At 37.8% G+C, this 275,348-nt stretch overlaps 10 protein-coding genes across 26 annotated transcripts; 5 read left to right on the forward strand and 5 right to left on the reverse strand.

The window, feature by feature from the left end:
• Nucleotides 1-66,397: 66,397 nt before the first annotated feature.
• grb14 (growth factor receptor-bound protein 14) lies at nt 66,398-118,056 on the reverse strand. Of its 5 annotated transcripts, XM_026912817.3 has the most exons (16): nt 117,561-117,866; nt 110,602-110,839; nt 109,009-109,117; nt 90,689-90,769; nt 83,599-83,755; nt 78,662-78,783; nt 78,058-78,132; nt 76,528-76,665; nt 74,587-74,697; nt 74,132-74,227; nt 73,817-73,879; nt 70,069-70,185; nt 69,282-69,348; nt 69,122-69,209; nt 68,911-69,004; nt 66,398-68,414 (listed from the first exon to the last, which is right to left on the reverse strand). In XM_026912817.3, the coding sequence occupies exons 1-16, from the start codon at nt 117,613-117,615 to the stop codon at nt 68,268-68,270; spliced, it is 1,758 nt and encodes a 585-aa protein (XP_026768618.1). In that variant the 5' UTR covers nt 117,616-117,866; the 3' UTR covers nt 66,398-68,267. The 5 variants fall into 5 exon arrangements, with proteins under 5 accessions (XP_026768618.1, XP_053090433.1, XP_026768619.1 ...); XM_053234458.1 differs by lacking the exons at nt 110,602-110,839; nt 117,561-117,866 and adding an exon at nt 117,947-118,056; XM_026912818.3 differs by lacking the exon at nt 90,689-90,769.
• A 1,933-nt stretch (nt 118,057-119,989) lies between these two features.
• Nucleotides 119,990-159,555, reverse strand: cobll1b (cordon-bleu WH2 repeat protein-like 1b). 11 transcript variants are annotated; one of them, XM_026912404.3, is made up of 14 exons: nt 159,242-159,555; nt 158,906-158,998; nt 139,276-139,458; nt 133,939-134,146; nt 133,503-133,728; nt 133,310-133,351; nt 132,813-132,910; nt 132,186-132,404; nt 131,771-131,909; nt 126,105-126,378; nt 125,921-125,997; nt 124,150-125,588; nt 122,526-122,663; nt 119,990-121,518 (listed from the first exon to the last, which is right to left on the reverse strand). In XM_026912404.3, exons 1-13 carry the CDS (start codon nt 159,277-159,279, stop codon nt 122,526-122,528), a joined length of 3,174 nt encoding a protein of 1,057 aa, XP_026768205.3. In that variant the 5' UTR covers nt 159,280-159,555; the 3' UTR covers nt 119,990-121,518. The 11 variants fall into 11 exon arrangements, with proteins under 11 accessions (XP_026768205.3, XP_026768212.3, XP_053090430.1 ...); XM_026912411.3 differs by having other exon boundaries at nt 159,424-159,547; XM_053234455.1 differs by lacking the exons at nt 158,906-158,998; nt 159,242-159,555 and adding exons at nt 144,040-144,151; nt 144,378-144,990.
• Nucleotides 159,556-174,495: 14,940 nt separating this feature from the next.
• LOC113526206 (secretin receptor) lies at nt 174,496-187,977 on the forward strand. Its single transcript, XM_026913040.3, has 13 exons — nt 174,496-174,917; nt 176,976-177,084; nt 178,349-178,444; nt 178,528-178,634; nt 180,452-180,561; nt 180,656-180,788; nt 180,954-181,107; nt 182,166-182,226; nt 183,800-183,869; nt 184,110-184,201; nt 184,355-184,493; nt 186,444-186,485; nt 186,843-187,977. The coding sequence occupies exons 1-13, from the start codon at nt 174,858-174,860 to the stop codon at nt 186,990-186,992; spliced, it is 1,323 nt and encodes a 440-aa protein (XP_026768841.2). The 5' UTR covers nt 174,496-174,857; the 3' UTR covers nt 186,993-187,977.
• tmem37 (transmembrane protein 37) lies at nt 187,973-191,711 on the reverse strand. Its single transcript, XM_026913041.3, has 2 exons — nt 190,453-191,711; nt 187,973-188,790 (listed from the first exon to the last, which is right to left on the reverse strand). Exons 1-2 carry the CDS (start codon nt 190,471-190,473, stop codon nt 188,203-188,205), a joined length of 609 nt encoding a protein of 202 aa, XP_026768842.1. The 5' UTR covers nt 190,474-191,711; the 3' UTR covers nt 187,973-188,202.
• Nucleotides 191,712-191,857: 146 nt separating this feature from the next.
• dbi (diazepam binding inhibitor (GABA receptor modulator, acyl-CoA binding protein)) lies at nt 191,858-196,229 on the reverse strand. The gene is made up of 4 exons (XM_053234431.1): nt 196,097-196,229; nt 193,433-193,550; nt 193,138-193,200; nt 191,858-192,191 (listed from the first exon to the last, which is right to left on the reverse strand). Exons 1-4 carry the CDS (start codon nt 196,103-196,105, stop codon nt 192,118-192,120), a joined length of 264 nt encoding a protein of 87 aa, XP_053090406.1. The 5' UTR covers nt 196,106-196,229; the 3' UTR covers nt 191,858-192,117.
• A 1,707-nt stretch (nt 196,230-197,936) lies between these two features.
• On the forward strand, nt 197,937-201,478 carry c5h2orf76 (chromosome 5 C2orf76 homolog). 2 transcript variants are annotated; one of them, XM_026912728.3, is made up of 5 exons: nt 197,937-198,311; nt 198,702-198,752; nt 198,843-198,880; nt 200,405-200,482; nt 201,070-201,478. In XM_026912728.3, the coding sequence occupies exons 1-5, from the start codon at nt 198,182-198,184 to the stop codon at nt 201,100-201,102; spliced, it is 330 nt and encodes a 109-aa protein (XP_026768529.1). In that variant the 5' UTR covers nt 197,937-198,181; the 3' UTR covers nt 201,103-201,478. The 2 variants fall into 2 exon arrangements, with proteins under 2 accessions (XP_026768529.1, XP_026768528.1); XM_026912727.3 differs by having other exon boundaries at nt 197,942-198,311; nt 200,405-200,486.
• A 3-nt stretch (nt 201,479-201,481) lies between these two features.
• On the reverse strand, nt 201,482-208,862 carry steap3 (STEAP family member 3, metalloreductase). Of its 2 annotated transcripts, none has more exons than XM_053234618.1 (5): nt 208,574-208,794; nt 207,251-207,747; nt 206,052-206,579; nt 203,624-203,788; nt 201,482-203,392 (listed from the first exon to the last, which is right to left on the reverse strand). In XM_053234618.1, exons 2-5 carry the CDS (start codon nt 207,734-207,736, stop codon nt 203,111-203,113), a joined length of 1,461 nt encoding a protein of 486 aa, XP_053090593.1. In that variant the 5' UTR covers nt 207,737-207,747; nt 208,574-208,794; the 3' UTR covers nt 201,482-203,110. The 2 variants fall into 2 exon arrangements, with proteins under 2 accessions (XP_053090593.1, XP_026768527.3); XM_026912726.3 differs by lacking the exon at nt 208,574-208,794 and adding an exon at nt 208,810-208,862 and having other exon boundaries at nt 201,483-203,392.
• Nucleotides 208,863-223,273: 14,411 nt separating this feature from the next.
• On the forward strand, nt 223,274-227,678 carry c1ql2 (complement component 1, q subcomponent-like 2). The gene is made up of 2 exons (XM_026909779.3): nt 223,274-224,672; nt 225,360-227,678. The coding sequence occupies exons 1-2, from the start codon at nt 224,082-224,084 to the stop codon at nt 225,537-225,539; spliced, it is 771 nt and encodes a 256-aa protein (XP_026765580.1). The 5' UTR covers nt 223,274-224,081; the 3' UTR covers nt 225,540-227,678.
• Nucleotides 227,679-250,909: 23,231 nt separating this feature from the next.
• On the forward strand, nt 250,910-261,564 carry marco (macrophage receptor with collagenous structure). The gene is made up of 18 exons (XM_026912855.3): nt 250,910-250,980; nt 251,089-251,243; nt 252,628-252,729; nt 253,790-253,893; nt 253,998-254,121; nt 254,841-254,903; nt 255,977-256,048; nt 256,181-256,279; nt 256,979-257,023; nt 257,191-257,262; nt 257,364-257,417; nt 259,724-259,819; nt 259,907-259,951; nt 260,069-260,113; nt 260,203-260,238; nt 260,385-260,468; nt 260,610-260,771; nt 260,937-261,564. The coding sequence occupies exons 1-18, from the start codon at nt 250,922-250,924 to the stop codon at nt 261,065-261,067; spliced, it is 1,548 nt and encodes a 515-aa protein (XP_026768656.3). The 5' UTR covers nt 250,910-250,921; the 3' UTR covers nt 261,068-261,564.
• Nucleotides 261,565-268,065: 6,501 nt separating this feature from the next.
• en1a (engrailed homeobox 1a) lies at nt 268,066-273,776 on the forward strand. The gene is given in 3 exon segments (XM_026912922.3): nt 268,066-268,433; nt 268,435-268,939; nt 272,416-273,776. Coding segments are annotated over 3 exon segments (897 nt in total). The 5' UTR covers nt 268,066-268,352; the 3' UTR covers nt 272,727-273,776.
• Nucleotides 273,777-275,348: the final 1,572 nt, after the last annotated feature.

The raw sequence follows: 275,348 nt of genomic DNA on the forward strand, positions 1-275,348 counted from the left end.
TTTGTATGCATTTGTCATCACTTACACATAGCATCAGCTGTTAATCTGTTAGTTATAAAACTCATGATAGCTGTCCACTGACTAACAAGGTATGTTTGTTAAGTTAAATACTCCCATTTTATGTGCCATATGTTCAAGTCCATTTAACAGAATATTTTTCTGTATAATCATCATTAAGTAGCACAAAGGTCACACATCACAAATCTCCCTTTCAATCATTCTTTAATGCTAGCTCTGTTCTGCTGGAAAGCTGCATAGACTAGCAAAACATTTCCTTTGTTTAATGTTGGTATATGCTATATTTAGCTAGCTATTTATTATAGTAGTCAGGTGTGATCCTTTTTTTTTGTAGATTTGACCTAGCTTCCTTGATAGCTATATTATCACAACATTGAAAGCCAATTATAGAATACTGCTTCAATATACGGCACATGATCACTGTTGACAAATGTAGCTAGCAAGCTAGTTAGCAATACTAGCTCAAACATAGTTCCAACACAGCTTTCTAGCAGCTTTTATATCTCATCCATATTTAGCTAGATAGCTTGAACAGTAGCATTATTCACCCTCTAACATCTTTCACAGCTATGTAATACCTACTTAGCTATGTAGCTTGTTTATTTACCTATAATATAGTTGCAGCAACGCAGAACTAGCAACCAAATTACAGCTAAAATAGTTGCAGCTTTTTGTCTTTGACCTGATTTTGCTGGTCTATATTTTGGGAAAATTCAGATGACTACTAATGTTTTTTTCTAAATTTATTTAAATTTAGCCAGTGCTGCCTGCCGGTAAATAATGTCACCATAGAAACTGAATCATATCTGCATACTTTGACAATATTTGGTGAGTTATTTTATTTATCAATTTATTTTAATAGAAAGTCAGAGGATCAAATTAGACTAGTTCAGTTCCAACATGGTAGTGACTATAGGTTATTAAGTTCTTAAAAGAACAGCATGATATAATTTAAATTTTATTTTCAGTTTTATCAATTGTGTTTTAATTGTAAAAAGAGTTGTTTAATCTTCAACATGCTGTTGTTAAATGCTGTAGTCTGCCTGCATTTTAGCTGTTTGTTATATATTTATGCTTCTTCTATCCAGAGGAAGAATTTCACATTACTCATTCCGCAAATAAAATATTAATCTATTGGTCTCCAGTGTAACATCCAGTTTTATATCACTCCGATTTTGTAGTCAATAATTGGATACGCTGTAGCTGCTGTTTGTGCAAGAGGTAAAAACAGTCATAACATTTTGTTCTCTAAATAAGCATGAGATTCTGCACCATTAATGTTCTGACACATCTGTATAAATAACACAAGAGCAATCCACCAAGATCCATTAATAGAAATAGAGGAAATACTGATAGTGACAATCCACAAGGGGGACGCTGCAGCCACTCAGAGTCTGGATATAAGACATAGCCTTTGCTAAAGAATAGGATTAAAATGGGAATAAAAAGCAAGCAAGAAAAGAGGAGATGTGGAAAGAAGGTAGGCTGGGGAGGGAGAGAGAGAGAAATAGAGAAAAATGAAAGGTTTGGTTTCACATTGTATGATGATATGTAGCTGAATCCCTTTATGGTCTCAGGCTAACATCCTAATGGGGACAAGCTCGAAGTGAATAGAGCCCACCGAGGATAAGCTACTAAATCTTGCAATAAAAGCAATGTGATTTACAGTAAATTCCAGCCGGCTGACAGCGGCAGAGCTGAAGGCATAAACAGGCCTTTCAGCAAAGCTCCTTCTCTCTCCTCTCTCTGCTGAGAACAACAATCGCACAGCCGGGCTGCCTGGCTCACCAGCAATGACTTTGATAAATAACCAGGAAGTCCCACTGTTGGCTTAAAACTAGAAGTTGTTCAGTTGCAATTCTACATTTGTCCTCCTTTAATGGGTATGGAAGTGGCTTTAGCTGTAATCTGGCATTGATTGATTAGGTCTCACTATAGCTCCCACTCTCTCTTCCTCGCTCCGCTCACTGGACTCGGCGCTTGGCCACAGCTGGGCTCCTGGCTGTATTAGGGCCCTGCATGGCTTATTTACCTGCAATACAAACACAGTTAATTCCACCTGGGTGGATGGACACAGTGGTGGACTTCAGTCAAATGAAAAACTAGAAGTGACATGGTCTTGTTGGTGCTGAAGACATCAAGTGAGGGCATTAAAAATGCGTGGATTCATAAAGCTGGAAGCGGTTTGGAGAGGGAGAGTGTTCTATGCTTTATACCCAGCCCACACACAAAACCAGAAGAGATATTAAACCTGTCCACAGGCATTCCGCTTTGGTTCAGTGCTACATCATTTTCTTCTCTTGAGCTGAGTTCAGATGAACACAGCTTGGATTAGCATTAACTCACTGGAACAGTCTAAACATTTTCTACAGTGCTACAACACTTACAGGAAGAAGTGGTGACTTGGGCATTTAAGCTTGAATCTGTAATGCATTCCTATTTTTGCCATCAGTTTGTGTAAATACCCATCAGAGAATCGTTCTTTCTAGCACTAATGGGTTCTGTCCAGGTGTGTAACCCAAATGTGGAGGCATTAAAGAATGTAATGTAGAGAACAATGGATATCCGTACCTATGGGGTTTTGAGGTTTAATTTTATTTTATTAATAGTAATGAACCAATCTGCATCTTTTTATATCTTCCTGTATGTCACTGGTATCTTTTCAAGCTCTGTGTGATTTCAGAAACTGCAAAACGTCATTTCTAAATTAAAGAACAATGATGTAACGAGCTAATTCAAGTATACTTATATTTATATTTAGAAACTCTTATTAAATGTAGCATACCAACCTCAATGGAGCTTTACTTTAGGAGAAAATTTGCAGTATTAACTCCTCAGAGTTTTAGCTTAATAATATTCTTACACCTTGTCTGTACTAACTTGAGGATATGCTACATTCCTGTAAGTCATTTTTGATAAGAGTGTATCAAATGTTATAAACGTAAAAGCAATGTAAATGCACATAACGATATGTATATATATATATATATATATATATATATATATATATATATATATATATATATATATATATATATAATTTACCCATGGAACCTGTACACACTGGACACTTTATTAAACACCACATGCCGCCCTTCATAAGTCAGGCATCTTACATTCTCATAAAATATTGAATTTAAACAGCACAAAGCAGTGACCATGAAGAAATGATATTAGTCATAATAAAATAGCAATGTTTATTCTGAACGAGGAACAGAAGGTTGGAAATGCAATTTAGACAGAAAGCAGGATATTGATTCTGTTTTACCAGCAGATCCATTTTAATTTAATATTAAATAAGAATGTGGGGACATGGGCTCTACAAGTTGTTTTCAGCTGATCATCAAACATCATCTCAGAAATCATAATCGGTGTGGACAAGCTATCCTTTAATCAAGTATTTAAATCAGGCTTGGGTCGAAACACAATTCATTTCATATGCAAAGAATACTCTAGTTATTTTTAACAGGAGGTCTGGCCATGAAATTCGTGTATGAATTTTAATGGAGACACTTAAATGGTAATTATTCTACTTCGGCTCAAATGCAGGTAACAAATGGAATTCAATCAGTGGCCGTGCATAATGACCATCATTAGGAGAAAGAAAATAATAATGACATCCTATCTGCATTAGAGTCGTATGCTCTCCACTCCCTGATCCCATAGCCATTATTGATCACCATGGAGATAAGCAATTGTCACTTTCCCACAGCATTGAGCATGAATGTTAAATACAGCAGGATATTTGTGTGCTTGTGTGTGTGTGTGTGTGTGTGTGTGTGTGTGGTCTAACAGTGCTATTATTTTACAGAAGACACTTGTGAAACATCCACTGTGCGATACTTAGCCATTACTGCTGGTTTGTTAGCATCTGCTTTTCCTATAGGAAATGAACACACAAGCTGGCTGGGACTATAGAAATTCCTTTAGAGACAAAAAGCAAAACATGCAAAATGACCCCAGTTCCCACACACATAAATGATGATGGCTTTCATTTTTGTGTGTGGGACTGTTAGCGTTTTGCATCCATTTGGCCTCCAATCAAATGCATCTGGGAGAAGCTGATTTTTCCAGATGAGCCGAGTTTGTATTTATTATAAACTAATGATATACACTGCTCATGGCTCTTTAGCACAAGCCTAAGTGGTTCATTTGAAAAGCAAAATAATGATGATAAGAATAATATGAGGGGGAGTTGAGTGGGTAATATATTTGATTTCTGATAAAGGTACAGAACTTACACTTAATTCAGAACAATGAATTAACATACATAACATACACATACATAGGTTATTACAGGTTATTGGAGAAATGAACAATTTCATTGACTGAGTATTGATTTCTCACTCAATGTACATTAACTATTATGATTGCCAGTATCGATAACTGAAATGTCATTTCTAGTGAAAATCTGCATGACACATTTTTGAGGCATAATCTATACAATCAATGTTTCTGAGCTTTCAGTGGCAAACAAAAGTGCTTGTTATTGAGTCATTTTCTCAGGGGTCAGTGTAAAGTTATTGTAATTGCACGTCAACCTGCTGGAGAAGGACAGCAGTGTTGAATGTAGTCTGGCCTCATGCCAGTGGACAGCATGCTGCACCTCCCTCTGTTTCTCTCTCTCTCCCTCTCTCTCTCTCTCTCTCTCTCTTTCTGCTGCAGACCCTTGGTGGAGTGTGTGCAAGCCCACCCCAGGTGAGACAGGCTTTGCTGCTTTGATGGATCTGCCATTTCAGCCCCGTTCTGCTGGACAGCAGGAGCCAGGGCTTCACCCTTTCCTACTCCTTCTCCTGCCCCTTTCCTCCTTCCCCCGCTCATCTCTTAATCTCAGAAAAATATATATCCTATATCTCGCAGATATACACCCCCAGAGGTGTACAGAAAAGCACACACCAGGAATGCAGACAGGCACAGCATTATTTATTTAATGGGCTGACAGAGAGGGAGAGAGGGCGAAAACAAACAAACCAGCACTGGAGAGAATGCAGACGTCGAGCTCCGCTGAAGAGTTTGGAGTAATTAGGGAAAGTGCAGAGATTCCTTTAGTTTTTTTGTCTTGTCTGGTGAAATAATTATATTAGTAATGATTTATTTCATTATTTGCAAAAACACATATTATTAGAAAAACAAGCCATGTTAAATGATCCATAGGAATATATTTGTTCTATTATGGAGAATGACTTCTGGTCAGGAGAAATGCATCTACACACAAACATTTAGTGGCCATTCTTGTGTGTTTCCATTATCCTCAGTATGACCATTATATTTACACTTCTCCAGAAGCACCTCTAAATAAAAGTCAAAACTGTTGACCAGAATATGTCATTTTCAGCACTGCTGGTCAGTATTCAGGAAGACATGGTCCAAGCGTGAAATTTTAAAATGCCCACTAAATCACAATTTCTCTTTCCTGTCTCTGCTTTGAATACTGAAGTGGATCTGCCCCATGCCAGGGTTGCTCAATTACCACTTTTCTTTCCCATCTTCTGTTGAGAGCAAAAAAATGTTACTCTGCCCATCATGCATAGAGTAATATCTTCAACAAAAAATAATAATAATAATAATAATAAGAAGAAAAACACCTTATCTGGATAGTCCACTTTTGACATAAACCATGAACCAGTCTATCACCTGATTCTCAGCACATCAAATGATCTTCATCTGTTTTTCAAAAAAATACGTCATGAACTGAATTTGATGGAAGGGAGTTGATCTACTAAACATCAAGAGCTATAATCTGGAGCATCCAAATAAAGTCACTTATCTTCTGTAACCACTTAATCCTGGTGAGAGTAAATAATAAATTCAGCTATTAAATAATTAATATCTGTTTGTGTAAATAACCCAGGTGTTTGAATTTAAGAATCAGTGACAACAGAAATACACTATATATATATATATATATATATATATATATATATATATATATATATATATATATATATATATATATATATATATATTTATTTATTTATTTATATACATATGTATTTGGACAGGTATCCCATCCAGGGTGTATTCCCGCATCACACCTAGTGTTTGGTTCTTTGGCTCCAGTGCAGCCCACATGATAATAAGTTTAGATGAATGAATGAATGATTATAAATTATTTTCCTTTCACCACAATTAAACGACTCCTCAAAAACAAAGATGGTCAATCGCTACCTTAAAAATGGGTTTACTTAGGTCTTATACACTATAGAGTAATAAACATGAACATTTCAGATTTCCAAAAGAAGAAAAATATTTAACCAAATGTCTGGTTAAATAGCAAAAAAAAAAAAAAAAAAGCAACAGTAGACAGCAAATTCTTAATTTGTTTCTACTCAAATTCTAAATATCAAAATATCCTGCTATAACTTTAGTGACAGTGTGCCACACACATTCAGATATTCATGGAGACTTGATTTACTGACTCAAGTGTATTTAATAAGGAGGTTGTAAATCATTAAAAACTTGTTTGTGTTAAGGACTATTATTGACAAATCAGTGCAAGTCATGGATGCAAAAGGAGGAAAGGTGCATGATGGGAAAAAAACTTGGTTATATTTTGATAAATAATGCAATAACACAAATGATTTTAAAACCTTTGAGCTGTTAATGTTATATTTCCTCACATTAGTCAAGGCGCGGGAAAGTTCTGAGCTGCTTGAACAATCTACCAATCTATCAGAAGTCACTTTAGACCATGTTCTTTTGGTTCTCCATGTTCATATATCATGCTCTCTGTAAATAAAAGACAGGAAAAAAATAACTTTAGAGTTGTTTACAGGTATCTGCTTTCATGCAGTTGATCAGTATATGGATCATATGAATAAATGAACTATAGATAGAGACCAAGTTTCACCTGCAGGACCTTCCTCTAATAGCTCTATTGCACGTACATTCATCCGGTCAATATATTGAGTTCTATGCACACACTCAGCCCTATGGATATCATGCATTTTCAATATCAAAACAGCAAAGTAGTACAACCTCCTTCTCCCAGTATTTTACATTTATAGATCTGAGGAATAGCTTTCACTGGGTAAGGTGTACATTTGTGCTTTCTTTGAAGGTGTGTGTTTGTAGCAGTATGAAAAATAGCATAGCAAAGATCAAAATAGTTAAATTTGCCAAACAGACAGCAAAATAAAATAGAGGAGCATACAGACAGAGAAAACTCGCTCCATGTGAACTGAAAATGGTCTTGTGTTTTGACCATTGGATTTCCTTACACAACTCCTACGCTTCCTGCCCAGTTTCCACAATTCCTCTGCCTGCCTACCACACACACACACACACACACACCACATCATTGCAGGCGAAGGAGTCCTCTGTGTTTACTCACTCCAAACCAAATGATCTCTCTGCAGCTCTGCCACTTCAGATGTGAAATGGAATTTGCCGCTCTGTTCTATTCTGAGTCCATTTCTCTCTCTGTGCGCTTTACCAATTCCCAAATAGAGTTCGCTCGCTCACAGATAATGTGTGTGAGGATGGAGACGGACTCCTCGGCTCCCGGGCACACCCAGGGGAGGCACCTCCAGGGAGCGCTGTGGAAGGATTGCACAGCCCAAGACGCTCAATTTCATTTTGTACTATTTGCCAAATTGTGTTTGTTCATTTGAGGATGGCTGGATATCTACATTTAGTAGAGAGTGAGTGAGCAGTGAGAGCGAGATCCACCTGAACCACAGGTCACACACACGCTCCCATCCGAAACGCACACACAAGTGGAACTTGCATGGTAGAAATATGGGCTATTATGTCAGAATGAAAACAGAAATAAGGACAAGAAGACTGAATGTGCCCTTACTCTACATCACTGTCTAACTTCGATTATGATGAAAAACAAAATGAAGAGCTGAAATGCGTGCATCTATGTTGCACACATTTAAAAAAAATACAGATTTGAATGAAGTAAACCCTGTGTATATATATATATATATATATATATATATATATATATATATATATATATATAGTACTGTGCAAAAGTACCCTAGTTTTTAGTACAAACTTTGTTATAGATTTTTATTTTATGACTTCTACATTATTGATTCAGTACAAACATTAGTTAGGAATCCTGTTAGTTCCAGCACAAAATTAAATGTTACAGAAAAATATTTGTATGTCAGTAAAGAAAGCAGCATATTACATAAGAGACCAGTTTTCAGACAAAAAACATAATGAAGGCTGCTGGATTTTGCTGCAAAAATAAGAAGCAAGTGTGACAGTCAAAGTCTCCAGAAGAACTGTGTCTGCTTCTGTAAGATGCTCAGTAAAACTTACACTCATTTCCTTATAAAACTGCACACACTGTACTGAGACTATTCTTTTTTTTTTAAAGTGAAGGATCATCACACCAAATATTGACTTTGTTTCATTTATTACTGTTTACTGCTCTTTATAGTGTTTCTTTTTAATGTAGAAACATTTAGTTTCATTATTATTGAAGGCATCTTTGCTCTAGAGCATTTCATTGCATGTGCCTAAGACTTTTGTACAGTACTGTATATATATATATATATATATATATATATATATGTGTGTGTGTGTGTGTGTGTGTGTGCATGTGTGTGTGTGTGTGTGTGTGTGTGTGTGTGTGTGTGTGTGTATGTTTTTGACTCCTATACATCGCATTATATCTTTGGGGAATTCTGTGATTACTCACCTTAAAAAAAACGAAGAATTCCCAGAATGCGTGAGTCATACACAGACAGAGACAGAAACAAAATACTCCTACCACTTGTCTAAACACAAAATCCTCAGTGCTGTATTCAAGCTCAGTGAAAAGACAGACAGGATAAACATGGGTTTTGCTTCCGGGAGCCATGATTAGCTGTTAGCTGATCCATTGTATTCCTGCTCTGCTATCTTGCCCTGAAATAAGGGACTGAGCCCCTGCGTGTGTGTGTATGTGTGTGTGTTAATTGGAGAGCCAGGGGAACAGAGCTGCACTGATATGTTCTTCACCCAATCTCTGGATCGGGCCTGAACTGAGTAAAGGTCAGAGGCTGAACCAACTCATCTCCCTGTGGGGTTCCAGCATCGGCCCAACCAGCACCACAAACAATTACACAGTGGGTTCTAGAGAGCCACATATACACAGCACTGGAGGCTCGAAGAGCTTTTGGCCTCTGTGGGCTGTTGCTGGTCACTCTTTAGAACAATAAACTAGTGGCCTGAGCAATCAATACGGCCACCGCTTCCATTATCATCCCCGCTGTCTCCCAGAGCACTCTCGTGCATGCGTATGGAGAGACATGCATTCCTCGCCACCTGTGTCTCACACTGTCACTGACTCCTTCTCTTTCTTACACACACACACACACACACACACACACTTTTTTCTTTCTCACTCTTCCTCCCACTGAGACTAAGCAGACTGTGCAGCAAAGTATTTGATCCTGATCCCAAACACAAACTAGTTACAACACATTAGAGTGGCGAGAGCTACAGATCATCCATCACATTGACAAATACAATGTATTCCCTAACCAATGATTGTTTTATTTGATGTTGCCTGTACCAGTTGTGATACAATGTAGATGAACATCTCACACAATGCATTTGTTTGTGCAGTATGTATGTAATTGCGTGATGATACAGTTTGTCTTGTTTGGATTCCCTGTAAAGTGAAGTAAAGTAAGGAATGTCAGCATAATATAATTATAATGTAATATAATTATATTTACGTCTATATTTGGCTATTTCAAAGGGACCAGAGGTAATTGGACAATGTCTGTTGTTTCCTGGCCAGCAATTGCATCATTAGTTCATCTACAATATAATTAATAAATAGATTAGTTTTTTTTTAGACACAAGGACCAAAGAAGTGTCAATACCAGAAAGTCAGGCCTTCATGAGGCTGAATATAGCCAAAACATCAGATGTGCTTACTACTACTAAATGTCCTAGTATAAAGAAAAACTGCTAAATGGCTCAAGAATGTAGGCACTGGCCTAAGTGGCATCAGCCACCATAAAGAGAAGAATACATAAGTATTACCTCAAAGGATTTACTACAAGACACAAACTTGAGTAAGCCACGAGAAATGGACATTTAGGACTGCCAGTGGAACTGGATCACATGTTTTACTAACGATGTGACTTCAGACGAAAGAATTTTTACAGTAACTTCTCAGATCTAACCAAATTCCTCAAGCAGACACTACTTAACCTTGCAGCAGGATGACAACCTGAAGTGGTCTGGACTGGCTTAGACAATTAGCTGACATAATTCTTCCCTTATTTAACCCCTCAAACTCTCAGAACCCGGGCTTACATACATTCTTAGTAAAAAAAAAAGTTTTTAAGGGTTCTTTAGCAGTTCATTGGATATTCGTTCTTAGCTTCCAAAAAGTTTCTACTTTGAACTCTTTCTGATAAATAGAACTTAAATTTCCCCCAAAGGGACAAATGAAAAGCCCTTAAGGGTTAGTTTCACTGTTGGTAATGAATTAGTTATAGTAAGCCCTAGTTTTATAATTTGCTCTAAGGTGATTCACTGAGAGCTAATGAAAAAAGATTCAAGGTGATAATATCCAAAGTCTTGTTATATCTAATGTCAAGTATTAAACATGACCATTTAACTTCTATTTTACTTACTGTCCACTGAATAGTTAGGGATAAAATAGGCGATGAAGCTTTATAGTTTAGCCAAAATAGATGTGTATATACCCTTGGATTAAAGCTTTAAAAACAGTCCTGAAAGTATTGTTTTAAACTATTAAATATAATATATCAGAGTAATAAGTTATAGAATGTGTTTTTTTTAAGTTCCCCAGAAAGGACTAAAAACTTAGGAACCAAAAAAAAAAAGAGAAAGAAAAAAAGCGAGGATTTATTTTATGAATGCAGTATATTAATTGTAAATTCCCCATGCTGAAATGTTAGCTGGCTAAATAATTTCTAGTGGCTTGCATTTGTTAGAGGTAGAAATCAAGGGTCTTTCATATCAGAGGATTCATATCCATTGTCATTTCATTTGGCAATTTATTTAACGAAAGCCAAGTTTGCTAAATATACAATCTCCATTATGTTCACTGACATTAGCTAGGATAACTAGCTAGATAGCTGTAGCTAAATGTTTCTAATTATGGCAGCTTTAACCTCTATTAATCTGCATATCAGACGTGATGGATTTAAGGCTGTTTAACCCACTAGCTAAGTGTCAGCTAAGCCCCAGCTTGTTATTCAGGTACTCACCTTAAAGAATATTGTTCAGCAAATGGGATGTTATGAGTGTAAGGAATACGAGTAAGGGTTTTTATGAGAAGTACTTTTTTAAATATGATTTTAGGTCTGGGTGAACAGCTTTGACCCAAGTATCAATATAAATAAATTCTTTAAAATCATGTTTTTGATTGTGACTTTAGTCTCACAGTCATTGTTGCATTTCAATCCAGTGTTCTGAGGAACAGATACAAAAAAAGCAAAAATAGTCACTTCATAATCTGTTTGCTGTGTTATAAATATTCTGGGAATTTCCACTTTCCACTTGTGTTAACACATACAAACACAAATAGACACATAAATTTATGTCCACAAGCTATTTAGTATCTGAGTGCAATGACAACCTTTCTAAATATGCAACATCTAGCATGGCAAAGCTGCTCTGTCAGATCACTTGGATCCTCTGTGTTGGTATTGTGTTGAGAGCCAGGGGGCATTTTGCAGTGACTGAGGATGACAATTTGTGTGTGTGTGTGTGTGTGTGTGTGTGTCTACTCCAGGAATCTAGTGTGTACCTGCTTTGACACACCAGCACTTCGCCTGGGGGGAAGCTAAAGGAACTGCCATCAAAGCCAGCTGATACAATACAGAGGCTATGCCAGACAGCACACTCATCTACAATAAAGAACAGAGGAAAAAATGGAAAACAGAGAGATGCGGGGGAATAAACCCTGCAGCAGAACACAGAACCTAGCCGAAAGCCTGTGATCACTGACTGGAGTTTGATTGTTTAGTGAAATTGTTTTGTCATGAGGACATCATGACATAATAATAGAGCTTCCTTAAATAGATAAAAAGTCATATTTTGGTCATATGTGTATGACCACGTGTATGCATTACCACTTGTGATTTACATAATCTAATGAATCATATTTACTGGACAAATAAGCAGCTGATAAAATTGAATTGTTAGAAAAAAACAATTACCACATTGCATTAAGCTTTATGGGTCCAATAGCTGGGGTTCTGTCAATATGTTTTAGCTCATATATAAATTAATGAATTCCTCCCACTGAGGGAGTATGTCTTACCTAAAGCTTCTCAGTCATGGTGGCCTACAGGCATTTACTCTCAGCTCCCAGGCTCTCTCTGTCTCTCTCTCAAACACACACACACACACACACACACACACAAGGCAGCTTTCCCTCTAATGCTATTGGCACATTTCCAACAAGTAGCTCTCCAGGGAGACGCAATGCTACAGTGCTTCCATAATTAAGCCATTGGCAAACAAAGAAATAGCCGGCTAAATGCTTCCCGGAGAAGAATCATAACATATCTGCTGGGATTTACCGTAGGTGATTTTTTTTTTTTTACATCTCAACAAACTAATTGGTTCCCCTGTCTATTGTTTGTCATGGAGCACTATAACTAAGGAACACTCATCCAAAAAAGAGAAACAGTGAATTTCAACATGCTCAGGTCATGTGAATTCTTCTTCTCTGCAACACACACGAGCAATTTTGAACATACACACACATTACTATCTTAATGAAGTATTCCCATTTACTTGTGTATTACTGTACATAAACAATACTATACCTCTAACTCTAACCCCAGTACCAAGCCAGAAAACATTTTGCACCCTTAATTTTATTGTATAAAAGCTGTGTTTTGTGTATAAAAGACTGTTCTACACAAGGACCAGTCAACTATCATAATATCAACATCATGTATTCTTATCATCATGGGGACATTTGGCTCAAACAAAGAGCTAAATACTTTGTGAATCCCCCTAACCCCTCCACCCCCCCACCAAACAGATACACAAGCACACTGTCACATGGCAATTAAGCAAGACTGATATATCTCATCCGAGCCAAACACCTGTCTATTGTCAGTGAATGAACACAGAGATGACGATGGAATTTCAATTGGCTAGTTCATATTAAAGCACCTAATAAACAGATAGGAGAAGAATGCATTACTTCCCTCTTCACTTTATTCCTGTATTCATAAATGCTATTTTGCAGGTTGAGCATTACATTTGGGTTCAATGCAGAATGTTTTCATGTAAAGTCCAGCAGAAAAAAAAATGCATTTTATAGGAGCGTCACCTCAATGACTGGAATTTTTCCTCTCAATGTAGCCCTGTAAGAAGTCAAATCCCCTTCTGACATTCATTTGCCTCTGTGATGAATGTTAAGGCTGTGGAGGTCAAGCATTGGCACACATGAAAAATAATTTAATTTAACTTTCGCCAATGTCTTCTTGTATACAGCCTGAACACTTTCTTTTAAAATGTGAACCAGAGCAACCTGTTAGTGTCCTCTTTTGTAGCATCCTGTTTTATTTCCATAGAATATCTTAGAACTGTACCAGAAAAGGGTCGGGAAGAGCAGATGAGAGAGAGAGCAAAAGAAAGGAAGGATGTGAGTAGAGCAACAGAGAGACCAGATTATTTGTTATAAAAATAGGAAAAAAAAGGTTGTATGCATCTCCATTTCCAGTAAGTGGCACGTCTCATAGCAGGGCTATCAGGAATGAAACTCATAAAGGACTATCAGGAGTGAGACATGCGAAATGAGACTCATAAAGGACTATTAGGGGTGAAGCATGAGGATTGAGTTGCATATAAAACTATTAGGAGTGAGACATTGGGGGGTGAGATTCATAAAGAACTATCAGGAGTGAGACTCATAAAGAACTATTAGGAGTGAGGCATGAGCACTGAGACCCATAAAGGACTAATAAGAGTAAGAATAATAAAGGACTATTAGGAGTGAGACATGAGGATTGGGATTTATAAAAGACTATGAAGAGTGAGAGGAGTAAGAATCATAAAAGACTAACAGAAGTGAGAAACGAGGAGTGAAAATCATAAAGAACTATTGGATGTGAGGCATGAGTTAATAAAGTTCTATGGGGAGTGAGTCATAAAGAATAAGATTCATAAAGGGGTATCAGGAGTAATACATGATGAGTGAGACTAACAACTATCGGTAGTGAGACATGCTACATGCAACTGTAATTTACACCTGGTTCAGCTGTAAATTACAACTCAGTTCACTTAAATGCACAACATTTTATTCTGGTTCCCTATGTTGGTTTAATGAATATCATTGCCATACATACATTTTTCTCTGCAACTACAAGCTGTACAATCATAACATTGCTTACGAAGTATATACCGAATGAGTGTGTGATTTGAACAGATCTCCACCGAGTTTCCACTTGACTCACACACAATTGAAGAAAATTGACTCAGCTTTAAAGAAAATACAGCAAGATGGATGGAGTTACATTTTGACAGATGTAAGCTGTGTGCCTCACTGAGTTGGCGTGGTTCAAAATGTTGGTGGAAATGGAAGCATATCTGTTGTGTAGGACAGATGACTAAAAGTACTTCAGAATTTGTTTTGGTATGAACAATTGAGACTTCTACTGGACTACAAGGAGTAAGGCACAGAGAGTGAAACACCTAAAGGACATGTGACTCATACTGGACTGTGATGAGTGAGACATGAGTACTGAGAATCCTAGAGTACTTTATGGAGTCGTCACACCACTACGAGACTATAAGGATATAAGAGGATTCCTACAGGACTGTAAGAAGAGAAACCCTGAGAGTGAGACTCGTACAGTGATATAAGGAGTGCGAATACAGGGCTGTAAGAAATGAAACACTTACAGGATTATGAGGAGCGAGATTTCTATAGGACTGTGATGAGTGAGACATGAGGACTAAGATTGCTACAGGACTATGTTGAGTTAGATGCAAGGAGTAAGACTGATCCGTGACTATGAGGAGTGAGAGAAAGAAAGAATGTAGTGGAGAGAAAAGGAAATGAGGTAGAAATGCAGTATGCAGAACTTTTGTCTTTTTACTCAAGTACTCTCTCTCTCTCTCAGTTAATGGCACTCTTACAAGTACAATTAATTCAAAAAGTTACTTAAGCAAATATACCGAAGTAAATGTAGTGTGCAAGAGCAGCTCTTCAACAATTACAGCAATAGCAACTGTAGTACAATTCTTCTTCAAAAGGCTCTCAGTCCATAGAGCTCAGATGGAGTATTAAGTGTGGTTTAAAGAGAAGTGTGCAACACTCCACAGCTTGAAGTTCATCTTAAAATTTGCTGCTGAATTTGTTTGATATGTCTTTCCCTCCCCCCACCGCCCTCTCCCAGACTGTAGAGTCTCGAGATGATTATGATTTTAAATGTCAGACTTTTAGTTGTGACATTACCATGAATCTCTGTGCCATTAACTTTTTTACCTAACAATAATGGAGTCAAAACAAAAACAGACTGATTTTTGAAAATTATATGCCTAGAATCTCAAAGTCAAATCAGAAACCATGTAGTGCAAACTTGAGCATTTCAGAGTTGTTATAAAATGTCTTCATTTATCATTTATAAGTGATACGTTTATTGATATTCCATTTGTTCTTGAAGATTACTTAACTTTTTTAGGATATCCTTTCTGCATTGGAGCTCTTTCTTATATATACAAGAAATTATAAATACAAGAAATGATTCTGGTTGTTTATGTTTATCTAGTCTGTCATCATATCATGTTTATCTGAGAGACAGAGAGAGATGGAGAGAGAGAGAGGTGACAAAACTTGATACTTAATAGGATTCTGGCTTGGTTTTCATCTTAGTTGTGTTGTGTGCCCTGAAAATAGCTACAATGGGAGTAAATAGGGGATGATATATAAAAAGGCATGTGATTACTATGGTTCACATAGTTTACAAATAAATACACAGTAATTACAGCTGATATTCTGCACTTTAACCTCGTCATCATTTCATTTTAAGCCCATTGTGCTAAAGTAAACATATTACAATAGTGTCACTTTCAATTACTTACTTACTGCGCTGTAGATAACTTTGTGAGAACATGGTAAACCTTGAAAATATTCTTTGTAAGGGTCCCATAAGCCAAATAACTGTGTAGTGTATTATGGTATCATTTTAATCTTTGTCTGTGCAGGGGAGTCCCATTGGGATAAAAAAATCGCTTTTGTAAGGGAGTACTAAACAAAGCCCAAGTGAAAAATATAGCATGTAACATTTCTAGTGTCTTGAACTGACGACAAATGCATGTCACTGACCATATAACCTTCACAAGTAGGTAGTAGTAGATGCATTTATTCTGTTATCTCTCACAACCACTACTTCATCATTAAAACCTTTCCGTTATTTACAACCCTGAACAAGCATTAAATAGCCTTGCCACCCTATTTGCTAGCCCAACTTTGACCTCAAATAACATCTCTGATAAGTTTATTAGTCATATGAAATCACATGTAAGCATGTTGAATTAAACTTTGTATCATTGAAGAATTGGTATTTTGACAAAATCCCTTGATTTAAGAATTATAGATCCACTATGAAGCCAATACAATTATGTCATTCTGGTTTATTTTGCACAAAGGAACTAATCCGATATTACACAAATGCAATTTTGCCTTACATATAATTATGTGGTAATATAGTGTATGTTTTACCACAGGATCCCAAGTTTTCAGATATCACCCAATGACTGCTGGAATTTAGAGTTATTTCTGAACTGTTTGCATGGAAAGTGCTATACATACTGACCTTGTTATTGAGTTATTGCTTAATAATTTTCGTGGTAACTTCAGCTTATTTAACTGGTAGACAGGGTCAGTTCAGTGTGGGTTAATATATAACCACACTGAACACTGTGTATAAAATGGTTCTGTTTAAAATAAGATCCTCTTATGGGGTTTCAGGTCATTTGGGGAGCTCATTTTATTATGGTAAATAAGGGCAAGTGCATATAGCTCCATTTCTCATAACAGGTAGGATTTTGTGTAGGTTAGATGGGTGAGATGATTCTTCAGCAAAGACATAAAGGCACATATGGCACAGCATAGTCATTGATTTATGTCAAATTAATTGTGCAAAATTGCAGATGCAAAACAACAGCAAAAAATGTATCTCTGTTTAATTGCATACAGACTGCACTGTGTTCGTGATTTACAGTAGTGGAAAAATGCCAAACATCAGTCAAAACATTAAATGTCTAATGTATAGACAGTAGGTTACAGATGTTTGAACAAGATCCAGACTTAGAAGATCGATCTCACCTGCACATGGAGCAAGACATGTAGTGCTATTTGAGTTAAGAGTGCCATTATCTAGAGATTAACAAGTTCAAGTCACCAGAAACAGCAGAGTCCTTGTCCCTCGGCTCTTGGCCTCATGCCATATTTGAAGGTGACAGCAATCCTGCCGATGCTGCACAGCAGGACAGCGAGGGAGGAAACACACTCAGAAACACATACAGACACACACACACATTCACACTGAATCTGAAAGTCAATTCGGTTATGGGGTTCCACCCTGTCCTTACAACTTCAGTCAAACACAATGCCTTGACTCAGCAAGTTCCTGTCCCAGTGGACAGGAAGAAAAAAATGGAAAGAACAGTGAGAGAGTGGACTGTGGTAGAAGGAAAAACACTCTAACATGGCCTTGTCAGAGCCCCTTCATCCCTGCGCTAATTATTGATTGGTTGATTGAGACAAGAAACGATCTTTCAAAATCAAGGGCTATGATTGTGCATCCTCAATGCGGCCAAAGAGAAAAGGAGAAAACAAAAGATAGATAGAGAGACAGTCAGAGAAACTGAGCGAGATCAATACTCTCAATCAGCCTTGATCGTCTCTGTCAGTCGCAGCAGACTGAGGTGATTAGGATTGAGTCTTACGACATTTAATAACTTCACAAGGCTCTCTCCCAAGCCTCCGGAACACCTAGCGGGGTGCCTAATGAGCTGTACTGCACTGAAACCAATACGTGCCATTATCACACAGCAACCTGGGCCATACCTGCACTTAGCCAGTTCCCTGCCAGCTTGTAGCTTCTACCCAGTCCACTTTAAGCTGTCTTTCAGCCTACATCCAGTCCACAGCTGGCTTTTTCAACCACAACACCATTCCAGCAAAGACGTCTCAATTATTCACCATACAGAGATCTAATTAATTAACACTAGCAGAGTGCTGCTCTAGCACTAGCAGGTCTGCTCACACAGACAAGAACGCAGAGAAGGAACTCAAATGCTTCATTCAGCATCTAGATTTTAGCATCAGAGAGGAAATGAAAGAAAGCAGCTTATACATTAATAAAAAACTGTAAACAAAATGACACGTAAAAAAGAAATAGTCAGTATATACATTCAAATTATATAGCTGTACACATATTGGTATGGTTTCACCAGCCCTTTTAATAGTCAATGCTGCCATGCTATTTACAGTCTTCAAGCCTGCTACACCACTGGGCACCAGGGCCATAAGTGCCATGGTGTGTAGCCATGGAGCATCATGCCAAGTGAGCACAAGTACATCATGGTGCTGCTGGGGCAGGCAGCCATGCACAAACAAAGGCTGAACAGAGAGCTGAGGGACCAGAGCAGAGTGAATCTCCTCTGCCTCAACAAGAGCAGTGGACACAGTCACTGAGCTGAAACAACTTTACAACTTAGTTACAAATTCCACAGGAAGTTAAGGGTAGTTGACTATAATGTAGGTAGCTATCTAGCTCAAATCAACTTACCAGTTCATTAAGAAAACAGCCTCATGCACTCTGCCCATGGCTTACATTGGCATCTTATATATTTTTTTTTACACCTAGCTGGCCACAGGCTTAGCACTAGCTATTCATATTCCAGCAAAGGTACACTTCTCTTTGAACACTGTGCCACAAAGAACTTCTCAGAGAGTGAGATATAGTCACTAGATTGAAAAAAAGTTAATGGAAACATGTTTTTTTTTTTAAGTTTAAAAGAGAGTTCTGTTTCTTCCCTGTTATCCAAGGGAGGTGAGAAAGAACAATGGCACCTGCTAGCATCACAAAAGTTTCCCTTGTTAACATGGCTTATATTATTAGCTTTACCCTCCATGCTCTAGTCAGCAATACTACTGCTATGTCTTGCTGCTCAATAGCAACATTCACCTCTGATTCTTCCACCAGAGCTGGTGCTCTCTTGGCCACATGCATTTTATATACATTACCATCTAGCTGACTAGCAGGCCTATTCTTAGGTGCTGGAGTATGCATTTTTATTTTGTAGGCTAATAGTCCAAAATCCATATTCCTAGTCAAAAACAGTCAAGTAGTGTTCACTTGTGTATGCTGTCTAGGACATTTATATCAATTAGTTCCTCATCTCTATGATGGAAATGAATTTGGCAAGTCTGGAATTTAATTAGTTTTGTTAGACATTTTATTCATTCTTTTAATTATGATGTTCCAGCTTATCGACGTCTAAGCTGTGCAATTCACATTCATTGAGCTGTTTATTCTTATTTGTTATAAATAAAAAATTTTCAATTATTTTTATTTAGTTAGTGCCCAAGGAGAGCAACAAAACATTAAAAAGATTTGAAAAGTCTTTTTTTTTATTTTGGCCAGAGTGAAAATATTTAATTGTCTTTTTAAAGGCATATAGCAGAAACTATTGTGGTCACATATAGTTACAAGAACTTAACATAATCCAATAAAAGCATGTACAGTATATTTAAAGGACAAATCAGGGCAGACCAAGATGGACCAAAAGTAGACCAATAACAACCACATTTTATTGGCTTTTTTTCTAATTTCGACTGGCTTAGAAAATCCTTGAAGAAAATTTAAACCAACATTGAGTCCATTTTAGCAGGCTAGTCTATGAAAGAGAAGTCAGTTCAATTGAAAACAATAATAAAATTATCCAAGAATCAAAAGGCACATCTCAGTGCTCTCAATGCTCATATTACACCAGATGCAGTAAACACACTGCAATGGTGCTGCTCTCTTATTAATCAGTGTGATCTATTACACCAAACTAATCTGTGCAGCTGTCATTCTATTTTGCTGATATTTCTAGACAGAAAGATTATAACCTGCATGCAAATTGCCAGGTGATGGGGGATTTCCCTATCTCTGCTTTTGACATCCCCCCACTGGTCATTCATTTTTATCACTGGTGGGAATACATTTTATCCCTGCTTCATCAGACTGAATTAAATAAATAAATTTCCTATGCCCAACAATAGATGGTGCAGTTTAGTAAGGAAGTTACCGGTATTTCAGAAGGATGTTACAGTTCCTCCCAAGTGGAACGAATCAGTGAACCTATGCATGGACGTTACAGACAGTTTGATGGGAACGACTCATGTTTTGAGTGACAAGATTAATCCAGTTCCATATTTTGTAGCTGTCATTGTCAGCCAGGGAGACAAGGAGGCTTTAACCATGGAGAACCTTAACGCTGGCTAGCTAAGGATGTAGCTAAGGATGAAATGGATTCAGCAAAGCATTTCATCAAATTTTGTAGCACAAAATGAACAGAAAAAGTGAAGAAAAGAAAGAGAGACAAGTATACATAACATAAGTAAGGATGATGAAAATATACAGCCTCCATCCTTGGTCACATATCTGACACAGGCCCTGAGGTTCCAATTTGTTCCAAATCTGTGGTGTAACGTTTGAAGGTGTAATGTTCCTGGGCCTGTTAAATGTTGAATCATAACATTAAAAGCTATTAATTTCTGTAGGTTTAGCCTAAAGTTTGGGAATTGTACACTGTGCATTTGATATGAATAACATAACATTAAAATTCCAAAGTAGAAATTCAAATTAAAATGCACCCCCCATCTGTTTTTTTTAAAGAAATTGCACAATATTTCTGCTATATTATGCAGTCTACATCCACAGCCTAAACAGTACATGGTTATATTTCAGTAGTCTTACTGCAGCAACATGTAACCCCATGTCAGTTAGAATTCAAACCTCATAATAATGTCATAGTAAGTCAGTATAACCATTTGCATGTTACATTTACTAAACCAGTGCAAGAGAAAAAAGAAATGCTCCACACTCTGCCTTCATTCTCATCAGGAATCTTTGGTACTTCAGTGACACATCTTCTTGTGGTTGTTTAGTGTCATCAGTGTGGTTGTACATTTGGTAAGGACAATAGACAATACAGGAAAATAACAGCAAAATACACACCTTTTTGATATTCATAAATAGTTCTACCACCATAACCACTCAGGGCCAAAACCAAGGGCATAACTGCTGGCATCTGCACTTACAATACAGAGATTAGACATAGAATGCAATAAATACAGATAATGTCATAGAATACAAATACTGGTGCTTGATAAACAGAGGTTTTACATTATTCTTGTACAGTAGTCTACATCCAGGAAGTTGAATTAAGCAGTTGATATATTTGATAGGATAAAATGGTAGCATCCAAGGTAGAGAACCTTATCTATGATTGTATGCATCTATGATTTCTTTTGTACACTTCTGCTTTACCTCATGCTTCTTTGTACATTGGACAAATCATGCTTTTTATTGTGTGATGCTTATGTAAATGAAGTATTTGTTCTGTTCACTTATAAAGGCATGAATTAACCTGCTAATATGCATTCTTTGATCCTCTTTTTTAGCTTGGTAATTGTATGGTGCAGTATGTCAAACTATTGAGACCAGTCTGGGTATGATTGACTGAAGTTGAAGCTCTCCAGGGGATTAAACTTTGCCATCCGTGTTTACTTCTGTAGCCGTGATAATAATTCTTTTCCATTACTTTCTTTTTATTACCATTATACACACAGGACAGACCATGCAGTGAACACAATACTGAAAGAGTCAACACCTTTTCTCAGGTTGTTACTTAAAATGAAAAAAAAAAAAAAAAAGATGCAATAAAGACCTTTCTGTTATTCTAAATGTCACAGTCTGTCAAATCTCCAGATGTGAGCCAATCAGACGGTATTTACTGTTCAGCTACAATATGTCAGTATGTTAATGCCAGTGAGAGCACTGTATGAATAAGTACATATATTATCCATCAGGGTGAGAAACAAGAAGTCAAAAAGAGAGAAGAGAGAAAAAGAAGGGAAGAGATTGACAATGAGATTAGAGGAGAATCTACTGCTGTCTCTTTGTGTGGTGCCTGTCTGTCAGCCAAGAAAGGAAAGAAAACACCTCTCTCTCTCTCTCTCTCTCTCTCTCTCTTGCTCTCTCAGCGCTGATCTGTGTGTCCTTGTCAGCCTTAAAGAAAGGAATCTTTGCCAAAACTCCCCATTGTGAGCCGATGATTCCAAAGGCAGACACCACAAAACACGAGAGATTATTGGGGGGGGGGACTCCTCAAACCCAAAGCTCTTCAGTACAGGAGCCTTTAGTCAATTTTTTCTCTGCTTTCTGATGTCTCTGCTCTTCATAACTCTTCTCTGTATTTTACATGGTTACTACATCTCATTGTCCAGATGCTGCTATAAATTCAACCGGCTACCATTTAACTTTTTAGCATTTTAACTACCGTTTAACTACCTGGTTAACTTTTTTGTGCATGATTATTCTTCTCATAATACTATTATTATTACACCCTATAGCCTTCTTAACCTTCAAAATATTACAGTTTTATTCTCAGTATACTACATACATTCCACTGTAATTACCAATAATATCCACAGAATTGTATAACAAAATGACAAATAATGATTTAACCATGTTATGCCCAGATTTTTATGGTCTTTTACCAGATGTGAATCTGATAGTAGTAAATTTTCATTTATTCATTCATCTTCAGTAACCTCTTTATCCTGGTTAGGGCCGCTGTGGATCTGCTGTATCTAAAGACTTGCTGCTGTATAAAAAGACATCTAAAGACATCTGTTTATTTTATTTATTTTGTCTATTTATATTTCCTTTTCACATACTAATAATGTAAGTAAAGGTATTATTTTGTAATATAGGAATAGCCTCAATAACAAAAACTTTATTAGCCATTAGGCAAAAACAATTAGCACTTTGAAACTTTTTTTTTTTTTTTTTTTTTTTTTTTTTTGCTATTTAGCAGAAATATTTGACACTTTAAAAGCTGTTTCAATACAAGGATTTCTCATCCATGGTGTATTCCCGGCTCACACCCAGCATTCCCAGGATAGACCCTGACCAGATTAAAGTGCTTACCTACGATGAATAAATGAAATAATTTTTCCATAGTGATCCATATCTGAGTGTTAAACAATGTTATTGAATAATAAATGTCAACCCATATTTTGTATTCTTTTTTTAATAAATGAAAAAAAAAGTTCCTTATAGTGAACTCCAACTTTATTTACACTGAATTGCTGAAAGGGGGAGCATTTTCTTTTAACCTGTAAAAAAATTGGAATTGTTAGATAGATTTGATATTAACACTGGGCACTTTTGACTCCACTTAACACTGTTGCTGCTGGAATGCTAATGACCACTCTGTTCAAAGTGGGTTGTGGCACCATTAGCTGAAAATATCCTACATTCATTTTTATCTTCTGCTGCAAAGTCCTCCTTTCAAGCCTGGCTAGAGGTGTGGCATTCATTTGCACACTGAGTCTAATATTACTTATAGCTGAGTGATTGCTTATTAAAGAGTGTGAGCACCGTACTAAACAGTCACAGCTCCTTAGCGTCCTCCTCCCCTCCATCTCTGTCTTTGTCTCTGTGGCTGACACCGGCTGGCTTTGGGGGAGTGAGCGACTTGTTAGTACTCTAAGCAACAGCAGGAACAGATGTGTCCCGGACAGTGGATTGATGGTCATGGTCCATCTGGCCAGTGCAGCTCTGGACAGGAATGATGAATACAGCTTCATCGGCGAATAGCTGTCATCAATCCAGCATGGCCACTGTCCACCCTGACAGCAGCCTGCCCCAGGTGGGACTGCCCGGATAGGGACCGCTCCAGAATGCAGGTCAATCAGCACAAGCCAAAGCCAATATTAGCTCCCAATATATAGAACACTAGACGCATTACAGCCTGAGATCAACTCCGTGCTTAGAGATGGAGAGAGAGCAAGCCCGAGAGAGATTGAGAGAGAGAAAGAGATGAAGGGGAAAAAGGGGTAAATCAGTCAGCTTTGATGTGGACATGGTTGTGGCTGGAGTAGATTTATTTGTGCTCAGGCAGTTAAGGCAGCGTTTTCTTGGTTGAAGGGTCTGAATAAGTGGAGAGAGAGATATAGACACACCGTCTGGGGCAGGAGGATTGAGGATTCAAACGAAATGAACATGGCACTTTGAGAAAAGGAGAGTGATTGGAGAACTGACCTTGCCATGGCCCATTTTGAATATGTTAACTGTCCTCTGTTCCCTTGAGCTGTCACAACCTACACTTACACTTTTAATTTCCCAGAGCTGCTTATAATAAATGCATACAGAGCGGCTTATAATAAATATAAGGTGAAAGATCCACTGGTGTGGCTAGTGGATTTTTTCCCTTGTTTCAAAAGTTCAGAAGAGTCCATAGTACTATGAAGGAATTATAAGTTTTGTCATGATTCTTTCATGATTGTTTCCTGTAAGATTGTCCACACAGTAACGTAGGGAAAGAGGCAAGGATAAGAAAAGGAAAAGGAAAACAAGTGCAGTTATGATTGCCAGATATAATGAGGAAAGACTCCAGTGTGTACATGAGGGAAGGACACTGTATCACTGGGCCTTGATGATCATCAACATTTTTGACATTTTTGTTTCCAATGCACATTTCAATAGTGAGAATACATTCATAAATCGCAATGCTTAGGAAATAGCATATTTGAAATTTTCAACTGTAGGCTACACATAATCAGCTATAGAAAGTTTACATAATCAGGTTAATCACTATGGAACATTTGAAAGAGCTATGCATTATAAACATTAGAGATAGACACATCACATAAATGACTTTCGATAGATTGCGTGTTTTACTTCATGAAATGGTTCTACATATCTGTGAGCATATAAATGTATAGTGGTATCACATCACTGGGAATTTGTAAATTGTTATGTAATATTTCAATCGACTTGCTCAATAATAAAACTATCAAATGTTTTTTGCTTCACAGCTAGTATTTCAGCTGTAACCCAGTAGCTCTAGTTCCAACACAGATGGTTTTGTGGTGGTTGCTTCTGTTGCTAAGGAAATTATAGCATTTCATTTCTTAGTAAAAAAAACTTCTAAAAAAGTGAAATTTTACTTTATGCCACAGTGCTGTTGTATTCTCAAATCTAATTGGTCAGAAGTTATTGCTTAATTGTCTATAACAGCATGCCTCAGACAGTAGTTCCAGCTGCAAGGCAAATTATAGGTTTATATTAATTTGATGGTTCTAAAACGTTATTGTTTCTGTAGCAACAGCTAATTCTCAGGGACTTCATATAATCTAAGACTAATAGTAAACAAAATATGTGGTGTTATTTGACAAAGAAAAACTTATCATCTAGACATTCATTTATGGATTCATTTATTTATGTACATTTATGGACATTTAGGAAGTGTTACCTCTTTGTACCAGCTGCTCCTTTAAGTTTTCCACCATGGGAAAGTCTTCAGCACTGAAGGCTTCACTCTTTCCGCTTTCTCAGTAACAGGACAAGTTGCAATTTCTTGTCTTATTAACTTCAAGACAGAAAAAAGATCATCTGTTGAGGCTGGAATATGACTGTTTATATGTGCTATAATGTAAGTTACAACAGCATGCCCCATCATGTTTTACGTATTAATTACTGTAATAATCAAATCTGTAAGTGGAATTTTCTTTATAAAGTCATGAGATACAGTATGTCCTGCAGGGTCTGCTGTGAATATATTTTTCCAGATGTAGTAAGCTGTCAAGATGACTACAGATAAACATGTGCCTGGATGACCTTATGGAGAACTGGTTTCCCAACTCTTATACATATTTATTGGCATGTTTCACCTTTAGTCTTGTTGACAGCAACACTGAGCTTTAAAAAGCTAGCCCCCATATATGGAAATTCAAAGCCATATGTGGTATACTTTACTGACTGATATCTGATGTTAAAACCTTGATGCATCTTTAACTTTACAAATAAAATACTCAACATGCAAATGCTATTTTGTAACTGTAACTTTATGTTTGATATAAATGAGAAAGATATTAACTTCTGCTTGTCAGGATTCATTATCATGTTCATGCAGACTGTAAACAAAAAATCATAAACAATCATAAACAAAAAAGCTTAAACAGCTCGTACTGTAAATGCAGAGCCGAGAAATCTCAGTAATACTTTACAATAATGGTTCCATAGTACACTAGTAACTAGTAAGATTTTGAATATCAGAAACTAATAACATATATATCAGAGTAACAATTTGAAATGAATAAGAAGTTATGTTTTATTATGAATAAATAGTATATGAAGAGGAATTATTTGTTTGCCATAATAGATAAATCTAATAAAACTAATAAATCAGATTCAGTCTATTATTAATAGGAATTGGTCTGGTTCTAGAAATTTTCCATTGTGCTATTACATGTAGCAAAAATGCATATGTGTCACACTAATTAATATTTCTAATCATCTGAGTAGCAGTGTTTGTGTTGTATTTAATGCAAATGATCTGAACATAACATAAAATTTTATCTAATTCTTCCTAACCTGCTAAAAACTTGGTCACGATCTTGATTGTGTAATAATGTTTTGACTAAATTAATTAATAATTAGTGACTGTTGCTTAAATATAGTAACAAACTATATCTTTGTTTAAAAGTCCATACAACGTAGAAATCCTGATCTTTTCCTATTAATATAAGGGGTGGGAAAGAGAGAGAGAGAGAGAGAGAGAGAGAGGCACTGAGCCTTGAGCCAGCCAGAGAGCTGGTTTTGTACATTTTTGCTGCCCTGTCGTTTTCTCAGCAGGGTGTCTCTTGGGAAAATCAGAACTGAGGGGTTGCAGGGAGGGAGCAGAGAGAGAGAGAGAGAGAGAGAGAGAGAGAAGGAGAGAGAGCTTGGCACTCGCCTAGCACCAACAGCATGTCTCTAAACAGAGAAACAGTCAGCCCTGCATCCCTGCATGCCAGCCGCACGTGATTAGCACACACTCACTTAACACCCTGTCTGATGGCATTTAATGACTCTGAGAATGTGTGTGTGTGTGTCTTACTCACACTGGCTACACGATCATGTGTATTTGTGTGTATATATACTCCTGGGCACCAAAATAAAAAAAATAAAAAAAATGGGCCAAGCCCAAAATGGCAAATATTAAGCTTTTAATGGTCTTAACAAATCATTGGTCAGGAAATTAGCAAGAATTAAACAAACGCACTCCCGAGACCTTCCAGCAGTGAAATGTGTGGGGAAAAGCTAGAAACAGGGAAATTCACTAATATAGTCTTCTTGTACGCAAAGGTAAAATAATGAAGATGATTAAAATGTTTGATGTAAAATTCAAATTAACACGTCTGGATGTACAAAATGTTCCAAAAATATCTGGGATGTTTTTTTTAAAGATTAGTCATTATTTGGTTATCTGCCATGCCTGATGCAGCCCATCAAGGGCCAGTGTGAGTAAAACACACACACACACACATTCTCAGAGTCATTAAATGTTTATGTATATGTTTATGTGTGTGAGTGTGTACGCATGAGGATAGACAGGCCTCTCTTCTCCATCACAGGCTGGAGTGGCAGTTGAAGAATGGCCGTGTCTCTGCAGTGATCTCTGCACACTGCTCAAAGCCTCTCTGAAACTGACAATAATCCGCTCGGAAAGACTGACACTCACAGAGACACACGCAACCGCAGTGTCACGCCATACACTGCACAGACACACCGTCCTGTCTAACACAGCAATAGCTACATCAATACAGATTTACACTAACATGCATACACACAAAATTACTATAAATTAAAGTTAAATTGAAATAAAAGTAGTTGAATAGTTTTACATAAAAAAACTGAGTTAATTTTCTGTTTGATGAAACTATAAATAGAGATTTAATTCCCTGTTTTTTTCCAATGACTGATGCGACTTGGTGCCAATTTAGTGCCCATTTTAACCAGCCAGTCCTGAGCCCAACACTGAGATCAAGTAAAAGAGACCCCCTGTGGCTCTGTTAATATGTCGAGATGCTTATTTTTTTTTTTGTTTCCTCCTTTTTAAATTATTGCCAATTCCCACCCACTAGTTTGTTCTCCCCTAACGCATGACACCCACTGATGGATGAGGGTTAACATGCGTCTTCTGAGATGCATCTTTCCAAACTGCTGCTCATGCAGTGCCATAGAGTCTGGAGGAGACTGTTAACAGGCAGATGCTTTTTATGATCCTGGTATTGCTGGGATTCAAACTCATGGTCTTTACTGTTGCACAACGTAGAAGCACTGAGGTTATAATTTTTGCATGTTTATGATATACAGTGGCAGTAAAATCTACTGAAAACTAAGGATTCAATTATATAATTTATTGTCTATAGAAATTAGTTACTTGATACAAAAAATAATAAATAATGTTAAATAAATAGAAATGTTTTTGTATAGAGCATCATACTCCTAAGTCAAGTTACTAAGCATGTTGAAAGGTTGTCCATTACGCATATTGGGAATATGAGTCCTGGGATGAGCACAGGACAGTCTTTATGATTATAAGGAACCTTATAAGGTACGCATGTAAAGTATCCAGAAAATATTTGGCACAATTTTACCAGCCAGTCAGCTATTTGGATATTGTAACTTAGTTTAACACAATATTTGCATATTGCCATCCACTACCCTATATTTATAAATAAATAAATAAACAAATAAAGAGAGAGAGAAATTAATTTAGGAGTCATTTTGTATTAAAATATGGACAGTAAGTTTTTATATTTTTCCCCTGATATTAGTTGAAATGTAAAATATATTCTACATAAGTACTTTTAGGCTCAACTTAGGGATGAAGTCAAGCAAGTGTATTTTATGCATTTCTATGAATTCACGAAGAATTTAGTAAATTCTGACTCACACGAGTTAACTATTTTCCTTCTCCTTACCTACTGTAACTGCCCCTTGTTTGAACATGCACAACTGAACAAAAGTAAATATATTCATAGCTCTACAGAACCAAGCACTTGAACCTGCAACATTTTCAAAATGTCATAGATTAACAGCATTTCTGAGTTCTGGTGTCGGTTAACACACTACTATATTATTTACAAAGCATTTCTGAGCTAGTGTGCTCTTAAATGAGGAGCTCAAGAAAGTAATGTACTGGTGTAGGTCAATGATCATAAGCTATAGAGCTACAAATGACTGGCAAAAACAAGCTGTAATAAGAAGAGACTGCGTTGTGTGCATTTTGGGTAAGTGTTTTTATCGAGCTCTTTATAAATAGCAGCTTTTACAGTGTGCCAAAGTTTACAAAACCTTTCGGAGAAAAGTGAGTAAGACAGAATGCTCTGACTTTAGCTAGCTCTTATCTAGAAGCCTAGTAGCAGCAAACAAAGAGCTTAATATTGAAACCTTCACTTAACACTGGGGGTCACATTGTTAAGTGTAGAGTTTATTCAAAAATACTGTGCCACTAGCTGCATTTCCTTTGAAGGCTCACACACTCTATCAAAAACTCTCTCTTACACACACACTCACACACACACACACACTCTCTCTCTCTCACACACACACACACACACACACAGCACAGCAAATTGGAAATCCAGAGGAGATCATCTGTGAAGAACAAGACCAAGTATAGAAGGCTGAAAAATCACCCCCTCCCTCTCTATCTTTCTGTCTCCCTCTGAAAAGGCATTAGTTGGATGTACAGATAGTTTAGTAGAGGTGACAATTTGCAGCGCTTTTTGCCTAAAGGAATACAGAGTATGGTGCTTTCCTCAGTCAATTAAACGATGTCACTGTTAATAGTGCACATAAGATGGATAAGACAGTCAGTCAGTGCTTCTTCTGATGAAGACTGGATACTAATCATTGTGAGTGTTTTTTCTTTCAGTCGCTGTTACTGTAGTCAGATGCATGAACAACATTTCAGACAATACTGGAATATCAAAAGGAACATATATATCAAGATTCACTATTGCGTAGGACACATAGAGACAGACCGGTATAACGTGTCACAGAGAGACAGACAGAAAAGAGTTCACCTTTTGTCTGGAGATCATGAGTATGAATCTTGATGCTATGGCCACTTGTCCAAGAGAGCAAAATTGGAGGTGCTCTCTGGGTGGGAGGGATGGCATGCTCTCTCTCCTCTGTCAAACACAGTGACATTAGCCAATCATGGCTGACTGTAAGTTCATGTATGTGGAAGAGGGTGGATAACACATTTCTCCAAGTGTCTCACACTGGTGTGTGTTGCAGCATGAGCAGCAGTTTGAAAAGATGTGGTTGTCTGGCTTTACGTGTCTTGGAAGAAGCATATGTTAGCCTTCACTGTCCCCGGTTGATAGGAGAGAGCTGGCTGGTGGGTGGGAATTGGCCAAGACTAAATTAGGGACAAAATGTGGAAAAAATATACGAATCTAAGATGCCTAAATTTTTATAAATATACTGTTATAAACTGTTATAAATTCCAGATTGAGGCAAGACATTACGGGTAGAAATTATAATTTTGGTCATTTGGAAATTTCATCAGAAATTTTTCACATTTGGATGAATCTCTAATATGTCTGTTGCACTGTAATGAGAAAAAAATGTCAAAACTCAACAGAAATTTGTTTGTTTCAGTGTTTTTGTCCACTTATGACAACCTCATTAACTGAAACTTATCAGTGTTGGAGAGTGTGTAGCTCTGCCCCACTAGGCACAGCCATGTTATATATCCCTGAAAAGCTTGTTTCCTGCTGTATAATTCAGGTCAGTATATGTCAGATATTAACCATATAAACAAAATTACTTTTTCTTTTCTACATTCAGTACTAAAAATCTTAGTTTCCAGACATTTCTAGACATTTGAGTTTTGACATTTGTCCTTATTACAGTTTAAAAGAAAATATGCTATAGATGAAATTTAGCAAAAAAAAAAAAATCTGTAAAATGATTGATGCAACCAAAGTCATAATTTCTACCTAAAGTGTCTTGCTTTAATCTGTGCTTTCCTCTGTTCATTACCTGTTATGTTTTCAACAAGATATTACAGAGAAATTTCTCCAAATATTGATAAATGGATAAATGATTTTATACTGAACAATTAAATAAAATTATTAAAATATAAAGAAATGATAATTCAACATCTTTCTCTTGAGTGTAACACTCTTAAAATAAACATTTTAATACAAATATCATCCAAAGACAAGATGTTTTATTAAGTATGCAGATTTATGCATATTTAATTAGATGAAGAAACTGTGATAACAAATATTAATTTTTGAAAAAAATCAAATGCAAAAATATACTTGAAAGAACTGGCAAAGATTGATAGTGATATGTAAAAAAAATACCCTATTTCCCTGAGACCGTACAATAGAATAAACCATAGAAATGTAACCTTAAACTCCAGAACTAACCTTAACATTATCTTAGTCAATTTCTGTCTAATCTGATATTTTTTGTGACTGCACTGTGTAACCCATTGTCTAATCGGTAACCATGCTGAAGTGCTTTTATCACTGACTGCTGATACACTGACTTGGGCAGCATTACCACATCCTGCTGTTGTACAGGTCATTCTTTCCTTCTTCATCACACTCTCTTAGCAATCTAGCACTGACTAAGCCAATCACAGTCTTTTAGATGGTGGTATCTGGGGCCTGAAGTAGTGCGTCCCAATACAGTGCACAATGAAGAAGCAGTGAGAGGCACAAACTAACAATGGCAGCACAAGTGCAATTTTTTCCTTATATTTATAGCACTCAGCAGGTGCGAGACTCAGTGTTCTGTATGGCCCTGCAACACCCTGTGGCTGTGCAGAGAGAGAGAGAAAAGGAGAAGGGGAAGAGGTGGAGGAGGGAAGAGGGGGAAGCGGGAGGGGGGAGCTGCCGGCTGGGATTAGATACCTGAATCCAATCTTAAGGAGCATTGGGCTCCAGTGGTGCTAAAGTGTTTTCTGGAGAATTTCTCATGTTCACTGCTAGCTGATTACTTCCAGATTTTAGTTCTGCTCCGTCGGAGATGAGCTGCACAGCGCACGTTCTGTCAGTCATGGTTAAGATGCAGTTTGACACACAAGCAGTCCCATAACTATGCTTAAAGAAAGGAAAAAAACATCTAATCTACAATACAAAAATAGATGTGACACTGAATAAGAAAATGCAGTGAAGATTGTTGAGAAATGGTGCTAAATAGTGTATGTATTTTATACATCTATTATTATTATTATTATTATTATTATTATTATTTCAATGTGATTTTAATTTATTTTTAGCTTTTAAATGGTCAGTGAAAGTTGAATTTAAATGTGTTATATAAATACATTTGACTTGAGTCTAACCTCTTCTCTCCTTTTTAAAAATGCAACAATATTTAAGAAAAACGGTAAATAGACTTGATCTACAAAACCTATCAAAAAGTGAAGCACTAAGTCCAATTCAATTCAATTCACTAAGCTTTATTGGCATGACAGTTACAGCAGTTACAGTATTGCCAGTACACTATTGTCTGATGCTCAAATTTGGGAGATGGAGACTGAAGATGTCATGTGGGTGTGGAATAAAAGGGAATGGGCAATATCTATTTCAGATGTGACAGGGCTAAAGAAAACGCTTCTCTCAAGCTCGCTTTGTGCTCTTTTTTTAACAAATGTCATTTCTGCTCTTTTTACTTTCACTCATTAACCTTGCTTGTTCTTCCACTTCATGGGCCGCCTAATACACCCCCGCACACGTGCATAAGTCTCCCAATCCCTCCTGGGACTCTGCACACAATGGAGAAGTTGGTTAATTATATACCCTTAAGCCCTGTGAATTTTCAGTCAAGAGTATCCTCTCTCTTTCTTTCTCTTTCTCTCTCTCTCTCTCTCTCTCTGTCTCACTCACTAACTCAGTAATTCAGTAATTTTGATAATTAGATTATAACGTCTGCACACACATGTCCATCTATCCAGTTTATTTAGATAAAATAAACTTTATTGAGGGTAATTTAGTCACAGTAGTAAACACTAATGATGGAATAATCTAAAAATCCATTCTTAAGGAGAAAGCGTCTAAATGATTTTATTATTATTATTTTTATTTTTATTATTATTATTACTATTATTAGATTAATGAGAATAAACGCACTAACACGAACAGCCATAACACCACAGGAAAACATCATTATAAGGGTCTCACTGCCCAGTAATCCCATCAATACTTGAACTATCACTGTTTGTGTCATGAACCTGCTTAAACTTCTACAAACAGGAATTTAGAGCCACGCTACACAGATCTGTAAAAATCAAATCACACTGCAGAGCCAGTACATGTTTTCTGTCTTGTAGTGCAGAAATGGGGTAGAGCATTGCTCCATCTCTCTGGCTGTGTTTTTCAATAATTCAGCAGCTGAATTGCTACAATGTGTACACACTGCAGCGGACAAGTTGACACACACACACACACACACACACACAGCGAACACGCTCACTGCTTCTACACATTCATTACATGAACACTGAACTATTTCTTTTTGTGTTTTTCATTTAAAAAATTTTCAATCTCTTTTGCTATTCCATTCTTCCTGAACGTTTTGTTATTATGTGTCGCTGCACAACCCTTGTCTTCTGTATTAAAAATATCCAAGGGTCTGTTAGTCAAGGGAATGTTTCACTCCCCTGCTAAACGTCTACAACTCCATCTGCATTTGTGATTAACTCATCAGTTGGTTACTATAGTAACAATACGGCCACGCTGAAGTGCAGTCATTATAATTAACCTCCATCAGATTGTGTTTTCTCATTTCATAGAACTTTAACTGTATAACCCACATAAGATTAGCAAGGTAGAATAAAAAGCTCTTCCCTCTGGAGAATTTGTCTTTTTTTCCACAATTATGCCTAACGATTCCACTTGCTTAATGATCTTAAAGACACAATATGGAGAAACTCCAAATGTATAAAAAGATCAACTGCTTTTCCCATAATCATCATTACAGTCAGGAAACAGACAAGACACCAGCAACAAAGACAAATCTGTATGAACAAACCAGGTAAACAGGTCAAAATGAGGAAAACACAAGCTGATCTGACCGAGGCACTAGAAAAGTGACTAGGGAAAACACAGATTGATATACAGACTCACAAAACTTTTAAAGGACTTAAAATAGCATAAAAAGGTTAAGGCAACAACAAGAAACAAGAAACAAGTGAAATCTATTGTATGGATTTACAAGAATAGAAATTAATCTAGCACTTCAGTATAGGGGGGTCACATATTAGACATGAATTCATTGCTAATATTTGTGCACACAATAACCTTATCTAGCAAAATTAGCATTAGCAGCTTATTTTTCTTACAGAACTTTCACAAGAGATGCTAATATTTTTCATGATTAAACACAGCCAAGAACCACCTACAGTACATTCAAAGGAAGAGGACATTTGACTGACATTGTAGCTGACCAACCACAGACTATTCCCAAAGCTTGTCAGCCAAAAGTGCTAAGTATGTGTGATGCTCTATTAAAAGCACTTGAATAACTCCTGAATAACTTTTTAAGATGTGATACTGTAATGTGATACTTTTTCAAACCTGTGACTAGATCTTACTCAAAAGTACTCATTGTGTCACAGTGTTCAAATGCTTGTTTTCTCATCAGAAACTAGTGTATGGATCCCCAAAAAGATGACAACCTTCAAAATTCTGATGTTTGTGACCAGAAAAGTGTACAATGGGTTGCAAACAATCCATGGGCTATAGGCAAAGTGTCTAAGGCTGAGACTACAGGCTTGTTAGAGCTTTATTTAGTGTTCTGATTATCACATTATATCATAAGTCTTACCTGTTTCTCCTTAATAACTATTGTTTCTGGAAATGCTCATAACTTGTAATGTAAAATGTAAAAATATTTTCATTGTTTGTGAGATATGAAATTGAAATGTGTCTAAATATCCTGTTTATGAGAGGCATGGTGGTGCAGCAGGTAGGTCCCTGAAAGTCTCCAATTTGATCCTAAGCTCAGGTTACTCTCTGTGTGGAGTTTTACATGTTCTCCTCTGAGTTCTCTGGTTTCCTTCCTCCTCCCAAAAACAGTTTGCTAAATTGGCCCTAGGTGTGAATGAGTGTGTGAATGTGTGTGTGCATGATGTCCTGGGATAGACTGTTATCCTGTTACCCTGTCTTGTGCCCAGTGTTCCCAAGATACGCTCTGGATCCACCATGACCAGGATGAAGTGATTACTGAAGATGAATGAATGAATGAATGAATGAAGTTGAACAAATAAATGAATATCTGGTTTACACAATATTTGCTTGGATTTTTGGTAATACCTTCTGTAATACCCTCAAAATGTTAGATTCTCCATAATGTGTTGAGACAGTGGATTGAAAGCACAACAAGAGTATAACAATTAGAGTACTAGGACTACAGTTAGAGTTATTAAGGAAAAGCAGGAAACACCTATAATGTAAGGATATGAGAACACGAAATAAAGCTCTAATAAGCTGTTAATGTTGGCAAATAACTGCTGTATTCATTATTTCTTGAGCTAATGTCTAATATCTTAGTTCCTATACTGAAATATTACTGTCAAGGAAAAATGAGAAAGCAAAACATATATTCAGAACATCAGTGCCAGAGGGGTTGACATGTACTACAAATGCCACAGAAGACATTTTCTGATGTAAATGTGTGCAGTGACAGGCTTGCACTCTGTTCCCCCCATCTCATCGGGCTATATTCAGCACTTCCAATATAAATTTGCACACACACTGTGGCTCAGCTCCAGCTCCTTGGTTTAATCTACCATCAGTAACGGTGATCGCTGAATGTTGACAGTGGTCAGTGGATAACATTTACAGCTATAATGATGTGTTTTTGTTACAAAAAGGTGTAATATTTGAGGAATTTTTTCATGATTCAGTTCATTTTACTGTTTAACCAAAGTGAGACAGAATTCCTGCACACTCAATCAGTGTAGTCGAGACAGCATCCTAAATCATGAATCAATTTGGTGACTCCATAAAATAGAGGTAAATACACCATCCATATAAAAACATACCCATATTAAACATCAAAGATCTCTTCAGTGTTGCTGCAGGAACTGCTCTGATGTATTGAAGGTAAAGTCTTGCCCAGGTCAGACAGGTCACTCTCGCTCACTCTGGGAGCAGAGCAGGTTTTCTCACCGTGTTTCTGCTCTGCAGTTATGCCACATTAAACAGACCCCTGCTGTCTGCTGCCACCCAGCCACCCAGACAAACTCAAGCCGACAGCTATACCAAAGCAGATATGCTTCACCCATACAACACACACCTTCCCTCTCCCAACATGGCCCACTGCCCATTGTTTCAAGACTTTCCAGAGACATACTCCTCTCTTGGGCTGCATGGTTAAGGCGGACAGTGTGGTGACAACAAGTCTGCTTTTTTCAAGTTACCTGAGCAGACAAACCTTAAAAAGATTAGCCATGGTAAACCTATAAAAAGCAACAAGTCAGATAGAGATCTTAGTGTAACTCGTTTTTTTTTAGATCTAGGTTGAGACAAATGACTGAAATTAAATTGCTGTAGCATCACTGCTCATTAATTTAACTCTCTATGGGATTTTATTGTTATATGAAAACACAAGAAAAATACACCCTGGATGGGACACTAGTCCACCATAGACCACAAAGCACAGACACATTCACACACTAATTCATACCTAGGGACAGTTTAGCTTGGCCAGCCCACCTACATGTGGACTGTTTTTTGGAAGGTGGGAGGAAACCAGAGGACTGGGAGGAAACCCTCAAGGACACTCGGAGAACATGACAATTAAAAACAGGTACAAATTCCTTTAAAAAAAATCCCCTTTCATTAATGAAAAGAAAAGTCAAATGACCAACATATTTGAATAAGAATGAGTAAAGAGACAATAATACAATTTGTATCATATGAACTAAAGATGCCACGTTTGTACAAGCAAATGTAGAAAATATACATTTGTCATGAAGTGAAAACATTTTTTTTATCAAATATAGAAAAATATACAGCTTCTTAATTGTTTATGTACATATTTCAGACACACACAGGCAAAAGTGGTTTATTAATGGCAGTGAGGCGTGTATGACTCTGAGAGTCATAATTACACAGTGTGCTAATAAGTATGTATTTACATAAGTGCATAAATATGTAATTATTTAAATAGACACATCATAAGTATGTGGTTAGTATGCAAATACTGATGGGAGCTTGAAGAAGTTTTTGTTTGTATAATTTAACATAAAAGTTACACTAAAGGGGAAACAATGAGGAGTAAATCAATAAAAAAAATTTACAATATATATTTTTATAATGTTACAATAATTTTATGACAAGTGATTCAGCCTGTTACAACCAAGAAATATGTGACCTACCAACAAAGCATGAAAAAAAATGACTAACTCAAAACATGGTTAAACATGACTGGGAATAAAATATTCAGAGAATATAGGAAGTGATTTAAGAGGAAGTCATGGATCTGTTTTTAGATGAAGAGGTAAAGGTGGCAGACAACATTTTTAATGATAGCACTTTAAGCTCTCTGTTGGAACTAATGATGGCATAGCAGGCCATGCAGTCACGAGGTCCAGGGGAATTTGACAAAAATGTTCGTTAAAAGGTCTAATAATTAAAATATTGATTAATTAGTCCAACATTGATTTACAGTCACACTTTATCAAGTAGAGAGGTCCTAATTATCGTGCTATTACAGCTTGGCCTGCCCTGTTCATTTTCTGTCACTTGTAATGAAAAAGGACGTTTTCTTAACTGCCTTTTAGGTTTTTGACCTGTAAAATTTTAATAGGGAGTACAGTGGTAGTGGGATATAGATTGGCAGCTGAGTCATGGCAGGGCTAATATCACTGAGTCTGGTTAAGTGGATATACCAACAGCGGGTCCAAACCCTTCTTCAAAGGGATCGGCTGTTTTAACTACAATCTTCAGCTATTAAAACCAGAGCGGCTCAGTGGTGAAACCCCATAGCCACTACACAATTTCTCCTCTAGCCTCTTCATGGCTAATTTTCAATTTCAAAAACAGCAGAAGAGGAGAGTGGAAAAAAATACAACAAAATTCTCAAAAGTATAATTGGGATTAATAATAATACACAATTATTGTTCTACTTGGGTACAAGCACACACTTTCTGTGGATGACATTCAGCAGTCGGTTAATGAAAAGGCGTTGAGCAGGAATTGAATCATATTTTCCACTCCATAGAGTCAGAAAATGGTGCTTCAGACACTTGTGAAAGCAGTCAGGAATCCCAATTTGCCTCCTGGAAATTGGAAATGGTGGAACGACAAGGCACGGTGCCAGCAGAGGGCCTGTGGCACGCAGACAACGTGGGAGTGGACGAGGTGTCGGTGTGATTGTGTTCACCACTGATCATCCCGACGCTCCACTGGGCCTCCATGTGTGGCATGTATAAGCATGAAAGTGCTTCCTGTCAAACACAGGTGCTCAGCTATGATGAGCTTTGAGGTTTCACCCATACTGCCCTACCACACAGATGTATGACGTATATACTGTAATATCTACATAATTTAGATGCAGGAGAGCACATTGCAATTCCTGAAGTCCTGTATTAATGCACTGTTCTCTGACACAGTTGTTCTCAAAGTGGGGTATATGAAGCATAGACAGTGGGTCCTTGATTTTTTTCTTTTTTGTTACAGTAGTGGAAATCATAACCCAGCATTATCAGCATTAGTTATTAGCCTGTTTTACTTGTCAAATGAATTGAATGATCTTAAGCCAAACCACAAAATCTCAAAAACAAATTGGACCCAATGCATTCTGTTGGTGGAAAGTTTAGGAAGAGCCAGGAAAATGTTTGAGAACCCTTATTCTAATAAACCCAATACATGTGAAGGGTTTGATGTTTAGTGCTTTAGAACCAGCAAAATGTGAGCAAAGCAATGCAGCTCCATAATGTCTTCTTCATAGAGTCTTTCTTTACAGGATCTGTAGGGGTGAACAGTTCATTTGAGTTTTCCATTAATCTCAGTCAATGATTATATTTTGAATTCTTTTGTCTTAAAATTTCAAAGTTTTTGAAAGTAATCCAAACCCCTAAAATCGATTCTCATTTTGAAATAGCGAACCAGGGAAGTGTCACTAGCATGATGTATTAATCAATTAATTAATATTAGTCAATTTATATATATATAGCAAGCTGCGATACACTGTGTGTTCTGACACTTTTCTATTATATTCAGCATTAACTTTTCAGCAATTTGTGCTACACCCCACAAGACCTGCCATTTTGGAGATGCTCTGACCCAGTCGTCAATTTGGCCCTTTGTCAAAGTCATTCAGATCCTTACGCTTGCCCATTTTTCCTGCTTCCAATACATCGACTTCAAGGATTGACTGTTCGCTTGCTGCCTAATATATCCCACCCCTTGACAGGTGCAACTGTAATGAGATAATCAGTGTTATTCACTTCACCTCTCAGTGGTTTTAATGTTATGGCTGATCAGTGTATATTTTACAGGCAGAGATTCCTCTTTCATAACACACATATATATGATTCTTTCATAATCATATATACTGTACTCCTCACTGTTCCATATTTATAAGGAACAAGATACTTTTCATCTAAATTAGAAACAAAGTGTAATAAACAGTTTCATTTTTTCCACATCTCCTAATAAGCTTTGAGCACCGTGAGCACCTCTGATTTCTCCAGAACAGGAACTCCGTCCAGCAGCACCTTTGTTTGCATGTGGTATTTGCATTTCAAAGAGAGCCTGGGGGAACCTGTGCTGCATATTTACATCTGATTAGCAACTTTAAATGAATATGTCAAAATCAGTAAAGTGCTCATCACTGACTTTGAGGGGACTGAAAGACCACACACACATAAACGCACACTCATGCATGCTTGAACACACATACGTAGCACACATGCACACATTACAGGAAGCTTTTGTTTGATGAAACAATAAAGAAAAACTATAAATAATATGCATATAAACATACAAGTTTTCATTTTTAAAACAGCATTAATTTTAAGGAATTACATAAATTATCATTTAATTTCAAATCTGACTTGATAACACATCTGCTTTTTGTGACATGATGAGTAAATTTAACTAGATTCATAATAATATAAGCATTTACTGTGTGCTATTCAGAGTAATTAAATGAATATGTCAAAATGCTTGCTGCTGCATTTTGAAAAGCTTTACGCTTAGACGAGGCTGAGGTAACGAGGTCAAGGCCAGCTAAAACGTGGGCAGAATGGTGTGTGTGTGTGTGTGTGTGTGTGTGTGTGTGTGTGTGTGTGTGTGCGTGTGCATGTGCGTGTGTGTGTGTGAAATAATGATGCATAGAAGAAGCACTTAATATTTCGTTCTTATTTTAATCAAGACCTCAGCAAATGCCTCTTCTATAGGTGAAACAAAAATGCATTTTTCAAACTTGAATATGCGTGCATTGTATTCTAATTAAGGAAAATCATCGAAATTTCATGCCCATTCCTTGGTGGATTTTCTCTTTTCTGTATTTCCACACAATTGGCTGACCATTTCCAAAAGCAGAGGCAGAGAGAGAATGTCCAAGCACATCATTACAGCTGCTGCATCTTGCCTGTGAGGAGAGCACAGAAAAACACCAGTTCAAAATGTTAAGGTGAGTGAGAAAAAAGGATGTGAGAAGAGAAGAGAGAGAGAGAGAGAGAAAGATAGACAGAAAAGAGAGAAAGAGGGAGAAAGACAGAGTGAGGGAAGCGAAAGAAAGACAGAAGAGAGAAAACAGAAAGAAAGACAGAAGAGAGAGAGAGAGAAAACAGAAAGAAAGACAGAAGAGAGAGAAAGAGAGAGAGAGAGTGCTCAGATGAACTTGTTTCAGCACAGGGTCTGTGTGGTGTATAAAATATGAACTAACTATGTGATTATTAATTGGGCCCATTTTGATTTCTGTATTCTGGGCTGCATATTGTTGGCGGCTCTCCATGGGCTCCGGCTGCGTGTGTGTGTCGAGGGGCTCGGCGAGCCGCATGCCTCAGCCATTTAGAGAGCAGCTCTCCACTCACACCGCAGAATACCAATGAGTGGGGTTAAAAAGGCACGGCTCCTCTTGGAGACGACTCTCCTTTTCCCGCACACCTTCGCCAGGTCTCCACGGACTAATTTTCAAAGCCACCTCTTAATGTGGGTTTGTGTCAATCACCCAAATAGACAGCTTTATCCCCTGATATAGAATAGTCTTACATTAGAGTTATGCACACCAGTGCCCGCACAATGGGGATCAGTCACTCATACAGAGGAAAAAAGGGAAGAATAAAAGCATACTTTAATGCCAATTGAGTCTGAAATAATGCCTCATTCATGTTTTTATGCACACATTCACATTGTGATGACAAGGGGTGCTATCAAAATGTGCGCAAGAGTAATACCAAAGAAAGAACAGCAATAAAGCAGGCTTTTAGATCTGTTCTTGGATGAAACATGAAGAACACCCTCACATCATACTCAGAGTGAGAATTTCTTAGAATGAGGGACCACCCACCCCATCTTTTTTTGCCCTCTCTCTTTCGGATGAATGACCAGTCTGTAAACTTTCATCTTTTCATGCTGCACATTTACGTTATGTCTTCATCTTATGGCAATGGCACTCTGAATCAAACTTAAATAAAGAAAGAAAAAAGGAAAACAGCAAGCGAGGGTGTGAAAATAATACAATGGGAATCCATTGGGCCCTAAGAGAGCTGTCTGTTGTAGTCATTTCACTACAGACTTTATCTCACATCCATCTTTCAAAGCATGAGGGTCTGAGGAGCAACCAAGAGGAAGAAAATCTCCCATTCAAAAACAGGCTTTAAAAGGAACAATATTTATTGCATAGCTTTATAGTTTCAAGGGCCAATTTTAAAAGAGTGTCATTTGCCTGAGATATTAAAACTAGAGTAGTGTCTGATGTTATTTGTGCCTGATGTTCTGTCTGGACCATTTAAGAGGTCTGGGAGAAGAAGAAAACAAAGAAATATAATCTTCAGCAAACAGAGATAGATGGGAGAGAGAGAGAGAGAGAGAGAGAGAGAGACTCATGAAACAAATATGCACTCCCCTGCTTGCCATGTTTGAGAACAATACATATTCAACTGAACTGCAACTGTCAACCAAATTTCTGTCTTTGTTTTGGACATCTCTCTTTTTTCCCCTCTGCTGTGATCAAGTCTCTCAAACCCGTCAAAACTGTTTATGGTTGTGTCGTGTGAGAGCTTTAAAGGATCTGGGAAACAAACCCACAGAGAGGCAGCCAGCTATGACAGGGCTCATCTCATCAGCATGCAAGTGTACAAAAACATACAGAAGGACAGAAAGTGGCAGACACACACACACACACACACAGACACAGTGAGCATATTTAAGAATTGCCCGGATCAATCTCTAGTTGACCTCTGAATTACTAAGTCTTACAATATATATTTTAAATTTATTTTTACAAATCTGCCATAAATAGCCATGTATATACAAATGTTCATGCACGCTTATACATGCACTTGTTTAGAGTCTGCATATGTGACACAACTGATTGATCCGTGAGAGTCACATTTTGCATACATGGATGATTTAATTAAACTGCAACTCGATAGCAATTTCACATTTCTGGTCTTCGCATTTACAACTTTTACTGTTTGGGGAAAATTGGGAGTGAGTTGGGAATACATCCTGGTTGGGATGCCAGTCCATATCAGGGCACCATGCACACACACACACACACACACACATTCACACCCTTAGATGCAAAATTCAGCATGTTTTTGGAGGGAAACCAGAAGAACCTAAGCTCAGGTTTGAACCAGGGAACCTGGAGCTGTGGCACTGCGCCACCATGCCAAATGCTTAGTAAAGTTATTAAAGTTATTATACTTAATTGCAAATATAAAGGCCTAAAGAGCTTTGGTCAGTATTAAATATCTTAAAACATTCATGATTTAGCCAATAAATTGGCATGAGCTTGTCCTCAGAGAACATATTGAGTGTCCTCATATTAAACTAGATAGCTGATGGCATGGCATGTGACTGGTTCACTACAGAAGTCTTTAGGGTGTCAGCACTACACGTAATTATTGATCACAATACGATACTGCTGAGTGGGTCTGGTCCACATACTGCCAATCAGCACAACTTCCATCCTCTCACAAAAAAAAGAAAAACCCTCATCTAATCCAGCTGGCTGTGTTACTAAGCAGCTATACACACATTCATGTGACAGCAGATCCCAGCAGAGCATCTCTCTCCATATCTCTGGCTCTTAAAGTGTTATGAGTACTCAAACGCACATAATAGTCACCCCTCCCGTGTGAATGTACACAGCATAAAACACTACTTATCCTCACAATCCCTGAATCAAAATCTTCTATATCCCCTCTATATCCCGTCTTTCCTTAACCCTGAATAACAGAAGGAGAGGAGACAGGAGGAAAAAAAAAAACACTATCCCCCCATACTGAGCTTTGCTTTTTTCCAAGTTACAGTCAGAGATGACACACGACACCAGAAATGATGAGAAAACAGTGGGGTGGCTTCCACTAGATTGATTCCCCTATCCTCTCATTCTTTTCTAGTTAGTCTTTTATTGACTACAAAGGTAGAGGCGAGACTTGGTGAGAGCGGCGGCCTGGCCTGGTTAATCCCGGGGGCGTCAGAGGAAGGTGATCACATCTAAAGGACGCTCGGCCTACAAGGAAATCAGCAACGCAGAGGAGAGACTAAGCTACTTAAACACAAGATGGGCAGGGATGAGCTCTAGCCCTTATAGAGGAGCAACAGAGAAAGAAGGAGTGAGACCCTCAGAAGAAAGACAGAATAATTGCAGAAGGCTTTGGAGGCAGGCAGTCGTGCGACTCTTGATCAGAAAAAGAAGTGTCTGTTGGGATAATGGCCTGGTGTGCTAGGAAAGGAAGAGGACAGAGACAGACAGAGACTGAGATTAAAGAGCTCTTGATATCAATAATAACAGTTAATACTGCAATTTTATCAACTGAAAGCAGGATAGATTTTGGATTTAAGTGATTTAGATATTATGTTTAGTCTGTAATGTTGCTGCCATTCTTTATATGTAATAAAAATCTTGTTTATTTACCTACATACCTATCTAATTATTATTTTTTTTGCCAAATCCTGTCAAACAGCTGAACTCTTATAATATGGTGTTGCTTAGACAATATGGAGAATTATATGCTTTATTTAGTGTCATGTTTCCTGGAATTAATCAGACATCAGTACACTCCCATTTAATCCCAGCTATCTGAGTACATGATTTTTGGTTATTTGACAGTCCTGTGTTTTTTCAACATTTGTTTTGGAAAAGTGTTATTTTTTTATTGAGTGGCCTGTGGGAAACCACTGAGTCAAAATCTGTCAAATATTTTATCAGTTGATTAATTAGAACTATTAAAAAATGATATTAAATCATACACTAACCTCATACAGTAACTTTTCAATTTGTTGTAAATTAAAAAAAATAATAATAATTTAAGGTAATAAAAGAAAAAAATTCACTGCTTGTAATTTTACTAATGTGCAAAGTAACAGTATTTTTTATTAATATTTTTTAAATTATGGCAATATGGCTAGTTAGTATTATCAACAGCCAAGTATGTGTTTACAATGTACCCCACTGGTCACACGTTTATATCTTCTGTGAGGATGATATAAATGAGGTAGTAATATTAAAGAAATCTTTTCACAGATGCTTTCATGGGTAAATCAAATTAAGACAACCTGTAACTTAATGTATAGCTCTTCACATCTTCACATCTTTAAAAAACTTATAATGACAATAAAGATGAATTGAATTGAATTGAATTGAAGGGAGTCATGGTGGTGCAGCAGGTAGCTGTGTGGGTTTCCTCAGACCTCCAAAAAAAAAACATGCCAGTAGGTGGATTGCCTACTCTAAATTGGCCCTAGGTATGAATGTGTGTGTGTGTGTGTCTGTGTGAGCATGGTGCCCTGCAATGGACTAACATCCTACTCAGGGTGTACTTCCGCTTCATGCAGTGTTCCTGGAATAAGCTCTGGATCCATTGCAACTCTAACCAGGATAAAATTATTTCTGTAGATGAATGAATTGAGTTGAATTGAACAGTTGTTTTATGTTGTTTCATTATAGCCATTACAAGCCATATCTCACTTTGTTAAATTTAGTTTGGTTCTCTCTATCAAATCTTAGTTTGTCAGTTTACCTTTTTAATGCATTAGGTTCCGTACTGTAAATAAATCAATACTATAATAAGGTTCTTAAGACCAGCCAAACAAATGTGACCCATTTATAACCATTATGGAATGCTCACGTTGAGTGAAACACTTGTGCTTCCATGAACGCAGTAAGTTCAAAAAAGTCAGTTCAACACTGTTAAACATTATGCTCAGTCATTTCCTTGAACATTATGAAAGTCTACACCAAAGGCCATAAATACATCTGTCTATGGCCCGTCAACGCCTTCAGCAGCAGAATCACAAAGCATTTGCTGCATTAACCTCCTCACCTCGGTATGTTTCCATCATGGAGGGTTTTGGAGGAGCCTCCCACACAGCACAGGGTCTGAGATCACATCATTCAAACACACCTCTTTTCTTTCCACAGAAACTCCAATTAAACAATGTCAGTTACAGCCTAAGTGAGAACTAGTAAAACCTAAGTTTTATAGGTAGCTGCTTGCAAGGGGCACATCAGCACACATAAAATGCAGAATTAAAAGGGTGCTATAGAAAATTGTGGTGACGTAGGGGACCAAAAAGTAAAATGTGTCTCAAGCTGAAAGGTTAGCCGTAGCTGTCATGTTTGAAAATGATGAGTGGCACGAAGAGAATGTCTGTGGGGTAGCAGGTTTCTCCACGAGGCCATGCCGAGATGGAGAAAAGAGCCACCTGTCCGAACACATTTCCAAGTCTGAGAGAGTGACTTTAAAATTAATGAAGGACGAACTCTGACTTTTAGTCAATGTAAAAATTTCATTAATGTTATTATTCAGTTGTCTGCATGGTGCTGAATTTCTATCACTTTGGCTTCTGCTCTTTGAATTTTTATGTCTCCTATCTTGAAATCCCTCTGTGTCAAGGATGTGCTTAGACGTATATAATGAGAACAGCCAGATTGAGGGGAAAAAAGAAAGGAAAAGACAAAAACCTCTTACCAGCTAAAAACTTTGATTTTTTGAGCATTATATTTTGGCATAAGTGATGTGTAGTTTGCCGGGACTTCTGAATAGATAGCAAGATTTCAGTCATTTAGTATCTTAAGTAGCGTCATTTAGATCCAATACAGAACTAATTAAAACAAGAGTCTACTTCAATAAATTCAGTGCTCTGCATCTTATAAGTAATACACTCAAGAACATTTTACCATCCATTTTGATACAGTATAACCTCACTTGAGCTGAATACATGCAAACAGTGTAGCTGAATATTTACAAGTGCAAGTGAGAGGTTTTAAATAGGAAGTAGAGCATTAACACTATCCACCATGTTCCTTTCAGAAGTTGTTCTCTCTGAGGTACTCAATACAGCTGGACCAAGACTAAAGCCCTAAAGTCAAATATACACACACACACACACACAGTGAGAGAGAGAGAGAGAGAGAGAGAGAGTGTCAGTAGCTCTTATAACTCACTATGGTTCCTCTGCTACACTTACTGTGTTTGGAGTGATGTAAATTAATGAAAAATCTTGCAACAGATCAGCCAAAAACAAAAACACACTCTTGTTGTTCTGAATTGATTCTCTGTGGCATTTAGGATAACAGTGAAGCCCCTGAAGAGGCTGTAAGCTCTTGGGAGGTAAATGGTTTTCTGTCGATAGCTTTGAAACGCTATCCTTGTCTCAAGTAGTGCTTCACTTTGCTGCTTCATTGTGTGAAGCTTCCAATAACAACTCACTTCAGTGTTCGGCAAAACAGGATATTTACCCCAAAGTGTGTCAAAGTTAGGAGAGCAAACGCATCAAGAGGCCCGCTACTACCAGTTTCAAATACACTACAGAACGTAATTTCACTGGCATGAGTATGGTTGAGGGGGTTTACAATAACAAATTACAAAAAAATAAAAATAAAAAATACAGGTTTTAAAAGGCATACTGCTAATACTGATTATTATTATTATTATTATTATTATTATTATTATTATTATTATTATTGGATTTACTGGATTTTAACATTTCAATAATTATGGAGAAATAATTATAATATTATTAAATGAATATAATAAATCCAATCACTGCATAAGAATACATGCTGTCATGCATTACCCACAAAACATACACACTTCCCATTTTCCATTTCCATTATTCCCACAGCTGTGTGAAAACCTGGTGACACAAATCCACATTGTGCTGATGCGGCCTTATGTCCAGTTCAAGAGTGATATCCTCTCTCTCTCTCTCTCTCTCTCTCCCCTCTCTGATCCTCTCTACTCATCTCTTCTCATAACTTCTATTTTCTCATCTCCTTGCTACTGTTCTCCTCATTTCTTCCCTCTCCTCCTCTCATCCTTAATTCTTTTCTATCTACCCTATCCTCTCCACTCCACACCTCCATATTTGTCAGTCCACTCTACTCATCTACACTCTCAATTCTTAGAAATCCTCAAAGATTTCTTTGTGGTTCTTTGGATAATTAAGGGTTCTTAGCTTTCTGAAAGGTCTATACTTTAAAACCCTTTCTGGTAGGGAAACACTTAGTTGTAGGGTTCTACGCAGAACCTGTATGAGTGCACAGGGACAGCCTAAGAGGGGTTCTGTGTTTAACTTTTTTCCTAAAAGTTTTTTCTAAGTGCTGTTAAATCTCTCCTCTTCACTCCTCTCGACTTTTTTTCGTTGAGTCTTTTCCTCATCTTATGTATGTGATCTATTTTTCTCCTCTCTACTCCTGTCTCAACTCTTTTCTCCTCTTCTCTTGTCTTAACTTCTCTCCCCTCTACCAGTCTCTACTCTACTGAAATCTTCTCTTCTCCTGTTTCTTTCTTTCCTCTGGCTCTTTTTATTTCTACACCTCCCCTCTTTTTTCTTTCCTCTTCACTCCTCTCTTTCTTACTCGTCTTCCCTCTACTCCACTGTACTCTTTCCTTCTCCACTTCTATCTCTATTTCTGCCCTCTGTCTCTGTCTCTCTCTACTCTTCTCCCCTCAAACCCTATCTTCTCTACTTGCCTCTTCATTCTACTCCTTTTTCCTCTCCTCTCCTCATTGCTCCTCTCAACCATCTTCTTCTCTCAGCTATACCCTCTCCACTTCACTTCTTCGCACTTAACTCCTCTACTTTCTACTCCATTCCTTTACTCCTTCCTCTTTCTCCTCCACTCATCTCTATCCCGCTCCACTCCTCTCTACTTGTTTTGATAATGCTTTTCTATAACGTCCACAAATAAGCCTACATTAATACTTCAATAATGCTTTCATAATGATGAATTAATACATGCACTAATCATTAGTTCATTAGGATGTAATGAAGTGTATACATTAACAGACTCTGAGACTAGCCTGTAATAATGGTGATTGTTAAGTATTGACATCTTGTTAACTCATTCTGTCAATGAATATTGTGACTTGCAATTGTAATAAAGATCACATGCACAAATTGTCTGTTTGAAAACAATATAGTTTAACCCAAATTATAGGCTATAATGTAAGTGTAGGTAATTTGAAACCACTTGGTTTTTTTCGTTTTCTAATTCTAAACTAAACCCTAACACAGAACATATTAAAAATAAAAATTAAATATACATATTATTAAGATGTCTACATTTGATATGAAATATTTTTATACACATTCTATTCAGAACTCTATGTTGGAGCTGAATTGTTACTCTTAATAGCATATGTCACAGTTTTACTGAATGCTTAAATGGATGCATGTTTGACCACACCCATTTATATAACATCACACCAATAAAGTGGTTTGATATGAAACAAGTCTCAAAGCAACGTCTTAGTGCTGCTGGTTTTGAATTACAAATTACAAATTCATAATTAATGAGGTAACGCTTTACATTAAGATTTCCTTAACTAACATTCTTTACGGCATTAGACTTCAGCATTTATACAATATAACTAATGTTATTTAACAAAGTAACAAAATAATTTAGCACATATAAATTGACATTTGTGTAAAGGTTAATGAAATTTTATTTCAGCTATTCAGTCTGTGACAGAAATAAATCCACATAAATTAAATTACAGCGTGTTACTAAATGTTGATAACTTACTAATCTCTGGTCTCCAGATGAAACAATTGGCTTGCTATATATCCCCAGTTTTTCAGTTAAACAACTGCAAACATGGCAATTAATAAACCATGGTATTGGTTCATATGGCTCATTGTGGTATTAATCACAGTATGACTCAAAACGATATCAGTACTTAATTATCACACTTATTAATGGTTATTCGTATATTAATTCATCACTATAAAAGCATTTGTTAAGTATTAATATATGTTTATTTGTGATCCTATTTGTGAGTATTGTAAACTGAGTATTACCCTCAGTTCTTCTGTCTACTCTTTCAGCATTAAAGCTGAAATGGATATCATGGTTACTTGGTCACTTGCTTTTTAGGCCCCCTTCTGAAGAATCTACAAATACTGAAAGTCCATAACCAAAGTATGAAACGTTGCAAAACACCCAGGCATTTAAGGGTTAAACTTTCTGACCCTGATATTGCTCCATGATCCTGCTTACACCAACTCTCCTTCAATTGGAGGGATCAAAGATAAGTCAAAATGAGTCAGTTTTTTTAAAGCTTGTGCCGAAGGGTAAAGCATATTTGCTTTAGCACTAATTGGGGGACATTAGATTTATGCGTAAGAATGAGCTTATTTAAATCCAAATAAGCTTTTCAGTGTTTGATTGCTGTCGCTCTGCTATATCGGGAATGGATTGAGGGCTATTGTTAGGATATGCAGGAGTATGAGAACAGAGTAAATGTCCTTTTCACAAATTGAAATGTCTATATTTTATTTATATATTAGTGTAAGTTTTTTACTTGTATACATACATTGTTACAATCAGTGCATTTAATCTTACCTAAAATGAGGTATTACAAATAAAACTAATCTGCAGCAAGATTATATTCCCTAAGCCTAATCCTGCTAACAGAGGATCTGGGAACAATGTATAAATCTCAGAGAAGAAAACATAAGAGACAAATCATTTAAGAATAAATGCTGTGTCTGGACTGTCTTAAGAATCAGGAGCCAGACAGAAGTGAAAGCAGAAAAGAGGCTTAGTCACAGTACGTATGATCTTAAGAAAGAAAGAAAAAAAGAAAGAAAGATTTGTTGATTTGAGTACAATTACATCAAGTTTTCATCATGTGAGCACGCATGTGTGTATAGAGCATGCAGACACACACGCACACACACACACACACACAGTCTTTGCCCTGCTCTCTTTCTGTCGCATGCTTGGTTGACGAATCGTCTCAGGACTGAGTGAGTGGTTGCAGGGTCAGAGTTTATCGCTGTGCAGAAAGAGAAGTCGGACGCTGATATTGATGAAGGCCATTTTGATCTTGTCTGGCTCGATATTTGACAATTTAACAAAACTTCTTACTTTTGCCACATGTTAAATGAGTATGTTGTATGACCCTCAGCCTGCAATGTCATGGATCACTCACTGCACTGATTGTATGTGTGCGCATTTGTCTCAACAGAATTCATCTAATAGCACCATAAAACCTGATGATGAAGTTTACCTTGATGATTTATGCACTAATACATATCATATAAATCCGCAGACTGTCATTGTTGAGATTGGGGTTAAAATTCAATTGGTCTGTTCACTTAAAACACCCATAATCTGTATAAATGGAAGCTGTGGCTGAAATAAAGTGTAACAAATTAGTATTTTAGGTCTTTTCACACCAGCAGCATTCGCCTTTCTCTAGCTGGACCTGGGAGGGTGGAAGGTGTAAATTGCCTACTTCTAAAGCTTAACAGGCAGTTCAACAGTCAAGCATGCATCCTATTCTGACATCTGAATAAGTAGAGCAGCCATGTCATGAGCATCATATGTAATTTAAGCAAAATTCAAAAGTATTAGCTGTTGCATTGTTAAGGACAAGAAAAACGGTGTTACAGTGCACTCTATGCTCACAAAAAAAACTTAGAAATTACACTTCCTTAAGAAATCCAATAAAAGATTTTAACACGATACTTGTTTATGGGCAGTCTTGAATCACTTCACACTTGTATCCTTTTCAAATTCACTTTAGATTTCAATTTGACAAATCACATTGCGGGTGCTGAATGAAATGTTCAATCTCATGTATAAACCTAAGAGACTTCTTTTCAGTAATGAATTACACAGAAATTGCTCAGGTAATGAAAGTGACAACAGGTCTTTCACACGTTGCTGAAAGCCACATCAATCCTTATTGACAGAAAAACACGGTGCGGCTCCATAAAGCGGCTCTGTTGCGTCCGCTGTAGTGTCTAAGGGCAGTAATTACAAAGCTCATTTCAGAGGCAGCACACAGCCTGGCCATTAGCCCTGTGCGAAAAGCCATGAATGCAGCATATCTGTAGCTGAACACAGCACAGTAGTCAGGCCAAACATGCTTTGTGTTGCCGTATACAGCAAGGGGGGGACATACTCACCCTGCTGTCTAAAAGCTGCAGGCCGCAGGGGTCATGGCCATTCTGCCTGTGTCCACATCAGAGAAGAAACCCACAGATCTCTCGCTTCCACCCTCCCTCCCTCTCTCTCTCTTTCTCTCTCTCTCTCTCTTTCTCTTTCTCTCTCTTTTTCTCTTCCCTTCCTTTTCTCTCTCGCTGGCCAGAGGAACATGCACACACAGTAGGCTGGACCTCTCTCAGATGTATCAATAGGCCGATATGTACCAAGGTCAGAAACAAATCTTTTGAATTCTGCAGAAATCAGAATAATATCCAGAGGTGGAAAAAAAAGCAGAATGTTTACAAAGCCAAAACATCCACTTCTGAACAGATCTTTAATGGAAAAGAAGCATTAATGCAGCTACACCTGCTCCGGTACTTTTGTGCTCCTGCTCAGAGGAGCATCTGGACAGACGAATTGAACTCAGATTCAATTAACTCGTCCTGTAAGAAGGAGCAAAGTGAGAGATTTAGCTATACAAGCCTGAGGAGCCAAGATATGCTTGGGGTTAGCCTTGATTCAACCCACACACGAAAGCCAAGTGCAGTGTAAACAAACACAGTAGCAAGAGTTTGCTAAATGCTCTCAGTAAAAGCAAGACATGTTTTTAAGCACAAATTCTATTTGTGCTTTAAAAATATATCTAGATAACAGCAGACAGGAAGAATTAAGCATCAGCCGAACCGACTCTTGGTGCTGACATTGGGGACAGGTCCATATTGTGTTATTGCAGATAGATCTAACAAGTCAGAGACCTGAGCCATAAATCAACTGAATGAAGGACATTCTGCTGCCAGCCCAGGAGAGGAAAGAAAAAGAGAGTGTGAGAGCGAGGGAGGAGAAGGGAAAGAGAGAAATCATAAAGAGATAAAAACAGGAAGACTTAATGAGGGTTGTGTAGAGTAATAAGTGTCTGCTCAGTAGTTGCAGTCTCTGCATGTGCAGATAAGCTGTCAGCCTTGTTTTCAGCTCTGTATAAACACTCAGAAAGCAAATGGTTTAATAGTGAGTGGTTTAGATGCTGCTGAGGATTGATGTCTGCATAGGGGAGAAAAGACTTGCAGGGGGTTTGGTGAGGATAGGGCTTTTTATCTGTGCAAAGCTGAACGACACCATGTCACATCCTGTCTGGAACCTTTCATGTTTCACTTGGCTGCACATTTCACAATCCTTCCCTATCCCTCGGCTTCCACCGAATATATTAGCATTGTTGTCCTGGTAGTTGTCATGTTTTGGAGACCTAGAAGTAAAATGCAAAATAATAGCAATAACTAAGATAAAGCGTAATACTTCATAGGGACAAGTTAGAGTAAGAAGGAAACTGTTGGGGCCTTTGGCAAGTATACAGAAAATACAATATACTTAAGCTCTCTCTGCTAACAAAGAATAATTTCTAAAAAAAAAAAAATCGTGGATCATCTCTAGATGTGCTTCATATTCAGACATTCCTCTTTTCCAGGACTGACAAACCTACTACATGACAAAAGGCATTTTTGCTCTTTAAACTTAATGAAATACAAGCCAAGCAAATAATTGAGGCATTGGCATGCCAACATCTTCACTGTATAATATACAAATATACAGCAGTAATTCTTTATAATGTAATATTTTCTTTATATATTCAGCTCTTTCAAATATCAATTAAAATGGCATTTTTGATGTGGTATTTTGCTATCATTGTGATATTATGAAAGAATTAAAATGTAATAGATTTATACTTTATACTTTAATAGATGTATACATTTATATGGTTTACATTATTATAATTATAATAATAATAATGATTATTATTATTATTTACCTATTTATTTGTACATTTTTTCATTTATATTTAAAACAATTGTTGGAGTGTTAATTTGTTCTGTGATTTCAAGCTGTGTGTGTGTGTGTGTGTGTGTGTGTGTGTGTGTGTGCACGCGCTTGTGTGTGTGTATGTGCGTGTGAGACCATTCACGTCTTTGTGAGCATGTAAAAGTGTGTGAAATCTGTCCTGACACATGTTCGTCTATGGCAGTTTGTGAGGATAAAAATGCCCCTCAAACATGCTGAGCTGTGCACACACACACACACACACATACGCACACACACACACACACACACACACAGAGAGAGCTTTTTGACAAAGCTCAGTCACATATATTCATAGATCTTTTAAAATCATTAACAATTATTCATTACTACCTGCTAATACATATTCTTCATTAATGAAGTGTAGAATGTGTCACTGACTGTATGGTGTATATTTGCATGAACTTTAACTTAGGTATGTGGCCTAAGTTCAGGACTGAGAAGGCTTCGACTGAATTGGATTTTCTGGCTGATTCTGGCCTGCCCTCTAGCGTTCCACTGATATGTTGAAGCGAAACAAGGCAAGCTCAAGACAAACAGTAAATCAGAAACAAATGAAATAACCATACATGAAAACAAATATCTATATAATTTATAAATCATGTTTAGTCCTAATCTGCTTGCATTGATGGTCATAATGAAATAGAATAATGGAGAAAACACAGCTTCATTTTACTTACAACAGATAAATAAATATAAAGATGAATTTGCACAAATGTGCTTAATATTTAATGCAAGTCTTGTTAAGCATGCAATGAATACTGAACAACCCTGACATACTGCACTCTTTTGCTGAGCAAGAATAAAAGAATGCATATAAAGAGTTATAGAGCTATGAAAGTAATGAAACTGTCTGCAATACATGACAGAAAATAACTGAAAAGTAACCTAAATAACTGAAAATAAAAAAATGGACAATGTCACTTAAGCAGTGCTGTCTGAAAATGAAATAGGGATAAGAAATGTAATAGGTTTTTCCATTAAAATGGACTTTCATTTAACCACAGATTTAGCCTTGTCTACAGAAATGCATAGAATTGCTTCTTTTTTTCTGATGGAGATGGGAAGATTGAACTAGAGAGAGATAGAGATAGAGAGTGAGTGAGAGAGAGAGAGAGATGGTGAAAGAAAGAGATGGAGAAAGTGAGAAGCAGTGAATGCCCAGTGAGAGGTCAGCCCAGTATTGAATTTTTTGAATATTTCTCTAAATACCTCCTGGCGCTGTAAATATTTTTGACTACAGCCTAGCACTTTAGGGATGGCCAACTCTCCCAGCACAGCGCTGCTGTTCCGCTAGCCTGTCCAGAAAGACGAGAAAGAAGGAGCAGAAAAAAAGAAACAGTGCTTTGGGTTATTCATCGATTGACTATTCAAATCCCAACATATGCTGCTCCACTTCCACTCCTGAGTGCTCAGAGAAATGAACCATTTCCTCTCTCTCTTCCATCTGCCTTCCTCTGCTACACACACACACACACACACACACACACACACACACACACACACACACACATGTAAATGGACCTTAAGCACACATGGGGTATGAGTGGGCTGCTTGTTTAAACCCTTAATGTGTCTAAACCAATGGGCGTAATTAATTACAGATTAATATATTCCATTGTTTTGTTTGAATATATGTGAAATTCATCTACATTTACAAACGATAACATTTCTTGTATATAGTATTTGCATCACCAGGCTTTAGAAAATTCTAATACAAATATCCTCAACTCACCTTCATCTGTAATTTTAATTGTATAAATTAATTATTTCTTCATCAACTGAGCAAGTCATCATTAATTTTCCCTTTCACATATCCCTAACTTGTCTGCATAATTAATAATCACATGATGGAATTGCTTATGAATGTTCACACTAAATGCTGTGCGTTCCTATTATAACTACTATATGGGATTTTACAAGATAATAATTAACCATGAAAGGATAAAGTCGCAAATATTTTCTTAATTTCTATATTCACAGCTGATTTTGCATGAAGGCCAGGCAAAGGGAAAGAAAAAAAAGAAAAAAAAAGTCTTTTCATGGTTTTTGCACAGTATGCCGCTGTCACAAACCTTCTGCTTGTTTTACTTTCACGTCTTGTTTTTTTTTTCTCTCTCTTTCTCTATTCTCTATCTGAATATTTCTCAGCCTCTTCACCCTTGCTTCCACTGACACTCTTCTCTTTCTCATCCTATTGTTTGATCACCTGGAACAGCAATCTATCTCTTCTCCAAGCTGTCTCCTCTTCATGTCCTCAATGTCCAAACCACCTCTTATAATCTCACTATGAGTGCTCTTCTACTCAGGTCTCTTGCCCACTCACCTACCCGCTCACCCGTCAGCATGTCAGACCACCCATCAGCCAGGCGGTTTTCTGAGGATAGATAGTGAATTTGGGGGAAAGAAAACTGAGCAGCAGTGTCAGGGTTTCTGCCACGTGTGGAGCGAGAGGATGGTATAGACTTACCTTATATTTCATGGCCAGTCTTAAAAATTAGACTAGTTCTCCACTCAGATGTTGAGTTGATTTACCAAATTTTATCTGAATCAGACAGGCATGAAAGTGTATCATGGGTTGCATCATACCAGCTCCTCAGAAACTCACATGTAAAGAGTACTGCAGTTTGTGCCTGTTCATTGTAGTGTGACTAAAAGACAGTGACAGCTTTCCCATGGCCTGTGATTCAGAACTGGTTGTTCATGGATTTATTACATTACTGGAAGACATAGAGGACATTTAGCTAATTATACTTGCAACATAAATATTATTTTTAGAAAGTTATTTCCAAATATTTCTTAGTCAGTCTAGACTGAGTTTCCTGAAAGCAATAGCAGCACAATTTTTTATTATTTTTTTTTTTTTTGCAATCAAATATTTCCTTCTAGAAAATTCATCCACTTGCACAAACATAAGAATGCAAAAGATTTCAAATTATCCTGCATGTAGAAGTGGTTGAAGATCCTGTACAAATGTCTCCAACCTTGTAATATTTTTCAGAATGAGACTCATTTTAAGGATGCCAATAATTTTGAAACCAGTTTTTTGTAGAAGAATTTCCACTGTTTAAAAACAACTTTTTTAAGTAAAATGTTTCAATAAAACTTCACAATGCCCCTGTATGTTTGAGTTTAAAATATCAACCTATTGCATGTATTATTCTTTTTATTTATTAGCTTTTGCTCACTTTCATGAAGGTGCTGATAATTCTGAACTCATGAATATGAATACGAATATGACTATGAGCATGAATATGAATATGAACTAGTTTCACCTCCTACAGCTTCAAAAGCAGATTGCTTGCACTGTTGATGAACCACTTTTGTCAGAAATGTCCTGTTTCTCTGGACACTTTATCCCCTAGGCTTAATTTTTACTATATCCACTATTATTACTGAAGTGTACTGCAGTTACTTCCAGGATTGTTCTATACTGTATATATACTGTATATTACCTCTGATTACAGCAGAACTGAGAGATTTTCAATTGTCCTATTAACAGATTATGCATGAGAGACTAAAAGTCTCTCCTCTCAGTTTATTGATGGATTACTGATCCACAGTTTGGGTGTATACTACCATCTACAGATGTCCTAAGTGATTCCCACTCATATATGCTGTAACAGCGGAGTGTCAGTCAGTCAGTCCTTTCACAAGAGCTGACTTGTTATTTGTATATTGATGTGAACTGCACTGTAGAATTTCAAAAAAAAAAAAAAAAATACAAAGTTCCTCATTTTTATTTCCTGAGCTGCCTTACTGCTCCAGGGTTTGGGGTTTGATTCTAAATTTGGATCTGTGCAGAGTTCTTCTTGCGTCTACATGGGTTTTCTCTGGGTACTTCAGTTCCCCCATGCCAGTAAGCATGGACTGACTACTCTATATTGGCCCTAGGTGTGAGCAGAAGTGTGTGTGTGTGTGTGTGTGTGTGATGCCTTGCAGTGGATTGGTGTCCCATCTAGGGTCAACTCTGACCAGGATAAAGCTGTATCTGAAAATGAATAAACAGCATCATTTGGCCATGCAAAAAAAAAAAAATTTTTAAATTCTGTCCATTGGCATCTATCCCAAATGGACAGTTTCTCTATTCTATGATACTCAGTAGAGTCTTACACTTACAAAGAAACGTAAAACACTGAGGAGCTCGGTGTGAACATATAATCAATCATGGTTTTAAAAAAAAACACAATTTGTTACATTTCAAAATACATTACACTTTTTATAGTACAGAGACTATTTGTGCTAAGGCTATGCTATAAAGCTCACATTACTATAAAGCTCACACACACTCTCTTCTGTGTACCAGGTGTAAAATAGGAATGGAGAACCTGATTTTGATTTTCTTCTGAATGGACAGAGACAGCACACCAGATCCCCTGATATTCTGAACAGGAGATCACACTTTCTATGTGGAAATGCACTTTCTTGATTTTTCAAGATTAAAATGGCAGAAACAGGAAACCAAATCATTTGAGACATTTTAGGATTAGAGATTTTGCCAGTGTACGCCATACACTGAAGCAATTAAGGTACATGCTAGCTGATAAATTGGAGGTTTTCGGTATAATATGGCAATGAATACTAAATACTTTTGGGACATGAAGGAATTGATGATCTTCTCACTGTGCTTTCCTTTATGGTGGTCTTCTCTTAACTAATATACACAAATGTAATTGTAAGTGTTGTATTCAACTGTACATGCCTAATTCCTAATACTTTTATATATGTTTTGGGAATATGTGCAAAAATGTACACCCCCCACCCCCACTTTATATTTGACCTTTTTTTTCTTTTATTTCACTGTGATTGTGTCTGACTCTTAAGTGTTATTTCCCCCTTCTTTTATTTGGCCTCATAATTTCAAGGTCAAAAATTTTCTTTGTCCTCATATTGTGATAAAAGCGAACGGATGACAACATAAATGTCATTACAAGCATTTAAGTGCGTTGAAAAAGGATACAAAAGACTGGATTAAAAAAAGACACTTTACACACTAGTGTATATCTGCTTTCTAATACATTTTCTGATCTTAATTATACTGAAGTATTTTATATCAGATATTAGTCTGTATTTTATGAGACATGAATATGTTGATGATATGAGTGATGATAATACTGATGATGACTAGACTTATTATTATTATGATAACATCTGTAATGATTATTAGAATTAATACATACTCATATAGTTTGAATTCCATGCACTACAAGAGAGTAAATCATGTGTGTAATCAGGGATTGCAATAAACTTTAAATTTGAACAAAAAAACAAATTAGTCAGTCATACGCATTTGCTGAAGACATTTAGGCGAATTTGTTATTGTCTTCTCTATATACTGTATATATATATTTCATACAAATCAGTGTTTGTGTTGCAAGTGAAAATGCATTAAAAGATTTCTCATTCTTTTCTAATTTGATACTATTTTATTAAAAATTATATTATCAGCAAACTCTTGAGTGAAAAGTAGAATCTTAGAAATACTTACAGGAATTTCAGAATTTCCTAGTTTTTGGTAACCTGAGCTGGCATAGACTCCGCAAATTTGTGTAAACTATCTATGTTAGATCAAATCCACTGGAGTGTCGTCTGAACATGCAGTTAACTGGAAGGGATAAGACTCCAGGAAAATCTGGCCCTTTGTACAAAGGAGTTAACATGGTCAGAATCATAAACTTGCTTAAATTTAAATAGTGTTCTGAAATAATGCAGAATCATGAATATTGAATATTCAAGGTATTGAACATTTAGGGGTCACTGGAGGACTAGTGGTTAGGCCCAGGTTCGATTCCCGGCCAGGGAACCAACCCCGTGTCCAGCAGTGAGCTCTCAGTGCTGGTCCCAAGCCCCATAAAACTGGGGAGGGTTGCATCAGGAAGGGTATCCAGCAATAAAAACTGTGCCAAATCAAATATGCAGACCAGCAATCCACTGTGGCAACCCCTAATGGGAGCAGCCAAAAGAGGAAGAACAACAAAGTACTGAACATTTACTTTCTTTGTTTAAAATTTTTAAATTCTAAAAAATTCTGTTTATTTTCTGTTTTAAATGAAAATTCTGGATTTTTAGTGTGGTCTCAGACTTTTGAACCCTGCTGTATATCAGAATAATAGAAATGTATCACGTAAATTTCTGAAAAAAAAAAAAATACTTGTGCATCTAGGCTAATATCAGTAGTTATTCAACACCTTCACAAGACACTTGTGACTTTTATTCTAACGTACTGATACATAAAGTTGTTGCCATTTCTATGTCCAGTTCAGTTATAATTGGGCAGTTCTCTGTTAAAATAACATCACCAAGTGAACAAGACTGAGTCTGCTCTATTTAAAAATAGAGCTTTGGAAAGAATACCATAAGTTTTTTTTCATTGCCTTTTGAGACTTAATGACTCTCTTGTGACTCCATGGAGAATTACTCTCAGTAATTGATTATTAAAACCAGAATCTGCAAAGCACATCCATTATTTGATGAGTGAATATGTTACTCTTGCAAATAACAAAGCAACACACTTGCCATCCAAAGACCTCTGAAATGGGGGAAGAAAAACTGGGGTTATCCTACAGCTGAGAGAACCCACGCTAAAACACTGCAATTAACTTAAATGTAATCTATCAGTGAGAGAAAGTACAGCATTAAAACAGAAAGTTTGAAGGGAGAAAAAAAATAAAATTGTGTAAATATTCAAGTGATATAAGACATATTGAGTAAGGACTTTATTTTGTTCATTTTTGAAAGAGCAGGTAGATGGTGGTATCTTTTTTTTTATTTACACAGCAGCCTATTTAATCAATCTATAAGTAGCATATTTTGCTTAGATATTGTAATTTTGTCCATTTCAATCCATTTCCAGGGGGCTAAAATTGATCTTAATTATGGGTATTCAGCATAAGTGGTTTATTCACATTAACTGGAAGAAACAATAACTTATTATTCAAGTCATATAGTCAAATTGCTGCCTCTGCATGACACACATCTGTTGTTCTTTGAAGCATGTTATATGTCATTTAAGCATTTTCAGTTTCATACATTAATTAATGATTAGAACACTGCTGTTCCTTTTTACATGGCTCCAAGGAATTCTGATGTCATTTATGAATTATGTAATGTATTGTTGTGACATTTTTGTTGTTGTTGCATGATTTCTGTGCATGCCTGTGCCCTAGACAAATATAACACAAAGGCAGTGTACCATACTTGTACATGAATATTAGACTTGCTGCATATTAGAATTGATGACATATCCATCATATCTTGAAGACTGAGCTGACTTTGTTGATTTGATTTAAAGTGTTTAAAACTGACAGCTGGTTTTCAGTTACAAAACACCATTTGGGATTGTCTGTGTATATCAATACTGTCAAGAATATCCATATCCTTCTATCTTTATTTCTTATCATCCTGAATATTTCTGTGTGTGTGTGTGTGTGTGTGTGCATGCATTTACTATGATTCTTACCTAAACTGATGGTAGTTCATTCTCTACCTTGAGGGCTTAGCTGACATTAGCTGTGGCATTAACAGTAGGAAGGAAAGTCATATAAGACTGTGGGCTCCAGGCTTGTCCAGTCAAGGGGTCATTTACCAGCCTAAGTCAAGTTTTATTGTCATCCGTATGCACATATACAGTGGGACAAGAACATCATACCCCAGCATTATGGTACAACATGATATAGACTATTGCATAAAGTACAAATAATGCAACATGTAACTGTTAAGAGCAAGAGTGAGTTTGATTTCTCAATCCAGGACTCAGCTGTTCCTGGCCTCCCCTTGGCCAAGATATACAGAGCTTCTGACTTCTCCTGACCACTAGTGAGAGCACTGCATCCAGAAAGGCCTCAGAGCGGCATAGCTCACTTTGGGCTGTAACTAACGTGGTGAATTCATTAAGGAGCATCTATTCCAGAGCTGCAGCTTTTTCGCTTTCTGACAGCTGCTGTCTGTGGAAGGCCCTGGAGCTAGACATGGATCAATGAGAGAAACACATCCAAGAGAGCGTTTAACAGCAGCACACCATGTAGGAAAGAAGGGGGGTGTATTTAAGATATCAGTCTATTCATGAGAGAGAGAAAGAGAGAGAGAGGGAGAGAGAGAGGAGAGGTGATATATTCGTATTCTCAGTAGGTAATAGGTACAGGTGTTGGAGCATGTGGATGAAACACAATATGTCATATGAACTTGGTGTGAACTTCCCCATGTCTGAGTGCATATCTCTCAGTAGTGATAGGGTTCGAGTTCTACCTGCATACCTCCTTCAAAACCACTGTCTCTATGCTACAGTAAAAAAAGTTAAATTAACAAAGAAATTAAATCAGTAAAACCTGTAAGCTAGTTTTTGGTACTATGATAATGTAACAGCTGATTACTATTTCTATTTTGTCTATAGAAGGGTGCTTTATAGATATATACAATATAGATAACATTTTCTGTTATATAGATCTGAAATCTACAGGTTTTCCTGATCTGAAATATTTTTCTCTTTCCTTACCTCTTACATTTAAAACCTTACATGCTGGAAAAGCAACATTACTGCCAAATTTTTAAGAATTATAAGTTTACAATGGGAAATAAGTTATCACTTTGATTATCAGAATCATCTACATCAGTCTCTGTCTAATCACCTGGGGTAAAAATCACTTGCGGTATATAAACAAGAGCCTCATAGTTGCCTCTTCACTCGTCTCGTCAATAACCACTGATTAGTTCAGTCAGTTCTGCTCTGTTGTTTCTTGTTATTAATGTCTTATTTATTAGTGTTTGTTAACCTGGCTCTTTACCCAACATGATCTTTGCAGGCAGACAGACAAGGCAAGTTTAGAAAATAATATATTTTATTAAAATATAATTACGTTTTCTTAAAGTAAAGATGCCAAAGTATATTACTGGCAGGAACATTCAATCTTGACAAAACACCCTTTTTAGTCATTTTTGGTTGTTTTCCAGAATTCAGCCAGAGTGACATCCAATGGGTTTTTGCAGATCGCAGATTGGTTTTTGCACTTATAACGATTAATATTTATATTAAGCGGCACAGATAATTGGATCAGACAAATGGATCAGACAACAATGTCTATAGATCATTCAGCACCCTATGACCTGATTCCCAACAACATGTCAAGAATGTATGGTTGATTTTCATAATAAAATATTTATAGAATTTTAATAGAAAATGTGTACTCATATAATTAAATATAAATTTAATTATATATATTATTCATCATGTTATTTAATTATGATAACATATTTTATTATAATATAAATATATTGTATTACATTATATTATTTAATATATATAAATATAAATATGTTTATATATCAAGTATAATTAAATATATGATAAAGGATGTTAAAGGATGTTGTTGAATCAGCTGTTAAATTGCTTAATGAAACTCTGTAGATGGTCCGTTGACTGTTCGTAGAGTGCCTAAAGCAAATCATCCAATCTTACAGATAATTATATAAATAAAATAGTCATATATAATTATCTGTAAGACAGATAAAGTCTTACAGATAATTATATAAAAAGATATTTAAGATAATTATATCTGAAATGATTCTTTTTAATGCTCATGCCTTCTTCTAACCCAAGCTGTCTTCAATCAATAATCTGCTGGCAATCTGAATGGATTCAATTTAAACTGCAGACTCAGCAAGTAATCTACTGCCATCTGGTGGAAATTTCAAATATCTAACTCAACAAACAAACGAATGAATACATAAATGCATGCATGCTACCATATGGTTTACACTATTAATTACAGTGGCTTAACATAAGGTTATACAAGTATGCTAAGCCTATTACTAATTTTGTACTGAGTGCTGGCCTCAAACTGAACAGAAAATTGTGCAGCTGATAAACTGTGTGAGAGATGTGTGCAGAATTGCAGTGACATTTAATGACACTTTTCATTTCTGTAGTAAAACAGAACATCAAAACATCATTTTAAAGCAAGATCCATTTAGGATTCTGATCCGTGGAATAAGGTCAGGAAATGCCACATATTCTTCCTGTACCAGAGTCGAGAAATATATTCTTAAGACGAATAACATAGCTTTTAGAAGTAAATGGAACTGTAGTGCTAAGTGAAATACGTTCATTCTTCACCTAAAAGATGAGTCTGGTGACAATAAATGGTTTTTGAGCCTTGACTTAGAAAGTGGTTACAACCAAGAGAATGGCTGAAGGTGATTGTACAAAGAGTGCATTCTGTCCAGTGAATAGGATGCTTGAGTTCATCAGAATGCTTTTTGAATTACATAAAGCCGCAGGACATATCTGAAACTCATAGAGATTTTTTTTGATAACAAAAACTTTCTACTTTTGAATGATATGGCAACTTTTATCCTTTGAATAGCTTTACTGGTCTTGGGTAGAATGGAAAAAATTTGCAAGGATACACACAGAAAGAGATGAGTCTGTGTGCAATGACCACAGGACACAGTGAATGTCCTTTAATAGAGTCTCCATTAAACCTCTTGCTTTTGAGCTAGATTTAGGACCACCTTGTCAAATTCAACGAGATGAAAGGTAGTACATGAAGATTAAGATCATTAATTCTACTCTTAATCACAACTGGTTATAGATTCTCTGACCCTTGTGCATCCTGTGAACTGAAAGCTTTGCTGAAAACATTGCTCAAGACCAGATCTGTCAATCTGCAGTATAGGGTGTAATGCAATACCCGTATCCATATGTCTATCTGTTCAGTGCATCAAATATTCATATCTGTATCTGTATTCGGACTTAAACCCAAAGTGGTGTAGCATAAACGGAAAAGTTTTTTTGTTTTTCTTTTAATAAATTAAATATGAATCCTACCAATATGCCCCTGGAACATTGGAAACAATGGGGGAAATAACAGAGGAAAAAATGACAGCACTGTTAGCATGGTCTGTGAATTTTGGCTCTGATATTTCCTCAACCTCATTTAAATCACTCGAGTTCACAAATGGTCTCTGTTTTTTAATCCTGGTTGCATAGTTATTATTATTATTATTCTTATTGTTTATTATTTTTGATTATACCTGCCTATGGCATTTTCTTAAGAATTTAGTTGGTTCTGTTTCCTGAAATATAAACACATGAGTAGCCTAATTTTAACCACTGTGACCCTTACCAGGAAGTTACCAAGGATGAATTCAGTGACTCGAGTTCATGTTAATGAATGTGCTCTTTCTCTGTCTTGCATGAAAGTAAAAACCCGCTGAATCCTAGCCCGATGCACAATTCTAGTCTCAACCACATTTCTGGCATGTTTTCAAAACAACAACAAAAAAAGAATATGGGACTTTCTACTGATATTCAGTTACATGCCAGTTTTTCAGCTATCAATTGTAAGAAAATAAAATAATAAAAAAGTCCACTGGACCTGGACTGGAAATCATTTGGTTTCATCAGTTACACCAGTCATATGTTATGTTATGGGCATATTTTCTTTCTCTCTCTCTCTCTCTCTCTCTCTCTCTCTCTCTCTCTCACCCACACACACAAATTGTAAACTTATTTTGAAGAATTAGAAAGACCCTAAAGATTGTTTTTTTGGTTATGAAGGTTAGAAAACTCAGTGTTTTCAAGGTTGAATTGCTCAGCTTAAGTGTATTGAAAGCCAGGATACAGTGTGGATACAAAAATGTGACCACCAGCATGACCTGCTAAACACACACATGATGAGCATACCAGCTGGGTTATATGTATAGAGATGACCAGAGAGTAAACATATTTCATTAATGCTGTTCATAACTACTTCTGCATACAAACATATATAGCATCCTATAGTAAAGTGTGGATGTTTGTTGTGTGTCCTAATTGAGTTCACTTTTTGCCTAGTAATTCATCGATGGATATTGCACTGATTACTGAGCTCAATATAGTGATAGGTTTCAATACATACTAGTGTTCGCTTGTTGCGAGACAGATTGCAATTCACCACTGAACTGAATTTTAGTTTATTTGTTGTTACCATTGGCTCTTATTTTTGTACCATACTGCTTGTTAATTAATTATTCAGGAAGCCATGAATATTTTATGTCTGTTGGTCCTAATAACTCTCTATTGGTAGAGTCTCTCTGCAGGTTCCTTCCAGGTGCCATCACATCATGTGTCTCACTCACTGTGTGTATGTGTGTGTGTGTGTGTGTGTGTGTGTGTGCACTAAGTGAATCATCAATAAATGAGCATGCAGTTTTAATTGCCTTGAATGAGCAGTGTTTGAAACCATGCTGAATATCCGAAAGCCTCAACACGCAAAGTAAAATTTAAAATTAAAAAAGTAAAAAAAAAAAAAAAAAAGTTAAAAAAAAATTAAATTAAAGGATTAAATATTATAATGCCCAATTATTGCCCATAAATTGAAAATGGGTTATGACAAGAGTAGTGGCTGGATGCTAGATTTGATCTGAGAAAGACATAATCAAGAATCATGTAGATTTTAATTATGGCTCTGGCAAATTTAAATTTCATGTAGATTGCCCAATTAGTGCCTAACCGCATAGCATAAACAATGAAGTCTACTGAAACAATGTCAGTTCCTCATCATCTAACAACTGCATGTCAGAGACATATTGAATGCTCTGATGTTCATCAACATCAGAAGAAATTCATAACTACATAAAACCATCATAATTATACAGTACATACATATTGCATACTGCTTAATTTCTCTTAAATCTTTAATTTAGCAAACTGGCCCACAAACAAATAAAAGGATGGATTAACCAAATAGATGAGGATGATGAGGCTGAGCAGATGTCCTCTTAAATCTATAAAAATACATTAACATAGTAGGTGTACTGTAAAACTTTCCGCCACACTCTGTGTTACAAATCAGTGTTAATAATGACAGTGTAGAGGCAGGTGAACAAAGCCAGTTTTATAGGAGACATATATAAACAGTGTCAATTCACATACACTACACTGTCCGGGCCTGTATCAAAAGAGCAGAGCATTTCTCAGCAGAAGCATGGGAATAAATCTACTCCTTGCCAAAAGGATTTAAAAGTCACAGTCATCCCTCAGCATTGGAAATGAAAAGTTACCAGTGTTTCGACTACAGTGCAAATACCATGGCGAATCAAGACCTTTCTAAATGCATTTTCTTTTATCCATGAATATAAAACAATTTATCATTCGGGGTCGGTGCATTTTGCATACTAAAGTTTACAAAACATGACTCAAGTCGTACACACAGACAGAAAAGTTGTTTGCTTTTCTACAAAAAAAAAAAAAAAAGAATTGCAACCTAAGATTATAAGCATGGTTTTCATTCATAAGAAAGAAATCAAGACCTAACAAGACCTGGCTTTTAACTCAAATGCATTAATTTTTTTAACAGTATTAAAACTTTTTATCAAGTGTTCTTTATTTAAGTTTTTTTTTTTAACAGTACAACATGTTAGTCATGTGTGATTTGCAATCACTAATAGCTTTTGTTTACTTAAGTGAAGGTTTGAGGGTGAAATCTCACAACCTGAAGAAACAGCACATCGCCAGACAATGATTGTAGTGGTCATCTTCAATGTTCTGTAAAACAGAAACTTACCACTTCAGGTGTTAAACACTGTGAACCTGAATCTTAACAAGTATCCATAAAATATGCATTTTAATATAAAATTTGATTTGTTCAATTATCAATAACAAGCAACGTCACACATTCTGTCCGAGTTTAAATGTTCAGCATGTAAACCACATATAGTGTGATCCAGCACTATCCATCACTCTAGGGTGCTGTGTGTGTTTATGGTGAGTGTTACTGTATGTGTCTGTGTATGTACATTCCATGTTCTGGTAGAGCAAAGACCAAAAGGAAGTGTGTATGTCTGCTTGGAGTGTGTGAAGCAGCATCGACAGCTGCCTTTTCATGCTAACACAACCCATTGCATTTGGACAGAATGTGGCCTACAGCATGCACAGAGCAAAGTCTCACCTCTCAAACAAACTACACATATCACATTTTTATAAAATACCTGAATTATTTTGTCACATGAGTTAAAGAAGGAGACATTTTAACATTTTACCCAAAAGCTCAAAGGAGGGTGTCCAGATCCCCCGAAGGCCCTCTTCCTGCTGGCAAAACCAACAGTTTCAGCTTATTGTGCACATGTGATTATGGCTGTACCATGTCTGTCTATTCTGTTCACATGATATGGACACACAGGTTGTCAGCCCTCAGAGCGGAGCTCCGACTGACAGTTTGCTACTTTAGCTTCTCCTATCACCTCAGAATTCGAAAGCTTCAAATACGACTCATTCAAGCTGCAATGTCTACTCTTTTGTACAGTACATCAACCAAAACTTTCATCATAAAGAGCTTTCAAGCCTGCCTTATTATAAAACACAGTCTCAGAGTGGACTCTCATACACTCATCAGCACTTAACAAGTCCTTTCTCAAGTTTGTTTGATCCTGCAGCACCCCAGAGCTTATGATCATAATTTCACATAGGAGTGAACATTGAAATTAGACAGGAAGAGTCTGTTCGAGTTTCCTGTCCAAGGCACGAGCTGCGCTGGCAATTTGTCCAGAGTCACCCTGTGAATGTGTGTGGTCGTGTGATGGAGCGCGAAGGGGTCGGAGGTGAACCTCAGGGTTGGTAGAGGGACAGGAGACCAGGTTTACGAGTCTGGGCTTGGAGCAGGGTGATTTTGGGTTTGGAGTAGAAGGTTTGAGGGAATCCATAAAACAATTTGACAGGTCAAAGGGTGATTGGACAGGGGTTTCGGGGTGGATTCACAGGGTGGTTCGGGCACAGTGGTGTTTGAGCTTGCAGGGTAACACTCCACGGTTTAGCTGGTAAAACTCCACCAGCTGTAGCAGATCACTGAAGCGTGTGTTTCCGTCATCCAGGCTGTAGAAGAGCTCGCCATCATCCTCAACCTTACACACACATCCATAAATACACATATTTCATTGATCTGATAGTAAAGTACAATGGACAGTAATAAGTAAGCTGCAGTACAAATTAAATTTATTTCTAGTGCCTACATTACAAATGACCAAATCTGATTTTTCAGACTGTAGCTGCATTCACTTATGTACCTACATTAGCTGTTATAGTGTGTAAATGCTAAGTTGTGTGCGGCAGACTACAGTTACGCAGTTAGATTTTGCTGTGTATTATGTTTTACAAAAGGACAGTCACAGTGTTCAGTCATAGTTCTGAATGTATTCAGCAGAGACAACAGTAATAAGAACTGAAGTGCAATGTTTGTTTATACTGTTAACCTAAGATGATATTCTCCCAGATGACTGCATTGTGTGGCCTGCCTTAAGGCTTGATCTCAATTTACACAAAGAAAAAATCTTTCTTGTCAAGAAAAAATCTGATTTGAGCTGCTTGTCTGAACATATCCAAAGTTAAAACAGAACTTACAGGGACTATCTGAAAGTGTCTGATTCTCTGTGCATGACACAGGGACAGGACGAAGGTCTTGGGGTTGCTTTGGCTGTCCCTTAAGAGGAAAACTCTGAATAGAAACAAAATAGAAAATGATACCATTGTATTTAAAATTATGTAAAGAAGATATATAGAAGATACAGAGAATATACAGATATGGAAAAAAGATGAATAGAACAAGAAGTACCCATCAATGAGGCCATGCTGGGTGATCAGTTTGTGAGCCTCGTCCCGAGACAGTTTGCTGTGGAACCACGGCTGAGCCATGTGGATTGCTAAAGAGCAGGAAAACATGTTCAGTGAAGACCATAAAAGGTAAAAACGAAGAGTGAGAATGGGAGACTGACCTATGTTGGATAGGGAGCTTTGGGAGGGGGAGCAGCTTCCATGGCTGAGTCGATGACAGCTCTTTCTCTGAAAGAGAAAGTTATTTATCATCCAAACACACAAACAACTCCTATTACTACCATCACGGCAACTATCATTACTTACAGTCCTTTATGTACACGGATCCTACTGTGGGTCCCGATGACCCAAAGATAGTAGCCAAAACCTTATTAACCCTTTAAGTCCTATGTCAGGTATGTTAGTTGCAGACAGACTATATCATCACAGAACCTGCCAGACTGAGCTCTTCGTGTCAGTCAGCAGACACTTCGATTCACAGTGCAAGACCTGATAAAATATGCCTGCATTTTCACACTTCTAAATAAAACACTCTGACTGGTTGTGGCACAACCTGTCAGAGACAAATAAATAATATCTTTAGACATCTCAAATAAATAACATCTTTAGACATCGCCAACATAAACAGTGAATGAAAACTAATCAATATCCAAGCTCAATCAGCATTATGTATCACTACGAATTTACATAGCAGTCTGAGGGCATGACATCTCCAGGTTCACGGGAAACAAACAGCATCTCTATTCAAAAAAACTGAGACGCAGCACTGCTAAGGACACTGGAGTTTTCATTCTGCCAGCAGGGGGGCTGGAAAATATAGGTTAAGCTTGAATCAAGTTCATGAAAAAAAGCATGATTTTGAGTGGAAAGGGTTCAGTTGTAATGGTTGACTAGCTGTAGATCACCTAATGCAATGCTGCTATGTTAAGAGGCAGATCTGTGCCTCACCCTCCATGATAGACCTTCCTCCACAGCCACTGACAGAGCCTCTGATGGATTATCAATCACACGGCTCCTCTGCCCTGAGAAATCCATGGCCACGAGAGAGTTCTCTGAAATGCTTCTCTGAAAAAAAAAAAACATACACACACACGACACACATGAAGAACTTAGGACTCAGAATTACTATTCTCTCAGATCATTGCACACACACACACACAAACACACAAAAAAAAAGACTTCAACGCTGTTTTGTCTTTGTGGAGTCATGCTGCCATCCAGTGTTCTAATAATGCAATTTATGTTCAGACCCCCAATATTAGTAGGCTTTTAGACTGGGTTATTTGTGTGGATTAGTGGGTTTATATAGATTGATGCTTGGGTACATAACTCTTAATAGCCACTTCTAAGCTGTGACGCTCATTAGCTCCCCCCATCAATCCCCCCATAATCACTAAGAAATGGGAAATTAGAGTTTTTGTCAAGCTTTCTGAGCATGCGGTGAGGAACCATCATGAATTTTTGCACCTTTAGAGTTCTGAGTCACAAAATCCTAGAGGAGTAATTTTAAAAAAGTGGTTAACAAAGTCATTGTCGTAACAATCACCAGTGATGGCGGTAAACTTATTTATCGCCATTTTTTTTTCAAACAAGCATGGAATAGTGAAGCAAATGTGTGCAGGGAATCTGTTACTCACAAATGGAGTTAATTAAAGTAAAAAAGAGATGGCCTAAAGTAAAAAAAAAATGGTATTGTTTATTTTATTAGTATTTTGAAAATTTGTGTTTAAATAATAAGTAAAACAAGTTAGGGTGGCACAGCGGGTAGCATTGATCTCACAGTTCCATGGTCCCTGGTTTAATCCTGAGCTCATGTTACTGTCTATGAGTTTCGCATGTTCTCCCTGTCTTCATGTGGGTCTCCTCCTGGTTCTCTGGTTTCCTCCCATTGTCCAAAAACATGCAGTTAGGTGACGTATTTACACTTATATGGGCTATGACCCTAGGTGTGAATGTGGATGAGCTGCCGATTCCACCACAACCCTGACCAGGATAAAGTGGTTACAGAAGATGAATAAATAGAACAAGTTAAATTTGTGAGGGTTTGATAGCAATTTGTTACTATCATTGTTACTGTTATTGTCATTATTATTAATTATTTAAAAAAATTAAAGTTATAAAAAAGTAAAAAAAAAAAAAAAATCATGGCCTTCGCCCCATTGAAATCTGTGTCCAGTTTAACCACTTACTTTACTTTCCACATGGTTAACCAAATAAGAGGATTCTCCTCACAGGCCTAATTTCTAGGAGTATATACATCCCTTCCTGTGTAAGACCCTGTTGCCTAGCTGGAGATGGTGAAGCAAGAAGGCGTGAGTCTGTTTTCCGAACAGCTCATTGAATTCTAGTGTTGATTTCCAGTCAGTCGTGTCTAGGATTGCTATAATCACTATGTGCCATGGGCCTCACATTTAACAGTAACAGGATCTTAAAGGTTCAGAGAACACTTCTATGAACAGGGGGTATCGAGAAGCCTTATGACTCTCATAAGACATGCTGTACTTCACCCCCACATTATATACTGATGGGTTGTTTCTCATTTATTCACAATACTGTGGCTACAAACTTGACTCCAATCTCTGACTCTAGACTTCTGGCCACAAATGCTTTCACACTCCTGCACTTCTGAGGTGTGTGTGTGTGTGTGTGTGTGTGTCCGTCCAGGTTAGGACCCACTTGCTGCATTCCACCAACAACAAGCGAGAGGCGATGAGTTGTAAAGTCAGTGAGCAGCTGATGCTGAGATATATTTAGAGTCATTCTGGCTCCTCAATCATGTCCAACACACTAAAAATAGCTCAGGGAGCTTTACTCACACACAATACTCTTATTTAGAGGCAACATTAATAAATTGTTCTCAGAAATGAGCATGAAACTGCAGCCCCCTATTTATGGCAACTCTAGTGGCCAGAAGGTCTATAAAACAGCCCAGCTGGAGCTACACAGAGCTGCATCATGCTGAATTTAAGGGGAATATTCTGACCTCTGAGAGAGAGTATTCGTTTTATTTCTGTATGCTGAAAATTAATCTGTACCACTGAATTCTTGACGGTTCAAAAGGTGTTGATTAAATTTCTATAACAGCAGCTCTGACAAATCACAGCTTTATAATACTGTGTTCATTCTAATATGATATTTCTATAGTAACACTTAATTCACATGGACTTAATTCACGTGGACAAGGCTGCAGTTTTGTGCAGTTTAATTTGATACATTTACTGGCTGTCCTGTTTGGTCCCTTTGGCCTTCCACTTTCCTTGTATGAGTTTTGGTTCTCTTTGTCATGGCAGTTCATTAGTCATACCTGTTGCTCGTTATCCTTGTCTGTTTAAACACTCTGTCTTACCCCTTTGTACTTGCATTTTATGTGCAAGCTGTATGTCACTAGTGCTGGCAGGTGTGAAGCGGTGGTATTTTATGACAGTTCCAAATGGTCATTCATAAGTGGTTAACATAGAACACATACAACACAGCTGTATTTTCCCACGTCTGTTAAAAAAAAAATACTAGCCAGCTAGCTACAGTCTGAGCATAGGGATTATTGACGTGATGGCCAATGAAGTACTGGGGGTTTACTGCAAGAGGAGGAAAAAAGGGGTAGATCTGGTTTAATTAATATTTTTTTTTCCCTATTACAAGCTGTCAAAAAGTTATTTTATTTCCTGTCGATTAACAATTTTAATATAGTAAGATTGTATGAAGATAGTAGAAATCGTGTCACATTCGTCGCTCTTTGTACAAATCATGTGGTGATTTTATCTAGCATATTTCCTCAACACCTCCTGAAGTTAATTCCTGACTATGCCTCTGAGAGATGGTAAGGCCAATTCATTTGAACCATTCAGGCAAAATGAATCAATTACTTTGAACTGAATCAAAGTTTCAAATGGTTAAAATGTGTCATTTCCAACTGCATGATCCAGTAGTGTCAACAATAAAAAAAGCTGATAGTCCAAACATCCATAGTGTGTCCCATGTACAGTCAGGAATCAGTATAAATCATGGCTCTTTGACCAAAACAGGGTTCACAATTCCAAGTCTTTCTCTCACGCACACATTTTACCAAATGGTACCGACCTGTCAAATAAACCACTAACAAGTTCAGCCAACCAATATTGCATCAGCTTTTATTTTCTGCTAATTGACATTTGTCTACTAATGTCATGTAATGACAAGTAACTTACACCCATACAGTTATCAAGTTAGACTAACCCAAGGAAGAGCCACATGCTGTTTTATAAAGAACATTATCAAATGTAATACGTATATGACGGGACAGGACATGCTGTTTTCCACACATAGCTAGAGTAAGTATATTCAAAGCAGCAAGGGAATAAGTAATTCTGATTGGGGCGTTCACTGGAAACTGTGCTCAATTTGTGATGACAGAGAGAGTGTGCTCTTTGAACTGTTTCAAAACCTTTGCTTTGAGAATAAGGATTTAAATAGAATCAAGACATTTGAGACAGTACTGCTCACATCTACCATCGCTATATGGCACCCATGTCTTATCTGGCAACTAGTTTTTGGTTTCTCTGTTTTTTTATTCCTATTTCTTTTTATTTTTGAGTCTGGATTATCATGTTATGTTTTCTTCTGACTGTGTGACTCTGATTATTGGATTTCCCCTAATTAACATGCAGTTTAACCATCTGCTCGCCAACTTCAGGACATAGCCATGGATAGATGAACTCACCATTGGAGAGCTTTTCTGCTTCTGATGGGGCTGGATGAAGTTTTGGTACAGCTGCATCCCAAACTGCACACATTACAATACATATAACCATGTTAGAGTGATGTTATGGAGCTAGAGAAAGATCCACTGGGCAGGTAGTGATTTGGACAAATTCTACTCTGAGAAGCTGCTCCTTTCAAATGGCTCAGTATCTCATCTCAGATATGCTCCATAAAGACCATGTCTGTCATTTAGAAAATGACTGTGAGAGATGGAGATAAAAAGTGAGAGGAAGGAAGAAAGAGAATGCCAAAGAGTGACAAAAAGAGTTTTCACCTTGAAGAGGCGCATAGCTGTGATCCAGCAGGTTCTGGTCTGCTCCACATCCGCACACAGCAGTTTGAGGTCCCGAGCTGCGCATGACTTACTCGGCTGCACACCCAATCACACGTAGACACATCTTCTAGTCACATTCTTAATCATTTTATGATATCAATCACATTTTATAATATCTCCATGACTAAGATCATTTCTGGCTTCTCATAACACTAAAATGGTGAAGGGAGATAAGACACCAGACACTGTGTTTGATTATGGCTTTATATAATACCCATTAAACAATGAGGCACAGACAAATGGGATACTTAATTAGGGTTATTATATCATAAAGCTAACTATGCACAGATGGTATGTGTAATATAATTCAACATCAACATTGCACAATCAAATATGTGAAACTTGTGTGCTTGTGGATTTAGCTGGGTGTGTTGTAAAGAAACGTTCGCAAATACCTTTATACAGAATCCGTAGTCTGTGGGAGCTCCATGTGTTTTTCTGGCTGATAACAAAGTGTAGACATCACTGTCACAAAACTCTGCAACAAACTGCAGATGTCTGGGTTCCTTACATATGAGGAAGAAACACAAAGAGAAACCTCTCTCAACACATCATTTGAGATTTAATGCAATAAAAATGAGTGTGATGGTGATTATGTGGAGATGATGAGGGGGTGGGGGTGCCCTAAATTCCTTCGGCCCTATCCCCGAGTTCCAACACTAAGCCTGCCATAGCAGGGGGATGAATGTAAACATGTAAGCTATGTCCAGCATCCAGCACACTGTCAGGACATATGCTAAATGAATGAAGGGTGCACTAATATGTGGCAAGCCTAGCTGGTGTGTGTGAATTGTTGAGTGCTTGGAGACAGAAAATTATGCAACCAAGAGGAGAAGAGTGAAGCAAGAAGCTAGGAATTTTCTAAAAGACCATATAAGAAGTAAAAAAAAATAAAAAATCACAGCAGAAGGTAAATATGAATAATTACAAGCCTTATAATGGTTTAAACGAAAATACCAAAGCTGAAGGTGAAGGCCTACTTTTGAAGCACAGGAAGCACAGCTGAGGCTGTCGTGGTTTAACATTGTTATTCTAAGACATTACAGTGAAGAAGCTGAGAGAGCAGCAACAGGGTTTAAACGCGTAGGAGGACATTAAGACTGTGGCTTATGGTGCAGCAGTGGGACTAAAATTACTGGACCAGTTAAAATGATGTGGATTTAGTTTGAGGGTTCATCTAAGCTCTACTTAAAAGATGTGGATTAAGCAATCAGTGTTTGGAAACACTCTCAAGGACTTTGCAATGTTATGATTAAAATCAAGGGCAAAACTCACACAATATAAGACACTTATATAGCAATCTCTTCTGTTTCAAATGGGGCTACCCTCTCAATTACAACCAGGGTGTAATATGTACAAGAGAAGATAGAAGCATACATGTTGCAATGCCAGCAGCTTTATCTTAACAACAGTGAAAGGGAGCCAAGTGAAAAGAAGAGAATGAGAGAAAAGGAGGAAAGAAAGAAAGCCTTTCCCAAGCAAAGCAACACAAAGCAAGCCTTTGTCTCATTTTGTCTATGCGCTACACTATTCTAATTTCCAACAGCCAATAACAGACACAGACACACAAAAGAGGCAGAGATTGACAGACCTGTGGATGGAAAAAGAGAAAGGAATGCTACACAGGCAAAAAACAACCAGGTTTAATATGTGTAGCAGGAATATATAAAAAAAAAAAAAAAAAAAAAGATGTGGAGTAGACGCAGAGCAGCTTTGTGCACCCGGGCAGTATTAGTTAGTAGAGAGCGGGCTCCTCTTACGCGCCTAACAACAACTCTTTGTTGTAAAAAAATGAAAAAAGGGAAGGAGGGCAGCACTGGTTGGCATGGCACATAGCAGGTATAAGCTTCACCTGTGGTGAGTGGGAAGGGTTCAGACACTGGCACAGTCCCAGGATCTGCCACACACAATCCTGCCCGACCAGTTCTGGCCAGCCGAGGGCCACAATGCCGTGCTGTTCGATCTAACCGTCACATCTAACAGCAGGACTGCAGGAGATTAGTGCTTGAATGAGGGTGCTTTGAAATGATCTGTCGCAGGCTTATCAAACCTCAAGCTCTGTTCGTCACTTAGATTTGTCTCAGACTGGATAAGCTAGGAGTGATTTGAGTAAGTAATGTTGCTTGCCTCTGGAGTCTAAGCGGTAAGATCAAGTGGTGCAAGGCATGATTAGAACTAAGAGCTGCAGGTATTATAATATACCTTTATAGAATTGAACACGTTCAACCCACTCATACTTAGATATGTATTGCGGGGTCATGTGAAAGAGCGACAGAGTGATTATTGCATAAAATTACAGGTCATGCAATGGATTACTGTGTGTTATTTTCTATTACCTTTGATGTGCCTTTATTGGAAAAATATAGCCCAGACCTTCTCAACACAAAATAGAACTTCTTCCAGGACTTCCTGCCTTGCTCTTTTGAGTAGAGGAAGCCATGGATCTCAGGACATGTGCTGGAGTTGAGAAATGTCTAACAACACACAGACACAAAGAAGGCCAGTCAGACATCTTTCAATGTGACAGTCCTTCACATAAGAACTCTCAGAATAGTAAAATGATAAAAACACAAGTGCATAGATCTTGTCTTCAAATTTCCCATGTTAATCCCTTAAACTTATAGACTTTCAATCTGCACTCTGGAATATAACTTTCCTATAAGTTTCACCATATTTACTGAACAATTTATTGTTGATTCCACAATTGGAGTGCCATTTAGCCCTAGTAACAGTTAAAAAGTAACCAATTTAAAATGAAAAACTTCAACAACATGCATTTAACCACTCAAAAAATGCATTAACCCATCTCAGGCAACAATATCATTTTTTTTTACAAGGAGTCATGGTTAACAATGGCTGTATTCTGCTCTTAAATGAGTAACATGGTTGAGTTTTTTAGCACAGAATTAGCAAATACACAAAATTTGTAACTAGCATCCATGCTTATGGCATGAGGACAATACGAACATTCTCATGATTTGCATAAAATATATTTTTTAAATTACTTTCAATCTATAATTTCGGTGTATAATTCTAGTTACAGTGTTGTACTTCAAAGTGACCTCATCAGTCAACACATCAGTATGAAATAAAAGAGAAAAAATGTGATGTAACTTCCTGTTGAACTGTAACTTGTGCAATATTCTAAATATTTCATGGGTGAATATATTTAGGTAGCAGGCTTAAGTGAATGTTGTGGGACGATAAAATGTACAATGTTTCTTAAGCTACAATGGATGACTCATGGAAATGCTCCGAGCATAAGATGTTAAATGGATTCCCACATTAATGTGAAAACAATAATATTTTTTAAGTATTGTTATGGGGTTGGGAAAGGCAAAAAATCAGTTTTCTAATGCTGTTATCTGTATGTAGGTTTTTAGTAATGTTTTAAATTATCTGAAGAGTTACCTACGTTTAAAATGTCTTTTACCTTTACATACATATTTATAAACGGAATATCAGTGGGACACAAATGGCACCCCAATCATGCTGTTACTGTTGTTCCTCTTTCTGCTGCTCCCGTTAGGGGTCGACACAGCGGATCATTGGTCCGCGTATTTGATTTGGCATGATTTTTATGGTGGATGCCCTTCCTGACGCAACCCTCCCCAATTTTTTATCCGGGTTTGGGACTGGCACTGAGAGTGCACTGTTGCACGCATCCCCAGTGGCTGGGGTTGGTTCCGGTGAGAGCGCTGTGGCCTAACCGCTAGTCCTCCAGGGCCCCAGCACCCCAATCATGTAATCACACTTATAATACTTACAGAATAATATGCTTTAATATAAACAACCAAATAATATTTTGGGACTTAAAGGTGTTAAAATAGAGATTTGGGGACAATGAGACTACTGAAAGGTGATACCTGGATAAGCTGTGAGTGGTTCATGAGGCCATTGGCTTCACTCGATATAGACACCATGCTTTCTGGAAAAAAATCCTGTTAACATGAGAAAAACATCAATTACTACAAAAAACACCAGCCATTAAGATTACTAAAGACTCTGAAGGAAAAACAGACTCTGCAGGAGGAACAGAGATTTGCATGGTTTATGCCCTAAAATTTGAGTCACCTCTATAACTCATCATTTCTCCTAAACCTGCTAGAAAGGAATAATCCTCTCTAAGTCAACTGATCAAAGGCAGACGCAAGTGAAACAGAGCTCCAAAAACCCCATGCCTGTCTTTAAACTCTAGCGAAGCCCTTTAAACAGATCTCTGCTAATAAGACTGGTAATTGAGTTGAGTCTCTGTTTGTCCAGAGATGCACAGATCTCAAAGGCCTGATTACTGGGGCATCGGAGTGTTCATAAATTGCTTATATTGTGCATGGATAATAAATTAGTTAAATTAGAAAAAAAAAAAACCTGTGTTGCATTTCAGCTACTCTGCCAATCAGTTATACATTACCTAGGCAGTACATACTGACTTTTTTCCAAGAACAATGCACACACAAACACACCACACACCAGAGGTTTCTTGAAGAATTCATATTTGGCATAATTCTTCCTGAAATACAGGCGGCTGTCTGAGTCCATGCCCCAGTTAGACTGCACTTCCAGGACTGATTCATGGTCTTCTATGATTCTTTCTGAAAGCAATAAAAGAAAAGAGAAGTCACAGTGAAGAAAAAAAGGGAAAAGAAAAATACACCTTTGTACATTTGCATACTTATTTCTACACACAATTCAATAAAGTAAATTATTATTATAAGAGCACTGTATTTTAGGAGCACCTTCAGTGTTTGGATTTTGACTTACTCCAACCATCAGCTACTATTAGCTTGAAAAATAAATTATTAACAAAATTTTACTTTTTTTTTAAATATGCTTCATCAATGAGTAATCTTTGATTATAAAGAGTGCGAGGTGCAGGGAGTCAGGGGAAGCCAACTGAGTCGACTACATTGCTTCACTTTATCATTAAACATTATTCAGTTCCTTGAAACCCAAACGAATGTTTAATGAATGAATGGAAAGTGGCTATTTAGAGCAAGCCATCTGGAAGAGTGAGAATGATGATATTCAAGACTAATTAATTCCCATAGCATAACTGCAATCAGGGCTGGCGAGCCTCATCAAAATGCACTGGCATCCTGGGTGTTTCTCTGGGTATCTGTGATCTCCTGCTGTGAGGCACAGGGTATTTCTACTCTTCGCTGATCTGTGGGCAGTTAAAAGCTTCTGCCAGTAGCAGGCTGCGGAATCTCCGATCAGCATTTTATGCATTGTGGATAAGTTGTGAATGTACTTGTAGCACTTGCAGAAACTATTAAGAGAATGAGAATAATGCAGGACCTAAAGTAAGATGGAGCTCCTGAGCTATGAGTAGGGACAAACGATCCATCATTCTGCCCAGCTTTTTCATCACAAGAACATATTTTTAAAAGTTAAATGTTACATAGAGGGAAAAATACAAAATGAATACACTATGCAAGATTTAATATTTATTGTAGCTATTTAATATTATTTTAAAAACCCAGGCATTCAAAAAAGTAGATAAAGTTATGTCATGCAATAATAAATAACAAAGCAATAAATTTAACATTGTTATGCATCATAACAAAATGGATTATTAATAAGCCTCCATATCATTATTGTGAAACAGAGTTGACAAAATTAACAAATTTCCCACTGATGTCTAGAGCTATTGAATTTTACACTTTATTTAAGCTTCAAGTTGTTTTCAAGAAGATATCACTATCTAGCAGCACAGAGACTAATAACAGTCATCATGGCTCATTGGGCTTAATGTGTATTTTCCTTTATATCTTCAACACCTGCCACTGATGCATAGCCTGAGAAACTTTTACTTATACATTTAACCATTTAAACCACAACTTCTGCAGTTTCCCTAAAATAATAATGTTTATTACATTAGTAGCATGAGGTAGTTTTTTGCCGTAATTCTAATGGTTAGGCCTGAATTGTGCACATGTCTAGGTGACAAATTAATGAAAGAACCAACATGAAGGATGGGGACATTATCATCCCGGAAGAAACCATTCCCATCAAGGAAGAAATGTTTCATCAGAGGATGAAGGTAATCAGTCAGAAGCACTTGAGTGAACCTTCCCACAAAGTGAAGAAGTGAAGCTTACACCCCCAACAGCAAACAGTGGCATTGGTTTTTCCCTTTGTCCCCCATCTGCATAGATTTATTTTGGCCATTCTTTTATAAATTATTGCTGTTTAGCCCTTCGCTTCAGCTAGAGAGCAAATGAGGGTAATATTGTCTCATTGGTTAAAAATATTACAGGCAAGCATTAGTGCTAAGGGCTGACACAATAGACCACCATATACTCAGCAATTAATTGTTCCATGTGTGCATCATGTGAAGAGGAGTCCCATTGTTTATGTAAATCACTCTCCAATTATCATCCACCACTAATAGAAATATCATACATCAGAAACTGAATAATACATTTAATCTACCTTTAAAATCAGACTCCTTTAGGCAAAACCCTGTTAGCCACAACTGGGCTCATTATGGCACAAATCATACATTTACGGAACAAAGTACATTTAAATTGTGGCAGCCGGTCTTAGAGTCAATGATTTAAACAGAGATAGGTTTCAGGAAACATGCTGTTTCAATGATACCATTCAATCAGTCCCGTTCATCCTGTTCAAAAGTTTACATCCCCATAGCTCTTAATGTATCGTGCTGCCTTCTTGAGCATCAGTGAATGTTTGCACCTTTTATAATAGTTGTGTACGAGTCCCTCAATTGTCCTCAGTGTGAAAGATGGATCTCAGCATCATATAACCACTGCTGGAAATCAAATACACAGAAGAGCAAAGAATGTGCAGGACCTGGAGAATTTTCTGCTCAGGACAAACAAGGGACTCATGAACAACTATCACAAAACATAAAAACAGTCGCTGATCATCCAGGTAACAACACACGGTATTAATAATCAAGCGTATGTAAACTTTTGAACTGGTTCATTTGTGTAAATTTAGTTATTATTGTGTCTTGTGGACTATATGTAAACATCTGCTATGTGAAATAGCTTATTCAGTACAGTACTAAATAAAACAATGCGATTTTTATGATCCCTTTTATTTTTTTAATTATTAACCTTTTGCAGATTCTGCAAGGCGTATGTAAACTTATGACCCGAACTGTACGTGCTCAGTGACTTCTTCTATAAAAATATACCCAGGAGAGGAGAAAAAGGACAGAAGAAATGTGTAATCGATGCATAATGGGGATACTTAGAGGAAAGAAATACATGGACTGAATAAAAGGATGGAAGGAACAGATGGTTGAATTATGCAATGGTGTGAAGAATTGTGTTGAGGAATATTCCTGTGTGGAAGGTAGCCTACACCAGCAGAAGCCACTGCCAGTGATGTTAACCACTTCCTGCCCATTGGAGCTGAATATTACTTATGTTTGGAAGAAAGACCATGCTTAAAAGCCCTCTTCTTAGCTAGTTTATTCTGTACTTACCACTAACATTTCTTATCCCAAACCCTACTTTTAGCTTATTCATTATTCCATCCATTTATCCCACCGCCATTCATTCTCACCATTTGCGGACTTCACTGTTCCTCCAGCTTGACTTTCTGATGACATCTATTTCTCGATTATTCCAAGGGTCATGAGTATGACTTTAGCTTCCCCCCAGGTTTCACAGTCATGCTCACTTCCCCTCTTCTACTCTTATTTCACTGTCACCTCTGTATTGGCCAAAGATGAACCTGAGGGCTTTGATATTCCCTTTCACTGTGTCAAACTCTTCTGCTTAGCCATTTGAGCTCCCTGCTCCTCTTGGCCATACTACTCCCTCTATAATCAACCATTCCCGAATTTCCCTTCAGTTTGTGACCGCAAGAGTAGTCCAAAATGTAAAACATGTACAAAGGGACAGAGCTTTTTCTTATCCATTTAACTCAGAAACCCTGCCCTGTGATGAACTGACATGCCAATCAGAGTGAGTTCCTGCCTCATGCCCAATGCAAATGAAAATGCAGGGCATCAAAGCTCCCCAGTTGTACTTAAGATCAGCTGGAGTTTTTGGATGTCCACCCTTAGAGGATAAAGCTGCAGCTCCAGCCCAAGTTCTCCAAGTGTGTTTCTGCAAATCTGCATTCACTCCTCAATCTCCAGTTAATTAAAGCGTCTTTGACAATTTAATTATGTAAAAACAGACGTTTCTGAGTAAGATCAAGGTTGAAACGTTCTCTCCCAAGCTAATATATTCAGCCCTATTTTTCTCTGTGATGGGTTTTTACACCCCACTATCGTCTTGTCTGATTTCTGTTCTCCATGACTCCTACATTCCTCACTTCCATCTTCATTAAGGGGGGTTCAGCCTTCTAGCACAGAGCAAAAGCTGCTCGGTACTAGAGCCAGAGTTCTCTTGAGTTCTTTTGTCTTTCTACATTTTGCTATTCAAACCACAATCGATTAATTGAAGTTAAGGTCTGCACTCTCAGACACTACATTAAACCTTTAGTGTCTGCTTCAGACTCAAAAAGCATTAACCCCATAAAGCCTGTTTATCCTCCTGCCTGCCACACAAAGGGGGATTTTATAGGAGGTTTTCTGCTTGGGCAAGTTTTCTCACAGACACATCTTCAGTCTTGCAGTATGAGAAACAGTCTCAGGATGGTGGTTTCCCACTGTCTGTTATGCAATGATTATTGTCTGACATGTTAGAGATGTTTATCAGGGAGTTTGTAGCCTGATATGTGCTGTAGCATAAATTGTATAAAATGGCATATTTTGTTGAGTGTTGAGACAGAATCTCAAAACAGATCTCTTATTGTAATGTCATCTGTAAATTAGTATGATTTGATCACCAATGCTAACACATGCATCAACAGTAAAATCCTGGAATGCAAGTGGTTTTCTGACATTGAAATGATCCAAATCATGCAATGCATTACTAAGCCCCTGATGCTGTAGTCACCCTGAGAGCTGCACTCAAGATTCATGAACTCAATATAACATATGAAGACAAATATCTTCCTGATTAGGTTAAAAACATGGACAATGCCTGTAGTGCTTTACATGGCAGATCTGTGTACACTGTAACTCTGAAAAAGATTAAGCCTAGTTGTAAAAATAGCTGCTGATGTAATAAAAAGGGATTCAAAGCACAATCACCACTGATAGTGTTTTGTTCAAGACTAGATAAGATCTGTGTCCAAAAGACCAGCATTTGGAAATTCACAGCATGTGACTAAATTGCAGGGTTTAGAGCTAGACCACAAAGAGGCCGTATTTCTTGTAGTGGGTTCTGTTACATTACAGCTATAGCCAAGGGGTGATGGTGCACGAAAGCCAGAATATCAAGACTCATAAAACAAAGCATGAAATAGTGATACAGTAATGCTCCATTATAGCTAAATTAGTTTATGGGCATTATGGGGGCACAGATGGATGCACTTACCAATACCCAGATGAGCAAGGTGCTCAATCAATGTCCAGCTGTGGTCATCAATGCAGTGGTTCTTCAGAATGAACAGCTGGCAGATATCCCGGGCAGTGATGTCACTGGGGACCTCCACGGCTCGACTGCTGTTGTCCTCACTGTATACTTTGATCACCTTCCACACATGAACCCATTCATTAGCCAGTGAAAAAGTTTTCGGACCGAGTCATTTTGCAGTGACTGGGAAATCATATGAAATTTGATATACAATTATGACTACTGATCCAGATAAGGAATCAAAAATGACAGAACAAACAAATGAACCTAATACTCAATTATATGGCTTTTGTGCAAGGGCAGAGAATTGTGTCATTAATGGAGCTCATTTGATACCGCAAGCTACCTCACACCTCACGCCCTCCACACTCAACACCCCATTCATTTCGAATGACAGTGAAGCAGTGAGAACCAGGCCAGCAAACTGGGAGCAGATCATGAATGTTCCCTTTCACTTGCTTCACAGTTCCTAGTCTCGCACTCTCCAAAAGGAACAGCAGAACGAGCAGTGCGTATTATCGCCAAATCGGAGTCCCTTCGGTCCAGATTAAGTTTAGAACAGCTATCAATGATAGCTTGAATTATCCCTTACAGAAAGAGAGGAGTGTTTTAGCCTCTTCTACAAGGCATCATCCACAAACACACATATGCATGCAGAAAAACAAATCAGAAAATCTGTATTTTAGCATAACTTACCCCCGTATTAGACGGCAAGCAGAGCTGTGATTTGGGGCTAGCTCTGCAGTTTAGGTAAGGCTGAGTACACAGCATTGTAGGAGCAGGATTTTAGGTGAAACATAGAAATATGCATGGACTGAGGGAGCAGCAGCTCTCTCCCTCTATTTTTTCTCTCGCTGTATCTCCTGTTCTCCTCCTCCTCTGTCTCTTACTCTCTTTTCTCTGTCTTTCCCAGACGTTCTCCTTCCTCTCTCTCTCTCTCTCTCTGCAGCTGAACTGAAATGAGGTAATTAAGAGAACAGACTCTCAGCTCCGGTACTTCCTGCCTCTCCTGCTGTATGTCACCCAAACTCTGCCCAATCACCTGCCATCTCTCACTAACTGCAGCCTCCAGGGGTAAGCCCTGCCCTCCCCATACCAGGACAAGCTCCACCCACCCCTCACCACCACCAGAGAGAGGGGAGTAGAGGAGGATAGTGCAGAGAGAAGGGAGCTGGGAAAAAGGAGGTGGAGTGGAGAAGGGGTAGAAAAAGTCACAAGGCTCGCTTCACCTAGCTTTTCCCATGGCCGAGATCAACCCTATCCCCTGCCCTGTCTATAATGCTCAACATTATGAACTGCACCCGTTATGATCGTGTTGCTTAAATGTAATTTTAGTTTAGATCAACTCTGTCTAAAGTTAAAAAAGGTGGATAGGGAAAGATGGGGGGAAGGGAAGTAAAGGAAGGAGAGGGGTCAAGAGACATGAGACAAAATGTGAGAGAAAGCATGGGGGTAGGGAGAGAGAGTCAGAGAGAGAGAGAGAGAGAGAGAGAGGCAGAAAGAAACAGAAAGACTGTTGTCCTGGTGTAAGGTTGTCCAATCATGGCTCAGTTAAAGGCTGTTTATTATTTATGCTCATATCAGTCTACAGGGTGATGAGGTGAAAATGAACAGGTCACATGCACAATTCATGCTTATGGCATGATGCTGCTGAAGTGATATTCTTCACCTTCACAAAAGAGTCCCTTCATTTTTCCAATCAGGAGTGGTAGACCTAAAGTGGGACCAAAACATTACAAATGGTTTCCACTCACGGTTTCCAGTCATGTCCAAATCGAAATTGTGCATATAGTGCTTGAAGAAATAATGCCATCTGGAGAACTTTTGAAGGAAGCATACATTGTCCTACACATCCCATAATCCTGTGCTACAGCTACAGTGCAACAAAAAAGAACTATGGCACCAACACAGCAGGAGACATGGATCAATTTGTGCACAAATGTGTTAAGATCTTATTTCTGACAATAAACAGATTGTGTAGTCACAGAACATTAAGTTTATTGTCTTCAATGACAAGTAACTATTTTATTGCCTCCAGTCTTACAGACCATTTGAAGCTAGAAAACATTAACACTGTCAGTGTCTTTGGTGGAGCAGTGATCTTTGTATTCGTCTCATCACTAGGAGTTCATGATGACATGAGAGTTGAAGAGAACCTGCTCTCAGAGTGGGAGGAATGGCCTTCCCTTCTGCCCGTCAATCAGAGCCAACCGAGAGCATCTGTTATGTCCTGTATAGGGCTTGGGAATGTGATGTCTTATGGGTGAGCCATTATTTTTGGCAGAGTTAGTCAGTCATCTAATCAGATAGCTAGCCTAACTAATGTTTGAGTCATTATGGTAAAAAGATATTGTTGTGTTATAAACTGCTATTGCAACACCCACGACAGCCGGCATAAAAAAATCTACAATGGACTGCCATTATACTGATTTCCTATGTGAAGGCAAAACAAGGAAAGCAATGTTTTTGAGGCAATATATGCTTATATGCTCATTTTAACTGTCAAAAAATTATAAAATCACTGCGGAGAATAATGATGGCACTGTAACTGTAATGTTAGCATATAGAGGCAGTATATGCAGATCACTCCACTCTCTCTAGGAGTTCATATGGCTCTACGCCTTCAATAAGACAAATTTTATCCATATAACGTTGCTAGTTTGTTGCAATACATCCCCTTCTCCTTCATTTCAAGCACGAGTCCAAAAAAAAATTCACAATAAAACTAAAACGTCAGTTTAATTGAAATCTCTCTCAGCTCTTTCAGTGTCTATGAATGTAAACAAAGAATTAACCTCACCAATGATCCCATAATGCAGCACAATATGCTGTCTATTCCCAAGCACTATACAGAATAGTATAATTAACTCTATCATCTAAACAGGTTGAACTATCATGGCAACCCTGTGATGTGTGACATCACAAACTGTTTACTGCCACTTCCAGAGTTAATAAACATCTGCCTTATAAGGCACTGAGACTTCAGTCAACAGAGTTATTAAGGCAGCTATTATCTGTTTTGTACACACCAATTAGATTGTAAAATCTATTTTTGCAAAGTGAAGCACCTTTCTGAAGCGATTATATTTCTACACCGCACCTTAGGACTTTACAACATTGTTCTCAAGCAGCGTCACCTGCTACTTATGTTCCTTTACCAAAGTAAAGCAAAATCTGCAAGGTGCTAGAAAGTGTTCGCACCCACCAATCCTCACTTCCTGTGATAGTCTTATCTCTAAATGGAATCTACTTTTTAAAGTGCCTTCGGTGTGTCAAAGCTTCCAATCAGACTTGATGGCACTACAAACCTGACACTTCCAAACATATAGTCCATACACCAAATTTAGACCGTATTAAATCTTGACTTTCCTCTCCTCATTAGTGTCACAGGAAGCACAAGTACAATTAAAATGGCTTCCAGCTTTGTCTACATGACATGGTATGATATGATATGATATGATATATGATATGATATATGATATGATATGATTTTGTATGTGGTTATTTGGGTGCATAGTTGCAAACTGGTAAATCAGAAGTAAAATCATTAGTGAAGTCAATTTTAAAAAATGCAGTGAATTTCTAAATTATGACAGAAAGAACACTCCTTTCATGAGCTGGGATCAAACCTAGTTTTGAAGTTGTAGTTGTCTGCTGTGCACTTTTTGGATACTGTATATGGCGAACTCCAATGGCCATTTCTCCCTCACTGAGAACACACACATCTGTGGCCACAGCTCACTCTTCTTTGATTAGATACTTAAATATACATGCAGCACCATGCAGAGGCTCAGCTTTCTCACTGTGTCCTTATTTGGCATCCCTGAGTGAGCTGTCCTCTCAATTTTGAGGACAGATGAGGGAGAAAAAAAAGCAAACTAAAAAAGAAACAGTCCATAGATATCCTCAAATGCTGCTTGTTAGAGAACCCATTTGTCTGGTGCAATGCTGAAACGTTTTAGTTAGTGACTTAATAACTTACAATGACGTCTTTAGTTAGTGATTGATTTTTCTTTTTCTTTTTTTACACAAACGTGTGTGTGTGTGTGTGTGTGTGTGTGTGTATGTATGTATGTATGTATATGTGTGTGTGTGTGTGTGTGTGTGTGATAAAAGCACAGTGCAGAGTGCAGATAAAACATCTGTAAAGGCAGTGCAAGCTGTGCTGAGTGCTATCACTGGGCACAAAGACCTGCATTCAGTAGTATCTACTGTTCTTGCTTTCTCTCTCTCTCTCTCTCTCTCTCTCTCACACGTACACACACATACACGCACACACAGGGATTCCGATTTTTTTTTTTTTAACATACAACTTTTGACCAGGTTTGCATTTGTTACCTAATTTGTGATACAGAAATCCTACCTTTTTTCAATTTCTTTTAGTTCAACAACCTCTTAAATGACTCATATCACTCATTCTGTCTCTTTTCTTTTCTCATTCTTTCTAGTGTGTTGGCTTTCGTGCTGTTTTGATATGGAATGCCAGTTACTGATGTTAACAGTCCCTCCCCACTTTCAAATGTATTACAAATTTTATCTAAAATCAATGAATTTTCTGTTTATCAACATAGTAGCCAACTAAAGTAAAAGCATGTGTACAATCTGCTTCTGAGTGTGTTCAGTTCTCCTTTCTCTGAAAGGTAAGTGGGAATGAGGAGTGGATGCAGGTCAGGTTCAGGCTATGTTTGCTCTTGGTGCACCTCTAGCTCATACAATCATACACTTCAAGCACAATTGGAGAGACACATGCACAACTCACTCAGCTGCTCCATTCAGCATATTCTAAAACCTGAGAGGATAGAGAACATACACAAGTCAAGCGTTAAAATGTGTGTATAATGGGTGTCTGGCTCTCCGTGTGCAGAGATAAGCTTTGAAGTAGAGCATGCTTGGGGAGAGTAGAACACTGAGAGACTGTCTCCCTCCGGCTATCGCTCAGTTAAACAAGGAAATAAGATTAGCAGTAACCTGATTACACCCATGACAGCTTTATGCACCAACTGTCAGCATCTCATCGTACAATGCAATTAAGGAACTGCATTGATGAAAATTTTGTTCTTTCTTTCCAGGTCCTAATTAGTTCCTGTGGAGGTATTGCTGTTTTACAAACCTTTGTAAATGTATTTATGAAGAGGGAATCTTGCCTAAGGGGTGTATAGTGCCTTAACAAAACACAAACACTGCACGAGATTTCCATTACTCAGAGAATAGTGGAATAAAAGCCATTTTATGGTGGTTTTCTCAGAAAAATAAATATGCCTCACTTTTCCTGACGGACACTAGTGCATTATTTAATATCATCTGCCTATTTTTTGAAAGAGAATTTTAGAACTAAAATGTTCTCAGGCGTAATCATTCAGCAGTGATGTATCTGTGAATAGACCTAAGCACATTCTATTCTACTTTAGATTTAATCCTGGTAAAGCACAGGTACTATAGATAAGGTTTGTTTCTTTCAAACTGATAAAATATTCTACTCGGCTTCTTGAGATGAAGGTGATACAGGACAGACTTTTCTGTGTCCTGTCGTTTCTGTGATTCCCATCTTGAACCTGACTGAATACCGAAAGTAAGAGATGAGCTGGGAAAAACATTTAAACAGCTTTAATTTGTTTGTTCGGATCAGTTTCAGAATTGGCACTGTTTCCGCTTTATTTTCCAGTTTATTTTTAAGTTATAAGTATGAGGAAAGTAAGTCCGAGAGTTTAAGGGCATTTAACTCTGCACACTGCAGAAGTGTGTGGACCGAACTGCTGAACTCGAATGAATACCGCAGTATGTGTTCTCCAGGTTAGCCCTACTCCAGCCTGTAGAGATGCTTTACAGTTTTCATCTCAAGGACAGGACAGTATAGACCAGTTCACTGTCTGGCCTTCTGTTATCATGACCTCTCGCCCCACAGCTGCATCTTTATCTGAATATCAGACAACTGGCCTTGGCCTGACCAGTACTTATCCAATGCTCCCTCAGTCTCTCACCATCCATCCATCTCTTGTTTGTGACATGAATGGCAGGGTCCCAAACAGCTCTGACATCTCCAAACAGCTCTGACATCTCTGAAGCACGCACTCAAAATTACATTGTTTAACCGTTAAATTGTCTAGAATGGTTAATTCAATTCTGATTGAATTGTCCATTTCACAAGATAAATACTTTGGATCCATACATGTGCCTCTGGACGTTCTCCACATAATTTTACCCCTTCCTAGTTTATTATTCGGTTATTCATATCAAATGATGTTATTCACTGACTACTTAACACCTAGAATAAAAAATGAGAAAGACATGTAGTCCCCACAAAAGTGAGGAACAAGAATCTGGATCCACAGATTGCTGGGAATTTAAGGGTTTAACCTCTGGCTGATTTTATTTATATGCACTTGACACCTAACCTCCCTTAAAACTCTCACAAAACTCACTGTTTCAGGCTTGTTCTTCTTATAGCATGTCTTGCTGTGGGACAAGTGTGTGAATTTAACCTGTTCCACCGCACCTCGTCTCATTGGATTACTCTCTAATCTGCACTGATGATTCCTCAAAATGAGGGACCGTGAAATTATCTGGTTTTCCAGAAGAAATGCAGTTTCTGCATGTACCTGGATGCATAACTCGTAATCAATGAACTGTAATAAGCCTACAGAACCTCATGATACTAAAAAGCACATCTCATATACACTGTAATATCAGTACAAATCAGTACATTTTCAATTATATGAGAAATACAGATTAATCAAAGGAGCAAGAGGAACTGAATGAAATGTTTGTGTTCCCAAAACTCCTGCATAATCAGGCTCTCCAGCTTGGGAAACTCTGTGGAGGGAATAAATGTCTACAGTTTCCACCACAAGACCAGCCTTCCAAACACGCCACAACACAGGAAAACCAAAGTCTAAACCATGTCTAACATTAGAGAAAACCTGATGAAACAGGCACATGTAAGCAATCAAACAAATGTTAGATAGTGTTTTGGTTTGCTACACTTTTGTCCAAAGAAGAAAAAACAGATGTTAGTTGATTGTTTGAGCTTAAAAGAAAGTGTTTGTGTTCCTACCCGCTTCTGCAGGCAAAGCGGAGTGATGGCAGGCAGCGTGACTCGTCTGGCTTGGAAATTCATACTGCTCTCTTCAGCGGGCTGCTGGGCAGAAAACGTCCATCCAATTTCTTTATCTTTTTTTGAAAAATGTAAATTTAGTTGCTCAGCTGAATATTTCTGAAGATCTAGATAGCTGAAAATGCCTGTACAGATGTCTGGAGTTGTACCAGGGACAGTGTCTGTATGAGACTGAAAGTCAGACTCCTCCTGTGGCCTTGGAAACATGCCGTGTTTTTTCCCGTAAAAAAAGCTTTCGCTTCTAATAAAAACTCCTGATAAAGCACTGAGGAGCTAAGCTTGAACTGCGAAGGTCAGGGAAAAGACCTACAGTAACATTATCTGCTGACAACATGTAAACATTCCCTCAGAAAGGCACCCAAGGATGGTGTGACTTCCATACTTCACTTTCCTCCCTGACGAACTAAACAAGGCAGAAATATACTTTTTCTTTTGTTCCAGGGCACTAAGTGCTCTCGGTCATATTACAAAGCTAATAGTATAATTAGACCACATCTCCTGGGACAAAGACATTTAAACAGCATTGGAATTCCCATTAGAAGGCGACATTGTATTTAAATCATACTGAGAACATATATAAATGTCTGCAGTTACATTTGCATTATGTACATAATCAAGAAAATACCTTCAGTTATTTTTCAGTGAAAAAGCTGAGACTACAGGGAGAGGTGTCTAAATAAATTGATGAAGCAAGGCAAAGGCAACATCTGTCCCCAGAGCACAGAGGACATCAGCTGAGCCTCACAAGGGACAATGGATACTTGAGCTGATAAAAAAGAGGAGAGAGGGAGCAGTAAGGGACAAGTGGGTGTGAGAGAAAAAATTAGATAGAGGAAGTATGTATGAGAGGGACGTGACAATCTGCAGTTCTGAAATGACAAAGCAAGATTTCTACCATCTATACAAAAAAAAAAAAACGTTCCCTAGAGATGGTCAAAATTATGAGGGAGATATATAAAATCAATTTAAATACCTAAATATTAAAGAATGCACTAACATCCTGTTTACATGACTGTTCTTAAAGAAATGTGCTGTTAATAACATGCTGAGTACAGTGGACAAAACTTCCCAAAATATAATAAGATCAGTGAAATGAATTTTGGACTAAATTGAAACTCCTGAAAAAGCTGGCACTACTCAACTAACTCAACTATAGTGGACAACTTTTATAATTCAGCAAATGTCCATAGATACAGCATCAGAAACACACGCATACATGCATACAAACGCTTACACACCCACACACACACACACACACACACACAAACACACACATTCCAGCACACATTGCTTTTAGTCAGTCTAGATGAGTGTCTTAGCCTGAACCAGAAAGGGTAAGAAGGGATTAAAGAATTTTTAAATTAAGAATTCAGTACTCTTCTTTTCCTAAGAGGATCTGTTCGAGTGTGAGACAGGGAGACTGTGTTGGTACCCCTGATCTGCTTTAGCAATCTGCTGACATTTTAGGTTTTTACAGTATGATATATTTTCTTGAACGTCCATCACATATCTAATGGGCACGATCACTGTTTGACTATCTATCTATCTATCTATCTATCTATCTATCTATCTACCTATCTCTCTGCCTGTCTGTCTCTCTGCCTGTCTGTTTGTCTGTCTCTCTGTATGTACTGTATGTCTATGAATATATCATTATGTATAACATTGTGAGGACATAATTTCACAGTTCACATGAATTATCGGGGATGGTAACACAGACAGGCAGACGCTAATACTTATCACAGCTAGCAAGAAATACAGTGAAATCAATAGAATCCTTTGATAAGAAAGTCTCTGCCATTCCCAAAACATAGGCAGCCTCAGAGACACTGGCCTTGACCGGCCACAAAAGACAAACACCAACCAGCACATAGGCCAAGAAAGACAGCGACGAGATCTAATTACCATGCCACATTTTACACATTGGCTTACAGAAAGACACGCATATATACGGAACATACAGTACATACATACACAGCATATACACATATCTTGAATCTTCATGACATATTGTTTGCTGTATTTCTATATGGTAAGCTAAAAGGAGATGCAATATCCTGAGCCATGCAGCTGTTATCATACAGCTATAGGGCAACTCTGGGGACAGCCATGGCTCTATTATATTTTCCAAGCAATTATAGATTAGAGTTTATTAGCATGCTTTTTAAGTTACTAAATATGTTTTAAGCAAAATATTTTTGCTTAAAATATTTTCCATCAGTAGAGGCCAGACTAAGGCAGTGCTTTCTTCAGCTCCTGTCATGAAAATAAAGTATAAATTTGATCAGTGGTTACAAAAGAGGAATGAATTTGTGTTGAGATCACATACAGATACTGATTTGAGTGGCTCTAGCATTCATAGACATTCCTGTTGGAAACATATGGTCAATATAAAAGGTCTACAGACCCCTGTTAAATCTTTAATGTGATACAACAGCCAACAAAATAAGTGAAAAACAAACAGGAAAAAAAAAGAAAAACTACAAAAAAAAAAACAACAATAACCAGGTTTCATAAGTGTGGACACCCTTTAACTAATACTTTTTTCTAATCACCTTTTGGTTGTAAGCAGGCAGTCTTTTTACACAAGAATCTACCAACTTAGCACATCTTGATTTTATTCCACTCTTCATTGCAAAAATGCTCCAGCTCTATCAAATTGCAAGGGGATCTCCTGTGAACAGACCTCTTTAAGTCTTTCTACAGGTTTTCAATAGGATTTAGATCTGGGCTCTGACTGGGCCATTCTAAAACCTTGATCTTCTTCTGAAGCCATTCCTTTATTGACTTGGATTTGTGCTTTAGGTTGTTATCGTGCTGGAAAGTGAAATTTTTCTTCATCTTCAACTGTTTAACAGAGGCCTGCAGGTTTTTGCTAGATATTTCTGAGGCTCCTTTAATGTTACCTTGGGTCTCTTGGCAGCCTCCCTAATAAGTTTTCTTTGTGTCCTTTCATTGATTTTTGAGTCCTGCTCTGGTAATGTCACGTACATGCTTTGTAAACTCTTTGCGGACCATGGCTTCAGCAGTCAGATGACACCAATAAGATGTCAAGCAAATCCTACAGAAACTGCTGATCTTTACTTGGGGTTAATCAGAACCACTTCATTGATGACTTTACTGGCAGGGAAAGAGCCTAAGTTGGAGAGTTAAAGGTAGGGACAAGATGTATTTGGCCTTTCATTCACATAGTATGGGCTCTGCTCCCAAACGTCTCAACTGAGGATAGTATGTCTCCTATTTTGGAGATCCTACAGGGGAGGTGGGTAGGGAGCTCTGCTTGTCTGAAATCTGAAATCTCTGGTGTTTTGGAAACTATCCCTGTGGCTGAAGTTACTATGGTGGTTTCTTGTCATCTCAAGATTGGAGTACTGCAACTCACTCCTGGTAGGTCTGCCCCAGTGTACCATGAGACCCTTACAACTGATCCAAATGCATCTACAAGATGCACTCCCAAGTTCTCCCGCATAACCCCACTGCTGCATTCCTTCCACTGGCTTCCTGTATCAGCCCACATCAGATTTAAAACACTGATGTTCACCTAGAAAGCAACAAACAGACCAACCCCCTGACTACATGAAGGCACTTATCACACCTCGCTCTGCACCACAATCCCTTTGACCCTCTAGCACTGGCTCAACCATCCATCAAGGTACATGGAAGACATGCACCAAGACTCTTTTCTGTCCTGGCACTCAGGTTGTAGAGTGAACTTCCTCAGGCTGTCCAAACATCTGAGTCTAACCTCCACCTAACAGGGTTTTAGCCTGATGGTATCTCAGACCTTGATCTACTGAACAAGCATAAGGATATGTTTTATAGTATACTCAAACCAATAGTTTAAGCTAGGAGTCAGGAGGAACAATTGACCAGCTTTTTTCTCTTACACAGCTTTGTGAGGGATCATGGGAGTATGCTATCCCAGCCTACATGTGTTTTTGGATTTGCCTACATTTGTTGTGGGAGGTACTGCAAGAATACGGAGGGACACTACTTTGTGCAGTTCAGTCTCTGTATGAGCACAGTGAGAATTGTGTCTGCATTCTCAGCATTAAGGTGAGTGTCATACTCCATCAAGGTACTTCCAAGTTTGAAGAGGTGTAAAGTGTGGAAGGCTACATTCCTGTTATTTGCATATGATGTTTTTCTCTTGGCACCATCCAAAGAGGACCTGCAACATGCACCTGAGTTTCTTTTGAGTATTTCAAGTGGGTGGGAGTGATGGTGAAGCAGGATCTGAGTTTTCAGATATATACCTATCCTCACCTATGGTCAAAAGAAGAAGAAAATGGTCACAAATACAGGTGGCAGGAATTAGGTTCTTCTGCTGGGCTTACTCTCTGCAGCTGGGTTCAAGTTCAACTTCAAGTTCAAGTGGACTTTATTGTCATTCCAGCCATATACAAGTACATAGCGAAACGAAACAACGTTTCTCCAGGACCAAGGTGCTACATAAGACGACACAGAAAAACACAGAACTACAAGGGACTACATAATTTATACATAAAGTGCACAAGTGCAAACATGTGCAGACAGCACAAGACAGTAGAATGACTACAGCGCCGACCAGTACACAGTTCTATTTAAAAGTGAACCTAGTGACAATAGTGCATAGGGTGATGAACTCAGAAATCTGGGAGAGCCTCAGAGTAAAGAACCTGCTCCAACAAATCAAGAGGAGCTAACTGAGATCATTCAGGCACCTTGAAAAGGCACCTTAAAAAGGCACCCCTAGTTGACTCCCATTAGAGCTGTATCAGATATGTCTCACTCACAAAGGTCGCAGAGCAGACCCTGGACCCACTGGAGGGATTATATCTCTGTCTGTTCTGACCTTCTCAGCCTGTTGCCACCATGACCCCCAACAGGAGAAGCAGAAGGAAAATGAATGAAAAGCTTCAATGTTTCAATCATCATGATTATATTACTATTATTTACAGGGCTAATTTTGTAGATTTTTAATAAAACTTTTAAAGTATAAAATAGCATGTTGATGTTTCAAAACACCCAGGCCATATATAGAATGTAACCTGCAAAAAAGTCCATTTGGATTTCCTCATGCTCATCACTACCCTGAGTACATTTACTGTACATATGACCACCTATATCTGATTTAAAAAGTCAAGGAAAAAAAAATTATAAAAAAGCAGGTGAAGTCATAAGTGCTGGGGTTACTGTCATGATAGTACACACACCTCCTGTGAGTATTTAGTACGAACATTAGTTAGGAAGCATATTTATCTGAACTGTAGACACTGAACATGTTGGTAATGCACTAGCTAGCTACAGCTTTGCTATATTAGGTAAGCTACTCTATATGTGGCTTCAAGAGTGCAATTATCTACCTTGAATTACAGCTATCAACCACTGAATTTTGTCTAAAACATAGAATAGGATAATTGTTCAACTTGGTGTAAAGCCTGTGGAGATGGAAATATACGATTTCTGATGAGGGAAAGATTTCTCACGATCATACGATGTGTGAGCCCATCAGACAAAGGTCATTTTCACATTTCAGTCTTAGATATAGAGGTTGGAAAATGTTTACATGAAATGGTTACGTAATGGTACATAAAACGACACAAATGTTATACACACAGGAGAACAGAAAATACAAGTCTACAATGTACAATATGTTGCTCTTTAATTTGGGTTAGTTGGGTGATGGTCATTTCAGTGTTGACTGAAAATGTAAATTCTGGCCTGTGCATGAGTCACACACACACACACACACACACACACACAGTCTTAGCCATGTGCTTAAATGCAACACCAGAAGGTCTGTGACTGCTGCGTCTGTGACTGCTAAGAATCCAGATCAGCCTCTCACTCTCTCTGTAACCCCCCCTTCTCTCTCTCTCTCTCTCTCTCTCTCTCTCGCTCTCTCTCTCTCTCTCTGCGCCCTGTTATAATGTCTTAGCCAGCAGAAATAAACTCCAACAACTTATTCATAATACATCACAGCCAGGGTGAATCTAACAAATGTTATTTTCTCAATAGCCTTTTATAATAATCTGAGACCTTAAGTTTATTACCCTTAATGCACTTACTGTATAACTTATAACCCTTTAATACACTTTAAGCTTTCAACTTAATGATGAAATTGCAATTTAATGATTGAATACTTAATAAGCTTTGCTAGCAATTATTGGCTACTTTTCTTAGTGAAGTTAAGAGGGTTTTTTTTCTTTCTTTTGACGTAATTTAAATTGAGTAGACAGAAATGACTGCAGCATTAATTTTTCTTTTGGTCCCAAAGTATAGGTACATATTTCAGAACAATGAAGAAATCTATAAATGACAATAAAACAGTACTCAGATTATTATGGTTTATATGTTATGGGCTACATTTGATCCAATATAAAGTATATTCCTTTTGTTTCTTCACTATAAAAGAAATCTATCCTGAAAATAAAGGTAATATTATCCAGGAACACTCTTCACATTCAGGATCGATTTAGCCCCAGAGAGAAAACTGTTTAAAAATGCAATAAAACAAATCCTAATTGACAAATGATCTGCCTTAATGCATGTCCAAATAGCACACTAACACAAATTTGCAGTATAAAAAATGCTGTGTTTAATCATCTTTTATAGCTGAAGACTCTTCATTTCCAAACATGTGTAATTATCAGTTTATCAGATTTCTGAAGACAATGAACTATAATCATTTCCCATCAATTTAGATAGTCATTACATTTACATTTAAATCATGTAGCAGATGTCCTTATCCAGGGCGACTTACAGAAGTGCTTTGTAGCCTATCAAACACATCCACATGCTAGTTCACTAAGTCTGGAACTAAGAATATCAGCAATCTAAAACCTTGTTAGAGGGAGGTCAGTACAGCAAGTACATACAAGACAAATGTTTTTGTTGTTGTTGTTTGTTTTTCTGCTTTTTTTTTAAGTAGATTAACAAAATGCTCATTAAGTGTTATGCTGATACAGTAGTTGCATATTAGTGATAAAACAAAGGACCCCCATGAGAACATAAGTGTTAAAAAAAGTTATGATATAAAAATAAACCATGCTTAGTGCAATGCATCTTGGATGTAAAGTATGCAAGCTGGTACTACCATCATGTCGGTCATTTTCATGCTGCCATACACAACCCAGAGCTTTTTATTTTACTTTTACAATGGCACTTGCAAGTGGCAAGGAATTATCATATTGTGATCTCCAACTAAACTTAAAACATCATCAGGCAAAGTGGAAAGCATGCCAAATCTCTCCAGCTTGGGCTGTATAAGACACTTTACTCATAGGATAATTTATGACTACTAGATTAATCTGTGTGTATCTTGGTAGTTGTCTGATTAATGGTGTCTGCTCTCTTGGTCACTGGAATATGGCAGATCAGCCAACTGCTTATTATCATAATTACTAAGTGAAATATACTGAAAAAATATATATCTATCATTTATCTTACATAATGAAAAATACAGAACTGAACAGTTGGATCAGATCTCCGTGAGCTGCTTGCTTGGTTGTGTCTCATCAGAAAGTTGTTTGTTCAGAGCTGTACAGGATTATTTATCATGAATCAAATTTTCAAGTCAGCAAGATAGGCCCTTATCATTTTTTCAAGCCAGCAGTCTTGACCACAAAAGTACACCTAAACTTAATTAACAACATATATACAAAATGCATGACTGTCTGTATGGTATGTGCACTGTCTTGCAGTATTCTGGGAAGCATAAAAGATGTCAAAGAGAAATCAAACTAACCAAGAAGAAACTAAATTGAAATGTAGCCAAATTGAAATCTAAATGATTGTGGCAAGGAAGTAAACAGAAAAAGAAATAAACAGGCTTGATGATTTTCCATGCCATGAGGCCATGTTAGGAAAGTAGTGCAAGCTGCAGTGTGGAGCAGGGGTTTTTGGGTCCCTGTGGGGACGGTTGGGACTGAGGTCACAATCCAAAGAGCAGCAGGATTTAATTTCACAAGTCCATCAACCATCTCACACTGGCACAAACACACACATAGCAAGGTACTAACATTAGTAACATTTAAGTACAAACACTTTGATTATTACAGTCTGAGTGAATGGGTAAGTTATTACACACTGTAGGATATGTAGGACGTGTGCAGCTGACATACTGACATTTTTAGCATCGCTGAATGGTTATTTTGGACCTAGACATAATAGCACATACACAATAAAGCTTGACAAAGTTGAGCGTAATGGTCCTGAGACATCTCTAGAGCATCATATAAAAACTTGTTATGTATGTCAGAGTTCTGTGGTGTAATTGCCATAAATGAATGCCATAACTGACCTAGACAAGTAAAAGGTTTAATTTACATTTACATTTACATTTACACACTCTTCACATGATATAAAGGGGTGCGGTATATGGGTCATTTCCATGTAACCCTTCACAGTGTTTGTGGAATCAGAGCTGCTGCTTGCAGACACAAAGACAAGCTCAAGGGAAGTGGATTCACAAAGCCAAATCTGCTCTTGGGGGAACAAATTTAGCATGCTCAGCAAATAAAGAAAGGACAAACCATGGTGCAGGCAAAGAGTATGAGTGTTTAGGCTAATAATACCTTCTCTCTTGCCTTGAAATATTGCAGCATGTTCTTAGTCTGTGCCGAGGGAGAAGGATAACCTGCAGCAGTCCTTGAACTATAAAGCATGATGTCAAGATGTGTTTAGAGCTGTAATTTGCTCCATAAATACACTAGTGGTCATGGTCAAAACTTACATAATTACTATGAGACCATACGTATAGGGATGATTACATAAGTAAATGCAGCAGTATAGGGCTGAGATAAGATACTTATTTGAGACAAATGCAAACACGAAAACCACAGCTGCTCAAAAAACGAAAAGGTCTAACAGAGGAAGCTTCTCTCAAATTCAATGATGAATTATCTTTAAAATTGTGTAAGTTTTGCACAAGCTTCAAAATTCACATTTTCGGATAAGACATCATAATAAGACATCATGGAGCATTTAGGCTTGCATTTGTGTGCGTGCGTGTGTGTGCGTATGTGTGTGTGTATGTGTGTGTGTGAAGAGAGCAAATTGTAAATAATACTTCTCTAATATGGGAGATGAAGCCCTTTTGTTGCGCGTGGATTTATTGAAGTGTGAAAGCGGATCAAGGCAGGAGTCTGATGGCAGCGGCACCGCTTATTTGAATAATACAAGGGCTGTGGCTCTTGCATTCAATAGAGATTTGAGACAGCAGGTCTGCCACGCTGCCTTTGTCATGAAAATCTATCATGACACTGCAAATGTGGGGCCTGGGAGAAGCGATTTCTCACGACTGAAATAGCTCCTTAAAACCACAGCTAAAACAATGGCATGTCAGCAGCCAGGGCCTTTCCACATGTCATGGCTCCACTATAACAAACCTGCTAACAACTCACTCATCACTCAAAGTCCACCTTGTACTCATTTTACTCTTATTACTAAAAGACAAACATGGCAAGACAGCCAGCCACAGTAGGTTCCTTCTTTGTAGAGTACAGAAATGAGTAGTATTGTTATGAAACAGCAGACATTTCTTTGACGCTGTGATGACCTTCTTGTGTCTATGTAGATGCAAGATGAAAGGCCTGATGTTCTTTGTATTAATGTTCTGTATTATTTAATATCTGGAGAACAGTGCCCTCTTGTTGATAATCATAACACTGTTCAGAAAAACAGACATCCTTTTCTGCTGTTGTTAAATGAGTAGACCAACAGAACCCACAGTTGTTCAACCAAAATATTTAAATATTTAAGTTAAGTGAGTTAACATGGCCAAGCAAAGTGTGCACCTATTTTCCCAGCTGTCTGTGCTATAACACCTTTTTTCTACCGAGAGTAGAAAATACTGAGTGATGCAATGCTTGCTTGCTCTATTCAGCAGTAAGAAGGGGGAGGTGATGATGTCAAGGCTGTGCGCAGCGAGAGTATACAAAACCTCATATCGACAAGGTAGGGACAGACAAACAGCTGGGCTCCCTGACATGCTCCTTTTGTTCTGGCCATGGCAGCAGCTCCATGAAAAGCCTGTCAGGCCCATAAGACACCCTTCACACAGGCCAGCAAGAAGCACAAGGTCACAGAGGTACCAACCTGCTTCTATAGCTGTGACTTCACAGCTCCACTCCTTCCAACCACTGAAAAACAAAAGCTGAAAGCCTGACTGAATCCTCCCACAAGTCCTAAACAATAGCAGAGCACTAGAGAGGTGCAATAGTTTTTTGCTAATGCAGAGATGTCAAATTGGGGTCAATTGTGAGCTTTATATTGTTTGGCCTTATATGTTTAGTAGACAATTTGCCTCATAAAACAGATGTAAAAACTGCTTAAAAGATATTTGGAGTTATTTAAAGATGAAGCAAAAGAATACCTAGTCTGATTTGCTGAACACATAAAAGTATTTTACAATATGAGCAAACAATGCCAGATTTTGTGCCTACCACTTTTTGAAAATTTAACCTGTCGAAAAACTTGTATACAGGCAAAAACCTGACCAAATGTTTCTAAACGTGCCACTAAAACCAAACAGAGAAGTGTCTTTAATCCACAGAACTGATCCATGATGTTCAGCAGCTATGCAATGCATTGACAGTTAATAAGAACAGTTCTGTTGTTAGATGTTTAGACAGGACACAGAAAAATGATATCAAGCTAGCTATGTTACAACCCATACTTAACATTAAAATTATAAAGCATAAAATGTTTCGTGTAATATTTAGGCTTCGTGACTGACCATTTAGACTGTCCTTTCTTGTAACAATAATCTGACCAATTTTGTACACTGGGTAATGTTTGAGTATATCAGCAATCATAGCATAACTGGGTAACATATTGCTATACTAAAATACAGAGTGACCCCTTTAGGCTATTTTCTTTTTCTTTTTTATGTCTTTGTATTCATTTGGAGGTAGCAAATAAAGTTTGTGACCACTGATCAAAGAATCTAAGTTAAGCATTCACTAGTAGTGACTTTGTTACAATAACATAACAATATTTTTCCACTTAATATTTTTAGTTAAATAACACTACCAGGCAAAGTTGTCTGGTATACAAGGGACTCCAACTCCCAGGCAGCTCCACTACCTACAAACATGTCTGCCTCAAACACCATTTCCCGTCATACATTACAAACATGGCCGCCTTGGACACCAGCTCCTAGCACATACACTGTCACGTTCACTGTCACCTGATTTCTGATTACACACACCTGGACTCACCACTTACCACTATATAAGCACACACCAAACATATCCTCAGTGTGAAGTATTGGTCAATGGTCTTTGTTCCTGATGTGCCAAGCCTCGTTTACTGATATTCTGGTATTCAAACTCTGCCACTGGATCCTGGATTCTGGTTTGCCTTGTTAATTCTGATTGCTGATTGCCTGACCGTGTGTATTTAGATACTGTTTTTTATCTCATGATGTTGGATTGGAACATGCTTTGCACTTGCATCTGTCTCCGCTACATGACGAAAGTATGTAAAGCCTCAGTTATGTGATGTGTGGTATTTTTTTAGACTATGAAACTTTCAGGTGCACATTAAAACAATGTGTACTACCTAGTTAAATTGATATAAATTCACATCTGTTACTGATGTGCATGAAGTTCACTATTCAAATGTATTATGTTCTTTCCTGAATATGATGATGAATATGTGATTACTCTGTGCATGAGTAAGCCTGCAGCAAGGGTATACAAAACATCTTCAATACCCTAAACTCCTGACTTATTATTCAGTTATGCACCTTAAAACATATTACTCAGTAACTGCCATGAATTATTCAGTAACCACAGTGAAACAGTATGTGGTTATGAGAGTTAGATATGTTATGTCTGGACCCACCTACAGAGTTTTGGGAGTTTGAGGCATTAAGGACACAGCGAAGGATACAACAGTTACTTAAAGCTAACAGTTGTAATCTGGAGGAAGAGCGTAATGTTTTGGGTCTTAGATATGGGTTTAGAAAGTATTTACACAGTATGATTGTAACATACTATATATGTCAGTCCATTTATAGCTGAATCTTTGTTGTGAACTGATTTCGCAGTGTTAAGCCTATGCATATGCTTGTATTAAATCGTGTAATTACTAACTATGGAGGTAGAGAGAGTTTTGGAGAGTAAAAAAGAGACTCTTGAAAGAGATTCATTAAGAGACTGGGCACAGTCAGCTCTGATACTGCCCCACAAGCTCCACCACTCTACTGCGTGCTGCTCCAATTTCAGCCTTTAGCACAAGTCCGAGCTGGCCTTTCTGACAAACACACACATACACACACATACACACACACAGAGAGAGAGAGAGAGAGAGAGAGAGACAACCACAGCCTGCCAAGCCGGCCTTACTATCTCTTACACACACACACACACACACACACACACACACTGTACAATGCCTGCTGATCTGGCCTTTCTCTACATCACACACCCCTACACACAACTGATGGTAATTATACAGCCACATGGTCATCATGTCTGCATGAGCAAGAGCCTGGGTCAGTCTCTCAAACTGTTTCACTCAACAGATCACTCAAAATAGCATTCAAGGAACTTTCCATTTCACCTGTCTTTCTTTAATCCACTAATTCAGACACCCACTTAGCCATTTATTAACTCAGTTCACCTCTTGCCTGGATACATGAAGCCACAACACATTTAACATATGTGCCATAATGGAAATATTTATCATTGGGGCTAAATACACACAAAGTATATAAATTCCATATTCAGTCTATTTGTGGATGAAGGATCAAATGATAAATTTAAAACAAAAAAAAAAAATGATACAATGATACATGAGTATTGCAAGTGCAATCTTTGTTACATAAACGTTATGAAAAACTGCAAGAAGTGAAGAGTCCAGTATAGTGTATTAGCCATTTTACAACTACTTTATATAAACAGTAGTTACTTATGTAACTGTAATTCTATTAACCCAGGATATAAGCCAGGAGTGGTGTGAACCACCTGAATAACTTCTTGTACTAAGATACCAAGATTTTCCAACAAGGTTATGTAGAGATATTTGATGAGGTATTCACCCAAAATAAGTCTATCAGACAGCGATCATTCCCTAGAACCTTCTCATTCCAAAAGACAAGACATCCTGGCAGTTATATGGGGGTTACAGAACCACAGTTACATATGTAACTAGTATTATATTTCACCTCTTCTAACTGTAACACCTGGATAACATCTGCCGTGAATGTCATGTGGAAAAGGAATTAACTCATGGCAGCCTTAAAAAGATTGCTCAGAGATGACCACCACACTCACACCAGTGGGAGAGGCAAAGTTAACCTTGTAAAAGCTAGAGAAAAGTGCATGGTGACACCCAGGTAGCAGCAGCACAGACTTCCTTAAGTGGGACACCTCTAAATAAAGCCCATGATGAGGAGACACTCCTTGCAGAGTGGCATGTCACACTTGGCTGTCTATATGCCAAGGTGATGACATCCACCACCCAGAGGTGCCTTTACATAGAAAGCTCATAAGGAGGATCTATAAAGGACTTCGGCACCAAGTGGAGGTCCCTCGCAGGGCTCCTAGGGTACCATGGCTTAAGGAGGTACCTTGTTCCTTTCAAGCCCTAGAAAGACGTTGTCTACAGTGCTGTGGTATGCTGAGATGACTGCATGGTACATTGCCAATGTTTAGCAATCTTTATAGGTTAAAATGCTAGGACTCTGACAGTGCACAGGGACCACTGGACAATAAGTTGAACACCTTTCACAGAACAGTTTCTACTTAAGGGTATACATGGTATGTGGTAGGGGCTCTTGAATTCAGAAGTGTTTCCTAAACTTTTAGATTATAGTCATCACTGGGTGATTTAGTCCAAGGGGCCAGACCCACAGACACAGAATGAGGGTGCCAAATCTCACCATCCATCTGGGACAGCAGATCTGATTGTGGGGCCACAGATAGCACTCAGGACTAGTTGCTGAATCCTGCATAGAGTGGAATCAGTGGAAGAGGAGGAAATGTGTATAAGTGTTGAGGTCAGTGGGGGGCTCTGTTTGGGGCCCTCTCTGCAGAGTAGATGAGAGACTATCAAAAACTTATCAAAAGTCTGAGAGTGTGCACCCTATAGGCAGGCACCCTATAGACATTAGAAGACAGGTCCAGGGTGTGCTGCCCTAAAAGCACCATTTGGCCATGCTGCCTTCATCATTCTGAAACCTGCACCCTCTCCTGTATAAACCTGACTAGGCTTTGACAGCAGGCCCCTGTTCTGGCCCAGGTTCCCCACCAGCAGAAGTGAGGTATTGGCCCTTACGGAGTGATCAACATCTATAGATTGGTGGAACTGCTCCAATACTAGTCAGTGTGGCATTGCAAACCCTGCCATCACAAGTGCCATAGGGAAGAGTGTATCTGATGTTGTGCCACAGCCATCTTCAGAATGGCTTTCACAGTTTGCTTTAGCTGCATGTGAATTTGCATGGACAGAACTAACCCCTGCCCAGATGCTGCCAAGACTGGAGGAGTTGAACATGGCAACATAACTGGTAAGTCATTATCAGGGAAGAACCTCCCAGATGCAGTTATAGACATATTCCTGTGCTCATCTGATAAGGGGTCAGAAGGATGACTGGCCATGGAGATATAAGAACAGCTCTGTTGAAAAACGCTTGCCTTCGTATTACATGGTCTCAGCACCAGGATCATTAATTTCAGCTGGGCCATGTCTGCTGCTGTTTCTGGCTGCTTAATTATTTCATTTTATTTATTTTCATTTTATTTATTTTTATCATTTTCTTTTGCAATACTATTGGTATAGTGCATTGTTACACAATACTTGGTATCAATATTATCAATAACAACCCTTCTACCTTATCTATACAGCTTTCATTTTTTTTGTGTAGTTTAATCAAATTGCCTTTGTTTGGGAATCAGAGACCACAGAATTCTCAGAGCATTATCAGAGACTGATCAGACAATTAAAACCTATGAATAGGGAACTCATGACACACCAATAGCACAGGTGAGATTTGTTGAATTTAATGAAAATTGTGATGATGACTAAAAGGTGTTTTATTGCATAGCCATAATAACAATGCTAAACTAATACCGCCTTTTCTTGTTTTTTTCTTTTCTTTCTGGCACTCATGCACACACATGCAAGCCTAGGTCGGCATTTTCACCACCCTCCAGCTAAGTGACAAAGATTTACAAAGACTACAGGCAAACTTCTAGACTATCAGGAAGAATAAAAGATTGGTAATCTTTATTTTTTCACTTTCACAGAGGCAGTGTAAATATAGAGATAGGGTGTAGGTCTTGTTCATCAGCACACTGTATGTGAAAGCATGAGAGCTCTCGTCAGCTTGCATAACATGGCAAACAAAATTTAATACAATGAAAAATGGTTGCCATGGCATTAAAAAAAGTGTAAATAGTGGAGAGATAAGCTGACATACTGACCGTGTTTACTTTTCACTGAGAGCCTCCATGGCTGCTTGTGGAGAATGTGTGTGTGTGTGTGTGTGTTGCAGAGGGGAGAGGAGGTATCTTAATTCAGCATAGCACGATAATTAACAATTTTGCCACTCTGCCTCTTTAGCTTTTCTGGTGCACAATTTCTTTCATAATACTCTCTAAGGCTGCACATTTTAATTGTACTATAATCACAATTTTTGACCTTCTCAAACTCACCCAGCGATTGTAGGGGAGTGAACTGTCCCCTTCACTTACAAATCCTAAGCAAATAATGGTTTCACTTTTAAATACGCTTTTGATAGCTGTTGGCTGTAAAATCTGGCAAAAATCTAATTTTGAACAATCGTATTTTGAAAGTTTTACAATTTAAATATATATGCAACTAGCTTTCATCTTGACTTTTTTATTCTTGTGCATTGTAACACGTGTGAAATTGACCGTCAGCCACCTCTACTGTGGCAGAACGTGCAGCTTCTGGAAAGTAAGTACATGTGAGAATATAACACACTGTCAGTCAGAAGTTACTGCAAAATACTGGCATGGTTTGGTTTAAAAAGGAAATACTAATGATACAACCTATGGTCTTTCTTAGCATAGCTAGCCACTGACTTCATACAGTCAGTGCTTATGATTAATAGCCATTATTTATTATTTTTCATTTAATATTTATTCATGAGAGTGACTGAAACTGTTATAATGCTAGTGGAACTGTGTACTGTATATATGAGTAAACAAATGCTGTGCCCAGTTTTTTTAAATTAATGCACCTTGAGGTTTTACACACAAGACATTGTCACTTTGTCTACATCACGAAAGTGTGGACTTGGAGAAGGGCCATAGGATATAGGTCACCATTTGTGACAGGACCAAAGTCAGTTATCATCTTGTGCTAGCCTATAATGCCCATAACCATAGTGAAAAATCAGAGAATTACTTAGGTGTCTTCTTTGCTGTCCGTGATCTGTTCAAAATGGAATAAATTGTTTGTAGCCTATCTGGCTTCCATATGGAGCAGTTATTCTCTTTATACTCTTTACAGTGTCTTCTGGAAAAGTGTGTTTTGATCTGGTGTGATATGAATCCAAACACCTAACATTCCTCTCTCCCATGCTGTAAGGCTGACAAGCCATTACAGCCAATGTCCCAGTCCTAGTCACAAATCCTAGTCACAAAGAAAGTTCCTCACTTTCACCAGGAAGTTGTACAAATCATAGTATGAGATGAGGGGAAAAAAGAATCATCAGTCAAAAGGATGCCAAAAGTTTGGCATATCATGTTAATAACTGCTTAAGATGTATGTACTGTAAAACTGTTAGATGCTGTGGGTTCAGTATGACTCCAATGAATCTGAGGAGCTTTTCACCTTTTTCACCAACTTCAAAGAATACTCTTTTTTTCCCTTTACAATTCTGACACCTGCATTTCTCAATTGTTGGCTAAATATCTAATACTGTATTAAATGACTACAAGAATCTAAAACAGTGGTGGGGATGCAAAAACACATCAATTTTATCACTAAAGCTGGTGGTCTGTTTTATATAATGAGTTACAGTATAACAGTTACCAACAGTGCCAAACTGCCAAGTTATAATTGTGAATAGTCTATTGGAGTCATAGGTTATATGACATAGTCCAGGAGTTCTCAAACTTTTTGCACCCAGGGATCCTTTTAACTGTAAGAAAATCTTCAGATCCCCTCATTGAATACTTATTTTACAAACATAATCCAACTATTCTAATCTTAGGCACATCATTTAAATGTGTACAGTGATGCACTATATTGCCAAAAGTTTGTGGACACCTGACCACCGCACTCATATGTGCTTGTTGAACATCCCATTCCAGACTTAGTCCCCTCTTTGCTGTTATAATAACCTCCATTTTTCTTGGAACGCTTTCCACTAGATTGTGGAGTGATTTTGGCCTTTCAGTTCATCGCAAAGGTGTTTAGTGGGATTGAGGTCAGGGCTCTGTGCAGGCCACTCGAGTTCTTCCGCACCAACCTTGGCAAACCATGTCTTTATGGATCTTGCCTGGTGCAGAGGAGCACCGTCATGCTGGAACAGGTTTGGGCCCTTTAGTTCCAATGAAGGGAAATTGTAATGGTACAGCATCCAAACACATTCTAAACTGTGATTCAAACTTTGTGGCAACAGTTTGGGGAAGGCCCACATATGGCTGTGATGGTGAGCTGTCCACATACTTTTGGCCATATAGTGTATTTTGGCCATGTAGCCATAGAGATTTTATAATTTCTGGACTTTCCACCCACAAAAGACAATTTTATTAAAAGTTTTATTTTATTAAAGTTGATCTCAATTCAAGCTGATTTCCACCACTGTAAAACAAAATGCTATTGCTATGTTTCACTGGCCCTTAGGAGGCCCCAGACCCCAGTTTGAGAACCATGGGTATAGCCTAGATAAGCACTATACTGGATATGTACCTATATATACACAGCTGATGTAGAACAGCTGAAATGTCCATTCCTTGTTTAATTGGAAGGTTTGTGAAGTATGCTGGAACTGCCACTACACATACACAATGTTTAGTTAACAACTTTAATCATATGATGGGTTAGGTGCTATAAGCAGTGTGTCCACCCTCAAAGTTGAAATGAAACCTAAGCCACTGGGCAAACTTAAGTAATCCTGGGAAACTGGCTGATTTAAAATAAATAAAGTACTGCTTGTTTTATTAAAGTCAGACTGATCATTTTAGCCTTAACATTTTAGACATTAAATCATTATTTTTCGAATCCAACTATGAAATGTGTAGTCTAGGAGTACAGGTGCTAAGAGTGAGTTCAGGACTAGGGAAGCTTTTTACCTGAGTTGCGCTGTTTTTGGTCCAGGGTAACAAACACTCAGAGGGAAACAGGTCTGGGAAAGGGTTTTGGACCATATTCATCTGCATCTCCTCTCCCTGTCGACATTTCCTAGAAAGAGAGACAGACCAAGTGAAACTCATTTTCCAAGCATTATTACATGGTAGGCCATCATAGCATATGAAGTATTAAAAAGAAATCATCTTGGGTCAGTTTTGTTTTTTTAATGCAGTCACAGAGCTGCTATTAGGAGAGGCTATGCTGCAGGGCAGGAGGCAGAGGTGAGGTCATTTTGATGGTGGGCCAGCCGAGTGAAACCCCGTCTCCCTGGAGACACACTCTCTTAAGCCAGGGATGACATCACCGTGTCTACCTGAGACATCTAATTTCTCATGCAGCCTGGAGAGCAGCAGGCTGGAGTGGTGAGCTCATCCTTAATAACGGGCCGCATGTTGTCGATAAACCTCAAGCAAATTTTTAATGGCATTGATGAATGAAATGAACACAGTGGTCCAAATCAAACAAATCAAACAGTAAAAGTGTATATGCAGGCTAAAATACAGAAATTTCATAACACAACGCAAATATCCCAGGGAGCAAAGGAGAAAGAAATAGAGAGAGAATGAAGAAAGAGAACGAGGGCAACAGAAGTGCACTAAAGGGGGAGAACTCAGCCCTGGTCTGCAATAGTGTGCTACTGAACACACAGCCATTTCTTAAGCAGCTTCCAGCTCTTGTCTAACACCTTTAAGAAAGTTTTACATATGTCAACATGTTAGAGTAGCAAGGTATTAACATATACTGTAAAACTGTGTGTTTGTGTATAATCCTGGCATGTGTCTTGCTGGGGTGTGTCTGTGATACGAAGAAGCATGTCAGCCATTTTGGTTGTTTTGATTGCTGTTTATGCCACAAACAAGCAGAGCATATCTGTATAACCATATAATCCTGTAATGTCCAGACAAAGCAAACAAAAAGTGACGTGTCTATGGGAAAATGGCCTCAGGCAAGGCAGCAAAATCAAAACTTAAACACACTTCTATGCAGAAGCCTTGCATTCCCAGTTCAGGCCATCTCTCAGCATATCATAAGCTCTCTGTTAACACCACACTTACTAAGTTACTGAGCACAGCCTGGAAAGTAGCAGGTGCTTGATTTGAGTCCAGTTCGCTGTCCGGTTTTGAAGTGCAGCCCGAACGTTGAGATGATGTTTACAGGGACAAAGTCTACTGCACTTTTCAGCCAAACTTGTGCGAGAGCACAAAGGCTGCTCTGTGTCTCATTGGGACATTCTTACCGATTACATATGTTAAAGATTAACTGCTGAAAAGTGAGTTACACAGACAGATAGACACACATCCTTACAAAAAAGGGAAACAGTGTGCAAATAAGGGTTGTTTATTTGCACACATACACTTACGTATACTCTCAGTCCCACTTATAGATCCACACTTGTCCCACACTCATTTCCACAAGGCAGGACTTGTTTAAACATCGTAATCAATAGTAAGTCAAACAGAGCCCATTACTGGAGAGACATGATTAGAGGTACGAGAGCAGAAGCCTGTAGGAGGGAGGGAGGAAAGCAGTCCTACCTATTCCCTCTGCAGAGAGCTGCTGCTGCAGTGGCAGTCCTGTTGTGCACGGCACCGGGCGGCTGGTAGGGCGAGTGCAGAGCGATTAGGGCATGGTCGCCGCCACTGAGCATGCTTACATTGCCCTTCCCGTCACGAAATATGGCCGCTTTGTCACCGAGGCTGCCTGGAGTGTCTAGCTCATCCAGAGAGTCACTCATAGCACTCATGGAGCCCAGCTTTATATCCACCGCATCATCTAAAGCACAGGACACACAGCGTCAGAATAGTAGAGGAACAGCACAAAGGGGTGTGTGGATGTGTGTGTCAAGCAGAGCACAGCACTCACTCCTCTTCTGTCAGCGTGCACACACCCGCACACACAAACACACACTCGCACACACATGCATACTGCTCCCTTGCCCAACGGGCTGTCCTAGCATGGAAAGCAGGTCCCTCCTACCAAAACATGATCTACCACAATAAAGTTATTTTTAACTCGATGACTCGCGAACGAACACTGCTCACACTCGCACACTGCCTCCCAGCTCAAAATCCCCTCCACTGCTTCATTCCTTCCACTTAGTCCTGCTTCAAAGAGCCTAACTACTCATCTAAAATTTTCTTCTCTCTCTCCTCTTCCTTCCAACTGTTAAACAATTTTAATTTTGCATTTTTGCTTTTTTGTTCATTTTTTGTACCTGGAAAGGAGACCTGCTCAGGCAGTTTGCTCTTACAAAAGGTTTCTCCGTTGTTGGTATGCAACTTAGTGCAATAATGAGCCCTGGAGGTCAGCCAGACAGTAAAACCTACTGTTCCTTTGTCACGGACTTCGCGCTTTGCCCCCCCACCCCCTTTCTATTCTCTATTCCTCTATTCCGCTATTACAGAGACAGCTTTGAATCAGCTGCATCAGAAGTCCTGAAGGCTGTGTGTGTGTGTGTGCGTGTGTGTTTGTTTGTGTGTGTGTGTGTGTGTGTGTGTGTGTGTGTGTGTGTGTGTGTCACAGACTTCTATGTAATGACAGCTAATATAATATGACAGCACAAGACTTTGGCAGTCAGAGAGAAAAAAACGATATGTTATCAGCTGAAAAGACAACAGCCTGGCACCAGTATAGTTTGACGCAGTTAGACACAGAGCCAGTTTTAACCCTTTAAAGTCTCAGCTCATTATTTAATTATTCATTTTAAAACATATTATTCAGTAACTACTATGAATTATTCATTAACTATGATGAATGTACTAGAAAATGTGTAGTTATGTAGATATTTAGTTACAAAATTAAGGAATGTGAGTCTGGACCTGTTGACTGTTCTGGGAATTTAAAAGTTAAAAAACTCTTCTTTTTAAACTAAATCTCCAGACAGCAGACAGGGGTCCACTAGGGGACAGCAGCTCAGATTATCCTAATCACAGAAGGCCTAAAAATGATATGCATGTGTATCCCACTATGGCATTTCTCACATTAATGTTAAGCATTAGACATCATTTTGAAATCTCAACTGTACCATTTAGCTCATTTTTGAGACCCAACATCAACATCAACAGCAATAATCAGCCAGTAGTGTAAAAGTGCAGAAAGGGAAAACACATAGTTAAACACACAGCAGCACATACTCAGGTTAAGTAACTCTTTGGCAGGGTTTGTGTTTGTGTGTGTGCATGCACACATGTGTGTGTATACCCCACCATGTCTAAGACAAGGACACTAAGGCCAAGTAGCCAAGTTGACTCCAAAAATAACACTCACCCAAGTCACATTCTTCTGTAATCAGTCAATGCAAATGCTTTCTAATTACATTAGCAGGAGAGCACAGCCAAAACAGGAGCCATCATCACACTGGCTACATGACAGCAGTAACACTAGCGCACACCGTCATACACAGAGCACATGCTGACTAAAGGACAGGACTGAGACCAGATGGGCCTAAGTGGAGTTTTGGGTGATAAACAGGTACATATACATAACTTAATGAAATTCAGTATTTTAATCAAATCTAGTACAAATTATTAAAATTGAATAGACTGAGCCATTGATCTGTTAAAATCATAGTGTCCATAAATAAAAATATATAATAAAATAAAATTCTACTTAAGAGAAGTCAGGTTTTCTTTTTTTTAATGAAGACAGATGCAGACAGTGCTGCACAGTCACTTGACTCTTAAAAGGTCTTACTGGAACATCTAGGTTGAAAACTAGCTTTTAAGTGCTCAGTTTTGATTCCAGACATTATAATTTTCAAGCTCTCTCTTCTCTGTTCATACTCACTTTTATTGTAGTGTAACTCATTTAAAGAGGCAGCATGCACAACAGAAAGAGAATGAAACAAAATCATTGACCTGGAGTAACACTCGTTTTATTTAGCAATAAAATGATCATACCATATAAAGTCAGCCTAAAATTGATAAAATTTGTTTTATGGTGACTGAAGAAACAGGGTTAGTATTGAAGATATGATAAGCAGGTGTTATTGTTAAAAAGTTTAAAAAAAAAGTTTATCTTGATCTAATATGCAGATGTAGGCCAGTTAACACTGATATACAAGAGGAAGAGTTGAAGTGCATGATGGGTTGGCAGTGTTTTCCTAGAATTTCTTGACAATGCCAAAAGTACATGCATGTGTCTGTGCCTTTTTCTGTTGTTTACTTTTGACTTTTTTTAATGTGGTATTCAACACAAGTATAAGTTATAGATCAGTATAATTTACCAAAACAAGAACAAAAACACAAATCCATTATTATTCTAAATAAAAGATCAAACAGACCTATTGTCACATATATACATTATATATTTACACCCAAGAAGAAATAAAAAAAAGCTCTCCAACAGAGTGTAAGCAGTTGATATAAGATTCTGTTTAACAAATGGAAGCACAAAACCACAATGATCTGTTAATTATGATTTCACTATGAATAAGTCATAGTAGTTACTGAGCATTATACTAAGATAAACAGTCCTAAGAAAATAGCATTTTCTCTTTCCATCCACACAAAAATGGTGTTTTCAAAATTAACTGTGTTTGTGTGGACTAGGCCTAAACCTGAAAGTATCTTCGAGAACAGTAGAAGAGACCAGTTGCAGAAGTCTGTTTCCACCAAATGAAAGCAAAATATCTTTCACTAGGTTTTAATAATAAAAATGGCTATCAAGATTATGCCTCAATATCTCAAAATGATAAAAAAAAATTCATTAAAATAACAATATTGCCATGGCAATAGGTTGGTTTCATATTAGATATTCATCACATTTTCACAATTTCAATGCCAGCAGCCTTTAGTTAGAGACAGTGAAAAGGTTTGCATTCACTCTTTCAGGTTTGCATGTGTATTGTGTTTTGTACAGGTTTTGGTGCCTCTCACAGCCGTTAATCATTAATTATGTGTGTCTGGCTACATTTAGTTTCGCTTTGTCACTTCTGGAAGTCGTCGAGATCTGAATTAGATACAGCTATGAAGAACAAATAGCACACTCAAACCACGCCCACGTTTTGTGCAAACATTTTATCCCCTACATGCAAATTATTTGGGATCTTATTAAATGAGGGCCATTTCAGAGGTCTATCTGAGATAGACCTTAATGGATTTCTTAATGGAGGCACTTGTTTGTATCTAGAAATGGTTGAACGTAGTACAGAAGGCTCACCACAGGTGAAATAAATCATCTACAGTTTTTTGCATTGAGCTAATTAGTTAGTTGCAGTAAACTACAGTTATCTTGAATCACATCACAGATTGTACTAATCACTGTTTTAATCTTGAAGCTCCATTCACTGTTATAAATGTGTGCTAATATAGATATTACATAAAGCTGTAATTATAAATGGTTGGTATGCTATAATGTATGAAAAAAACTGTTGAAAAATGTCTTCTTCATAGTAACATGTTTAGATGTTTGCCATTCTGTTGCTGAGGTCAGTAATCTCCTGACGGCAGTGAAGTTGTGCAAGTTTGTGATTTAGGGAGCACCACGTCACTGCCGAAATAATAGAAACCCTCTGTGTTCCCTTCATACTGTTCTCTTCCACTCCGTAAGTTCAAAAACCGAGACCAAGATCATTATGTGGCTTGGATATTTTGTGTGTATTAATCTTTATCCATCAACATGGATAACCTCTTTATTTTCTTAAGTGTCAATGTCATTTAATAGATTCTTTCTGGATGAAACACAATACAAATCCTCTTCATTACAGAATATCACTGTATACTTGGATACACTGATGATAATAATTGTTGTAGTCTACTTCTTTTCTATGAACTGAATGAACAATAATATTGCAGCTGATAAGAGGTCTTGTGTAATGTCCATTCTCATTTGTTGAAGTGATATCATTTAGCCAAATATTACCATCATTCATCTGTAAACAAAACGAACAAATGTCAAAAATTAACCAAGAATCACATAGCTAAGTAATATCCAAGGAAGAGTAAGTGTATTGACCACTGCTACAAGATGCCTTGGTAAAGTCACAAGTTTGAGTTATGTGCACAATAAACATCTTTAAATATCTTTAATTTATGATAATAGTTTTATTTTCTTCACTTTAATAATGTTATCAGGGCAGTTTCAGGGTTTTGACAAAAAAAAAAGCTTGTGGTATCTGTTTGAGAGTCCCTATAAAAGCTGTACTCTTTTGTCAAAACATCTGCACCAAATATAATATAATTCCGAAATTCAGCATTACGTGCCCAGAATAGGCTAGAGGAAGATTATCTATATGATCAGCTAGTAATATGATAAGCCAAAACAATATTCACATTTCTGTTTATCTGATACACAGTGGAGCCTGCACATAACGAAAAAACTTATGGCCTGCATTTCCTAATCATAAACTAATGATTAATCAAGAAACCTACTCTATACTTTATCCTGTGGGTTAGGTCTGCTCTGATTTCCCCTGAGTATCTCTGCGGGAGATTGGTGTTTTGTGATGAGGTCATTCATAAGCACGGCACAGAAACCTACGGTGCTGAAAGCCTGAACAGGGAAGATTAGACTTTTAAAGCTGGAGGCTGTACCAAGGATTTGAGCTAATAATTACAAACTTAAATTCCAGTAATCTTGCTGAGAGACGTATGGCTGAATATAATGCTAGCTCAAGCTGAAGGCCTTTTAGTAGGTAAGAGGAGAAAGAGAATAGGTTGCCAAATTCTTTGAAATTGAAATTGTTCTTCTACACACATCCCCATAAACATTTTTTTAGTAGAGTACATGATTGTATAATTGATTAGATTAGAGTACATGATTGTGTAATTCCATCCAAAAACATCCAACCCAACATTTCCACAAATTCTGCATAATATACTTTCATTTTAGGCCCAGTGATGTCCAGTACTGGTCCTGAAGGACCCCTTAGTTTTAATGTCACCTAAGACATTTTTATGATTACTTGGATCAGGTATATTACAGAAGATGAAGTGCAAAATAAGCAGAGTAAGCATAATGCAGGTCCAAGGCTACGAACCACTGGGTTAAACACAATCCTATATGGCTAAAGTAGACCATTGCTGACTGCATTCTTACAACCATGTGAGGATCAGTTCTGCTTGATGAAGCAAAACTGCCCAAAGGAAGCTTATAGAACATGCTTTCTTTATACACTAATCCTCCTTTTAAAATGATTAATCCACATGTGCTAGAATAGCTTCACTTCACAAAGAGCAAACAATGACTCCTAACTGTGAATGTCAACTGATAAATGCCCTCCTTTACATGTCAGTGTCCTTATTGTGTGACACTTATAAAAATGGAACTGCTATAAAAGAAACTAACAATCTGTCGAACCAGTTGTTGTTGTGCAGGGAACCGGTTGTAGAAGGACTTGCATGGCGTTTTACTTCAGTGCATGAAGCAGGTAATGCAAAAGAGTAGGTAATTATAGCCTGAAGCATGCTCCCAGCCACACACACACACACACACACACACATACACACACACAGCCCACTACTTGCAGCACTACAATCTCTACAATCACCCTGTTAACTGTAATGTGGCATTAACATGCAATCACTTGCAAGCAAACACACACACACACTTTGCTTGTCTAGCACCCAGACAAACAGAACAGTCAGCAAAGGTAGGGCTCAGCGAGAACACAACTTACCACAGAGATTCCCGCCTTCATATGCACAGCAAGGCGGGAAAACTTTGCTTGGATCTTTATCCAAACATACCTACCCCCTGTCTCCCTAAGCAGCGCAACGATGCATGTGGCTGTGCGTTAGCCAAGGTCAATCCAATGGCACTCGAGTTTAGGACAAATTTTTTATTTTATTTCACAGTGCACTTCATAAAAGCTAGTCTAATTAAACAGATGTAACTGATAGGTCATAAAGATAAGTAATGTACCCGCCTTCAAATACGTGCAAATTAACCAAATTTTGAACAGATCATCTCTTTAAACTCAACTCCATACACTCACAAATAATGGTCAATTATATTTTCCCTAGTGGTTGGTGGTTACAGAGTAAAGCTTTAAAGGTACATCAATCACAAAGACCAATTATGGACTTTTAAAATATTAAACATAAACATACACACTAAAGGTACAAAAAAAGGTGCACCCTTGATGGCACCACCCTCACAACAAGGAAGAATGCAGTTTGCTACTTTTATTTCCAGGATATTTTGGACATCTCCACTTCAGATAACTTTATCCTACAATTTCGACCATGTATAGAAATTTTGCACTGGGTCATGATTTTAATCCAGTCATTTACATAAGTCAGATGCCTCACAAATGCATGTCTTATATTAACTTTGGCTAAATGAAGCTCCAGATCAACCAGCCTGGCCAAGTGCATGTACATTTCTCCAAGAAACAGTTAGTTTTCTTCGAATAAACCCCAAACACATTGGAGAGGCGTGAAGAGCATGTGGTGATGTCATATTTTTTTTAATAAAGTGTCCTGATCTTTTTAAATGAAATCTAGGGCTGCTGATCTGGCACAAAGAAAGGGGAGCAATAATAAAAGCCTACCTGTTGTGTAATCATAGCTCGCTGTATGACCCGTTTCTTGCCTTAACTCACACATCAGGGGAAATACATTCAAAATATCAGATTAAAAAAAAACAGATAAATGGAAAGTCAGCACCGGCGTCCTGTCGTTTCCCTTTAACGCCGGGAATAAATGTGTCTCGCGCACTTTTTTGCTGACGCATGCATACTGCGCGCGGAGCGGTAATCTTTCGTTATGTACAGCAGCCGTGAAGCACATTACATAAGCGATTGGGTTACATTACCAAAACGCTGTGGGGGAGAAAAACGACCCAGAAACACCGAGTGTACATAATAAACACGCTATAACAAATGCACACGTGATGTGCAGGACAGCAGAGCATTAATGTGTGATGGAGTTACTGTACCTGCTGCTCGGTTTTGGCCGGTTTTCTTCTCCTCGTGCTCCCATCGCTACCCGGTAAACGGCCGCGCGCTTTTTTTATTCACGCGCTCCCGCTGGGTTAAAGGGCCGCCTTTTATTAGTCATGCACACGCGCTACGTCACGTCGCGGTGACGTCCAGCTGTAAATAAAGCGCTGTATATGAAAATGCTGATCTGTACTTATGTGTCTGGAAAAAAAACAGTTTAAAGACCAGTGTGAAGTCCTGCGAGGACACCACCAATACCACAAGTGCCTTACCTTACCTTCACGCACATTTCACTAGAACCGTGTAGCCTGATGTGCCTCAGATAAATGAAGTCTAATGTACTATGGCTGGATGTGGGCCTAAAGCTCTGCATTGACAAAAAAAAAAAAAAAAGCCACATTCTTGTAATCCTCTAATACAGAGGTTCTTGAACTTTTTGCAGCAAAGGGCTCCTTCAACCAAAAATAAATAAATAAATAAATAAATAAAAGACCTGCCACATTCTTGTAATATCTAATACAGAGGTTCTTGAACTTTTTGCAGCAAAGGGCTCCTTTAACCAAAAATAAGTAAGTAAGTAAGTAAATAAATAAATAAATAAAAGATCTGCCACATTCTTGTAATATCTAATAAAGAGGTTCTTGAACTTTTTGCAGCAAAGGGCTCCTTCAACCAAAAAATGTAAATAAATAAATAAATAAATAAAATATCTGCCACATTCTTGTATTCCACTAATACAGAGGTTCTTGAACTTTTTGCAGCAAAGGGCTCCTTCAACCAAAAAATTAAAATAAATAAATAAAATCTCATATCTGCCACATTCCTGTAATCCTCTAATAGAGAGCCTCTCAAACCTTTTGCAGCAAAGGGCTCCTTTAACAAGCAATAAAAAAATTAATTAAAAAAAAAAAATCCATACACCCCCTGAGGACAGATTTAGGCCTATTTTATGAACACTGTACCTAATCCAACTATTCAAAATTTAAGCTCATATTTAAATGTGTGCAATAATAAATCATAGAACTTTCCATCAAGAGAACAGCCTAGGCCCAACTTTAAGTTATTTATAGGCCTACATGTTTTTGAGTTATTGACATTTGGATTGAGACGATTCAATTCAAGTGACCAGTCGAACAGGCTAATAACAGTAAGAAATCAACAATAAATATACTATCGTTGATGATAGTGGTGTTTAAAAAAAAAAAAAACACTTATCCCTTGGCTGGGTTTGATAGACTCCTTCATGGACTCCACTTAATAACCAAATTACACTTACATTTATAGCATTTAAGATGCCCTTTTCCAGAGTGAGTTACAGAAGTGCTTAGCAGTCTCCATCAAAAACATTACTTCATTCTAGTACAAATCGATCATGGAATACTATTGAGCTAAAACCCTAGAACCTCTGGTCTAATAAACTCCCAGGTTTGAAGTTCTAGATGAATGAACACCAGCACTCCAGTACAGCATCGAATGAAGTGTTAGTCTATAATACTGAACATATCCAGCACTGTAGTGTTAACTCCTACAATGTTAAATCTTTTTCTTTTAATGCTTTAACCTTTATAACAAGGGTACTACATGAACAAGGGTATTCCAGTGTTGAATAAACACCAGCAGTGCTGCAGGAATTTTTACAGTGTTTAAGAAACACCTAATGCTGCTTTAACTCTTACAGCGTTGAGTAAACTTTTACACTGTTTTTCAGTTTTGAGTAAGCGTCTTAGATATTGCATTTAGTGTTGAGTACACGTCTACAGCGATTAATTTTTAAACAATCAAATGGTCATCTTCAGTTTTATATTAGTATTTTGTATTAATAGTGTTCATTTGTTATATATGGTTTAAAAATAAGCATAATATTATAGATTGTGCTTTATATATAACACCTTATTATTGATGTCTGTTCACAAACCCAGCCACAAATAGGACATAATTTGTAACTAGTTAAAAGGCATGCTGTGCTCTGTTGTGCTACTTGCTTGTGAAAGCTTGTAACAAACACAACTTTGTGAAATACAACAAAAACCACAGCCATGAAAGGTTTATGCATTACACTTTAATGCACAGTTTGAAAATATATTACAGCAGAACGGTCTTTGAAACAAGCATCAGCAGACCAGTGTGTTTCTCTTTGTGTTCAGCTTTGTTAAAAAGCTTTTCTCTTTTTGCAGCTCTCATACCTGTTTGTTACACATAACCCCCATATGTGTAATGCATTATTATATGTGTGCAGGTACATGCCATTACATACTGCTTACTTCATTGGGATCCATGTAATTTACAGCTATGTAATGTCCATCAGTAATGTTTAGCTGCACTAAAGGTATGCATTCAGTATACATGCACAAGTATAGGGCAACACCAGGCTGGTATATCTGAGTACCTTTTCCACATGAAATGATAATCACAGTATTCTACACACTACATCTAATAAGTTAAAGGGAAACACACAAATAAAACAACCCATCTTCCATAAACCTGAACATATTCATAATTAATGAAAATCATATAAAACATCAGGTTCAGAATCAATAGAAATCAACAGGAACATAAGAATTAATAAGGATTTTAATATAATGCATTTGAGATAGAGACTATAATAAAAGCAACAAGTATAGTCAAGCTTTGAAAAATGGCAAATGCTGTGAATTACCTGCATAATAATGTTTTAAACCCAGTGACTTTGTTCCCTCAGGAGAATCACATGTTTGCTTAGAGTGCAGAGCCTTTATTAACTACTGTATTAACTACTGCTAAATAAGATTTTACACATTTATTCAAAGACATGATGTAGACAGAAAAGGGGAGCAAAAGTACACTTAAGAGGGCACATGGACATTTCCAGCAGTACAGGGTACAATTTATTTTTGTTCTGTGTGCTAGCACACCTGTTTCAGCTGATCAGCTAATTATCAAGACCCTGATTAACACTCCCTCATTGCCAGAAGCACTAAAGTCTATTCTTACTAGAACACTATAAATGTCCCAAACACTAGAACACATGGAATGTTCTCTGAAAATAATTTCTAGCCATCATTTTTCAATGTATTCCAATAATGCCCTGCCGGCCTATGTCAGTTTTAACACTGAGAAACGACTGAGTCAAATGAGATTTTATGAATTTAAAATTAAGATGATTATGTAATGAAAGAAAGTGGTCACTATCCCTATGTCCACTGTCAGGTTTAGCTGAGTGTGATATTTTCTACAAACTGCTAATTTACCAATAGGCTAGCAAACTAGCTACTGAAAGCACAACAGATGTTACTTCCTGGACAGAAATTCAATTAAGCATTAGGAAAGGGACAACACAGAGGATTAGTACAAGTTTACAAAGCTGTGGTCCTCCTGTACTGTTCCGTGGTTAGGTGCACTGAGCTGGAGCGTCCTCGCAGTGGGGGGTGAGGACAAGGTGTAAAGGCACTGAGCTCAAAATGATGTGCTCATTAAGGCACTAATGTGGGATAAAGGTTAAAGCTAAAGAAGTGGTTAAATACTCTGTTCCTGTGCAGGCAAAGTCTTCGGGACTGGAGACATCACAGGAGACACCAAACATCCCTGCAAACTAATACACATAACCTTCAGTTAGGATTGGACACACGGTACTCAATTTTAAATAACTGGTGTTGTGTAAAAGGGAAAAACTTGCTACTGGGTGGAATTTTGCTCCAATTAACACGAGAAAAAGGTTTTATTTATTTATATTTGTTTTTTTCTGAACTGTTTAGGTCGATATTTTTAAATTATCTACAGAATTCGATTTAGTTTCAGTTCATTACTTTAAATTAAAACTAAACTGAAATGTAACACTATCTCAGTTTTAACTACAAAAACTATACATTTAACTTTATTTAAATTAGTATGACTGATAATTGCTTTAGGTTTTAATCTAATTTCAGCTTTTCATACACTGAAATAAAAATTGATGACTGAAGTTCAGATTGCTTTCGGCAAGTTTTACAACATTAGTTAAATGTGAAAAAACCTTATTGGTTCCATGACTGTCAAAGTTTTTTTCAACAAGCATACATAAAGTCCTGACCATTTTCAGTTTTCTAATTATTCCAGCCCTCAACAGCTTCTATAACCGTCTATACACAGTACACCTACGTGATGTCCTACAAAGGACTGCTGTGTTAAAACATGTTAATAGTTGATTTTAGTTTATTTCAAATTTTCAATTTTTTGCCCATCAGCATTTAAATTAAATGGAACTTTTTTCCCTTTCCATTTACTCATCTTCTTGGATCTTGGATAACTATTGCTTTTCAAATGCTTTCTTTTTTTTTTTTTGGCTCACTGTCATTATACCTGCATAAATTAGGGCATGTTTAATATAAACGAGATTTATATGAGGGTAAACTGGGGCCATATGCATATGATATGTAAATAAGCGATAACATATGGAAGAGAGCTTCTCACCAAACAGCTGAGGCTGATTTATCAATTGTGCTCAAAACATTGCTTGTTTAGCTGTTCTTTCTGATGCAAATTCATTTGTACATCATTCTGTTTCTTTGAGTCTGCATTCATTTCTAAGCAACTTTGAATAATAAGGGCCATTATACTTACTCAAATGCAGTGAGCGTTAGAGCCACTATCTGAGGAGAGATCAGGCGTTCTCCTTTTCCACACCTCCTCATTCTCCTCAACTGGAGAAACATAGGAGTCACTGCTGCTCTTCCTCTGCCCATGCCCACTGTCCACATCCTACACAGTATATACACATATACAGTCAGCACTTAGGGAGATGTGTAATAACATACACTTTTGTTCTGTCCCTCATGGAAATATGATACCCGAGTAGATAAATCATATACACAAGTGTGCACACATCACAAAACATAAATATGAGTGCACAAAAAAAGGCACCCATTCCTGTCATGTTCATATACACCTATAGAATGCTGGGGATGTAATCAAGTAACAGTACATTATTCTGAATGAACAGATAATATGTCGTAAATGAATACAGATGCACACACAATTAAGAGGTGTTATATAAAAATAGGAGGAATACTTCATGTGATATGGGCACGATTATGAAGGGAGTGAGTATGAAGCTTGTGGGACAAACAAAGACCACGCTCATTAACATGAATGTGCAGTGATCCTTAACTGCCTGGTGAGGGTCATGGTGATTTAACTGAGGCTACAGTGTGTGTATAGTTTCGGAATCAGAACAAACTAAACAAACTAACTAAACACAAATATTGTGGCAGGCATAACAAATGTAATAACTGCACAAGTGGGAATTACACACACATCTCTAGTTGAGATCAATTATGAACTTGAGTAATGTAGAACTGTCAGAACAAGCTGTCATTTAACTAACTAAATAAATAAATAAAGAAATAAATAAATGCATGCTTCTAGTTTAGGCCACACCCAATTCAGATTTAAATCCAAATACAGGTACAGATACAGATATTTGAATTTAACAACTACAGTCAACAAATACCAGTACAGATAGCGGCATTGAGTTACACCCTAAAATATACAGATAAGCATTATGGAGAAGGAGCAGGCATATTGTGTTCTATAGATAATTAAATAGAGAATGTGTGAGCTGTGGAGTTATTGCTGACACTGATTTTACTCACACATATACACACACCCACACACACACACAAAGTTGTCCCTCAGGCAGCAGGCTGGTGATAGAGACATTGATACTGTGACACACCTCACATGCATGTCCATATTGTATGAAAGCAGAGAGAAACAAACACACAGGATCATCTGTCAATAAACACAATGGCACGCACACTCTATCCCATCACCAAACAAAGGCTTTTCTTAGAGATGTTGTGTTGTGATGCTACCAAGGAAAAATGGCACATTGTGCAGGTTGAAAGAAAAGAACAGTGCTTTCCTGCATAGCTGTGTACACTCGCTGATGACCTCAGTCACAGAAGCTCAGGAGAAGGACATAAGTCATTCTTGCAAGTGATTACACACATTGTGCATACATCAGTGTAACAAAAATCTGCTAAAAGGGCACTGTGTTGCTTTTATCACAATGACTTTGATGGCTGATTGTGCATACCGAGTGTCATTTTGTAACTAAATATTTTACTAATAGACTAAAAGTAGCAAAAAAAAAAAAAAAAAAAAGCATCTAAAATCTGAAGTTTTTGAACATCCTTGATGTCTGCATTAAAAACTAAGACCAACAAACAAAAATCATACTCACCCTGAAAGTGGGTAATTCAACAAACTCATCTGTCTCTCTGATTGGACAACGTTTAGTCATTGCCAAAGGCACCTTGTGGCTGCACAGCCTCACAGGATTGTGGGTAAGAGACTGAGATCTCTTGACTGCAGTACTGACAGCCTGGGCAAAGCGTGATGGTGTGGATGAGGAGTATGGCTTTGGTGCTGCAAAACTCCGCAGCTTTTCCAGAGTCAGGCCAGCAGTCGGTAAACTCATTTGGCGTGGCAAAACCGAATGCGCTGATCCACTGAACACGTCTGTCTCTCTCGGGGAAGAAGCTGGACTAGATCTCTCCATCTCCTCCTCCTTTAGTGGAGATGTTGGTGGAGAAATGTGCTTTTCCTCTGTCTTCATCTCCTCCTCCCACTGGACGGGTGGTGGAGGAGGAGGTAAGTTCTCCTGCATAAGCCCATGAAAACTCTCCCATGGCGGGCTACCGAGAGGCTCTTTCTCCTCACTCAAACTCATACTGCGCACCGCTGAGCTGACATAACTTCCAGGTGTTCTTTTATGCTGCGGTAAGCGGAAAGAAGATGGTTTGGGCCTGGTTGCAGGTGGAACTTTCTTCTCCTTGGCCTGAGGGATAGAAGAGGAGTCTGAAGGAGATTCTACAGTTGGGGAAATGGATGGAGAGAGATCACTGGCACTGCCAGACCTGCACTCAAACCTGGTGGGAGATGCTGCTACTGGTGGTGGTGCTGCTGTAGATTTTTGACTTAAAGACTCCACATTCACTTCCTGAACTCCAGGCACACTGGGAGACTCAAGCGTCAGCTCCACTTCAAAGAAGCGTAGCTTGTCCAAGGACTTCGGAGGCACAATGGTGTAGGTGGTCATGCCTACTTTGGGGATGTATTCACGGGTGAGTTCATTTGAAGGCTTAGGCTTAGGCTCAGAGCCAACAAGGTACTGTAAGTTTCCATGTTTACTTGCTGAGGAAACCTGTGTGGACTTTTGATCTTCAGAACTGGGAGTCTGTGTGGACTTTGGGCTTTCAGGGAGGTGAGTGTATGTGGATGTCTGCACATCAAAGCTTTGAGTAGAGGTTCGGTGAAATTCTTGTGTTTGGGGTTCTTCTGTAGATGTAGCTATGTCCCTTTTTGGGCTCCCTAAGGGTACAGACGTACAGACAACTGACTCCGGGGTGGGTGTAGCCTCAGTAGAGCTGTATATCTCTGTTTGAATTTCAGTGTGTGTCTGACTTGCACTGGTTGCAGTGGAGGACGTGTTCGGCGTTGTTTGTACTGCAGCTGCTGCATAGCTGGGCTTAGGAGGAGCCTGTGGCTCTGCTCGCTGAGTGTGTGCGACTATGTGTATAGAATCCTGAGCTGCATCTATTGGTGCAGTGCATTCTTCCTTCATTGCTGTAGAACATTCAGCAGTTACACATGCCTTTTCAGTCCTCTCATCAACATTGGCTGTATAAGAGGAAAAAAAATAAAGAAAGTTAGGCAATCAGACCACAAAAATTCCACTTTATAAAACACTTACATTATTACGTATATGCTTTTACACATCTTACTATGTGTCTGTATGTGAGTGGTGTAAGAAAAAAACATCTTGCTATGTGTCTGTATGTGCATGGTGTAAAAAAAACCATCTTGCTATGTGTCTGTATGTGCATGGTGTAAAAAAAACCATCTTGCTATGTGTCTGTATGTGAGTGGTGTAAGAAAAAAACCATCTTGCTATGTCTGTATGTGAGTGGTATAAAGAAAAAATGAAAAAAGAATATGGAAACACAACACACCATTGTTTGTTGACTGTAATCGAGCATCGGAATCAGCCTCTGGCTGATTTCTTTTCACCTCAGAGTCTGCAGCTAGTCTGTCAGGACAAAAATCACATGAAGGTTTAAAAACCCAACCATCATACTGTATTTTTTTTTTATATTTAAAATTCAGACTAATTTCTTCTCCTCAAAACTGTCGTACTTGCCATCTGTGGTCAGATCAGGTAACACTTCTTGTGGGCTCTCCCTAGGTGGAGCTACACTTTCCATCTCTGAATCCTGAGTTGGGGAGGCAGTTTCAGCTCTGCCAGAGTCCAGAGAGACGTCAGCAGAGAGGTTGACGCTGCTGTCATCCTCCAGAAGCTCTGGCAGAGGACTCAAGCTCTCAGGACTGGAGCTTACAGGGACAACAGGGGTGTCTGGGACCATAGAAGTCTCCTGATTTTCTTGGATCTCCTCAGGAGTAGTTGACAATCCTGCAACATCGCGTTAAATATTATAATGACATAATAAAACCCTAAAACATGTTTAAATCCAAATGTTCTAAAGATACCAGTGTCAAGATAATTGCAGCATTATATACATAAAGCTGATACCACCCTTCCAAATGAATACTCTCAAGACAACTTTAATTTAGCACACCATCACTACCTCTGCCAAGAACCCATAACTTGCCACATAAAAGTTTCTTTTATAATCGGCAGTATCCAATATAATAAGAAGTAGTCACATCCTCAGACACTCTGCTCACAGAGCATCTGATATCTTTTGTACACTTAGCTGGCCGCAAGCTAAGAACCTTGCACTGCAAGTTTAAATCTGATTGGCTCTTCATACTCTAGTGTATTTGCACTTCTGTACACCAGGTTCTGATGGGAAAACAAACATTTGAACACTGACACAATGAGCTCTTTTGAGCAAGGCATAGATACGGCCTCACGTCTTTAAAAGTTATTAGAGTTTTGTTTGCGTAAACATGGCGAGTAAATATGGGTGGGTGTCTGCAATGTCAGTCAAATGTCTCCTCCTGTGAAGGTACTACATGTAAAGTAGTATTCCTCTTGGCCTTGTCTAGTGGCAAAAATTATTAGACTCTAGCAAAAGAGTAATGTTTCTTTTTTGAGCCTTGGCTCCTCTTTAGGTTTCTTCTTTATGCTTCCACACACTTGATCTGATCATTAAAAGTGTATGAAAAGCTGCTTTCACTCGAAACTGAGACAAGGGCTGCCTTTACTCCAGGTTATGTATTGGTTGTAATGCGTTCATTAACTTTGGATCTTTGTCTCAAATAAAACCTGGATGATTCTCTATCTGCTTCATTTTCACAGTAGGCTCAGTAGCCATTTACAGCATGAGTTAATAAAGAGATTCGTATTCTGCTCCTCAGCGGTGTCCAGGAGCAGCTTACATAATGGGCTGATGGGAGTAGTATTAGTGTGAGAGTGGAGCAGGCAGGCCAGAGTGCTGCTGTGCCACATGGTTCTTCAGAGTGAGTGGATTGCTCTTAATTAAGACATCTCACTTCCCTGCACCAGCCGCTGCATTCAGCACTTCAAGGGCTGTCGCTGGGGACTGGAGTGCAGAAGCAGTATTCAAAGAGAGAGCTTCTCTCTGCAGAGAGCTCTGATCTCTCTCTCTCTCTCTTTCTGGAGTTGTGGAGTTCAATGGAAATAGATAGTGGCAATGTGGGCTTTACTTTCTTCTCTTTCCTTTCTTTCTAACTCTCTATTTTACTTATTTTTTCATTTTTCTTTCTTTTCCATGCTCTTGCTTTTTTCCTATCATTTCACTATATATTTATCTTAATCTCCTTTTTTGTCTATCTTTCTTTTTTCACTCTGTCCCCCTCCCTTTTTCATCGCCTTTCTCCATGCCTCCCTCTCCTCCTCTGTGAAGCTGATTATTGCTGTCAGCAGGGGAACGAGACAGCTCTGGAGACACAAGCACTCGGAGACTATTCCAAACTTTGCCAACACTTTATTACTGAGTCTTCAAAACCTACTGCTGAAATACTGCAAGACGTATCAAACTCTAATATACTGGAAAAAGGATATTAAAAATGCAGCACGCAAACACAAAAGTGCAGATTGAGAGGTAAAACACTGTATTGCAGAAAGAAAGTTGCAACAGCATTTCAAAGACATACATAGAGGAAAGCAAACTCAGTGAATGTTCTCTGCTGTCTCAAGTGGCTGTTTTTTTTGTGGTTATGTTATAATACGATGAGCTGAGTCTGTCTGTAGATCCACAGCCCTGATTACAGTGCAATTACTACCTAAAAGCTAGGCCCCCTTCACTCCTGTAGTCACTTTCTATTGAAAGACTTGCTATCACATCTAAGCAAAACAATGCAATTTTACGAGAGCTTTTTGGCACTGGGGCCCTGGATATTCGAGACATTTTGAAAAGTAAAACATTCATGGTTACAATGAGAGCCCTTGTTAGGTTACCTCTCTAGATGACACATAGTTGTGTTTCCTCAAACAAAAAACACAGTGGCTTATTAAAAGTCAGGAGAGGACAAGCGCAGTTTTTCCTCACACATTGGTCATACTATTGCGGTGCATCTAGGTGTACTGATGAGCACCCAAGTATGGTTCATCCCATTAAAAACACATTTTAACTGCATTACTAACTATTAACTGTATTAGTAGTCAGCTTATGAAAGCTCATAGTACAGTCTTTCAGCTGGCCAACCATCACCAACAAAGACAACAGTCTGGTGTGTTAAACAAATAGAGTCACGTAATGCATTCTGACGCAGCAAAATATGACCTGTGAATAAATCCAAATGATTTTTTATTGTTGCCAGCAATATGTAGCAACACCTAGAACTGTCTTTCAGCTGCTTCAGACTGTTTATAACCGAGACTTACACTCAAGTGGCTATGCAGGTATATTTACAATTTCACCTAGACTATATCAATATTGGAGGACTGTATGATTTATGTTCAAAACCATAGAAAGGTAGTTTCTATTCTGGAGGTTTTAGGCTAGATTAAAAAAATCTTTCTAAACATAAACTGATTGAAAGCTTATTTGAGACAGATATTTGACTGAAGTGATCTGGATAAACTGTATGTCCAAGAATTGTAGGTTTAATGAATTTTAATGAAGCTTGAAAACAGCAATTACGTGACGTAACACAAAAATCACAAAAAATTTAAATAAATGTTTTGTGTGTGCAAAAATAGTAACACTAATAATTATAAGGGCAATATTAATTTTATATTAAAAGTATAATAGCAGTCAACAACGTAAATAAAAAGGAAATAATGATAAATGTTTTTTGTGGTGGTGCCAGTTTCAAAAGTCTGACAGATGGATTGATAAGTGAGTCTGGGGGGAGACTGATGCAGAGGGTGAGAGATGGATTATTACTGTAAATGAGATAGCTGTAGTGTTTGTTGTTGCTAATATTTGTATATGTACAATGACCCCTCCCTCTCCCAACTCCATAATTTATAAACTATACAAGCAATGCACAAGCAATCCACACGTAAAAATAACGAGACAAAGATACCGTCTGGAAAAATACAGACACTGACATGAACATATAATTAGAATCTCATTAAAAGGCAGAGGAAGAGGACACCACCATGAGACTGAGGAGCAACAGCAGGCAAAGAGGAAAGAAACCCCTGTCTGTCATACGCCCCCTTCTGGCCACTCTGTAAAGTCAATTGCTTTAACTGCCTTTAGAGCAAAATAGGAAGTGCAACATCTTCCTTTCACTTTATGCAAAATTATAAATCTAATAATGAATGATTAGTTGTAAAAACAGACACAGGCTGTCTTTTAGAGTGTAAAATAACATGAGTAATAACTATCTAAAACCTGTTACTGAAATACACAATAAACATAACAAACCCATAATAAATAATCTATTATTCTTCAGTCATGTATTAAATCTTGCCATGAGCAACAAGATCCTGTAGGAGAGCCCACGTTACCACTAAATACCATGAAATATTACTATTAATCCACAAAATATATTAAATTACAAACTAAAACAGATTTCATAGATTAAATACTTATAGTTTTCATAGTTCATAGATTAAAGCTTGTGGCCATGAGCAATAATTAAAATTTGATGGTTCAGCAATTTGATTATGTAACTGTTCAAGAAATCTTGTGTTCGCTGACATGCTCCACTTGACTGTATGTATTTAACTGAAATCTGTGCAATCTATTGACTGAGATTATACCACAGCACTGTTGAATTTTTGATTCTGATTGGTCAGAGGGTCTTCATTACTTTTCTATCAGCACAGCTCTGTTCTGGCTGTTAGGCTTCTATTAATGTTTTCATTCAAATACTTCATTTTTCTACAGTAACAACTAATTCACAGAGACTAAGTATAATCTAAGTATAAACTAAGTATAAAGAGTATAATCGGCGCTCCACGTAAACGGATTAATAAGTGTGAAATTGTTGATAAGGTGACATTTTCTGTTAGTAGATGTGTATTTAACCATTTTAATAGTAAACAGTAACTCTAAACGGATAAAAAGTGTTATTCTTTAATAAATTTTTGAAAATGTCAGCGTTGACAAATTGCTGTGGTATCAAGGGAATAAAACACTTTGGGAGGTGCTGTTATTGGAAAATAACCATACCAACCCATCATTTTTTATTTTCCTATAACAGCACACAATATATTTTTTTTTTACTTCTTACTTAGCTTAAATAATTGCATTCAACTCAAATAACTGTCACAGGTCTTAGAGATGCACACACTACACAACAAAGGTGTGATTAAAACCTTATATCTAATGATATTTGTGGATAGAAATTACAAACTATTAAATATAACATTTTGTATTGCTTCAACACTCCATTTTTTCTTCTCATACCAGTCTACAACTAATAAAAGAAAAGAGCTAAGGATACTGTGTGAAAAGAACAGTACTGCTGCTCAAAATGTTGGCTGTGCTAAGAGTTTGATTGGAAGTGACCTCCTTCTTTTCTAGTGGAAAATAGAATGGAAAGGGCTGTCTGTTATCCACAGCCATTCACTACTGCACTATAGTTCAGTTTAGCTTTTTTTTTTTTTAAAACTATTACCAAAGTCTACTGCAGCCACTGTACAGGGACCTGACTGAAATAACTAGCTCACTGTAGCCATTCAAGCCATTTCTGTGCCAGAGTGTTACTGCAGAAATGCCATTTCTCATGTAGTATTCTTTATAAATCTTCAGCTTGACCCAGTTGCTGTACCTGTTTTGAATGTGTGTGTGTTTGTGTTTGTGCGTGTGCGCATTTGTCAAGCAATGCAGATGCATATGTTCAAATCTAGTGCAAAAGCTATTCTACTACAGCCATATTCCAGTCCCACAGTGATCAAGTGTTAGAATTTATCTAATTTCATCAAAAAACAGAGAAGCTGAGTTTTCAGAACCACACAAACCTAGAAAAGAGAAATATAAATAACAACCTGAAAGAGCTGTACTTTATCAAATGGACCACTAGGAGGCAGGATGTATACAAAATTGAGCCTTAACAAGCCAGCACTGTCAACAATCTCACTCACTGCTATGTCTTGCTGTGTTTACATGCAGGACAAAATACAGCTGTTTATCTCTGTCCAAGTGAGAACCTCAAAACTGCTTACAGACGAGTTAGCTACAATCAAAAAGCTGATTAAATTACAAACATAAGATCAACTATAACAACAAAATAAATTATTTTTTACAGATTATTCATGCTTCCATTTTGACTGAAAGGATGTTTACAACACTGCTACAGATCACCAGCCAGGGTATGGCAACAGCTGGAGAAAAACTACTGGTGATGGACTGTTCTAAGCCTCACCGTCTTTAATAAATCTCTAAGCGTTTACTAGCTGCCAGACTCTGCAGACTGACCTGTTACAGTTGTATCCTGCGTTTTTTCATCATGGGTCACTGAGGGGCTGCTGGGGGAGGCAGGGGGTGGTGGAGCCTTCCTCTTACTCCTCTTTAGAGACGACTCGGTAGATGAACTTCGACTCAGAGATGCCGCAACCTTCACAATCCAGAGAAGTTACACCAGAAACTGACTGCTTTCACTCAACACAATATAAGCTGAGAACATCTGAATTGTCTGATAATTTCATCTAAGTGTTTATTTAATTTATCCAATTTTGTGTGCAGTACATAAATGTGACAAGTTCTGAAAACATGAACCTGAAGAACATAGCACACACCCTAATAGTATTATTTATATTTAAGTAATAGCTCAGGATTTGCTCTAAATGTTAAATGTAAATCTAAAGAGAAGCGTAACATAAGCATTGCATACCTGGTTGCCATCAGGATGACTGCTTGTTTGAGAGTTGCTGTGCTGATGGCTGAGGTCAGAGGGCTTCATGTGCGGGGGCAGAGGGGCCCGTCTCTTCTTCGGTGTGTCAGACGGCATAGTGTTCGAGTCGTAAGTTGGGGAATGCATGCCGAGTGAACTCATGCTCACAGGTCTTGACTTCCTATTGTTCGGGGATGCTGGTGCACTCACAGTTGATGCCTTTAAAAAGAGACAAAATAGCAAACAATTTCCTGACTTCCACAGCCTTGCAGATAATCATACTCCAACACTCTGGAATGGCAGGAACTCTTCAGACCAGTCTCTAGTCAGCAAAAGTCTGAATTTGGGTACAAGGACAAGCATGACCACTGACCAATGGAAAAGCTCAGTTCTTGCCCATGCAAAGTTTAAAGAGCACCTAAAACAAACATTTACTCCATCAGCCCTGAACTGCCTGTGCAATGGCAAACAAATTAGCTTTGTAAATGACTTGTTGGAAAAGCTGCTTTCTCTCTCAGTAGACCCCTAAACATTCAGGAACAAAAACCAGGACAAATGTTTTAAACCAATTAACTGCTACCCAATTTACTGCCTTCTGATGTGAAACTGTTTTAAATCAGCACCCACCTGATCAGGTTTCTTCTTACTTCCTCTTCTGAACATGCCAAACAGTCCTTTATTTTCTTTTTCTTTCTGGAGTTTGTCCTTGCCAGGTTGAATACCATCTGTTAGACAAATTCACAGGTTTTTAATAATTGAATTAGAAATAAATACATTTATAGTGGGAAAAAATGACAGCACAATACATCATTTGTTAATTGTTATCAGAATATTGGCAAATCACTACATCTTTAGTGCATGTTGTGATCTAATCTCAGATCCCCATGATGAGTGTTTCTGTGCGTCTTTTGATCAATTGTGCCATTCGCATAATGCAGTCAAATGCAAAAAATATTAAGCAAAAGCAGAATCCATTTCACATCAAGGGTTCAATGATATGTTTTAATATACTGCAAGACATGCTGTATGTGCAGCAATATAACTGGAATATAGAAGGTTAGACTGTGTATATTATGCAGCCATAACTGAAATTATATTGCATTACAGCTGACAGTGACTGTTACCTGAATGAGTTGGTGATGGAGGGAAGTCTGTCGGACTGATAACTGTTCAGAGATTACAGAAAGACGAGTTAAAATGGCAGTGACAGTCAGCTACTGTAGCGGTCATAACTCTGAAGAAGTGAATATACCTCAGTGCAGCCATAGCCAGCTGGATTTCTAATAACCCTTTTATATTATTTGTTATTGTCATTACCCCGTGTGTCTCTGGCGTAGAGCTCCCTGAGCCCGAAGTCATTGAGGGAGTTGTTCAGGTCCAAAGGCTCCTGTGAGTGCACATTCTGCAGCAGCACGGTACTCTGCACATCAAATTCACATTTCTCACAGATAGCGGGCAACAGCTCCTGCAGAGCAAGCTTAGGGTTCACTCGCAAAATTGTCTTCTGGGTCCTTTTATAGTTTATTACCAGACGCACAGTAGCCTGAGGGAGACAGATGACAGATCAAATTAATAAAAGAGAAGGAGAAACAGAGCCTATGGGTGTTTTCATTAAATGAGATGAGACATTCAATAACTCAGAAAGGCTAAATGTGGCATTAAGAATGAAATCAAGTCTTGACAAGTTTACAGAATTTATTTGCAAATGGACAATGCTACATTTTAAGGACCTAATCAAAGACCAGAGCTTTACCTCTGGCATTTGTGGTCCAGTCTTCCTGTTCTTGTCCTCCATGCCTTTGGGCTTGAGCAGAACCTTCTCAGCTTCCAGAGCTCCAATAAGAGCATTGGGTTTGAATTTAATGTGGTTCTTGTTGGTGGAGACTAGCTCAATGGTGTGGCTTGATGGGTTGAGATGGTACTTTGCACACAGCATTACGAGTAGATCAATCATGGGCTTACTATAAAGACATAAAGATTAGACTTTTATACACACATACACTCAACACTTCACACAATAAATCTTTGCTCCAAATAAATTATCTCCACTGGATGGAGCTGCTGTGGAGGCAAATGTTCAGAAGTCTTGGTGTTCAAGAAGCACCACTGCAATTTCTTACATTATCATCTTTTAAAATAATAAGCATCAATATTGATAAAATATATTTTTTTTATTAAATTCTGTGCAAAACAGTAGCACCGACCAACACCATAAAGAGATAGAAAATACGGCAAGTACAGCTAGACAAAAGACTAGAAACTGAATATTGCTATGGAGAAGATAGCTAATAGTCTGCAACTAGGCTTAGTCCACTCTTCCCTAAAAATGACACTGGTTTCACACTGTATGCACACATTCACACAAAATTTCAAATAAAATGTAAAAAAATATAGTTTGGGAGCTGATGTGGACAACATGACCACTCTATTCAATAGCTAAAGGCATTGTACAACAAGTAAAGGCAACAAATAAAAGCACTATGCATCTGAGACTAAAAACAAGCACCGTGTATGTTCTCTAAAATGTGTTCAGCACACACTACAGTGTATTCTCATTTGCATGAATAATGTCATACCAGTAGAAATGCTATGAAGCCTCTGGGTTTTAACCAAAATACTGTCTTGTTTATCTCAGGTTGAAGCTTCATGAACATTCTTGAACCCCTTAAACTCCCAGACTTACATTACTCACTCTCACAGATATACTCCTGGGCCAAAAAAATGGCAGAACAGTAAGCTTTTAGTGGTCTTAACAACAAATTACTGGTCAGGAAATTAGCAAGAATTAAACAAATAGATGAAGGAACTTAGTATGGGATAGCTTTTGCCTGATTTCTTTAAATGTTGCAGCCTTGTGGCCCTTGATGAGCTTCATCAGGTGTAGCAGATAACCAAATAATGACTAATTTTTTAAGAAGAAAAAAAAAACATCCCAGAAGATATTTTTGGAAAATTTTGTACATCCAGACATATGCTAGTTTGAATTTTACATCAAACATTTTAATCATTATATAAGTGAATTTCCCTGTTTCTAGCTTTTCCCCCACACAGTTCAAAGCAGTAAAAGTAAATGAGCAGATGGTTGCACAGGAGGTCTCAGGAGTGCACTTGTTTAGTTCCTCCTAATTTTCTGATTAATGATTTGTTGTTAAGACCATTATAAGCTTAATATTTGCCATTTTGGGCTTGGTGCATTTTTTTGCCTAGGAGTGTACATAGCTTTACAATAGTTTCACTGTAGATACTAAACAATACATACTAGTTACTGAATAATATACTTTAAGATAAATTATTGAAATATTAGCTGGGATGTTAAAGGATTAAGCAGCTAGCATTTGAGTAAAGTTTAAGTGAACAATTTCTGGTGAAAAAAAAACTTATGAATATACATATATAGTGAAGGAATGTTATGCTACATACACTGCTATGAGGAGAGGAATGTTTCTGCCATACAGGAGTATACTGAGTGTGGAAAATCCTTTAGTGACACAGAATGAGCTACATGATGCTTTCCAACTGCTTCTGGAATGCCAGAATCTGAGAAGCTTTTGGAAATATACAGCAGCTACAGTTAAATCCTGAGAAAGAAACGGTTGGGGACACTATTAGCATCCCAGCAGAAAAGACTGGGAGGAATTTTTTTTTAGTACTTAATCCTTCTAAATTGAACCTGGTTTCAGTTTGAGCCTGGATGAGTAACAGAATGCTAGTTCATTTGCTTTAATAAAAACCATTTAAGTGTTTTGCTTTTCTCTTAATTTGATTTTTTGCAATTTTCACAATGCTGAGAACTAAACCAAGACAACAGCACCATCAGTTGGCAAAGGAGAATGCTGCACATTGCCAATGAAGGTTTATCACTCAGGAGCATTTAAAAGGCAGATCTGAAGAAGATTGGAGATTTTAAAAAATTATACTGTATTTTGATGACTAAATTGCTGTAGTGTAAGATCACACTGACTCCAGGAGGTTCGAAAACCATTTTCCATCCTAGCCTCAGTGCAGCACTGTGCAGCACCACCCATCTGACTCAGAAAGGCAGCAATTTCAGCTGCTTTAACACTGATGTAATGCACTGGTGACCTTAATGATCTCACTTATGTCCTTAAAACCAAACTTCAGTACAGACCACTTAGGAGTAAACGTGAGGCTACATGTGCGGGTCAGTGTAGCCTCACAGATGCAGACTTTAGGTTCTACATCTTAATTAAGCAAGACAATAATCAAGATTCTTCTCCATACTGACTCCAGGATGGTGAAATGAATTTTCCCTTGGTAGTTCAAAAGGCAAGGGCTCAAGTTCAGTTTTCAGAAATGAAGACTAAAGACTCACCTCTTCAATAAATCTGCACTGAAAAGATACTCACTCAGTAAAAATATTAACTTCTCTCTATCAGGCTTCTGTAGTATTCTTAGACCCTGGTCTAGTCTACTGGAGTCTGCAAAGCAACCAAAGTTGAGAGGCTTTCATAACTGACTTATGCCACAGGCTACCATCTAGCAATTTTTTAAAATAACTCCATAATAGGCAGCTGAGAGTCAACGACATTCAGTCAGTCATACATCATACAGTCTAGCAGCTTGTTCTAAGCAGTTTTGGACATACATTTGTTCAACTGTGTTTAACAGAGCAGGTGTGTTTTCCATCACTATTGTCACAAAGTGTGAAACAAAGACAAAGCTAACGTCATTAACCAGGGTTGGCAGGTTTCAGAAAAATTTCCAACCCAACTGTATCTCAAAAACCACACAAAAGACCTGAAACTACACCAAAAAAATTGGACATTGTATTCTTGATGTGAGAACATTATCCACACACATATTATAACAGCAAAACAGGGACTAACTTGGGAATGGGATGTTCAAAAAGCACATGTGAGTGTTAAGGTCAAGGTTCCACTGTGGCCATATAGTGTATCTTACATTATACAACCATTAGTTGTGGTCCACTAATTTGATTGCATGAGCAGCGTTCCAAGAGTGCTTATATTTAGTATAACTGCATCGGGACGTTTCACTGTTTGTATCACTCCGCTTGTATGTGACTGCCACATAAAAGTCTAGCAACAGTCCCACTGAAACCATTACTACTGTAGAGTTAGCTACATAATCAGTGGACATGGCAAACGAATCACCGGATGCACCTTTAACAGTAATGTACAAATCATTGTGAGCTAGCTTACCAGCTAGCCAACAGGCTATCAGTGAGTGTGGCTTCTTCAAAATTATTTGGCAGTATTGTGTCCGAGACATCCGTTACTCAATATTAATTTCTTTTTTTTTAAAACAGCTGTATAAAAGTAAAAAATAAAAAAAAAAAAAAAGATAAAATATCGCACTAGCAATCATGCTGTTATACTGAATATTGGCACGGCTGTGATTTCCTGCGGCACTCGGCCTGCTGTTCTGCACATCATAGACACATTGTCTGTACTTTGTCTTTTATTTACGTACATTTATTAGCTTTAATTTTGATCTTGGTGAGTCGTACCCCAGTGGGCCCCTATTAGAGCTTGTGCAGTACTCATTTTCAGCCACTAGGTGCAATAATAACTCTATGGAAGCTAGGTGGGGCAGTCAGCACGTTGCCATGACAGCTCAACATCTAGAAAGGCGAACAAATCAATGAAACACTGGCTTATATCTGTCAAATAGCAACATATTTTGAATCATTGGTCACTCAAAAGAGGTAATTCATATTTCAATGAAATTTAAAATGTATTGAATGAGGATTAACTCATCTGAATGAGGATTAACATTTGTTGAACTCCTGGTGTATATGGTACCCCTATGGACAAGCTGCCACTGAAAGCACTTCTGTAGCAGTAGCTGAGCTTCATAATTATTACAGTTAGCTCATAGAGCTGTATAATAGGACAATGGAAACTTTCCTACATGCTCTTACATTGCCATGGTATCCAGTGACACTGATTATATTATGTAGCAAAATGTACAAATTTGCAAAGCAATTGTTTTTAATTCATTTTTTCTGTTATTTTGCATTAGTTATTAGTTTGGTAAAATCAAACATGCACTGTAACCTTATTTCTGGCCCATGTGTTGTGAACATAATTGTGGGAATTTAAAAAAAAAAGCACTTCGACATTACTGTCTGTAGAGGAGATTCATGGTTGAAGTTACTGCATACTTGTAGAAAATTGTCTGTGAGTAAAGTCCATTGAGAAAGACACTTCTATATTATTGCAACACTTGTGTGTACATACCTGTATGTGTAGCATTGCATCAGAAAGACTGTTGAACACAGCAGGTTATATTCTTACCCTTTCAAGTGGCCTCTTTAAACCCAAAATGCCAGTTTTCCTGTCAAAGGATTCTTTGGCTATAAATGTTCGGTTTAAGGCAGTTAAAAACATTTTAGCAGCTGTGTATCCTTTAACCCAAAGGTGTTTTTTTTTTAGCAAGACTAAGGTATTAATATTTAAGTTTATTTTTAGTGCGTAAGGTACGTTTGACCTATTAAATATTATAGATTTTGTTTAAAAGGCCATGAAATGAGTAAATAAAAAGGTTGTATCAAGATTGAATTGATTCGTAACTGACTAGTATAATCTTTGTGATTTAATCATTAACCAGAATATTTAATCAAAAATGTAAATAATGAGCAAGGAAAATCCATATCACTCAAGCCAAGCAGATAAATACACTTTTGTAACCACAAACATCTATAACAGCACTAAAAACCCTCAAAGCACATTGAGCAGCACGTGACAAACAACCACACTACAACAACTATGCTGCAGAAATCATCCACTCATCTTCAGAAAGAGCTCTTCATCAAAGCTATAAGGAAACAAGTAACGAGAACCTAAACTTAAGCAGCTCCACACCACCACTGCACCTCTTGACACGTGGCATGAAGTGTCACCATCTGATTACCTCGTCTGGGTTAAATTCTAGCTTTGAGAACTTTCCCTACCATACAGCACTAACATAAGCTCTGAGCAGAAATCCCATAGTTTCTCACCTCTGTATATTTATCACACATTTTACACTTCATCAAGTCGTATGCAGATGCTGTATTGTGTTACATGTTGCATTGGGCTCCTGGTCAGCTGTTGGTGTGACTCACCTCCCATGCACCATTGTGGTCTTCTCCACTCCTTCAGGCAGCACCACTGTCAGTAGCAGCTCTTGCTCCAGCAGATTCTCCTTCTGCTCCATGGTAGTGTGTGTTACTGCAGGGGCATGAGATGACACACACGGACCATGCACCACTGCTGGAGGCAGGGGGGCCTTGTTTTTAGATGACCTCCTATAAAAGACAGAGAGCAAATGATGTGATTTTGGCCAGAGATAGGCGAGAGAATGGAGACACTGATCTGATTATTTAGATACACACTTCTTAAGCATTTCTTGTGTTTTGGCTAGCAGCAATGATTAAGTGTGTTTAAACTATTACGTCATATGAAACTGATCTTATGCAGGGGTCTGGCCTCTGTTAGTGTCCATTTCCAGCAAATGATAGTAATCAAGTACCAAGTGCTTGCCTGGACTCCCCCACTAAGCTGTCATTTAGGGAAAACAAGGGTGTATATCAAACACAATATTTTCATCTTTAGATCATTCTGGTTCCATAAATAAATAGTGATCTACTTCAATTTAGGGTAGTACTCTTATCATTTTTATAACCTCAATACTCAAATACAGCCACAAGCGGCTATCATACAAATAGAATACTAAATTATATAAAACAGCATAGAGGCCATAAATGAACTGTTCAAGATTTGTGATGGTAATTCAATGCTAACCCTGTGAGATATAATTAAAGCTAATACTCGTCATTTTTCTAACCTCAAAATACTGAGCTAAATGTTATGTGGCTGCAAATGTAAACATACACATACACATACCGTATATTACATATTCCATAACAGTATGGAAGTTTAAACCACCTTTCAAGATCAAATTTATGGGAACGTGAAACATCGAACACCAAATCATGGACAGCATATGGCGTAGCTCAAATTTGATTCATAGAATTCAGTATTTGTGCTGTAGACCGTTTATCCATTATAAAATACAATCACTCCATAGTGACTGCGTTAAGCTAAGCCCATCCCCTAATCTACTAATAAAATAATTAGTAAGTCCCCGAATTAGTAAGTCTTTCTGGTTGGGGCAGCGCTAAAGGGTACTTTGTATGTATCAACAGGCCATGTGACTCTTAGCAACCCAATAATACAATTCCAGAAAACATAAACATTACTTATACATTGGTACACCTTGGTATACACAATAAACCTGAATTTCATATTGCAAATCTAGACTCCTGTCTCTTTGGAGCTTTATGGTAATTGAAACAGAGCTCTTTGGTTTATCATGGAAAACAGCCTAATCAGACTAAACTCTGTGTGAAATGGGCTGTAAGTGATCCTTTATTTAAGAGTCAAAGCAAACAGCTATTAAATGAAGCAGGCTGGATCCACTTTACACACAAGTCACAAGACAGTTGAATGAAGTGATTTATTCAGGGAGATGAAGGAGGAAAGGGGGAGGTCGCAGATGAATGCACAACAAATAAGATCCACGCTAACCTTTATAAGATCGTATAGACATGAAAACCAGCTGGATTTTGCTGGATATGACTGCACAACTTTGCATTACTTAGTGATTTAACACAACATTGGATTCCAGCACACTCTGTTGTACTGCGGTAATATTTAGATTAGAGGTCGAATATTTCAGACTTCATCAGTCAGTGGGGACCAGAAAAGTTGGTTGAAAAGCCTGAATAATCTAAACATGACAATTTTGCCAAAAAAAAAAAAAAAAAAAAAAAAAACAGGACATGTAGCATACAGATATAACACACAAATCCCACAGAACCATCTGCTGGTTTGCTATAGAGCACACTTAACTACAGCACACTGTATATTATTTTAATGACATGACTGTGATTTGATTTAGTGGACTCCCTGTAGAGTCCTTCACTGGGAAGTAAATATCCTCCTGCTGGGGACAGAAAGCCCCAGAACATGTATATGTTTAGGCTTCATGTTATCTTTAATTTGACTAAAGCTGAGAAAAGGAGTAAGGCAAAGCAAACACACATTTGTTTTTGTAAGGGTAAATCAGCAGACCATTAGGTTTCATCTCGACCTTCAGACAGGAAAGATCTGAAACAAGCAGGCTTGCTGTGTTCAAGCCACCAAGCCGCACAGTGCTGCACATCTGCTTCATTTCCACAGATCTATTTTAGGAAACTCAGTATACAAACACACATAAATTAGGCATGATGCACATCTTCAACAGCTACTTCCAGTAAAACTACATTGTTTTGGATAAAGGAAGACAAACTGGTTTGACCTTTAATACATGACTTCCTTCATATGTATGATGAGAAATGCCAATATTCCACAAGTTGGCTTTTCTGTGTAATAGAACTTCCTTGTACTCTATGGACTAAGCTACACAGTCAGGTTTACCCTCTTCACCCACAGAAGCATTTAATTCATTCAGATTTTCTGATAGAAATCTGTTACAAGTGTTTTTATGGTAAATTGCACCAATCAGATTTGCTCAATGCTGGAATTATACCAGCTTGAGGAATGCTAGCAATCTCAAAATGGTGGTAATCAAGACTCAAACCTGAAAGTTCAAACCTAATTTAATTACGCCTAACTAGGAGCAATAATGATGGTTTAGCTTTAAATTCTAGAAAAGAATAACATTTTAGGAGAAAAATAACTGAAAATAAATGAGTCTTGGAATAAATGTTAATCTAACCATTTAGCATTCTTTCAGAGAGCTTAGAACCCTTAACTATATAAAGAATACATAAGAAACCATTTTTAAACGGTCTTTGGTGGGCAAAACTAACCATGCTCGCTGGGTGGGAGGGATGGCATGCTCTCTCTCCCCTGTCCATCACAATGACAAGAGCCAATAGTGGGTGTCTATGAGCTGATGTATGCAGAGGGGGCAGATAGTGCAGATAGTCCTTCTGTGTGTGTTACGCTGCCCTGTGCTGCAGCATCAGTACCAGGTTGAAAAGATGTGGTTGGCTAGCTTCATGTGTCTCAGAGTAGGCATGTGCTAGGCTACACCCTATCCGATTGGTAGGAAGCCCTTAAAGCTTTTATGTAGACCCCTACAATAAACTCAGAGAGGGCTTAAAAAGAACCCCTTTAGGGAACAAAGAACCTGGAGCTCTTTTTTCTGAGGGTTTACACAAAAGTGGGACCTACAGTGTTGTTCATTTAAAGCCCCTGGCAACACAGTTTAAAAAAAATGAAAAAGAAAAAATTGTGGTAGTAAAGATCCAATTAACAAGCATTTAACAATGGTATATTCAGGAAACATACACTATACTGTATATCTTAGTCCTATTTAAATATAACTAAAAGGTACAAAAACTCTAGTTTTCTGCCTGATCAGAACTGAGTGGGCATGTCAGATCGCATACTGATTGAAAGTGGCATCTCCCTAGTGATGTAAACAAATTGGGAACGGTGCTAGGACTTGAAAAGCATGTAGAAATGACAAAGCAAGGTTTCCACAATGCTTTTGTTTTCACACAAGTTGTGAGTCATAGTGTGCTGCGTTTGTGTATTTTGTACATACTTCTAGTGGCACAATTCTCACATAAAACAGCAAAATTAGGTAAGACTGTGGTTTGTGTGCACTTTACTGCTATGTGTCTCTTCCAGCTAATTTAAGAAAGCTAGACTGATAAGTAAAGAGCGTGTGCATACCACATCTGTTTTAATAAAATGGTTTAAAATTAGCTTTTTATACTGCCTAATATCACACTGTGGCAGGAGACTTATTAACCATTTAGGGTTGTAAGTTTTTCCAGTGAAACTTAGCAAGATCACAAACATATTTTTCCATTTATAACGTTGAGATTTTATCATGAAACATGAAATCATTGCCAGAAATTGTCTTGTGCACAGTGTAAATGAATATAATAAAAAATAATTAAGCAAAAATACAGCTTGAATAGCTTTTTACCATACTAGAGAGAAGATGATTATCTCAGTCATAGTGCAGACACTCTATGCTAATTCTGAATTACTCAGCATTACCAGACATAAACTACTACACTAAATGAATGTATACATTAGTGTATAAAATGCTACAAATTCTAACTAGATGAAGTATTGCTCACACTCAGGCAAAAAAAGCCAGTGTGAGAAGTCTTCAGATTCTCTCAGGGTCACTGATATAAGCAGGTGGTTAATTCTGATTGGTACAGTGGTAGACCTAAGGAGGCTCAAGAAATTTGATCTGTCCCATAACATCCTCACAAACTTCTACCACTGCACCAGTGAGAGCATCCTGAGTGGCTGCATTACTGTCTGGTTTGGCAGCTGTACCGCCACCAATCACAAGACCCTGCAGAGTGGTGAAGGCAGTTGAGCGAATTACAGTCAGCAAACTCTGGAACTTAAAGGACATCTACCAGACATGCTGCCTGAGGAAGGTTCACAATATTATGGCGGATTGCACTCATCCAACCCACAACCTGTTTGTCAAGCTAGCATCTGGTAGGCCCCTACGAAGCTTACAGTCACGGACAAACAGGCTGAGGAACAGTTTTTATTTGCAGGCCATCAAACTACTAAATAACTGCGTGTCACTTTAAGCATGCTAAATGTCACCTTAAGCACATTACACAGTTTACTTTTATAGGACATTTACCACTGTGTCACTTTATTCTCTGTTGCTCTTTTTTGACTTTACATACTCATTGTTATCCTCTGCTGCTCTTTAATAATAATAATAATACATTTTATTTATAATGCGCCTTTCTTGCACTCAAGGCGCTAAGTAAATATTGCACCCATTCCAATATCATATTCTATGTTTACAGACGTTTACAAATACTCACCACAAGTGTTTCAATGTACTATTGTCTCTGACATACTGTGCATGTAGCAAATAAAATGACTTTGACTTTGACATCCACTCTACCTAATATTGTCCTGCCCATCTCAAGTCAGCTAGAGGAAAAATGGTATAAAAAAAAGAAATTCAGAAATCTCAAATGAAGAAGAAGATAGAAGTACTGTTCTATCTTTGCAGTAGGTGGTAAAGTCACCACACAAGCTACAGCTAACAGTAAGAAGCTAATTAGTTGACAGTGCATTTACAAAATAATAAAAGTATCTAAAATACTATCTAAATACATTTCTCAGCAATAATGATTCTGAAAAGAGGTTACAATACCGTAATCTCTGATGTCTAATGGGCTGAACACAAGCAAATGTAGATAGACATGTGCTCAAACACAGGTTCACACGGAGAAGTTCCAAAGTCCAACGTTTTTACAAATCATCACCCTCTTCATTGCAAAACTGGCATTAAACTATAATGAAGTACACTATTCTTTTAGATAATATGAAAGCCTCATATCAAAACAACCCCCCCACAACTATCACCATTAATAAACATTAATCAACTATCATAGGGCAGAGATAATTGTTCTCATGTGAGTCAAAGGGAAGCTATGGAATGATGAAAAGTGATCTAGACTTTGGATGGTGAATGTTTACTTTGAAAAATACCTCCAAAAGACACAGAAGCTTCCCGGTAGTGTTTGGTAAATGAGTTCAGTTTGTCTGGTGAAAGAGCTCTGTTTACCCCTCTGGCTCTAATATTCAGACAGGCATGTAAGCACAGTACACATGTGACGGGGTGTCTCACACAAAGCCCTATTTGCACACAGTAGCATTGTGCTTTTTCAACACCTGACATGTTCCAGCCTGACCTGCCAGAGCCCTCCTCCTGCTCCAACTGGCTAACACCAAGATTTGATCACTGCAAACTCATTCACCAACGGCACACCTAATTTCACAGCAATCTTAACCGAAAATTGGCATTGACACCCTACTGAAAAAAAAACACGCCACTGTGACAAATCATTTTCTCACACATTTTCCCCAGTAGATCAGTAGATTAATCTACATTTTAGATAGATGTGAAGAGCAATGGTACATCTGATACTGATAGAGTACAATCAGGTTGCTGACATTCCCGCTGCCTAGGAGTGTCTGAGTACTTAATGGCATCAACAGACTGTACCAGTGCCAACTCAGCACGTCGCTCAGTGCCACAGGAACATATGGGAACAGATGTTCGGTGGGCATTCGGCCTACTTTGTTTCAGGAACACCTGGTGCTGGAGAAGTATGCAGCACAGCTGCAGATGGTTTGCATGCCCTTAAAAGAAGGGCTCAAGAGCACAGACAGCAGGCAGAAAGCTGTGAAGAGCACATGGTGTTCAGATATCGATAAACTCCTTAAACAAGTACTGACTCTAAAGATTTAGGCCACAGATGATTCTATTCCTGCAACAAGCTCAACAGTCATGAACTAAAGGATACTACAGGATCCCCCAGAATACTGATGAGCAAACAAATTGGAAAATTATTGCTTTATTAGAACCAATAAAACCAATAAAAGTCTGTGAACTGAAATTGCACTTGAATAAGAGTTTAACAATAGAACAATAATTTAGCAGGATGCAAAACATTTCACACATTGACTCATAAATAATATAATTGAGCTGTGAAATGCTACCCTATTCCTTTGAGAATGCGGGACAGGTTCAATCTCAGGTCAGAGATTATAGAGTTATGCTATATAGGGTTGTGTGATATTTGCATAGCAAATATCATGTGACGAGGCAGAAATTCACTCTCATAGATGAATGAACATTGTGTACCAGGCCTCACTCTAGGACATAGCAATCAAGAAGACTAGATAATAAACTACATTTCACACAAACAGCAGTTTGGTTCTGTGCAGAAGTCAGTGTAGAATGCACACTCGACTATTTAACCAAGTTCTACCACTTGTGCTACTGTTTCTGCATTGGCAACTGCAGTAGCTACTGCTAATCACCCATGAATGGTGGGAATAATACATGAAGATTATCGTGTTTCCACTAGTCCTTAAAATCACTGATAATGGTTTCATTCATCAGGAAGGAAAAAAAAAAAACTTACATTACATTTATAAGGTTAAATTACCTTCTCTATTCATCAACTGAAGCATGCACCCAGTAAGACTGATCTGATTTTAGCCACTAGCCATGCATAACAGGGCAACCTCCCTATTTTCAGCAGCAGTAATAAAGTGGGTGCTGAATAAGGGAGGCTGAGGAGTGACTACTGTGAGCCTGATTAATGTTTTTATTACTTACTCAGCAGAGATGACTTGGCTTTTCAAATCTAATGTAAATACACATTACTTTAAATGCATGAAATCGAGACTAATACATTGAGGTAGCACAAAGTATGTAAGGTCAGATATTGAAAGGAGGCAGAGATAAATGTTGTGTGGATTCCATACATTCCAGTTCTCGTTATTACAGCTGGTCCGTACTGAAGCTTTCAGAGATAAATACCGTTACATCATGCCATTGTAGAAAGACATTATAAAGAGAATAATTCAAATATTCAAATTGTAAGTACACACAGTTTTTCAAAAAATATATGTCTAGACAGTCAATAAAGAAGGGATCTGAGTTCATAGCTGGCTTGTAACTTAGCCAAGGTCATGACCAAAAACTGGTGCAATACTCTGGGCTAAAGGCTGTAAAACAGCTGGTTGTTGCAGTGCTTCTGTAACCCACTGCTCCACTGAGGAAAGGTGGGTTTATATTCTGGGCTCTGAACAATGCACCAAAACTGTCCAGCTACCTACTGGACTACACCCAGACTATTTTAGGAACAGTTCAAAGCAGTCCATTGGGAATTAACTTATTCTATTCTTTATAAACGAAATGAAATAAAAATAACTTTTTATTATAAAATAACTTTTTAATCTTGTTAAAGGTTATCATATATTCAATTCTGCATGACTTTAGTGTACAGAAAATAATTTGTATACTAATATAACAGTCAAGCAGTGCAATGAATCTTTAATACTTTTGGCTTTGAGTAAAACAGATTGTAGTGTTAAATGCTGCCTAACACACTATTAGCAAACCAAACCAACCCTGGTAAAAGAAACCATTTTATCTTTTCACATTTTTCCCCATTCATTACTCTCTTACCTCCTGATCCACTGGATTAGGTCCCCCTGTTTACAAAGCTGTCATAGTCCACAAATCCAGATAGAAGGTCACACAGAGTCAGCTTCAAGCTGCCTATACACACTGAACTACCTTAATGCCACGCCTTTGCTCATGACATCAGAAAGCTTGGCTTCGCATACCTCTCTCACTCCAGCCAGCTGTCACAGAGAACCCCTCCACTGCTGAAGAGCTGTGCGCATGTGCGTAAGAGTGTGTGTAAGAGTAGATGATTCTGCTAGTGCAGCCTCAGACAATTGTAAGCAGACTAGTAATCAGCTTTGACTCTGTGGAAGGCGGATAAACGACTATGCTGCGGCCCTCCAAGCATTAACACACTTATCTCTCATACTGTGTCTGAAACTATGAGGCAGGACTTGCACTAATTCAATCAGGCTTTATCTTTATCAGCCTAAGCGAGGGCATGTGCATTCTTGCAGCTGACATTTACACAATACCCCCCTCTTACTTCAAATGTAGTTGATCAGCAAAAACATGTTTGGTGTCTGAAGTCTGCTTTTTTAGTTTGCACTGAACCTACAAGGCTGCTGTTGTTAACTAGTAAGGGAAGTTTACTGCTACCAATTTAGCACTATGCAAACTGTAGGTCTAAACCGTAATGCATTCACTTCTAACCATATCAAGCTGTTTTCAGTCTCAAATAATACTGAGTAGTCTCAAGTAAGCTAGATGGAGATATATGTTCCATCTAGAACCCTAAGAGTACTCAGGCAAAATTGTTCATTACAAGTCTGAGGCTTTATTAGGAGGTCTTTCTGGGGTGGGCTAAAATCTATATGAAAAGAAGAACTGGAAAAGCTTTCTGTCTGCATTTACAGTGAAGAAACTTATTAATAAAGTATCAGTAAAGCTTACAGAGCCACAGAATAGAAAACAACATAGTATCAGTAATTTCTTTAAATGACACTGTATGTGTATTTTGCATCGTCTGGGATTGTTCTGATAATATCTACCCACGCTTGGTGAATATGTCCTCTCTAATGCAGCCATCAAACCTGCTACATGTAAACTATGTCCCATACCCATACTTAGTTTGTATTTTATGAAATATTATATAAATATCAAGTTTGACCATCACATACCCACACACATGGAACATGTAAAAGCGTGAATTTTAATTTTATGTAACTGAACTGAAAAGGTGCAGTCTTCACTGCACTGCAACAGCATGATATATGTACTCACATTCCTGCACAGACATGTTGAGCCCCAGTGGTGTAATTAACCCATGTGACAAAAAGCTGAATTTACCAAGCCTGTGCTTTTGAAGTGCAAAGTTAACCTAACCAGCCTGTGATAAAAAAGATTGATGTCTGAAACAATAGCTCATCAACACACAACAATTGCTGATTAGATTAATTTCCCTCAGTATCGATTGCTGATATAGTGATTATCATTTAGTCAAGACAAGATTGCCAACATATGAGCCAAATAGTCATTGTAGTGAGTGATTGTTCTCTGAATACAGATACAACTGCTGTGGATGGTTATACATGGAAGATTTGTACGTCTCAAAAACAGTTTATGCTTCACCCTTTCTTTCGTGTATAATCTCATCTGCATACTATGGATTTGTGCGTTCTAAGAGCTGCTGCTGTAATCATGAAGACTGTCCTGTATTTATCCCAAGACACTTGTTCACAATATGATACTAAACATCCTTTCAACACACTTAATACTGTTTTTCTTTACTTTTCTACAGCTGCATACTGTAATGATTTATAATCCCACTATCTGGTGTCACCCAGAAAGCACGGATTCTCATTTGCATCTGGTTCCTCTCAAAGTTGTCTTCATGTTGTCTCAGGGAGTCTTTATTTGCCACTGTTACCTCTGGCTTTCTCATTTTGTATCTAAATCTATATCTGGATTTCTGGAAAGCTGCTTTTTGAGAATGTCTAATGTTAAAGCACTTTATAAATCAAGTGGAATTGAATTAATCATAGTTCTTGTTTGAAAACTTTTTGCAAGATTTATCATATATCTGAAGAACCAGTATTTGCATAAAATGCTTTGCAACAAAACATGTTTTTATATAAGTATTACATGAAATTAATACACTTCTAGAACACTGGGTGCAGGAGAACAAGGATGCTAGTCCATCACTGGGCGCACACACACACACACACACACACACACACACACAAACACAGAAATTTAGAGTAGCCAGTTGACTTGCCAGCATGAGTCTGTGAGGTGGGAGGAAACCTGAGTAGCCAGAGGAACCCCAGAGTGACCAAGACAACCTGCTGTGCCAACATGCCACCCTGATCCAAGATCTAGTACACATCCTTATTGTTATTTGGATAATATGGTGCTAAATTATCACTTGGGACCTCTTGGTTTGATGTTCAGAATGGCATTTCCATTAGTACCACAAATCACAACTGTACAATAGATCTGTTTTAAGCATGGCCAGTTATGATCTGCATTTGTGATGTGTTCAGGATGACAAGATGATGCTGGGACAGCTCAGGAAAGAGCTCTGAGCTGAACTAAGCCAAGCCAAGCCAGCTGTAGCTCTTTAAACCTGCAGACAGATGGGCTGCTGACACATTGATCATGAAAGCAATCAGGCAGAGAGAAACTGTGGGAGAGTATAAACAGCCAGCCGCATCATCTTCAGTCTCACTCAGCTGCTGTTACCATTCATTATATTTTATATTGAACTTGTTGCACTGATATAAAACTGAAAGCGTTCAGCGTTTGGCCAAATGAGCTAATGTCTGAGCTAGTCAGCAACACCCACTCTGCTTTATTCCGTATACTGCAAACAAGGAAATCAGCAATGGAAAATTACAGCCATATCAGTATAGTGTAGCTTTCGTCAAATGCTCAGTCAACATTGGGGATTTACTTTATATACAGCTACAGTCAGAGGACACGTTACACTGTGCTGTAGCCTAATTCCCTTGTCTCTCTCGTAGTTTAATAGAGAAATATCTTCCATGTTTGATTTGTTCGCTTTGTATAGTTTGTAATATGGACCTTGGTTTTTCAGGGCCACATTACATTGTGACACTTTTTTTTTTTTCATGGGAGCTCTGTTGACATATCAGTAAATGTAGGCGTATTTCTGATTGTGAATGTGCTGTAATAAGAACAATACAAGAACAGGACAAATACCACCGAAATAATCAATTAACAAAAAAAGGGAGAGGCCCAAAAAATTCTTATCCTCTTAATACTCTTATCCTTTAAGAGGAGATTACACCTGCATGTTCAAACACGACCCATAATCTCACTGGCGTTTACACAAAAAATAACTCTCAGGCTATTTGACATACTTCAGCGAGTAGGCTATTTGGACTTCTGAATCATTGTTTGCGGTGTGGAAAGTTTTATTCAGCAAGCTGCATTGAGAGCGGCAAAGCATAAAGGCAGGAAGAGGTGACCTTGAGATCACAGCGGTGGCTCTCTTATACAGAGTGCAAGTAAAGCACAGCTACATGGTGAGAGGGGTCTTTTTGTTGTTCGTTAGTTTCCATCCCCCTTGCCCCAGTCTGCAGGACAATGTTGATCTTGCCAGTTTTCCTGTCTCCTTTTGAAAAGAGGGGCAATGTTAAAAACACAGTGTGCTGACAAGATCTGTCGGCAAAGCTGCCTGCAAGGTGTGATGACCATAAATGAAAGCATTATACTTGTTGGGATTGCAAAACATGGCTGCATGTTAAAACAAATGCAATTCTCACTGCTTTTGAATGAAGTCTAGCCTTTCAGGAGTGCCAGAAAAGTGTCAGATACTGAGGTAGGTTTCAGGGATTTGAGTGTAAAATAGGTGTGCTTTGAGCCCTCCAGAAGTATTGTTATAAGGCAGGATATCTGACAGGAGGTAAGGCAGCAGAAGAGTGTGTGTAATGAAGACAGAGAAAGAGAGATATTCCCAATGGAAAGACAAAACCCAGAGCCAGGGCCACAGCTGGTAATATTGTAAGAGAGGTCACTAACAGTAAACAGACGCTTCTTAGGGAAGGTCTGGGAAGACCATTACTCCAATAACACTGTGTGTGTGTGTGTGTGTGTGTTTGTGTGTGGGGGGAGGGGATGGTGGACAGAGAGAGAGAGAGAGAGAGAGAGAGAGTCATTCTGTATGTGAAACCACCATGTCCTCTGCGCATACCCCCTTACTTGAACCAAAACAAAGTGTTTTTTCCCACACTGCACCCCTCTGCTGCCCCCTAAAACCCCACTAGCCCTTTCTCACTCTCTCACAGAGGAATATAACCATCTCAGAGAGATTACAGCACTGTGATATAAATCAGTCCATTCCACCCAGTAAATAATGCGACAAAAATTGGGGCAGTGAGGGCAGAGATCTAAGGTTGTTACAATTTTGAAAGCAATACATTGGATTTGAATGCTAAATCTGAAGGCGAAAATAGAGTTCACTGAAAGAGCGAGTTGTGTTAAGTAGAAAAATCGCCATCCGCGATCCCCATTTAGTCACATTAGGATTCACTTTAAACAAGTGCAGTCAGAGGACATTATACTCTGATTCTGAAATTGATAAAATCATGGTGTTTCACGTCTCTCACAATGTAAGCATTAAATTATATCTTCAATTTGTTGGGTATGAATACAATATCAAATATCAAACATTAACATTGTCATTGTTTCTCCAGAGAGCTCTGCTTATGTTCATGCTCATTTTAATGGGAGGTTTCAATGAATTTACTTGTAATGTAGCATCCGGCAAAGGTCAGAAAAAAAAGTCTCTCCCTGATGGACGGCCACCCTGTCATTCACCCATGGCTTCTCCTGGGCCTAATACATCCTGAACACAAAGTTCCCAGCACATACACAGACACAAGCCAAGGCCAGCTGAAATCTCTCTCTCTCTCTTTCTCTCTCTCTCTCTCTCTCTCTCTCTCACACACACACAAATGCAATCTCTCTGGATACTGGTTAGAGTATCTGCCAAGGCTTTAGATAAAGAAGCAGCAGGGAACTTGTTCCAATCAGAAATTTACTTGAATATGATGTACTGTTTACAAGATAAGCCAGCTACACTTAGGAGTTCTGAGTGCTACACTGAAGGCTCCCAACAAACACATGCCTTAATACAACTGTGTGTCAGTCATTAAGGGGTAGAACATGCAGAAATAAAAGTATGTTAGTAAAGCGCCAACATTTACATAAATGCAGAAAAATGGCATTGCATCTGAAGTCATAATTATGACCATTACACAGCATCTTTTCTTCAAAGACAACGGTGCATTGTCTGTGCAGAAATACTTGCCAAAGAAACAGAAGCTAGTAACAGATCACATGCTTAGTGGCTTCAAATAAAAACAAAGAGCACACAAAAACTGAGCAGACTTCACTAGGACTTATCGTTTTATCCTAAAATGCTGAATAAATGTACTAGAATGTATAAGAATATTTATTTTTGGGGGGACTATAGATATAGTGGGGGACTATAGATTTAGTTACAGATTTATATAAATAACCAGTAATTTTTTTATTCAGCTCTGCAAAAAGATATCATTTGTGCCACGAAATACTGATATTATATAATGAATTATAATTTAGAACAGCAGTTGCTTGCTTGCAGGGCAATATACAGTGACAACTGAAAATCAAGTTTTTCTAAATTGCCAGCTATTAGTTCATCATACTGCATCTGCATCTGCATATTCATACTGAATTTAGTATGAATATGAATTTATGGTGGCACATTGTCACCTCACAGCTCCAGGGTCCTCAGCTTGGGCTACTGTTTATGTTTATGTTCTCCATGTATCCATGTGGGTTTCATCCACGTTCTCAGTTTCTTCCCACCCCCCAAAACATGCAGGTAGGTCAACTGCCTACTCTAAAAGTGCCCCTAGGTGTCAATGAGTGTGTGAATATGTGTGTGGATGCTGCCCTGTGATGAAATGGCGTCCCATTCCGGGTATATTCACACCTCTTGCCCAGTGTTCCCAGGATAGACTCTAGAACCACTGCAACCCTGACAGTTATAAGTAATTGGATGTTATAATATATACTATATTTGCATAGTCAATGTTCAATTTTCCCAGATGGTTCATTATTTTTGTATACACTAAAAAAAATAAAATTGATGGTTTTCATATGTGATTTTACATGGCATTACTGTTTCACTGGCATACTGTAAGCAAAACCAAATATTGTTTATATATACACTCACCATCCATTTTAATAGGAACACCTGTACACCTGCTCATTTATGCAGTTATCCAATCAGCCAATCATGTGGCAGCTGCACAATGCACAAAATCACCAGACTGTGTAAACTCTAGAGACTGTTGTGATATCTCTTTTATTTTATTGACACACTATTGCCTAAAATGTAAATAAAATTTGCAAGTGTATTTGCATTGCAACTGTGGTTTTGTATACTATTCATATCATAGTATAAGTATTCACTATAACCTTCTTTCTTTTCAGTTTCTTTTCAGGCTCTTGTACTGTAGCCATAACAAACATGCTTTGTTGATGCATCATTTCATGCCTTCGTGTTTGTGTGTTTTAATGGGTAGGTATAATTGTGAAAGCATTGAGTCTGTGTCAGAATTGGGTTTCCATGTGTCAAGAGGAAATGTGTGGCCAGGCATGCGTGTGTGTTTGCTCCTAGGCCGGTTGTACAGATACACAACAGAGATAAATCACGGGCTCTAGTAGTGCTGCCAAAAAATACACGTCACACACGAGGAATTCACAAGCATGCTGAAATCACACATGGCATCTTCCAGAATGTAGTTATTAGCCGTGTCTGTCTCTGAACCCCTATAATCCATAAATCCAGACCATGTGCAATGCCCTTTAGCTTTATGTTCATTATTCTGCATCCAACAGCGAAACAAAAACAGCCCAGTCTGCGCTAATGTCACCTCATTTTCTCCCTAAGTACTACGTTCTACCCCCCAATGAACACCTAGTTATCTCCCCAAAAACATCCTATTTACTTTAATTAGCTTCCCCAATCCCTGGTACACACGTCTTTTTCCTTTTAAGGGCAAAATAATTCACCAGAGAACCTTGTAGTTCTGCTCAGACTGGACAATGACTAAAACAGAATGAATCTCTACACCTTGAGCAGGACCGAAGGATACACGTGCACTTACACTCTCTTTTAGGGTCCATTAGGGTCCATGGAAATGTTTTCCTTCAGACCTCAGCAAAACAGTACCAGACCTAGTGGTGTTAAATGGGGCTATTGAGAGAGCGGGATGGGAGGGGAAAGTGTATGTGCATGTCCGTGTGGTATGTGGAGGAGTCATGACATATGGTATGTACTGTAGATGTATGGCACGTGCAGACAGAGTGAGCATTATGCAGAACACTGGGGGAGTTTTATGTATGTGCACCCCTGTAACTCATGTTAGTATATTAAACCTATATTTCATGATCTGGAAATAAATTTAGCATGTAGTCACAATTATATTAGTATACACTAAAGACCTGCAGACACTTAAGGCAATAAAAAAAAACTTAACAGAAATTCTAGCTTAAATGTTTATCTTACCTGTGGATGAAAATGTGTAGGCACCTCACAACCTGATTTCAATTCAATTTTATAAAACAATTTTAGATTTCTAACTGTTAGTGAAAAAAGGGGGTTCTGCTAGGGTTTTTGAATGTTTAAAGGTTCTACATTTCTAACAGTGTTTTTACATACAGAAAACAGTGGGACAAACTAAAACTAAAACTAAACAGTTGGGGGTGCGGTGCCTTGCTCAAGGGATTCCATACTCAGAATTTGTGCCCTGCATTTAACCAATCCAAGTGCACACACACAGTAGTGAACACACACCCGGAGCAGATGGAGCACACACCCTGTGAACACACACCGGAGCAGTGGTTTTTGCAAGTCCGAGACTCTAACCATTAGGCCATGACTGCCCAAAAAAAAAAAAGTAGAAGCCTGAGTACATCAGTGCAAAATCTCTCAAAAGTGAATTACAGAGGTGCCAACATTACTAACAAGAAAATCCTAGCAGGCAGACAGAAAAAAACAGAATTTTACCACAGTGGATGAGACGCCTATATATTTATCTGGGCACTAAGCAACAGAAGACAATGGCAAGGCAAAAGTCCAGAGTAAGAAGACCACAGTCCCACCCACTTACAGAAAGATGGAGCAAAGCTAAAATATCCAGTAAAGCTGGGTTTACATTGGTTGATTTGTAACACAGTTTTGTCGTCACAGAAAAAAATCGTGCATCGTAAAAGAATTCTTTGATCATGATTTGATATCAGTGGTCTCAGTATGCATAATGTGGTGGCCGATTTAGTGCCATTGCAACCAAAGACAGTAGACAGTTCTGGCAGTGTCAGACATTTTTTTAAATTACAAACTGTGGCCACTGTGGCCATTGCTACAACACCCTTTTAAAAGCTACTAATGGGATGACAGTAGCATGGATGCGAAACTCATGGGACAATGGCAATGATCCAAATCATACTGACCGATGACATAAGCAGGACGTAGTAATTGTCTTTAATCATCATCTTCTATCTTTGCACTGAGCAATTTTATTACCATGTCTGACTGCTGCTTTATCTGAAACAGTAGAATAGAGTAGGTTTTCAGCTGTCTCCCATATCACTGTCAAAAATCCTTTATGCTACAGCTAAACTGTAGAGGTTGGCACTTCTGGAATAATAATGCATAAAGGAATTGATTATTTCCCCATCGCTACTCTTACCTCATATTTACCACTTCTCATTCACAGTAATTATGATAGCTATCATTATTGAATTAGAGCATGTGTGTGAACAACTGGGGGAAAAGTGCAAAAAATTCAAAGAATGAAAACACCGGCCAGAATTCACAGTAACCCAATGCTCTGTGCTGTGGTTCACAAATAAATGTGTCCATGGTGATATTTTGGTACTGAGTAAAAGAATAAATGACATCATAGGTGAACAATAACCCACACTTTTGGCTTTCTCATCGGCAAATTCCAAGACCAGCTGTCGAGAGGGAGAGCCTGCCAGCTCCAGCAGTGCAAAATACATTTCATTACCCAGACTCCTCTCCAACACCTGAAGTTTCACACACTGGACTTATATAAGTGATGGCAAGGTAGTTAATCTGTCTTGATTTTAAGAAAACCCAGTCATCAAAAGCCATTACGCTGGAAGCAGCACTGACAGGAGTGTGTGTGGGGTAGTGCAGCACAGACACAGCTGAGTGACTAAGGCCTGTTTGGCTTTCCAGACAGTTTCACCACACAGTTTCACCACAGTCAGCATTGGGTAGCAGTTCCAGAGGCACCAAAGCTCTGCACCCATATTACACAATCATCTCCCTGCAATTAGGGATCATGTTGTATTACAAAATCCCTTTCTCCCAATAGAAGTCCCCTGACAATGAACATCAGATATTTCTAGAAGCAAATGTAGGCTCTTATGAAAACATTTGAATTCTCTACCTCACTTTAATTACAGTAGACGGAAAATGATAGAGATGCACAGATAAAGAAGGACAGACAAGCCATAAGAGGACAGGTTGCACTAAAAGAATGACCCATATCTGACATCTGATATTATCAACAATTCATATGCCAAATAGCAAAACTAAAATAGCATTTCTAGTATTTCTGGATAAACTTCATGAAAAGAGTGACAGCCGTTTGAAAGCCACTCCCAGAGAAAATGCTTCCAGCTACTGGACTGCTGACAGCTTACTTCATTCTCAGCAAGCTGAACCTGAGCACTAATTTCAAAATTATTGACTTGTATTTAAGACCACAGACACTGAACTATTCAGCCAACTTCAGCTCCATGCTTCTGAACTTATATCTTCTGCATATAGCTAACGCTTCCTGAGCCTTATTGGGTTTGTTGGAACGCTAAAGATATTATCTGTCTTATGTGATTCGCCTGAATAAACAAGCAGTGGTGCAATTTCCAACCATCTTTGAAGAAATGATTCTTGATAGATAAGACATGTGCCTTTAAAGCTCTAATTAAAACGTAATTTCCTGAATATACACAAATTAGAAGAACTATACTTTATGTAATACCATGATTCCTGCCTCTGTTCCCTATGGTCTGTTTCCCACGATCCCTCTTTGCTCTACTTTGGGGCAGGAAACAGGGAAAAGTCAAAGGTTGTTTAAAAGCCTGCAAGAACCAGGATGTTAATTAAAGCTTGAAAGTCACAAACAGCAATACAACCAGATAATGTTGCACAACAAACATGCACACCACTTTAAAGGGTCATCTCTGAACACTCTTGACCTCACTGACAAGTTTTGTGTATGTGTGTGTGTGTGTGTGTGTGTGTATGCTTGTATGAAACAAAAAGAGAGAGAAGTGGTGAGTAGCAGACTAGCATACAAAGGAAGCAAATTTACAAACTATAATAGTGCAGTTGAATCTCTGCTGTAGTAATTTCTTTCCATTTTGTGATGCTTTATTCCTTTAGTCCTTAATCCGTAAAATGAAACACGTCTATTATTTTAATATATGAATTACGTCATTGCCATGTCATTTCCTTACAGCGACAGACTGTACGTCACACTGAATGTCTGTTGCCAAGTTGGAAATGGATGAGTTTGGAAAATTACGAATTGAGACAAAGCCAGATATCTCATGGACATGCTCTATACGTACAGTAAATACTGAAACATCTATTAAAATTCTATTAAAATTTCCATTGTAGAAAGCACTGTGGAAGTGCACTGGATGAAAAAAATCATACTGCAGTTATAATGCTACACATTGAGACTGCAACTATAATATGTTTTGCAATATATAAATATAAATATAAATATAAAATACTAGTGACACTTTTGCTGCATCATGACTACTGGTGGAACTGCATTAACCCCTTAAATCCCAGCTTATTTTTTAGTTATTCAGCATATTATTCAGTAAATACTATTAATTATTCAGTATCTACAGTGAGACTAATAGCAAAGTGCTGCAGTAACGAGAGTGACAAATGCAAGTTTAGATGTACTGAAGGGTCCAGGAAATTTTGGGTCTAATTTTACAGCCCAATCATCAAAACACCCACAAAACATTCTGAAAAATTTGTATTGCAAAGGCCAATAATGTGATGGCAATTAACAATAGTATAATGTACAACAACTAGCAAGTTTATCTAGCTAACGCAGACCACGACACTGAGGCTGACCAGTGTTTGCTCACCTGTTTGTCTGCAAACACTGCCCAGGCTCAATGTTAACAATACTCATTATTTGGAAGCATAACAGTAGATGTTTTCAGTACAACATTAGCTACCATTATCTAATTATACTGAATTCATAACACTACCATACATCATTAGTCTACTGTTATGTTAAAGATGACTTTTTTGTAGCTTGCTAGATGGCAAACAACTGTTGCTTAGGTGTGTGCCTACTCTGGTCATACACATATAGAAGCAATCACATTATGTCAGTTTGTATGGAGGTGGATTAGTATTTTACCCCATCCTTCATTTCCAGTCTGATAAAGTCACTGGGTCTAACCTGGTCACGCCAGTGTAAACGGTGTGGCTACACCCTGCTGTAGACAGCTGATTACCTGGCTCAGGTGTGCTAGGAACTGAAACAGAATATCCTGGCTGGGAGTCTCTGAGGACTGGATTGAGAATCTGTGCATTAGACTACAATGACCTGACAATGGTAATGAGTGTAAGAGTGTAACCCCATTTAGTCCAGAAATCTAGAGCTTACCGTTTGTGCATTGGCCGGCTGTGTTGTGCGTCCTGACAAACATCTCCATCCATTCCACTGCTCGGCTGCATGCCTCTCACACAATGCCTTGGACTGCAAAACAAAAATAACCCTGAAACAAGAAAAGCAAGCAAGCGCGCGCGCGCACACACACACACACAGACACACACTTCCTGACTGCGCACCTTCTGAGCTCAATGAAGCAACCTGGCAGGAATAGTGAGCTGTGTGCGCCGGCTGCGCCTATAACAAAGCTCCAGTGTTACTGATGGGGAAAATATTCTAATGAGCCTCTGTAATTACCAAAGAAAATGTGTCACAAGTTATGAAACTTACCCTGCTCCTCCTTGATCCTCACGGTTCTCAACTCTCATCAGTCTCTCTGCGTTAAAATGTCACTTTAATTAACCCTAAAGCACTAACGCTTATCTGCCCCACTGCTTTCCACATCGTTTTCCACCCAGGCAAGCTGCTTGTGTCCCGCTTCCCTTTGAAACTCAGAATCCTGCAACTCCTACCATTTTTTTTCCTTTCTCTAGCAGTCCTGGCCCACTCAACAGTCGCTTCTCTGTTTCGGATCCCCGCCTGCACACACTTGCTCTTTAACTCTGCAGTGGAAGACAGCAGAGTACATATTCCAGTCATGACACGATGGGCCGAGTCTGTGCCAATAAGCGCCCCCTGCGCTCCTCTTCCACACAGTGCGCAGCTTTCTCAACGCGTCCACGCTGTACACTGGGTCGTATTTTCCGCCCCAGCAAAAATGAACAGTGAATAATGTGCTGCGCTTAAAGCCCACATACAACAGGGACAATATGCAGGACACAGAGAGAAGCAGTTCATGTAGCCCAGTATTGTCACTGCTTACAATATGTGCATCTTTTCTGAATAAAGTCCCTGCTCCTGTGTCATTTTGTCACTGCTTCTGGTCATCTCTGCATAAAGTCACTGCTTCTGGTCAACTTCTCTGAGTAAAGTCACTGATCCTGTGTCATTTTGTCACTGCTCCTGGTCATCTTCTCTAAATAAAGTCACTGCTCCTGTATCATTTTGTCACCACGTCTGGTCATCTTCTCTGAGTAAAGTCACTGCTCCTGTGTCATTTCTTCACCACTTCTGGTCATCTTCTCTGAATAAAGTCACTTCTTCTGTATCATTTTGTCACTGCTTCTGGTCATTTTCTCCAAATAGTCACTGATCCTGTGTCATTTTGTCACTGCTTATGGTCATGTTCTCCGAATAAAGTCACTTCTCCTATATCATTTTGTCACTGCTTCTGGTCATCTTCTCCAAATAAAGTCACTGATCCTGTGTCATTTTGTCACCACTTCTGGTCACCTTCTCTGAATACAGTCACTGATCCTGTGTCATTTTGTCACCACTTCTGGTCACCTTCTCTGAATACAGTCACTGTTCCTCTGTCATTTTGTCATCTCTGGTCATCCTGTCTGAATATGGTCACTGCTCCTGTGTCATTTTGTCACTGCTTCTGGTCATCTTCTCTGAATAAAGTCCCTGCTCCTGTGTCATTTTGTCACTGCTTCTGGTCATCTTCTCTGAATAAAGTCCCTGCTCCTGTGTCATTTTGTCACTGCTTCTGGTCATCTTCTCTGAATAAAGTCACTGCTCCTGTGTCATTTTGTCACGACTTCTGGTCATCTTCTCTGAATAAAGTCACTGCTCCTGTGTCATTTTGTCACTGTTTCTGGTCATCTTCTCTGAATACAGTCACTGCTCCTGTGTCATTTTTTCAACTTTACTGAATGTTACAGGGTACATGCACCATCTTCAAATAAATATAAAAGTGTATGTACAACTTGGCTAAAAGTTGTGCACCTAACATGGTGTAATATAAGAAAAAAATTAAAATACAAGAGGCTTCGCTAACCTGACTGTAATATAGCCCATATGCAAATACAGTAAAAGTTTCATTAGAGCTGCATGGGTTGCTCGTCCCAGTCATCACAAACAAAGCTCTGGTGAATTTCTGGCCCAACACTGTCATCTTGTGGCCCAGATGTTGTAGCACGGCTTCGTAGTCCAGAGCAGAGTTACTCAGATTCAGTCTGTGGAGCCTCACTGCCATCTACATTTTCAGATTTTTTCCTGCTTCAGCACAGCTGGCCCATCTTATGGAGAGCTTTATAACAGTCCACGAGTGTGGAAAACCTGAAACATTGCAGGGCAGTTGAGATACCCGGTCCAAAAGACAGCTTTTTAATGCCAAGTAGCCTGGAAACAACCACAGAAGCCATTGTAGAATTGTGTAACCATTCTCAAAAGTTCACTTTTTACTAAACACCTAAAAAATTTTTCCTCTAAGATTTTGATAACTTTATTGTAAATACTTGATGTTAGAGCTGATCCCCTGCCATTACTAAGAGTTCATAAGTATGGTCAATAGGGCCATTCACTGGGGGATTTATTGTTTGCCATGGCAAGGATTACTGCTTTATTATTATATTATATTATATTATATTATATTATATTATATTATATTATATTATATTATATTATATTATATTATATTATATTATATCATATTATATTATATTATATTATATTATATTATATTATATTACCATGTGACCTGTAAGCCCTATTGCCTTTATATCCCTGAGAACAGGAGAAACTTGGCTTAATTTATTACCCTTCTAGGTCTATCCATAAGCCATGAAAACCACTGAATTACACGTGAAGTGGGGCTCTGCCAGCATGTTTAAATATTAGGTAAAAGTATTTATACTGATCTTATTTATACAGTGTTAGGGGGTTTGTGGGCGTGGGTAAGTTACGTTGGTGCAGAATGTGTCCTACAGAGGAGTCTAGTGAAAGCTGGTGACACAAAAGCGTCTGCTTTGATATTAGATGGCATTAGTATATTTAATAAAAAAGTGTAATAATAAACATATTTGCCAGATTTTCCAATGTAACAATCAAACTGTTCCTAGAGGTAAATTCCATTGGGAAGCCTATATTGACAATATAGAATGGAGAAAAGCATGGCTGTTGCCTCATAAGTATTGTATTACCAACAAGACCAAATAAGTCCCTTTTAATATCTTGCACAAGATACGTGTGAAACGTTAATAATTTTTTTTTTTTAAATTGTGAAATCATTCAGAAGTTTTGGTCTAATTTATATTCTCACTTAGCTAAAGCCCCTGTTATTGCCCAGTCCTTTAATTTAAAAGATATTATTTGCTATTATACTGACAATTCCAACAAGTCACTGGAATACATCCTCAACTTTTTTATTTTGTTTGGTAAATTTTTATCCATAAACAGAACATTTCAAACTCACAGCCTACTCTCTCACATTTTTTAATGTTAATACTTTTTATTTAACTAATACTAAAAAATATAAAAGATTCCTGAAACACTATGAGAGATGTTTTGGTGATACTGTTGATGAGGTATAAGCTACTTTCTTCTACTTGTTAATGTTTTGACTTGTTTTTTTTTTGTTGTTGTTGTTGTTTCACATGTTACAAATTGTATGTAAGTGCTTATTATTGTTCTGCTGAAGGTGTTTCTACAGTACCATCTCTGTTTCTTTAATAAAAAAAGTCTAGTGAAAGTTTGATACAAGGCTGATTCCACAATTGGAGTGCCATTTGTGTCCATTTTATTTTCAGTATAATTGTGAAATTGATTGACAAGTTCACTCTGAAAGTAGCTTAAAACCCTGTTGCCCAAATTATAGATCATTAGTAAATCAGGTTGTCTGGTGCAGTCACAACAACCTGGAGCTGAACACGCTCAAAACTGTGGAGATGATAGTGGACTTCAGGAGAAACCCCCCTGCTCTCCCCCTTCTCACCATCATGGACAGCACTGTGGCTGCAGTGGAGTCATTCAAGTTCCTGGGCACCACCATCTCTCAGGACCTGAAGTGGGACATTCACATTGACTCCATTGTGAAAATGGCCCAGCAGAGGTTGTTCTTCCTTTGTCAACTGAAAAAGTTCAACCTGCCAAACCTGTCTGGTTTGGGTCAGCCAGCAAATCAGATATAAGAAGACTGCAACGGACTGTTAGGACAGCAGAAAGGATCATTGGTGTGCACCTGCCCAACCTTCAGGACTTGTACAACTCCAGAGTGAAGAAGCGGGCAGCTAACATCATCACAGACCCCTCTCACCCCGGCCACAACCTGTTTGCACTCCTCCCTTCAGGCAGACGTTACAGATCTCTGTGCACTAGAACATCTAGGCATAAAAACAGTTTTTTCCCCCATGCCATCTCCAGCTTAAACAGCTAACACAGGAATCATTACCTGTGGTTTTTTATTCTATAATTCATTTCTGTAATTCATCCTCCATCTCTAATTACTACCTCTTTCTCAAGTATTATGTAAATACATATGCATATCTCTTTATTTATACAGCTGTATATAGAGTAAATAATGCACAAATCTGTACATAAATCTTCTGTTCCAGATTCATACACATTATTATTTTTTTATTTTTTATTTTTATTTTTTTATTGGTAAGTCTTACTATTTAAATGTTTTTTGTTCTCATGTAAGATATGTATGTATGTACCAAGAGCACCTTAAAGAAAACCACAACAAATTCCTTGTGTGTCTGTGCTTGGCGAATAAAGCTAATTCTGATTCTGATTCTGATTCTGCTAATTCTATGCTATGTTTTTTACTTTCAACCCTTTTAATCGGTTTAAAGCAAAATGCATCCATTGTCAGTAAAGAAACCACTTAAAATTATAATTGTTGACTGAATGGTTTCAACATTGAAAATTAAGATTCATTTTTAAGAGTTACAAAGAGTTATCACCCATACAACCTGTGAGAGAACACGGACATTCAACTAGTAGACTGGGTTGCTCTAATTAAGATTAGCCTCTGATTAAGCCTATTCAAAGACTTAATTATGGTGTATAATGTAGCACTGCTCATCACCTTGAAACTGTCCCTGAATGTTTTGTAATCTCAGTAGGGTGACAGAGGTCTGATATTAAATAAGGGCTTCTTGTTCTATGCAGTCATGTTTACAATTATTAATGAGCCTGCTGGTTCCCTACATGGAATACAGTTTAATATGAAAATACTTCAGGGTCATGTTAAAGGTATAATCAGGAGTTGCTTTAGAGCTACTATAAATTAAGCATAAATTGACTAGTGTCACTAGCATTACGCGTTATGAGGGAAGCTTACCATGATGTATGGTGTCATTTGATGGACTGGTGTCCCACCCAGGGTGTATTACCTCCTCGTGCGTAGTGCTCTCATGATAAAGTCCATTAATAAAACTAAATAAACTATTAATAAATCTATTAGACAACAATGGTATGTTAGTAGTGCATACGGCTTTTCACCTGAATAATATTAGAGCATTTTCCTCATATGTGAGCATTTTTACCCCATATTCTGTGCTAGTTATAGATATGTTCGGAATAAATAACACTCTAGAGAAGTCTCTAGATTAGTAACTTAATTTGTGCTGGAGCTGAAAAATGAGTATAAACCTCTCAGTGCAGTGGAACGAGGAAATAAGAAACATGTTAGATCTACTCTTTCCCATCAGTGTATTTCCAAGCTCTAAGCTGGTCGTGGGTTTCGCCTGTCATACACCTGATAACAAGTACTTGATTAATGCTTTTGTGGTAGATTAATAGACATGTGAGGTGCATTTCCCAATGTGTTATGCAATACCTAATCAACTCTAAACAAGTTTCTTCCCACACTGTTCTATGTCAATCATTGTACTGTTGTTAGATTATGGTGCAGAGATTTTGGAACTGGCCCCATTTTCTCTTTTTGTTTAACCAGTCAGTCCGAATGAGTTAGTCCTTCACAAAAAACAGTCATCTCCCAACTACTATCCAGAGCTTGGATCCAAATTAATATGGACCAAAGAAGAAACAGGCATAAACAAGGCTGTATACTTCTCTCTGATCATGACAGACTTGCTTCATATGTTTATAACTAAGATGCCTGAAAAGTTTTTAATCAAAAGATCAAATAATCAAGAGGCTTTTGATATTGCTTCTGTGTCATTCCTGTTGCTTCTATGTCCATAGGAAGGAAGACAAATATGAACATTTTTATAAACACAGGGAGATCGAAATGAGAATGATACTCAAGAATGTAGTGGAAAAAATGGGTCAGGCAAACAACCATTTCAACTATCAAATAATAACAACTCATATAAGTGTCAGGATTTTTAAAACACATTGGTTGGAAAGGAACAGAAGACCCTATAACATGTACGGACAGAGTGTCTTGTCGTACTATACAGTTGACTGGGTGCTATTGGCATATAACAGGATATACTTCAAGCTGAGTCAGTTATTGAACCCAGGTATTGCACTTTTGTTAGGTCAGTCCTGGTCCTCAAGAACCAGTATAGAAGAACCTGCAGAGTGACTGTTTCTGCTTCCATTAATAATGTTTCAGTAACTAGCATCACTCTTTAAATTAAATGTAATATAAATAACCACAGCCCTTTGAGTGTTTGCCTTCAAATGTAATATAATTCTATGACATTTACTTTAAAAAATTATGCCAGATTCTTGTACTTGATTGATAAATAAATAAATAAATAAAACCACTAGTTAAATGGGAAACCAGCCCAAGTATTTTACATTTTTATTGAAGTAATTCAACAACTTCCATTCGAATTGAGCTTATAAATACAGTTAGGTCCAGAAGTATTTGGACAATGATGGAGCTTTTGTGATTTTTGCCTTTATACACCACCACAATGGATTTAAAATAAAACAATCAAGATGTGATCGAAGTGTAGACTTTCAGCTTTATTTTAAGAGGTTCCACAAAAATACGGCATTTACTATTTAGGAATTACATCCATTTTAAGCAAAGTACCTTCATTTTCAGGGGCTCAAAGGTATTTGGACAATTGACAGACAAGAAGTTAATTGACCAGGTGCGGTCTATTCCCTTGTTACTTCAAGCCAAATGAAGCAGATAAAAGGTCTGGAGTTGATATCAGGTATTGATTTGGCATTTGGAAGCTGTTTGACTGGAGCTACCAATATAAAGTCCAAGGAAATCTCAATGCAAGTGAAGGAGGCCATCATTAGGATGAAAAAACAAAAGAGACCTATCAGAGAGATAGCAAAAACTTTAAGAGTGGCCAAATCAACCATTTGGTACATTCTTAACAAGAAGGAATGCACTAGCAAGCTCAGCAACACCAAAAGGCCTGGAAGACCACAGAAGACAACTAAAGTGGATGATTGCAGAATCCTTTCCTTGGTGAAGAAAAACCCCTTCACAACACCAACAGAAGTCAAGAATACTCTGGAGAAGGTAGGCGTATCATTGTCAAAAACTACAATCAAGAGACGCCTTCATGAATGTAAATACAGAGGGTTTACAACAAGGTGAAAACCACTGGTAACATTAAAGAACAGGAAAGCCAGATTAGACTTTGCCAGAAAGCATCTAAACTGATGCTTGGACTTCAAACTTGGACTGATGAAACCAAGATTAACTTGTACCAGAATAATGGGAAGAGAAAAGTATGGCGAAAGAAAGGAACAGCTCATGATCCAAAGTATACCACATCATGTGTCAAACATGGTGGAGGCAGTGTTATGGCATGGGCATGTATGGCCGCCAATGGAATGGGCTAACTGGCGTTTATTGATGATGTGACTGCTGACAGAAGTAGCAAGATGAATTCTGAGGTGTATAGGGCTATACTCTCTGCTCACATTCAGCCAAATACTTCAAAACTGATAGGACACTGCTTCACAGTACAGATGGATAATCAACCTAAACATACTGCGAAAGCAACTCAAGACTTTTTGAAGGCAAAGAAATGGAATATTCTTCAATGGTCAAATCAGTCGCCTGATCTCAACCCAATAGAGCATGCTTTTCACTTACTGAAGACAAGAGTGAAGGCAAAAAGACCCACAAACAAGCAGCAACTGAAGGTGGCTGCAGTGAAGGCCTGGCAAAGCATCTCCAGCGAGGAAACTCAGAATTTGAGTTTTGAGAACATGGGCTCCAGACTTCAGGCAGTCATTGACTGCAAAGGATTTTCATCCAAGTATTAAAATTATGGTTATATTTACAATTATGTCACTTTGTCCAAATACCTTTGAGCCCCTGGCTGTAATTGTAAATGGCTGTAATTCCTAAATGGTAAATGCCATGTTTTTGTGGAACCTCTTAAAATAAAGCTGAAAGTCTACACTTCGATCACATCTTTATTGTTTTATTTCAAATCCACTATGGTGGTGTAAAGGCGAAATCACAAAAACTCTGTCATTGTCCAAATTCTTCTGGACCTGACTGTAAACATACGTCGAAATTCTTGTACATATGCTACAGATGTAGTAGCTATTTAGATTACAGACCACTGAAGCTTTCTTTTACCTTTGGATCAATATGGAACAATAATTACCAGATAACCCAGAAGCTGGTTGGGGACTATACACAGTGGAGCAAAAACAAGATCACATGTTACATGCTTAAATCATTAAACATTCACACACACATAAAGGCATGAGGATTAGATACAGCTGCAATATGCAAGATACAGCTACATATTCACATAAACACGAAGGAGCTCTAGGAACTGCAAGAACTACATAATTTTTTTAAAGCTGTTTTTTGAGAACTAACAATACTCAAGCCTCTTTCCTTGTTTTCCACTTTGAAGGAAATGATGTTAAAGCCATCCTACCACTTAACTTGATCAGAGGGCTGATGATCTAAGCTACCTTTTGCCAACAGGAAAATGGAAGAGCTGAAGTGTGTGCAGTGCAGGGGGTGTCGTGGGCAGTCCATTCCTCCTCTAAAGCTCATGACTTGTGAATGTCCAGCACAGGATGATAATATAAATATGTGATACTAACTAAATATTAAATACTGTACTGTATTTAACAGGTTACCAGCTATTCTGAAAGACCCTCATTTGGTCATCAAAGAAAAGCTCATGTTTCATGCAAATTTCATACAAACATTCAATAATTAAATACTTTTGCTGTCACTATTGGTTGTTATCGTTTATGGGAAACCAATAAAATGTTATTCACAAAAAAAAAAAGTAAATACTAACACAATGCTGTTGAATTCTCAAATCTGATTGGTCAGAAGGTGATTAATTTTCTAAAACAGCATAGATCTGACAGTAGTAATATAAATAACAGGGTTTTTTTTACCGAACTTTTTTTTTTTTTTTACATTCCAGAGCATTAAATGTAATTATAAATGGGTTAAATTATGATGTTTAGTTCATTAGTAAATTAAAAATGTATATCATTGTCAGATTGTTATGGCATAAAGTGTTTCAGGGCATGGCGTAATAGGGGAAAAATCAAATTTGGGGTGCTAAAGGCATCACACCACCCTGTTTTTGATTAGTTTCCTATAACAGTAAACCCCATACATGTTTTCAACAATAACAGACTTATTTTTAGGGAATTCCATAATGTTTTAACTTTTCAATAGATTACAGAACAAATGCTTGGAAATAAAACATATTTCTGAAGTAAACATACTGATTGTATTTTCTGTGTACTCTGGCTGGTGTATTCAACCTGAGCAACAGAATACCGAGAGATAAAACAGGCATGTGAAAGGAAAAATGATCAAAATGTTCATGTTTCGCTAAAGACTACTTGTGTGAATATATTTCTTTGGGGTAATGTTTGAGTTGAAGCAGAATAAAGCAGATACATTCAGCTATTTTGTGTGTGTGTGTGTGTGAGAGAGAGAGAGAGAGAGAGAGAGAGAATTATACTTTGCTCTTCTTCCTCCAGACAGCATCCATTCATTTCTGTTGAACTTGGCTCCAAACACATACACAAACTTCAACAATGAATCCTTAGAATGAAATGAAATGAATGAATGAATGAATGAATGAAAGCCTTTATTGTCATTGTATATCTCTGTATACAACAAAATTAGGAGCACTGCTTCTGACTGGTATATGTTAAAAACATATATCATTAGACAATAAATAGACTATAAAGTGAGTATACCGTATAGTATAAAAGTATGTATGTATGTATGTATGTATGTACAGCAAGTATACGGGATAAAGTATATACAGCAAGTGACTAAGTCATAATATTGCACATTGAACATCCAGAACATTCTGAAAACTGACCAGTGATAGTATTGCACATTACTCTTTACATTGGTGTAAACCACGAGCTGCCTCATATCATAATTTTAAACTGTGTTCTAAATTGTATAAGTCCATGGCTTTTATCTGAACTTAACAGCTGTTTAGTTGTACCTGGTTAAAATATCATCAGCTGCTTGTGAAACACATATACAGTAAGTTAAATGAAATTTTGCTTTGTTATAACCATGGGGAAACTGTTATGGGTTATTTTTCTTCCTCATTGACTTTATGGTTGTTGCATCCTAGCTAACCATCATATGGGGCTTTGGATTAGTTCCCACTACAGAATCTGCATTGATGCAGGGCTTTTCCAAAGAACACTTTACCACAGACAATATTCAGTGTTGCTGTCTTTTACTGATATGAGAACTGTTTTACTGATATGAGAAAAGCCACTTAGTCAGTGCCGCCTAATGATAAAAGCATTTACCCAGCTACTTACGTCATATTGTTTGACATTTTGTGCCCTTGTTATTGCAACTAAAGTGCGTGGAATTTTTTCAAAGCATGCCTGCTAAAACAGTTATAAGACTTATTTCCATTTGATTGTTTTTGGTGAGGAATGGTTGTACCATCATGAGCAGTGCTGTTGTAACACTGGATGATTTAAATCTGTAAACATTTCCTTGCTCTCTGATCAATTTTCTGAAACTTGTGTTGGTACTATCAGATGATGGCACCAACCAGTTTGGGCATATGGAAGGTGTATTATGGTTGTCTCAACTGTAAATAGTGCAGGTTTTAGTGTACACAGTCAGCCCTCCATCAGAGCGTGCATTTGAGAGAGAGAGAAAGAGAGATACAGTCAGGTCCGTAAGTATTTGGACAGTGATACAATTTTCATAATTTTGCTTCTGTACACCACCATAATGGATTTGAAATTAAGCAATTAAGATGTGATTGAAGTGTAGACTTTCAGCTTTAATTCAAGGGGTTGAACAAAATTATGGCAATAACCGTTTAGCCAGTTTTTAAAGAGTCCCTCCATTTTCACAGGCTCAAAGGTAATTGGGCAAACTAACATAACCATAAATATTAGGATTATTTTTAATACTTGAATGCAAGCCCTTTGCAGTCAATGACTACCTGATGACATGGACATCACCAAATGCTGAGTTTCCTCCCTTGAAATGCTTTGCAAGCCCTTTACCACAGCTGCCTTCAGTTGCTGCTTGTTTGTGGGTCTTTCTGCCTGCAGTTTTGTCTTCAGTAAGTGAAAAGCAGCTCAGTTGGGTTGAGGTCAGGTGACCGACTCAGCCATTTAAGAACATTCCATTTCAAAGCTCTTGGATTGCGTTCCTGTACATCTTGGGTCATTATCCATCTGTACTCTTAACTGCTGTCCTATCAGTTTTGAAGAATTTGACTGTATCTGAGAGAAAATATAGCTTTATACACTTCAGAATTCAACCTGCCACTTCTATCAGCAGTCACATCATCAATAAACACCAGTGACCCAGTTCCATTGGTGGACATACATGCCCATCCCAAAACACTTCCTCCACCATGTTTGACAGATGATGTGGTATGCTTTGGATCATGAGCTGTTCCTTTCCTTCTCCATACTCTTCTCTTCCCATCATTCTGGCACAAGTTAATCTTGCATCAGAACTGGTCAGGTTTTTTCGAGGTTTTTAGCAAAGTCTAATCTGTCCTTTTTGTTCTTGAGTGTTACCAGTGGTTTGCATCTTGAGGTAAACCATCTGTATTTACATTTATGAAGGTGTCTCTTGATTGTAGACTTTGACAATGATACGCCTACCTCCTCCAGAATGTTCTTGACTTGGCTAGACGTTGTGAAGGGTTTTTTTTTTTGTCAACAAGGAAATAATTCTGTGATCATCCACTTAGGTGTTGCTGAGCTCACCATTGCATTCCTTCTTTTTAAGATGTAACTGCCCATAGTGCTGTTACTATGGGTCTATAGTAGGTTGCAGGTCTACTACAGCCCTCTAGGGGCTCTAAGCTGCTCTCCTCCTCTAACTTAACTGCAGGTGTAGTAGAGGGAGAGTATTGTTCGGTTAGGAGGAAGCATGGCCTTCTTCTTATGCTACCTGCAATGCTGAAGAGTCCAGATTGAGAAATGTGTGTGTTTCAAGCTCAATCAATAAGGACTCTTTTATATTGGTAATTTTCCTACTGGTATGCTCATTGTGTGAATACGGGAAGCATTCCGATGCTAAGATTGCTACTTCACACCCTATCGTGGACTCCTTGGGATTATACACTCAAGTGAGAAACGTTTGCCTGGAAGCACATGGTGGATGGTGGTTTGTTTGGACAACCATTGGTTTCTCATTGACCTTTGTATTTTCATCATCATCATTGTCATCATCTTCAACAACATCATCATCATCAATCAACGATAAGTACAATAGTCATTCATCAAAAGACATTCAGGTCTCACATTGGACAATGTGCAGGTTTACTTTTCATCCATAATTCACGCCTTTTGCTCCAAATGGATCCATTTATACAGGTTTTTGAGCCTGCTGATTTCTTTTGTTTGTATGTTTTTTGCCTTATTGTTCATGCCATTTTCTACTTTCCAATAATCATTTTGTAAACCCCATCTGTGTGGTTATTATTTAAGGTACATACATTAAGAGTGGTTGGTGGTCCTCTCCCTCAAAATATTTTGTAGCGGCCCCCTTCTTTGAAAGAGAGGCGGAACGGTTACATAGAATGTACCAAATTTTTGATTTGGCCACTTCTAAAGTTTCTGCTATCTCTCTGATTGGTCTGTTTTGTTTTTTCAGCCTAAAGATGGCCTCCTTCACTTGAATCAACACTTCTTTGGACCGCATATTGAGAGTTCCCATGAACAGCTACCAAATGTAAATTAAGCACTTGGAATCAACTTCAGACCTTTTAACTCCTTAATTGGTCATGAAATAATGAGGGGAAAAAGCACACCTGGCCATGAAACTGCTTATCAGGCAATTGTCCAATTACTTTTGAGCCTGTGAAAATGGAGGGATGCTGAAAGTAAATGGCTGTAATTCCTAAATGATTAATAGAATATTTTTGTTAAACCCTTGACTTAAAGCTGAAAGTCTACATTCTAATCACATCTTGATTGCTTCATCTCAAATCCATTGTGGTGGTGTGCAGAGGCAAAATTACGAAAATTGTGTCACTGTCCAAATATTTATGGACCTGACTGTACATGTTGGTAGAGCAATGACTTTTCCCTGATGATTAGTGAGATCAAGTCCTGAACTGGTCCTTTCCTAAGCTTTATCTCACACTCTCTTTCACACACACATACAGACACACACCCACACCCACACCTACCCATACACTCACTCACACACACACAGGAGCGCTTCTCTGTTGAAAAATTACTGTTATCGTGTTCATAAAACAGGAAGTTGAGGTAGCCCTTACACGGCTGCTCTACTACACCAGCAAAGACTATTATAAGATTGAGATACAGACAGATCCTAGATAAGTGTCCTGTCCTCATTCAAAACAAAAGCTGCAGTAGCTATACAGAGCTTATGACAGAACCCGGAATTACGTCAGATGGGTTATGAATAAACAGATTTGTCTGATAGAGCACCTCATCTTTCTCTCTTTCACATACCCCTAATACGTAATACATACGTGTATGCAATCAGCTTCTTGTGTTTGTGTTGGTTACTGGGGAGGGGCCAGAGCAGCAATAATCTTTATCTGTTACTCTCTACTGTTTACAAAGGGAGAGAGAACAATGAGAGAAAGAGAACTTCCTTTGCAGTAGAATAGATACCATGAGTAATAATGATTATGCCAATGTACTACTACAGAACATCTAAACTATATGGAAGCTGTTGTGTGATAAGGAAGAACTAGATAGTGTGTGAGGATTGGCAATTGCTAAATTGGATAAAAGCAAAACAAATACTAAAAAAGTAAATGAATGATCCTGATAAATCAATCAAAATGTTTAATTTGTTTTTCTACCAACACGTCATACAGCAACAGTTATCACCAAGTATATGGCACCCAACATAAGACTTGTAGATGCACTGTACAGTTTTTGCCTTTGATTATAATCATAAAGTGAGCGTGAACTGTATTTTCCTGCTTGACTGCTGCTACTGCCCCCTGAGAAGGTGTATGCACTACCTCTTTCAGTGGTTGTGCTTCACACATTGAACTAGCTAGCTAGATACATGTGGCTGGGAAATAAATTAGAGTGAACAGAATGCAGTCTGGTCATGATTACAAACTTTTTTTTCTTTTTTTTTCTGATTGGTAAAAGTAAATGCCTCTGGTCTGATTTGCAGTGGATCCAAATTCTATCCTGGGAACCCTGGGTGCGAGGTGGTAATAAACCCTGGATGGGATGCCAGTCCATCCCAAAACACTATGCATGCACACATTCACATATATGGGCAAGTCAGAGTAACTAATCCATACCAGCATGTCTTTTGGGATGTGGGAGGAAACCAGATAACTCAGAGGAAACCTATGAAGACATCCAAAATTCAACACAAACAGTAACCTGAGCTTATTTTTAACTATTAATTATGTACACTATTTGACTATTTCTGCTATGGTTGTGGGTGGCATGGTGGCACAGCTGGTAGTGTTGCTGCCTCACAGCTCCAGGGTCCCTGATTCAATCCTGAGTGTGGAGTTTCACATGTTTGCTGTGTCTGTGTGGGTTTCCTCTGGGATCTCTGGTTTTCTCCTGGTGTCCAAAACCATGCAGGTAAGCAAATTGACTATGGTGAAATTTCCCCTAGGTGTGAATGTGTATGTGAATGATGCCGTCTAATGGACCAGCATCTCATCAAGGTGAATTCTCCCGTCATGGGCTCAGTGTTCTGCACAGGCTCTGGATCCAATGCAACCCTGAACCCTGCACTGTTGCCTCACACCTCCAGGGTTGGAGGTTCGAATCCCACCTGTGCTTCGGGGGTTTCTTCCGGGTACTCTGGGTATTTCTCCTCAGTCCAAAGACATGCAATGTAGGCTGATTGGCATCTCCAAATTTTCTGTAGTGTGTGTGTGTGTGTGTGTGTGATTGTGCCTTGCAATGGGTTGGAACACCATCCAGGGTGTAACACACAAAATGTCCTGATTCAAACGTCTGAGGGTTAAACACTCTCTCACATACATTACAAAGAAATCCCAATTTTCCCAAAATAAGAGAAGAGCAGCAACCAGCCACTTAGAGACTCAGAGAGGTTGATTTAATTCATAGTGAATATCATTACTTTTGTGCCGCCTTGCAGAACAGCACACAAGGGTAGCAATAATAGATTTATTTAGGATGATTGCTTTTCTGGTCTTACAAGGTTACATAAACGATGAAGGATGTTTGGGGAAGTCGGAAACTAATATGAATCACTGTGACCAACTAGTTTTTTTTTTTTTTCGTTTAAGGGAGGGGGGACGAGGGAGGGCTCAGAAAGGTACCAAGAAATGGGAAGCGACTCGCACTACATGATTTGCACATGACGCCGTCTATGTAACACGATCCTCCAATCAGTTAAATAACACAGGACTTGGGGTCGACGTCCTATGCGTGTACAGGATGTGATCGAATCTCGGAGTAAAGGATGTGATCACGTTTCATGTCGCATGCACGCTTTAACGCTTTAAAGGGATAGCTGGATTGGCAACTTTACCACAGTCCAGTAAATAGTTTAAGTGTAAAGCTGTGATTTGTCGGACTCGGACTGATGTTCATCACGCACAGCCATGCGAGTTACAAACCTAGAAATGTCCACATGGGTTTTTGAGAAGAGATGCGTGCTGTTAACAGAAGGGAAGGTTAGCATCTGTGCAGCAGGTAGAGGAGAGAGCGCCGCTTCAACTCCAGCACAATGAAGCTTTCACAGTTCCACAAAGCTGCAGTAGCGGCTCTGCTCACCTTCTGTACACGCGTGAGTTGTTTATTACAGCGCTTATTGACCAACAGTGAGTTTATAAAAATGTTTTTTTTTAATCTTTTGTACTTACAAAAAAGTAATTACAAAAAAAAAAAAAATCACTATTCATTTAATGCTACCAAATATTACAATAACTGAGTAGTCAGCCGTTTTTATTAGCTAAATTTATTAGTAACCTTTATTAGCAACATTTATAAGTAACCTTTATTAGCAGCTTTTATTAGCAACATTTATAAGTAATATTTATTAGCAGCTTTTATTAGCAACATTTATTAGTAACCTTTATTAGCAACATTTATAAGTAACCTTTATTGGTAACCTTTATAAGTAACCTTTATTAGCAGCTTTTATTAGCAACATTTATAAGTAACCTTTATTGGTAACCTTTATAAGTAACCTTTATTAGCAGCTTTTATTAGCAACATTTATAAGTAATATTTATTAGCAGCTTTTATTAGCAACATTTATTAGTAACCTTTGTTAGCAACATTTATAAGTAACCTTTATTGGTAACCTTTATAAGTAACCTTTATTAGCAGCTTTTATTAGCAACATTTATAAGTAATATTTATTAGCAGCTTTTATTAGCAACATTTATTAGTAACCTTTATTAGCAGCTTTTATTAGCAACATTTATAAGTAACATTTATTAGCAACATTTATTAGTAATCTTTATTAGCAACATTTTATTAGCAACATTTGTTAGTAATCTTTATTAGCAACATTTATTAGCAAGCTCAAGAGTTTGCTTTCTTGTTTACATGCTTTAATTCATTCATCTCAATGTGCTTCAAGTGTCTAATACCTCAGAACAGCATGTTTACATTTGAAGTCTTATTCGCAGCTTGACCAGACTCCCTGGCTAGTTTACATGTTCAGTATGGTTCCACTTTAAGCAAAAATTAAAACAGGTCATTTTTGACCTGAACAGAACACAAGAGTTAAGGAAACAATTACAACAGTGAAAATGAAAGAAATCCAAATACACCATCAAAAACAAGTCTGAAACAAACAGTGAGATACTTGGTAAACGACCTTAGAGGCAAGTCAACATTTACTGTGTATCGCAATATGGAATATCATTTTATACCCAGGGGTGGATTTAATGATTTAATGATTTGGGGGCCCTGTAGGCAAAATATAGGAAAGGGGCCCTATTCAACTGCACATATTTACCTCAATTATCCTTGAGCGTCCTTTCTCTGTTGTGATGCTTGCTGCTGCACAGCAGTGTCCCCTGGTTGTGTCCAATTTTGAAAAAGGAGTGAATGAGAATGTTTAACAACATGTTGCATGAAGAACACAATCTGGCTACCATAAACTACAATACATACAAATACAACACCTTTTTTTCTGTCTCCCTCTTTCTTTAATGCACCTTTCCTCCATCAACTTGAACTTGAACAAACTATTTACAACTATTACAATTGTTACCTTTGCCTAGTGCTACGTCCGCCCCTGTTTTTTTTTTTAATATCCTAACATACACAGCCATTACTTGTGATAATGAAGGAACATCTATAAAGCCTAACTAGCCTTAAACATCTATGTTTTTATTTTTATTATTATTATTATTATTATTATTATTATGAAGTATGTACTTTTGTAATGAATTTCCTTTTGAACTATTTAAATAATTGTTTTTTTTTTATTTTTTACTTATAATAGTATTGTTCTGTGTTTAACTTCAACACTACATTTTCTTTCTGAATGAGATAGCTTAGTTCATTCTTATATTTAACATATACATTATGCCTGCTGTTTTTGTCTGACAGTTTGCTTATGATTTTTTCCCCCCACATAGTGGTTGGTATGCTTAATTTGTGCTTAATTTGTACTTCATTTTGCAAAATCAAGGTCTGCAATTAAGACTAGCCCTGTTGTATATGTACCACGGTGGCATCTAAAATATTTGGCATGTAAGAAGACATAATACATAATACATAATATTTTAAGGGCTGGAACCTTATGGTCTGGAATTAGTTTATTTTAAAATCCATGGTGACTGAGTTTATAGTAGTCTAACACAAATGAATGCTTTTGTGTGTGCAGGTAAAATCCATCCCTTTAGATTGTGATCCAGAATACCTGTGGCTTCAGGAGGAGGAGAACTGCAACAACATCATCCATCAAGACAACATTACACACACTAACTCCACAGGTGATTCATATACACTCATACACACACATGTGCATATCCCCTCCTTTTATCACTATTCAATCACTCCTAAAAGGAACCAAAATGTTTGGTTTAGAGGACGGTCCAACTACATGGGGTTATACATATTACAGTCCACATCTGGGCATTTAATACATTTTCATACCCATGTGCTTCTGGGTATGGGTATATTAGTGGACAAACATGCCATTTTGGGTTTATTTTTGGAATATGTAAACTGATATGGTGGTGAATATGATGAATAACCACCATGATGCAGCTTTGCTTGTTATCACATTAAACATGTAGCCTCGTCCACCTCAACCCATACACATCCTCAACAACGTCACTGAGTCACTTACTTCCTTAGCCAAGGATATTTACTTTGCGTTTTTTTTCCCCCCACTGTTACCTAATTTGTCCAAGTGGATATTTTTAAATATGTGGTCTGTATAATGTGAAGCTCAACATGGACTGATTTTTAGACCTGTATGAGTGCTTACTAGGACTGTCAGTAACAACAGGCTTGCACACACACCATATATACCAATCTGTCAGTACACTGATATTAAAATAACACTAAAATGCAATACAGGACCCTCTCTCTGGTATACTCAATCATCACATATATCATCTAAGACAGAGAAATCCATATTTGTTTCAACCTGTGTGAAACACACTTATAATAACAAGTCGCCTATCAGACCAAGACATTACAGCAGTAGAGAGAAAGGCTGAATCCTTAATGTCTGCCGTCTTAAAAGGAAAACATTCATCAGCATGTGAATGGCTCCTCTCTCATGATTGATACTATGTGAATGTGTGCGTGTGTATGTGTGTGTAGTTCCTGATTTCTTCTGATTGATTGTATCTCCTGACTGGCTTACTCAATTACAGCTACCACGAATGAGGAGACCATTTAGATTACATTATCTATTATCACATTATTGTACATGATGTGCATGTTTAGGGCTAAATATTAAAGTGAACTGAAGAGTTGCAGAGGAGTTTTGGAGACTCAGTTGTAAGATATTTTTGGCTGATGTGGAGATATTATATTTCCTGTAAACATTATGGAAAAAAAAACATTTTTGTTTATTTCTCATCATTATGAACAACAACATTATGTTTATTTCTCATCATTAACCTATGAACTTAGATGTCAAAAAGAAGCAAAATTCATCTGACAAATGGGAAACACTCTGTATACATAATTACTGAAATAATGGTAATGCCGGCATCATGTCCCCTTCTATAACCCCTGCAGGCTGCAGTGCATTATGGGATGATGTGAACTGTTGGCCTCGTGCAGAGGTTGGAGAGGTGATCTCTCAACAGTGCCCCACATTCCTCAGGGCCAAAGGTTGGTTTGGTAGTGGTTTTGAGCCAGTCATTCAGCACAGCTATGTTATTATAGATATTGTATGTATTTATCCATATGAACAGGAAGTGTAAGGAGAAATTGTACAGAGAATGGGTGGTCCGATCCGTTCCCACCATACATACTGGCCTGCGGATCCATGAATGGCATAGTGCACCCTTCCTCAGACATGGTACGATTAACACAACCTCACACATAATAGTAGTTTAAAGCAATACTCCAGCATTTTTCAACCTAATCTCTATCTATTGTATGTGTGGTGTACTGTGTGTGATTACTACAGGCAAGAATTTCAACACATTTATCTGTACTGAGAACACAAAATCTGTTTACCTGAAAGTTACATATAATGGCATCTGTTGAGTTCCATCAATAAGCATCATTCATTCATATATCTTGGTGTATCCAGAGCCTATCCCAGGAACAATGGGTGTGAGTTGGAGAAAAAACTCTGGATGGGATGCCAGTCCATCTCATGGCACCATTCACACACACACATTCAAATACCTAGGGCCAATTTAGAATAGTCATTTCATCTACTGGCATTTTTAGGAAGTGAAAGAAAACTGGAGAACCTTGAAGAACATCAATCCACAAATTAAGCAAAACAAGTATTTCTGTGATACTTTCATTAATTCTTTTGTCAAAAGTATATGTAAAATACTCTATAAATCTGTATGAATCATCCTTTCAGAGATGGGACAGATTTATAGCTGTGTGTCAGTGTAGTTGTGTGGATCTAATGGTGCTCAAATAACACAAAACTTTAAAGAAAACTTAAATAACTGAAATTACATTTTGCTGTATTGTTTCAATGTTAGAAAGCTACATGGATAAAACTGCATAAGGTTTTTAGTAAGACTAAATAAAAAATTTCGGTAAGACATTCTCTCACATGTCTCGTCAGTCAAATTATACTTATTGATCAAATTCAAATATGCGCTTAGACTTCTATTAAAACTGAGTTTTGAGAAAATAGGTTTTCAGTTCCTTGCTGTGAATATTGCTACGTTGCCTTATCCTTTCATCATATAGAGAGAATTATCCATGTATTCGTCATCAAGTCTAGACAACTGCAATTCTTTGTTTACTTGCCTTAGTCATGGAGCCCTGGCTTGCCTGGAGCTTGTCAGGAACAAGTAAACGTAGGGAGCACTTTACTCTAATTGTGGTGTCCGTGTTATTTTTGCAGACACGTCCAGGTAGTTTAAGAGATTTATTATTCCAAAACACTAGTTGGTCTCATGGTTCCAATAAGCTTTCAAAGGCTTTGAAATGAAGTACATTACATCTGTGAAGTTACATGTAGTGAAGTGATCAAAAAGGTTTTTAACTGTGGTGGATGTTTCCCACATTTAATCAACCACCTGTCTATTTCTGGCCGTCTTATCATGTGCTGAGGTTCAAGTTCTGAGAAATGCTCTCTCATGTGAATTTCAGTTAAACTATATCAGTTAAAATATTTATACATCATAAACATAATAATCTTGCCTAAACAGCTACACCAATTCCCGCCTACCTTCACTGGTCAACTGGTTAAAATTTAGGATAAATTTTAAACTTCTGGTGCTTGTGTACTAGGTATTACATGGTGAAAGTTCTTAATATTTTTCATAATTGCTGTCTCCTTAATAATGTAAGGTGTTTTTGGTCTTCCATCCAAGGGCCCCTAGCTATCCCAAAGAGTTAAAATTGCTAAACAAATAAAGAAAAAGAACAGAAAAACATGCATACTAGTCATCCTTTCTGCAGATGTAGTAGACAGACATCAGGTTGAAAAATGGTGACGTATTCCTTTAGTCAGCAACAGAGACAATCCTAAGCTTTGCTTAGTCGTTGTTTGTATCTGTTGCATGGAGTCTAAATGATGAAACTACATTAAAAAATACTGTTCTGAATTAATCCATGAATAGGTAGATCTGTATAAAATCCTGTAATTTTTGAAATGCTTAGTCCCATGTATGTGTGTGTGATTGTGTGTCTCTGCAGATGTTGGCATCACATGAGTACTTCATGTGGGTAAAGATCATGTACTCATTGGGGTACAGCATCTCAGTTATCTCCCTCACCATTGCTTTCATGCTGCTGTGTGTGTTCAGGTACAGCCTTGTAAGTGTGTGTATGTTTCTTTTATATAAACCCAATAAATCTGTCTTTAATATAAATACATTATGGCATGTTGTCTTTTCTCAGAAAGCTCCACTGCACTCGGAATTTCATCCACATGCAGCTCTTTCTGTCCTTCATTTTGCGGGCTGTTTTCATTTTCATCAGGGATGCAGCATTACACAATTCACAGGATTATTACCACTGTGAATCTCACCCGGTACACACACACACACTCACACACACACACAGCACTCTTATCTGGCAAATATGCACACTAACAATACATGAATAGTTACAGATGAAAAAATTTATGTCACTGGTTTACATAGATAAATGTGTTATTCTCTGAGTGTGTAAAATATGGCTTTGTATTTTCTTGCAGCTTGGCTGTAAGGTCGCACTGATCTTCTCTAACTATGGTATACTGGCCAACTATAGCTGGCTGCTGGTGGAGGGTCATTACCTGCACAGCCTCATCCACCTGTCCCTACGTTCCCCAAGAAAACGCCTGCACTGGTACATCAGCTTTGGCTGGGGTACGTCTCTCTCTCTCTCTCTCTCTCTCTCTCTCTCTCTCTCTCTCTTTCTTACATACACACACAAAATATACAGTCAACACTAGAATTATCTACACTCCTCAAGAGAATGGACAAAAATTCATTCATTCATCTTCAGTAAACACTTTATGCTGGTCAGGGTCACACTCGATCCAGAGCCTAGCCTGAGAACACCAGGCACAAAGCAGGAATACACACGGGATGGGACGTTACCAGGCATACACACATTCACATCTAGGGGTAATTTAGAGTAGTTAATCCACCTAGCAACATGTTTTGGGGGTGGGAGGAAATTAATGGACACAGGGAGAATATGCAAAACTCTGCCTAGACAGTAACCTAAGCACAGGAACGAACCACAGACCCTGGAGTGTTGAGATAGTAATGCTTCCCGCTGCACCACCAATTGCTTTCTGACTCCAGAAAAAATTGTTGGCCAAATATGAGGTTTCACGTATGTAAAATCCCACTGGCATTAATCAACATCTGGTAAACTAGACAACATTTAACAGAAAAGAGACAGATGATTGTTGACCTTGAATTGAAAAGGGCAGTGTCTCCAACATTGTTAATGCTGTTATTCTTTCAGTGGAAGTCTTCACCAAATATTAATTGTAGGGGTGCAAGTAACATTGAATCAAGCAGTTTGAAGAAAAAAATTCACTGCCTAGGAAAATATTTTAGGTTTTGTAAATATCTAAGATCCCCGAGAGGGTTATGCTCAAAGTAATATTCGTTGCATGTGTTATTTTCATTTTTGCTCATTTTCAAGAAGGCTGCCAATAATTCCACAGTGGCCTCCAGAATCTCTTTTTACACATTTTTCTCAAACACACTAACACACATTAATATCTCTCAAACACATACAGTTATGTATGCCTAGCTATGTAAACATTTCCTGGCAAAAAAAAAAAAAAGTAATGTCTTTCTCATATTCATTTCACTGTGATATTTTATTACACTGGTGAATTGTGGAATGGTGAAAGTTCAAGCTTGTACTGCTGTGTTAAGCACTGGCTCTGTTCCTTTTCACTCAGGCACTCCCATGTTCATCATCATCGTGTGGAGTGTCGCCAAATATCTGCGGGAGGACGAGGGGTGTGTTCACACAGACCAAAATATCAATATAATATAATGTCTTGCTCTTCAAAAATCAGTTTCTGAACATTGATAGAAACCTCCAGTGGAAGAACTTTAATTTTCCAAGTAGATGCACTGCAATCATTTGACTAATACCTAAGATTGGCATATGCAATACTTGTACATGTACACCTACAGTGTCATGTTCACCATCATACAGACCAGGTTTGTATAATCCTTAAATTTCACTGATTGCCAGATTTAGCCTATTAGTTTTCTGTTCAAATAAAATATATCTGCAGTCTGTTTACTGTGGAAAATAATCAACGACAGGGTGATGTGATGCGGCCTACCATGAAGCAAAGTGAGGTCACCATCAGGAAGTTGATTATTTCCTAATAACAGCATATTGCAAAGTGTTTTAATTCTCTTATACCACAGCATTTTCGCAATCCTAACATTTTTCTATTTATTAAAGAATGGCATGTCATACATTTTAAAAATGAATAGTTATGTTTAATGTTGTGGAACGTACACAAGATAAGTTATTTCCTGCCATCATTTCTTCTCTTTTGAAGTTAATAAAAAAAATGCAGCTTGTCATGTTCTCGAGAAACCTGTATACAACCTGTATGCAAAATCTGTATAGTTTACACTATTTTCCCCTTAACCCATACTTAGTTGTTCAACAAAATCATATCTGATGACTGAAGTTTGCTTCTTTGAACTGGAGCTATGAGGCTAGCTTATAGCTACCAGTTTAGCATTGTGAAACTGCATGTTTAAATCATCATACGTTTGAATTAAACTATGAAGAGTTATATGGTATCTCAAACAGACTTGTGGTTTTAGGCACTATATGACTTTTCTAAAAAAAAAAAAAATTTTTTTTAAAATGGCCAAAATAACATGTGGCTCAAAGGCTGAAGGTGAAATTTTTTTTTTTTAAAAAACAAGGGATTGGGTGCAGTTGTATGATGTGTTCTAGTTTAGATTGAATACTTAATTATTATATTTAATCTCATTTTTATATGATTGGGCTTTTTCTGCTACCTTATAAAACTGTAAAAAATGTGTTACTAAGACAGAGAATCTTGAGTTGTGTTGAGAGGGTGACAAGTACTTTTCATGATGCTAAACTGGTAGATATAAGATTACCTTATTTGTTAGGAATATTAGATTCGTACCTCCAGTACAAAGCTAAGGAGGTAAACCTCAGACACCAAACATACATAAGTGTACATTTTAAGTCAGAAAATTGTACAAATGAAGAATTGTAAATTAGAACATTTTATTTTTGGGCAAACTATTATTTTAATGCACTCCACAATACACACCATGAATTATACATTACATTATTACTACATTGTTTAAAGAGGTGACAAATTGTTCTGTATTGCACTTTTTGCAAACAGAACTAATGGATGATATAAATTAGAAGCAGATGCATGTGCTGTAAATTCAAATACTCTTCACTTGCACTTCCTCTAATCACAAATTCCTCAAAAAAAAAAAGTAAATGTTTTATAAAACTAAATGAAGTCATCTTGGTGATATTTTGTGCCGTGTGTATGTTTGGCTGTGTGTGCAGGTGTTGGGAGACAAGAAGCAGAGGTTGGATCTGGTGGATTCTGAGAGTTCCTGTAATCCTGTTCATTACAGTAAGCAAAATACAGACACACTTTCCCACAGTCAGAAGACTCTTATCTGTCATCTTCACATTCAGAAAGGACTTGCATCACTCACCTGTCACATTTTATCTAGTATCACCATAATTACACATCAGATCTAAATAATCCTGATATTGATGGCATATTAATATTATTATATTACTATCTATAAACAGCATCTTTATTTCTTTCCTGAATTACCAATGTGTTTGTTTTCATTCATCATAACAGGTGAACCTCCTGTTTTTCCTGAGAATCATACAAACAATAGTAAGCAAGATGAGAGCTCCAGACATGATTGGAAATGAGTTTAAACAGCACAAGTAAGTTAACCTCACAACAGCCAACACTGAGCACCACATAAAAATGTTCCAGGCAAACAGGAAAGAGGGAAGAGACACAGAACAGATGGAACAATTCTGTATTTTAGTTTAACCTACTTTTGTGATGCTGTTCTTCTGCTGTATTGTATGAAGGAAGCTGGCCAAGTCCACACTGCTGCTAGTATCACTGTTTGGTGTGCAGTATGCCCTCTTCACTTTTTTCCCTGATGGAGTCAACGTTCTCACCTTCCAGATCTGGAACACCATCGAGCTTGCCCTGGCCTCCACACAGGTGATGGCTTACAGTTCATATATAAGGTATAAAACATGACTGGGTGTGCTGTTATAGGAAAATAATCAACAATGGGGTGCTGTAATGCGGCCTGACATGAAGCGATGTCACTATTCAGAAGTTATTTTCTAAAAACAGCATGTCCCAAAGTGTTTTATTCCTCCTATACCACAGCAATTTTGGTTTCAGGTTGTCCATGCGTCCAAGCGAGATTCTCTTTAGCACGATATCTCAAGAATAAGTGATTGAATATTTGTAGGATTTACTGTATATCATTGTAAATAGCAGATGAACCACAAAACAAGTTCCTGTTATCACTTGCACTCATGGAGCACTTTGTTAGGAGCACTATACTAGGGAGGGTAGGACCTCCCTTTGCTCTCAAAACAGCCTCAGTTCTTCATAGCTTGGATTCCCCAAGATGGTGGAAACATTCCTTTGAGATTCTGGTCTAAGTTGACATGATTGCATCACGCAATTCCTGCAGATTTTTCAGGTGCTCTTTCATGCTGTGAATCTCCTGTTCTACCACATCCCAAAGGTGTTCTATTGGATTCAGATCTGGTGACTGGGAAGGCCACTGAAGAACATCGAATTCATGTTCATGAAACCAGTTTGAGATGACTTTTGCTTTGTGACGTGGTGCATTAAAATTGTGGCCATGAAGGGATGCATATGGTCAGCAACAATACTCAAATAGGCTGTGGCCTTCAAGAAATGTGCCAAGAAAACATTCCCATACCATTACACTACCTCCACCAGCCTGAACTGTTGACACAAGCAGGCTGGGTCCATGGATTCATGCTGTTGGCACCAAAATCTGAACCTACCGTCTGTGTTCTTCAGCAGAAATCGAGATTCATTAGACCAGGCTATGTTTTTTCAGTCTTCCTCTGTCCAGTTTTGGTGAGTCTGTGCCCACTGCAGCCACAGTTTTCTGTTCTTGGCTGACAGAAGTGGAACTTGATGTGGTCTTCTGCTGTTGTTTCCCATCCGCCTCAAGGTTTGACATGCAGTGAATTCTGAGATGCTTTTCTCTGATGGTTGATGTGAACATTATCTGAAGCTGTTGGCCCGTATCTGAATGATTTTATGCAACACATTACTGCCACACAATCGGCTGATTAGATAGATTGAATGAGTAGGTGTACACGTGTTCCTAATAAATTATTCGGTGAGTGTATGACATAGCAGATGTAAACAGCTATTCCCTCGCCACCTTCTCTTTTTATCTCTTAAATAAGATAAAACAGGGCTTATCATGTTACCAAGAAACAAGACAGTTCAACATCCTCTAACCTGAACACTTCCCAATGGCAGAAAAGTGCTTTGCAGCTGACTGTTACAAAGCACTGACAACCGAGACTCCTTCCACAAATGTTCCATAAATTAATAAACATCATGTTACAGAAACCTTCATCACATCAATGACTACACGTTTTTCTTTGCTTTATGACAGCAGTTTTTTTAATCCATTTAATCTTATCATTAATCTTAGATTATATGGAGCACCTACCATACAAGTCCCTGTGAATGATCTGTTACTAAATGATAACGTATTAGAATGATCACATTAATATAAACCTGTGATTTGCCTTGAAGTTGACACTATTGTCAGAGCCATCTTGTTGAATTCTCGTATCTAATTTTCCAGAACAACGCTGTCTTGTTAACACATGCACCCAATATAAATTTACGACATGCAGTTCAATTATGTTTATACCACAGTGCTTTTAAAATTCTCAAATCTGATTGGGCATCACATTACCCCGTCATTGTTTATTTTCCTATATAAGCATGCCCCATTGTGTTTTATTCATACCATAACAGATCTATAGATGTTTTGTCCATTTGTCATCACACCAGGCACTAACCGAACACTAGTCTAAAATCCAGACTGTTGCCCAGGCACTGAGAGATGTGACTGTGTGTGTCTCTTCTGTTGTGCAGGGCTTTACAGTAGCACTTCTGTACTGCTTCCTGAATGGAGAGGTAAGTGTCTCTGTCTCATGCTCACTCACTCATTACAGATATTTATCTGGAGGTTGAAATAAGAGCAGTAGTGCAAGTTTCCTAGCAAAACGAATTAACTGGATAAATTAAAGAAGCTGATGTTTGTGTAGAAATATATATGTATAAACACTAAAGCACTAAAACATTCATTATACAATAAATAGCACTAAAAGTAGTATCTACATATTACATAACACCATTCCATACATATTTGTCAGATGTCTAATAAAGTGGATTAGGAATATTCCCTTTTTGCTGCTTTTGCTCCTTTTCATCTTTGATTCATTTTTCTTATTTAAACCTTCACAGTACATTCTAACCCCTGACCTTTGGCAGGTTCAGCATGAGATTACGCGGCGCTGGCGAAGGTGGCGTCTAAAGCAGAGTGTCCATGGCGACGCCAGATTGCACCATGGTTCCCTTAGCCAAAGTGGCCTACCGCTCACACAGATCTCACTCTTAGCCAGAGTTAATAACATATCCTAACAAACACACAGCAGACCATAAAACAGTCAAGCTCAATAAAATATTATACACACAATCTACTGTAAAGCAAAAATCCATAAGCTCTTACTAATTACAAACATGACCCAGTAACTCAAACTATAAACATTAATAGTGACCTACATTAACAGTCTCAGTGTAGTCTGACTGCAAGATGCACTATGGCTGAACGGAGAATGTGTTCTCTCATGCATGCACACACACACAATCACACACACAATCACACACACACAGAGTGTTTCAGTTGCCAGGTCTCAGTCCCATTAATCTGCTGTTAATAGAATCATAGTTGACTGAGTAATACAAGAAATTTCACCAGTCTACTTAAAACACTGCAATATAAGGAAAAAAATTTTATGCTATATTTATATGATACCATAAAATGGCTTTAAAGCTACAAACAGCATAGACTAAACAAATGGTAGATTATTCATTTTTCTTACATTACGTTTATATTATGTCATGTTATAAATTAACAATGTTTTGGCAAACTGCATCAAAAGGTTTAAAAAAAAAAAAAAAAAAAAAAAAAACTGTCTTCACTAACCTGAACACTCCACACAACATATTGTTTAAATTATCATGGATCATATTGGATCATGTTCCACTGTCATTGTTTACTATAGTTTTAATTACATATTCCTAGCCAAGGGCTCATTTACAAAAGAGAATTTTCTCAAAGCACTTCTCGCGGGAAAAAAAACAAGCCCCTGTTGTCCAGTTTTAATACCATTTAGCCTGTTGTGTCTATATGTACATGCTATGATGTACATACGTGTGAAAAAGAAAAAAAAACAGATTATAAAGCATCGAAGGAGATATTGATAATAATGTTGCTTCGTGTTATTTGTTGTTACTTGCTATATAGGGTAATGGTGTAGTTTTTTGTGCTGCTTAGCACAATCGATTATAAACATGATTAAAGTCTAACTTTGTGAATTGTGTGAAATATATACATGATGTGAAATTGTGAAAAGTGTTTATTGATAAGTTTTCATAAAGATTTAGATGAACTGAATAAACTATTTAGTTTGTAGGTATAACTCAAATTCTGCTTAATTGCACAGTTCTTTCAGATAAACTATTTAACTCATTAACTTCAATAAATCAAGCTTTATAATATAAACTGATAGTTTTTGTTCTGTGAACGTTGTACATCACTCAGCAGTGGTATGTCGAGAATGGCCAATGCCTACGGTTTCCCCACATCACCACTGGAGGACAGAAAATATGCCATATTCTGGATGTGCCGTGCTGCCATGCCATTGAGGAAGAAGAGGAAGGTTGCAGTGAACTGGGACCAGAAGCTGAGCGTGAACCTCAGAGGTGTAGCATAATCCCATAATAGGAACACAAAGGTCATGACCCCTGCGGCAGCCAATCCTGCAGCCAGCAGCACAAGCCATGACCCTAGATGCCATCGCTGCCTAGATGCCAGTCCCTCGCTCACCTGTGATATTACCAGCAGCTCCAGGCCAAAGATGGCGCTCACCACAGCCAGAGAGACAACACAGCGACACAACCCGAGCCCGTACTCCAGGAGCTGGCCCACTTCCTCTCCAATGTGCCTGCTGCAGTTACGGGGTGCACCAGAGTTCTCTGTGTCCACCTCACAGAAGAACCAGAGGCCAAACATGCGCCGTTTGGTCAGCAGCCAGTGTCCATCACACACTGCGATGGAGGACTGGACAATGGAGAGAGCCACACACAGGATGATAAGAGTGCGACACACCACTTCAAGGAAAAAAGGATGAGACTTCTGGGCAGCAGGAGTCACAGCCTGTGAGTGATGTAGTGATGTAGGGAAAGACACACAAAAAAAAGGAGACACAGGTTTTCATTAAACAGTACCAAAAGATGCCTTAGATGCCATCCTGTCAGAACTGTAGGCAAAAAAAATGCATCATCAGTGGCAACGGACCACATGCCACTTCCATGTCAATGTCATTGTACCACCCAAAAAATATCTGGTCACTGGTGATCCTGCTGTGGTCCTTTTCAACTGATGGATGGAGAATCGGGGCTGATATACTGTGCTTAACCACATATGGGCTACCGGCAGTGATTGTGCATCTACATGGTAAGTGCACCTGATAAATGGATAAAATGTATACAGGTAGATGTAACTAATAAAGTGGTCACTACATATACTACACACCTAGCCGCATTTAAAAAAATAATAGTAGCGTTTCAGCGCAGTGAACGCTAGTGACACCTGGTGGTCAAAAGGATGAAGTGCAGAGAGTAATCTACTGCATGGTAAAGGAGGGTGGATTGGGTTTTGGGTTTCCAGGCAGCTGACAAACCTGTGCATGCCAATCCTTCCAAAACGTTGGTTTTTTACACAGTAAACTGTAAACAATAAATACTGATATAGAAATAGGCTCTTATAGGATACACCTAGAATAAAACAGGTTACGTCTACGTAAGCGTCATGTTTGTGCGACAGTAAAACTTCAGCTGCATGTTCGTTCACGTGCGTTCAAAATGTGCTGCGTCTCAATTCGCCTACTATCCGTCCTAAATAGTATCCGAGATTAGAATTAGTGTGTCCCAAATCGTAGTATGTTGAAATAAGTATCCCAAAGGTACCCGGATGGTCCACTATTTCCAGTAGATTTTGGAAGTGTGGATACTTCTCGGCTAATTGCCCACAACTCCTTGCGCGAGGGAGGAGGAGTTTGTGACGGTTTTTTTTTTTTTTTTTTTTTTTTTTAAGAGAGGTGTAAATGAAATGTGGAAAATAAATCAAGGGAATGGTAAATTAAATGACTTAGTATAAATTATATAAGGAATAATAAATGTAGAAAAGCAGAAATGTAAATGAAGAGTTTGTTTACGGTGACAGTGTGCGTAACTAGGCAACAAGGTTCACTTCCGGTACATGACGTGTTTGTTAGTTAGTTAGTAAGTATGTCCCAGTATTTGCATACTCTTTTGCTACTCACTCAAAAGTATGTACATTTTTCTTCACAAAAAACGTACATACTTTTAGTGCATAGTATAAGTAGGGGAATTGAGAAGCAGCACTGGTCTTTGCCTTGGGGCCTAAGGACGGCCTGTACGTTATTAGGATGGATTTTTAACAGAAGAGACAGACTCAGAGGCAGGAGCTGCTATAACCCTGTGGTGCTTCTGGTTAAGAGAAGGGTCCTGATGAGAGCTCGCGTGCTTACTGAGCATCCAATCAGATCGGAGTCATATTAATCAGATCACAACAGACTATACTGTATTACTCTTTTTCATATATAACTGCTGATTCGTTTCCAGAATCACTCAGTGTTCATGTCAGTCGATTGTAGTAAATAGCAGCAACTGCACGATCAGTCACTAAAAAGTCATCTTCCTAAGAATTTAAAGTAGGCTAATGTTATTCACAGTCTTCACTGCCTTGCCCAAACTAACAATTCCCAAATGTAGAAAAAGTGAAATGAAACCTTACCATAATTCTTATTGCCGTCATTCTGATCAGCTCCAGACTTTGCACAGCCCTGACTGAAGGTGTCACACACACCACTTGTGATACCAGTCGAAAGTGCAACAGGCGAAGTGTGATTTCTGTCTAACATTAACCGACATGGACAAGAAGCAGCAGTTCACCGTTAATCCTCCACTCACAGACAGCTATAAGGCATTGTGTGTTAAATTGCTGCTCACGTCGCTTTCAGCAGCAGGACAAAGAGACAATAATCACTGCCAAGTGAAAACCCTTTGCCTTAAATGCAACTTGTCAGTAACATATTGGTGGTTATGTAACTTAAGCAGACACTCCTACTGTCTAGTTACAACTGAAAGACACTTATGCAGTACTGACATTGTGGTTGTTTTTTTTTTTTTTTTTTTTTTTTGAAAATAAACAGAATAATGCAGTGTGGAGGCGGGGGCGTGGTCTAGCGTGGGTTGGAGGGCGGAGCCAGGAAAAATAAGGATCTACACCTGTGTGTGTGTGTGTGTGTGTGTGTGGTAGTAGTAGTAGTAGTAGTAGTAGTAAAGAAAAATAAAGAGCTTGTTTGAGTTGTCCCAAGCCTGCCTCATGTCTCATCATTTCTGGCCCAACCTGTGAAAGTGTCACACAGAGTAAAGCCCAGTACCAGTTCCTAGCACATGAGATCTGAAATGTAAGCTATTAGGTACATAATTAAGGACAGAATACAGGATCTGTTCAGACTGTATGTGGACAGGACAGGTATGCATTACATACCATTTGCTTGCTGGTCAATATTCAACCAGGTCAGTTTAGCTGGAGTGAAGTATTAATGTGTGACATTTCGGCATGCTCGGGCTAAAGGTAACTGCTGAGAATAAAAATGAGAGAGAAAAAAAAAAAAAACCTCTACTGAACTTTCTATCAAATGTCTGTAAACAATAGGAATCAAACACTTTTTCAGACACAACAGAGATCAGAACTACGAGTCGCAGCTTGTACTTAATTGTGCTCTCTTCCAGCATCTGTTGCCAAATTATACACAAAAACAGACTTTTGGTGGCATCATGTTTTATATGATATCATCTCCTCATGTATAAAGTCTGTGTCACTATCACACATACTGGCAGTATAAAACACACAAGAGATTCTGAAAATATATCAAATCCAGTGCCAATCCAGTGTTTTACACAGCCCTAATACATATAAAAATTGGATCAGTACATCACTGTACACACACTCCATATTTAATTATTTTATCTCTGTTTACCTCTATTATGGCCATTTATTTCCAATACATCTGTAAGAATTAGTGGTCTGAAAAACAGCATGTGTATTATCTTATGCAGATCACTGATGCTGATACGCAATCTGCCATAAACAGCTCAACAAAAATATAAATTAAAAACTACAGACACAAAGGTTCTGAAAAGTGAACAGGCTTTATGGAAGTACTGACACGTAAAAAAAGTCTGCAGAGGGTTTCACTATACAGCTGCTGGTGAATGGTGTCTGTAGGCTCAAAAGGGCTTTGTGCCATATGAGTCGTTCCAACAGTCTTCATGTGAATGAGATGTATCGCACAAACATGGACACACACCAGGAGGTATAAGGCATTACACAGGACCGAAGGTATTGACAGACTTGCCAGAAGGTGACACTAGTGTGTCACACAGTTACACTTTAGATTCCATATTTTCCTTTCAGCTCTTCCACCTTGCTGATATAAGCCTTCATTGCATCCTCCTTACTCATACCTACAGAAAATCATAGCGAGAGAGGAAACATTAAAACCGATGCAAAAGAATACCCATTTAGTGTGGTGTAATGCAATTAAAACTCATTTCTGCCGGTGGTGCACATGGTTGTGTTTGAGAAATCTAATATAGAGAAGTAATGATCTGAAATGGTGAATGCACAGTAATAGCTTTAATGAATGTCAGCTCAATATTTCAGCCTGTAGCTCTGTATCAGTGTTCCAGCATCTGTTAAACTTTCAAAGTTTGTGAATATTCTAACTGCCAGAGAGTTTAGAAATGAAAATCTTATTAACAAAATCATATTAATCTAAACTGTGTCAGTCCATGTTTATAATAATCTGATGGTAGATATGTTCCGTGTTATTTACTAAACCAATAAATGAAAACAGAAATGAAAGCTTCACAGTGCACAGCGATGCACGATAAATGAATACTGTCCTAGAGCGGCGTCACTGGTCTGAACTGGACTTAATCTGTAAATCTCAGGTAACTGATTTGTCCTCAGATCACTTCTAATGGAGTTGTACTCAACATTATTTGAAATGTATTCTCTCTCTTCCGTACCAAATGCTTTATATCTGACTGTCTGCTCTTGTCAGCATTAGAGTAAAAACTACCTGCCACTGAGACTTTTCTCAGTCCCTTCTAACTTGCACACCATGACAGAACTGCTCTCTGTTTTGACATAGTGCCAGGCGAGGTTTCTCTTTTTCAACACTTCTCACTGACTTCCTGTGGACACAGGGCATGACGAATATATAATGATTTGATTTTTAGCTTTAAAAAAAATAAGAACGGCGCCCTAGGACCAGTTTCTACATTACACATTATAATGCATATGTTTATGATTATGATGAATGTATAAATATGAAATTCAGTTACATGTTCTTGGTAAAGGCTTTGTGTCTTTATTACTATATAGTGGCAGGCAAAAGGAACTAACCTTTCTTTGCGTCCCAGGCATCCCACTTGGCTTTACCAGTGAAGTCTAACATGCCGGGCCGAGCTGGAAAAAGGAAAGCTTAACTTACATCACTGAGATTGTGTACAGCCACGATGAACTTTAACATTTACATATATTCATCTTCATATCAATTCATATAACAACCAGCAATATGTTACAAGGAATAAAAACTGTCTTGATAAATATCTGAAACTTCTAATATCTTAATATAGATACATTATATGCTTCTGCACTATCTATTGAAAATAGATGTAAAAGCCGTGTGTAGGCTCACCGGTGTTGACGTCTCCTACTGTGGCCTGTTTGAACAGACTGTAGATCTCCAGCATCTCGGCATCGGATGGTTTTGCCTTCAGCTGCTTCACCTCCTCCGCTGCCTTCTGAAATGCTTCCTGTGTGAAAGGGAAAAGGTTAAACCTCTATTAGGCAGGGTACGTATGGGCTAATATTCATGACGCTATTTGTAAATATTACATTTATTAAATGTAATAAAAGGTAATATTGTCATCATCTCAATGCTGCCTAGAGTACAGTGAATAATTGTGTTACAGTGTGTTCCAGACCTGACAGAGAGCACTTAAAAAGTTTAATATGAAACAAGGGGTGATATGGCTGAAATATATTTTCCCAAATTTTGGATCATGATAACTGAAGACTGTGATGGACTGGTATCCCTTCCAGGGTGTATTCCTAGAAAAGGCTCTTGATCCACCGCGACCCTGACTGGAACAAAGCAGTCGATGGATGAATGAATGAATGGCATTAATGTCAATGGATGACAAATTCATATGTCATTAATGGCCACATGACATGCCAGATGGCCATTAATGACATGAATTTGTCATCCATTGACATTAATGCCATTCATTCATTCATTGACTGCTTTGTAGGCGTTACTGTACTTTGTACTGTACTGAAACAGCACTCTAAACAAAGTATACTGGGTTTTCGTGTCTACTGTTATACTACAGAAAGTTCACTATAGAAACAGGGACATTAAATAAAGTCATTAAATGAATAAATGTATTTATTTTTTTTTTATTGTTTATTTCAACATTTACTGTAGTTAATTATTTCTATATTATTTATTTCCCTACTCAAGCCATGAAATAATTTTGATTAAAGCAGAATGCTAGCCTGACTGCTCTCCACATTACGATTTAAAGTCGAATATGCAATGCAATTTAAAAAAGTAGTTAGCACTGTAATGTAAATGAACATTAAAAAGAAAAAGGGAGAAAAAAAAAAAAAAAAACTCTGGTCATCTCCACTAAGCCTGCTGCAATGTTAGAATAAACGAGGTTTAAGTCAGACTTTAACACTGCACACTACTAGAGCCCTGATCCATTATTCTGGAGTAGCCTGATATCAGTTAGTCATGACGAATGTAACTGTCCCACGTTAAATTCTGCGCAGTTTATTATACTGACAGATTTCATGAAGAACAAGTGCCCCATGATGAAAAATTATTACATATAGAAATAATTCAATGCTTAAACAGACCAATATTCAATTTAATTATTAGCATCTAATAATCTGATTATCAGTTCAATTACTTATTTATCAAATTAAATAACTATTTCATGTTTTAATTCATTAATTAATTATGCATATAATCGATTTATTTCATAATAGCACCTCCAGCCCTTCACAGTCCACGAAAGAGTAACAGATAAGATTGAAAGTGTGTCATCTGCAGCTGCCTGGCTAAAGAACAAGTTGCCTGAAGTAGGTGGTAGAAGCAGGTAGAAGCATGTCTAGTCATTAAGTATGCTACCAATAACTTAAAAAAAATCCCATAAAGAGCTGAATTTGCACAAAGAATGACAAAGTATTAACTTAATAAGAAGGACGCTGTGTGCATGACTGTGTGCAAGATCACGGTTTAATTGCGCAAATTCACACACACACTTTCTTTCACAAGCATGGGTACCAAGATAATATTTCTGAAACTGTGGTGAGATTTATTTTTGCACAATTTCACTCTTTCTCCATCTCAGTACTGAACAGAGCTAATCATAAATGGAAGTGGGTTAATCCTGCATTTTTCTGGAAATTGTTGAATAGTACTAAGCATGCTTAAATTCAAATAACTATAAGTCCTCGAGCTGTTCCATGCTGTGGAGGAGGAAATAATATATGCAAATTGTGTGCGGTCCAGTAGGTCTTGATGCAGATGCATTAACCTGGACAGTCAGGACAGGCCATTATCCTTCAGCAAGCTACTTCCTTATCAATCTACACCACACTGAACATTGGACTCTACAATCAAATCACCCCATCACTCCTCTTATCCACCAGGTGCTCAGGCCTACCTGTCCAGATCAATGCCCAGATTACATCAGATTTTAAAAATCAAAAGCAGGATATGTTTACTTAATGTTTATTTAATGTTTCTATTTCAAGAAATCAACATGATCTGCACTTCATGGAGGCAAGAAGCCACGCCCCAGTTCGCTATTTTCTTTTAAAGAAGATAGGATGATAATTAGATTCTTTTCTTATCTTTTTATCATTTTTCACTTGCTCAGATCTCTCAGTAATCTTTGCAGGAAGTCATACTGAGATGCAGGCTGGTGCATAAATGCTGTTTATTAATATAATGTGAATTAGCATGGCACAGGGCAATGCTGTTAGTGAGCTAGCATGCTAGCTACTTTAGCAATGTCTTAAATATAATTTTTATATTCACACCTAGACTTCTTACACTGCTTATTGAATCATTAGATAGCTATGTGGCTAATCCTGGGTGTGTTTATATCTACAGAATATGATACAATCTTATAGTAAACCGTTAACTGTAGCCAGAGGTTTCTGCTTGCAGCTGGCTAGCTGTCTTTCAGGGACTGTCGAGGCAAAAAGACGTCATCTCAGGACGTATTCGACAGAAGAAAAAGAAAAAATAAACATAATCATACCTGTCACTCACAACACTAACCTCAGTCATGATTTCTGTAGCTTATCTGTTAGCCAGCTGCCCCCAGCACCGGTCACACTCAACTCTGCAGTCCTGCCTTGAACAGTCTCATACGCATGCTTCACAGGGTCCCGTATGCCCCGCCCCTTTCATGCTATTGGCTGTTTCAGCATGTATGATCAAAATAAACCAATCGCGTTGGTGAACCTGAACAATGACATGGCTGTAGAAATGAGTGGCGTTACTTCACCACACTTTGGAAGTCTCCCAACTAGGGCACAGGGCAGTAAGGGCACTGAAACTGCCCAACTACTCAACTGTGAGGGCTTTAGTAACTTTAAAAGAGTTACATTATTGTTCAGTGTAATCATACTGTAACACAGATATATCAACAGATACATGTGAAGTGACCACCGTGTGACTGTAGGCTTGAAGCACATCAAAATTATCAAAATTATATGAAGTAATATTGTTAACTGTTCTGCTGCACTGTGTGAAGTAAGGAATAAGACAAGACAGAGCTTGCTGTTTTAGGAGAATATCAATGACTGGATGGTGTGATGTGGGGTGATGGGCTAATGTGAAGCAAAGTTTTGCAAATTATTACAATTTGTCATTTATTAAAGAATAATACTTTATACTTTTATTTCAATGTTGCGGAACATCCACAAGACAAGTTATCTCCTATTATCACTTACACTATAGCAGCTATAAACATCATTCTGTCACCAACCTCTCTTTTCTCTCTCTTTCTTGAAGATAATGAGATAAAAAAAAAAAAAAGCTCTGTAACAGCTTGTCATGTTACAGAGAAACTGGAAAGCACAAAGTCCTCTGTCCTGAAGACTTTCCTGTGGTGGAAAATTTATTGATTGTTATAAAGTGCTGACACCCAAGACTCCTTCTCTAAATGTTAAATAAATATCTCCTTACAGAAATCTTCACCAGTGATTGTAAGACTTTCATTGCTAAAGTTTTTTTATTATCATTATTATTATTATTCATCTGTTATTAGCCTTAGATTGTGTTGATCTTCTGCCCACAAGTCCCGGTAAATTCTTGTGAAAAGTTGTTACTATGGAAATAACTTATTTGAATGAGTGCCAAGTATGGATTAATATAAACCTGTCATTTGAATTAACACTATTGTGTTGACTAAGAGCTGCTGTTAAACAAAATTAATCAAGACCTTCTGACCAATCAGATTCAAGAATTCTACAGCACTGTGGTATAAATGTATTATTCTCCATTATCAGGAATCAAAAGCTTATAATAGCATAAAAGCAGGATCAAATATTTAAAAAAAAAATCAAATAAATGTTTAACAGAAACACAGATAATAAAGAGCAAAATGTGAGATGCACATTTATGCGCTTTAATTTTTATGTATAGAATCTCACTGTCTGCCCATTTGACCATATTATACATTATATTATACCAATATCATTCCATCAGTGCTATATCTTTCATCTTAGTTTATTTAATTGGCTTGCATCGACAATTCTGCAGTTTTGAAAGAATTATTTTAGAATTGGAAGTGATATTAATGACTCAAATGATACTGGCAAAAAACTTGAAGGTCAGTCACGAGTGTGATGAACAGGGACTGTTTTACTGCTACAGTATTTTACCTTATTAAGAGTTTAGGCAACTTTGGACCTGTTAGGCGTATAATGGAAATTTGTGTAAAAACATAATTTTCAAATTATACTGAATTTAAATCCAATTGAATTCAATATAAGTTTTGCTTCATTTCTCTTTTAACTAACCGTCTATCTATCTATCTATCTATTCACCATGAACAGCTGTGTGAGTGGATCGATTATGCTTGTGTGCGATTGCTTTAGACTTCTGCATCAGTCTTTTTCTCGTGGGTGCAGCTAGTTTAGTCTGAAATTATCCAAACTCCAAAACCATCAGTGCAGTTTGCATGGCAACGTATAATTCATAACCACGTTGTTTTTCTCATTTCTATGAGGAGCTGAATCTCTAAGTAAAAGCTGGGAGTGAGTTAACTTTAGCAAACAGGAGCATAGTAGCTTAGTTAGCTTAGTTAACTTAGTTAGCGCGACGAGCTAGTTAGCGTGAGAGCTCATTTTGACAGTCATGTCGTCGGAAGCTGTTCTCACTGTGCGCCTGGTTCGCTCTTTTGAACATCGCAACTTCAAGCCAGTGGTGTTCCGAGCTGTGAATTTAGATCAGAAAGTCGAGGAGTTTATTGCTTTTGTAAAGAAAGGTAAGCTGTGATATGCATGTCTCTCCAAATTCAACAAATTATTAAAGTTATGGTGGCTTATCCCCAATAAGTCTTTTATGCAGATTTTGTTTGTTGTTTGTTTGTTTGTTTGTATTTAAGTTTATTGCAATACCAGCTTCAATAGCTACTTCATGGCAAATACAGCCATTAATCAAACATTCAATAAAATTCTGTTTATAAAAAAACCAACCATTTCTGTGCAACATGAGAACTCTATTTTATAAAAGAATCTTTAAATGTACTTTTGATAAAAATGGTAAAAGTTTTCCTGGGTCCATCTTACAAAACAAGTCTTTCAAATTTTGTCCTGATAAAAGTCTTTTATGCAGATTGCTTAATTTATAAACCTTTTCCATCTTTCGCATTTAGACATTTCTGCCAGACAAGGTTTGCCTCCCCCTTTTAAGAAATATGATTATGGTAAGTTAATTCTCTGAAGGTCGATGTGATAAATACAATCTGTTCAGAAGTGATGTTCACAACACTGACAAACCCGTCTCATGTTTACAGACACCATGAAGATCATTCATCAAGCACATGGAGCAAAGGTATGGGTCTGACTCAGATCATGTCGTGGCAAATACTTCTGCAAATCAGAATAAGAAAAATGAGTTACAAAGACAAGGGGTTCTGGATGCCCAAAATCTATAGATTTTATTGAATCAAACAACAAAGCCGAGATGGTCTGCAGAGCATCTAATTTACATAATCGTGGCCCATGCTTTTATACAATTCTAAAACAATGATCTCATCGGATGGATTTTTCTCTTCTTTCTCTTAATCACACACCTGCCTCTCGCCCCAATTATTTCACTTTCCCCTTATCTCAGTTTTAACTGTGGTGAGAGTTCAGTCAGTTTATGTTTTCAAAAACAACATTAGCCTTCACCTTAAAAACACCACCTACAAGGTCACACCAGTCCGTTCTCACAGAAACATCCTTGTAAGATCATGGGCCCAAAGTCACCCTTCCAAATGCACCATAAATGGTACAGTGTAGTATATAAATGAAGCTCTGAAAGTTAATACATGAGGTGATTCAAGGTCACTTTTCAGTACTGTTGCATAGATACTGATTGATATAATACCGATTAACAAATGATATTGATATAGATAACAGGAAATTCCTCCATAATAACAAGTAAAGCTCCACCCTGAAACAAGTTAAATTTCTTTATATTGAAATATGTGTGATGTTCTTAGTGATTCTGGTGCTAGTTTGTTGGTTGGTGCTGTTTTTTTTTTTTTTTTTAATTTATTTATTTTATTCCTGTGAAGTTATTGGATGTGTGTTGTGCTGATGTCACAGGGGGGCATTGTTAGAGCAGGTACAATGGTATTTATTATTAAAAAAAAAAAAAACAGTCAGGTTTCAGAAAAGAGCAAGCGCTTCTTTTCTCATTCATCACTTCCCAGAGATGTTCATTGTTAATGAGAAATCCTGCATTGAAGTAGTGGAGAGAGCAAATGATGGGCTCAAAGGTCCGGAATGCAATGCAGCTATACAACACAGTAGCACTGTGTTACAGCAGAGACTCGGCTTGGCTAGTTAACAACCCACCAGATGATAAACACGATGCCGTATAAGAATGAAAGTGGAAGCTTTGGATCCCAGTCTGTTTTAGCAGAATGTACCGGTGAGAAGGTGAGAGAGCTGGACAGACTAAAGTACTAAAGCGCTGCTGCATCACTTTCTTTAGGTAGAGGCGAAGCAAAAGTGAAAGCCCACTAACGCTTCTATCAGCAGGTAGTTGAACTGCATTGTGGGTAATGTAGGAAACTATTAATCAAAGTGAAAAAGTTGTCTTGGTCAATGAAAGAAGTATAAACTAAAAATGTTAAAACTCAATAGAATTTTCAATAACCATTCTATTCATTTCAGTAGAAAATAAATCTTGGATGCCCTTGATGATCACATATGCAAGCGATTCAGTGTAGATTTTTCCTTTAAACACAACTTCCTGGGTGGTCAGACTTTAATGAAGAATTAATAATTGCATAAACTTTAAATAATAACCTCCCCTGTGTTTAAATATGCTGAAGAATAATGTAACATGACATTCTGATTTCAGACTAATGAACTGGTGATGAGTTTAGAGGATGACGAAAAGCTCATTCTGCACAATGGCCTCGATTTACGAGCATGTGGTGTAGGTAAATGACCTCTTCTCCCATACTGCAGTCACACATTCTCCTCTTCGATACTGATTGCTGAAGCTTGCAATATACAAATTATATACAAACTCATTAACAAATGTATATTTTGTTCTGTGAGCACTCTCAGAGATTCCAGATAAGCTTTCTGTGCATGGTAGAAGAAATCATGGTGCAGAACAATTAGTTATGGTCTAATGCAGTTCAGTCTTTAACTGCAGGACATCAGGTTCAGCAGTTTGCTTTAATATATTGCAAGGCAAATCATTACAATATTGTGCAGCTCTAGTATAATATCTGTTAACCAAGATGAAGAATGTATGTGATCTGACACTATAGCTCATTGTCTCTCAACCTTTAGCTGACCACTTGAAAAATGTGGATTACTGTGGATGTAGAACTTTATATAAATTATCAAACTTGGATCATCATGTCACTGAAATGTCACTATGTGTGGTTATTATGTGACATCATTGTACATCATTATTTATCAGTGTTGTTTTTTGGCCACGGTTATATGAAGTTTTTTTGTATATATCCCATTTGGGCTCATTGTGCTCTCTCTGTCTCTGTCTTCTTCCAGCCAATGAAACAGAGCTGGCCTTCTTCAAGATGAGTGACTATGAAAAGTACAAGGCTAATCCCCAGACTGTGTGGTGAGACACAGGAAAGTGACGTGTGTGAGGGAATCCTGATGTGTTTTTATTTAGTGGAAGCACTGCAACATCCTGAACAGCTTCATGGCTCCCTGTGTTTACATTGTCCAGGATCAGCCAGACCAAAAATGCTGTTTTAATTTCACTCCAGTTTCTTCAAATCAGTTTAAAAAAATTCACATTGTCAGCAGATTTTATTTTAAACAGACATGATTTAAGGTTCCATAAGTTGGACAAATTTAACAGAGGACTGTTTTTGTATAGCTTGCACCATTTCACAGAAATGTATGCACTGGCACATACATTAACATTATTTACCATTACAAAAAAAAACAATGAGGTTACATGCATTCAAATGTTTCAAGTTTTAATACCACCTGTTTTATTTTAATTACTTATCAGACAGTGGTGCATGTGATTGAAATTGTGTTTATTAAATAAATCTCATTAAAATCAATTTCTGTCTGTTTTTCCCATAAGAGGAACAATCACTAGTTTTGAAAAGTCAAGTACCAAAGTGTATATCATATTGTTTGTTGCATGCAAGTGCACAAGAATGTTTGTACAAGATAAATCTCATTGAATATGGGACCGGTTCTTTGTTTTACAAAACCAAGATAAGGTGACATATGCCAGACGGTATCATGGTAATTTTAAATGGGTTAATTCAGCTCTACACACCTGAGAACATCATTAGTATAGGTGGATTGAGTTGTTTGAGATAACTACAGTATGTGGCCCCCTTTTTATTTGGAAATGCCAGATAATCCAAGATTTGAAACCATGATTAGCAAGTGTGGCAGTATTTTTTAAGCTTTATTCAAATTCCAATGCTAATTAGGAAATGCATTCCCCTTAAGAGTGTATAATTTGAGACATAATTCAAATTCAGTTGCAGAATGTTTACTTGCATTTTCATTTTTGTGCAATGGCAGCCAAAATTAAAATGCAAATGCAAAATCCTTTTGACATTTCACATTAAAGCCTAGGTTATCTCAGTAAGCATGACTAGAGTTTGGAACTGTGTTATTCTCATTTTAGGGGCTATACAACACATTCCCTTACATATAACCATCATGGTGAACATTCACTAGATAAGGATGCTTTTAATTGGTGTAATAAGGTTTAAGAATGTGTGTCAACGAGTTCAGCATGGGGATTGTTGGAAGTCATTATGGTATAACCTTACTGATAAAATGTTTACTGTGGGACAACGGAGGTAAGCTTTTGATGACGGGATATTGGCCCAGTGGAATCGCTGACAGTGGCTGCTAATACGGGTGTAAAAGTATAAAAAGAAAAGCAATCTGTATCTGCTTACAATGGGCCATTTTCCGAGCGGATGTTATTTCGTAAAGCAATACTGTAGTGGCAGAGCAATTACTGAATTGCTGAGGAAACTACTCAAGTTTTTTTTTCTTTCTTTTTTTTTTTTTTTTTTTTAAAAAACTAGGCTGGGTAAGATTAATACACCCTCCAAAATGTGTCTAAACAATGCTGCAATACTGTTTTCTCTGGTTTGCACCTGGTATGTCCTTTAGTCATTTCAAAAATGTCTACTAGTACATTTTAAGTAGTGCCTAGAGTTTTTTTTTTTTAATTATACTGTCACAATGGTAATATTGCACCTGATATAAATGATTGCTTGTGGTTACACTGGCATATCACACAGCTGGTAGCTCAAAGCCCATTAATAGATTGCAGGGTTGTGTAACTCAAATCCCATTAATAGGTTGCAGGGTTGTGTAACACTATTGTTTTCTGTCTCTAAAAGCTTGAGAAAGGCCATTGCTGGCTCTTATGACCCCCTTAACTGTTGAAAAAAAGTAATACCACCATTCTGGTTGCAGCCAGTAAGGCTACAGCGTCTTAAAATGTGCACAGTGTTATCCTTATGTAAGAGCTATATTCAAACTATTAATGTTGTAAACCAGTAAATGCATCATCAATGTCACCTGACTGTCCCAACTAGACCTGTGAACCTGTCCTCTCCACCCGCGCTCGGTGGTGCTGTGACACAGGGCATTTGCGTGTGCTTTCCCAGCCCCGGCGTATGCGTGCCAACCTGGCGGAGACACAGGGCAGCAGCAGGAAACATCGGCACACCAGCACGGCACACGGCAGAACCAAAGCTAGCATGTAGCTGGGTGGCATGTAGAATGCATAGGTCTGGGAGGAGAAGGCAAAATTCCAGCCGAACACCAACGTGTGCATGAGAGAGAGAGTCAAAGCAGCATATCCCAGTCCAGACTTGTGAAAGAAAATGAAAAAATAGAAAAAAGTAAAAAAAAAAAGTACTTATCTCCTTTGCCTTAACTTTCTTATTCTGTTAAAAAAAAGTGCTGTGGTCTGATTGTATTAAATTCTAATTGTATAATTGTATAAGTATAATTGTAATTATAGCTTGAGGTCTTTGAAGTCTTTAGTGCTTTTTCATTGCTTTACCTGCGCTATGTGCTTACATGGGTTTGCATTGCCTACCTGAATGAAGGTGAACTCCCTCCACGTGAGGATGTTGCCCACTGAGGGGAGAGATGTGATAGCCAACAGAGAGAGAATGCCCAGACCTAACACTCCACTGGACACATAGAGGTCAGTGCGCCATACACCCTGTTCATCCCACGGCATCTCCACACCTGCCTTCACCTGACATATGCACACATAAGATAAAACAGCATGTCCCAATATGGTTTATTCCTCTCATAGCATGCCAATTTGCCAACGATTACAATTAAATTAAAAACATTTTAATTTAATGAACAAAATATCATGCTGTTTACTCTTTTACAGTTGCATTTATGAGACATGTTAGTTCCTGTTTATTGCCACGAACAGTTTTGCACTCAGGTCTCCATCAGTGAACAGTTGATCACTTCAACAAAACAGACTTCATGTGAAAACTATGATGAATTTCCTGGTTACACAATTGCACCTCTTGTCCATGTAGTACACAGTTATAGAGGGGATTTATTTATAATCACACTATCCGGTGTCACCCAGATGAGGATGGGTTCTCTTTTGAGCCTTGTTCATCTCAAGGTTTCTTCCTCATGTCTTCGCAGGGAGTTTGTCCTTGCCACCCTCACCTCTGGTTTATTCATTAGGGATAAATTTATAAATTTAAAATTTATATCCTGAATGTATTTATTTCTGTAAAGCTGCTTTTTGACAATGTCCATTGTTAAAAGCGCTATACAAATATAATATTAAATATTGTATTAAATTATTGCTTACATTATTACAGCTATAAACTACATCCACCAGCAGCCTCTCTTTTTTCTCTCTTGAAGGAAATAAAACTAAATTGTGCATCTTATCATGTTACAGAGAAACCGGAAAGTGCAAAGTCCGCTGTCCTAAAGACCCTTGTACTGAAGAAAAGTAATGATCGTTACAAAGCGCTGACACCTGATACTCCTTCCATAAATGTTAAATAAACTTCTTATAGAAGGCTACATGGTATCAAAGATTATATGCTTTTTGTTGTTAAATAAGTTTTTAATCTGCTTATTATTAGCCTATGATTAGAGTGTTATGATTGGAGTGTTCACCATACAAGTCCCTGTGAATGAGCTGTAATTCACTGATAATGTTTTAGAATAAGCACATTAATATAAACGTGAATATGAATTATAACAGGAACTAAAGTCAGAGCTAACCTGTTATTGAAAATGAATCAACACCTTCTAGCCAATCAGATTTGAGAATTCATCATCGCTGAGGTATAAAGTCAACACAAGTACTAAGTAATACCTGAAATACAGTATGTCCTGAATGGTGGAACCACTTTACATTTTTACTAAAGTAGAACTTAAATGAAACATTTTGCCCTTTTATGCATAGTGCAGTTTTCCCTAAATCACATGAAAAATAATTTCTAAAACAAGGAGAAATAAAGGTACTTTTAGTTGCTGCCACATTCTCATATTTATACTCTCACCTGATGTTTGGAAGATCCCTAACAATGAAATAAATTTCCTTAAAGTTTGTATTTATTTAATATAGGAGTAAGGAATGATTCTAACTGACACTAGTTATTGTCATGTCTATGTCAGCACCCACCTATACTACGAACAGAAGTAGACACAAACTGGCCTACATTTCCCATGATCCAGTCTGCCAGCAAACTACAAACTGCATCTCCACCTAGTTCAGCTTATTTGTAGCTCGCCGGAACCGTTGACTGTTTCATGCTTTTGATTACTGCCTGGTCCATTTGTTAGTTAAAGTCATCCCACGGTTGCATCCAGGCCTTGCTATAGTATTTTCTGTTAATGAAAGGCGGGTAATGTAAAGAATAACAATCAGCCACTGTATATGCAGTATACTCTTAAGAAAGAAGAGTTCCTCATTAGTTCTTAGGATTATTATGAATTCATTGCTTCTTCTGTTGTTCTTTTTGTAACTCGCTCTAAGAGGTAAGCACTTCTGTGAAAAGAGATGCCTCAGGTCAGTGGGATATCTACAGGGTGTCCCAAAACTCTCCATACATTGGGGAAATTAGCAAATTTCAAATTAGCAAAATGTAACATTATTTACAAAACATCCTCTACATGATTGCCATTTCTTCATAAACACACATGGAGTCGTCTCTCCCACTCATGATGAACGCGTGTTAACACATCTGGTGTTATGCGTGTAATTGCATGTCCATTGCAACTTTGCGACAGCTTCCTGATCCAGCCATGAGAATGATTTCAATACGTTCTTCATTTTGTCAAAGGCATTCATAAAGGCTATCTGAGAAAATATATATAATATAAACTAAGCATGAAAAATTTTAGAAGACATTTTGCTAAAAAGTGTTCATTTCCCCTATGTACGGAGACTTTTGGGACACCCTGTATTGCAAAGTAGTGAACATGACTTTTTCATTTAAAAAAAAGTATCCAAATATAAAAATCAGTACCTGTGAGTAAGCAGCGTTGATGAGTCTGTGTTGTGTGATGGTACGCAGTGGAAGGCAGAGGCTGTACACTCCATGCAGAGCAGCACACAGGAAGCTCAGTAGGCCTAGCTGTTTCCTCCGGAGCAGCCAAGCATCCAGCCAGCAGGGGAAACGCTGGTACTTGGTGCCTCTCCGCAGCTGCAGCCATGCTGCAAACAGCCCCGGCAGGTACACCAGTGCCAGACTGACCAGCGCCACGCACGGCAGGCTTTCATTCACTAGGTCAAAGACTAGGCGGTAAAAGGAGTTTTGTCCATAGGCTATGTATGGCAGGAGAATCCCACGGATAAACCCATAGCAGTAGAAGAAAAAGAAGAGCAGGTAGGTGGTGAGGACAGGGCCGCGCCAAGAAGGGAAGAGATGCAAGGGCTTTCTTTCAAGTTCCTGTGCACAGCACAGGCTGCCAACATCTACTGGGTAGAAGCCCATGCGCCGGGCGAGCTGGGCCACCTCATGCTTTGCTTCTGCACTGTCACTGCACAGCAGCACCTAGAGTAGTCAGGTCAAAGTTCACGGAATTTATAGGCCATAAGGATAGTTTTACTACAGCCCAGCTTGCAAACCCTTATTTGTCAATAATACAATGTACTAAATTATACTACACTATGATGTGATTTATTATGGCACAATACCAATAATCTATTGCATTATAAAGACATAAACTGTTTTAAATAACCGTGCACAAAATTTTAGCTGTAGACTTGACTCAACTGAACTTAGGGTTTGTTGTACTGTATGTATGTATTACAAATCTCAAGTAACAGCTTAATTCATATCAATCAGCTTATTTTGTACTTTCATTTGAGTTGGCTAAACCAGCCAATCATCTAGAATAGGGCTTTCCAGGCATCTCTTCCAAAAGAAAAAACAACTGATCCCCTTATAATCTCAGAAGAGCTAATTTTTATCAGTACAATCCAACTTTAGTATGCACATTAGGCAAATATGTACCTTTGTCTTCATGTCACAAAATTTCTACTTTTTTTGTTGTTGTTTATAACAACTCTAAAAGCATTTAATAGTGATTGCCATTAGCATGTCATTAAAATCCATAGTAGTAATGCAAATAAAAATAATAATGAAGCTGCAGACCCCCTGGTTATGCATCTGGGAGACTGCATACATCATTTTAAGAATCATGTGTCTAGAGCATCACTGACCTGCCGGCTGCCATCCTGTGCACCAGTCTGCAGAGTCCAGGCAGAAATTGTGTTAAAGCCTTTAACAACCACACTGTCTGGGAACATCTCGGCAAGCTGCTCTGCATTCGATGGTCTGTTGCTGCTCAAATCCACAGCATTACTCACATCCACAAGAATCTTTCCGGCCAGGGCTGATCTGAGGCCCAGCAGGGATGGATAGTGCTCAGGGAACAGGGCCATGAAGACCAGACTCTTGGCTTTCGCTACTGCTTCCTCCTGACTGCTCAGCTCCACCGCATCCAGAAACAGACCAGGAGCAATGCGCTTTACACAGCGACTCCCCACCGCCACACCATACCCACATGCCACCAGCCGCATAGACAAGGAGCGTGAGAAGTCACCAGAACCCAGTATGGCCACAGTGGAAGAACTAGAAGTCACATTCGCAGCATCAACTCTCTCCTCTTCATCCAAGAGAAGAGGGGCACTCATGTCATTCGACATAGCTGTTGTTCCTGTGTATGGAGAAATGCTTTAAAATGAAATCCTACCGGTATTTTCTGCATTGAAATTGATACCTAAAATCTTTTTCAGTCAATGAAAGACATGTCACATATAACATATAACATATATCAACATATAACACCCAGCCACAGTAAGTGATTATTCCAGTACACTCTTAGTCAAATGGGGTTCCTCTCAGGTTTGGATAGTTAAGAACTTTGTTGGATCTATTTTTCAATCTGCTTGAAGCTTTAAGGTTTTCCTCAGAGGGACAAGCCAAAGAAGTAGAACTTTAGGCTTCCAGATTCACATTTTACACGAACAATAGCTACTACATAAACTGGCTCCACCATAAGGCATATAGCTGACTATGCATCAGCTAAAATGCCAGAGAGTGCACGTGAAATGGATGTTGAAATAAAATTCTGCAGTTGAGAAGAAAAATGTAAAATAGCTACTGAGTCTCAGGAATAAAGGTAGCAAATTACTTCTCTGTCTCTGGGGTGGTACCTTCAAGGTGCATCTTCTGTACCTTGTATGGATCTTTCACCTTGGAAGGTGTACGTAGTGTACATTTAATTAGATTTTAGAGTAACACTTTAAGGGACATCAGTGGTCCTTAAGGTCAATTACCTTATATAAAAATAGAAAAATAAAAATATTTGAAAAGGGACTCTATATTCATGTTTTAAAATGAAAGGTACATAGTAAAGGTACAAAAGATGCCTAACTTTTGAACCTGTGTCTTCAGGAATCTATGTATTTTATGCAACAGAAGGAACATAAACCTTAAACCTCACAAGATAGTTATCATCATTAAGATGAGTTATAACATACTTTATTTGAAGTGGACAGGATCAGAACCATCCGATGATATCCAGAATCACAGTTAAGTTTCATTTCTCCTCTAACGGGAGAATAGAAAGCAGTGCACTCATAAAGCATATGCCATTGATTCAACACAGACCTGGACACTGGAGTTACAATCCGTTATCCATTTACATGAAAAAGTCCAGGTGACTAACTAGATTAAATAGAATTATTCAAATAAAGTTATGCATTCTTTCACTCACTTCGTGCACTGAGCAGCTCCCAGCGAGTCTCTACCCTCTGTACTGTGTGTGTGTGTGTGTGTGGGTATGGGTGTGTGCATATAACCCAAGTGCCGCCCCATGGCCCGCCTGTGTGTTCATGATATTAGACACGCTGAACAGCTTTTATCAGATTACTGCAGGCTCAGCAACTCAAAGTAGGCCTACTGTGTAGATTATCTTCACAACAACAGCAATACACTTCTAAAGTGTATTGTTTTCTCCGTTGTGACAAACTTCCACTAGAACTTTTGAAAAAAAAAAAAGGTGTATCTCTGATCATGGTGTTATAGGGGAGACTGGGATCAGGTGTAACATTTGTGACAGTACTTTTTAAATCTTATGATTAAAATATTCTAAAGCTTTGCCACAGTAGTTACATGAGTCTGTTAACTAGTCATAATAAACAAACATTTTCAGGAATTCATGTATATTCAGACATCAGGTAAATTGGGACAGCCTAATTTAGCAACATTTTATTTTCTGCCCTGATAACCTGAAAAGCAAAGGTCAAAATTTACATTACTAATGCCAAAACTTATATTCCCTTACAGTAACACTGCTTGATAGATACAACATAACTTAATTCATAACTTAATTCATGTGACAGTGAGTGTATATATATATATATATATATATATATATATATATATATATATATATATATATATATATATATACACTCACTGTACACTTTATTAGGAGGTTTGATCTGTTCTGCATTCTGAGATGCTTTTCTGCTCACCATGGTTGAATAGAGTGATTATTTGAGCTCAGTCATAACATTAAAACCACTGATAGGTGAAGTGAATAACATTGATTATCCCTGTCAAGGGGTGGGATATATTAGGCAGTAAGTGAGCACTCGAAGTTGATGTGTTGGAAGCAGGAAAAATGGGCAAGAATAAGGATCTGAGTGACTTTGACAAGAGCCAAATTGCAGGTCTTGTGGGGTGTTCCCAGTATGCAGTGGTTAGTACCTACCAAAAGTGGTCCAAGGAAGGACAACCGGTGAGCCAGCACCAGGGTCATGGGTGCCCAAGGCTCATTGATGTCCGGTCAGAGTGCCCATGCTGACCCCTGTCCGCCGCTGAAAGTGCGACGCTACAATGGGCACATGAGCATCAGAACTGGCCATGGAGCAATGAAAGAAGGTGGCTTGGTCTGATGAATCACATTTTCTTTTACATCATGTGGATGGCTGCGTGTGGGTGCGTTGCTTACCTGGGGAAGAAAAGATGGCACCAGGATGCAGTATGGGAAGAAGGCAAGCCGGCAGAGGCAGTGTGATGCTCTGGGCAATGTTCTGCTGGGAAATCTTGGGTCCTGGCATTCATGTGGATGTTACTTTGATGCGTACCACCTACATAAACATTGTTGCAGACCAAGTACCCCTTCATGGCAACGGTATTCCCTAATGGTAGTGGCCTCTTTCAGCAGGATAATGCGCCCTGACACACTGCAAAAAAAATCCAGGAATGGTTTGAGGAACATGACAAAGAGTTCAAAGTGTTGACTTGGCCTCCAAATTCCCCAGATCTCAATCCAATCGAGTATCTGTGGGATGTGTTGGACAAACAAGTCCGAACCATGGAGGTCCCACCTCGCAACTTACAGGACTTAAAGGATCTGCTGCTAACATCTTGGTGCCAGATAGGTGTATGTGTGTGTGAGAATCCTTTTACATAACCTCTTTGTAATGATTTTTACATGCAATTTCAGTAGGACATATAATACTACATTCATTAATATAAACAACCACAGGAGGCAACACGGCATCTTCATTCACTATCATGGCGAAAAGCACTGAATGTTAACTAGGTGAAAATAAAGGGTAGACATTCAAAGTTGTGTGCAAACCAGTCCTACGGAGGAAACCCAAGAGAGCCATTGATAAATACAAAAGTTTGACTTTCACATTAGCGATATGGCAAGACGGCGTAACATTTCACAATACCCATAACACTATGTAACTTTTTTACTGGATAGTAAGTGTTATTTCCTAATTTCTTATACCACAAAAGTATAGAAAATGGCCATTATTCCCCTCAAACTTTGCTTTTGTGACCAGGACATTGGTATTTTCAAATTTACCTATTTTCACTGCGAAAAAGGGAGAATTTGTGTCATTATAATGATTCCATTCTTTTTAAATGTGTATGGTGCATCTGCAATCATGCATTGGTTGTGCAATTGACAGTGTTAGACTGGTAAATGAATCATATATCGTTTTAACATAGAATAGGCTACAACCTGTAGCCTACCTTCCTAGGAGCTGCCTACCTATGGGGCTGATGTAATCAGAAAAATTGCCTTAGGTGTGAATGAGTGTGTGAATGAGTGTGTGAATGGTGTCCAGTGATGGACTGGCCTCCCATCTAGTGTGAATTCTCCCGCCTTGTACCCAGTGTTACCAGAGTAAGTTCTGAATACACCATAATCCTGACCAGCATAAAGGAGTTACTGAAGATATATGAATGAATGAATGAATGAATAGATGTTGCCTACATTTATGCATTACCAGGACCACATAAAAACAATTGGACCGATTCATTAAAATATAGCATTTTGGGGAATTATATGCCCATTGTCAAATTTTATAGTAACTCTTATTTACACCTTATTCATATCCCAACTTTTCCTGGAAGCATGACCCGTGTGGCTTTCCATACGAGAGGCTGTGGTGGAGGAGGAGGAGGACGCTGGAGAACGTCTGTATGGCTGACGGGCATGAGGAGTGAATCTAAAGACCTGTTAAGCGATGAGGCGGTTGGGGACACCTCTGGTCCAGCAGCAGGGTCTGAGCCCAGGGCGGGGTGTGTGTCCGTTATGGGAGTGTTAGTGCTCGGGGTCGGTGGGCTGCTCTCCGTTCTGGCGGCAGGACCACTGCACGCGCACTGCTCAGTCATATGGTGGGTATGCTGCACACAGACACTGCTTTAAAACACCAACAGCTGCTGAAATCATCTACCCATCAACCACCATATTGTGTAGTAGGAGCTAGAGAAAATAAATAAATAATAATAAAATAATAATAATAATAATGATGATGATGATGATGATGATATGTACACAGAGTCTAGGGATAGTGATAATGTGGTAAAATGAATTAGAGTATGTATGCAATTAGACTCCAATACACATAAAGTGTTGTACTTGTGAGTCCATTTAAAGTGCCATTCAATTATCCATTCAATAAATTGTCCATTCAAAAATGCCATTCAATAAATAAATCTGTCATCCTGATGTTCACAGGAGTGTAGACATCCCATGCTTTGATGCCTCCTCCCTTCTGGTCAACCAGATAAAAGAGTGGACTACAGAGAGCTGCCCCCTAAAGAGCCAAAAGTGCCTATACTCTGTGAGTATCTATACAGAGAGAAAGAGAGAGAGAGAGAGAGAGAGAGAGAGAGAAGGGGGGATTGGGGTGTGTGAGGGGGAGCCTTATCACATTGTAACCAGTCAAATGTGTTAGTTTGCATTCAAAGTAAATTTTCAGGCACTTGACTAATAAAATATTCCATATTTCTGTGGTAGCTGGTGTCTGTAATTGGTGATGACATCATTGCCACTCGCACCAGTCCTGTAATGAGGTTCATTGATGACATCACATTTAACTTCAGCAGCACAAGCGCAGACAGCTGTGAGATTCAGGTGTGTACATGCAGTGGAAGTAATTCTGTAGTATCCTAAAGTCAGCATAAATAAATATGTTTTTACATTTCTACAATCATAATATAATATGGCTAAAATCAGAGATTCCTCCGTGCGTCTTCCTCACTTTCATTCTCTTAAAATGCACTGCAGGGTCACTCTACATCTCGTAGCTGGTACACCATATTAGATTCAGGAAGCAACTACGTGAACATGTACAATCTCATGAGAGGTGAGTTCCAGCTTGGTGTCTTTGCCTCATCTCCTGTCATTTCACCATGCAAACATAATCTCAATGCTAGAAACAAACTCTCCAAATCACAGCTGAGACAAAGCTATAATCACTGTTTCTTAACATTGTTTGCCCTTGGTGGGTGATACAACACGGTGTTCCAGAAGTCTCCATGCGTAGGGGACTGTGTATCCCAGCACCACATCGGTTGTGGATGTTCGTGGACGTCCACTTCTTGGTTGGTCCACAACACTTCCATCTTTTTTGAATTTGTTGATAATTTTGGCAACAGTGTGGTGTGTGATGTGCTTGCCATGTTTTCTGTTAAACTCTATCGTAACCTTGCGACAGCTTCCCAGTCCAGCCATGACAATGATTTCAATATGCTCATCTTTAGTCAAAGGCATCCTTAAAAGCTATCTGAAAAATAAAAAAAAGCTATCTGAATAATCCATAAACTAAGTATGAAATATTTTAGAAGGCATTTTGCTAAACAGTGTTAAGTTCCCCTGTGTATGGAGACTTTTGTGACACCCTGTATTGTTATTCAAATGTTTAATATTTTCTATTATTAATTGTAATATTCATAATGAGCTATTTGTGCAAATGGAAAAATCAGCAATGCTTGGTTTACATTTAAGAACACACACATACAAATACACACAAAGAGGCCCTGACTTGCTCTTTGCTGAAAGCAGCGTGATTATGACATGCAGTTCATGCTTTACTACAGCAGCTCTGGCAGGTCAGTGCAGCATCTTGTAACATTTTTCCACCAGACAGTATGGTACAGCATAGTGAAATATCAAATCCTGTATCATATCCCACAAAATTTGTTATTTCCATTGACAGGTGAATCATATTGTAAGTCAAGTACCCGTGTAAATGTGGTTACATCTTTTGTGAGGGTACCAGTAGTACCAAACAGGACATATGGATGGAGATAGAAAAGATGCAGATAATTGACTGGTCAATTGCCATCATCACAGAATCATCACAAATCGTTACTTGATTTAGACAACCACCATTAAAAAACATTAGCTAACAAGGATTGCAAAGTTACTTTCTCTTTTAAAATCAGCTCTTTTCCTGCAGCAGTGTTTTATTTTTTGTTTGCTGGCTTTGAGTTTTTTATACCCTGTGATCCACGGAAAACCTGATCTTCTATTTAAGATGAATTGTTTCCATATGTATACATTCACTACATGCTGCGTTGTTGTGGAACCTTCAAAAGTATACTATATTCCACACACAGCTCCATTTGAGATAGTACCACGAAAAAATCTTGACTCCTCTGGCTGTGTTTAGTTCTACGTACTGCAGGCCAACAAACTCTGTCTCATGCTCAATAGGAGCACTGTGAGGCAGACAAGCATCAGTGTCATGAACATTCATTCATTTATTCATTTTCAGCAACTGATTTATCCTGGTCAGGTTTGCAGAAACTCCATAGCCTATCCAGGAAACAGAAACAGTGGACACAATCAGAAATACACCTCGGATGGGATGCCAGTTGATTTCAGGCCACCATGCACACAGTAGTATAGCCAATTCACCTACTAGCATGTTTTTGGGAGGTGGGAGGAAACCAGAGAACCCAGAGGAAACTTGCACAGACATGACATGTGATAGGAAATGGATACCAGGGTATGGATAGTTCTGAATTTGGATTGGTAACTGTACTGTGCTGTAGTGCACTGTCTGGTGACAAAGTTCTATCAGAGAGGTTTGATAAAGCTCTTATTGTGAAATGGCAGGAAAATCTGTTGCAGGAAAATCCAATCCCACTTAATCATGCTGCTCCCCTCTACATGTCTTATTAAAAGAAACACACACATACATACACACAAAAGTATTGAAGCCAATGAAAACAGACTTATAAAGTGTTCTTTTTCTTCCTCTCTTTTTCTCTTTAAAGGCAGTGGTCTGTCTTCATCACCAAGCTTCACTGAGTCTACCAGTGACCGCATGTGCTCGCAGTACTCCTCCACAAGACTGAAACTGGACTCATAAATGTCACTCCTCTCTCATGCTAGACCCAGTGATGTACTCCCTTTAGTGCTAGTTACATAACTAACTGTTGTTCAGTGAACCCTGGACAACCTGCAGGAATAGTGTGCAACTCCTAGATCTCCCAGCAAGATCACATAGTGATGCATAATGCAGTATTCACTATAAATACTGCTGTCATTCAGTCATTCCACAGAATGCTCTTGGCATTTCCTAGAGGTTCCTTGGGGTTCTCAAAACAACAGTTACATGTGTACCAACAATATCATGAAGAAAACGATTCTTAGGACTGCCTTTAAAGGTTCTCAGAGATGATCACAATGATCAACTCAGACTTCCTGGAGTGGTATTTTAAATTTAATTTAGAATCTGTGTTCTAAGTTCAGATAGTCTCGTGGACTTTATTTTTAAAGATTTGAAAAAGAGCTAGTGTCTGTTATTCCACTAGGGGGCAAAATAGAACAATAAACTCTTGGCCATAAACTCAGCTACTCACAAAATGACTGACAGTACTAATAAAATCACAAGTTTTATTTATTTATTTTATTTGTAAATACTTTTGCAAACTATATTGATTTTTCCACCCAATTCGATATTATGGGCTTTTTGGTGTAGCTGCATGAGATAGAATCCCATATATTGCTATGCTAGGAATCAGAAAGTTTGACCACATACCCTTGTTTTGACTAAATGCTTGATTGTAAAATACTACTACTGACCTATAAAGCAGTGAATGGTTTCGCCACACAGTATCTGAATGTTATGTTTATCATCCACCAGGTCTGTTTTCTGTCATTTTTCATTTAACAAGATTTTTTTTTCTTCTCTATCTGCAGCAGACATCTCATTAATCTGTCAACCACAGAATTTGAACTTGAACGGATATTTGATTATTTGCACTTAATATTTATGTGAGTTATGTTCTAAAACTCATTAATAATTTCATTCTTTGTTTATTAAATTAATTTTTTCACTGATATTTGTATGACATATTTGTGCTGTCACTGGTGCAGTTTGGACTACTGACTTCTTATGTAGATCCACAGACCACTAGAGGGCATTGGCAGCCCATCTGTAGTCCATGGCTCAGTGGTTGAGAAACCACAGTATTCACAAAGATGGCAGACCGAATGTGCTCCCAGTTGGACTGATTTTGAATGTATTTTGTAAGTAAAAAAATATCTGGGTGGAGAAAAACAAATGGGCTAGTTTGTCATAATATGAACAAACTCTGTATTATTCACAGTCAACAAAAGATTTTTGGGCAATGCAAACTGCTGTGTTCCAGTAAAAAATTCAGTAGGAAATTTTCAGTAAAAAAGGCAACATTAACACTGGCAGTGACAGCAATAATAACAATAATAATAATAATAATAATAATAATAATAATAATAATAGTAATAATAATTACAGTCTCCAATTCACCTAAAAGCAAGGTTTAAACAGTAGTAGGAAACTAGCGGAAATCCACATAGACAAAGGGAGAGCATGTCCACACAGACAGTAACTGGAAGTCAGACAATAAGCAGAACTCATAGGCTTGAACCAGGAACCCTGAAACTGTAAGATTACCCACTCAGTAACACTACCCACAGCACCACTGTGTCACCCAGCACTGCCTCACAGTCAAGGTCATTTCACATCACTCTGAAATTTAGAATAAAATAAATTGGTATGTATTATGTCTTAACACCATGTAAACTTTTTTATTAACTTTACATATAATGTTAATTTTTATTTGGACAGGATTGTAAACGTGTGAAAACGTTGCTAACTCTTGCTTGCAGTGGCCTAACCCTATGCACAATGCCCAGTAAATGAGGCATAGGATGGTGAAAATTACCAATTTGCTTTAAATCCAAAGTCTGAGTGGAAACCAAATACGGGGGCAGGTGTATTCAAATAAAAGGCAGGAATAGCTGCTGGATGGGATGCCAGCAGGGGTGGAAAAGGTCCTGAGAATTTATGTTTAAATAAAAGAATAGATAAAATGTCAAAATCTTATTCAAATTAAAAGTGGCAGTGTACAGTCCAGCTTATGTTAGCTACTGGAATTGATGTTAGTCTAACCTGCCATCAGCAAAAAAAAAAAAAACAGGTTCGCTTAGCAAATAAGGCAAACTTACCTCAGCATGACAAATTAGATGGAGCCAGTGGCCATAAAAATTCAAATTCTCAAAATTCTGAAATTCAACACTGCAGTCCAGCAGCTTATCCATAGTCAAATGCATACATTATGTTGATTATACTGTGTAGCATGAGAGTCATGGCCTGTGACGAGTTGGCACAATTCTTGATAGTTTTTTCTACACTGATGAACTCGATTGGATGCTAAACTGAAATGATTAGATGCTAAACTGAACCCATTCATTTGCTATATATAGCTAGATGAGAGAAGAAGAGAACTTCATGATTTGCAATGAGTACTTTGAAGGTCTAAATAAAAATATAAGGAGTAAAAACTTTTTCTTTTTGGAAATGTAATTAAGTAAATGTACAATTATTCAATTTCAATAGTACTGAAGTAAAGACAGTAACTGGAACTCTGGATTGAACCAGGGACCCTGGAGGCAACAATGCAGTGCTTGTTTAACAGAGTACTGTATTGTGGAGTATTATTTAGTAGAGTATTATTTATATCCAAATGAAACTTGCAAAATTTTGACCAAATATTAATTAAGTACTAATACTTTTGTATTAAAATTAATGAAATTTTGATTTTTATGAAATGTAATGCTAATGCTTCTGATGGTTAAATACCTCTGTGCATAAAGTCTGCATGATGCATAGGCCATACATGGATTTTGGTCAACTTAATCTGCTGTGTCTCATTCCAGGACAGTTTCATTGGAATAAAAAAGTGAAGAATAAAAAGCTGTAAGGCTTCAATAAATAGCCAAAATATTTCTATGAATTTTAAGAATCTGCCTTCTTAATAGCTAGATTATATTCAGTAAATAAATCTGTACTCAGGGGGTCAGTGGAGGGGTAAAGTAGCTGCAGAACGTCTGAGAAGCCCTGATTTGAAACATCTCATCATTATCAAACTCTGTAGAACAAATGATTTGTTCATTTGGTCAGTTAATAATTATTAATGAAATATGTTAAAAGTGTTACAGATAAAGTAACATGTTTCAGAAATGCTAGGTTACATGTCATGTACTGACATAGCAGTCAACAGCAAGGATATGTACACCAGTGGTGGAATAATTACTTACTACTTATAACTTTACACAGTATTATTCTATTAAGAGTGAAAGCTAAACAGGAATTCGCTTCAGTCAAACCTGTAAATAAATCATACATAAAAATATCAAAAGTAAATATTATGCATAAAACCTAGAATAAATATTCTCCAATATTTCTATGAATGTGACAGATTACTGAACAAACAAATAAGCAAATAGATAGATAGATAGATAGATAGATAGAGGAATAAATAAAAAAAATCCAAAACAATGCAAATCAATGCTCTGGCAATAATAAAGTTGCTTATTATATTGTATATTTAAACATTGCAAAATGATTTGTCTTGATGTGATGTGATGTACAGATAGTATCTATTCATATTTGTAATTACAAGAAGATGAATAATGTCAAGTGGAATTCATATTATGATTTTTGGAAGATGATGAAGATGAAGATGATGACATTGAAGATGATGACGATGAAAGAAAGAAAGAAAGAAAAGGAAGAGCAGGATCCTTGGTATGATCCCTGATGTTGGTATCATTCCCATTGCTAAAGATGATTTCATGGTTGATGAGGGCTGTTGCTGTAGTGCTGTGACCTACGGAAGCAGAGAAAGTTCAGTTTCTCCTCACAGTCTCTCATTTGCCAAATCCCTTCTTTTTGTGCTAAAGCACCACAGCGCAGGTTTCTGGCAGGGCACTGGTGTTCGCCCTCACTAGACCAGGCCCGGTACCTCATGGGATGTTGAGTAGTCCAAAACCAGTGTCCGTTGAGAAAGCGCAGACCGGTCCACACGTGTGCTGTTTGTGCTGCCCAGCCTATGTTTACAGCTTCTTTCATCCAAATTTCTGATGTCAGACTGACCAAGTCAATGTAGTTATTCCTGCAGTAGTCAAGAGCCTCTTTCCATGTCACTTTCTCCTCCACTAGAATCACATCAAACTTCATCATGCAGTAAAAGCTGAGATTCCATGCGCATGGGACAGGAGTGCATACATGTGATGCATTCAAGACTAGACCACACATTCCTGCAGCATGTTTGTCTTTCTCAGAAACAGGTGCACAAATTGGTTCAAGCTCCCCTCCTGACCACTTTGTCAAATTATTACTGTCTATATATAGTCCAGTCCACTTCCCAGCCTGACACACTTCATAGTAGTCTGTGTTGCTGGGACAAGAAGGAGGCAACGTAACTGGAAGAGAGTTTATCTCCTCCTGGGTTGTTACAGTGGACAGATCATCATATCTTAGTCTGCAGTACTCTTGAGCTTCAGGCCAAGTCAGTAGCTGGCTCACATAGACATGCTGCTTAACAAGACAGTTAGTCAGTCCATAGATACCCATGATGAGCAGCACAGCAGCTGTATCCTTCATCTTCATTTTGACCTGGAGAAGTTATTGAGCTAACTTGTGATTTTACAAGGAGACTGCTTTTTTGAGTACAGAGTTAACCGGTAATATAGTCCTGTTACATGACATGATCGAGGGTGGCCAATCGCAGAGGATCTCAAAACTATGACCAATCACAGTTCTGTGTTTTTCATAAGAATTTACTAGACCAATGACTGGTCAGAAAGTTAAATTTAAATGTTTTGTTTGAAAGGTCAGAGATGGCAGCTTTAGTGAACATATAGTGATTACTGGTATGTAGTTCAGGCAAATGAAAACAAATAGGCCCATAAACCATCTGTAAAATCTGGATGGCATTAAAGCATGAAATCAGTAAAATCAGCATCCAAATTAGGTAGAACAGGAAATGAACAAGAAAGGAAACAAGAAATGAAGGTTGTATACATCTTTTAAAAAGTAATTAATGGACAAATAGCAGTGCTTGAACTGATTTTTAATGAAAATACACATTCATATATTAAAAAAAGATAATGGATGTTGTGTCTACTTCTGATACTGATGACTATTTTCTAAATACAGACATTTTACAACTTCTGCTGTGTGCTTTCATTATGCCAGATTTATCTTCATAAGCAAGCTAAAATAAACTGAAAGAAAGTGAAATTTAGTCTAATGTGGTTCTGCTGTATTTTAGCTTCCTCTTCCTGTCAGAAACCTACTACAACAATTTTCTCAAAGTTAAGTCTTACTGAAGGATGAAAATGTCATTGCAGCTCTTAAAGACTATACAGCAAATTCACTAAGTACCAGAATGATGAAGTAACATTTTAAACTGATTTAAAGTTCATACGGCTAAAACTGTTTTACTTTAGGATTTGAGTCCATCACTGAAAAACATTTTGATTTTACTTCATTTGTATTTAATTGCACTAACTAATTGCACTAGAGTAACACAAATTTCCCTGCCCCATTAACTTTAACTGAGGTTCATATACTTAATTCATTTCATCTTTACTGTCATTCATGATGCTTAGTTCCAAAGCATGGCGATGGTGTTCTAATAGATGTCATAAGTGCCTCTGTGTGTGTGTGTGTGTGTGTGTGTGTGTGCGCGCATCTGTGTAGGAGGATAGGAATACTGCTTTCATTTATATATTCTTTAGTACGAACTGCAGAAAAAAGAGCCAAATGTTTTCTTTTTGGGTATCGAGGATTAGGTTAGGGTTAGATTTAGGTGTAGGCTTAGACTTAATTAGTTTTGTTAATAATTATTTCAATGGAAGGTCATCACAAGGATAGTAAGACAAAGGTGTGTATGTGTGTGTGTATAGTAGGGTATAATCCCACTTTTACATCCAATCCATACATCACACTCTAGTCACATAAACTCCCCCAATCCCAATTAATTAGGAGCTCACAGCTCATAGACGTACATACATATTGTAGAGGGGTAGAATGACATTGCTGGTTGAGCAGACAGTTTGGGAGCAGTTTCATCTTGAGGCTTCATGTTGACCTGGCCTACAACACTTAATGGCTTTGACCCTTCATCTTCTACACTAAAGACCAGTTACGTTACACTAATACACAGACCCGATATTTTAAGAAAAGTATTTTATCATAGCAAATAGGGAACCACACCCTTTAGAGACATATAGCAGGACTTCATTAACCATATGAGAAGTATTTACTGTATTTGTTGTTTATTTGTTATTTAGGCAGTGGAAAAACAGCAGGAGACAATCAGCCATGTAAAATATTTTCATTTTAAATGAGCAGTAATCACTGCCATCAAAATGCAAGGCTAGAATAAATGATCTGGCTTTCTCAACCAGCTTGTTTCATGATAATTTGCGTGAAACATCTTTCATTCATTCTTTATATGATAACTCTCTAACTTGCTTGACCTCCAGGAGTGTTAATGTATGCAGAAGTGGAGTAGGACCATGTATTGCCAACGGCAAACTGACATTTACACACAAACACACGCATACACATACACACACACACACACACACGCTCCAAATATTATTGTCACAGTATGATGCAATATGTGTGCGTATATGTGCATGCATGCATGTGAAAAAGGGTGACAGAGGGAGAGAAAGTGCATGTATGCCCTTGTCTGTCTGATGTCCTACCCTACCAGTAAGAGAGGCATCTGCAAAAGCTGCAAATGTGTGTGTGTGTGAATGAGTTTGAGAGAAAAAGAGAAGACTGTTATGACTGCTCATATCTGCAAGATCCTTAGCAATTTTGTGTCAAGGACAAACAAATCTGTCCTTCCATGGCAAAGGGAGAACATGACAAATGCCTATGACAAAAGCAACATTTTTCTGGCAAGCAGAGTTCTGTATGTTCACTCATATTTGTTGTAGTAGATACTAAAGGGCGCCACAATCTACAAAGATCTTTTGCATTCAGTCTTTATTGTGCTGATGTGTGTGCTGCTGGTTTGAATGCCATCATCATCATCATCATCATCATCAGTAAGTGTGTATTCTGTGTATTCTTTTTCCATACACAGTGTGTCTTCAATGTCAGATTGTCCACAATGCCTTCATCAGTCTCAGTGTCAATCAGGGTTTGGCTTTAAAAATATCCCAATTTTTCAAATATCCCACAGAGCACCATTAAATTTATTACTAAAAATTAAAGATTATGGCACAACTATGACTCTACCTAGAGGAGGCTGTCCACCAAATGTCAGTGACCAAATAAGGAGGGCATTAATCAAGTCAAATTTATTTATATTGCCCATTTAAAAACAACTATCATTGACCAACGTGCTGTACCAAAGTATCTAAAAAGTCTAAGGATATTAAGAATAATAAAAGCTATAAAATAAAACAATGTGTTTAAGATGAAATAAACATACAGAGAGAGAAATAATAAACAAATGATTAAAATAGAAAAGATAAGAAAGAGCCCAAAAAATAAGAAGTGGTAGATTAAAAGGGGGAAAAAAGAGAAAGACAGTCTGATCAGCCCAACTCAAAAACCAGAGTGAAGAGGTGTGTCTTTAGCCTGGGTTTAAAAGTGTCTAGAGTCAGTCATTAGTCAAAGAAACATGTAAGATGCCATAATTTGGGATTTAATTATAATTAAACCCTGACTGATAGTTTTCCAGAACTTTATCCCGGACTTGTTTTGGTAGCTCCTTGGTCTTCATGATGCTGTTTGTATATTCTCTAACAAACTCTGGGGTCTTCCAGGAACAGGGGTGTTTCTGTTAGGATCAGGTGACACTTTAATTGCACACATTCCACTAATTATGTTATACTTCTGATGGCTGGTTGCACTAGAACTAATTTAGGGGTTTCACAGCAATGGGATTGAATACTTATACAATCACAACTTGTGTGCATTTATTTGTAAATAACTTTGCTAGATTGAGTTTCACCTGCTTCAGTATTAGGGGCTATTTTGTGTAGATTGTCATATAAACATTATTAACTTCATTCCAGTTCCAGCTTGTTACACTACAAAATGTGGAAAGGTTCAAGGGGGTGAATACTTATGCAATCAGACGTTTTGTGAAAGAGTGAGCATGCTGTGATGTAGTGGTAATAAGAGAGGACTTTATTAATGTCTGTATCCTTGTACCATTATCCAGACAATGGTACAACTTGCTCCTCATATGATAGCAAGAACAACTCTCACATTTCATTTTCACAATTACAGCTTTATTAAAAGTGCAGTGACGAAACTAAAGCCAGGATCAGACACGGGCACAGAGGAGCTGAATAATAATGGTAATGCTTAAAATTTGATGAGAGAAGAGGAGAATATTTCCTGCATGAGAATCTCTCTAGGGGGGTAACAAACATACAGATCTATCTATCTATCTATCTATCTGTTCTGCTATGCTTATAAGAATAAACAGGAGGAGCCTGGAGCCACCCACAGCTCCTATCCACAGGCCACAACCCAAACTCTAACTCCCACCACCCTGATGAAGGCCAGTCCTCCAATTTATTCACTCTATTAGATTAACAGTGTAATGTTGGGGCTGTTCTAAGACACACTGGGTCCTGTACTTTCCTCGCACAGTTTGGGTTTTGCTCTTCGTCGTCACTCATGCATGATCTAATGGTCGGATGTGGAGGTTCTGAAAGAACACCTCCAGCTTGTGCTCAGCATGAACATGAATCTGCAGATTTTTACGCAGATCCTCGGGGTATCAAGCAGCTCTGAGCTGATGAGGCTTAGCAGCGCTGAACTTGGCCTCAGGGTGCCAAAGAATTAGACAAAGTCGAGATAAAGGGGCAGATTTAGGATTACTGTCTGCGTCCTAATAAGCACCCGTGCGCGTCCCTAATTCCCCTTGATCTCTGTAATCTCCGGAACAATGTGACGATTGTTATTCATGCGTTTGGATGGTAAATATGATCACCGAGCCACTAATCCTGACTGCAGCGGGCAATTTGCCCTGCGTTGGTTACGTCAGCGCGTCTGTGGTCTCTCGTCTGCTCGGTCTGGAGCTCGCAGCGCGCATCACAGCCGTGCCAGAGCGGAGAGTTTCTCTGTCAACTCCGTGAAGTATAAGCGAGAGTGGCACCACGCAAATCCGCCTCCGGTCAACTCAGCTAAAGGTTACGACACATCCATGCACTTTGTACAATCCGGGCAAGAGTGAAACCTCCTCTACCTGTTACTTTTCTTCTTTTTTCCCCCCTTCTTTCCCTGTCGCACTTTGTTTGCGCGGCTGCAGCGGTCCATCATTGCCCCCAAAAACCACGCCGGCGTTTTAACGCGAGCTTGTCGGGTGCTGCAGAGGAAGCGGCTGGTCGGCGCGGCGCTGGCTTTCGTCGTCATGGTCGTGGTGCTGCTTGTCGCGATTCCCTTGCTGGTCCAGAGCTCCACCATCTCCGCGCACTACGAGATGATGGGCACCTGTCGCATGATCTGTGACCCGTACAGCCCGAAAGCGAGCGCCACGGCGCTGGAAGTCATGCAGGACCTCGGCGCCATCCCGCCGCCGCCTCCTCCGTCTTTCTCCCGTGGGAACAAAGGTGAACCGGGCCGCCCGGGGAAGCCTGGACCGAGAGGTCCTCCAGGTGAACCTGGTCCCCCCGGACCGAGGGGGCCGCCCGGGGAGCGGGGAGATTCCGGGAAGATCGGCTTCACCGGAGGTCCACAGGGAACAGCCCGGACTGAAACCGGAGAACTTGGCTCGGCGTTTGGGAGTGTCAAGATCGCCTTCTACGTTGGTCTTAAAAACCCACACGAGGGTTACGAGGTGCTCCGTTTCGATGATGTGGTGACTAACCTGGGCAACCACTACGACCCTTCCACTGGCAAGTTCACATGCCAGGTGTCTGGAATTTACTTCTTCACTTACCATGTACTGATGCGCGGAGGAGACGGAACCAGCATGTGGGCAGACCTCTGCAAAAACGGCCAGGTAAATCACTTTCTGTGATATGCCTCATTTTAACAGCATATAGATCTTCATTCAGGTAAGTAATTTGGAGGAAGTAATATTCTCATGCTCTAGATATATGCGCAAAAAAAAACAAAAAAACATATAGACACAAATACCAACTGACACCTGATTTTATCAGAACTGATCATCAGAAGATGCGTCAAATGGAAGAAACTGTCACTAACTGTCACTAAACTACAGCATTCAACACAGCGAGTGTAATTATAAGTATATTCTGACCGTCACCCATTTCTGTAGGTATCTAAATACATCTCTAAAATAATTTAATGTATGACTATAAGCTATTTTGAAATAAAACATCCCTCTTTTGTAAGCTGTATAAACTAACATGTTAAGTGTTATCATCACTACATCATATCCATTTAAACAAACCCTAGCCTATATCTTCATAGATATTACAACTACACTCATGCAGAATTTAGATTCATCGACATGCAACTGGACACAAATAAGACCTTTTAACTGTTTAGTAATTAGGCCTACAGCTTAATACTGTAGTATGTGGCTTTGGGCTTATTAATTCATATACAGTATCCACATGTTTCATATACTTATATATGTAATATACACATACTTTTATCTTCACACACTCATATCCCACTGCCACATGTCCCATCTCTCATTTGGTGTTTTGTTGGTGAACAGGTTCGAGCGAGCGCCATCGCCCAGGATGCAGACCAGAACTATGACTACGCAAGCAACAGCGTAGTGCTGCATCTGGACTCAGGGGACGAGATATATGTGAAACTGGATGGCGGGAAGGCACATGGTGGAAACAACAACAAATACAGCACTTTTTCTGGCTTCATACTCTACCCGGACTGAGCTGGAGCACAAGAACAGACACTGAAGTGAATGCTCATTTATCAAGTTGACATTAACACAGGTTGAAGCCCCGTCCAATTTAGTGCTTCATTTCTGTGTATCTGTGGAAATATGCTATTTTATTTACTGCCTGGACCATAATGTATACAAAACCAGTGAGAAGTTAATGTTTGAAGTTGAGCTCTTTTTTTTTTTTTTTTTTTTTTTACACACAGCAAAATCCTCAAGTGTAGAATTAACACCTGCAGTGTTTGGGTCTGTCTGAAGATAGCAGGCTGGTGTGTGTGTCTTTGAGTGCACTGTAATTAATATATACAGTATTCTTATTGTAATTCTTGTTTACAGTAATGGCACATTGTACTTTTTTTTTTAATAGAATGCAACGATACGTATTGGTAGCAGTATACTACTATAAATACCACTGCTGAAATGTTACAGTTATACTATTATTTTACTTACTTTATTGACAAATATGCATCTTAAATGAATTTAAAAAGTCAAAAAAAAAAATTCTAACAGAGCAATATGATAAAATGTGTTTAATAAAGCAATCGTTTCAGTTCATTTCATATGAGAACAAACATAAGAGAACAAATGTGACACAATTTATGGGTCACTGGCCTGAACACCACAGGAAAAAAAATCAGAAAAAGAACCAAGAAAGTAAACAACAAAATATCATGCCAGCATTATGTGTCTAGCTAGGCTTAGATTGCATAGTGTTGCCAACAGTTTTACCTCCTTTTGGCCCTGCTTCCCTAAAATAACTAAACCTTTAAACCTTAAAATCACAATTAATGATGACAAAATAATAGAAGAAGTGAAAAGCAACAACAAATTGCCAGATGAGGTTATTTTACTGCTTCCAGTAAATGCTATTGATGGCTAGTTTCACAGGAGAGTTAATAATACTGTATGTTTTACAATTTATAGTCACAGCAGTGTTACTGTAGCTATACAATAAGGTTCTTTACATTATACATTATAACCCACCAGTACTGTAAATAATTTCTGGGCTGCAGTATCAAAATTTAAAACACACTTAACATCTCATACTGTTTTGAATACTGTTTGAAATTCTTTACAGTGTAGGGTTAAATAAGCCTGTTATTGATCACATACATGAATTCAAAGATATGTCTTACAAATGTTTTCCTAGTAGGCACCCAACAGTCAAAGGCAGTTTTATGATTATACTGAAAGATATACAATCAGGTTAGTTTTAGTTTTAGCTGGATAGCTAATGTAGGTGCCACACTTCAGTAGATTAAAACATATATTTTTATGTTAATTAGTTAGACACTCCCTTAGTTGTAGTGATGTCACCTAGCAACTACTAGTACAGAGCTGTGAGACCTGGGAGCAACACGGTTTTTTGACCGTATGCCTGAATGTTTTGTAAAAAGAATTTACTCACTTCAGTAAATGTTTAAAACAAACAATCTTGGACTCATGTGATGCGCATACAATTACTCCAGCAGCTCTGTTGTGTCACAAAATTATGAAAATTACTGACGGAGTACCACTAGTGTTAGCTGTGAAGATTATGAACCTATCTTTAAGATTCTCTCAGAAATACTACCCTTACCATCCTTCCACATATATTCTCAAATACATGCCAAGCTTTTCACTGCATGCCATCAAGGCATACCTACTCAGAGCTGGTGTGGACTCTAAAACCCATTCTTATTCCCATATAACAACTCAAAGACACACTTTCTGTGCCGTGGAATTAGGAAGATTTAATTTAAAGAAGTAGGTTTTCATTCAGCACTGGGCTTTTTGCTGTGTAGCCTGTTCGACTATGTGTTGTGTGTATCAAACATGTATCTAAACTATATGTCAAATCAAGGTTATGAGGACAATGTCTAAATTATTAGTATAAGTCTGTCTGGGATGTTGATGGATTGCTAGTCCTGTATGATGTATTTGTCCTGTAGCACAATTTATACACTGTACTATTAATATTTATTTAGGTATTTCAATAAATAATGTTTTGTATAACTGGTTTCTTTGTATGTATTAAATGTCTTCCGCAGATACCTCTGAGTCATGAATCATGGTGAGCACATCAAGATTTTAACCACAGCATTTTTTAAATGTAACGTATGCTGTCTGTGTACGGTATAAAATTGAGATTAGCAAATAATGTTTTTCATGTACATCTCAGTAAATGAGTAAAGGATGATTGGGAATCAACATTTCAGCCTATATAGATGTCTTTGTAGGAGTGTGAAAGAGCAAGTGTGTGTGTGTGTGTGTGTGTGTGTGTGTACTGCTAGTTGTTGGCTGGTCCAGCTGTCAGGCTTCCAGCACTACGCGCCTTGGCTCAGCACCAACTTGGCTACCAATCATTGATCATTCTCCTACTGTGCAGAGAGACTGACCTCTTACCCCCTACTGACTGAAAAAAACTGACAGACAGTTGCATAAAGCTGGCCATAATGATTGTGCTTCTAACACATATCAGAGATAAATATATTTTTGTCCCCTTGCAGCAAGTGACAATTTCCTTCTCAAAACATAATCCAAATATTGGTCAATAGTACAAAAACACAATTATTTAATTTAATTTAACAAAAGCTTAGAGAACACTGTGAAAATTGTACAGTACATTAGTCTATATGTTAAAACAATAGACACATTCTTAGTTAGTTAGCCTAATTGTTTTATTGTTATTAGGATTCACATGTGCATGTAGCAATATATATCCTTTTATTTTCATGCATATTCTTTTATTTCAGCAAGAAAAAAAATATATATATAAAACTTGATTGGAGTTTGATATATATGTCTGTGTCTATTATTGCTCTTGTGGCTCCAAATCCCTTGGATTTACAAGCTTTAACAGAGTAGAAAATGTAACTCTGTGTGTGTGTGTGTGTGTGTGTGTGTGTGTGTGTGAAAGAGAGAGAGAGAGAATGAATGAATGAATTTCCCCTGGGTTTCCAAGCAGCTCACTCTCTTCCATTGAAGACTGACATACATTTTGTTCAGTAAGCACTATGTATGACTCATTTACTTAAGTATCAACAATGACTCTAGTTTCTGGCAGTGCGTTAGCTTGTTTGTATCTTTAGACTCAAGTCAGCCTGACTCGAGTTAATCAGCCCAATTGGTTTGAGCTGCCTGGAAGGATATATTAACTCAAATAATTACTCTTTACAACCGCGGTGAGCATAAAAGTATTATTGGCTGACTGGTTGACTGTATAAATCAGCAGGTGTACAGGTGTTCCTATTAAGGTGAACGGTGAGTGTATAATGTGTGTATGTGTGTGACCACATTGAACATCTGGGATTTTTTTTCATTTAAAATTGGAAATAAACAGAAGGTTTTAAAATTTTGAAATATTTAAAATAAAGAAAGTAAATGTTCAATATGTTGAATATTTAATATTCAAGATTCTGCACTATTTTTAGGTCCCTATTTAAATGTAAGCAAATTTGTGAAAAAATTGCCTCACCGCAAATCTCTTCTCTTGATGTGTTCAGACAACAATCTGATGGATTTGATCTAAAATGGATCATAAGGTTTGCACAAACTTGTGGAGTCCATGCCAGCACGAGTGCACACTGTCATTAAAGCAGAAAGGGGATATACCAAATACTAAGAAACTCTGAAATCCATGTAAATATTTCTAAGATTCTACTTTTCACTGAAGTTGTCGTTAATAATATAATTTGTAATGAAAATTGTTGTATTAAATTAGAAAACAACTCAAAATAGAAGCATTTTCACTAGTGCTCTCAGATTATAGGACCCCACTGTATATCCCCTTTCTAATAACTCAAATAATCATGCTTTACAATCATGGTGAGCAGAAAAGCATCTCATTATACACAACACCTTAAACCTTGAGGCGGCTGGATTCCAACAGCAGAAGATCACATCAGTTTCAGCTCCTGTCAGCCAAGAACAGGAAATTGAGTCTACAGTGGGCACAGGTTCACCAAAACTGGGCAGCTGACAATTGGAAAAATACCAGATGAAGTATACATACTGTATATGTATATATATATTAAAGAGGTCGGTCTTTGGGATAGAGTGATATTGGACAGCTGGTGTACAGCCGTATGTTTTTTTTCACACATTTCACAGCCTTTGGATAACACATTTCTCACTCTCCATGAGCATCATCTGTTAGAACTGCCAGTGATTACAGTTTATCCATTACATAAGTCGTAAGCGTCACTGTTACTTTATTTCATCATTATCTCATAGCTAGACATCATGATATCAAAGGCAACACTTTAAATCAACCAAAAGAGCTGCTCAATACTGTTTATCAACACAATTTGGCACCCAAACCCAGCTTTGTACGAAACATTAATCACACTCAGAACTTGTTACTTGTTTATGGCAGTAAAGAATTTTGTTTATTGCCGTAGATGTGTGCAAATTTCTTTTGCATCGAAACACTCCCTTGGAGTAATAAAAGTAAGTGTAAATAACAGGATTGGTATACTTTACTCTCTGGCCTTTAGATGTGGAACACATTGTCACTACTATAACTTAAGCATTAAATATTACCAATATTAGTCAACTACATGCAATATGGTTAATAAATTGAACTTTCCAATGTAACCAGGTCTGAAGTTCAGTTAGCAGACTTAATGAGAGTATGTAAGACGTGTGTGTGTTAAACATTTTAATATATTTTTTTATGTGTTTTATTACAACTGTATTGTTAGATGTTTCAACATGAAATTTCTTCAGATTTTCAAATGTGAAATATTTTGGCATTTAGAGCTTAGAGAATACAGTAAAAGAAAAGTAAACAAAAGAAAAGCATTTAAAAGCATATACGATTATAATGTGGTCTTAGTAGACTTAAAATAGTGGCCTTAGTAGACTTAAAAAGTTATACCATTGATTAATTATTTATTCAGACTGAGGCATTGCTTCATGAGAAACATATATACATACTTTAGACTACTTGTACACAATAAGGCGCTTTCTGCTTAACAGCTTGTGATGGAGCTTGCAGTCAGAGCTACATGTATCCAGTCTTCCAGAGCTGGGGATAGCCTCCTGTCGTCTCTTCTACCTCAGTGAGTGCCCAGACAACATATGTACACTGCACCGGATTAGGGCCAAATATAGTGCTGCATCCATCAGGTGTCCTTTTGCACAACTGCCCAATAGCAGACCTGATCCATCTTACAGATCTGCACCAAAACAGATTTAGAACTGATCCAAGTTAACAACAGATAAATCATCTGGTCCTGAACTGATGCAGGTCCAGTTGTTATTTTTAATTTCTAGCCCAAATGTGGCACAGACCTGAATCTCATGTGGTTCAAACTTAAGTCAGTTAAACCAATCTGTCAATAGTAAACATTTATTAAACAAAATTATGACCAATTACTACAGTTTATTTATTTATTTTTTTTGGCAAAAAGCTGGTTTTAGCAGGTAAACATAAACCACAGACTTATTAAAGTTCAAAATGCACAATCTCTGTTCCTCTTTTGGGTGCTCCCGTTAGGGGTCACCACAGTGGATCATTGGTCTGCGTATTTGATTTGGCACACTTTTTATGCCAGATGCACTTCCTGACGCAACCCTCCCCAGTTTTATCCAGGCTTGGAAACGGCACTGAGAGCGCACTGTTGCACGCAACCCCGCTAGTCCTCCAGGGACCCACAATCCCTGTTATCTAACCTTCTTATGTTTATGGAAGTACCTGTATGAAGATGAGAGGATTTCAAGTGCATGAATACACAGAATTGGTGATTTCAGGGGCTGTAAAGTGTGAGTTCATAGGTTTGTTTCTCACTCATGTTTCCCTGAATCTCATGCCATGCATGCCTCATCCATTCTCAGTTCATCAGTGCTCACTTGGCGTACACACCACAAACACACACACACACACACACACACACACACCATTATTCTATCCATTGAGCACATATAAAAACATATGGTTGTGGCACACAACAGAATCATGATGCATGTGTTGAGTGATACAATATGAAAATGTCCCTTCAAATATTAATCAGGTGAAATCAAGTAAAAATAATGCCAAATGAATGTTGCAATTATAAAGTTGTAATTTTATTTATTTATTTATTTATTTAACCAAAATAGCAGATAATATTAAAATAATTCTAAGGTCATGATATGTTTCAGGAAATCTAATTAAAAGTGATAATATAGTCTTGGTCTATTGGTTTTTGTTCGTGTGTGTATGTAGTCTTCACTCTAGAGGCATGGGTTCACTCTGAACTGACAAGAAAACAAAATGCAGATCATGAATCATCCTCCACTTTAAAACAACGGAGCTCTCATTTAGATCAGATAAAAATACACACATAGACACACACACATGCACACACACACACAAACCTAACTAAAATACTGGCACACATATACATACACAAACATAACTACAATAGTTTACAAATACAGCATCGAGTGGGCAACATCGGCCAGGAGGAAGGTCTCACTCTCTCTCTTTGTCAGGTGTGCAATCTACAGACCTGTCAACAAATCAAACCTATAGTACCAGGGGAATTACTGACATTTCACTACGCTGATCTTAACACTATTGTGTGGGTGTAAGGGGAACAGTTTTCATTTTGCACCTGGTGACATGTACTTCTTGTAGAACCTCTCATGTATTTTTTATGACCTATTGCTGGTCTGTTGTTCAGAATGTGTGCTATGTAGGATTTGCATTTGTAAAGTGTGTATATATATAAAGTATATATATATATATGTTAAAGTGACCAGTTCCATACACAGAGACACACACAAGTCCACTGGAATGCTTACATTGAGTAATCTACACCAATCACATCCCAAGGCGTAGCGGTTCTAAGGTCAAACTAAGGTTCTTGAGAATCTTTGAGATAACTGAGGAACTTTTGTTTTTCTTCTCTCTCTGTGAAACTTAAGATACAGAAGGTAGATAGATGCGAAATGATAGATACATAGCTCTAAGAACTCTAAGCAAAAGATTCTCACTATTTTTTTTTTCAAAGGTATAGACCTTTGACTTTACCTTTTAAAGTCCAAATATGTAAATTAAATAAGATTTGAAGATACACTCCTTTCATTTTTGGTAACTAAAGGTACAAAAACAATTAACTTTGAACGTACCATATCTTGAATGGTACAAGTTAATTTGGTTTTTTTTTTCCAGAGAGTGTATTATTGTCCACCAAAATAACCACCATAAAGTTGAATGTTTCACAATTTTTCCATTTCCTGCATTTGCACTTTTTTGTGTTATAGTTCACAAGCTGAGTAATCACAAAAGCATTTTTCCCCCTCTTTGTTAGGACAAAAAACTTTTTTCATTTTCGTAATACTTTGTTTAAAGGGTACTTGCACTGGACTTTCAGATGCATTCATAAGCACTGCATGAATCTTTTATCAAGTAATAATGGATGATTTATGAAAAGGTTATGACAAAACATGTAATATTAGTAACATTAGAAGTTTTATGTAGTATGAGAAAAAAAATTAACAGGTAGAGAGTTATAATGTTTTTAGTCTTCTTGCAAAAGTTATTATTTTTTGTTTACTATCAGCACATTCATGAAGCGTTTTATGAAGTATCTATTCCACTTTCAGTTCTATTTATTTAGCTGAATTTTGGGCCTCTTAAATAAGTGAAATTGATGGGAATGATGTGTTTTAATAGTTTTGAATACAAATGATTCAGATGGTTCAGAAAAATATCCAATCCTATCCTGCTATACTATAAATACACTAAAATGTAAGATGACATAGTGCATACATCATAAAAGACATTTCACAGCTTCATAAATGTAAGGACAAATAAATAATTTGTAACATAAGGATAAGAAATTATAGTCTCAAATAGGGTGCATATAATGATAATTACGATTTGTTTTCTCTTCTGTTTGTATGAATGTGTAATGAAGGCTTCCAAAAGTCTTACCATCATTTTCATTTTAGCCATTATCCTTTATTCAGGTGACATCTTTTGTCATAAATAGCTATAAGATGTCAAAAATCATTTGATTCTCATAGATATTTAAATCATTAAACTTCGGTAACCACTTTATCCTGGTCAGGGTTTTGGTGAATTTGGAGCCTATTCCAGGAACACAGGGAGGGAATGCACTATGAGACTCCAGGCCATCACAGGGCACCATGGACACACACATTTTCACACTTGTTCACAACTACGGGCAATTTTAGCATAGCCAATCCACCTACCAACATGTTTTTTGGCAGGTGGGAGGAAACCAGAAAACATGGTGGAAACCTATGTGAACACAGGGAGAACAAGAGAAACTCCACACAGACAGTAACCGAGCTCCGGTTTGAACCTGGGACCCTGGAAGTGTGAACTGTTATAATTAATACCATTTGAGTATACAAGAAACACCACTTGCCAAAACAACGATTTAAATACAGTAACTATGTAAAGAAGATCTTGATGCTGATGACTTTTGAAAACAATCATTAGGCCTAAGAAATGATTCTGCATTTGCTTCCAGTACAGACTTCGAAGTACGTTGTTGGAGCATGGCCAGTCATACAGTCCTCTGGTCACCAATATAGAAAGGTCACACTTTCCTTTAAACTCATAGATGAGTATTCAGAGGAGCAGCCATCTCAGTGATGTCATATCTGTATGAAATGCTGTGTGGTCAGTAGGACTATATGCCTAACATATGTGATTTGTGTGACTTTTGAATTGTATTGTCGACATTAATGCAGCCCAGCCTGCAGTTAGTCGTCATGGTGACTAAATTATGGCTGATAATGAGAGAGTAAATCAGAAAGACTGAAGCAGCACAGAGATCACTGGCCATCCCTTAACCTACTCTCCCTGGCTCCCTCCATTTCCTTCTCTCTCCATCCCTCCATCGTGCTTCTTCACTGCCCGTCACATCTCTATTCATGAGTCTTTTACATAATAGGCCATTATGGAGTTATGAAATATCCATCATCAAGAGTTTCTGAGCCCCAAGGCCTGCACCACACTCTGCATTTCACACTTGGATCTGTGTGTGTGTGTGTGTGTGTGTGTGTGTGTGTATATGCCTTCATACTATGATCCATGCGTGTATAGTTTCTTATCATCCTGACACATCATTATTGAGGCCCACAATTCACCACCTTCCATACTGCTACAAAGCTGTTGTAAATCATATACTGCAGTCAGTGAGGTGCATTTATCTTTCTTTAAGCGCAAAGAAAGTGTAATGATTTGGCTGAGAAGTGAGATTCTGTAAAACTGTGACTACCGCCACGGAGTCAGCTCTGACATTGAATCCTCCAAAATCTGAAGAGCTTTTTGTACATGTTTTAGTCTATAGAAAAATAAGAAAAATCACACAAAGCACTGAAATTCCCTGTGTGCTTTTATTTTATGATTCAATTAAGATAGCTTTTTATTAATGCTTGATAGTTTTTGGTATTTTAATATTTTAAAGAACACAATGCTTGTGGTTCTTATAATTCCCCTTTTTAAGTATGTGATTTGAGGTTTGTAGTTTGATCTCCATTTAAGCCATATATAATTGTGTACATCTCTTTGCTTTGATATTCCATTTGCGTTAAAAAAGTGGGAAGTGTCTTACTCAAAACCTGATTACCAGCTGGCTAATTTAGGATATTTGCTACTATGTTTATATATTGATGTTATAGGTATAATAGTTACAAAAACATTAAAGTTTCAGCACCAAACGAATGCTAGCAGCTGCTGTATAATACATTTTGGTAGGTTAAGCAGATCTGGCAGCAGTGCTGGTGATCACTAATCAAAAAGTGTGACAGAGCTTTTTGTGTGATTATTTACCATTGTTATCAAATTCCCACTATAGTGTTACATGGAAAAGGCTGTTTTTTAGTCTGGTTCCTCTCTGAATTTCTTCCATATATCCTCTACGTATCTTTTTCTTCACCATTGTCACCTCTGACTTGCTCAGTATGGATGTAGATCTAGACCGGGATTTATGTAATACTTCTTTGTTACAACGTCTATTATTAAAAGTGATATACAAAGAAAACTGAGTTGAATCCAGTTGAATTGAAGTTAGTAATTGGCTGTTGCATACATTTCAATAATCCAACATGGCCTTACACTTTTGGAACAATTCTCATCAAATGGTTTGTATGGAAATTTAGAGAGGTTATGGTTAGGGTTAGCAGTGGTGTGGTATTAAAAGGTGTACCTTTTCTTGCTACCTAATTCATATGAAATTGTACAAAATACACCCTTGCTTGTTCCTGCTACCTAATTCATATGAATTTTTCATGAGATCAAGTTCAAATATATATCTATATATTCATGAAACCTGAAGTTATGAGACAAAGGCAAACTTTCTGATCAGTTGCAGTGCCAGAATATTGAATATTAAGTGCTGAAGGATCGTTTCAGCCCAAAGTGCAGCTGGTGTCTATGTGTGTGAATGAGAGGTGCTGAGTTTAAATATAAATTTAGCCTGTGGCCCCTTAAACAGTCACTGTGGTCCCAGCTGCATATCCCTTAGCGTACACACACACACACATCTGTCCCTTTTTCATAACAAAAAACATACACAAACATACAATCCCTTATCCCAAACCTTCTAATCCTCTTGGCTCTGCATTTCCCTCTGTTGCTCTGTGTATTCGTGGATGAAACTGGATGATACAGTGGAATTTCTAATCAATGAGACACGCCTGTCACAGTGTGTGAGTTCACTGTGATAGATACCCTGTTTGCAATTAAATGACTGGGCAAAGACAAATATACTGAAGCAGTTTTTATTTAAAATTGCTTTTGCAACCAGTATTGTGTAGGTATAACAATTAGGAACTGTCAGCTACATATAACATATTGTTTAAGACTATTTCTACTCTATAGATTATTAACCATCATTTTTAACAAAAAAAATGATGAGGGTATGGGGTGTGGGAGTATGGGCCTGGTTAGTGGTACTGGGACCTGTCAATCACAGTTAAAGACAGAGCTATATGAATTATACATGTGCTTAGGGCTGAACTCTGCAGAACCCTGTGTGAGTGTGTGGTGTGTTTGTGTGTCTGTGCCTGATCTCCACCTGCACTTGGTCCCCAGGTACTCCAGCTCTCATTAGCTAAAGGCCAGTGCTGCTGACCTCTCTTATCTTCCGTTAGAGTTTCATTATGGTAATTAGTCACAGTAGAGTTTGGTGTGTAGGAGTGTGTGTCTTCAGAAATGACTGAAAAAAGCCTGACTGAGAGGTTTAATTGAAATCACTTGTGCTCCATTAGAAAGCTCAGGTCAAATATGTAGCTATTGTACTAGCATATGTAGCAAAACTACTTAAACACCAATAGCAAAAACATTCAAAGCTCTACACTCACATGCATAAATGATGCAAAGAGTTAGACACACTCCTCCATCTTTTCTGTCCCCAATAGCTGATCTCATTTTAGCATTTAAAGTTTGTTCTGCTTTCATGAGGTGTTTTTCTTCTCCTGCACTCCCCAGAGCTTCATTATAAACCCACCCCTGACACTACATAGTTCAACCATACTTAAATCCTAATGCACCCTGTCTTTCCCATACTTAAGGTCTGATCTACCATGCTTCAAATGTGGGTATAGTCTAAGTCACTCATGAATTAGACAAACTAGGGTGCAGATTATGAGGATACTTAGGGTCGCGACTTAATAAGGTAAAGACACCTGGGAGGGTTCTTAAAAATTACAAGTACAAAATATTTTAATTAATAAAATATATTAAACACACACACAAACGCACACACATAAAATGCTTCTAATACAATGTCCTGTCAGTTACATTTATTACACCCCCCTACAATGGGCCATACCATTTCCAAACTTTTGAGATGCCCACAAGCTTGACACCTGAACAGAAAACTTTAAGTAGCTATGTAGACAACACTTATTTTAAAATTAGCTATCTCGCTCAGTCAGATAGTAAATTAGATTGAACTGTGCCACTTAGTGGAATTATTCTGACTGATCACCTTTATACTATGATAAAACATTACTTTCCCAATATGGGTGATCTCTTGACAGAATGACAGGACCTCCCCATCCACAGTCAGGGGTGGAAAAATGCATTTTGAAATTATACTTAAAAGTACGGATAAAGTGAAAGTATAGATAAAATGTTCAAATCTTACTTAATTAAAAGTGAAAGTAGCCAGCCAAACATGCTGCTGTTAAATGTAGAGAATTAGCTAAACTAACCTCAGCATGATTTTTAAAAAATTGAATGGTGTTCATGCCTTCTAGGGAGGCAAAGGAGATTCCACACTGCAGTGTGGGTGCTTTCCTCAAAGAGACCTGTGAGATACACTATATGGCCAAATTTGAATACCCGAACATTGATTCTCTCAGGACTTCCACCACAGTTAGTAGGTTTATATAGCCATTGGGCCTCATTTATCAATCTTTTAGTACAGTTGTGTGTATATAAGCCAAACTGCCCTAAAAAGTCCTGCCAGATTTAGGGATTTTCTGAAATGCTGATTTTCTTTGTACTCGCACATGTACACTATACGGTCAAAAGTTTGTGGACACCTGACCATCACACCCATAAGAGCTTGTTGAACATTCCATTCTGCATATAGACCCCCATTTGCTGTTATAATAACCTCCACGCTTCTGGGAACTGAGCAGTGGGGTTGAGGTCAGGGCTTTGTGCAGCCCTTCCACACCGGCCTTGGTATACCATGTCTTTATAAACCTCGCTGTGTCATACTGGAACAGGCTTGGGCTAGGCCTCTTAGTTCCACTGAAAGGGAATTCTTAATGCTAGATAATTCGTGCTTCCCACTTTGTGGCAACAGGTCAGGTGATCAGGTGTCCACATACTTCTGGCCATATAGTGTATGTATCTAGTACTTTGAAGGTCTAAATAAAAATGTAAAGAGTAAAAGTAATTAAGAATGTAATTAAGTAAAAGTGGTTTCTTCCATGTACTCTGGTTTCCTTCCCCAGTCCAAAGGCATGCTGTAGGCTGACTGGCATCTCTAAATTGTCCATAGTGTGTGAATGGGTGTGTGAGTGTGTGCGCTATTGTGCCCTGCGATGGTTGGCACCCCATCCAGGGTGTCCCCCTATCTTGTGCCCCGAGCCCCCTGGGATAGGCTCCAGGCTCCCCGTGACCATGTGTAGGATAAGCGGTACAGAGAAAGGATGGATGGATGGATGGATGAAGTAAGAGTACAAGTATTCAAGTTCAGTAATACTCAAAGTAAAGTATACATACTCCAAAATAATTCTTAAGTATAGTAATGAAGTACAATTACTCAAGTCTTTCCTACTCCTGTTCACAGGACACAAAAACTCACTAAATGGTTTGATGAATATGAAAATGATGTATGCTATGTATTTGTATTAACTGTGAGTAAATTCTGAACATCTTTCCTTCTCTGTCCTTTGGGGGTATTCACTAAATCACAACTGTCTTTACCTGTGGCATGGAGTGGAATAAAAACAAAACGAAACAACAAAAAAAAACTAATAAGTGAGCAAGTCAAAGTGAGAAGTAAAACAAAGATGCTAAACAAGGAAGCAAAAGAATGGTTTGTGTTTACTTTTCAATTCTTCTAGGTTGATGGGGTGGATAGCTATGTGTGTGTGACAGGACACAGGTGTGTTTTATGGATCTCTTTGACATCTGGGCACTGACGGTGACAGACACCACATTCAAGTGCTGTCACAACGAATAAAACAACAGCCCACAGTCCACATCACTGCTTTTGCCCCATCCAGCATCCTGCACTGATGGCCGAACCCTCTGATCTCCTCTGACAGACCAAAGTGCTCTTCTCCTTTCACACACTCACACACTTTCACCTCTGAAAAAGGAGAATAAGAAGGAGAAATGAAAGCCCTATTAGCCGTTTAGTCCAAAGATTCTCAACCATTTACCAAGCCATTCGCCTCTTTCTTTGTCCTTCTCTTTCTCTTATATCCTGCTCCTTCTTCCCCCTTTAAGGTTTGCTCACATGTTTCCTTGATAATCCCTGTTTTGTTTTCCATACAAGAAAGAGGTCAGTCCAATTAGGCCTGACAAACAAGCCTCTCTCTCTCTCTCTCTCTCTCTCTCTCTCTTTAACACACACACACACACACACACACACACACACCCTCTGTCTCTCAGCAGACTGGCCCTGCAGCGCAGACACACACAGACATGCACACAAATGTCATATTAAATTATGAAATACAGAAGAGATAAGAGAGAGAGGAAGAGAGAGGGAGAGCCTCCCAGCTGGACACATGGCCAGAAGGGAGTCAGAATGCAAATCACGTCTTTAGCTTATACTGTACCTTTGAAAGTCCTTGTACGTAATGACACTTTACATAATACTAATAAACTGCACATACTACTGTTTAGTCACAAAACACGGCTAAAAAGACCTGGCAGAATAGCAGCACAGAGAATAAAAATATGCAGTGTTGAGTTGTATTAGAATTTTTCATTTTTATTATGTTAAACTGGATCAGGTGGCTGTGTATCTGTCTCTCTGAATTATAGGAGGAAGGTCATTAAAAGTGACTTGTCACCACTACTGAACAGACATTTCATACAACCCTTTGTCCTAAGCTCCCTTTCACACACAGGAGTAGGCATTAAAAGAGAGACGTTAAACTGATTTTGTTGGGCTTGGAGAAGATTTTGTGTTGAACACGTTTCAACAGTGGCTGTGTGGAAAGAAAGGACAACTCTTCTAATTCTGACCAAGCTCTTTGTCTTAAAACACTGTTTGTGTTAAAACTATAGCTTTCATAAAACATACACATGCACAAAATTTTCAGTCAATATACTGTATATGACACAGCATCTGAAGCTCTGGAGACTCTACATGGCCTCTTAAATCCACTGGCTTGCATTCAGCCATGGTGTATATGTATGTATACAAAAGTGCTGTTGAATTCTCAATTCTAATTGGTAAGAAGGTGTTGATTAATGTTCGTTAACAGCAGCTCTGACCATATTGTCAGCTGAAAGGCAAATGACAGGTTTATATTAATGTGCTTTTTCTAATACGTTATTGTTTCTAACTCATTCACATGGATTTAATGTATATGGTGAACACTCCACATAATCTAAGCCTAATAATAAACAGATTGAAAATGTGTTGTTATTTGACAAAGAAAAATGTATAATTGTTGATATGATGAAGATTTCTGTAAGGAGACATTTATTAAACATTTATGGAACAAGTCTGTAGTGTTGCGATTTCTCAGTAACATGACAAAATGTATTAACTTTAACATTAACTTTAAGAGAGAGAAAAAAGACAGACTGGTGAAACAGAAGAATCTGCTGTAACAGAAGTGATAACAGGAAGTAACCTGTTTTATGGACAATCCACAATAATTAAAAACTAGTATTGACATTACCATGTTATATTAACTGGCAACGGTCATTCATTGGCACAGTTTGGTACATCTGCCCTTGTCTTTTTCAGCTGAATTTATTTATTTGTCAAATTTTCAATTATCAGCTTTTTCTTTATTAACTTCTCTAAAATTATTGAACTTTATTAGAAAGTCCATAATTCAAATCCTTGAACATATTCAGCAAATTAGCTCATGATATGAGAGTGACTTGTGTTGAAAGACAAGGTAAGTTTCTAGCTAAATACTGACCTGTGAACTGACCTGTGTTTATTTCCCTGATGACTGACCTCTTACTAATATAAATGGATTGTCATGAAAAGAGTTCACTGAACACTTTCAGTTCTTTATATTTGTGTAGTTGATGGAGAGATCTACTGAAACAGCAACTCTTCCCCTGAGGACCAGTGATATATCCTGTATATTTCGGGAAGTTATGTGAACATTTTGTTTCCTGACTCAACATGATCAAGATTGTTCAAAAAATATTACAAAAGGGATTCTCAACCAAGAGCTTGTGAAAAAATCTGAACGAAGAATGAAATACAGCAGAATAATCTATTGTATATAGATTTCGGTATAAGGTCCCATGTGGCCTAGTTAAATATTTATTTTATAGACTGTGAGCAAATGCAGAGAAAATTGTTTTTAAATCTGAAATAAATTAAGTTGAAAGTGTTGAAATGATATTTTATCTTAGACACCTATATAATAACTTGTTTCAGACTATAATCAGGTAGTACAGCTGCATAGTGGAGAACATTGCCACCTCACAGCTCTGGGGTCCCCAGTTTGATACTGAGCTTGGGTTACTTTCTTCATGGAGTCTTGCATATTCTCATCATGTCCATCGTCATGTTCTCTTCCAGATTCTCCTATTTTCTCCCTCCTCCCAAAAACATGCCTGTAGATGGATTGGTGACTTTAATTTGCCCCTAGGTGTGAATGAATGCGTGAATGTGTGCACATGGTGCCCTGCAATAGACTGGCATCCCATACATGGTGTGTTCTCACCTCACATCCAGAGTTCCCAAGATGAATGAATGAAAAATAATCAGCTGTTTTCCAAGAACATATGTGCAAATTTCAACATGAGCTAAAAACACTCTTAGATGTCAGTAAACAGAAATCATAATTATCTATTCTCAGGTGTGTCACTAAGTAATTAAAAATGAATGGAAGCTCAAGCTTTGGCAAGCATCTCTAAATTTCTGTAAGCTTAAATGCAATCATTAGGATAATCCCCCAGGTAGAATACATGCATGCATGATGTCTTTTTTTTTCTAAAAGATTGTTTATTTTTGGTCCAAAACTTAAAGAGATTTTTATATCATAATCAGAGTCATAATAATACATCTCACACGTTTACACAGTGTGCCGCTGAAGCAGACTAGCAGATTAATCTGCGTAAACTATTAAACGGGCTGGTAGCATGCCACTCATCTATTCAAAGGTGAAACACACTAGTGTCTGCAGTGAGATGACTTGATGAGTTTTGATTTATATTCATGTTTAATGTGTTTGTTAGTGTCTTTCTTGATTACTATTATATACGTTTAATGTAATTTAGGTGTATAATCTATAATTTATTTATAAACCTGAAAAAAAAAACATGGTACTATCCATCAAATTGTGGGTAATAGAAATTTACACAGTGCATGTTTTTCTAGTCAATAGCTTTTCTTATTTTTTCCCATGCTGTTTTATGCTATTTTGATCAAGATGAACAAGCACAAATGTAATTTGTTAACAAGTGCTTTTTTAAAGTCTAGCACATGATTGGGTGGAGGTAGCATAGCAGAACTGGTCATTTTGAACTTGGATAAGACCATAGCCAAGGGCACAGATAGTCATTTCATTACATACAGTAAATTACCATTCGTTAACATTGGTTAATAAATATAACTGATAATAAACATAACAGTGAAAACAGTGAAATAGAAACAACAGTTCTCTAGCAGTCATCTGATTTAACAGAGCTATAAAGCAACTTAAAAATTAAGTACAGATCTGGTCAACATATTCTTATATTCTGTACATGTATGTCTACATAAATAACTGGAAACTTAATTTGTAATCATCAAAATTTTTAACAGCATGTCCACGTTTATACAGCGGAATGATTTCAGTTCCTTCCAAAGGAATTTTGTGGTCATTATCTTGTTTGAGATGCCATAATAGGAGGAGCTTCTTCCCTCGGGCCATCAGAGTCCTCAATACGGATATGTCCACCACTCAGATCCCTTAGGACTCCATAAAGACTCTCCAGTCACTCTGCACGCCATTGACACTCCACACACTGCACTTGGCACTTTGTATTGTTACTACACATAACATACTTGCATATTTTGTACATCCTTTTTTTTAGCACATAGAGTAGTAGGTCAGGTTTTCATTTTACTGCATGTTATATACTGTATATAACTCTGTGTGTGACAAATAAAAATCTTGAATCTTAATTTTTGACTAGTTTGGCTAGAACATTTAGCTGTTTTATTATAGCACGATATTCTTTAACCTCCACCATATTTAACAGGAGGCAAAAGGGAAGTTATTTTCCTTATAAGCTATATTTCGGCATATATAAACAAATTCCTGTTCTGTTTTTTTTCCCTCTTTTTTAAGAGCTCTATTTTATCTACATAACATTTAATCAAAAGGTTTGTGCTCTTTCTCTAGTTAGGTTTGGGCAAAGATCAGTTGTGCCTTTATTTTATTTATTTTTATTTTTTTAATGCAGCCTCTTTGACCTTCATCCATGCAGCCTTTCTTGGTTTAGTGTGTGGCTTATGGTACAGTTTACACCATCAGTCCAGATCACTACAGGCAGTCACGGCCCTAATCTATTTGGCACACTAGGTGAAATTTTCCATTGACAACCCCCAACCTCCCTGCCACACATAATCAACCCCCCCCCCACACACACACCACACACACCTACACCTTTATACCTCATTTTATACCTGATACAAGTACTTTTTTTAACAGATCTGCAATATGTCAAATGGTGTTTTCTGGTTCCATATAGTGGTAATTTCTAGGTTTGCTGAAACACTGGTTGTGGTAAAATATGTGTGAGCATGATACATTTCCAAATGCATACTAAACCAACCTATTATGTGATATATTTTTTTTTATCATTACTCCAGAGGGCTTTGAATAGTTGTGAAGCTCTTTTATCTTTTTTATTTAGCGTAAAGCAGATGTCAGTTTAGATTGGCTTGTGTGAACAGCCATAAAATTTTCTACTTCAGTTTAAGCCTGTAAATCTCAGGGATTTGGAGCTGCAGAGGCAACAATAGACGGAGCCATATGTTTCCATTCAAATGAAGGATGGTATAAACACTATCTGCTGGATAAAAATTACATATACAAGCATGATTACAAATATTGTAATAAAAATAAATTAATTATGATATTAATCACAATGCTAAAGTAAATAGACCTGCAGAATATCAATTTGCTGAACATGTTCATTCTTTTCTTTCTGCGCATGCTACGTCATTCCTGACATTCCATCAGTATCAGTGGGAGGTCAGTGTCTTTTCTACAACATGAGAATGATGGAAGATTGATCACCGAATTGGTGCTAAACCAATATTTGAAATCTGACTGATCCTGATCCTGATCCTCAGCCCTTTTGAGTCAGCCAACAACCTCACAGATACTTTTCTATATTTTCAATACGCTGCTACAATCACATGCTGTCAGGGGTTTACATTCTCATGCTTAGGGTCTTTGCAGTGTCACGCCCTCTGGGTTTGTAATGCACTTATCAGCAAGGGGCAATAAGAGACTGTGGAAGTGAGGGGTGTTGGCGGGCACCAGTTGTGAGGCAGTGGAGGAGTCTTGGGGAATGAGCAGGTAATGAGTGAGTGTTTACACCTGTGTGCAGTTAAATGAAGCCTGTCTGTGCAGCAGTGAGAGAGGGCAAAAAATACAGTTTGTGTACTATTCAAGTTAGAAGCAGTGGCTTATTTTTCAGGAGAAGTGTAAACTGAAAAATAAGAACAGTGTGAAATAAATAGAATAATAATTGTTCCTCTCCCGGAAACCTGCCTCCTATGTCCTGTATTTTTAATTACAAACACAAATTTAATTAAACTTTTGTGAAACCCATTCATTTCATATTAACGGCATTAACTAATGAAATACTAAATACCAAAAATAAAGAAAGCAACATAAATCCATAAATTAAGACCAATAAGACCAGTGATTTAATTGAGAATGTCGTTGTATAAAAGGAGGATGGGCTCAGGAGGTGTTTAAGTGAGTTCTGTTTGCTGTGGCATCTTTTTTTTTAATGCTGTGAACACTTTATTAGAGCCAGCACTAAGTGACAAATAAATGACCAATCTCGTATATCTCTGCAATGTGTTGTATACTCTCTAATGTGCTGCAGATCATTTGCTTCCTGCACACACATGACCTTGTGCTTTTCTGGCATGGCATCTGGGAGAACGTGAGGGATGTCTGGCCAAGACACTTCACTTTATGAAAAAACATACATGCATACACACTCACACACACACACACACACATATATATATATATATATGTTCTCCATTTTCATGCCAAATCATTTTCTTTTCACCTCACTTATTATCTAATTAATTTTTTCTGTATTTTAGTTCCAGATTTTGGCCTTATAGGTGCCATTACACTTTTAAATAATATATACATTTTACTTATAATATAGACTTAAGAAATAGTATATAAGAAATAACTTTCATTTTTACCTTTGAGAAAGTCTATTTTTGCTTTTCGCTTGTAATTTCAGCTGTGTGACCTTTGCTCTTTATAGATTTGTGTGGACTTCACCAAATGCAAATCAGCTATGCTGTGCATGCACCTGGTAATTTACAGGTGTTTGGCATTCATCAACATATACTACATGGCCGAAGGTTTGTGGGCATCTGACCATTACACCCATATGTGGGCCTTGCCAAAACTGTTGCCACAAAGCTGGAAGCACACAATTGTATAGGATGTCTTTGTATGCTGTAGCATTACAATTTACCTTCACTGAAACTAAGGGACCCAAATCTGTTCCAGCATGACCATGCTCCTGTGCACAAAGCGAGGTCCATGAAGACATGGTTTGCCAAAGTTGTGGAAGAACCCAGGAGGGCTGCACAGAGCCCTGACCTCAGTGTCTGACCTCACTAATGCTTTTGTGGCTGAATGGGCAAATCCCCACAGCCATGCTCCAAAATCTGGTGGAAAGCCTTCCCGGAAGAGTGGAGGTTATTTAAGCAATATCACACAAGCAAGAGTGTGGTTATACTGAATATTCCACATAACAGCAGGATTGAGAGTGTGATATTGCTTTTCTATGTTTTATACATAAGAAATTAATATCAAGTAACTGACATTTCAGAAACAATATGGCCAAATGATTTGTTTATTTTTGCTCTATGAACGAAAATAGATCCCAAAGAAGCCCCAATCACTGATAGCCCATTGGCTAGCTAGCTCACATGATTTGTACATTCCTGTTAAGTGTACATCTGGTGAAACTGGCTTCCCTTCTTCTTTTGCATCTTCATCTAATGAGCTTTCATATTTTAAGTCAGAAATTATAGTCATAAAGAGTACATCATTCGCCAAGTCTGCTGATGATGTCGCTAACTCTTCTGCAGTAATGGTTTCAGTGGGACTGTTGCTGGAATTGTCCAAGCAAATTAATGGACCGGAACTAACTGTTGTATAATATAACAGCAAAATGGGGACAACATCTGGAATGGTATGTTCAAAAACCACATATGGGTGTGATGGTCAAGAGGCCACAAACATTTGGCCATATAGTGTACACATGAGAGTACAAAGAAAGTCAGCTTTTCTGAAACTTTTGTAAATCTGGCGGAAATCTGTGGGTTTAGTGCAAGGGGACACAATGACTCAGTTAAGGGGTAAATGACTGGTGAATGACCCCTTGTGAGAATTTCCCTGTTTGCTGCTCAGTGGAAACTTAGACAGCTTACACTTGTCATACTACTTGACCTTACATAATCCTGTGTATAAAGCCTTTGTATTGTTTTAAATGTTGCATCACAATTCTCAAAGAAAGATATTTTAACTCACTGTATGTTTGTATAGATGGGATAAAAAGAACAAAAAAGAACAGTATGAAAGGACACATACACTCAGGTCTGGAAGTATTTGGACAATTTTGGAGTTTTGTGATTTTGCCTTTATACACCACCACAATGGATTTGAAATAAAACAATCAAGATGTGATCGAAGTGTAGACTTTCAGCTTTATTTTAAGAGGTTTCACAAAAAAATGGCATTTACCATTTAGGAATTACAGCCATTTTAAACAAAGTACCTCCATTTTCAGGGGCTCAAAGGTATTTGGACAATTGACTGACAAGCAGTTATTTGACCAGGTGTGGTCCATTCCCTCGTTACTTCAAGACAAATGAAGCAGAAAGAAGGTCTGTAGTTGATATCAGGTATTGAGTTGGCATTTGGCAGCTGTTCGACTGGAGCTACCAATATGAAGTCCAAGGAGATCTCAATGCAAGTGAAGGAGGCCATCATTAGGCTGAAAAAACAACATAAATCTATAGGAGAGATAGCAAAAACCTTAGGTGTGGCCAACTCAACAGTTGGGTACATTCTTAAAAAGAAAGAAAGCACTGGTGAGCTCAACAACATTGAAAAGCCTGGAAGACCATGAAAGACAACTAAAGTGGATGATCGCAGAATCCTTTACTTGGTGAAGAAAAACCCCTTCACAACATCAACAGAAGTCAAGAATACTCTGGAGAAGGTAGGCGTATCATTGTCAAAATCTACAATCAAGAGACGCCTTAATGAATGTAAATACAGAGGGTTTACAACAAGGTGCAAACCACTGGTAACATTCAAGAACAGGAAAGTCAGATTAGACTTTAACAGAAAACATCTAAAAAAGCCTCCCATGTTCTGTTATAAGATTCTTTGGACTGATGAAACCAAGATTAACTTGTACCAGAATGATGGGAAGGGAAAAGTATGGCGAAAGAAAGGAACAGCTCATGATCCAAAGTATACCACATCATGTCAAACATGGTGGAAGAAGTGTCATGGCATGGGCATGTATGGCTGCCAATGGAACGGGCTCACTGGTGTTTATTGATGATGTGACTGCTGAATTCTGAGGTGTATAGGGCTATACTCTCTGCTCACATTCAGCCAAATGCTACAAAACTGATAGGACGCTGCTTCACAGTGCAGGTGGATAATAACCCTAAATATACTGCGAAAGCAACTCAAGACTTTTTGAAGGCAAAGAAATGGAATATTCTTCAATGGCCACGTCAGTCGCCCGATCTCAACCCAATAGAGCATGCTTTTCACTTACTGAAGACAAGACTGAAGGCAGAAAGACCCACAAACAAGCAGCAACTGAAGGTGGCTGCAGTGAAGGCCTGGCAAAGCATCTCCAGGGAGGAAACTCAGAATTTGAGTTTTGAGAACATGGGCTCCAGACTTCAGGCAGTCATTGACTGCAAAGGATTTTCATCCAAGTATTAAAATTATGGTTATATTTACAATTATGTCACTTTGTCCAAATACCTTTGAGCCCCTGGCCGTAATTGTAAATGGCTGTAATTCCTAAATGGTAAATGCTATATTTTTGTGGAACCTCTTAAAATAAAGCTGAAAGTCTACACTTCGATCACATCTTGATTGTTTTATTTCAAATCCACTGTGGTGGTGTATAAAGGCAAAATCACAAAAACTCTGTGTCTTCCAGACCTGACTGCATACACATATAATATACTTGTCTTTCTAGTTTAACTACTTAACAGGTAAGACATGAATTAATAAGCACACATATACACAGATCTTGTTACACTAAACATTTTGTTTCAGGAATTGCACATGAATTGGATTAGTTGGTTTGAATGACTGTGTGCCTTGGATATTTTGAAGAAAGAGAGCACACTTCAAGCCTCTCCTGCTCTCTGCTCTTAGATGAACTCTGACAGGGTCACCCAAGATCATCAGAACAAAACACACACATCAGCAACAGAGTGCTGCTCTCATCAAATACACAACCTGACAAATGTATAAACAAATCAATGACATGCAGTTAGAGTAAACAAGGTCACACATTCAGAGCAGGCAAGAGACTTCAGAGGCCTGTGATCATTTTCTACAGGTTACATGGATGGATTGGATTGTCCAGTTTTCCTGTCTTTAGCATAATTACTCAGTTTTACTCAGTAATACAATCCTACAAACACACCAGTCTTAAGTGTTGCTTGCTGAAGAGCCATATGTTGAGATCGGTATCTGGTAAGATGGTGACAGGAGTTTTCCTTTTACACTAAGAGATTGCTGCTATTAATTCATATCTGTAAGTGTTCCATGTTCCAAGTTGCCCCATGAATGTTTCTCTGCTTGTATACTATGCAACCTGCATAACATTGATTGTAACAGCTGTATATATTATTTAATTCTGTGTATGTGTGTCTGTGTATGTCAGATTGAAGCATGTGCTCTGCTTTTTGCTGCTGTGAATGTTAGTTATATTTTGTATATTTTATAACAGTGTTATGTTGCATTTTAATGTAAACTATTTTAGGATGCGGCTTAACATCTGGCTAGGAATACAGATACAAATTAGCCTTTTTGGGATAACTCTGTCTGACTTACAATAAAGTTGATACTGTTTATTAATGGGAACTGTGCTTGACAAATAAATTAGTTTAAAAAAAATTAATAAATAAATAAAAGTATGCAGTATATGAGTGTGTGCTGGAGCACTGATATGTCAGTAGCCTGCAGTGCTGACTCACATTGCAGTAATAATCGACTGCACATTCAATCTATGTAATCCATCTAATTCACATGCCTTTCCCTGTCTATACAGTACAGAAAAACAGAACAGTTCTGATTGTGTAAGAGCTGTTTAAGTTCCTCTATCTCAAATAAAGTTTTTGGGGGATAATAAATATTAATGTTTTTCAATGTGTGCCCACAGTCAGATGACTTCTGATATGCTGAATCAGCTTTTGGTTCTACTTTTAGAACTACCATGCATGTTATTCACAATTGCGTACACAGCATTATTGCACTGTGGCTCAGCCTCTTTTTACCTAAATCATTGCCACAAAACTCTAAACACATTACACATTTGAAAATGGAAAATACTTTACACATTGCTGCACTTCTAAACAAAAAATCTCACAATTATATTTATGGGTTTTGGACCAATGACTTGTTGTGAAATGTGTGTCTGTGTCAGGGCTAGACTGAGACAATAACTTAGGCCTGGAATTTACATCCAGACTGTTTTTGTTTCAAAATTCAGTTTAGATTGAGTTAATTTCCATCCAACCATCCATCCATCCATCCATCCATCCATCCATTCATTCAGTTATCTTCAGTAGCCACTTTATCTATCCTGGGAACACAGAGGACAAGACAGGAATGCACCAGTCCATTTCAGGGCACTACACACACATTTAGTTCATTTTTAGTGAGATTTTATAAGTTTAGACTTTTATTAATGAGTTAATTTATGGTTTATACAAGCTCTCCCAAAAATCACACTTTTGAGCAAAATGTCTTCCAAAATTTTTCATACTTACATATTATTTTCATATTATATATATATTTTTTTCAGATAGTTTTAAGAATGCCTTTACAAAAGAAGAGCATAGTGAAATCAAGAAGCTTTCGCAAGGTTGCAAAGGACATTAACAGGAAACATGGCAAGCACATCACACACGACACTGTTGCCAAACTTATTAACAAATTCGAAAAAGGCTGGAAGTGTTGCGGACCAACCGAGAAGTGGACGAACATTTACTTACAAAGCCACAATTGACGTAGTGCTGACATACATAGTCCCCTATGTATACAGATTTTTGGGACCCCTGTAGTATCGGTTTCCATTCTAGGGATGAACTGAAAGTTGTGGTGCAATTTTTGTGTTTCACATCCTCAAAATGTCCTCTTACTCTCTAAATGTCATTGATCTTTAGCATGAACATTGCACATAAAACTAAGAATAATTATTCTATAATAAAAATGTGTACATAATGATGGAGAACAGAACAGTACTGTTTGTAAAAGTGATGTTTCAGTTCCTCTTTCTGAGGTAAAGCTTTTGAGGAAATTATTTTCTTATGTGTGTCCATAGTCAAATGACTTCTAATTTGTCGAGTCAGCTTGTGAGAACTGTTTAAATCTACAGTTTTTCTTGCAGTCTCTACTCTCATCCACTGACTGTTGTAGTGAAGAAGATGGAGACAGCACTAGATGAAAATCAGGACAAAGACACAATATTTTGCAAAGAAAACCCACTCTATGGTGCAGACATGAATTTCTCCAGCTCAGGCCGCTATAATTTCCAGACAGCTGGTAAGTATCACACGCACCAAAATCAGAACTGTAGAGAAGTTCTGGGTTAATTCCAGTTTGAGCACCAGTCCTGAACTGTCAGTCATCACATCTGCTATTCTCTTAATGCATCGTAAATGCAATTGTCAAGACTACCACCATATATCACTGGTAGGTTTTGAGCCAAAGTATTTTACACAAAAAATGGACTGGAACGGCAAACTTGCAAACCACATGTAATTCTGTCACAAAATTCTAAAATGTTGAAATGATGTGATTTCAATGTAATCATTTATAAGATGATTTTTCAGCTATTTTTTGTATAATAAAATAGTTTGGGTAAGTTTAAACTTCTTCTAAAAATAATCATCACTTTGATGCTTTGTTTCTCATTTGCATGCTTTGTTTCTCATTTGCACAAATGCTTAGCTTGGGTTTTTCTCTGTGCGGAGTTTCAGACTTTCTTCCCATGTCCGCATATCCACATCTGTTTTAGTTCCACTACAAAGAGCATACCTGAAGGTGGATTGGTTACTCATCATGTGATGTGATATAGTAGTTTTAATAACTTTGGTGATGTTCAGGAGCTGCATTTTTCGAGATACTCTCAGGAAGGGCTTTTTCCTTGCAATGGTTCCAAACAATTTGTTGTTATAAAAGTGGCAATTAACAGGTGATTAACAGGTGATTTTGAAACTTGACACCCATAAGAATAAACTGTGCCATTCTAAAACTAAAAATCTTTGGGACTTTTTCCCTTTTTCACCATCCTCTTCACTGTGTGGGGGACAGTGTGCTCTGTTTCAGAAGCCTTCTGTTGTAGATCTTATTATGCTTAAACCTATTTTTAAATGCATTACATGATTTGTGCTGGTCAACAACCATCTGTCTCTTTTATGTTGAAAGATATTTTGAGTTTTTTTTTTTTGCTCTTGGTATTTCTCATAGAATTTTTACATGTGCAACCACATTTATACAGGATGTGGTTAAAGGCAAAAGCAGAGTTATTGGGAAGCAATAATATGGAAGCAAATTAAAAATAATATAAGTAGTAAAGAATAAGAATTTGTTTAAGCTTATTTAAAAAAATTACATAGGGATGTCTTTCGCATTGGTGGAAAAATTTACTTGTTTGGAAAATGTTCAGAAAAAGTTCTGAAAAGCACAGTCTGGAATGTTGTACAGACAATGATGCTGGCTTGGGGCCTTTACTAAGTTTACATCATTATTATTATTATTACTATAATAGTAGTAATAATAATAATAATTATTATTATTATTATTGAATTATTGCAAGTGATACAACTGGAGAACACTGCAGTTTAGCAGATCACAGCAGGTGCTAAATCACAATGCTTTCTATTTTGACTGTATGTGTCATCCTGTGCTTATGATCCTTTTGCAGATGTAAAGCGTAGTAAGTCATCAGGAAGGGCATGCAGTGTTCCAGTGATTGTTATATTTCTGCTTCTATTACTAGGACTGAATGTCTTCCTGGCTTACAAAGGTAAAGCACCATCTGTGCATAAAGACTGTAAAACACTTTTATATACATAAAGTCAGTAAAAGTTACACTTTTAGTTACATGTTTACTGTGCATAAAGTCCTATCTGCTAATGGAATTTACTGAAAATATACTTAACAGAACATAATACTTTGAAATGCAGGCATTTATTCTTTGATAGTTATTTATTTATATAATGCACACAAAACTATCATTGTATATGACATATTAAATTGAGTTTTACTTGTATGTTCTTATGCTCTTTTTAGTGTGAAGTGTCCACTTATTATTGTATATTCCAGTAATCCAAATGGTTAAATCCTCAGCAAAAATGTCCTTCACAAACACAGTTCTTCAAATCTCATAAGAAACACACACACACACACACATTTTAAATAAATGTTATCATCTTCTGTCAATCTTCTAATGATTAGAAATGCATGTTTGCAAGGTCTTGTTTAGAGATAATGGTTTTGACATCTAAGCTGGGTTTAATAGTGGAATAAAGGAATAAATAACAACTTAATTGGCCTTAACTGAAGGTAGTTTACTGTAATTCATCCTGTCAATTAATATTGTGACTTGCAGTATTAAAAAGTTAATTTACATTATCTAGATTTGTACACAATTAGTTAAGTATTAATATATACTCATTTGTGGACCTTGTAATAAAATGACTTGGATTTTATTGTGCCAATATCAATAGTAATCTCAGAAAATTAACACATTTTACTAACAGTTAAGATGCTAGACAAAGACTCAGATTCCATTTTATCCTACATTTATTCAACTCATTTAGCACACATAAAACCATTTTAACAGATCATGATGCTTTTTTGGGTCATATAATTTGAAATGACCCTTCAAATATTAATCAGGTAAAATCAAGTAAAAATAATGCCAAATGAATGTTGCAGTTATAAAGTTACAATTTTTTTAAACCAAAATACCAGATAATATTAAGATGATGCTAAGGTCATGATATGTTTCAGAGAATCTAATTAAAGGTGATTTAATTAAATATAGTTTTGGTCTATTTTTTTTTGTTTATTTGTGTATGTAGTCTTCACTCTGGAGGCATGGGTTCACTCTGAACTGATAAGAAAACAAAATGCAGATCATGAAGCATTCTCCACTTTAAAACAACAGAGCTCTCATTTAGATAAGGTAAAAATACACACACACACACGCACACACACACACTCGCCCACAAATACACACACAAACATACAAATACAGCTTTAATTGAGAGAATTCTGGACTTCCTATAGCATTGCCTGTCCAACCTGTGTGGGGATGAGAGAGGTCTGGAGTCTCTGATGTCACAAATGTACGTACTTAATTCCAGTTCTCTCCAGCTACAGCATCAAGTGGACAACATCAGTCAGCAGAAAGGTCTCTCTCTCTCTCTCTCTCTCTCTCTCTCTCTCTCACACACACACACACACATACACACACACACAAAAAAAAAAAAGTGCATAAAAGTATTTTACCATTAGCAGAGCTGTACCTGCACTGTATAATCATATTTTCTTCATTCTGTTTATAATTAACATTTTATTAAAAGTTATTTTGAGAATTCCAGTAAACAGTCAATTTTGCCATGGATTTAAAACTCAGAGGATGTTCTGTTTTGTGGCCTCTACTAAAGTAGCAGTTTGCAATTTTTAGAGCCCCCTTCTGCCTATGATGCAAATTGCAATTGAAAGAAAACTTTGACTTCCTCTTATCTCCTTTGTTCAACCTATGCATGTCTCACGGGTTCCTGTTAAGGAAATATCTGAAGCCTACCTGTTCTGGCTGGGGTAGGATCTAATTTCTGGGCTGGAAAATTTTAAATGGAAGCCTGAAATGAACAAATTAGCCAAATCGCTTGCATGACAGTGCTGCAAATCACAATTTGTTTTAAGCATTTTCAAATCAAATTATTATTATAGATCTATAAACACTTTAAAGATTTCAAACTGCATCTTTAACTGTTAAAATGAATAAAATGACATTGTGTATGTAGTGTGTTTGTAAAGCATAAATTATATGCATTCAGCCACTATACATGGACCACATGAGATACTTATGCACTTAGATCCCACTTTTTTTCTTCTTCTTTTCAATAGCACGTCCTGGACCTCCAGGACCTCCTGGACCACGAGGAGTCACAGGGTTGCAAGGTTCGGTGGGTGAGTTCCCTATTAAACTAGTGCTTACCAACACACTGCATCACAGCACCACAGCAACCTGACCACACTCTCCAGTCCTGCGATTCCAGTTCCCCAAAGCAAGGCTCTAGTAGCCCTCTAAATTTTCTCAATGCCCCAAACATAAACAAAAGTGTTAAATCTGTATTCTGCTCTTAACCCACCTATATATCTTCCCCTTTCCTGGTCATAACCAGAATGACACATTATACATGACTTTACCTATCTATTCCATGTAGACTTGATCAAGTTTAAACTGACTCCAAATATCCTCAAGCTTGAATTTGCTCAGTAAAGTTTGTGTGTACAGTGCCCCCTGCTGACCAGTTCTGTCTTGGAGTGTGTAATCTCAGGATTACATGCAGAAGTAATGAACATGCATGTTCTGTCCTTTATCCCCTTACTACTCCTGGAGTCCAAATGATCCATTGAATTATTTACTAAAAGCAGCTATTTTCAACATGAATGATTAAGTATGTTAAGCCTTAGATGACCTTAAAAATCAGTTTTTTATTACAGAGATTATGTTCAGGTCATAGAGGATTAGGTTATGTTCACCTGAGAGTATTGAGGTGAAAAAAAGATGTTAAAAATGCAGAGTCTTTGTAAATATGAATCAAAAACGTTTTCTTCACATTTTCTTCATTTCTTCTTATTTACACACACCTATATGCAATAAAGGGGATTCACAGGCAGAAGAAGGGTTTATGTGTTTTGGTGGTTGTATAATAATAACTATTTTTATATAGAATTATTATATAGACTTTTTGATATTTGAAGTGATTTGGGTAATTGGTAGAACTGCCTATAATTTGGTATTTTAATTATATTTTGCACTTGCATTTGCACCTTTCAGACGATCAGCAGGTACAAAGTAATGTACACAGTGAGGGTACTAATGAGGCACTGTGCTTATTTCATTTTGATTCTTTGTTGTTTTAGTATTGAAACCTGTTTCTAAGTAAAGTTTAAGTATATTTGATTTTAGAGTGGAAACCAACCATCTCTTATAGCCTTATAATCTTATCCTTGTGGCTTATGTCTCTTTGTGTCAGGTCCACCTGGTGCTAATGGTTTAAATGGACTCCCAGGATCACCAGGACTTAAAGGAGAGCCTGGATCACCAGGTCAGTATGTGAAATATGGAATAACCTGGCTTTGTCAGTGTGTATGTGTTTATCTGTTTATTGTGTAACAAACTTGCTCTATGTACGTACTATGCAAATTTGCACATGTCTTTGTGCCTACACTTTGTATAGGTAAAGCAGGTGAGCCTGGAGCCATGGGTCCAAAGGGACAGAAAGGAGAGACAGGCGTTAGAGGACCAGAAGGCCCGCCTGGGATCTCAGGCCCCGCTGGTAGTAAAGCATTGCATGCATTGCTTCTGAGCACCTTAAACAACTCCATATATAAATTTATAGAGATAATAACAAAGCAGAGATTTCTCATGTAAGAAAAACCTTGTTTTGTTGCTAACAGGGAATTCACAGAGCCAGTTAAGTGGTTACATCCTTAACTCATAGTTATACTGTATATTAGCATCTGACTGGACTTTAAAATCAGGTCATGTAGTACTTGACGCCAGTTGCGTCAGCTGGGATGCCTCCACAGCAAACAAGTGTAGCATTTTTTGTTTCTAATTTGTATGCCTGCAATACCCTTAAAATATACATCAAACAGGAAGGCAGCTATTAATGAAAAGCTATTTAAGACATTTGACCTTGCTGTGACCTTGACCCTGTTTGGATTAATTTCAAAATCTAATGAGTTCATCTGCTGGTAACAATGATAATTCCATATAAATCCTACAAACATTCAACTCCTCATTGCTGAGTTATTGTTCTAAAGAGAATCTCAGACGGATGCACAGAAAATTTGAAACCATAATGCCTCCACCACCTAATTCTACTGCAAATCTAATATGAACTGTAAAGCTTTGTTCTGTAGTCAGTAGTATGATTCTATAAAGATACTGCAGGTTCTACCCTGCACATATATCTTCCTGCCCTGTAAATCTCTCAGTAATCTCTTTCATCTCTCTCCTCTTTCCTCTCCAGGTGGCCCTGGTATTAAGGGTGAAAAAGGACTTAGTGGAGTACAAGGTTTGTGTTCACCTAAAATGCTTCTCAATAAGTTGTCAGTTGTTATACATCTCTATAATTTCCAAAAATAATTAAAAATGCCTTGATTGTAAGGTGTGTTTGAAAACTTTATTTGCATTCACATAACATTAAAAATTTAATCTAATCCCACTGTCTATTCTCTCCAGGTTTTCCTGGTACAAAAGGTGAGCCAGGAGAACCAGGTAGTGCTGGGCCACCAGGAAACACCGGACCAACAGGTGATCAAGGACATCACCACCTTCCTAATAAAGTTTTTTTTTAAAGCATACTATTTATCAAGTCCTCTGTATACAATGTTTTTTTTCCACCTTTTCTCTAGGACCTAGTGGAATACCAGGCTCACAAGGACCACAAGGAGTTCCAGGGCCAAGAGGTGAGAATGAGATAACATTCCATATGAACACCCCACTCTTGCGGTACTTTTCACAGGATAGAGTACATTACTGCCAAAGCAATAATCTTATGTCATAAATATTCAGAAAAAATGTATCCTCTGTTATAACACTCTGAAAAAGAGAAGGCTGTCTGGGTTGCATTAAAGTCCTTTGTTCTACAGACAGTTTTAATTTCAACACATCTACTTTCAAGTGATAAATGTGAAATTCTGTTCCCAAGAGAAAAAATGTGAAACTGCAGCTAGAGGCTTATGTTTTCAACACTTTTGTAAACAACATATGCTAGAAGCATGATTATGGTTGTTCCAGTTACTTTCATTCTGGACCACTAGGAAGATTTCCTTCAGAACTAGTGGAGTATTTCCATTTGGTCATTTCTCTGATGAATACCAATATCCTCATGACAGTCACGGAGTCATCATCCTGTAACATCGACTATGACCCCATATGGGTAGCCTATGAAAGGTCCCTGCTACATCAAGCTTGTCCACTTTCCCATTCTCATCTTATCAAGGAGTTGAGGAAGTGAATTCAAGATGCTAAACGTATTGCTCTAATTATTTGCTTCTTGTAGCTAATAGTAGCAGTGTGGGTGCTGCGGAAGCGGAGTAACAAATTTCTAAATTTTATAAAATCTTATATTCATAACTTGTGAAATACTGACCTTTTCCAACTTCTTGGAATGAGCTTCTTTGACAGGTACTTACAGAGCTTTGTCCTAACTGCAGCATAATGCCAATAGCAATGCATGAAGCATTGCTATTGGCATTATTAATGTAATTATTAATAATTATTAATTATTAATGTTAATACTACTGACTATGTGCATTATCATTCCTCTGATGTGTGTGGTCACAGCAGGGAGTGAAGCATACAGTAGACACTGCCGCAGAGCCCCTAATGAAGAAAGATAATTAGCTCCATTGCTGCATTGTCACAGCAGGAGCAGAAATAGCAGAAGGCTTGGCTGCTCAGCCCTGGGAAGAGTGAGTGCCTTTACTAGTGGTACAGGCTGATGAATCTCTGTGGCATGCAGATTAATAAAAATGAGCTGACACAGTTTTATGATATGGTGAATGGCCCTTAGTAATATGATGGCCATTACTGCAGACACACTGTGCATTCTGTGTCACCTGTTGCTAATACCTGGACAGGCCACCTCCTTCTCTCTGAAAGACAAACTTACTTTTGTTCTGATTATGTAGCCCAACACTACTATTGCATGCACTAAAATGATGGAACTCTATAGATCAAACAGAATGAGACAGAATGGGGCTCATTAAATTCAGTGTATGGGCGATATTCATTTGTTTATTTCTATTTGTTTATATCTATTGAACCCATTATTTCTGTGAAGTTGGGTTTCAGCAGATGCAACAGCTGATGATGGATGGAGATGCACAATAAATCAATGGCCATGCTGGTGCCACCGCACAGACCATGGTTTTGCCTCTTGTTCATTTTACTGACAGGCCCTTTGTACATACTACTCACCAGATCAGACCTGTGGTCACAGATGAATGGCTGACAGTGTTACAGCAAACCACACACCTTTTATAAGACAGACCACAACATACTGGCATTTTTGCAGTTGGTCAGGAACATGAGTGTGCATGCTCCATCTACGTGTATGCCAGTTGTATGTAAGCATGTAGAAAGTTTTCTCACTGTAGTGTGAAACACTGTGCATAACTGCCTTATCTTGCATTGCAAATAATAATTTTTAGCAGAGTCAGCTAGAAGCATCTCTTTCTGGTCTATACCCTTAAGGTGTACGTGGCAGCATTGTTTGCACACTGGGGACTGGTTGATCTCAAAGGGTGCAGAATGTCTCCAATCTCCAGGCAAAACAATGGTCCAGTAGTAGAATCTTGACTTGGTGCTAATCAGTTTGTGCAAGTTACCATTTGAACTTTCAGAGGACATAGATATAACGTGTCAGTTAATACAACTTTTTTGCTGACCATCATTATACCCAGACAAATCAATGAACTGCACACGTAATCGGTCATCAAGCATTGTCTGTCAAGCAACATGTCATGCTGTGACCAAACTCTCAAAAAAGAGCAGTATCAGAATGCTGACTGATTTCTATCCTAAATAAAGAACAATATATATACAGTAAGTGATATAACTACGTGATGGGCAAACAAATTGTGCATTCTCCTTCACCTTTCCACTGCAAAACTTCATGATTTCTATTTAAACTCACTACCAGTCCAGCTGAATTAACCTTGTACTAACTGAGGTCTCAGTTAATGTAAACTTTGTCTTGAACTCTCAGGATCTCCTGGACCAGTGGGCCCAAATGGGCTTCAAGGGCCCCCTGGACAGAAAGGTTCACCTGGAGAGAAGGGAGACAGGGGAGAAAGCACTGTAGGTAAGGAGAGCACAAGTCACAACAGCTATGATTGGATGACACATAGTGTACGTATGACGTTTTATAATAATATGCAATTTCCTCCAGGTACTCCAGGTATTCCAGGCCCAAAGGGAGACAGAGGCATACCTGGTAAATCAAACAATAAACTGATTATTATGTTACAGACATTAGGTTTATATACTACATAATTATAATATTATCATGAATGAATCATGAATGTATATTTATAGTATACATAATGTGCAGGTTTATCTGGAATTAAAGGGGCTCAAGGCAGTAAAGGAGACACTGGTGAGTACACTGATGTGAACATTTATTCTCAGATTCATTATACATGTTCAGGAACTACTTACTAGTCTCTCTCTCACACAATCTTGCAGGATCTTCTGGTTTACGAGGACCAAAGGGTGATACAGGTATGTGTAGAAGTATCATATATAAGTTTCATGTATATATGTGTAGACTGTGCAGCATATATATTAGTATAAATGGTTTTATGCAGTATGGGTGTTTTTTAGTTCTATGGTTAATGTGTTTATCTGGCTATATTTCTGTCCTCCAGGTTCTATGGGTCCAAAGGGGCAAAAGGGAGAGCAAGGACTCCAGGGTCTTAAAGGAAATAAGGGAGAAAAAGGATCTAATCCACGTAACTATACTTCTAATGGATTTATTATGGCAATATTGCAATATTGTATGTGTGTGTATGTGTGTGTATATCCAGCCCCTTGATTGTATCTAACATCTGTAGAATATCTAATTTGTGTCTGTCCTGTGTTTGTTCCACTAGAGGTGCGCTTGATCGGCACTTCTAATTCAGGCAGAGTAGAGGTACTGTATAACTCAGAGTGGGGCACGGTGTGTGATGACAGTTTTGACACTATGGACGCCACAGTATTGTGTAAAATGTTGGGTTTCCAGCGAGCTACACGTGTTTTCACAGCACAACCAGGTGAGTCACTACAGCTTCTTCCTGTTTCTATAAAGCAGTATCTTATACTCATTTATTTAATCACACAAGTTAAAAATCAGGTTAACATTTCGATGTTTTTTCAAAAAAAAAAAAAAAAAAAAAGGAACTCTCCCAAGATTTGTTTTTTAAATTTCTGTATTTCAGGAACAGGCCGGATCTGGCTGGATGACTTGCAGTGTGTAGGAACAGAGGCCAGCGTATTTGACTGTAAACACAGAGGCATGGGAGTGAATGACTGCCAACACAGTGAGGATGCTGGAATAGCTTGTTCCTGAATGGCCACAACAACCAACCCAACACCCCCACACCCCTGACACACATACACACACGCAGACACACAAGCAGACACACAAGTAGACACACACACACATACACATACATAGGCACACATGCAAATTGGACTGAGTGTATACAATGATTTTTTTTTTAAATAATCACAATTGTAATACAGTAATGCATGTTGAAGATTTAAAGATAACATTGTGACAGTCTCTGTCTTTCTTCATCTTTCTCTACTCCTCCAGCCTCTCATTCTTATTTGGAGGGACCCTAAACACATAAATAAGAGCTGTCTGTCTGCCTTCCTGTCTGTATTTGTGCCTTAGCTATTACATTATTACAACAAGGATAAATACATTGCTTTGGGTCAGCTTATTTATTAATTTGTTTGTTTGGTTAATTTATATACTACTTTTCTAACACACAAGATCACTCCAAAAGTATGTAACACAAAGTAACATCAATTAAAAAAACACCTTAAACCTGCACCAAACCTCAGCATGTATTTTAAGATCTGATTAATAATAAGCCTTTCATTTTATTTTGAAGTTTTTGTTGGAGTGCAGCAGGTAGCGTTGTCATGTCACAGCTCCAGGGTCGATGGTTTGATTCTGAGTTTGGACTACTGTTTGTGTGGAGTTCTGTTTGTTCTCCATGTCCAAGTTCTGGATTGGCTACAATAATTGCCCTTGGGTGTGAATGACTTCGCGAGTATGTGTGTATGGTGCCCTGCTATGAGCTATCTTCCCATTTAGGTTGTATTCCTGCCTCGTGCCAACTATTCCTGGGATAAGCTCTGGATCCACTACAACCCTGACCCAGATAAAGCAGTTACTGAAGATGAAAAAAATGAATGACTGAATTTTAGTTGGACAAATATTATTACCACAGAATCAGTAATATAAATCATCATATAAATCACAATTGCAATAGCTTTAAAGTTAATTAGCCAGCCAACCTGTCTTTGCCACTGAATTAAGGCCATCATAAAAAGTAAACGCACATTTTGTCAGAACTTTCATCTGTGAAACATTGATGAAACATCGCCTTTTCTTTTTACACCTTGGTATGTCCTATATAAATAAGCTGCACAATTTACTTTATTTGTTCCAGTAAATCTCAAACCTCAATTCATCTTTATGACCTCAACCTGTGACTTCAGCCTCAATCTTTTCCAAGATAACAGCATTGTTAATGTGTCTAATTCATCTGATTGCAATCATAAGCAAAAGACCTGACCACAAAAGCAGGATGTTGAAGCAGAAAAAAATTTGGCTTCTCTCCAGTTTATTGATTTTTTAATATGATGCTTCTTGAACTCTGGAGTTCACACCAAAGTGCATTCAGTATACTGCATGAAAAACATTGATTTCAGCCAAAGAAGCCAGAACACTTTACATCTTTAGCTCACAATGCCAAGATTAAAAGGCCAACTTGTCCTTAGGACAGAAACCAAAGGAACCAAATATTGACCAAGTGGCAAGATGCCAAGACTCCTGTTGGAACTTTAGTCTAGTCCACCACCTAGTGGCTGATTTTTTTTTTTTATAATAGACTTGAATATTGGAACTGACAATATTAGCATTTATTAGGAGAAGGTAGGGTGAATTCAGTTTTTGAATTTTCACATTGTCTAAGCTTTCTTGCCTGTAATAAAACAAATATCCCAACACATGATACATTTCTGAAATCCTCAGGGTGTTCACTATTTACAGAAGTTAACGTGTTTATATATATTTAATATTCAATATTCGATGTTCAATTATAGCTCATATTTTTGAAATTTATTACCAATCTTTTCTAAAGTTCAGTATGAAAAGATTATGTACAAATCACATCATTAAAAGATAAGTAACATTTTATTATCTATTTCTTTCAGCAACATCACAATACTAGATTTAGATTTAAAAAAATAATAAACTTGAATATCAGTCTAAAATTAAATGATATGATGTGTATAACCCAAAAACTAATTGCCGCTAAGTTAAACTGTTCCAATTTACCTGATGCCCCAGCATACCTGAATTCACCCTATTTAATTCTTTTAGATGGACTAAAGCTGGGAGTGTTCAAAAAGCATGTAAACATTTGCAAAAGCATGTAAAGCACGCTTTTTAATAAATAAATAAATAAATAAACCTGACTTGACCATTTTCTGTGCTCCAGCACACCTGCTTTGACTTTTATGTTATTATATGGAATCCACTGCGAGATGCTCGGACTGCAGTACACCTCATTTGTGGGTCACTTTGGATAAAAGCACTTGTAAATGCCATGTAAATTAGTTAGGTGTGTTAGCAGAAAAAAAAATACTTTGTTCTTTTGAGTGCTGTGGCCCTCAAAAACAGATGATGATGATGCAACTACATTCACATAAAAACCTTTGACCATTCTGGCTTCTTATTATTCTTTGCAGTCTGTACCTTATATAACTATAGCAATACTACAAAGCAGTGAAAGCCGTAATATGAGCAGTGGCAATGTCACTTTAATAAAGTGGATGAAACACTATTTAATATTATTTACTAATTTAACACTATTAATTCATTTTTCATTCAACTTCTGTATGCGCTTTATTCTGGTCAGGGCTGTGGTGAAAACTTCCTTAACACCAGAGAAATAATATTAAGCAAGTAATACACTATATCTCACCTCATACAAACAAACAAACAAAAAAAGAGACATAGAAGATAAAGCTATAAGAAATAGAATGAATAATATGCACTTACAAACAGATAGTTTATACTGAAATACAATAAAATCAATCCATAACTATTTTTAAGCTTGCTGTCATTATTTTACTATAAAACAAGAATTCTCATTTACTGTATTTTTGTATTTTGGGTACATGAATATTTTCACACTAGTGTCTATGGAGACGGCTTAAATAAGACAAAAGAATTATTACAGTCATTATTACAGATTATTACAATTAACAAGATGTGTCACATTAAATTTATCTTAACATTTTAGTAAAGGAGAGTGTGTAAAATTAATATAATATTAACATTCGTAATAACAAATATTGTTTTGAGATCAAAAACTGCTTGCACTCAGGAAACCTTCATGGAGATCTTCAGGATTATTTGGTTATGTTCTTAGGGTTCTACCTTTGTAGGTTTCCACACAGAACAGTTTTTGGTTCTACACAGAACGTTTAAGGGTTCCTTAAAAAGACGACTGAAGAACCTTTAAGGGTTCTAGATTTAAACTGTTTTTTTTTAGTGTATTAGCTAATATGCTGTTATTCCTACAGTTACATGTATAAACTGATCATTTTAAATTCCATTTGCTCAAAAATAATTTTCATATGATGTTTGTTTTGTTTATTGTATAACAACAGACATATCAGACTCTATGCATAACCATATGTGTTATTCAGATCTAATGACATGTAGGATCTAATGACATGTAGGCTTCTTTAATTCAAGTGCTAACACTCTGTTAATGTGATGTCTGTCTCCTTTCATAAATGACAAAATCTAACACAGATTACAGTGCATTGCAATGTCAGAGTTATTCTCAATCACTTCTAATAAGTTTTACAGTAATGTAGCACATTGTTTTAGACCATTTCATTATAGATAAATAAAAGAGGTTCCTAGGTTTGAAGAACTCGTCATAATTTGAGTAAATTCTAAATATAAAAATAACTAGCAAATATCATGATTATTGCTTCATTTAAGTCCTGAAAGTGCATTTGTAGATCAGTCACCCTGTAAACTAGTCAAGTGAATTTGGGGTTTGTAATGCTTGTATGGCACCTAGGTCATTGTTAAAGGTTAATATTTCAAAGATGTCACACCTACAGCAACTATTAGACCTATAACACTGGTTCCATTGGCTTTAACTGCAGCCTGGTACTTGTGTAGGAAGATTAATGCTTAATGACACCCTGTAAAGAAAGCTTGTTATATTCATTCACTGATTAGACTGCAGTCATTTTGCTCCACCAACATGGTGCATGGCGCTGTAGCTCAACTTTCATTCACCACTAGATGGAGTGAGAGGTTTTCACCAACACCTCACCACACTCAGCCCTGGATTTCTCTGCTCCACGTGCTTGCACGCAGGCTGTTCAACCCTTTCTTTTTTTCTTCTTTTTTTTTTTTTTGTACCGAAAAGGAAAATTTAACTTGATATTCTCTATTTTTTAAATAAACCCTTTTATGCGTAAATATAGGCTGACTCTCTCTCTCTCTCTCTCTCTCTCTCAAAGAGAGTCAAAGTCAAAAGGTTGCTTTATTGGCATGCAAAATATTACCATTTATATTGTCAAAGCTTGGATATAGTCTAGTTAGACATTACAAGTTAGAAAATAACTACAGAAATAAATAAACAGAAACAAATGTACATGCATTCAACAATACAGGCTATCTGTCTGTCTGTCTCTCTCTCTCTCTCTCCCTCTAGCCTAAGTAGGCTGAAACATATCCAGTAACACCAAAGCACAGGACAAGCTTCCCGTTATAAAGACAATCTTCCTTTTTACCCCAAATAATAATGTCTGGTGAGTGAAATCCACCTGCGTTTGCTGATAGTTGCAGTGAGTCTCTATTATGCATAACCTCTGGGTGCCTATGAAATCGCAGTGGCTTGTTGTTCATTAGGTCGATCGTCAAAATAAAACAAAAATAGGCCTAAATAGATTAAAAAGTCTGAGTAGTTTGTCTGTAGTCAAACAAATAAAACGCATTACATTTGAGTCAACGAACTGTTATAATATAGATACAAATATATTACAAACATTTCAGATTTCAGATGAATGATTTTTAGATGATAATGGAAGAGCGCTTACATGAAAAAGGAAAGGAGGAAAAGAGGTGAAAGGTTTGTTGTTGTTGTTGTTGTTGTTGTTGTTGTTGTTTTATTCACCGTAGTGCCATGGGAGCTTTTTAAACCTGGTGGTGAGTCACAAAGAAATGTTCTGCAACGTAACAATACAAAAAATTCAGAAGTTCAGTCAAAACGTCGTTTTTTTAAAAAAAATAATTTACTTTGTCAATACAAGATATGCTTTATAACGTAGGCTATATTTTTACTTTTTTTTTTTTTTTTAATTTACTTTGCCAATACAAGATATGCTTTATAACGTAGGCTATATTTTTCCTTTCTTTTTTTTTTTTATTTTTTTTTATTTTTGCATTTTTATAGAATAGAATAGAATAGAGAATAGAATATCTTAGCCACGTGTGTTGCGTGAATGCAGGGTGATCATTCTTCCCGCATGAAGAAACCCGCACTCACGCACAGCTCAGAGGATCCACGATAAAACGAAGCCCTCGTGCATGCTGCAGTTTGTAACAGTGCTCTTACCATTACCTTAAACTACATACAGAGCAGGTCTAACTCCTAAAGATCCCTGAATAATTCTAATAATAAAATAAAAAATTAAATTAATTAAATTACGAAGCAATTGAAACTTTCTAGAAAAAAAGCGGAGTACTTGCTGATGTACTCATGCATGCTACACTTTCACCAGCGAGCAAAACACAGTCACAGAATTAATATATCATCTATAACCTTTATTTTGGGCTTATTGTTTTCCTGTTGAACACTGACAGATTTTTAAACGTGTTATTAAATCATACTTTAGCACTCTGCTGCTTGAATTAAATAATTTTAATAATCATGAACCATATGCATTAATTAAAAGGGGAAAACTACATCATGTTGAATTTACCATCATTTGCACTATAGCCTTTAGACTTGTGCTGCATTAGCAGTAAGTTTTCTCTGTTTCTGTCATTTCTCATGGGAACAGGTCCAGCTGGGCAGCATATTTAGCTGCACATTAAGCAAGGTTTTATCGCGCTGAAAGCGACATTTATCATGTTTTGATACACCGCGCTGACATTAATCACTGAGCGCTTGAGAATCAGTCAAGCCCGGTGTATAAATGTTGTCTCAGTGAGCCCGGGCTCAGTGCGCAGCGTCTGCGTAACGCGGTGCCGCGGAAGCTCGTCCCCGCTCGCGCCTGATTAAGCGGCGGGTTTCACTCTACTCTATTCACTGGGATATGATGAACGCCTAGCTGATCGCGCTGAATGCGCTGTAATTAAACCCTATAAATTATCTCTCACGGACGCTCTCGATGCGCTTCCTGCAGGAGAGATAGCAGGCTGTTCGGCCATTAAGCGCCTGAATGGAGCTGACTCACAAAACGGGCAAGTCTTGGTGTCCTAATTAGAATTTAATTACCTTCCAACAAATAGTGCTGGGGATAGAGTTCTCAGACCTGCCCACCTGCCCACCTGCCTATCTGCCCACCTGCCTATCTGCCCACCTGCCCACCTGCCTATCTGCCTATCTGCCCACTTGCCCACCTGCCCATCTGCCCACGCCGACATAGCGGATTACACCACAAAGCTGTGCCTAGCTTTCATATATATATATATATATATATATATATATATATATATATATATATATATATATATGTATATATAAACATTCATAGATTTATATATATGTATAAACCTATGAATGTTCAGTGAGTCATTACAGTCTTATTACTAATCATAATCATAACAGTCTTATCACTATTAATTGTGTCATGTATTATTATTATTATTATTATTATTATTATTATTATTATCATTATTAATATTATTGTTGTTGTTAAGCCCGTTGATAATAAGACCTACTACATTACTAGGCTAATATTATATTGGTCTAATTAGGCTATAAAATTGGATTAATTATTATATTATATTATATTATATTATATTATATTATATTATATTATATTATATTATATTATATTATATTATATTATCCCACACACGTGCCTGGTAGCACTGCGTATGCTCATTTGTTGAGGCTTATTACCCCACTGCACTTGTGCAGTCAGAAGGAAAGTCTGCAGGCTGGTGTGAGCTGTTTTGAGCTGAAATGCTCTGAGCGCGTCTGGAGCTCTGGCTAAAAGAAGACACTCGGTATTGGACGGAGACGCACGTGGCAGAGAGAGCCTCGCTCTGAGATAGGCTCCCAAAGCCTAGAGTGAGCTGACGTTGTTTCCGCCTTCAGTGAGTCCAAGAGTGAGAGAGATCCGCTTGGGCTAACAGAGTTCATGATTGCCCCGGTGTCATAAATTGTGCAGACGACGCGGAGGGTGCGGGAAGGCTGCGCACCATGCGCTGTCAGTCCTGTCAAAACACCGATGCGGAGAGCACGCGCAGGCTCCGTTTCCGAGGCGTGTCGATGAGCTGACTGTTAAAATGCGCTCCAATCCGCTCAGGCAATTAGCGCGTCCTCTTAGATAACGTTCCTCAACGCCTTATGCCTCGTCCCATTCGGGAAAGAGTAACTGGTTCCAGACCGGACTGGTGCACTTGTTGGGAAGCGAAGAAAGACAGAGCAGCGGTCAGTCATGGAAGATCCGCACGATCCCTCCAGTCGGGACGCGAGTGAAGCGGACAGTGCGTCTCTGTCCCTGAGCCTGGGCTCTCCACCGCCGCCTCTGCTGCAGCCTGCACTTCATCCAGCTCACAGGACCACTAACTTTTTCATTGATGACATACTCCGGCCTGACTTTGGCTGTAAGAAGGATCCGGGAACAGGAGCCAGGGAGCGGCCTAATGACTGTGACAGGGGCGGGCAGGACAGGCCCGCGCCGCCCGGGACTCCATGCCCAGACTCCACCGACAGCGTTTGCTCTTGCACTTCCTCCTCGGTCTCGTCACCATCAAGCCAGAGAGAGTGCAGAGCGGACAAACCGAGTCGAGCTAAAATGCCAGAGCATGGCAGAGAATCAGCGCAAGGCGCAGAGCTCAGCAGCGGAGAGGCGGCGGGCGGGAAGGAGCATCCCGGGCTTCTGTGGCCCGCCTGGGTTTACTGCACCAGATACTCAGACCGGCCTTCATCCGGTAAGACTACAGCTCATTACAGCTGCTTCAGTTCCCAGCACCAGCTACTCGGGGAATGGTACAGAGACGAGGTTTAATATAGTTTACCTTAGCATATTCTTAAATAACATAATAAATAAATAAATAAAAAGCGAGTGACAGTTGACTAGGCTACTGGGAAGTTTGGCAAACCTTTCATTTTGGCTGTCACATTAATGTGTTAAACGTTTTATTTACAATGTTAGGATTTTTTGTAAGCTGATATGCATATAGGTCTAGGTTAATCTATTTATGCTGTTAAGAAATATAGGCCAAATAACTATTTAGCGACCATAGGTCTATATAATCCTGCCAGTAAATGCCATCATTATTTTTTATGTATTTGAATATGAACTCGTGTGCTAATAGATGTCTATTATATTTGCCAAGGAGGATAAATATTTACCTACAATTACCTTAAAATATCCTACTACATGGTAGATGAATGGAAAAGCATGTTCAGTGTCAGGCTTTTATTCTTTAAACGGAGTAAACAGATGAAGATTCTAACCACACACTTCAAAATGTAGCTGCAGGCGCTTTAACTTACATTAATTTTGCTTACAGATTTTTGCAATATTGGAAATAGTTTTAAATTATTTTGCATGTTTTAATACGGGCATTACTTAATCATTTCACCAGCATTTGTGCATAATAAGAACAATCTAATATTTGATTAAGAACTGTAATAATGATTTTCAGACTAAATCTCTGAGCTGTATAGATGGAGATTGCATCGCACTTTCACTGACTTAAGAGTGGACTCAGACTTGAACCTGACTGACTCATGACTTGGCTTGTGTCTGGAAACTGGTGAAATAACCATCTGGATAAAAACATGAACAAAAACCCTTAATATATTAGGACCGGCAAAATAATGCATAATAATAGTAAAGTTTAGTGATTTCGATGTGCAGTGAATTATTGCAGTTCGCACAAAACTTGAAAATAGTCATTTGGTTATAGGAAGTGTGAAAAAAAGTAACCACAATGTCCAATTTCTAAAACTATATCCTAACCACGCTATCGCATGATAAACAGAGTGCATGCATTATTAAGAAACTAATAGACTACTGCAGTGTTGTTATTAAGGAGCTATTGTTATTAAGGATAGATTTGTGTTTCTGGCTATACACACGACAAGACAGTGTGAGGAGCATGCTGATGTGTCGTGATAGAAATGATTAATAATCAGCCTAATATTTTTATCTTAAACCACCATAAAAAACATGAACAGCAGAAAACCCGATTATCTACGTGTTTTGGTTGCAGACTTTTATTCTGTGGTGTTTATCTGTCAGTTTGTTTGAGCTATTGGTCAGTGATTGTTTATAATCCAAGCTTATTGTACTGTATGATAGTTCAATCTAATGGAGAACATGATATTTCTAAATGGAGCGAATGTACAACTATGTAAATAAATAAAAAGATATTGGTTAAAAACGCAGGTTTGTTCCAAGTTTATTGGTTAATAAAAAAGATTTAGTCCATTTGGTTTCTGGAAATGGCGGCTGTCGATATTTAAAAAAAAAAAAAAAAAAGATCCCCCTAGAAGCCCTGGATGTTTTAAGCTGCTTCAGATATATAACCTTAATATAAGGTTCAGTTACAAAATCAGTGTAATGTATGTGACCGTATTGCTATATGCAGTAATTACAGAATCAAAATAAAGGATGTCGGCAAAGTTAAGTCAAGTTTTATAAGGCACATAAACTTGCTGAACTGTTGGTTAGTTTGCACAGAAAGTGTGTTACTAAGTGTGTTACTGGCCTGTCTAGCCCCTTATCCAGCACATGAACTGCCTAGTCCTGAGACTTGACTCATCTCTGATTAGATCTCTGATTAGATCTCTGATTAGATCTCTGATTAGATCTCTGATTAGGAAATGTAAGTGTCTATTCTCTAAATACTAATGTGTTGAAAATTATGCTGAATGCTTTTAGTGTCTCATCAGTTACAGTAACAGACAGTTACTGAAGAACATTTATAGCCTATGTATTACATTAACAGTAACTAACACTGAAATTTGATGGTCACACATAAAGTTGGTTTTATGAGACGTTGAAAACTTTTCACAACTAATTAGTCTTATGATCAGTCCTGTGTTGAGGTCATTCAAGTGAAACCTGAGGAGTTCAGTGTAGAGAAACTGGAATGCACTTTATAAAGCACATCAGGAAATTTACACGAGTACACTTACTGGGTTTAATTTCCGAGTAATTGAATTTCTGGGTTTAATTTTCGAGAATATCTAGAGATAAATAAGATGCTGAATGGAGATTCGGGTTTTAGAGGCAGTCGTGTGAAATGTGAGCAATGCCTGGGACATTATAACGGTTAATACTGCCAGGCCAGTTTAATTTTAACCCTGTAGAGTCACTGAAAATAAACCCAGTAGCCTAACCGCTTTGATTTAGGCAAGAAAAAAAGCAAAAATAAGGGGACAATGAGCCTTCTTAAAATGATACATTTTGAGCATAATAATAATAATAATAATAATAATAATAATTATTATTATTATTATTATTATTATTATTATTATTATTATTATAAAAACTGTTTGTATGTATAGTCATACCCATTTAGCAATTTTCTTAGCTGGAAGGCTTTTAGTTATTCACATATCTAACCTGTAGATATCTAAATCATCTCAACTCGACCTCATCGTCCTTCCTTCAGAAGCCAGGCGAGCTGAGGATGCACATTCATTCACTTTGGCACACACCTGATATTTGAATCTCAGAGCTGCAAACAAAAGCAGCCTGGTGTCCAAAAACATTACAGAATAATGATGTAAATGTGGAACAGTAGCAGCCATTCAAATTAAACTGCAGTGAATAAGGGGATATCCTAAAAGATCTCTTTTCTCACACTTCACAACGAAGATCTTATAATGAAGTGTTGTGCTTCCAGCTCCAAGACTCTGATAATAATTACATAACAATAACAGGCTAGATACTACTACTACGACTACTACTACTACTACTACTACTACTAATAATAATAATAATAATAATTATTATTATTATTATTATTATTATTATAAATAATTACTACAACGACTAAAACAACAACAACAACAACAACAATAATAATAATAATAAAAATAAAAATAAAAATAAAAATAAAAATAAAAATAAAAAAATAATAATAATAACAATAATAACAACAACAACAATCGTGGTATTAGTAGTAGTAGTAAATATAACATATGCGGTTGGGCGGACATACAAGTCATTTTATTAATATTTGGTCAATATAAGCACCATCTAACCTTTCATTAATAATACTGATAATAGGATTATTAATAATAATATCCATAATCTTATTATAATAATAATAGGTTTATTAATAATACTATTAATAATCTTTTTTCAGGCATTCTATCATTTTCGTTTGGCTTCCTGGGTTCAGTACTTGATATTCATGGATTCGTCTCTTTGTTGTTCTCACACCAGGCCCAAGGACCCGCAGACTGAAGAGGAAGAAGAGCCAGGCGGAGAATAAGCGGCCCCGGACTGCGTTCACGGCGGAGCAGCTGCAGCGGCTGAAGGCGGAGTTCCAGCTGAACCGCTACATCACCGAGCAGCGGCGGCAGACCCTCGCGCACGAGCTCAACCTCAACGAGTCGCAGATCAAAATCTGGTTTCAGAACAAACGCGCCAAGATCAAAAAAGCCAGCGGCTATAAAAACTCCCTGGCGCTGCATCTGATGGCGCAGGGACTGTACAACCACTCCACCACCACCATCCAAGACGACAGTAACTGAAGGACAGAGGGAGGCATGAAGCTGGACTAACACTAACACCTGACTGAACCGCAGGACTGCGTTTACACTCCTGATTAAAAAGTGCGGAAACGCTGGACATCGATGTGTCTGAACAGAAGTTTGAAAAACTCCTATTAAATAACCACTAATTAGTATCATCATAACATACACCTGTAACATATACTGTAGGGCCCACATCTATATTTTTCGATCATGGGGCTATGTCTATGTGTGTTTTTATGTCTATCGTTATGTCAAAATCAATTACATTTTTAAATTCCATCTCAGATTCCACTGCAAATATCTCAGCCTCATGCCAAAGATTTTACCAGATGGAAAGACTGTAGGCTGCTTGTGATACAGCCTGAAAGGTGCAGGGCAGAGGATTAGACTCCTTTGGGGAAAATGAAATGGAAGATTGCTGCTTCTGTACAGTCTATAGACAGGACAGTGGACATCAGTGTGGGACTTAAGTAACCTGACTATCAGAATACCACTTATAGCCTTCTACCTGAGATATTCAGACCTGTTCTGTCCAAATAAACACTTTTATATACGAGATATATATATTTTTTTTTTCCTTTTTGTTCTATGGTAGTAAATGCTGTGTGTTGAGGGTGTGTGAATAGGCTAACATGCTTCATTCTTGGAGCTTTTCCTAATTCCAGTTCGTGTCTTCTCAAGCATAAATTACTCAGAGCAGACTTAGGCCTATCTGTACACCCGACAGTCGCCAGTAATATCATTATACTATGCATACAGTATATCAGTTTGTGTTACACTGCAGATTAAAGTGGCATTTAAGCTGTCGTTTTGTTGTTCAGGCTGCGCTGCTGTATTTTGCAATAGTAATTAATTTAAGAGAGATTTTTTTAAAAATGGCATCTGAAAGCTCTCATTAAATGCTAAAGTTATTATGCAGTTAAAGTATCTCTTCCCTGCGTCATGACAGGCATGAAACACTAACTCGTGCCACTTTAGTTCCAAATATTTGCAGTGAAAAGTATTTTACATAGAAGATGTTATTATTAAAAATAATCGTACAATTATCAAATGGCACATAATGTACCTAGACATATAGGGGAAAACACACACACACACACACAAACACACACACACACACACACATATACATGTATATATCCATCTATCTACTATATATATATATATATATATATATATATATATATATATATATATAGAGAGAGAGAGAGAGAGAGAGAGAGAGAGAGAGAGAGAGAGAGTAGATAGATGGATATAGAATATAAATATAGATATAAATTTATCTTTGACAAATGCATTTTAAAAATACTGTGTTTTGTAAATTGTATTTCTGGACATATAGGCTATATAGAGAATAAGATATTCCTACACACGGGTCATTTGGCAAAACTCGGTGCTTACCTGCAAATTAAGATGAATGTTATATAATATACATACGTGTGTGTGTGTGTGTGTGTGTGTGTGTGTGTGTGTGTGTGTTATGTGCTTATGTAATATGTTATTAACCGTTAAAGTGTTAAATTAACATCTGAACATCAAAATAAAATCATTTAAAACACACTATCACAACTAACACACAATAAAAAATTTGCAAATATAAGTATAAAATTATGAATTCTAAAGATGACACTGAAATGATGTTCGGTCCTGTTCAAAGCTGTGGATTGCACTGAGGGAGAAAAGTTGGCTATTGTGGATATAAATACAGAATGTTGGCTTTTCTTTCTACAAATCTTGTCTAGTCTGCGTGTTGACGTGACTGCTTTAGTCAGAGATTACCCAGTGCTATTAATCAATCAGAAAATGAAAAATAAGTTATTTTCCCACTGAATCCAGATGACTGTGTTATCAAGCTGCTTTGCCTGAGGCTGAGCTAAACCGCCTTATCCTGTAAAACTAAACGATGAAAGAAGGACATTCAGGCGTATTTTACTTTTTTCCTCTCATTCCGTTTTGCACAGCTCACTCACTCACTCACAGACACACACACACACACACACACACAGATTCAAACAGGTATGGTCTTTCAGGTTTGTACCTATAGTCTCAGAAGGCTTGAGGCAGAAGCTGCAGGTCTGTACTGCATTACACAGTGTATTCTTGCTAAGAAACTAAAATGGATTGGTGTGTGTGTGTGTGTGTGTTGAAGACTGTGCTCAAACATTTATGCGTGTCTAGACAGGCTCGACAGAACCGCACGAATACTGTCAAGTTCAAACATTTGATCAAGAGAAGTTTTATATACTGAACTTTTATAAAAAGCAACGCTATATGCCAGTCTGAATCCTCTATCTGAATGCTCTATCTGAATCCTCTGTCTGAATCCTCTGTCTGAATCCTCTGTCTGAATCCTCTGTCTGAATGCTCTATCTGAATCCTCTGTCTGAATCCTCTGTCTGAATCCTCTGTCTGAATGCTCTATCTGAATCCTCTGTCTGAATCCTCTATCTGAATGCTCTATCTGAATGCTATAACTGAATGCTCTATCTGAATCCTCTATCTGAATCCTCTATCTGAATGCTCTAACTGTTCAAATCTTTTAAGTCAGGAGCTGTTGAACTCTTGGCAGCCAGGTCCAGCTAAAAATATGTGCACTGCCCTCCTATCGCAGAACAGATT

This window comes from Pangasianodon hypophthalmus, chromosome 5, assembly GCF_027358585.1.
Source record: "Pangasianodon hypophthalmus isolate fPanHyp1 chromosome 5, fPanHyp1.pri, whole genome shotgun sequence".
NCBI classification, from domain to species: Eukaryota; Metazoa; Chordata; class Actinopteri; order Siluriformes; family Pangasiidae; genus Pangasianodon; species Pangasianodon hypophthalmus.

Coding starts and splice junctions, on each gene's coding strand:
- grb14 (XM_026912817.3), bottom strand. CDS start 117,615: ATGTGTGAGTTAAGGCAAGAAACGGGTCATACAGCGAGCTATGATTAC. Junction 83,756..90,688: donor CGCTTTGCCTGCAGAAGCGG/GTAGGAACACAA, acceptor CATGTGTGGAAG/GTGATCAAAGTATACAGTGA. Junction 68,415..68,910: donor GACACTTTCAGATAGTCCCT/GTAAGTTCTGTT, acceptor TGTGTGTGTAAG/GTTGAGGATGATGGCGAGCT.
- cobll1b (XM_026912404.3), bottom strand. CDS start 159,279: ATGAGAGTTGAGAACCGTGAGGATCAAGGAGGAGCAGG. Junction 126,379..131,770: donor GCAGGATACAACTGTAACAG/GTCAGTCTGCAG, acceptor GCGATGTTGCAG/GATTGTCAACTACTCCTGAG. Junction 125,589..125,920: donor ATTACAGTCAACAAACAATG/GTGTGTTGTGTT, acceptor CCTCTTATACAG/CCAATGTTGATGAGAGGACT.
- LOC113526206 (XM_026913040.3), top strand. CDS start 174,858: ATGAAGCTTTCACAGTTCCACAAAGCTGCAGTAGCGGCTCTGCTCACC. Junction 174,918..176,975: donor TGCTCACCTTCTGTACACGC/GTGAGTTGTTTA, acceptor TTGTGTGTGCAG/GTAAAATCCATCCCTTTAGA. Junction 181,108..182,165: donor GTACATCAGCTTTGGCTGGG/GTACGTCTCTCT, acceptor CTTTTCACTCAG/GCACTCCCATGTTCATCATC.
- tmem37 (XM_026913041.3), bottom strand. CDS start 190,473: ATGACGGCAATAAGAATTATG. Junction 188,791..190,452: donor TGACGGCAATAAGAATTATG/GTAAGGTTTCAT, acceptor CATCACTCACAG/GCTGTGACTCCTGCTGCCCA.
- dbi (XM_053234431.1), bottom strand. Junction 193,201..193,432: donor AGTAGGAGACGTCAACACCG/GTGAGCCTACAC, acceptor TCCTTTTTCCAG/CTCGGCCCGGCATGTTAGAC. Junction 192,192..193,137: donor TGCCTGGGACGCAAAGAAAG/GTTAGTTCCTTT, acceptor GATTTTCTGTAG/GTATGAGTAAGGAGGATGCA.
- c5h2orf76 (XM_026912727.3), top strand. CDS start 198,182: ATGTCGTCGGAAGCTGTTCTCACTGTGCGCCTGGTTCGCTCTTTTGAA. Junction 198,312..198,701: donor TATTGCTTTTGTAAAGAAAG/GTAAGCTGTGAT, acceptor TTTCGCATTTAG/ACATTTCTGCCAGACAAGGT. Junction 200,487..201,069: donor TTTACGAGCATGTGGTGTAG/GTAAATGACCTC, acceptor GTCTTCTTCCAG/CCAATGAAACAGAGCTGGCC.
- steap3 (XM_053234618.1), bottom strand. CDS start 207,736: ATGTCGAATGACATGAGTGCCCCTCTTCTCTTGGATGAAGAGGAGAGA. Junction 206,580..207,250: donor CACAGGATGGCAGCCGGCAG/GTCAGTGATGCT, acceptor TGACTACTCTAG/GTGCTGCTGTGCAGTGACAG. Junction 203,789..206,051: donor TCAACGCTGCTTACTCACAG/GTACTGATTTTT, acceptor TGCATATGTCAG/GTGAAGGCAGGTGTGGAGAT.
- c1ql2 (XM_026909779.3), top strand. CDS start 224,082: ATGGTCGTGGTGCTGCTTGTCGCGATTCCCTTGCTGGTCCAGAGCTCC. Junction 224,673..225,359: donor ACCTCTGCAAAAACGGCCAG/GTAAATCACTTT, acceptor GTTGGTGAACAG/GTTCGAGCGAGCGCCATCGC.
- marco (XM_026912855.3), top strand. CDS start 250,922: ATGATGGAGAACAGAACAGTACTGTTTGTAAAAGTGATGTTTCAGTTC. Junction 254,904..255,976: donor AGGGTTGCAAGGTTCGGTGG/GTGAGTTCCCTA, acceptor TCTTTGTGTCAG/GTCCACCTGGTGCTAATGGT. Junction 256,049..256,180: donor AGGAGAGCCTGGATCACCAG/GTCAGTATGTGA, acceptor CACTTTGTATAG/GTAAAGCAGGTGAGCCTGGA.